This window comes from Cryptomeria japonica, chromosome 7, assembly GCF_030272615.1.
Source record: "Cryptomeria japonica chromosome 7, Sugi_1.0, whole genome shotgun sequence".
NCBI lineage: Eukaryota > Viridiplantae > Streptophyta > Pinopsida > Cupressales > Cupressaceae > Cryptomeria > Cryptomeria japonica.
In genome coordinates this window covers 661,126,054-661,333,118 of record NC_081411.1, presented here as the reverse complement: position 1 = coordinate 661,333,118, position 207,065 = coordinate 661,126,054, and the positions used below count along the sequence as shown (strand labels likewise).

Sequence of the window (207,065 nt, the reverse complement as noted above, 5' to 3'; positions counted from 1 at the left end):
AACCATAACTAATAGCTCCAAATTGTCATGGCCTTGTGACAAAGGACCCTGACACATTCTTGTTTGAGTTTGATGTCCATTATCGAATTTATGAATATACCGTAAATTCACATAGGCTGAAATTGTTTACTGCCATACTTAAGGAATCAATATCCAGATGGTTTATGGAACTTAGGAGGGATGTAGTGGATATTTAGGATACCATAAAGAAGAAGTTTTTAAAGAAGTATAACTTGGACTATAATAAAGGATGGGACGTCAGACAGGATGACATCTTCAAGATGAGCCGAAAGGAAGATGAACTTCAAGAGGACTATGATGAAAGGTTCATTTTTATCTATAAAAATCCAAGCAAATCAATTGGCAAGAGACCCTTTGAAGCTAATCTTCCTAAGGGGAGTTAGTGAAGAGTGTTTAAATGCTTTGAACATTATTGGATCAAGTGACATATCCCAAATTCCATGGGATGATGTATATCAGCTCTACAAAAATTATTCAAGAGTCGTAATGAAGAATACCCACAACTTGAGAACAGTGACTACTAAGACAATTTTGTAGGAGTTTCGAGGATGGAGTTGAGTAACTTGATGAAGGACATGAAGTAGGATATCATTAAGCATATGGCAAATAAAGTTAATACATTAAATGTCACGAGAAAAAAAGAAAGATGTAGAAGCTATGTTAATTGAATATTGTCCTTACTATTGCCAAAAGAAAAGAAATTGTAAGTGCAAGTGCATGGAAAGCATTGAAGATATACATGACCAACCAGACTTTGAGGCATTAGAAGATGAAGATAAACATGTAATTACTCCTGTACAAACTTGTCCTAGACCATGGACTCATGACTTTTGGGATCCCAGCACCTCATCTGAAGATAGTAATGCTGACAGTGATTCCACTGAAATATGGCCATAAACTTTTCCACACCAAATTTGTATAATGTCAATGATAGAATGTCCTTGGTTTACCTTGAAATTATTGATAAGGACCACCAAGTTTAGACTGTTTCAAAAATGATGAAGCCATAGCCAAATTCTTTGAGCTTCACAAAGGTATACCAATAGGAGATCACAAAGTATATTTCACTATAACTCTAAATTCAACAACATACTTTGGGGAGTCAACTCCATCTTCCAATCACCAAATCAAAAATAAAAATGAAAAGAATGAAAAGATAGAAAAAAATAAGTCTCTTGACGAAAACCGCAAGAGACCTTTAGACATTGAAAAAGTAAAAATAAATGATGTATTTGAGGGTGAAAATCTCTATGAGGCACCCAAGGATGGAAGATTGAACACACCCTCGGGAGGTCATGAAAAATCTCATTTGTTGGTGGAAATAACATAAGAAATCAACTTGGGTATGCAAGATAACCTTAAGATCATTCCTTTTGTAGCTTCACTGTTAGAGAAAGAGAAAGCAAACTTTATCACATTCTTCTTGAAAAAAAACAAATAAACTTTGCATGGTCATATGCAAATATGCCAAGGCTAGATTCAAAATTGGTCCTTCATCATTCACCACTGCAACTAAGTGTTTAACTAGTCAAACAAAGGTTGAGAAATATGCATCCTCAAACTGTCTTACTAGTCAAAGTTGAGCTCAAGAAATTGTTAGACGTGGGTTTCATTATACCCATTGATTATGCAAAAAGGATTTCCAACTTGGTTCCAATGAGCAAGCTCATTAAGGGCATCAAAATATGCATCAATTTCAAAGACTTGAACAAAGCTCATCCTAGAGACAACTTCCCTTTACCAAACATTGACATAATAGTGGACATGACAGCTGGTTCTGAAATGATGTCCTTAATGGATGGTTTTTCTAGCTACAATCAGATCAAAATAGCCCCTGAGGATTAGCATAAAATAGCTTTCGCATGTGCTTGAGGAACCTATTGTTGGAATCTAATGCCCTTCGGCCTTAAGAATATTGAAGCAACTTGTTAAAGAGCAATGACAACCATCTTTTGTGATCTCATGCACACGCTGATGGAAGATTATGTGGATGACCTGTTATGTAAATCAATCACCCGAGATAGTCATCCGAGTATCCAAACATTAATCTTTGACAAAATGGAAAAGTATAAGCTTCATTTTAACCCTAAGAAATGTGTTTTGGGGGTTACATCAAGAAAACTTTTAGGTTACATTGTCTCTCACTATGGCATTGAAGAAGATCCAACAAAGGTAAAGGCTCTAATGGATATGCCTCTGCCTTCAAACTTGAAATATCTAAGAAGTCTTTAGAGAAAGTTTCAATCTATCAGGAGATTCATAGCACGATTGGCTGACAAATGTCACCCCTTCCAAAATTTGCTCCATAAGGGGGTAACTTTCAAATGGAACAATCAATGTCAACAAGTTTTCCAATAGTTAAAAGACTATATGTTATCTCCATTGGTCCCAATGCCTCTAATTGAAGGCAAACCATTTATTTTGTACATATTAATAATAGTAATAGTATTAGGGGCTCTCTTGGAACAACACAATGAAGAAGGAAAAGAGAGTTGTATACTACATCAGCCAAACTATAGTCGGTTATGAATTGAATTACACTACCATTGAGCATGCATGCCTAGCAGTTGTCTTCATTACCCAAAATCTTAAACATTACATGTTGAGTCACAAGCCATTGCTTGTAGCAAAGATAGATCCACCAAAATACCTACTTAATAGAGCAACACTCACAAGACACCTTGCTAAATGGGTTATGATATTGAGTGAGTTTGATATCTCGTATGTGGACCACAAGGCTATAAAAAGGACAAGTAATAGAAGATCAACTTCCAGAAGCTCCTATCCAAGTTGATCACCCATTACTCTTCAATTTTCTAGATGTGTTCATATTCAATATCACACCTATTGAATGACAACTCTACTTTAATGGCTCGCACACAAGCCATGGTGATGAGTCTAAATAATGGCTCAGTTTTGTCTATATTTTCCATGTTTTTACTAAGCTTAGCAAGGGTCTAGATACTATCTGAGTCCTAAAGCTCTGTTGAAAGTTGATCCTTTTTGTGTTTCTAAAGACTTGATAAAAAAGCATGAACCTACCCATGTATGTTCCTTTTTTACTAGAAATATGATTAATGATGAAGTAACTATGCTATGTGATTTATCCACATCAATCTTACATGTAATTTGATAAATGTTATTCCAATATGAAGTAGATATATCTTTGTTTTGTACACATTAACAACTTGATCCAGGAGTTAATGAAGACCAATAAAAGGTCAAGGATTCAGGCGTGGTGGTTCATGCTAGTTAGTTGGTTGGAAACAAAGTCTCTCAAGATAATCATTGAAGGAGTCAACAGGCAGATATCTGCAAATCATAATATGTAATAATGAGACTTCGGTATTCATGTTTGTAGGAGTGAATCTAGGAAGGATTGTTATGCTAGATTTCCTTTGTTGTTGGAATTGATAGGTTGTCTCCCATTCAGAATATAACTCTTCCTTTTTCTTATGCTTTAATAAATGGTGTCCTCATAATGTTCTGGGAGTGGACTTGTTGGAAGTTAGAATTAGTCAGGAGTCTCTTTTCTATAGATAAGTTCCAACATTCCTTCTCAGGAATAGAGAACAATCAGTTAATTTAATTTGTAGTCATAGTTTTATTATAGAGAAGTTTTAGCAAGTATCATGATGTAAACAATGTTTCAAATCAATAAAGATAATATCTTAGTTTGCAGCATTCAGTTGAGTTCAGTGGAAGACTTGCTAAGGGGGGCTACTTAGTGAGAAATCCACCTCTTTGGTAATTCAGTAGTTATTTTCCTAAAAGTATTTAGTTTGTTGTCCTGGTGATTGATTGTTCCTACAACCAAGGCAGATAGAGTAATTTCCTTCCTACTTGTCATGGAATGAATTATTTTCCTAAATTCAAGTATTTTATGTTAAAGCATTCTAGTTATTCCTTTTTCCTGCGCTTTACTTTTAGTAACATTTACTTTTTATATAATGGATGTAACACGATCTTTAGTGCATATGCCTTGTTGACCCATTTCAAGTATACACCCTAGGTTGATAAGAACGGAGCTTTCATAATGATCACATGACTACTTAGTATGGATGGTCAATCCCTGAGTTACGACCTCAAAGTCTAGTTATCATAACCATTAAGGAAGTTGAACATTTTTGGCGTCATTATCGGGGATGGTGTCAAACTAGGGAACCTATTATAGTCATTTTAGATGCATTTCATTTTTAGTAGAATTGGAATCTGCTTACATATTACTTTTACTTTTATTTTTTGGGCTAATATTGCATGCATAGGAGAAGACATGCCTTAGGGAAATTCCTTCCTAATGACCCATATCCTAATAATCATTTAGAAGATGCTTATAATCAGCCAGAAGAAGAAGACCAAGATACAAATCATCTAGTTGACATATTTGGTAACTTTAATAATCCAAATGACCCAGGGGATCAAGCACCTTTTGACAACACATTTCCTTTGATACTTTATTAAGCAAGAATGGTTGTTGCTGCGCAAAATCAACCTAACCAAGCCACTTTTGAGTTCCCTGTCACTAACCAACAGTCCACTTACCTTGAGGGGGAGACCAATTCCCTTGTGGTCGCTGCCATTGAGATGAGGAATTCCGATAATTAGGCCAAGGATTTTGAGAGTTATTCCAAGGCTGAGGAGTATAATTTCTAAAATTTTGGGAATATGGTGGTTGCCACTGATTGTTTTGTGCATTGAACTTCATATAAGGATTAGCAAATGACAATGGATCATGTGGCATACCTTGTCTTGGAGGTCAAGGCCTTCGTTGTGAAACATAAAAGAGTTGTTCATCATCTCCATAGACAGGTTTGAAATCTGGAGAACTTTGTTGGCTATCAATTTTAGCTAACAGTTTGCATCTACAGTCCTTCCTCTTTTGTTGACAGTGAGGACAAAATTCAACAAGCATAGCCTCTGCCTCCTCATGCTTTTTCTTTTCCTGTAGTGTATCCAATTGGGTAGCCATATTATTAATTATATCCTCTTTAAAATCCTTCAGCAGATGAATTATTTCCATTCTTGAGACTGTTGAAGATGACTTTGCAACCAAAGAACCAAGCCTATAATGTCTTCCCCTTTTTGCTACAGCTATTGAATACTTTTGACAGATTTGTCTGATATTATCCCATTGAACTTGAGTAATATCTCCTCCTCCCATTAAATCCAAGGAGTCAACACAATCATCATTGATGCCCCTTAGAAAAATCAACTTCATAGAGTCTTCACTTAGAGTACTATGTTTGGATTTGTTGACACTAAATAAAAATCTTTCCAAATAGTCTTCCAGGCTTTCATCTTCTTTTTGTGTCATTTTGAAGATATCATCATCATGTCGGTTCATTCTCCTGCAATAGTCTTTATACTTATCCAAGAAGTTTGTCTTCATCTCCTCCCAGGTAATGATTACATTTCTTCCTAAACTCATAAACCATCTCAAGGCAACTTCTTTCAAAGTAGCAGGGAATAACTTGAGTTTATGAGAACAGTGGTATAATCATAACTTCTGCAAAGGATATCAAATTCAAATAGAAAAGTGTCTGGATCCTCTGTTACCAATCCATGAAATTTTGGAAGTGAAGAGGCTGGTATGTTTTTCAAATTTGCATTATCATGCCGATTAGGAATGGGAAACTCAAATGTTGGATTTATAGGTGGAGGTGGAGGATTTGTTGCCATTGGTCCCTAATAAATGACTAGAGGTAAAATGTTTTGTCCAGGGGGTTCGTTCAGGAAGTCTAGGTCTCCTTCTGACAAATTAAAGACACCTCTATTTAGCACATAAGTTTCTATAAATAGGTTTACTTCAGGTGCTTGATCTGATTTTATATCTTGAGTAGAGTGTGAGGAAAGAAATCTTCCTAATTCATCTCTTCTCCTCCTATGCATGCAGATTAATGAAGAAAATTCAAAGAGCTAATTGAGAAAACTTAAAAACTAATGGTTTACAATAGGTCCTTAGCTTGGCACCATCCCCGACAACGGCGCCAAAAATGTTGGTCCTCACAACTGGAATGGTAACTAGGTAATAAAACACAACTTAGAGATTGAATATCCTTGAATAGCTAACTTTTCCTGTGGCAAAGGCTCATTTAGTTATCAACCAAGGACGTAAACTTGAAATGGGCCAGCACTGTATGTGCACCAAGTTCATATTCCAACCATTTTATATTACTGCAGGAAAGGAGATTCTTCTTAAGGTAAACACACGAAATCTCAAATGAACTAATACTTAATTTTACAACTGGAAATTACTTTAAATAACTACTGTTAAATGATAAAGTTCTGGCAGGCAGCAGGAACTACTCTGCTGCTGTGGCTGCAGGAACTATTTCCTATGGCTACAGGAACAGACAACTGTAGAAACAACTTCTACACAAGTATAAAACTAACTGGAACAGATAAAGGATTACTCACCAAGTGGGCCCCCTTGAGTCAGTATCTTCAGAACTTCACCAAGTGGGCCCCATACGAGTTGTGGCCACAAAGGAGAGAATATTAGAATTTACAGGGTTGTCGAGGGATGGGGAGTTGTTTCCTGAAACTAAGGATGCCTGAAGCGCATGCGGAGAATTCAATCGTCTTGAGGACGGACCTCTTATTGTGGAAAAGCAAGTGGCCAGGAGAAAATATCTTCCAGAGACATGGCAGCTAGAAACATAGCATTTGATGAAGTATTTAACATTCAAGGGCATATATTCCAAATTCTACTCCATTCATTTCAAGTAATTAAGTCATTTACGACATAGGAAAAGAATGAATGTGCCAAAAAATTTGTATAACCTTCTCTCTATAAGTGTCGAAGAAACATGAAGAGGTAGCTCACGATCTATAAGTCATCATGATTTAATTAAGTTGTTGGTAGAATAGTCTTTAAGGGATGTTTCCCAAATGACTTGGGGGAATTTGAAGATTTTAGAAGGTTTGGGGAAAATGATGCCCCTGTTACAAGAGAAATTTCAGCCCAAGAAGGGGCCATCGAAGGATCCTCATCATCTAGGGTTCCCATGGTTGCAGACCCTCTTGCTACTGAAGATGTTCCACCAGGAATATGAGAGACCTCAAATGAACCAAGTGATGAGACTTCATCAACTACAATTCAGACTAGAGCTTTTGCCCATAAGATGAAAGGCAGAGTGAAGCAAATTGCAGCGGAAATAATTAATGAGGAACCAAATGTTGCACAAGCCCCTTTTGTGGCCAAGAAAAGGAAAGCAAAGAAAGATGATTCTCCTGCAGGTGGCCCCCCTGCAGCCACAAAGGAACCATCATTAAGGAGGAGTCATAGGATCATACAAAGGTTGCCGAAAGGAAAAGGTATAGAGGCGACCACTTCTGTTGAGTCACTTGAGCGAGACCACGACAGTCCACTGGAAAATCAGTCGCAGAAGGGTTAGGGTTCTGAAAGATTAAGAAACCTAGCTAGTATTGCAGAGCAATTCACAGAAACAAGCGATAAGGGTCTGAAACCCCAGGCAATTGCTCATAGGCCTCCCTCATCTATTACTAGTTTGTCTACTCCTCTTTCATTTTATAAGGAATGGTATATAGAGAAAGCTACAATGCAGGAGATAATTGACAAACAAAGAAAAAGAAATTGAGGAGAAAGATAAACAAATTGTTGAATTGCAGACCAAGGTAGATATTGTGGTAGAAATGATTCCCGAATTGATGCAATATAGGGCTCCACCAAAAGTTTATGCTTTGTATTTAAAATAACAACATTTGTGTTTTGAGCTAACACGCATTGTTAGAGACTTAAGTCCCTCTTTGGAGATCCCACAAGAGTTTTATCATGCTTATCAGAGCTCTCTTGTAGTCATTAGAAATTTAATATGTGAATTGTATTTGCACAATTATGTCGGTCCTTTTGATACCGAATGGAACCTCATGTTATACATTGGGGATATTCATTTAAGTATGTTAATATCTTGGATACAAACAAAATCAGTACAGGGAAACAGTCTAGGGCACACTGAGACATGGAGCTTAATCTTCTATTGTCGCTTAGAGTTGAGGCCAAAAATCCACGACTGTTGTACTATGATTGTTAGAGATTGTTGTACCATTGTGAGAATAAAAGATTAATTCTACCACTTAGGGAGGACGCATTCCAAGAATATGAAAAGATAATTGAGAATGAAGGCCAGATTGTAATTGGACATTTTGTCCAATGATGGAATAGCCTTCCTGAAGAACCTAAACAGGCTAAGCCCCATTCCTTGCCCAATTACTATGCAACAATACAAAGAGCCCCCAAATATATCCATTTGGGTAGAATAAAAGAGAACAATTGATTACCTTTAATCTTTCAGCTGCCCATTCTCATGTGGCCACTTGAAGGATGCAAGGCTAATGATAAGCCCTATGATGAATCATCAGAAGAAGTCAAGTGGACCAGATTGGAGAAAATGAAAGGGTTTAATTGGAGCTTAGCTGTAGGAGGCACTGGACAAGGTACTATTGGTGATTTCAGAATTAGTACCTGCGTGAGGAATTTTCCTATTGTTGGAGGACCATCAAGAAGCTAGGTTGGGGGGCAAAATGATGAGCTGAAATAATAGCTCTTTTTGTGTTCATATCTATTATGTTTTTCATTGTTTAAATTGCATAATTGGACAATGTTGAGGGTATAGGATGCGTTTGTCAGATAATCTTCCTAGAGGTTTTGATCCTATGGATGTTGGACATTAACTAAATTTTGTATTGTTTTGGCTAATATATTTTTGTAGCTATGTGAATTATGATGAAAACTTATTTTCTTTTGCTATAGTTGTTGTTCTAGCAGTTGACTGTCCCTATAGCCACTAGAACTAGAACCTGTGACTGTTTTTGCAGCCAAGACAAACAGAGTTGTTCCTAGTTGTTAGCTTTGAACATTGATGATAGTTAGTTGCCTAAATTACCTTTCAACATTAAGATTTCCCGTAGCACTCTACTCGTTACATTTGTGTATGTTTATTTCAGTAATTTCATTTGTTGGAGTAGAATAGAATGGCTTTTACTGGAACTTAGTGCACAAACTGTGTTGGCCCATGTCAAGTAATAGGTCCCTGGGTTGACAAGTAAATGGAACCTTGACCATAGGAATGATAGCTATTTAGGATGGATGTCCAATCCCCGAGTTAAGGTTTTAAGCTGAGTTATTGTTTAAATTGGGAAGGTCGACACATGAGATACCAAACTCCTCTTCCCAGTTCTTCATTTGTTTTTTAAATATTATGAGCTTGCTTAAATCTAGAAAGAGATCAATAGATATTACTTCTAAAATAGTGGCATTGGCCTATGAAAGAAATCTCATTCTTTGCTTTCATTTCTCTGAAGTCTTTCAAAATATATGAAAGATAACTCTTTTATTATTCAATTCTTTGAAGTCATTTGAACGTATGAATAATATACTAAGCAATTTCATCTGTAATGCTTTTGGTTGCAACATAAAGTCAAAACTGAAGACCAACAACTATTCAAGAGAGACTTGGGCTTTATATTTGTTGATATATATACAAATCTCAACTCTCTTTTAAGTAGTTAGAAAGTTGATGCAAGGACTCGCTAGTCCTAACCTTAGAAAAACTAACGTAAATCATTCTTAATTAAATCTAAGTAAATATCCATTCACACAAATGTAATGTGTTTAAACAAATGAACAACTATTGTCATTGACATGAGTGCATTTATTGTAGAGAATGATATAAATTAATATCCATAAGTTATGAATAAGGAATGACAACTTAGATAAATATGAACGAGTTAAATAAAGATAACCACATGTTAATGTATATGAAAAACTATGAAATACAACAAGCATCTAATCTGAGCGTCGCGCTTTCGAATAAACTCATCAAAGAGAAATGCTTACGTAATGGTTCATGCGTAATAAATGCGAACTCAAAGTGTGCATCAAACTTAAACAAACATTCACGAAATGAAAGAAAACCAAGCATGAAAACACACATACCACAAATCATAGACAAGTAGGACACATGTTAGTGGTTAGTGGCCAGTGAATCGAGGGAAAATCGAAGTGAGGGTTAATGGTTAGTTTAATCCATAAAACATGCAAATACATCAAAAACAACATTAAATACCATTATACCTTCACAAACCTTCACTTGTTCCTCAGAATGAGCCTTTGATGAAGTGGAATGTGCCCAAATGCTCTACTTAATTAGATTGGCTCCAAGATGCAATGTGGATTGCTCTCTAATGTTGCACAACACTAGTGGGTATGGGAGATGGATGAATTCTCAAATGATGGATGAAATGGTTAAGTGGTTATGGATGAAAAATTGACTATAATGGTGAGGCTTTGGATGATTTCTAATCTCAAACTAACAACATAATATTACCTAGATTGGAGATGGAAAATGAAGGGGAGGAGACCCCAATTTATAGATTTGAGGGAGGATAAATGGACGGTTGAGATTGAAGATGAATCGAGGGTGGAGATTGAAGGAAAGGGGAGCACATAGATTGAGAAGACATGAGGTGATAAGTGTGGAGACCAAGAGATTTGCCATAAAGGCATTTCTTGTCTCCACACTCCACGGTGTGCATGAGGAAGAGATCCCCAAGTACATAGGGAAGACAAAAAGGAATTAAAAGTTCCTAAAATATTGGATGCATGGGGGATGAGACAAGAAAAGGAATTTAAAATTCCTTGAGAAGGTGAAAGACATGGGGGAATGTGAGAAATGGCTATGAGTTGACTTGGTGGCTAATCATGGGGATTAGCCACTAGCAAATTATTAAGAATAAGGATTAGGTGAGATAATAAGGGATTAGAAGACAAGTGGGATTTGTAAGAGGATTTGACAAGAGGAGAGATAATGAGTGGGAGAATTTGAAATTGGAGAATAATGTTAATCATGATTATGAGAGATCTTAGAAGAATTAATTAGGCTAATGAGAGTTTAGAAAAGTGATTTGTAGGAATCACTTGGTTTAGTTAATTAATTTAGATTAATTAACTAAAGGGATTTTAGAAGATAAAATAATTACATAGATTTAGAAGAACATGGAATAATAGATTTATTAAATAAATCAACTATCTGGACTATACTGATAGGATTAAATTAAATTAAAATTAATCAATGCTGAGAAGAACAAGGACCAACATAATTAAATAAATTAATTATGTAGAAAGGATAAAATTAACTAAATATTTAACTAATTAATTTTGGACTTCTATAGTTAGTATTTTTCCCTGCTTTTTGTTAGTTACATCTTCTCGGTGACTTCCTATCGCATTTTTGACAGTAGGCCTTATAGACCCCTTTACATAGCTTACACAACCTGATCATACATAGCTTACTAATCTTGGTTATGAGACCACATTGGTCTATTAAAATAAATCATTAATACATCATACAATATTATATAATATTTTACAATGATATACATAATACTCTGTCTCTGGATGTAGTGTCTTCCTCGCCATCAGACTCACCTCTATTGGCGATCTGGAAGACAGACAAATAACCTAGGCATTTTAGCTGCCCAACCAATTGAATCTTGTGTTTCCCGATGCTCATGACAAGCTCTCGTCCCTCACGAAGGAGTGTCCTAGCAAGCCGACATCAACTTTCAGGAATGGACCTGTGCGTGCATGTAGCATCTAACAACAACCTGTTGAACTTATCTACATGTTATATGGCAGGGAGAAAATTTAATAAAGTATTGGCCAACTAAACCCTTTTTGGGTAGGTGAAAACACCCTTCCTTGTTTGACCCATAATCAAGCACCCTATCCATTATACATCCCTCATAGACAAAAATAAAAATTACCCCTCTCGGGTATTTATGTTTTTCTTTAAATTTACAATTAGTGTTTATTTGTATCATGTTTGTTAATCCTCTTATACTTATACCCATTTATAGGATTTAGATTCCATTCAAATGAAACACATCTTTTATATGTACTTAGATTTGCTTGAATTGATGCTTAACTTAGATGTACACTAATACTACTTAAAAAAATAAGGAGATAATAAAATTCTATAATCACAACCTACACATAAACCTAACCAATTAGTTTTTTGGGTAGCAATCTAGTATTATTGACCAAAATGAATAAAGATTAATCAATCAAAATGGTGATAGGAAGATTATCAAAATAAAGTTGGCCAAGGCAAAGCATGAGAAGGGCGATAACCTCTCCTTTTTGAAAGTAGGTTTTGCATAAACCTATCATTAAAACTCCAAAAGAATGGAATCGACTAAGCAAATATGCCAGCAATTAATGATTGAAAAACCACTGCTAATGCAAATAGATCCATAAAAAGGACCGCAAAAAGAAGAGATTCTGGTGATAAAACTAAACTAAAATTTCCCTGCTAAAAAATCCACTTAGCCTGCAGATCAATCTAATAAGCTATGAATCAACAATTAATAAATTGAACCATGTTAATTTTGCAAATTGAGGAGGAGGCATGGTTATAACAGACCAATTCAACCAAATTGCAATTAGAAATGAAGAAAGGTTGGGGCGGTAAGTTTGTATAGGGGCGATAGAGTCCCTTCTATCTGCATTCTAGTTTGGCTCTACAAAATTGACTCCTTTGCAAAACACTACATAAGCCATCAAGTAATGACAAAATCGACTAGCCATCATAGCATTCCATTAAGCAAAATTGACTTTGAGAAATAAGAAACAAAAATTATCTAAATTACCTTTCAGTCAGCCAAGTCGGTGAAGGGATTCTGAAATAGGGAGGAGAGGAAGGAGAACGGGTGGCTTTGTACAGACAAAATTGTGCTCCTTTGTTGGTTGTCCAAACTACAGAACAAAGAAAGGGGGTAGGCGTGGCTTGTTGTTGTAGATCAGCCTCCCAAAACACTAGTTGCCCTCAAAGAGTCCTTGCGGACTTGGTGTAGAGGAGAATTGAGATAGGAGAGGGAGATGGCATGGCCCTTGTTGGCTGTTTGACCTCCAATCATAATCGTTATGGCAATGAAAAAGAATATAAGGTGACATTGATCAGTTCGATGAGGAAAATAGAGAAATATGTACTCAGTCGATATTACTTTGAGTTTATATAACTTGCACAGGCATAGGTTCGATCCATGATTCATGGATATGAATTGAATCAAAACAAGAGTGGTAGGAGAGTTAAAAGTGGAGAAGAGGATTTAGATTATCTAGTTAGGAAAGCTGATTAAGAGTTGGACTGGGTTGATTAGCCAGTCAGGAAGATGAAATTGAAAGATGACAGGAAGTTATTGAGAGTTGACAGGAAGAAACAATTAGTTCGACTTTACTCTCCAAAAACTCACATGTTTTATTTTAAATTTTAATATTAAGTCATTAAATTAATATTTTAAATTCATTTGCTTGAAATCTCTTCTTTAACATTTAAATTTAATATTTTATGCTTAAATTATATCATAATGTTATTTATTATCAATTTTATAATTAAATTAATTTGTTTAATTATTACGTGTGTGTGTGTGTGTGTGTGAATGTGCAAGTCATATTCCCTGGGTTATTGCTGACGAGCTAGGAGACCCCTCCTTGGTTATTTGTTCACCTTCGACGGTCGACCCTACATCCATGTCGCACTCAACAAAAAACCGTCAAATCATCATGATATTGGAAATAAAATAACGTACTTAATAGCATTTTCACATTAAACATTGCTTTTAAATCAAATAACATCAAAACATCATTAAATATCACACAATTTAATGTCAATCATAAATAATGTTGCCAGATACATCAAACATTATATAAATGTCAAAAATAATATCATCCATAGTATCAGTATTTATCTTATCAACTTAGTCTATAAATTATTCATCTAATCGGGTCGTGATAGTTGAACTCTCTCTTGAATAGTTGCTAGGTTTAAGTTTTGACTCTATGTTGCAACCAAAATCATAATAGATGAAATTGCTTAGCATATTATTCATATGTTCAAATGATTTCAAAGAATTGAATAATAAAAGAGTTATCTTTCATAGATTTTGAATTTTTTAAGAAAAATGAAAGCAAGGAATGAGATTTCTTTCATAGGCCAATGCCACTATTTTAGAAGTAATATCTATTGAGCTCTTTCTAGATTTAAGCAAGCTCATAACAATTTAAAAACAAATGAAGAACTAAGAAGAGGGATTTAGTATCTATTGCATGTGTCTTCCTTGAATGCTGGGAAACCTTGTAATTTTTGCTTCAAGAGAAAAACAACCAAGGCTTTGGCTAGGATAACTTTATATCTCTTTAAGCTAAGGTAAGAGAAATTATTTTATGCTAAATGGGCCTCACTATCTGTAAAAGTAATTTTTTTTATGTTGAATGGAGTCCTATCTTTGAAGGCATGACCAATAATTTTGTGTCTATCACAATGTCTTTTATTCTCAAAACCAAAGAATAGAGTAATTTCCTAGTGTCATTAAAACTTATTATAAAAAGCTAGCCGCTAGTTGTCCAATAAATTACTCATCAAAGGAATAGATAATACTAAACCGTAAAGTGTAGAGGGTTATGAGGGTAATGCATTATTGGCATATTAACCTAGAATGTAGTGTTGGCACGTAGTGATTGCACAAAATTATAGTATTAGCACATAAAAGTTGCATGGAAGTGTAGAAAGACATGTTTAAGAGTGGTTATAGAAAAGTAATCACTTTCTTAATCTTGTACATTCTTAGATTTATATTCATGCTAAGAAATGCCTTTAGGCCAAAGAGCTATGACCAATTTGAATTACTTAGTAGACATTGCAATCTACAGATGTTCTACTTAAACCTAGGATGAAATAGAGTCGATTTATGAACCTTATCTAAATACAAATTTTCTACATAAACCAATATTTTGTTTGAATTCTACCAGCTGTCAAGGACAAAATGCAATGGATTCATATATTAAACTACTTGTCAACCTTAAACTAATGGGTCAAATTGAGACTAATAGGTGTTGTGAGTCTCGAGTTGAGTAAGGGTGGGTGGACAGATGACTTCGCGTATAACATGTTTAGCAAATTAAATTAAATCCTTTAGCCAAGGTGGTGCAAATTTCTTGTGCTAGTTAGTTCACTAAGAACATATATATAACCCAGTCAATGGGTCATACAAGTTAGCAAAAGTCTATAATGTGTGACCAACTAGAGTTTTGTAGGTATCTAAACAACAAACTGCACCCTTGTTAAGGGTAGGTCCACTTTCAAGAGGAAGGTGTACAAGGGATTGTGGGGTTTTGTGGTTGGAGGAAAAATGCCCTAATGATGCTTTCCCTCACACATAATATGTTGAGACTTGATTTGGTTTCATAATTGTCAAGAAGAATATTGTAGTCTCTGAACCCTTCTTTGTCTTCTTAAACAACATGTTTGAATATGCTGGAAGTAGTGATCTTGTTAGAATCTTTTGCATTCATGTTTATTTTCCTGTTATTTTATGTTAGATCAATTTTGATTTCATGCAAATTAGTTAGAAATCTCTTTTATGTAAAAGTACGCATTTCATTTACTTTTCTTGTAAGTCTTAAGCTAGTGATATAGTGATAGTCAAAGCATGTAAAAAATTAAATAGCCAATGTTCCTTCCTTTCACATGTTAGTGGACTTGGTCAGACATAATGCCTTTTTAAAAAAAAAACTTTTGACAAATTTAAGGTATTTGTGAATCTTATTGGAAGCACCTTGCAAAAATGAAATTGCAACTTATTTCTTAGGTACAAATCAAACTGATGCATGCTAAAAAGGAGCACAAAGACACACAAGTTCAAGTCATTAATATGTTAGTGACAATCAAAACGAAATACAAATGAACCTATGATCCTTAACATGCATATTAAGAGAGACAAAAAGCATATAAGAAGAAGAATACAAAAATAAAAGAGGGAACAAAAACCCCCTAAGATGCTCCCCACAATGCTCATAGTTGCTCCTCCCTTGTTCCTCTCCTCTTCAAGTTCCACATGAGTGTAGCCCTTAGCTTTTTGCACTATCTATGGATGCCTTATGAAGATTCAAGATTATTATGAAAATGAAAACAAATGACTATGCAAGTGTAAATAAATTATTATGAGAAAGCACCTAATTAGTCTGTTAATTTTATCAAAATAACAAAGCAAATGCTCTCTCAAAATAACTATAAGTTTGATACCTACAAGATTTCTGGATCCTTTTGAAGAAGGAATGGGCTCTGTTTATAGGAAAAATGGAGAAATGGATGGTTGAGATTGAGTAATCTCAACAAGGGCCAGGATTGATGGGTTTATGATCCATGTGAGGGTTTTCAACCCAATCCCATGATGACAAATGTCAACATGAGATGGCTTGAGAGGAGAGGGAAGAAACATTAAATGCTTGAGATGACATAAAGGTTACCTTAGGAGGGTTTGGTTAGGCTTGAGTTAGTGAATAAAGCTTTTATCCAATGAATAATGTCTTTATCCAATAGACAAACTCTTGTGCAAGAGTTAGTGGGGATAACCATGGTCAAAGCAATGAATGCTTGAAGAGACCCATGAGTTAAATGAGGGTAGAGTTAGAGGGAAAGTCTCTAACCATGTGGGTGAGTTGAGTTTAACCATTAATGGTTATGTAAGAGCCATAAATGGTTTGGAAAACTTTGGGGGTTAACTTGTTGAAGATTAAAAGCGTTTAATGCTTTTCAAAGACTTTGGAGGCTTTGAGAAGTGACTTCTCTTTGCTTAGGAATGTGACAATAATTAGGGGATAGGATCAGGCTAATTTGGAATGGATTAGAAGAATCTAGAAGGGATTTTAGGATGCAAGTGGGTTTGGTGGGTGAGAGAAAATAGGATTAAAATAAAATTCATTTATTTCAACTAAAATTGTGCAACTTGCATTTGTAGGAGAATGCAAGTGGGGGGTAGTTTAGGGATTTAAATAAATATTTATTTATTTATTTAAAGGAGGATAGGGGTTAATTTAAACAAATATGTTTTATTCATTTAATTGATTGTTAGAGTGTGGCTTAATGAATTAATTTAAATAAATTGAATAATTTATTTAGTTAATAGAAGAAGAGGTTGAGGATGAATTAATTAAATATAAATTTAATTAACTAATTAGTGATGACTAATTAATCAAATAAATATTAAATATTCATTTAATTAAGTTGACAAATTTATGTGTCTACACAAACATTAGACATTTTTTAATTTTGTGTGACTATTTTATACAAAATGCAAAATTGGCTAACGATATGAAAACATACAAAGAAGTATTGCAAAAGAGAAAATCTTTTAGTTCAATTTGGATAATGTCTCTCCTTTTTGGTTTCAAGTGGGGAAGGTGATCTAAGCATGTAGGCACACAAGATACATGAAAAAGACTACTTCAAGTGGGGTTGTCAATCCTCTTAGGCACGAGGCACTATAAGAAAAGATGACCAAAATTTCTCAATTAGGCTTCATAAGATCAACTAGGAGTACCTTAAGGGTATGTGAGGCCTAATCTGTAGACGAAAGGAAATATTGCCAAGCAACACAAAGGAGAGGGTAACCCACTCTCTATTTTTAGTTCTCTAAAGTATACTCCACTAAAACATAAGAGTTGAGGTCTCCCCCTAGGGTGATCAAACCCCTAGGCAGACCCCCTAAACAGAAAATAATACCACTTATTTTTTATCCTCAAGATTGCTCTACATTGTAAGAGGAAAATGTATGTAAGTAGATCTCGGGGTTAATAAACATTGCTTTATTTTAGATTCTAAATTAAAATGTGAAAGGTTAATTTTACACCCAATTTTAAAGGCAATAAAACACATGAAATAATATATTCTACAAAAAAATAGATTGCACCAATGGATTCTTTATAATTTTTCGATGAATTAAAAAAAATGTTGAAAAGTATGAAGAAGTTACATGCATTTGAAAATTGAAAAGAAAGGGCAACTTTAAATGAGTGAACATGTTTTTTGGAATAGAATCTAAAAAACCCACTTTCATTGCAACAAATAGGTCCAAGCCAGCTTTACAAGGCCTTCTAAAGTTTGAAAATTTGACTTTCTATGCAAAATATATGCCCAATCTTGTGAAACAACTATGTCATAAAAATGCATAGAGAAAGGGGGTCTAGATTTAGCCCCTAGGTGTTGGGCATTTATCACTCACTTGCCGAAGAGCCAAAATCAGGGTATTGGGCACCTAAGGTGCTAAGTTTAGTTGCACCTTTGGTCTTTCATATGATCAAAATATATTGCGTGCAAATGACATAACTGAAATATACATATAATCTACCCTAAATCAAGCCAAGGACATGCAAACCTAAGAAATATCAAGTGTGATATGTGTTTATAGATTGGATGCGGTTGCTCAAAATTCTAGAAACATGGCGATATGGTCAACATGATCGAGTGTCGTGAACAACAACAAAGTTGCCATACGAACACTTGCATAATCATCAAATACTTGAGAAATATTTACTTTATGTGGAGCTTGATTAATCAAAAAGGGGACTTTGATACTTGCAATAATCTCAAAGAATCTATGACCACCATTTACTTAAATGCTACAAAATCTTAATAACTCTGTACTTCAAATCCATACTTATCAACGATCAAATATTAATTAAAAAAAAACAATTTATAAAAATGAGAGTGCTTTTCTTTTTAACTCGCTTTAGCCCAATTTTTAAACATCCATAAACAATTTTTTTATGTTTCCACTTTGAAACTTGTTTTCAACACCTTAAAGATGTGTTTTTATCACTTAATATACTTCTTATGTTAAAAAATGTTAAGACAAAAACTTGAAAAAATGTTAAAAATGTGTTTTTTTAATTACTCAAATTGGTGGTCTCGTGCACATCATTAAACTTTTTCCATTCATTCATTGAGAAGTCTTAATATTTTAAATACATATACATAAAAATGATGAGATAGAGCTATAATTTGATAGATCTTGATTCTTTAGACCGTGTTAGGACTTCAAATATTTTGTTTAGATTTGAAGTCCTAGGCTCAAAATTTTGCAGATTGCATTTAGAATCATCTTTCAGAGCAAGATTGAGTAGCTCATTTTGTGAGCATGCAATTTTGAGCCAGAGAATTGTCAAAGGTCTAGAGGTATCATATAACACGCAAGTTATAGTACTGCATCAGACAACAATGGGCAACATGAGGGTTATATGATGTGTTATTGACCTTGTGCCTAACATCAACATCTCACGTCAATAACACATCATATTATTGACCGCCTCGAGTATTTGGGTAGCGTGTTATTGATCGCTGAGGCAACAACAGGTGGCTATGTATTTTGCAGTGTATGAGGGAGTCTTTTCGGGCTCCAAAATGTTATTTTTGAGTTGACCGATCCAGCTAGTCAACTCCCTTAGGTTTCACCGGCTAGAGGGTTCCATGTCGTTGGCGGGTCGGTCTCCATGGTTCATTCTTACTAGCTGGCGGTAAGACCATTTGTTATCTCGCGAGGCAAGAAGCAGCAAAGGGAAGAAAAGTTATCTCGGGGAACAGATGACAGCTTCTAAAGACTACCCGGGATAACTCCTAGCTAAGAGTTGTGAGGGGATAAAGTTTTATCCTGGGGCAACTTCCGAAGAGTAAAATTACCATAGAAAAGTTGCCTCGAGGATGTTTCCAGTTAGCTTGAGAGGCCTCGTGATAATTTTTCAAAGAAACAAAGAAGATATTATTCCGCGATGGTTAGCAATGCATCTCTTGTGGTCCCGGGATAAGGAAGTGGGATGGAACAAAGCAAAAGTTTTCCTGGAGGAATAGAGGGCGTATACAAAGCAATACTTTGGGTTTCAATGAGAATATGCATATAGACACTTGGGCTTCGGGATAAGGAAATTAGTAAAGGAGACATGAAATATTTATCTCGGAGGGTCGCGAAGGTCAAAGAAAAGAGGCTTGGGATAAGAAGACAAAAGGGAATACAATGGAAGGCTTATCCTGAGGGGCTGGGAGGTGCATCCTTTGATGCTTTGAGATAAAAAATAACAAAGGAGACCAATGAAAGCTTATCCCGCCAACGTTCTTACTAGTTCAAATGGGATCGTGAGATAAGAAGATGAAGCAGAGAAAGATGGTTTTCCTTATCCCATGCATTCTCTTAGGGATAAGGAAAAGACCACAGGATAAGTAAGACAAAGAGAAAACGATACAACCCGTTATCCCATGACACTGAAGACCAAATGATGGAACCACAGGGGCACATAACACGCACGTTATGCGATTTGTAGAGCACAACCCAATGGTCAAATTGTCCACATGGAGGGTCGACGAAGGTTAACCAGAGGACATAGGGGAGTATTTTGAGGACGTGGCACGTGCAGATTGGCCAAATTCCATCTGTTGAAGGGAGAGATGCTACCGATGAAGAATTGTTGTGCCGATGCTGTAGGTAGATTTTTGCGATGAAATCAAATCAGATCACAATGACAAAGCCTAAGTGCAAGCTCACATTGAATGAGGATCGAACAAAAGATGGTTGAGTGGCTCCATGAAATCAAAAGATTTGTCAGTGATATTTCATAGCTTTGGGTGCGTCAGGGGATCATTGATTGAGAAGATGAAAGGACATAGAGCAGGTGTGGATTACTCAATGTAGTAATCCAAATTCAAAGATCAGTAAAGGTGCAGCAGGGGACGAACTTAAGGCAAATTTTGTGTGGCTCGAGACACCTACCCCTATGATTGTCCCAAGGCTTGTGGTCCCAGATCCCAGAGGCTATTCTCATTGCTGCTTGCTTTGATTGCCTTCGGATGTATTGCGTGCAGAATAGGAAGAGGGACACCTCATTGTGTATTTTGTCCCATGTAATCAATTTTTGACAAGTGTGTATCACCTGGCCTGTAGCTTGTTTTGCTCCCTTGGTCTATTAAAGGGAATTCAGGGCCAATGAGAAGAGGATTCTGATTTTAATTTTTCTTGAAGCAAGGCTTCCATGTGCATAGTGCATGGCTTTTCATGATAACTTAGTTTTCTTTTAGTCTGTAGTTTCTTAATGTTTCAAATAGTTTGTAACCTGAATACAAATAGTTTTAGAGGTTTTATTTGTAGTTGTCTCTCTTATGTATACTCTATTTTATGAAATAAAATGATCAAGGATCTTTTGTTTTGTCCTTGCAAGTTAGGTGCATATCTTGTTGTTTGCTTCTCTCCAAGGAAGAGATTAATTTGCTTCTTCAAGGTATAGAAATAATATTGTGTATATTTGAGATTCTTCAGTATGGTTGTTGGTGAAACCAAAAGGGAGAATGTTGATGTAATGCATTAACATTCAAAGCTCAAAGGTTGCATGTTTCCCTATTTGAATGTTAAGTCTGCATATTGTAAGGTTGACTTTGCTGCCCATACAAGGCACTGGTCATGGTTGTTGCTTTCAGTTTTTCAGGATCTCTTCAGTATCAAAATCTCTTTATTTTCTGCATTTCTTTCTACATTAGGAGTAGGATTAGTGTAGAGCCTCCCCTTCTCTCAATGAAGTTCATAGATGCATAGAAACTAAGGTTAAAGCCATAACCAGGAGTTAATCCATCTTTCCTTGGTATATTTTCATTGAGATGATCCGTTGTAGCATGTAATGTCAAGAGTAGTTGAAGCTGAAAGTTATTAGGACATTGCATAGGTTCACCCGCCTTGGTCTTGCGGAGTCAAAATTGTAGGAGATCTCAATCATTGTGATCGAGTCTTGTTCATTGGCAACATCCTTATCTAGGTCTAATCATGAGTTAGTGGCAATTCCTCTAGGACTTGGACTTACTGATTTGGGAACCAACAGACCACTCCATCTCATAGACATTATTAGCCTTCCTCTTTTATAGACTTGTAGGGGAAAAAAACTAACTATTCAGATTGCATTTAAAACCAATATACTTATATTTTAAAAAAATATATGTAAAATTATGCTGAGAGATATCACATAATTGTCTTGCATGTTTATTAGTTGTCAAGAAGGACATGGAGTTGAATAATGCTGCACTCTTTCACTCTCATTAAAGATGTAATAGTTTCATATACTTAATATACTTAGAGACAAGTGGCAATGATTCTATTTTATTCGAGTAATAAAATAATACTTATAGAGAAACTGAAACATGAATGCATTTACCTGTCATCTACATGTCAAATTTATTCAAAATCAATTTTTTGTACTTAGAGAAACTGAAACATGAATGCATTTACCTGTCATCTACACGTCAAATTTATTCAAAATCAATTTTTTATACTTATAGAAAAACTGAAACATAAATACATTTACAAATCATCTATACATCAAATTTATTCAAAATCAATTTTTTGTTTAAGGATATCTGTATGTGATTAATTATAGCCTATTTATGAGCGGTCGCTTCTTCATCACCATAACGACATGTTACTTGGTCGGTAGCATTGCTCCATGGCGCCATTGAGGAATTCTCTACGCCATATACCCCAATAAGACATTAAAATTTAAGAGTCATTTGAACTTAAAAAAATTCAAACAAATCTTTAAGAAAGCAATGTTAACCAGAATGCCGCGAACACAATATTTATAAACCAGAATCGGGGGCAATTTGAATCAGGACAACAGACGTGTCCAGAGACTTCTCAATGAATGAATGTTTATATAATTGGTCTGACACAGAAAATTGAATAGCAATTGTCGACATTGTCGCTGAAGGACACCTTCCCTTGTTTCTGGAATGCTTTTTTTACTTCATTGAGCTCGTCAAAAGCCCTGGCAAATTGGGGAGAGATCCTTGGACGAGCCATCTTGAGCACCTCGAAGCAGACGGTCTTGAGCTTGCCGTGTGTTTCCTCAGAGGGGTCTTGGTAGACAGCCGTCTGGTAGCCGCCGGTGAAATCGGTGCTGGGCATATAGGCGCCCGATGTTTCAGGCGGAGAAGAGGCTTAATGCAATAACTGGCCAAACGAGAAAAAATAAAGCTTAACTGATACGAAAACAATTAAACCAGTATCTTGAATTTACCATTCTGATTTGAGTATCGAAGATTTTCAAGTTCACTGTAATATGAAGGGCACCACCATGGCGTCTGTGGGATCAAACACACCTCGAGGTATTACTCGTACAACTTTCCAAATTATTTTCCTTATTTTTTTTCGTTGTAAAAGATTTTAAACACTCAAGGCCACGTTTGTTATTAACAAATGCAGATGATGTGAGTCTGGTGATGGTGCTGATGGATACGAATCCCTTCTTTTGGGCTGGCCAATCACCACCCCTCACCTTTACCCTATTTTTGCAGCATGTAAGTCATTTATAACCCTTTGTAATACTTTATTTTTGTTGCTTTTGTTTTTCTTTTTAAACCGCAGCGGATATCTGTGATGTACCATTATACCCAAGTCTATGAAATGGGCCCATTTCCTGCGTTCCAACGGTTGGACTTGAGAATCCAACTCAGGCCAGCGTCTAGTATGAACGGGCTTGGAAACCAATTGCTCTTCAGCCGCTGGTTTAGTGCTTGATTATTTTCAAAAATTTATCCGAATGTATCTGTGTTTAGTAAACTTTTACATACTTTGTTGTTTATCTATGTTGTTTTAAAATTAATCAAATATTGAGGGTTGCATACTTTGGTTTAGTACACCAAGTATAGTAGCACTTCAACATTGTGTTACTAGACTTGAAGAAACCTGAGGTACGTTGCCAGGGTTTGAATTTATTCTTTTTAATACATCGAAAAAATAATATCATATTTGCTGTGGGAGGAGTCATTTTGTCCCTACATTTTACTACTTGTAATCAGGACAGAAGTTATAGTTGGGGTTATACTTGTTTTGTTTTTAGGCTTGTTTACAAATCACCTACAAACACATGTGAGATTGCATACTTTTTGAAAATTCAAACATTGGTCATGCTGTCATAATCTCATTCATAAAATCTGCGAGCATTGGTCATGTTGTTCGTAAAAATTGCAAACAAGGGTTTTCACTCCAATGTACCCAGAATCATTACATGACAATTTCAACTTTGTCAATTGTCGACAGGAGTGTATGGGTTGCACTTAAATGTACCCATAATCATTACACGACACCTCAATATTGTAGTATGCCCACAAGGGTTATGTGACACCTTGCAACAAGGAGTTTACGAATTCCCACGATCGTTTTTATACCACAATCCTTTGGACATTTTGATTGGTTAGTTGTTAAGGTTCATTGCCACGATATAGTGTTTTTGATCAAGGGTATCTGCTATCATATTTTCTACCTGATTGTTAAAAGTTGGAATCTGTAATTTGTTGTTTATTGCGTAGGAGAATCTGTTTTCAAGCATGAAAAAATTGCGATAACTGTTTAGGACTTCAGATATCCTGATCATGTATTGGTTGTGAGATCTCAGGTACTTGCATTTTTCAATTCCATTCTTTTGCTCCATCAAATGAATCAATTGGTGGTGATTTGCACTGGTATGAATTCATGTGAACTTATTTATGACTCATCTAACACTGAGTACAAGAAGAACAAAGGAATCAAAGGACCACAGGAAAATGTGATTCCTTCAACAATAATAGTGCAACAACTGGAGGATTTCATGACAAGGGATCAAGCCTTGTGTAAAGACAACAATGCTGCAATGAACAGTCACTCTCTATTATCGGGATCCCTATCAATGGCTTTGTGTTGTATCCTTTTGTGTCGTTTTTTCTAGTTTACTCTCTGGTATCCACTCTGTGCCATTCATAACATTCATTTGTAAATTGGTATTTAAGTGTATTGTTTCAGATGGAGAAGTTGCTTTCGTGCAGAGGAATCTTTTTGGGGCTGTTTTCTTTAACTATCCTATAGATATTCAAAGAATTCTTCGAGGCGGTCCATCTCATCCCCAACCAAGGGTGAGTGATCCCATTGTCAATATATATGGTTGGGTAAAATCCTTACATTTTTATATCCTTAACAGTACATAATAGATTAGCTTAAGCAAGATGGTGCAAAACTTAGTGTTTTCTTGGCAATTAAAACCATATCTAATTCATTTTTCAAAAAATATTGTTGTGCAAATTACGTGATCAAAAGGATTCTTTCCAATGATTGTTTAACTGCATGTGTTCTCCCCAATAATTCTTAGAAGCATTTCAGTGAGTGTTTGTGCTCCTTGTCTGTCTTGTACCCAGTAGGTATCAGAAATCTGTAAAAATTGAGGGCATAAGTATTGAAGTTAGTATCCGCAAGATAGATGTTTCTCTTTTGATATAAAGTGATATATTATATAAAAAAGAGGCTTAAAAATATGGGTTCAAAGAACCAGAGCGATTATTTATGGGTTCTATTCCTATTTATAAATAGAGAGGTGTGGTCTGACGCTAGTTATCAAATTCAATCATAACTATATTCATTGATTACTATACTACTCTGATCTATGATGATAGAACTGAAATGACAGGTATATTTGACTATACAGAACTAAAAGTCATTTCTTAAAAAAAACCACAAGATTATACAACTGTAGAGTTGTATATAAAAAGACCGGAACAGAGAAGAAAGAGTTAATACCACAAAGCCAGTGATCAAACTTACAAGCAGCAGAAGTCAGATCAGTGTGGCATCTTCCAAGCAGCTAGAGCAAATGTCTCCTGAGAGCATGCAAGCTCTTCTTTGGTGTTGCCAAATCACTGAGAGCATGCTCAACCCTTTTCATGAGCATTGCTGGAGACCTGAACACCATTCTGTTATTGATGCCTTGAAGGTCGTTTCATGGAATTTCAGCCATCTAAGGCATTTTTTTTTTCTTCTGAAGATTATCGCACAGATGAAAAAAATCAGCAGAGACAGTTCTCCATGGCATTCATCTTGTATCTGACCTCCTGAACTTGCCATTGATTGTGTTCTATATCAACAGTTGTACCATGCTCTGCTATCCTGAAGCAGGATCTAGTTCTACTGTTAAATCAGATGATTCAACTCAACTCTGAGCTATTAGGTGGACACTGGACAGATATCACATGCTACAACCTATTCTTTTGCGTCTTGATAAAGATGTTGGCTGCCGAAGTTCTGACAGAAGAGCTTTTGTTGCAGTCCTATCTGATCCCAAAAAATTCATCTCATGGTTGGTCTTCCAAATGTTGCCATTGATTGTCTTCCATATCAATGGTGTAGCATTCCATGCTGTTCTGAATCAGCATCCACTCATAAACTAGATGCTACAGCCTTATCCTAAGCTTTTATATGGACAAGTGTTATGGGCTACAACCTATTCTTTTGCCTCTAAAAATAGAATGAGCTACTAAAAACCTAGGGTAGAAACTTTTCTTGCAGTTGAATCTTGCCAAATGCCCTCTTGGGGGGGTCTAATGTGCATTTTGGAGTATTCCTTGGATCTTCTTAGTGCATGTGGCCATAACACATTGCGTCCCCATTTAGAAAAACGACACTTTCATGGGTTGGTTCATTGTTTACTGCAATTTATCTCCTCACTCCATTTTTCTCATGTCTTCCAAAAAGCTATAACTTGATAGAAATTTCTTTGTGCTTCCCTAACATTATGGTAGCACAACCATATGGAATAATTTGTTGTATAAAAAGGCATTTGATATCTAGTCATGTTGCTCACATGATTTTCTCCTTGACAACTAACTGACCATCAAATGGTGAATACCAAGCCTTACAATAATCTTTCCTGTGAATTTTTGAAGTAGGTACCATCATCTACTTGTGAGATTATTAGCTTGCTTATTAAATATATCAGATTTTGATGATTGACATAGAAGATGGAAGGTTTTGCTACCACACAAAGGCAAAACAATTTGACAACATTATACCTTCCCAAGTCCTTCCCATCTCATTGTATTATTAGTATGTCTCTGCCTTAGACAATAATTTGCTTGCAAAGTAGACAAGGTGATAAAGCTCAAGGTGTCCCTATCATGCCTATTAACATCAATCACAAAGTTGAATGTGTTAATCTAGACGTGTAAGTATAGAAGCATTTGTTTATCTATCCTTTAACTTTGCAAAATGTTTTTTTGTTGATTTCTTCTTGAAAGGAAGGCTAGTTCTTTTTGCATCGAAATGTCAAGTGGTGAGAAATTAGTGTTTAATTCTTTATGAACCTCTTACGATACCCATTCTATTTGCTCCACTACCTTCTCTTCAATCTTGCCTGGCAGCCAATGTGCCTGGACAATTTCCCGAGTAAAACCATGAATGACACTTATTTGGGTCCATTGATCGCTTGGCCTTTTGTTGCTACATGCATTCCTTGAGAACTTGGAAGTGTGTTGTGGCATCTCCTTATAGTGATCAATTGATGCGAGAACATTCTCTGCATGGCCTAATATTTCACCACCAAAATATTTTATGCTTTCCTAATATTGCACATATGCTTAACTTGTTCATGTGTGTTCATAGTTTTGTGCACTGGCTTAACTTGTTTGTTTGTTGGTTTTTGTTTTTGCTTGCATTGGGGTTGTTTTGGTGGGCTGACACATTCTTGCCTGGATAGTGCAGCTTCATTTTTTTGTGCAATACTTTTGGCCTTGGCACAAGTCTTTGTGTCATGAATCTCATCCCATTCAGCAGCATGCACAGTTGTGCCCACTCATGTATTGCCTTTGTGCAGCCTTACAATCCTGCATGTAGCCTTTGGTGTAACCTTATACTTAGCATTTCGGAGTTTATACATTGTGAGAGTACATTGTCAGGTATTCTGACAGAAGAAAGACCCTATTTTTGTAAGTTTGTTATGGTAGACCTTTCAGAATCAGAAGGTCAAGAAGGCATCATATTTGGATAACGTCCCTTGACAAATAAATTATTAGATCTAAAAACCTTTTTGATGCTTCTTTATTAAATTTGTAAGAAATAGAAACATTGAAACTGGCAATAGAAATGAACTCTGAAAACACACAGACTTTAGCAAAACCTTCATGAAACTGATATATAATGATTATAAATTTTGCATCATTAAAATACATCATTTTTGTTGTCTTAAATTGCTGCTAACAGTAAATTACATTTGCTGCAACTTGTCAAAAAACAGGAAGTAAATTGAGACCTGAATGCACATTGAACTTTACCCAACGTGCAAGAAAACTCTCCAAACTTCACTACAAGGTTTATTATGATAAAATAACAAAAAATACAAATAAATAGCAGCAAACTTATATCCACAAAGCTGCCATAAACATCTGCAACAAATAGAGTACTCAAACCCCAAATAACACACTTCTAACTATTGAAACCCTCCTGCAAACAAAGTGTAAAATACACTGAGAAAATCTAAATTTTTTCACCATATAGGTAATCTCTATTGAGACTACACTTTGGTAATTGTTGACTCCCATACTTAGACTACCTCGTAATTCTCTGACTTCCGTCCTGTTGTGACCATTTCACACATCGCCCCATCGCAAATGGGGACCCCCTCTTTTTGCTTGTTTTTCGCTCGTTTTCGCTTTCGTTTTTAGGATTTTGTTAGTTAGTTGGTCGTCTGGATTTAGGGTCAAGCCTTAGTGTTTTAAATTTTGTCTTTTTAGGCCAAAATCCAGTCGTTTTTGAGAGCTTTTGAGCTTCCTTTTCTAGGATGCAAATTTTGAATGCAATGAATTCGCCAAAATGGTCTAATCTTCAATTGGAATGTTGATGCAGAGCTTAAATTTGTCTAAGTATTGAAAGTGAAATGTGGATTTTTGTCCGATTGAATATTTTGACCAAATTTTGACCTTTTTGATTTTTGATCCTAGGCATTGGAATTGATTTGTTTTCGCCTCGTGAAGTGTTAAAATGTGAAAAATCATGTTATCTTGGCCTGTAGGAGCAAAATCGCTCCTGTCCCTCAGTGAAGGACGGGAGCTCATTTTCAAATATCTCATCATCCCTGCAGAGTCCAGACAAATTTCAAGTTGGAAGTGATGGAGAACGGCAATATCTTTCCATTGAATATAAATTGAAGATTTTCATGAGCACAGAAATGCCTCCAGGAGGAAAATCGCTCTTGTCCCTCAGTGAAGGACCGGAGCTACAAATCAAATTTCGCCTTGTCCTTGCAAGATTTCGATGACTTAACAATTTGAAAGGGTCCGAAGGAAGATGCTTTGCCAAATGAATATAATTTGAGATGCAAAAATGAAGGAGAATGACCTAGAATGCCCATATCGCTCCTGTCCCTCTCCAAGGGACCAGGGCGAGGTACCTTGTAGCTCTCGTCCCTCTCCAAGGGACCAGAGCGATTTCTTTCATTAGACAGGATCCGAGCTAAAATCAAGGCAAGTTTACGTTCAAAAACAAGGGAAAACATGAGATGGACGCATTGAATACAAATTGAAGATTTTTTGGACGTCCACGAAGGTCCTAAATGTCTAGTTCGCTCCTGTCCCTCAGGAAGGGACCAGAGCGATTTTTGATATAAATGATTTTCTTGCAAAGTTACAGATGATGTCAAGGCATGGACAAATGGAGTGAAGAAGGACGAGTCCGTTGAATATAAACTTGGAACCTGGCAAAGTGAGGTAAAGGCTACAAAACGAGGATCGCTCCTGTCCCTCTCCAAGGGACAAGGGCGATACAAGGATGATGTTGCTTCCTACGCAAGTTCAAAGACGATCCAAGTTAAGTCAAGGTGGCGAGGGACACTTCAAGACTTTTTTTTAGCAAGCACAAACATTCAAAGGCCGTCGCAATGATGAAATTCGCACCCTATAGCCTAGATCGCTCCTGTCCCTCAGGAAGGGACCAGGGCGATGTTGAATGCATTGGTCATTTCATGCAAAATTTACGTAAGGACAAGACTTCGCAATGTTTTAGAGGGTCCAAGGCATCGTATGAAGATAATTCGCAAGGGTTTTCAACGTCCAAACATCGCCAAACAATGTAAAAGCCTCACATCGCTCCTGTCCTTTGGACAAGGACCAGGGCGATCTTATCAAAATACTCACGTTCCTTCAAGATCAAAGCAAAGCGAGGTTAGGAAGAGCGAAGGACGGCGTCTAGAAGACATTGCAAAGGAGATCAAAGTGTAAAGTTGCCAAGGTCAAGGAAAAGGACATGGATCGCTCCTGTCCCTCTCCAAGGGACAAGGGCGATGACCCCTTAAAATACGCCCAAAACTTCATGCGAGCAAATGGAATAAGCGCAAAAGACACGAACAAAGGATGTTATTCACCAACGATGAAAGAACGAGGAGCAAAGATGCAAGATGAACGTGGAAACAAGAAGATCGCTCCTGTCCTTTGGATAAGGACCAGGGCGATGTACACTCAAAAGGCACTTAAGCACACATGCAAAGCAATCAAATGCGAAGAACCTATCAAGATGATCGATTTTCAACGTGGAGATGAAGGAGTTGGACGTAAGAAATGCAAAATCAGGACAAAAATGTTGAATCGCTCCTGTCCCTCTCCAAGGGACCAGAGCGATGAGGTACGTCCCTTTGTCTTCCAATTTTGGCGCCAAGTAAGCAATTCGAATTTTCCTCAAATGCTAAATCGATTTAAAAAATTGAATATCCATTTTATTTAGCATTTAATATGGCGTTATCTTTTATTAATTATTTTTTGCCTTTATTTAAAAATCGAAATTCACATTTAAAAAACGCAAGGCATTAATAATTAATTAATTAATTTATAAAAATCGATTTGGAGCGCTCAATTAAGCAAGTCGGCCTTGTTATTTTATTGAAAATCATTTAAAAAATGATTTTTATTTAATCAAGTCGGCCTAGGGGATGAAAAGGTGTGAGCGCTATATATAAGGGGAGTGGAAATTTTCATTTTCACATAATCATTTTTACCTTTCTTCATGCGAATTGAGAAGAGGCGAATATAGTGCGAAGTGTGTTCAAAGGTGGTGCGAATTCAAACCAAGGGTGGCGCTTAGTTATCAAAGGGTGGTGCGAATTTGAAGACCACACCAAATGCGAACTTGAGGATACATTAAGGCGAATTTGCTAAAGACTTGGAGGATTTGTTTGAGCGATTTGTCAAGGACAAATTTGAAGATCATTTAAGACCACGTCTAAGGCGATACTTGAAGATCACATTGAAATCCAAAGGTGGCAAAGTCAATTTTGAGGAGATCATATTGAAGATTATTTTATACCTCAATTTTGTCTAGGCGAATTTTGTTTTTGCATTCTAGAGTTAGCTCTCTATTGAGGTATGGCGATTTATTATTATTGCTTTATTCATTCATCGTCGTATTTTAAATTTTGAAGTTTTGAATTTTGAATCTCTTAGCTCAATCGTTTATTTTAGGAAATGATAACTCTAGAGACTTATCATGATGTTTCCTAAAAATTTATCTCTCTTATTTACGTTATTTATTGCAAAATCTATTTCTTATAATGAAATGTTGTGTAGGTATGGCGACCCCAAAGGCGGGAGCATCCACCAGCCGCTCGGCTCTCATGAAAGAAGATCAGAAGACCGAAGAAGTGGAGACCAAGATCGTGTCAAAGTGGAGCAACATTGGAGATACCAACTTGGGGAACTTTAGCACGAAGAAGTTCCGAGAGGTCCCTTACATTGGCAAGCCATCACCTGTCGCCCGGAGAATAATAGAGAGTGGCATCATCAAGGCGGCCGGTTTTCCTCCAGCTATTCAGTGCCACGAGTTGATGATCGAGTGTGCCCGTCACTACAATCCACAGTCCAGGACAATTGTGTCCAATGAGGGAAACACTTTGGCGTACCTTTCAGAGGAAGCCATAAGTGAAGCCTTCCATCTTCTAGAGCACAGGGACATGATATACAAGAGCATTGAAGGAGCCAGATCAGTGTACGATGATGATCCAGATGCTTGCCTAAGCATAATCAACAAGAACTGGCTACTCAAGAGTCGTCCCCGTCTAAGCAAGGTACCGAACACACCGCATCGGATTGATTTCCAGGAGGAGTACAGAGATTTGATTACCATGCTCAACAGAGTTACAGGAGCACCTCATGCCTTCTATTTTGAGAAGTGGATGTTTTACTTCATCCAGGTGATTGTTCAAGGAAAGGGTACGATACATTGGGCTAGGATAATTAGCCATTGCTTAGACGTACAGTTGAGGAGACTCAGGGCTACTAAGTCCTTCCACATGAGTTCATACGTCATCTATGCCTTAATCAGGAGCGTTGAGTACGCAGGACTACCTCACAGAGGAGTGATTGGAAGAGGACCCGGCGAGGTCAGAGCTTGTGAATCCTATACCTACTTGCATCATCCGCCAGGGAAGAACTACAAGTTAGTCAATGATACTTTCACGATGAACATCACAAGGACGTTGCAAGGTGGAATTCACAACAGATTATCTCAAGATGCCCAGGAGTTCATCAAGAGGTACGGTGCTTGGTTCATTCAGTTTCCCAAGTTCACTTACATTAGAGTGCATGGATGTCCTTTACCTCCATACATGTTGCCGAGGTACCCGACAGACAGAATTGTGTTACTTGAAGTAACAAGGCAGTTGGCAGCATATGTGAAGGCATTCAGACACAGACATCAGAATGGAGTCCAGGTACCTATTATTTTGGGTAATTCAGTTGAGGTATGTCCTAATGTCTTAGCCATGGATGACGCAGAGAAGGAGTTAGCCTTGTATTCTTTTTCATCTTTTGCTTGGAGGAATAGCTTTGATCCACATGGACATTTAGAGGAGACGGTCGGTAGAAGATTTAGACATGAGCACCAAATTGAAGATTTTATGATGAACCTCCTAGATGATCTCGAAGTGAAACGAAAGATACATTCTAGATTGCCTTGGATTTCATCAGGAAATGCAGGATTTACAGAGTGGCCGACCAAGAGTGGCCGACCAAGCTCAAGACAATGGCAGGCACATCCAGTCTTCATATGATAGAGAAAGCAAAACAATAAGTTTGAATTGGAATGAGCCCGAGGTCGTGGATTTAGATGATTTGATGGCACCAGTCTTGTCTTGTACTCTCAGATGGGTAGACGTTCAGCATCAGAAGTTGAGAGAACAAGGCGTAGCTATGTCTTTTACTTTGGAAGAAAAACCAGCCGAAGGTGGAGCAAGTGTTAGTGAAGGCAATCCTAATCCTAGGAATTCAGGTGAAGGTAACCTTCGGTGTGCCAGTGAGGGCAATCTCCATTCGAGAGGTTCGAAGAGAAAAGAAAGATCAGAGAAGAAAGAGTCTTCCAAGAAAAAGCAAGGTGCCAACAAAGATCAAACACCAGGTACTTCTTCCAGACCAGAGAATAGAACAGTTCGAGTGGAAGAGTCCATGGAGTCGATGGTACAGAATCACAGACAGGAGGAAGGACAGACACAGCATGTTTCGTCAGATGGATCTCTCCAAGACTATGATTTAGAAGAAGATAATGAAGTGACATCTCCTCCCAGACAAGAAGAAATAGTACATAAAGAAATTCAAGTTCAAGAGACAAGATCGAATATCCCAGATTGGTTGAAGGAAAGATTGACTAAGGTGATCGTAATTGAGGACGAGGACAGTGCAATTGATTTAGAGAGCCTTATTGGGCGTTCACATGTGACAACAGAGAAGAAGAAGGCTACAAAGATGTCCAAGATGATTCGAGATGAGACTGGGTCTAGAAAACTGCAGATAGCTACACCGGCAGCAGATAAATATGAGGGTGAGATCCTAGCAGAGGATTATGATATACAGACTTTTGAGTTAGGACCATCCACTGCAGAGCAGACAATGGATGATGCTACCGACACATTTGAGGCATTGAAGGACAAGCTTAGAGAAGAGGTGGAAAAGAATAGAAAGCTTGAGAGAGAGGTCGGTGCATGGAGGACATATTTCAGTCACATCAATGAACCTTTGGGACGTCAGGATCCAGTTAGGTCACCAGTGCAGGCACTGCCCCTTCAATCGATCAATGAAGCAGAAAGATTCAGGAACCTGGTCCAGCGTACATGTAGTTGGATGGATAGATCTCATACAGTGGCCATAGAATTTGTTACAAGGATGTCGAAGATCATTCATCAGGCTATCCAAGTTCTTGAGATTATCCACAGATTGATGGCAACAGTAGCTGCATTTGCCCATACCAAGGACGTTGTCATCCCTGTCTTGAAAATAATAAGACATACATCCAGAAGAATTTTAGCGCAGGAGAGGATCTTAGAAGGTGATTCTCACAGTTTGTTTCAGTGGTCAACCTTACTCCATATAAAGAGTGTTCTCTTCGAGGACATCAGTGTTAGATGTGGTCAAGTTGAGGAGGTGATCAATCCGATCCAGGACAGAGTATTTGAGGTACTTCGTACCATTCTTGGCAGAAGGATCGAGGTCGAGACAGATGTGGATATCCAGGAATTTGAGGATAGAATCAAGATCATCTTTCGCAAGGACGCAGATGTTACAGATGAGCAGTATGATCAGATGTATGCCACCATGCTCCTGATTGATAGAACTAAGGAACTTGAACCTACTTGGGACGCAGCTCTTCTAGATGCATTCGATCAGGTCATCCACTTAGAAGAGAGTATCAAGAATCTTCCCGAGATTCCAATCACAGAAATCGAAGGAATCGTGACAAAATTCATTGCATATGCTAAGAAAGAGAATTGGAAAGGGAATAAGATTCTAGATGAAAGGTTGTTACAGATGACATGACATCTTATTTCTCATTGGTTGATACCTCCTAGATTTTTGTGCCGAATTTAATATTTGGCTATGTATTTAATATTGTTTAGTAAAAAGGAGGTCATTTGTAACAAACCCTAATTAGGGTTTAGGTGTCATGATCTTGTCCGTTGATTTACTTTCAATCTGGACCTTTCATTGTAACTGGGGATGCTATTTATACCCCCATTTTTCATTTCATTTGGTAATAGTTAATAGTCGAATAGTCAGATAAGAGTGAAATAGAGAGATTAGAGTTAGAAGCAATTTTTATTTTGTAGCAAGATTGAGTCTTGAAGAGAGAAATTCAAGCAATTGTTGTATATGATGACTTGGAAATCAATAAAATATTGAAGTTATGGTGTTTTGTTGCAAATTTCTTAAGTTATCTTCATGGTTGTTGGATGTACTTGAATCACGCTCAATCAAAGTAGTTTGTTAATTTGAAAGACTAAAGTGTGAGATTTGATATTTGGTGGGATTCGCAATCCAAACCACTAGCTTCTTGCTGATTGTAGGAACGCCTTGCGTGGTCGACTGGAGAACATTTTGAGTCCCTAACCTTCAAGCATTTTCGTATCTAGGATATGTACCTTCGTAGTAGTGTCCTTGGTCTTTGATGCATTGAACATCATTATTACCTTAGAAGATCGCACTAATTTCAATTGAGTTGTTATCTTATGGCAAAATTGAAGTTGGTTGAGTCTTGCCAAATCTCATTCATGCTAAGTCGTTCATAGGGTTAGGCTAGATTAGACCTCTTAAACCCTATCTTTTTTTTTTTTTTTTTTTTTTTAAAAGTTCCTTTTAGATTAGTAAAATCTTCGAGCTTTGAATACGTAAGACCCCTTGGAGGAAACAGCAAATCACATCATACCACTAAAAAAGCTTGTCCACACGTGGAGACCCCACTAAAAGAACCTTGGAGTCCATCTAACTGATCCTTTTTGCAGATCTTCAGCAGTTAGAGAGTATTTTCTCAAGAGAGGATAAGATACCTATTGGTATTTTATTCTGTGTATGATTGTGTATAAAATACACGTCAACACGTCCTTAGATCACCTGGAAACTATGAACATCCTGTCCAACAATCTCTTTCTCCACTGGTTTATCAGTCACTGAAGAAACAAGCAAAAGCTTTGATAAAATCTGCAACATGGATGAATTTCAAAAGTCCAATTTCTTAATATATCCAAATTCAAACCAAAATGGGTGCCAAAATCCAACTTCCAAGGAAAAGGAAACTTTCCTTTGCCAAGTGTCTCCAAACTCTCCTTGAGTTGCCAACTTTTCAAAACTACCAATTAACACTAAAAGCCAACAAACCATCCAAGTGAACTTTCCCCAAATGCTCACGCCAAAAAGGGGGAAAGCTATTCAAATTAAAAATCTTTTGAGAAGGAAACAAATTCAAACTTAGCCAAAGATGCAAGGAAGCTTTCCAAAAAAAATGCCACCAAATAGGACATTAATTTAATATATTTTTTTTGATAAATTTGATTTGCTTCAAACAAATAACATATCAAATTGATATTTTTTTCTTTAAACTGTTCTATAACCTTGGCTTACTATTTTTGGATAGTGGGGACTTACTATTTTTAGTAAGTTTCTATTTTTGGAAAAAAAGGGGACATGACAAGTCCACCCTTCCCAAAATTGCTTGGACAAGCAATTGCAACCATGACAGTCCAAGATTTTGATGCCACATAATTTGTCATATCCAACTACATATTAAATCATGACCTTGTACTTGTGTGATGTTGCATCTTCCTCCCATGCATTTTAAAAGTTCCCTGAAAAGTGTACCCATGTTGAGTGACTCTGTTTGTGACCATTTTGATGCATTACCAAGTTTCCCATGCCATCATTCTCCAATTTCCTTCCTCTAGAAACTTATCTTTCTTCGAGTGACACCCAACTTGTATGATTGCATAAACAATGGGGAACTTGTACCAAAAAACCTTGCAACTTCTCCTAATGATATAAATATGATTTTTGAAACCTATAGGACTGTTACAAGTTACAACATTTATTGCATCCTCCATAACAACAAGTACACAATTTCCAAGCAATAACCTTTTTCACTTTTGAAATATAGAGATACTCCTCAAAGGAAACAATATTAATTGCTCCAAATTTTACCTCTATCTGATCTAGAACATAAGTGGTATAATTGAGGGACAAAAATTAGCATCATATAACAGTATCCATACTCCCCCAAACTTTGGATATTGACTCTTCAAACAACAACCCATTTTGATGGAAGTTTATGCACTTTCTCAACCCTTCCACTAGCACTTACTGATCTCCAAATAAAATTTTCAACATGATAGTAGAAAATAAATTTATGGTATGTTCTACGGCCCACGTTAGGAAACTTAGTAATATGCTTGATGATTAACTCCTTGAAACATCTCCAAGACAATCTCTCACTGGAAGTCAAATAGTATCTTGGATCTCTAGCTAGAAAACACTGTCATTGGGCAACTTGTATATGATACTTCTAATGCATTGGCTGATGATATGAATTTGATTTTTGGTGCTATCTAGACTGCTATAACAGCCAATACAATCAATACCACAGCCAATACATCTTTTGGAAAAATATCTTTCTTCCGCTTGAACTTTGCTAAGATGCATAATATGAAAATGCATAACCAAAGACGCAATCATTACCGTAACCTGTGAAAAGTCTTTTGCAGCCTTTTGGATTTGTCTGGTAGACCCAAAATGTAGTAGATGAGTGATCTTATAGTAGCAACATACATTCTATGGCACTTTAAGTATCCAAAAGATAAACATCAATTTATTTTGTAGGATGTTGATGAACTCTCTGAAATCATCCCTTGGCACATGCTTGACATTATTCACATTTCCATTTAAAATGTTAGTGGCAAATTTATCATCAACAATATTAGCATCATATAATAGTAGCCCATACCTTACCAAATTTTGGATATTGACTCTTCAAACAACCACTCATTTTGATGGAAGTTTATGCAAGTTCTCAACCCTTCCGCTAGCACATACTGATCTCCAAATAAAATTTTCAACATGATAGTAAAAAATAAATTTATGGCATGTTCTACAATGTTAGGAACTTATAATTATATTATATTATTTTTTTTTTTGCTTTGTAATTGGCACTTCTTAAGGTGCCGAACACTATTGCTGTTCAAATCCATGAGCCCACCAGCCCAGTGAAAGCACAAAGCCTGTGAGCATAGCAGCCCAGCAAGGATTTGAACCTTTGTGGCGCTTTCACCAAGCAAGTGTTTCAACCACTATATTACATGGGTCACTCCCTTATTATTATTATTATTTTATATTTTAATTTTATTATAATTATTTATTATTAAATCATATTTCAAAAAGGGGACATTACATTCCAACAAATAATTCATTCTGTCATCCATGATTTTGTCTTTGAAAACTCACGTGTAATGTCCCCTTTTTAAATGCCCTAGTTTTTACCCTAAAATCACAATTATAATATCAAACTGCTGTATGCCTTAATCTGACCATCTAACATCAAGTCTGTTCTTCTTCCTAAGATTGTCTTATACAGTTTCTTTTAAGTCTGCTCATAAAATCCGATTTCAATAACTTAAGATCTTCTTATGAGTCTGCTAATAGATCTGCAATAATTTGCCTTAAAATCTGATCATAAATCTACCTCAAACCTGCCCTATGGTCTGGTCTAGATCTGCTCTAAATACCCAGTAATATTTTATAATTTTCCCTCATACAACTTGTACATATAGCTTTCAAACGATCCCTTTGGCCAAGCGAGGTGACCTTTCTAAAAGGGTCGGCCTTGTTTAATTTAATTCTATCTTATTTTATTCTTTTCAAAGGTGGCGCTCCACATAAGCAGGTCGACCATCATCAATTTGTTGTTATCATTCAACTTTACTATTGGTCGGCCTTGCCAGAAATTTTAATAACCCTACCTTGTCAGTTTGGCCCTCTTAGGAAGAAATATTTTTTTGGGTGTGGCTAATAATACCTTTCTTTAGGTGGGCCCCTAATTAATTATTTCTCCTATTACTTGGGTCGGCCTTATATTTATTCCTATCGTCCAGGTTTAGTATTAAAAGAGGCTGTGATTTTAGATGCTGCAATAGAAGCTGTGATCATGTATTTATTTTATAGGGGCACGACAGTCCGTCCTTCCCAAAATTGCTTGTCCTCAAGCAATGACATAGTTTTAACCAAATCTTTTTCAATGCAAGGATCCCTAACTAATCCTTGAATATTTGTAATGTTAAAACAAGTTTTCTCTCATCAATTGTAATCGTAAGAACTGTTTTGGTTGTTTCTATGGATATCTCTTTGAGACAAAAGATGAACTTCCCATATATTGAGAAGCGGATTAGAAGCTTGACACACATCTATGACCTTAAATGCAATGCTCTTTCCTAAAGAGATTTTATCTCTTTTGGTTCACTCTTATTATTCTCATATTCTAGATCAACCTAAAATAGAAATCTCATGAGGAATACATTTACAATATTCATAGATATTTATGTTGTAGGCATGCCAAACATGGAGCATGCACATAAAAATCATGGAGCATACACATGAATATATGTGGACACAAAGCATACACGTGAATATATGCAGACACAAAGCATACATGGGAATATATATGCACTGTTAGATCCCTTCTCTTTGACTAGAATGTATCCATAGATTTACCCTAGCATCCAAACACATTAGGGTTTGGGGAAGGAAACATGATATGTCCACCCGAAGCCACTCCTCATGGCAACTCGCTCTTATCCCACAAGTGATAGGAACGTCCAACTATGACCATTTCCATCCCTTGGGGTAATCATTATTCCACAAGCAGTAGGAATGTCCAACTATGACCAATTCCATCCCTTGGGATAATCATTATTCCACAAGCAGTAGGGATGTCCAAATATGACCAGTTCCATTTGTTGGGGTAATCAATTCATTACTTGGCCCACAAGAGGTAGGAATGCCCAACTATGACCAGTTCCATCCCCTGGGGTAATCAATTCATGACCTGGCCCAGAAGATGCAGGAATGTCCAACTATGACCAGTTCCATCCCTTGGGTTAATCAATTCATCACTTGGCCCACGAGAGGCATGAATGTCCAACTATGACTAGTTCCATCCCTTGGGGTAGTCAATTCATCACTTGGCCCACAAGAGGCAGGAACGTCCAACTATGACTAGTTACATCTAATTTGCTTCTTATCCCACAATAGGTAGGAACGTCCAACTATGACCAGTTCCATCCCTTAGGGTAATCTAACTTGCTTATTGTCTGTCATAGGACTGTCACTTCTCATTACCCTTTCGTGTAAGGTTAATTCTTAAAACCCTTGTACCTCTTGTGTCCTCTTCTTGGTTTAGATAGTCACCAATCTCTTTTTGGACTGTCATACCTTCATCCATGCAACACATGGTTGGCCTTTCTCTATCACTTTCTATGGACTGTCATTTTATCTTTCAACTCTGCCCTTGATATAAGTATGCAACTATGTTCTTGAAGTTTTCCATATAGACCAAATCCTTGGATTGTTCCAACAATCTTAGATTTTCCTAATGATCTTTATTCATTGTAATAACTGATATTTCTCCTGTAAAACTGTCATTGCAGCATGAGTTCATGTTTAAACTCATACATTAACTACTGTCACGGTCTTTAAACTTGGTGTGCCAACTGAGCATTAACACCCAGGGGACACCAATCCCCACAATTGAGCACCTACTCAGGAAGACATCAATCTTTTAAAAAATGAGGCACCAACCTCCAAAGAAATAAAAGGATAAATGATTGATCTCCTTGTTCAATCAGTTCTGAACCTCTTTACCAATTTGCTCAAAAAAATTGCTTCTTAAATCTGCTTATACTCTATTCAAAGGTCTGTACATATTCGCCTTTAAGACCTGCAGCTAAACACCTTCAAAATCTGCTCAATGTTCTTCAAAAATTTCTGTTCAAGAGGGTCTGATACAATCTGTTCACAAATCTGCTTAAATCTGCTCACAAGTCTGGAAAATGTGTGCACATAAATCTGGAAAATGTCTGCAATAAATTGCTTTTAGAATCTGCTCATGAACTTCGATGTTCTATACTCATAAGGTCTGCTAAATCTGCTCAGAAAGTCTGAAATAATTTGCTTATTAAACCTTCAAAAAGCTTCTCATTAGGCTCCTTAATTCTGATCTTAGGTCTGCTACAAATCGCCATTAATTCTGCTTTTTGATTTACTACAATTTGCCTTTGATTCTGTTCTCTAAGTCTGCTCAGATCTGCTTTTTAATTGGAATAATATCAGTTGAATCCATGATAAAATGATCTCCAATAACTTCTTATTTATACACACCAAATACAGGTTGTAATGCCCCTCAGGCTGGCAGAATCATGCTCTGATACCATTTTTAATGTCCGCTTTTTAAATGCCCTAGTTTTTGCCCTAAAATCACAATAATAATATCAAACTGCTGTATGCCTTAATCTGACCATCTAATATCAACTCTGTTCTTCTTCCTAAGATATGCTGATACAGTTTCTTAAAGTCTGCTCATAAAATCTGCTTTCAATAACTTCAGATCTGCTTATAAGTCTGCTAATAGATCTGCAATAATTTTCCTTAAAATCTGATCATAAATCCACCTCAGACCTACCTTAAGATCTGCTCTAAATCCCCAGTGATATTTTATAATTTTCCCCCATACATCTTGTATTTATAGCTTTCAAATGATCCCCTTGTCCAAGGGAGGTGACCTTTCTAAAAGGGTCGGCCTTGTTTAATTTAATTATATTTGATTTTATCCTTTTCAAAGGTGGCGCTCCACGTAAGCAGTTCGGCCTTGCCAGAAATCGTAGTAACCTTACCTTGTCAGTCAGCCCTCTTAGGAAAAATATATTCTTGGGCATGGTTAATAATACCTTTCTTTAGGTCGGCCCCTAATTAATTGTTTCTCCTATTACTTGGGTGGGCCTCCTATTTATTTCTATTGTCCAGGTTTAGTATTAAAAGAGGCTGTGATTTTAGATGCTGTGATAGAAGCTGTGATCATGTATTTATTTTACAGGGGCATGACAACATGCAACTCAATTACACCAAGATCTGATACACACTTTTGCCAAACATCTCTTAACAACATAGGCTGGTAGGTGCACCAGCCCCGATACCATTGTAAGGAACTACCTTTGTTCTACCCCATAATTTTGCACCTTTTTAACACTCTTTCTCAATTAGCATTATGTCAAACAATTGGCATGCTAAGTATTCTTCTGATTTTGCATAGGTTTGTTCAATGTTTGAACAAATTTAGTAACAGTAGGAGTGCACATAAATATTCAAATTGTAAACCAACTGAAATAGATTGAATTGCAAAACAAAGAATGACTATAAATTTATTACACAATTTGCTATCTCCAAAAATTACAGTAAGCAGATATACATACTTTGACTCTAACAGCAGGTTGAACACTTGGAAAATCGCCTCTGCTACAAATATCTCAGCAACACCTTAATACCTTTGAAGGTTAGCACAGTTTAGGAGATACACCAGCATGCTGATAAAGATTTAATCTCTTAGTTTGGTCTGGTCTCTATACCTCAGGGCACTTCCACCTCCACGTACAAAGCACAGGAAACTCTCACATACCTCTCACTAAATGCTTTCATTTAGGAACATCCCCTCTAAAGCTCCAATGTCTTCAATCTCCACACACAATCCAAGTCACACTTGAGAGAGGCATTTTTAGCACTTAGCAACCAACTCCCTAGGCGTCTGTGTATAAATGTAATGTTCCTTGACTGTACGGTGTAACTGGCAAAGGCGAAGGGACTATTGAACTGGCGGGGGAAAGGTTGTATGGTGGATAGACCGTATGGTGGGAGAGGAGTGGTCGTACGGTGGCAAGAGGAGGGGGGTCGTACGGTGTAAATGACGTACCGTGGAGTGAGGGTCGTATTGTGTAAGGGTTGTACGGTGGGGTGAAAACAGGCCGTATGGTGGAGTCAAGGTAGGACGTACAGTGGAGTCAAGCAGGCCGTACGGTGGTGAGAAGAGGAGGGGTGGCAATACGATGTGAGACCGTACGGTGAAGGTGCAGAGGTACGGTGGAATACCCTTATGGTGAGCTTCAACGGTTGTGTGGTGATATCCGTGAGTAATGGATTCTAAATATTAGGAATTCCCAAATTAACAGATACGCAACTAGATTAACAGATACGCAACTAGAGAAAGTAAACAATGATGAGATCCAAGATTTGCCAAATCCGGAACGAGTACAAAGACAGAATAGGGTGAGAGGTGAATCTCACCAAAACTGCAAATACCAAATAGGGAGGGTCTTTCACCTCCGAAATGGAGGATAACAGAACTCCAACAGGAATTCGCACAATAGAGAAAAATACCAAAATTCGCATACCTACAACAATGACTAACACGACCATATATATGGGCTCCGGGAAACTTCCCAAAGGGTTACAAACGGGTCGACACGACCACCCCAAACTTGCCTAATCTAATTAAATAAAAGGGCCCGAAAGATTTGTTATTAAATTAGGTGCCTTACAATAAAGTAATTAGATTTATTATTTAATTATATCGGGGACATCACAATCCTCCTGGGCCAAAAATTGCTTGCCCTCAAGCAATTGCAGGCTTGGATGTTCCAGAATTTGCTCACCTTCCCAAGTGACATCCTCGATGGGTAGATTCTTCCAGCGTACAAGGAACTCCTTGATTGTGCGTGTTCTCAACCTCTTTTCTTTGACATCGATGATCTTCGCCGGCTCCAGAATTAGTTTCCCTTATTCGTCGATGGGTGGCAGATCCTTGGACACTGTGACGCACTGCCCGACGGCCTTCTTCAGACATGATACGTGAAAAACATTGTGAATCCGACTCCCCTCAGGAAGCTCCAACTCGTAGGCAACTTCACCCGCTCTCCGAACCACCCTGTAGGGTCCATAGAAACACGGCTTCAGCTTCTCCTTACCACTTGTCTTCAAGGAGGATTGTCTGTGCGGTTGAAGTCAGAGGTAAACCAGATCGCCAACCTCAAAATTCCGCTCAATCCGGTGTCGGTCAACATACATCTTTTGCTGGTTCTGAGCCCTCTGCAGGTTGTCTTTGAGAGATGTCAGGATGTCTAAACTCTCTTGAAGCCAATCTTTGGCCATCGGTGCATGTCTGTCTCCCAATGCCAGGTCAACAAATGAAGAAGGTTCATAACCGTACAGTGCTTTGAAAGGTGGCATGCCTATCGACATGTGATAAGTGGTGTTGTAACAGTGTTCACCCAAATGTAACCAGAGAACCCAAGCCTTTTGTTGAGCTGAGACGTAGTTCCTGAGATAACCCTCCCGCCATTTGTGCACAATCTCGGTCTGTTCGTCTCTCTATGGATGGTAGCTCGTGCTGGGTGACAACTCGGTTCCTGCCAATCGAAATAACTCCATCTAGAAGGTACTCAGAAAACGGCTATCCTTGTCATTGACTATGTTTCGCGGTAGACCATGTAGGCGGAATACCTCACGGAAGAACAACTCGGCCACTTGAACTGCTTGATATCCTGTGGGGATGGCAAAAAAATGTGCATACTTGGTCAAGCGGTCAACTATGACAAAAATGCAATCCTTTCCTTGCACTCTGGGGAGCCCAGTAATGAAATCCATCGAGATGCTATCCCATTTCTGGTCGGGAATTGGCAGTGGTTGCAACATTTCGGCTGGTAGGTTATGCTCAGATTTGTTCTGTTGACAGGTGGAGCATTCCCGAACATATTGCAGGACGTCGTTCTTAAGCCCCTTCCAGGAAAACCTTTTACGGATCTGTCTGTAGGTTTTCAAGTATTTTGGGTGTCCAACCAAGGGAGAGTCGTGCATATCCTTCAAAATCTTTTCCTTCATCTTGGATTTGGGTATCAGATAAATTTAGTCCTTGTAATAAATGATGTCGTCAACCACCTTGCATCAGTCATCCTGCACTTGACCATCCATCAGTTCGTAGGCAAAAGTGTTCTTGGAGTATTCAACCAACAGGTATTCCTTCTAGTTCGCCGAAATTTGGGATAAAGAACATATGGCAGGCCTTCTTGACAAGGCATCAACGACCACGTTATTCTTGCCCTTCACATATTCAATGTTGAAATCAAATGCCTGGACTTTGCTCACCCATTTCTGTTGTCGTTCATTCAGATCCCTCTGCTCCAAGAAGTATCGCAAGCTATTGTGGTCTGTCCGCACAACAAAATTTGCTCCGACGAGGTACTGCCGAAACTTCGTCAGTGCGTGTATGATGGTGAGCATCTCCTTGTCGTAGATGGAATACAACCGCTCAACTCTTGAGAGCTTCCGACTCTCGAACGCAATGGGATGATGGTCTTGCTTCAACACTGCTCCAATGCCTTCCCCCAAGGCATCACACTCCAGGATGTATGTGCGAGTGAAGTCTAGTAGTGCCAGAACCGGACACGTACTCATAACTTCTTTTAATTTGTCGAAGGTCTGTTGCGCTTGCGCATTCCAACGGAAGGATCCTTTCTTTGTTAGATCTGTTAGTGGTGCCCCAAGCTGTGAAAATCCTTTCACAAACCTTCTATAATAACTGCACAACCAAAAAATCCACGCATCTCCGAGAGAGTCTTGGGTGGAGGCCAATCCAAAATGGCTTGAATCTTCTCCTGGTGAACTTGTACCCCTTGGGCGCTGATGACGTGACCCAAGTATAGGACCTCGGTCATTCCAAATTCACATTTGGACCTTTTGGCATATAGTGATTGTGATTCCATAATCTCCAATACTTCATCCAAATGCCCCACATGTTCCTCCCAGGTCTTGCTGTAGATGAGTATGTCATCGAAGAATACCAATAGGAACTTACGCAGTTGCTTGTTGAAGATGTTGTTCATGCAGGACTGAAAAGTTGCCGGAGCATTGGTTAATCCGAACGGCATGACCAAGAACTTAGTGTGTCCGTAATGGCAACGAAAGGCTGTCTTTTCCACATCTTGCTCCCTCATACGGATCTGATGGTAGCTGGAGCGGAGATCAATCTTGGAGAAATAGATTGCGCCATGTAGTTCGTCCAGTAGCTCATCGATCCTGGGAATGGAGTATCTATTCTTGATAGTCTTCTTGTTCAGTGCACGATAGTCGATACACATTTTGAGACTTCCGTCCTTCTTCTTCACCAGTACCACCAAGGACGCAAAGGGGCTAGAGCTGGGCCGGATCCGTCCTTTATCGAGGAGTTCCTGGATCGTTTTCTCAATCTCATCTTTGAACTTCTTCGGGTGGCGATAGGGTGTGGTAATAACGGGTTTTGCTCCTTCCTCCAACTCGATGGTATGCTCGAACCCTCGATGTGGGGTTATACTAGGTGGAATATCAGCGAAGATCAAACTATGCTCATCCAAAACCGACTGAAGTTCCTCATCCTGGTAGTAGGTTGGTTGCTCTTTCACAGGTTTTGTTGAGATCAAGCAATGTGCTGCTCGGACTACTTCATCATGTCTGAAGATGGCTTCCATCCTTTTGGCGGAAATCTACGTCAGGCCGCCATTCGACATTCCCCTGAGAACCACCTTCCTGCCATCCACCTCGAATGAGAACTCCATCCTTTTGAAGTTCTGCATGTATTGGTCGAGGGTCTCCATCCATTGAATGCCCAATATGACATCCGTGTCATCTAGATCTACAACAAAGAAATCGTCGGTCATCGTGTAATTTCCCATGGTGATGCTCAGTTGCGGAACCAGGTGAGTGCATGATAGGAGATTGCCTCCTGCCACCTTGACATCGAACCCTTCATGCTCCTTTGTACACAAACCCCTTCGGGTGACGAGTGATGAGTTTATGAAGTTGAGCGAGGCCCCACTATCGAGCATAACAAGAACTCGTTGCCCTTGGAGTGTACCACGTACTCTAAATACATTGCACCTTGGGGTACCCTGTAAAGCTCTGATGCTAATAGTAAAGAAGATGAGAGGGGGGGGGGGTGAATCATACAAACTTAATCTTTAATATATTCAACAGATTCAACCTCAGTAGCTTATACTTCAGAATACATAACCAAAACTGTAAAACATTCAAACTCATGAACAGATAACATCACAACACATATAACACTAGATTTAACGTGGAAACCCAAATAGGGAAAAACCACTATGGGATTTCGGACCCACTAAGAAATATACCCTTCTAGAGTATGCTCGGTTAAAAGCAAATCCTGTTAAAGATTACAAACACATTGCTAGATGTGACCCGGTTAAGGGATTTCCCTCAGACTTGATAGAGTCTTGCACTTTGTTAGAAGTGACCTTGTCAAAGGATTTCAAACACTCATTTAGAATGTTACCTTGCTAGAGGGTTTACAAACAAGACTGTTAGGTCCACTCGGTTAAGAGATTTCCTGTCACTTACAAAATAAACAACAGTAATAAAATATATCTGCAACTTCACATCTGAAATGCTAAAGCAGATTCTTATTTGCTCAAAACAATCTTGTCATAAGACTTATCTAATCCCTTGATGGGCTTGCTGGGCTTCTCAATCTGTTCCTCAATCAGATCTTCAAGCTTCTGAGCTCGGTAAACATTCCTGTAGCATCACTGTGCATACATTTGCTCACATGTAGTGTTTATCAACAATTCCTTATTTATAAACAATTTCTGACCGCTTAATCTCCTTGATCACATTTCCCATGATCAATCTTAGCCATCAGATCATCAAACTTGACTAGGTTCAATGTATCCTTTGATCTGAAAACGTTTTACCTTGCCTTGGAACTTGCATTCCTTCCTAGGAACTTGTGCTAGGTTATTGCGGTTCAATCTGTGTTGTAGATCTTCCTCCTGTATTTTCATTGCTGTAGATTCTTAACAAACTTTTTGTGCGACAAACCAATCATTTATTCATCTCCAGCTCATCAGCATCCTTCATTAAATAATGTTTTTATCCATCCAATGCGATCTATTATAATTCGGTTGTTACTCGGTTAATACTGAACTTCGCTCGGTAGACATTCTGCCTTCGTTAACCGATATCGATAACCTTAGGGTTTACCGACTAGGTACCTTAGGGTTTATCGACTAGGTTCCTTGCTCGGTGACATAATATAGTATTAAACTTATAATCAACAACATGTGTAGGATATCAAAACAATCAAAACAACATGATCTCATCATTGTCTAACTCGGTAATAGTTGCCCATTGAATAACTTATATCTCCCCTTTATTATCACATTCTTTCTGTGTCACTTACCGACCTCCTAATACTCATCAACACATATTTCTCAAGATATGGCAACATCATACCGAATCAGAAAATCAATTTCTTGACATCAATGACAAAATAATATTATTAAGACAGTAATCATCCTTCTTTAGTTATATCAACAATCTCCAACAACCTTCTCAATATCCTTATTGAAATGCCAACAATCTCCTTTCTATTGTAATGCCAACATACCCATCAGTGTGGCAATGACACCCCCCCTCCGTACCAATGTGGAGATTCTCTCTGCCAGGTTGGTTTCTTCGGCAGATTCTTCCCTTGGGGGTTCACTTTCCTCATGCTCCTCTTCTCCATCGGACATCACTTCAATATAGTGAATCTTTCCTTTGCCCAAACATCGGTGTCCTGGTTCCCATGGCTCCTTGCAGGTGAAACAAAGCTTCTTCCTTTTGAGTTCTTGTCTTGTGGCTTCATCGAGCGATGACCCCTTCAGAAAGGGTTTATTATCCTTCTCCTTTGGAACGAAAGATGGTTTGGTATGTGCAAAATTTTTGGAAAAGGAAGATGTTGCCATGTTACGGGCCTTTTTTATTGCTTTCGTGAGCGTGCTGGGGTTGAACTCTTTCACCCAACCTTTCAGTGGTTCCATCAATCCGTCCATGAACAAGACCGCCAACCTCCGCTTTGAGATGTCAGTTACGAACACGGATAGTCTCTGGAATTCTATGATGTAACTGTCCACAAGTCCCGATTGCTTTAGTTGCTCCAACTCCTTGAAATTGAGTTCTGGATCCTTCCCGTCAAATCGATCTATGAGCTTCTCTGTGAATTCGGCATAGGAAGTTATCTCGTCATGGCCAAGAGTGACCATTCCATGATGCCACCATTCATGCGCAACCCCTTCGAAGTGGAGTGCTGCAAACTTGATAGCTTCATCTTCAGGCATCAGGTTGAGTTGGAAGTAGGTATCTGCTTTTTGAACCTAGGCTTGTGCCGAGGTTGCTCCGGCCCCATCAAAGGATGACAGGTTGATCTTGCCAACCTTCCGCTTGATGTCATTGTTATACTGTCCATAATGCCTCGACATTATGGACAGTATAACAATGACATCAAGCGGAAGGTTGGCAAGATATGTCCCCCTCAAGATTTGCATCCCTCCACATAATCCTTGAAGGATATGTCCCCCTTGAGATTTGCATCCCTCCAATCTTGGTTCAATTGTGCTTGCATCTCCTGAAAGGTGGGCTTGTGCTCCCCGCGTGGCGCTTCTGATTTTTGAGGAAAAGTCGGCATTAGCGGCAGTGAATGTGAGCGTTGGACGTTTGACCTTTCCGTGACCGAATCATTGCCTTGCCCATTTTGTTCTCCATTCGTTTTTCCCAAGGCCAATTGTCGCAAGGTTTCCTCTATGATTTGTTGTCGTTGCTCTCCTCTGGTTAAGGTGTCGTTGAGTTGAGCTTGGCTTTTGGTTAGCTCCCTTAATAGTGCCATGACTTCTCTTGCAGGATCCTGTGGTTCCCCCATTCGATCGGCCGAACGACACCTCCTTATATTGTACACTTGCATCCACTACACGACAGGCTGGCAAGATCACAAGCTCTGATATTACTGTAATGTTCCCTGACCGTACGGTGTAATTGGCAAAGGCAAAGGGACTATTGAACTGGCGGGGGAAAGGTTGTACGGTGGATAGACCGTACGGTGGGAGTGGAGTGGTCGTATGGTGGCAAGAGGAGGGGGGTTGTACGGTGGGGTCAAGCAAGCCCTACGGTGGTGAGAAGGCAGGTCGTACGGTGGTGAGAAGAGGAGGGGTGGCAGTACGATGTGAGACCGTATGGTGAAGGTGCAGAGGTACGGTGGAATACCTGTACAGTGAGCTTCAACGGTTGTGTGGTGATCTCCGTGAGTAATGGATTTTGAATATTAGGAATTCCCCTTATGTATGTATACCGGATTAACAGATACGCAACTGGAGAAAGTAAACAATGATGAAATTCAAGATTTGCCAAATCCGGAACGAGTACAAAGATAGAATAGGGTGAGAGGTGAATCTCACCGAAACTACAAATACCAAATAGGGAGGGTCTTTCACCTCCGAAATGGCGGATAACAAAACTCCAACAGGAATTCACACAATAGAGAAAAATACCAAAATTCTCATACCTACAACAATGACTAACACGACCATATATAAGGGCTTCGGGAAACTTCTCGAAGGGTTACAAACGGGCCGACACGACCACCCAAAATTTGCCTAATCTAATTAAATAAAAGGGCCCGAAAGATTTGTTATTAAATTTGGGGCCTTACAATAAAGTAATTAGATTTATTATTTAATTATATTGGGGACATCACAATAAAATAGGAGTTGACCTATCATATGCACTTCCTGCACCACAATTCTGACTTCAAACTCATGTCCATAATAGAGGATATATCATGCCCAACTCCTGATAACGTTCAGCTGTCAACAAGAGAGTCAATTCTTTGATATACTTTCAATCCTTAAGTATATTCCGAACCGAGTTTAAACTCCTAACAGCTGCTCTAGACTGACTTCAAGAAATGCACTGCTGTTCACCCCTCATGTTGGTGCATAGCAATACTTAAATAAGTGTTGATGGCACCTTTTATTAGCACTTCTGCCCAACAACATGCTCCACATCACATTCTGAGGGTCCCGTGATTTCCCTAGGTTATGCAGTATTCATCAAATATTTAATTGCGGTGCCTTTTAATCTTTCGTTGTTGTCTAGTGACACACTTGAGACATAATCGACTCCTCTTTAATAGAAAAAAACTCATGACTCATACACATCTCTTTTCAATTGCTGAGGTGGCAAACTTTAAATTTGAGGCAACCCACAACTTCTCTAGAGGAACACAACAAGCTAGGAAGGGATGTACTACTTGCTTGAGGGTAAATGTTAACTCTATAATTGATTAGAGCGCTATGCTGAAAAAAGCTACAGCTCTGATTCCCTTTGATTCCACTTTTGCAGGTTAATGGTGATATGTATGATGGTACGAGACCCATGAATACTCTGCTTTGAAATAACCACTAGCTCAAACCATTAAACAATGATTTGACTCCTTGGACAATGCTTCTAGAATCTAAAATGATACAGCAATTGGTTGAATTGACAGGGTCATATACTCAGTAGAGAATAGTATATATATTGGTTCCTTTAAAACTTAGATACCATATTTTGGACTTAACCCAGCTTGCACAATGGCCATTAATCAAAGATATCCTTCACTGCAAACTAAACCAGATTTGTAAATTAAACAAATCTTCAACTCTCAATCAGTTACTTGGTAATCTCAAATCTTCTACAAACCTTGATAATTTGTTCTTGCATCAAATCTTTTTTCTTACAACCTGTGACTCTGGAAGAGCCACACTAAATTAACTAGTGATAATTTTTCACCATCGTGGCCAATCTTTTTCAAGAGGGTACTTGTCCTCTAGAAGGCTGAGATGAACAATGTTTGATCTCACAACCACGAGTTTTATAAGAGGGAAAACAAATAATTTGCATTATGCCAAATGAGCTCACAAAACCCTTTCTATAAATGTTTTGTTAACTTAAAAAGAAAATTTAAATGATTTATTTTCATTATTGATTATCTCTGGCACATAAGGCATTTTATGAAACCTCCAGCATTTAGAACTTTTAATTCTCATTCTCACGAGTTGTTATACTAAGGTGCTATTTAAATTATTTTAATAATTAATTAACCTTAGTAAAATAATTAAATTAAAGCCATTAATCCACCCTATTGTGGCAATTGTCTAAAAGCATAATAAGAAATCTGATTGCATTGGAGTGATAGTACTGGATGAATAATGAGAATTGAACCTGATTGTCTGACTTATTTATAAATAGAGGCTTTGTCCAAGAATCTTGGACAACACTCAAGATGCTGGAAATCACTTTGGAAAGTGGCATAAATGTTTTGTAGACCATTTGAGCTCATCACCAATATCAACCATGCCCTTTGGCATGAGTGACGGTCATTGAGAAAGTTGAAGCTAATTACAATGTTGAAGTGACCAAAAATGGGGACATTACAAGGGCCCTCTCTGAGTTGAATGATTGATACACCTCCTATACTTGTTTGTAGTTCATGTCAATGGTCTACTTATGAATAGAATGTGATCGAAAAGGAACAAAAAGGTCAAAAAGGGAATATGAAGGAACAACAAATCAAATCGCTTGGTTGTTTTTCATGTTTTAGGTTGTAGGGATTTTGTAAGAAATGTGCTAGTTTTTTAAAGCTATTTAAGGGCTTGCACCTTGTGGGTTTCTCTAGGGGTCAGGATGACCCATGTATCTCTGGTCCATTCAAACTGTACCTAAGGTGACTAGAGGGGAACTCGTCCCCACACTTGGACCTGCAACCATTTGAGGTTGGTATGGGGGCGTGGACTGGCAAACATAGAAACACAAAATAAATCTAGAATATTCTAGATTCTAGGATTTGGAAGAATTTGATCTAGGCAAAACAAAAATGACTAGGGTATAAGAAAGGGGAAAGCAAAAAGCCAAAGATGTCCTAAAACATTGCCAAAAATCATATGAATTCTTGAAGAGAATCCTACGGATTGGGAAGACCAAGTTCTAATTCAATTTCTATGATGAATGTAGGTCATATAATGCTTATTCCTTATATGATAAGAAATTGAGAGAAAGCCTCTATAGGAGCATAAATCCCAATTGTAAATCTTGGATGAAAGAAATTCATTTCAACTGTTTCCTTTGTTTTGTTAGTTGTGCACAACAATTTTGCATCTAGGGGTTTATTGTCATTTGTTTATGCCTAAATTTTGTGTTGATGAATGCAAGCTATAATAGCAAACTTACGAATACATTTTAGCTTGCAAGTCTTCAAAAGTTCATTGACTTCGTTTTAAACTTGCCAGTTTTGCATTGACTCACCAAAATGATTACATGGGACTTGCAACAATGGATATGGTGTGATGAGTCACAAGTTTTTTTGATTATATGTGAAAAACACAAAAAAATATTGAGAGGGAGGGTGTGAACTAGTATTTTAAACTTTTAAAATGCACAAAACCACATAAAATATAGAGAGAGCAAACATCAAGATGCAAATACCAAATTTCATGTGGAAAACCCTTTTGGGTTAAAAACAACGTCACATCAATAGCTTTCAATTACCAAATGAGCACCAACTCAGAAATACATAAACAAGCACCAACTCACTAAGAGCACCAACTTTGATTGCTTAAGTGAGCATCAACTCATTGGGAGCACCTACTCTCCTCGAAGCACCAACTTCGTTCAGCTGTTTACATTGGATGATAGATGGATATCAATAGCAGCACTTGCATTCATTAAACCTCCACAAGTCTCGACCTCAAGGTTATGCTTCAGCAGCGAAGTAAATGATAATCAAAGTGAAGCACTTCGAGTATATCTGTTTACCAAAGAATGTAGTTCTGTTTTGTTGACACCAAGTAATCAGAACAATACCACAAACCTGTCTCCTCTAGACAAGTAAAATCGCCCCTAGTAAAGATTATCAATGGCCACCAATGTTCTGAAATAGAATAATTGCTCTTCACACCAGTCCAATATAATCGAGTCATCTCTCAGAAATCAAAAAGAAGGAAAAAAAGCAGAGGCAGAATAGTTCTTAAAAACTTGTATACGTTCTTTGCCAGCAGCATACTCTCAAAAGTCTTGTAGCCAAGGAAAAATGCGATGGATAAAGAATCATTTTGAAATCAGTGAATACCACACATATATATATCCAAAAACATCTCCCCCAGTCAAAAACTGATGAGCAGAACAGCAGGTGAAAAACCGAGATGACAGAAAAAGCGCCCACCTTTCATCCACGATCTCAAGTATTATTTAAAAGAATCTTTGTCGGCAAGAAAAAAAAGTTACAAGAAGGCTTTGAGCCTCCGAGAAACATCCTCCACGCGAACACAGAATCAACCACAGAAAAAACAGTACCACACATTCTCAAAAAAGAAATTCTGTGCGAATCATAAATGCAAAAAGGCGTTACTAAGGCTAGAAGCAGTTCCACTCTCTGACATCGTCACACAAAAAGGAATCGCTTAAAATAAAAAATGCCAAACATCAATCATGACACCTGAAAACGTATTAAGTTCGCCGCCATATTCCAAGTTCTATCACAGCCCATAAGAAATTAATTCGATTCCATTAAAATCAACCTTTTGAACATTCAACTGATGACGTGTCAATCTGATTTGGCAAGATAAGCTAGCAAGTAGGTGAAGTGGACAAGCAACCAGCTAAAGCAAACACCAAGCAGCTCAAGCACAGAACCAAGTAGCTCAATTAGGTAGCCAAGTAGCTCAATTAGGTAGCCAAGTAGCTCAAGCACACAACCAAGTAGCTCAACCAGGCAGCCAAGTAGCCCAAGCACACAACAAAGTAGCTCAAGTAGGTAACCAAGTAGCTAATGAAAAATGAGTAGCTTGACTATATTTCATTTGAATTCTTTTTACAACAATCCTTTTGTTAAATTTTGTAACGTCGGTCGCACTATTTCATGCTTCCGATATATATATATATATATATATATATATATATATTTACACCGTTCATGGTATCGGGTGGTAAAGTTATTCTCAAAGAAGTCGCACTCCTTTCGATTGGGTAAGTAAATGGTGACTAGTTTATATACTGTGGTGAGAGGTACGTAGGGAAGAGATGTGTCTTCCCACGTGGGAAGTCACATCTCTTCACTACGTAACCCCTCATCCACTTATATAGCATGCTTACATTGAGGAGGATGGACACACCGAAATTAATAAGTGTTGTGCATCTTCAAAACACGCTATAGCAGATAAAATACAACTTTCAGATCATATCCCCATCTTTTCTATTTTGATCACAAAATTTTGGAAGAACTTAACATGGTATCAGAGCCAAGTTAAGGAAGATCATATTAAAATTCTGTAACGATCTCATAAACCTTCACCAGGTTCTTACTAAGATCACATTCCCATAATCCTAATGGCAACCGGAGTTAGGTTTGAAGATAGATTAGATGGAGCATCAAATTTTGTATCTTGGAAATTTAGGATCATGCTTGTTTTGAAAGAAGATAAAATTGACTCCCATGTCAAAAGTGAAATTCGTGAACCCTCTGATGATACAGAGAAAATTCAGTGGAGCAAGGACAGTGAGAAGGCCCTTAAGATAATTGTGGATTCAGTAAGAGACCACATTGTACCAGTTATTTCTAAATATGAGACGGCCTTTCAGATGTTCAAAGCACTAGCTGACATTTATGAAATCAACAACACTAGTAGGGCTCTCACCCTAAAGAATCAACTACACCATATACAGATGAATAAAGGAGAAATAGTTACATCCTATTTCTTGAGGATCACTGAGCTTAGGGATCAACTATCCACTATTGGACATCTAGTAGACAACAAAGAACTTGCTATGATGGCCCTAAATGGACTTCCTACCTCATGGGAATCGTTTATTCAAGGAATCAGTGCTCGTTCTAAATTTCCCAAGTTTGATAGATTGAAAACCGATTGCATTCAAGAGGAATCTTGGCTTGTCACAAAAGGAATAAAACAAAACAATGGTAATGAAGACATTCAAGTTCTAAACTCTAATTCCCACAAGAAAGGAAAGAAGAAGAACTTTAAGAGAAAGAGGGACAACAACTCAAATGGGAAGAGGTCTTCAAAGAAGAAGAGAGACATTTCTGAAGTACAATGTTTCAAATGTGACCAATATGGGCACTATGCAATGAAGTGTCCAGACAGGATCAAACAACAAGCTTCAATGGCAGAAATTAAGAAAGGGAGTAATTCTGAGAAGCTAGTCTTCTACTCAGCCCTCTCTAGTCAAGTCACCTCCAGTTTCAACACATGGGTGATTGACAGCGGAGCATCTCGACACATCACTAGATTTCGTGAGCACCTAGATACACTTGTGGAAAGTTCTAACAAAGAAGTGACAATTGGTGATGACTCAAATTATCCAGTTATGGGAATAGGAACCTGCAATATCAACCTAAAGTCAGGCATATCCCTACAGCTGACTGGAGTTCTATTTGTATCTAGTATAAAGAGAAACCTTGTCTCAGTTTCTGCACTTGAAGATAAGGGTTATAGATTAACCTTTATGGAAGGAAAGGTACTTGCTTGGCCAAAGAACTCCACCATCAAGAAAGCGCACACCATTGGAGTATGACAAGTGAGCCTCTACAGACTTTGCACCACTCCACCTCTAGCCTTGATTCATGAGACTCCAGATTTGAATGAACTTTGGCACAAAAGATTAGGGCACCTTCATTTCCATGCCCTACCTAAGATAGAGAAGATGGTGATTGACTTACCCAAGCTAAGTCAAAAATCTGAAGGAGCTTGCAAAGGGTGTGCCTTGGGAAAGAATACTAAAGGGTCTTTTAATTCTAGCAACAATAAATCCAAAAATGTATTAGAATTAGTTCATTCTGATTTATGTGGACCCATGTCTGTACCCTCATTAGGGGGACTTTTATATTATGTAATATTTGTAGATGATTATTCTAGGAAGACCTGGATATATTTTCTGAGGTACAAAGAGTCTAAAGAAATCCTTTCTAAATTTAAGGAATTCAAAGCTCTTGCAGAAAATATGACAGGTAAGAAAATCATAACCTTGAGAACAGACAATGGGGGGGAATACACTTTTGATATGTTTAAAGATTATTGTTTAAATGTTGGGATTAAGAGGGAGTTAACTGTACCTTATAACCCACAACAAAATGGGGTAGCTGAAAGAAAGAATAGGACTATAGTAGAAGCTGCTAGGGCTATGTTGTTTGACCAAAATATAGAAACCTCATTTTGGGTTGAAGCATCTAGGACAGCTGTGTACATTCAAAATAGATGTCCTCATTCTCTTCTTGACAATAAAACCCCTGAAGAAGCCTTTACTGGCAACAAACCTGACATAAGTCATTTCCGGATCTTTGGGTGTCCAGTCTATATTCATGTCCCCAAAGAAAAGAGGTCAAAGTTAGAACCTTCTAGAAAGAAAGGAGTATTTGTTGGGTACAGTGAAACCTCTAAAGCCTACAAAATATACATACCTGGTCAAAGACAAATTGAACTAAGCAGAGATGTCATCTTTGAGGAAGACATAGCATTCAGGAGGTCCAAAAGTTCTAATGAATTAGAACACCAAGATCCTCCTACAAGCTTGGATGAGGATTCCACCCCTGAGATTTAGAGGGAGACCCCTGAAGATGCTGAGCATGAAGTTCAAGGCTTACCTTTAGAAGAAAATTATCTCGAAACTAGGAAGAGACCACTTCGGGCTAAAAAGATGCTTCAAGAAGCTAAAAATTATGCTGCTCCAAAGGGGACCTTCAGAGAAAGTAAGAGACCTAACCTATTTTCAAGTTATACTGCCTTGATGAGTGAGATCATTGATGCAGAACCTTCCTGTGTTGGAGATGCGCTCAAGCATCAAGTTTGGAAAGATGCTATGTCAGAAGAGTACTAGTCAATTCTGAAAAATGATGTCTGGGGTATTGTGCCTAGGCCTAAAGGCAAATATGTGGTATCTTCTAAATGGCTCTTCAAAATCAAACATGTAGCAGATGACAACATTGAGAATCACAAAGCAAGGTTTGTTGCTAGAGGTTTCTCACAGAAAGAAGGTATTGACTATGAAGAGACATTTGCTTTTGTTGCCACATACACTTCTGTCCGAGCAATTTTGTCTATTGCAGCATCTAAAGGATGGAAAGTCCATCAAATGGATGTTAAGACTGCTTTTCTGAATGGTAAGATTGAAGAAGAAGTTTATTTGGAGCAACTTGATGGTTTTGTGATTCATAAGGTTGAATCACATGTCTGCAGATTAAAGAAAGCTCTATATGGACTGAAACAGGCCCCAGAGCATGGTATGCAAGAATTGATCACCATCTCTTGGAATTAGGGTTTTCCAAGAATGAAGCAGATCCAAATCTCTACTACAAGGTAATCAATGGTGAATTATTAATTCTTATTCTTTATGTTGATGATCTACTAATCATAGGAGAGGATAATTGTATTTCTCAATGTAAGAAAGAATTAGCCTCTGAGTTTGATATGAAAGATTTAGGAATTCTTCACTACTTCCTTGGATTGGAAGTTTGGCAGCAGGCAGATGGTATAATCCTTAATCAAGGAAAATACACCATTGATATACTTGAGATTTGGAATGATGGATTGTAGATCCATGACCACACCTATGGAGACAAATCTGCACAAACTAAAGGAAGCAACTGCAGAATTAGAGTTTGCAGATCCTACCCTCTACAGACAGATTATTGGATCTTTGATGTATTTGGTAAACACAAGACCTGATATATGTTATGCTGTTAATGCACTAGGTCAGTTCATGTGTGAACCTAGGGAAATACATCTTGTTGCTGCAAAAAATATTCTGAGATATCTTCGAGGAACTATTGGTTTTGGTCTGAAGTATAAACATGTAGACCTTGACCTACATGGATTCACTGATTCTGATTGGGCTAGAAGCGTAGTTGACAGGAAAAGCACATCAGGATGTTGCTTCAGTTTAGGATCAGGAATGATCTCATGGATATGTAGAAAACAATCTTCAGTTGCTCAGAGTTCTACAGAAGTTGAATACATTGCAGCCTCCATGGGAGCAAGAGAAGCAGTATGGCTTCGGAAACTGCTTGTACGACTGTTTGGTCAGCCCTTAAATCCTACTGCCATCTATTGTGACAATCAAAGTTGCATCAAGCTTTCAATGAATCCAGTATTTCATGACAGGTCTAAACACATTGAGATTCCTTATCACTATGTTTGAGATATGGTGGAAAGGAATGTGATCCGATTGAATTATATTGGTATAGGTGATCAGATTGCAGACATTCTTACCAAGCCTCTCTCCAAGATCAAGATTGAACACTTTAGAGATAAACTTGGTATGGTTGAAAATGTTATTTAATTTTGAGATAGTCTCATTTATTCTGATATACTAATATATTTAAAGATGTTTAGTGTGTAAACTCTTTTATTTGTGATGTGTGTGACTCCATGACTGCATGGGCCTTCTGTGAACATTATTGAAGGGTGACGGCTTTTCAATAATGAACACTTGTTTCAAATTGATATTGTAAGGTGACGATTTTACAATTATCAATTTAACTATCTTGATGGATATCATGTGACTTGATATCTGTGGACATGTCATGATAGTATATATATCTCCGAAACATTATGGTAGATATCTGTTGGTTGATAATAGAATATTAAAATAATGTTAATTTTAGTATTAATGCTCAATAGTGTATATTCTATTTTAGTCAGATCGTCTTCGATCTTCTCAACAGTTTCTTATTAGAAACTTGCTATTCTTGTAAATATCCTTGTATTATTTATGAGCGTCTTGCTCATTCTGATAATTAATCAATTCTTTGAAATCCATTGCGTGTCTCGCATTGTTTTATGGTATCAGAGTTATAGGAGAAATTTTTTCGAAATTTTTTTAATCCTAATTTCCAATTAGTGGAAATTTTCGAAATTATTTTCTGAAAAAATTCATCAAAGTTTTTTTTTTGCCTAGCTTCTGGGGTTGTATCGTCGTGTTTTTCCGCGACCTGTGTTCGTGCAACCTACAGGGTCGTCGCGTTTTTTTCCCGCGACCTGTGTTCTGGACTCGCAGGGTCGTCGCGTTTTTTCGCGACCTGTGTTCGCGCGCCTGCAGGGTCATCTGCAACCTCCTGCACTGTTCCACGACCTGCACCCTTCCCTCGGCGTCGCGACCTCTACCCTCGGCGATCGCGGCTCTGTCTCCGGCGGTGTCCGCGGCTCTGTGCGTGCTCTGGGCTCGTTTCTGTGTTCCGCGTGAGGCCATCTCTACTGGTGGCGTGACTGTGTCTTCCTCCCCGAGCCAAGTCTTCTTCGGCTTGCAGACTTTCTGTGAAATCCATGGCTCCCATGACCTTCGAATTTTTTTTTCGATTAAGGTGTTTACCTTATGTTTTTCATCGAAAATAAATTTTTCTTGCAGAATCTTGCTGGGTTTTTCGAAACCTAATCTGGGTGGTTGTCCGTTTTTTCTGGGTGCCTCGATCTTCTTGCCTCGATTTTCGAGCCCGCGGATTCAGATTCTGACAGCAGATTTTCGCACAAATTTGTGGGTTGACTTTGGATTTTTCTGGGTCAACCGGACATTTTTTCTTGGGAAACGTGCACATGGCTTCTCTCACCAATTTGATGTTAGAAGGCAGTCAACGCTTTAATGGTCACAATTACAACATCTGGAAACAGCGTATGTTGACCATTTTTGAATATAGGCATCTTGACCAGCTTGTGTTGGGAAAAGAGCTCAGTCCTGGTACACTTGGTGCAGATCAAGATAAGTTTGATGAACGCAATCGGGAGGCAGTTATGCTTCTCAAACTCTCAGTGACTGATGATCAGTTACCGCAGATTCCTTCCGGCAAGACAGCTTCCGACATCTGGAAGCATCTGAAGCAATTGCATGAGACATCCAACAAGAGCCGAGCATTCTTTCTAAAGAATCAGCTGTTCTCCATTATGATGGACGAATGTATGTCCTTACAGGAACACCTCATGAGGATTAAGGACATTCGAGATCAGCTCGAAGCTATTGGTCGGACTATGGAGGAAGAAGACATGGTAGTAATCACTCTAAAAAGTCTTCCGAAATCGTATGAACACTTCATTGAGATTCTCAATATTACTTCCATTAATGTTGATCTGAAGTTTTCAGAATTGTGCACCAAACTTCTATAGCAGGATCGCTGGAAACAGCAGTTTGGTAGTGGTACTACATCAGCCTCTTCGGAAAATGCCTTCACAGCCCAATCCTTTCACAAGGATAAAGGCAAATTTCAGTCCTCTCAGTCTTCTCAGCACAAAGGTTCTTCTCAGACATAGGATGGAGCTAAGAAGAAGAATGTGCAGTGCAATTACTGTCACAAGTACGGCCATATGAAGAAAGATTGCCGTCAGAGGCTTGCTTTTGAACAAAAGAAGGAGGGAGGATCACACCAGAAGGCGAATGTTGCTGAACATTCTGAGCAGGAGTCTGCCTTTTATGCCTTTATGGCTAAGAGGTCTTCAGATCATGCCAGGTCTTCTGCTTGGTACATCGACTCTGGTGCATCACGTCACTTTTCTCATCGGCGTGACTGGTTTACAGACTTCTCCCCTTTCAGTGATTCCGTTGTATTTGGCGGAGGTGAGGAGTATACAGTTGTTGGCAGAGGCACTGTTCAGATACAGTCTGGTGGCAGGACTCTCCTTTTGCTGAATGTGTACTATGTTCCTGGAATGGAACTTAATCTGCTCTCTGTCAGCCAGATTATGAGGAATTCTCCTCAACTAGATGTGGTGTTCAGTGCTCACAAGTGCTTCATCATTGATCGGGAGACTCGTCTTACTGTTGCTGTTGGTCTAGAGGATCATGGCCTATATAGGCTTCTTGACACTGGTGATTCTCCTGAAGTGGCTTTGGCAGCTCGTGTTTCTCCTCTTAGCACTTTGTGGCATCAGAGATATGGACATCTCAACATTCAGTATCTCTCTCAGCTATCTCGGGAGGGACTTGTTTCAGGGTTACCTGATATTCATACTCAGCATCTTGGAGTATGTGGCGCCTATCAAGCTGGCAAACAGCATCGGACTTCATTCACACATGGAAAGTCTTGGCGCGCATCTAAGGTACTTCAATTACTTCATGCTGATATTTGTGGTCCTATGAATACATCTTCTGTTACTGGTTGCAAATACTTTTTGCTTATTGTAGATGATTTTAGTAGAAAGATGTGGGTGTACTTTCTTAAACATAAATCAGATGTATTTAGCATCTTTCAGAAGTTTAAGTCCTTTGTTGAAAAAGAGTCTGGACATAGTATCATTACTCTTAGGACAGCTAACGGGGGGGAATTTTGTTCTTCTGCATTCTCCAACTTCTGTGATACCCATGGCATCAAACGCCAGTTGACTACACCCTACACTCCTCAGCAAAACAGTGTTGTTGAGCGTCGCAATCGTACGATTGTTGAGATGGCTCGTTCAATGTTACAACACAGGAGTGTTCCGAATAAGTATTGGGCTAAAGCAGTGTTTATTGTCGTCTACCTCCTTAACCGTTCACCTACTCAAGCTGTTAAGGGGAAGATTCCAGAAGAGGTTTGGTCCGGTCAGAAGCCTAAGATCAGCCACCTGAAGGTTTTTGGCTCTGTTGCCTATGTTTGGATTCCAGATGCTAAGCGCTCCAAGTTGGATTCCAAAAGTCAGAAACTCATGATGACAGGATACAGTGATCACCATAAGGCCTTGTTGTGAGCATTTCACACATCGCCCCATTTAAAATGGGGATCCCCTCTTTTTGCTCGTTGTTGCTCGCCTTTCGCTCTGCTTTTTAGGGTTTTGGTAGTTTGTCAGTTGTCTGGATTTAGGGTCAAGCCTTAGGGTTTTAGTTACTGTCTTTTCAGGCCAGAGTCCAGTCAGTCTTGAGAGCTTTTTGAGCTTCCTTTTGTAGGATGCAATTTTGAATGGAATGAATTCGCCAGAATGGTCTATTTTCAATTGGAATTTTGAGTGCAGAGTCTTAATTTGTCTAAGTATTGATGATGAAATGTGAATTTTGTCCAATTGAGTTATTTTGACTAAATTTTGAGTTTTTTGATATTTGATCCCAGGCATTGGGAATGATTTGTTTTTGCCTTGTGAAGTGATTAAACTTGTGAAATCTTGATATTTTGGCCTATAGGAGCAAAATCGCTCCTGTCCCTCAGTGAAGGACCGGAGCTTGTTTTCAAAAATCTTACTATCTCTGCAGGATCAAGATGATTTTTCAAATGGGGGTAGTAAAGAAAGGCGTGATCTTTCCGTTGAATATAAATTGAAGAATTTCACGAACACAGAAATGCCTCAGGAAGCAAAATCGCTCCTGTCCCTCAGTGAAGGACCGGAGCTGAAAATCAAATATTGCTTTGTCCTTGCAGGATTTTAACAACTTGACGATTTGAAAAGGTCCAAGGAGATGCATTTTATCAATTGAATATAATTTGAAGGCACAAACATAAAGAAAGTGGACCAAAATGCAAAAATCGCTCCTGTCCCTCAGGCAGGGACCAGGGCGAAATCCATTGTAGCTCCTGTCCCTCTCCCAGGGACCAGAGCGAAATCGTTCATAGGGCATGTTCTGGGCAAAGATCAAGCAAGTTTTACGTTCGAAGGCAAGAAAGGAGGTGAATTGAACCTATTGAAGACAAATTGAAGATTACCAAACATCCACAAGGGACCCAAATGCCTAAGTTCGCTCCTGTCCCTCAGTCAGGGACCAGAGCGATTTTTACTTTAGACAAATTTCTTGCCAAGTTAACATGAATTCCAAGGCATGGATGAGTGAAAGAGAGTGCAACAAAACTGTTGAAGATAATTTTTGAGGATAGCAAAGTGAGATGGAGCCTACAAGAGCAAGATCGCTCCTGTCCCTCAGTCAGGGACCAGGGCGAAATGATGATTATTTTGCTTTCTACCTAAGTTCAGGACACTCCAAGAACAAAGTACAAGGTGGCGAGGATGTTTTAAGGCGTCTCAATCAAGAACGAAGTTACGAAGATCACCAAATTGAAGGATTTGCATTAAAATACCCTAGTTCGCTCCTGTCCCTCAGAGAGGGACCAGAGCGAAATCTTCATGAGGCTCTAAATTTTGAAGGATTACCAAGTATTAAGCGGCCAAGAAGGATCAACGGACTGCGTTTTATCGAATGAAGGTAATGACTAGTTGAAGAAGGCAAGGACGAGCTCAAAACCTTGAAATTCGCTCCTGTCCCTCTCCAAGGGACCAGAGCGATACTTACTATATTTGCCAATTCATGCAAAATTCATGCCAAGTCGAGGTTTTGCGAGGTCGCACAAGGTCTAAGGCGTCTTAACAAGATGATATACAAGGGTTTTAAACGTCAAATGAATACCAATTTGTACAAAGAAGCTATATCGCTCCTGTCCTTTGGACAAGGACCAAGGCGATTTTTATTAAAACCTTCATCTTCCTTTAAATGCATGTCAAAGCAAGGTTGAACAAGATCAAGGACGTTATTTGGAAGGCAATGAACGAAGAACAAAGATTGAAAGGTGGTGAATTTAGACCAAGACACAAGGATCGCTCCTGTCCCTCTCCAAGGGACCAGGGTGATATTTGTTAAGTCACTTGTTATCCGTTGAAGATCACGTCAAGGCAAAGTTGCACAAGGTTTAAAAACATCATTTGGAAGGCGATACAAAGGAAGTGAACGTTAAGATGTTACCAATTTAAGCTTGAAATGGAGAAAACACATGGATCGCTCCTGTCCCTCTCCAAGGGACCAGGGCGATGATCCTCCAAACATCAAAACGCCTTGTAGAAGTCAAGTGAAACAAGCATAGAATGAAGAAATAATGTTATTATTCGCCTAATGATGAAAATTGGAGATTAAAGATGCAAGATCTAAGTGAAAACATCTAGATCGCTCCTGTCCCTCTCCAAGGGACCAGGGCGATAATGGTCATAAAGGGCACTCGTTCACACAAGCAAATCAATCAAGCTCGAAGAACCCAACGAAAATGGCACATTCAACGTGGAGATGAAGACTTTGAACATCAAAAATGCAAGGATCAAGACAAAGTTAATGGATCGCTCCTGTCCCTCAGTTAGGGACCAGGGCGATGAGGTATGTATTGTTCATCTTCAAAATTTGGTGCTTAAACAAATATTTTTGAATCTATTTTAAATGCTAAAATTCGATAAATCAAAAGATTCAATTAAATGGCATTTAAAATTTGCGCTTGATATTAATTAATTAATTGTTTTTTGCCTTGTAAAAAAAGATCGAATTTATTAATTAAAAAACGATGGCATTTAATAATTAATTATTAATCAATTAAAAAATTAAATGAAGCGCTTGGTTTATGGAGGTCGACCTTTTATTTTTATTTAAAAATCGTTTTAATTGCCTTACTTTTTACAAAGTCGGCCTAAGTGAATTGGTGATATGAGCGCTTATAAAGGGGGAGATGAAGATTGTTATTTTCACATTCTCATTTTACCATTTCAAGTGCGATTTGAGGAAGACAAAGGAAAGTGCGAATTGTGTGTTAGAGGTGCGAATTTTAGTTCAAGCAAGGGAGGCGCAAGTATCATCAAAGGGAAGTGCGAACCTTAGTTTCATTTGTGCGAACTTGTCAAAGACATTGGAAGATCACGTCAAGGACATCCCAAAGGTGGCGAAGTTGCTATTTTGAAGAAGAGATCACGTTAAAGCCATCTAATATCAATTTTGCCTAGGCGAATTCCTCTATTTTGCATTTTTAGTGTTAGCTCTCGAGAAAGGTATGGCGATATGGTTTTATTGTTTTGATTTTTTTGATCGTCATAGCTTAAATTTTGAATTTTGAATTTTGAATTCCAGTTGCTCGATCGTTATTTAGGAAATGATAACTCAAAGACTTATCATGAAGTTTCCTAAAAATTAATCTAATCTATGTTATATATTGCAATATCTAGTTACTTATTATGAAATGTTGTGTAGGTATGGCGACCCCGAAGGCGGGAGCATCCACCAGTTGTCCAGCTCTCATGAAGGAAGATCAAAAGACCGAAGAAGTGGAGACCAAGATCGTGTCCAAATGGAGCAACATTGGAGATACTAACTTGGGCAACTTCAGCACGAAGAAGTTTCGAGATGTTCCTTACATTGGCAAGCCATCACCTGTCGCCTGGAGGATAATTGAAAGTGGCATCATTAAGGCGGCCGGCTTCCCTCCAGCAGTACAGTGTCATGAGTTGATGATCGAGTGTGCTCGTCATTATGATCCTCAATCCAGAACAATCGTGTCCAAGGAAGGAAACACTTTAGCTTATCTTTCAGAGGAAGCTATAAGTGAGGCTTTCCATCTTCCAGAGCACAGAGATATGATTTATAAGAGCATAGAGGGAGCCAGGTCAATGTACGAAGATGATCCAGATGCTTGCCTAAGCATCATTAACAAGAACTGGTTACTCAAGAGTCGTCCTCGCCTGAGCAAGGTACCGAACACACCACACAGGATTGATTTCCAAGAGGAGTACAGAGATTTGATTACAATGCTCAACCGAGTCACAGGAGCCCCTCAAGCTTTTTACTTTGAAAAGTGGATGTTCTACTTCATCCAGGTGATAGTTCAGGGAAAAGGAACAATTCATTGGGCTAGAATGATTAGCCATTGCTTGGACGTACAGTTGAGGAGACTCAAAGCTACCAAGTCCTTCCACATGAGTTCATACGTCATCTATGCCTTGATCAGGAGCTTCGAGTACGCAGGATTACCTCACAGAGGAGTGATTGGAAGAGGACCCGGTGAGGTCAGAGTTTGTGATTCCTATGTTCACTTGTATCATCCGCCAGGAAGCAACTACAAATTAGTTAATGATACCTTCACTATGAACATCACAAGGACGTTGCAAGGCGGGATTCACAACAGGTTATCTAAGGATGCACAGGAACTAGTAAAGAGGTACGGTGCCTGGTTTATCCAATTTCCGAAGTTTACTTATATCAGAGTTCATGGATGTCCTTCACCTCCATACATGTTGCCAAGATATCCGACAGACAGAATTGTGTTACTTGAGGTAACAAGACAGTTGGCAGCTTATGCGAAGGCATTCAGACACAGACACGGAAATGGAGTTCCAGTACCTATCATATTGGGCAATTCAGTTGAGGTATGTCCTAATGCTTTAGCCATGGATGACGCAGAGAAGGAGTTAGCTTTGTATTCTTTTTCATTCTTTGCTTTGAGAGAAAGCTTTGATCCACATGGATATATAGAGGAGACAGTCGGTAGGAAGTTTAAGCATGAGTTTCAGATAGAAGATTTTATGATGAATCTCTTAGATGATCTTGAAGTGAAAAGAAAGATGCATTCTAGATTGCCTTTGGATTTCATCAGGAAATGCAAGATTTACAGAGTGGCCGACCAAGCACAGGACAGTGGCAGACATCTCTAGTCATCCTATGATAGAGAAAGTAAATCAATAAGGTTAGATTGGAATGAGCCCGAGGTCGTGGATCTAGATGCTTTGATGGCTCCAGTCTTGTCTTGTACTCGCAGATGGGTTGATGTGCAGCATCAGAAGTTGAGAGAGCAAGGCATAGCTATGACTTTCACTTTGGAAGAGAAACCAGCTGAAGGAGGAGCAAGTGTAAGCGAAGGTAATCCTCATTCCAGAAATGCAAATGAAGGCAACCTTCGAAGTGCAAGTGAAGGCGATCTCCATCCAAGAGGCTCGAAGAGGAAAGAGAGACCTGGAAAGAGAGAATCTTCCAAGAAGAAACAAGAGGCCAGCCGAGATCGTTCATCCGGTACATCTTCTCGACAAGAGAAAAGGACACTTGAAGTGGAAGAGTCTATGGAGTCGATGGTACAAGATGATAGGCAGGAAGAGGGACAGGCACCGCAAGGGTCACCTGATGGATCTCTCCAAGATTATGAGTTACATGAAGACAAGAATAATGATGAAGTAACATCTCCTCACAGGGAAGAAGTAATATTGCATAAGGAGATTCAGGTTAGAGAGACAAGATCAGCCATCCCAGATTGGTTGAAGGAAAGATTAACGAAGGTGATTGTGATCGAGGACGAGGACAATGTGATTGATTTAGAGAGCCTTGTTGGACATTCCCAGGAAGTGACAGAGAAAAGAAAGGCTACCAGGATGTCCAAGATGATTAGAGATGAGACTGGATCCAGAAAATTACAGATAGCTACACCGGCAGTAGACAAGTACGAAGGTGAGATCCTAGCAGAGGAATATGATATAGAGACATTTGAGCTAGGTCCATCCACAGCCGAGCAGACATTAGATGATGCCACAGATTCCTTTGAGGCATTGAAGGACAAGCTTAGAGAAGAAATGGAGAAGAGTAGAAGGCTTGAGAGGGAGGTCGGTGCATGGAGAACATATTTCAGCCATCTCAATCAGCCTTTAGGACGTCAGGATCTAGCAAGATCACCCATACAGGCGCTTCCCCTTCAATCAATTGGTGAGGCAGAGAGATTCAGGAGTATGGTCCAGCGTATGAGTACTTGGATGGATAAATCTCATACAGTTGCCGTAGAATTTGCAACAAGAATGATGAAGACTATTCATAGGGCTATTCAGGTTCTTGAGATCATCCACAATTTGATGATAACGGTGGCCGCTTTTGCTCATACCAAGGATGTTATCATTCCTGTCTTGAAAGTAATTAGACAAACGTCGAGGAAAGTCTTAGCGCAGGAAAAGATTATGGGTGGAGGACCTCACAGTTTACTTCAGTGGTCCACCTTACTCCAGATGAAGGAAGTTCTCTTCGAGGACATCAGTACTAGATGCAGTCATGTTGAGGAGTTGATCAACCCGATCCAGGACAGAGTATTTGAGGTACTTCGTACCATTCTTGGCAGGAGGATCGAAGTTGAGACAAATGTGGATTTGCAGGAATTGGAGGATAGAATCAAGATCATCTTTTGCAAGGACGCCAATATCACAGATGAGCAACAGGACCAGATGTTTGCCACCATGCTCCTGATTGAAAAGACTAAGGAACTTGAACTTACATGGGACGCAGCTCTTCTAGATGCATTTGATCAGGTAGTCCACTTGGAAGAAAGAATGAAGAATCTTCCTGAGATTCCAATTGCTGAGATCGAGGGAATCGTATCAAGATTCATTGTATATGCTAAAAAGGAGCATTGGAAAGGGAATAAGATTCTAGATGAGAGGTTGTTATAGATGACATGGCACCTTAATTGTCATTGGTCTATGTCTCCTAGATTTTCGTGCCAAATTTATAATTGGCTATGCATTTAATGTTGTGCAATAAAAGGAGGCTATTTGTAACAAACCCTAATTAGGGTTTAGGTGTCATGATCTTGACCATTGATCTGCTTTTGATCTGGACCATTCATTGTAATTGAGGATGCTATTTATACCCTCATTTCATTTCATTTTCAGATGTTAGATGTGAGAAGAAGATTAGATTATTGATGTATTAGAGAGATTAGAGTTAGAAGCAATTTTATTTTTGTAGCAAGATTGAGTTTGAGGAAAGGAATTCAAGCAATTGTTGTACATGATGACTTTGAAATCAATGAAATATTGAAGTTATGGTGTTTTGTTGCAACTTTCTTGGTTATCTTCATGGTTGTTCAATTCATTTTGAATCTTGCTCAATCAAAGTAGTGTGTTAATTTGAAGGACATAGTGTGAGACTTGATTTTTGGTAGGATTCGTAATCCAAACCACTAGCTTCTTGCTGATTGTAGGAACGCCTTGCGTGGTCGACTGGAGATATTTGAATCACTTAACCTTCAATCATTATTGTATCTTTGATATGTACCTTCGTGGTAGTGTCTTTGATCTTTGATGCGTTGAAAATCATTTGTTACCTTAGAAGATCGCATCAATTTCAATTGAGTTGTTATTTATGGCGAAATTGAAGTTGGTAGAATCTTGCCAAGTCTTGTCCACATGAAGTCATTCTTAGGATTAGAATAGATTAGATCTCTTGTAAACCCTATCCTTTTGTTATTTTTTGAAAACCTTCTTTAGTTTAGTAAGACTTTCGGAGTGTAAGGCCCCCTTGTGATTCCAGCAAATCACATCATACCACTGGAGTTTATCCACACGTAGAGACCCTACTAACCAGAACATTGGAGTCATCCTAACTGATCCTTCATGCGAATCTTCAGCAGTTAGAGACTTTATTCAAGAGAGGATAAGATGCCTTTAGGTATTTTATTCTGTGTATGATGGTGTACAAAATACACGTCAACAGGCCTACAGACTGATAGATATAGACACTGAACGTCTTATCTTCAGTCGTGATGTTGTATTTGATGAAAACAGAGGATTCTTTCAGTCACCTTCTTCTGAGCAGAGTTCTGAGGATCAGCGTCACAGTGTTCTTCTTCCATTAGGTTCGCCTGATGGGAGGGATGATGCAGAATCTATTTTCGATGATGCACTACCTGAGTTCCCTCTAGAGAATAATCCTCCTCTTGTTGTTCCTGTTCCTAATCCTGAGCCTCTTCCAGCTCCTCCAGATGTTCGCACTTCTACTCTCCGGCCTAAATGGTGGGCCAAGACCATTGGTGATCTCAGGGATACTGAGCTCATTGAGGGTAGAACCTCCCGTAATAAGAGCAAACAACAGCATACAGTCAATTTTGCTCTCATGGCTAACATACACAGTGTTTTTGAGCCTCAGACATACTCAGAGGCTAAAGGTATACCTGAGTGGGAACAGGCTATGGAAGCTGAGTTCTAGAGTCTTCAGAAGAATCACACTTGGGCCCTTTCTGATCTTCCTTCAGGGAAGAAGCCCATTAGCTGCAAATGGGTGTACAAAGTAAAATACAAAGCTGATGGAACCATAGACAAGTATAAGGCTCGCCTTGTTGCTCGTGGGTTCTCACAGAAAGAAGGCATTGACTATGAGGAGACTTTTGCTCCTACAGCCAAAATGAGTACCATACGGCTCGTTCTTGCCTTGGCTGCCCAGTTCAGTTGGAAAGTCCATCAGATGGACGTCAAGAGTGCCTTTTTGAATGGTGACTTACAGGAAGAAGTCTACATGACGCAACCCCTAGGATTCAAGGTTGCTGGTCAAGAACAGAAGGTCTGTAGACTAGTCAAAGCACTCTATGGTCTGAAACAAGCTCCTCGGGCTTGGTACATGAAAATTGATAAGTACCTGACAGATCATGGTTTTCAGCGGAGTCCATCTGATGCAAACTTGTATATCAAGCATTCTAGTAATGATATTCTGTTTGTCGTTGTCTATGTGGATGACTTAATCATTACTGGCAGTTCAGCACATTTGATCACTGGGATCAAACAGGATTTGTGCCGGACCTTTGATATGACAGATTTGGGACTTCTACATTACTGCTTAGGAGTTGAAGTCTGGCAGACTGAGCACAGTATCTTTCTCTCTCAGTCCAAGTATGCTAGAAGTCTTGTGGACAGGTTCAGAATGCAGGATTGCAAACCTGCCTCTACTCCTATGGAACCCGGGCTCAAACTTTCAGCTCAGTCATCCTCACCAGTTGTGGATGAATCTCTGTTCAGGCAACTAGTGGGCAGCCTCATCTATCTTACTACCACTAGACCTGACATCAGTTTTGTAGTGAGCTGCATTTCACGCTTCATGACAGCTCCCAAGGCTGATCATTGGATAGCAGCGAAGCATGTGCTGCGCTATGTGAGTGGCACTCCTGATTATGGACATCTGTACACTCGGAGTTCTGATCCTATACTCAGTGGTTACACGGATTCTGACTGGGCAGGTTCAGTTGATGACCGTAAGTCTACAGCAGGGTATGTGTTTAGTTTGGGATCTGGTGCTGTCACATGGACTAGTAAGAAGCAGCAGGCAGTGGCTCTCTCCTCGACAGAAGCAGAGTATCGGGGAGCAGTTAAGGCATCTTGTGAGGCGGTTTGGCTTCGACGAATGCTTGCGGATATGCATGTCTCCCAGGCAGGCCCTACTCCCTTGTTCTGTGATAATCAGGGAGTGCTCAAACTCGCCAAGAATCCAGTCTTCCATGAAAGAACCAAGCATGTGGAAACGCATTGTCACTATATTCGACAGCTGGTTGAAGACGGATCCATCCAGTTGCTGTATGTTCCTACCTCGGAGCAACCAACAGACATCTTCACCAAGCCTCTTGGTCTTGATAAATTTGTAAAATTCAGGGGGTCTATAGGTGTAGTTAATAGATTGAGCATTAAGGGAGGGTAATAGAATATTAAAATAATGTTAATTTTAGTATTAATGCTCAATAGTGTATATTCTATTTTAGTCAGATCGTCTTCGATCTTCTCAGCAGTTTCTTATTAGAAACTTGCTATTCTTGTAAATATCCTTGTATTATTTATGAGCGTCTTGCTCATTCTGATAATTAATCAATTCTTTGAAATCCATTGCGTGTCTTGCATTGTTTTAGTTGATATCATTAAATTTAACTATAATTATGATAGAGATCTTCATGGTGAATATTATGAACATAATATTCGTGGACATGCCTTGAAATCATTATCAGTATGGTAGGCATCATGTGACTTGATGCCAGTGCACATATCTTACTTGATAACTATGAGTTATGGTGAGTATCATGAGACTTGATATTCATTGTTGAACCGTATCTCTAAATATCACTATGGTGTGATATCTCCTCTCTTCACTATCAATGGATGGATTGTGATGTTTTCTCTAACATGAAATGTGTCCTTCCTAGTTAAGAGGGAGTGTTAAATTTTGTAACATCGGTCGCACTATTTCATGCTTCCGATATATATATATATATATATAAAAATTTTTACACCGTTCATGGTATCGGGTGGTAAAGCGATTCTCAAACAAGTTGCACTCCTTCCGATCAGGTAAGTAAATGGTGACTAGTTTATATACTGTGGTGAGAGGTACGTAGGGAGGATATGTGTCTTCCCACGTGGGAAGTCATATCTCTTCACTACGTAACCCCTCATCCACTTATATAGCATGCTTACATTGAAGAGGATGGAAACAGCGAAATTAATAAGTGTTGTGCATCTTCAAAACACGCTATAGTAGATAAAGTACAACTTTCAGATCATATCTCCATCTCTTCTATTTTGATCACAGAATTTTGGAAGAACTTAACACCTTTGACATCAATGACAAAATATCAACAATTTCCCCCTTTGTTATTGATGGCAACTCCATTGACAACCAACTTGAAACCAAAACTGCGCTGAAATAATGTTGTTCCCCCTTGACTTTGACATCAATGATTGATATCAACTTGCATAATTGAAATGGGGGATAGAATTTGGCAATAAAAACTCCCCTTGAGTCATAACAGCAAATCAAAGATGGAGTGAAATCACTCCCAACTTCTCCTTCAAGAATTCAAAAGTTTCCTTTGGTAGAGGCTTAGTAAACAAATCTGCAATCTACTCTTTAGTAGACACATATTCCAACTTAACTTGCTGATTACTAACTTGTTGTCTCAAAAAATGATACTTTATAGGAATATGTTTAGTCCTAGAGTGTATAACAGGATTCTTAGAGATATTAATAGCACTTGCATTGTTACAAAAGATAGATATAGGGTGATCATACTCTACCTTAATGTCTTTCAGTGTTTGCTTCATCCATAGAACTTGTGTGCAACAAGACATTGCTGCAATGTAGTTCGCTTCAGTTGTAGATAATGAAGTAGAAGCTTGCTTTGTGCTGAACCAAGATACAAGACAACCACCTAGGAAGAATGCACCTGCACTTGTGCTGTTTTTATCATCAACATAATCACCGCAATCTGCATCTGTATAAGCTGTAAGTGTAAAATCATTACCTTTAGGATACCATAACCCATAATCCGTAGTACCCTTAAGATACTTGAAATTCCTCTTAGCTGCATGAACATGAGTATCTTTAGGAGTAGCCTGAAATCTAGCAACATAACCAATTGCTTGGATAATGTCAGGTCTAGTAGCTGTAACATTTAATAAACTTCCTATCATAGATTTGTACAAAGTTTGATTAGCATCTAGAGACTCATCATTTTTACATCCTGTCACCATTGAAGTGCTCACACGATTGCAATCATCCATTCTAAACGTTTTAAACATCTCTCTAATATACTTTGTTTGAGAAATAAAAATGCCTCTATTTGATTGATGAATTTGCAAACCAAGAAAGAAGGATAACTCACCCAGCATGGACATTTTGAACTCCGTCATATTAGTAGCAAAAACTTGACATATATCTTCTCAATCGGTACCAAAAATCAGATCATCAACATAAACTACAACTATCAACATATGATTACCTTCTTCTTTAGCATTTAGATTGTTGCCCATTATCCCTCTTCTGAAACCCTACTGTTGCAAATAACTGTCTATGTTGAGACATGGACCAGCTAGGACTCGAACCTAGGACCTTCCATGCGCTGCTGGAGTGCTCTACCACTGAGCTACTGGCCCCTCTTGGACCAATCCATCGTCGGTCCGGGTGTGGCTTATTTCCAACAATAACACCCCCCCTTAAGCCACACCTCTCGTGTGCTTGGGGCTCCTAGCCTGGACCTGGCTTTGATAGCATGTTGAGACATGGACCGGCTAGGACTCGAACCTAGGACCTTCCATGCGCTGCTGGAGTGCTCTACCACTGAGCTACTGGCCTCTCTTGGACCAATCCATCGTCAGTCCGGGTGTGGCTTATTTCCAACACCAACAGTCTAGTCTAGCATACCAAGCACGTGGGGCTTGTTTAAGACCATAGAGTGCCTTTTTTAACTTGCATACATAGCTCTGATTTTCTGATATAACTATCCACCTGGCTGCTCTATATAAACTTTCTCATTCAGAATACCATTCAGAAAAACAAATTTAACATCCATTTGAAAAACTTTAAAACCTTTAAAAGAAGCAAAGGCTAAGAACATTCTTATAGCTTCTAAACGTGCAACAGGAGCAAAAGTTTCTTTGAAGTCAATATTTTAAACTTGTTGCCTAACCTTTGCACACAAGTCTTGCCTCGTTCCTCATCACTTTACCATCTTCATTTAACTTATTTCTGTACACCCACTTTGTGCCAATCACTTTCTTGTAAACTTTTAAAATGCACGAAATGACATAAAAAATAGAGAGCAAACATCAAGATGTAGACACTAAATTTCACGTGGAAAAAAACAACACATCAATAGCTTTCAATTACCAAATGAGCACCAACTCAGAAATACATAAGCAATCACCAACTCACTGAGAGCACCAACTCTGATAATTAAAGGTTATGCTTCAGCAGCAAAGTATATGATAATCATGTGACCACAAACCTCTGTCTCGTCTAGACAAGTAAAATCACCCCTAGTAAAGATAATCAATGACCACCAATGTTCTGAAATAGAATAATTGCTATTCACACTAGTCAAATATAATCACGTCAGCTCTCAAAAATCTGAAAGAAAGAAAAAAATGAGAGCCACGATAATTCTTAAAAACTTGTATACGTTCTTTGCTAGGAGCATACGCTCAAAAGTCTTTTAGCCAAGGAAAAACACGATGGATAAAGAATCATATTGAAATCAGCAAATTCCACACATATATATCCAAAAACGTCTCCCCTAGTAAAAACCCGATGAGCAGAACAACACGTCAAAAATCGAGATGATAGAAAAAGGCCCCACTTTTCCATCAATGATCTCAAGTATTATTTAAAAGAATCTTTGTTGGCAATAAAAAGGTTACAAAAAGGCTTTAAGGCTGCAAGAAACTTCTTCAACATGAACATGGAATCAACCACCAAAAACTCAATACCACGCATTCTCAAAAAAGAAATTTTGTTCGAATGATAAATGCAAAAGGTGCTAAGGCTAGAAGCAATCCCACTCTCTCGTCACACAAAAAGGAATCACTTAAAATAAAAAAATGCCAAACATCTATCCTAACACCTCTGAAAACGTATTAAGTTCGTCAGCATATTCCAAGGTCTATCGCAGCCCATAAGAAATTAATTTGATTCCATAAAAACTGTCCTTTTGAACATTCAATTGATGACGTGTCAATCTGATTTGGCATGTTAAACTAGCAAGTAGGTGAAGTGGACAAGCAACCAGCTCAAGCATGCAACCAAGTAGCTCAACCACATAGCCAAGTAGCTCAAGCACACAACCAAGTAGTATTACGCAAGTAATTGGTAAAATACTGAATGAATTAAATGAAGATCAAATGATCATTTATAGAGTTACGATCGATGTTTCCATTATGAAACAATCAACAAAAGAAGCAAAATTAGTCACATCTAATATTTACAATAGAATACAAAATTGACTGTTAATAATTAATAACTAAGATATTATTCTAATACCCTCCCTTAATGGTTAATCTGTCTACTACACCAAGTAGCCCTTTGAACTTTACAAACTTATTCGAATTCAGAGACTTGGTGAGGATATTTGCAGTTTGATCCTCACTAGGAACATACTGCAAATCCACGGATCGTTCTTCAACAAGCTTGTGGATGAAGTGACAATGAAGCTTAACATGCTTGGTTCACTCATGGAAGATTGGATTTTTGGCGAGTTTGAACACCCCTTGATTGCATGCTACGAAGCCAAATTGCCTCACAAGCTACTTTGACTGTTCCTTGATATTTAGCTTCTATTGAGGAAGGAGCTACGACCTGCTGCTTACTGGTCCAAGTGACAACACCTGTGCCCAAACTAAAGACATACTCGAATGTGGACTTTCTATCATCAACATAGTTTGCCCAATCCGAATCTGTGAAACCAATGAGTCTGGGATCTTTGGTTCGTCCATAAAGGATGCCAAAGTTTGAAGTGCCCTTGACATAGTGCAAGATCTGGCTCACTCCAGCCCAATGATCTGATGTAGGAGCTGTCATGAATCGGGAAATGTAACTCATTTCATAGCTCAGATCAGGTCATATATTAAACTGCCCACTAGTTGTCTGAAATCGGATTCATTCACAATTGGAGAATCGGATTTGGCTGACAACTTCAGGCCTTTCTCCATAGGTGTAGATGCAGGTTTGCTGTCTTGCATTCAGAACTTTTCTAGCAAAGCCTTGGCATACTTAGACTAAGAGATGAAGATGCCATGAGATTGCTGCCAAACCTCAACTCCTAGGCAGTAGTGCAGAAGCCCAAGGTCGGTCATGTCAAAAGACAGGCATCAATTCTGTTTGATTCCTTGAATCAAGGATGCCAAACTGCTAATGATTAGCAGATTATCCACATAATTTACCAGAAGGATGATATTACTCCTAGTAGTCTTGACATACAAATTTGAGTCGGAAGGACTTCTTTGGAAACCCTGATATGTGAGGTACTTATCAATTTTCATGTACCATGCCCAAAGAGTTCGTTTCAAGCCATAGAGTGCTTTCACCAGTTTGGGCACTTGGTGTTCTTTGTCGACAATCTTGAATCCAGGAGGTTGCATCATGTAGACCTCTTCTTGTAAATCACCATTCAGGAAGGCACTCTTGACGTCTATCTGATGGACCTTCCAACCACACTGAGCTGCCATGACTAGGACTAATCTGATGGTGCTCATCTTTGCTGTCGGAGCAATTGTCTCCTCGTAATCAATTCCTTCACGCTAAGAGAAGCCTTTGGCAATGAGATGAGCCTTGTACTTATCCAAAGTACCATCAACCTTGTATTTGACCTTATAGACCTGTTTGCATCCAATGGGTTTCTTCCCCGGAGGAAGATTTGACAAAAACCGTGTTATTTTTCAGCAAGTTGTGGTGCTCAGTTGCCATAGCTTGTTCCCACTTAGGTATCCCCTTTGCTTATGTGTATGTTTGAGGTTCATACACACTATAAATATTGGCCATGAGAGCAAAATTGACATAATCGGGATTTTTACTCTTGTTTCAAGCAGTTCTACCCTCGATGAGCTCATCATCAAGAAGATCAACAATTGTCTTAGCCCACTATTTAGGCCGGAGAGTAGAAGTGCCAACACCAGATGCAGGAGGTGCAAAAGGATCAGGTTCATCAAATAGAAGATCAGATGAATCCTGAGGAAATTCAGGTGGTGCAATTGTGTGTCTAGGTGATCTTGCAAAAGGAGCCGTTGTAGGTGTAGGAAGTGGAATAGTTGAAGCCTTCCTATCAGGTGGACTTAATGGAAAACGAAAACCCAAGTTTGGAGCCTTCAATGGCTGATCCTTTGAATCCATAACTGGAGGAGAGAGCTGAAATGCCCCTTGTTCCTCATCAAATACCACATCACGACTGAAGATGAGACGATCTGTCTCAATGTCAACTAGTTGGTAGGCTTTGTGATTATCACTGTAGCCGGTTAGCATAAGTTTTGGGCTCTTGGCATCCAACTTGGTGCATTTAGCATCAGGGATCCAAATAAAGCTAGTGGAGCCAAAAGCCTGTAGGTGACTGATTTTGTGCTTGCGGCTTGACTAGGCCCCCTCTGTAGTTCTTTTCTTCACAGCCACTGTAGGAGACCGATTCAAAAGATAGATTGAAGTGTTAACTACTTCAGCCCAAAACCTCTTTGGAACACACTTGTATTCAAGCATAGACCAGGCCATTTCGGTAATCGTGCGGTTTCTCCACTCAATGACACCGTTTTGTTGAGGGGTGTAAGGTGTAGTGAGTTGGTGCTTTATGCCATGTTCACAAAAATGTGAGAAGAATGAAGAACAAAATTCTTCCTAGTTATTAGATCGAAGAGTAACAATATGTTGACCAAACTCTTTTTCTACTAATGCTTTGAACTTTTGAAACAAAACAAACACCTTTGATTTATATTGAAGAAAGTACACCCACATTTTTCAACTGAAATCATCAACAAAAAGCAAAAAATACTTGGACCTAGTAACAAAAGGAGTAGCCATAGGTATACTGATATTAGCATGGGCCAGTTGTACCTTAGAAGCTCTCCAGGATTCGCCATCTGATAGTGGAGTCCGATGTTGCTTCCTAGCCTGACATGCTCCGCAAACTTCGAGGTTCTGGGTTTGGATCTTTGGCAGTCCGATGAGACGATCTTCCCGAACCAACAAGTTGAGAAAGATAGTGCACATTTAAGTGCCCATAACGCTGATGCCAAAGTGTACTAATAGAGGAGTGTTTGGCTACCACGACAAGCTCCTGAGAATCACCAGAATCAACTAGTGTGAATAGATCATGATCCTCAAGGCCCACAACAACAATAGATTGACTCTCTCGATCAATGATATTGCACTCATGTAAACTGAAGGTCACGTCAAGCCGAGGAGAATGTCTGAGAATTTGACTGACTAAGAGAAGGTTGAGTTCCATCCCTAGAACATAGTACACATTGAGGAAAATCAATTTCCTCCCCCCAGACGAAATCTGCACATTGCCCTTTTTGACAATAGTGTACTCTACCCCTCCATAAATAATAGAATCTGAGTAAGGTTGAAAGTCAATGAACCAATCCCAACGATGAGTGATGTGGCGTGAGACACCTGAATCTATATACCAGGCAAAAGACTTCACATGGTCTGCAGGTCTTTTAGCCATAATGGTATAAAAAGGCAGACTCGCTCTGCTAAGTGTACTCCGCTACATTTTCTCTAGGATGTGAACCACTTTTCTTGGCCTGTGCAACCAAGCGTTTACGACACTCAAGTTTCATATGACCATACTTATGGCAGTAATTGCACTAAACATTTTTCTTCTTCGAGCCTTTTGATGACGAAGCCGAGTTATTCTGCTGAGAAGATTGAGATTTGCCTTTATCCTTATGAAATGATTTGGCTGCAAAAGCTTGTTCTGTAGCGGATGAGTTGGTACCATCGCCGAACTTCCATCGATCCTGTTGTTTCCATTGATTCTGTTGTAGAAGTTTAGTGCAAAGATCAGGGAACTTAAGATCAACACCAGTTGATGTGATGTTGAGTGTTTTGACAAAATGCTCATGGGACTTCAGTAAACTCTTCAATGTGATAACTACCATGTCCTCCTCCATATTTCGACTAATGGTTTCTAACTGATCACTAATGTCTTTGATCCGATTGAGATGCTCTTAAAGGGATTCTGGTTCATCCATGACAATAGAGGAGCATGTTTTTCAAACAGAAGGCTCTGCTCTTATCAGATGTCTCATGTAGTGTCTTGAGATGCGCCCATATCTTGGTAGCTTTTTTGTTGGTAGGTATTTCAGGAAGTTGATTGTTGGTAACTGAGAGCTTGATGAGCATGACAACTTCATGATTTTGCTCATCAAACTTGGTCTGATCAGGACCGGTTGCAGAAGGACAGGTGGCCTTTCCAAGAATCAGCTGATCAATGACACGATACTCAAAAATTGTGAGCATCCGTTGCTTCTAGGTATTGTAGTTTTTGTCGTTGAATTCCTAACTCTCAAGTAGTATATTTGTCAAAGATGCCATCACAAAAATTGAGGTCAAAGTTGGTTGACTGAATGACAACACGAATATTGAGGCAAGAGATTGTCAATGCGTGAATTCGCATAAATGTGACACGTAATGACCAAAAGTGAGGCAGAAAGATCATTGATTTCGAGGCAAAATAACAAATTTTCGGGCAAGGATCCCAAGGTACAGATTTTGGAGGACCCATAAAATTTTCACACAGACCCAGAAATGTGTCGAAAAACCCATAAAATACTGATAAAAACCTGAAAAAAATTATGATTGCCCGCTAGAAAAAAAAGATATAGAGGGTTCATAAAAACCCTAGGCGGAAGCAAGAACATAAATGGCGGATTACAAATTGAGGGTAAAAGCCCTAGCCTTAGACTGTGAGCAAAGAAAATCCTGTGAGAAAAGAAGTCACGAAAAAAACGAGAAACTCTAGCCTATAGAAGCTGAACACAGAGAAACGTGGATATCGAGTCCACAAACATGAACCACACAAACGCCAAAATAACACCGTAGTAAGAAAAATCGCATGGATGAAAGATGGGTCGCAAAAGAATCACGAAATTTTGACCTTCGTGCGGGTTTGATGAACATAGGAGAAAATCGTAGAGCATGATTTTTTAGAGCAGAGATCCACGTAAAATGGCATCGTTGAAGGTCTAGAAATTTGCATCCATAGTGCAGTAACAGACCACGCAGACCTGTCGCGGTTTGGAGATGCGAAAAACGCACAAAAAATATGTGTCGCAAAGATCTCACGGCAGGGTGAACTAATGCAAGAGGTTGAACGAACGACACGAATAGAGATAAACGCAATTTTCCTTGTCACAGGGAAAATTGCATGTAAACAACCTCGTGCGAACATAACCTACAAATTTAACAAAGGCCACAAGAAAAATGTTTTTGGAAAAATCACGAACACTTCTGAAAATTTTATGGAAAAAAATTCAGTAAAAAATTTCATTGAAAAGTTTTTAGAATTATAAAATTTTTCCCAAAAAATTAAATCCTACTCTAGTACCATATTACGCAAGTAATTGGCAAAATACTGAATGAATTAAATGAATGATCAAACGATCATTTATAGAGTTTCAAGATCGATGTTTCCATTATGAACAATCGATAATAGAAGCAAAATTAGAAACATCTAATATTTACAATCGAATACAAAACTGACCATTAATAATTAATAACTTATATATTATTCTAATAAGTAGCTCAACCAGGCAACTAAGTAACTCAAGCACACAACCAAGTAGCTCAAGCACGCAACCTAGTAGCTGATGAAAAATCAGCAGCTTGACTAGTATTTCATTCCAATTCTTTTTACAACAATCCTTTGACATTGATGACAAAATAATCAATAACATGGTCATTGGAGACCTTAACCAACACTATCCTGGCGATGTATTTCTTCAACTTCTCCTCAGAATTCCGCTTTCTAGTCAAGAGTGTCACACATGAAATGGAAAATTTCAAAGGATGCTGATAATATGATTGAAGCTGTAGACGTATAAAAATGACCACATTCCTAAATGAATATTTAATGTTCATTTTATTCTCATTTCTCTATTTAGTTAAATCTAATTTAATTAAATCATCCACATTCCTCTATTTAATTAAATAAATTATTCAATTTATCTATTTAAATTCAACTAAGCCTTTCATGTCATTTAATTGAATAAATCATTTTGTTTAAATAAATCTCTTCTCTCTCCTTTTAATTAAATCTACATTTAATTAAAAGATTCACTTCAAATAAATATATCTAATTTATTTAAATTCTCCACTTGCATGTATTTTTTTGAAATAAAGCAATTTATTTTAATGGAAATTACCCTCCATCCACTTGCATTCTCCCACTTGCCTCCTAACCCTCTTTCTAGAACCTATCTAATCCTAATCAGTTAGCCTAAACCTTTCAATTATCCCCTTTCCCTAAATTTGAGGATGTCACTTCTCAAATTTGGAGTAAAGTCTTCCAAAGTCATTAAAGCTTTTATGCCTTCAACAAGCTAACTTGTTGAATTCCCCCAAAAGGACTCTTACAAATTTGTTCCCAAAGTCTTCCAAACCATTAATGGTTAACTAACCCTTTTGGCATGGTTAGAGACTTTTTGCCTAACTCAACCTTCATCTAACCCTAGGGTCTCATCAAGCATTTAATGCTTTGACCATGGTTATCCCTTTAACCCTTGCAGAAGAGTTTATCCTTTGGGTAAAAGCTTTATCCAATGGGTTTTCTTAACCTAACCTTAACCCTTACCTCCTAAGGTAACCATGAGGTCTTCTCAAGCATTTAATGCTTCTTACATCTCCTCTCAAGCAGTCTTATGTTGACAATTGTCACCATTTCATTGGTGAGAATTGTAAACATGGATTGATAACTTTCAATCCTGGCCCTTGATAAGATCATCCAATCTTGACCATCCATTACCCTGTTTTTCCTATAAATAGAGCGCTCATTTTCTCATTTCCATATCCAAGTCTTTAGCATCACACTTATACTCATTTTTATCAAGCATTTAGTCTCTCTTTGAAATAGAAATAATCTAATAAACATTTTAGAAGCATTTCTATCATCATAAATAATCATATTAAACTAGTATATCATGTTAGGATAGTTCTTTTGCTAATCTTTTCATCTTATCATCATATACACACTAGTTTAATTCATATTGGTTAAAATCATGCATAGTTAGGATTGCATTCATGTTAGATTGATCAAAAACATCCCTCATTCTCATGGTTGTCATCCCTAAGTCACTTTGCTCAGTGATCTGAGAGCAAAGGCATTGGCTTGAGGGGTCTTGTGAGATAGAGAACAATGGAACACCCCTTGGGAAGTTGAGCTATTCCATATAGCTCCATAACTTGCACCAAGAGTCCCATTGGTGTGTGGACTAGTCATTGATTTCGTAATTCTCGTTTCATTGCACCGCTTTTCCCACATACAGAAGCATTTTACAAAGTTCAAACCCCATTGGTGCTTCCAAAATGTACTAGCAAATTGTTGGCAGATCTTTCTCAAGTGGGATAATCAATGCATCTCATCCCTCTTACAATATTTAAACTTAAAAATGAATATGTGAAAGTTTGAGCTTCGCTAAGCTTCTTTGTCAATACTTTTGTTGGTCTTCAATGAAACTATCCATTTCCAGATCTTGAACTTCTCAACAGATTGGCTAGTTGAGCATGTGTTCCTAAATGTTTTTGGAAATAGAATTTTGTATGCTTATGGTGATATTTCTGTTTCATAGTAGCTTGAATTTCTGTATTTCTTAATCTATTGGTAGGGGCTCTTCATATAGGATGTAGTTAGAAGAGCTCTCTGTCTGATGACGATTTAGAATATTCAATACTGTTATGGTGATTCTCCAAATCTTATTTGATGGTTAGAATGTGAACAAATTCTTGAGTTGTTTTAAATATTCACAGGTTAAATGATGTATTGTTTATTTTTCCATGCTTCTAAATATTCTTTTGACTGTGAGTTTCTGGATCAGATATTATGTTTGCAGGGATCACCAGATGGACCACAACAGTACGTGTCTTACAAACTGGTGCAAAGATTTTCAATTTTCAGATTTTTTATATGGGGTTTCTAAAAGGTTGTGTTCGCAGATATGTTGCTGTGATGAATGCCATTTTCTCTGCTCAACGCTCTATGGTATGAGAAGTGGAAATAATGCATTTTTATTGTCTAATATTTCTTATATATTTTGATGCTACTCTAACATTCTCCGGCTTAGGTTTGGGTTATATTCTAATTTGAATGCTTTTTTGATCTTTTCACTTTCCTTACCCATTCTTGTTGGTATCTTAATCTTTAGAATTTTCTTTTAAAGATTTTCTAATTCCTGATTTGGAATCAACCTTGCTGTTTTCCTTTGGAGCACTCTAATCTTATTATCTGGATGCTTCATGTATTGCTCAAAATTGGCCAACATTAGAAAGGTTTGTAGTGTGGGATATGTCTTGTCATGCTGTCATGTAACTATAACAGTCAATATGCAGCATTTTTTGAATCTTGAATTAAGTTCTCATTAGACAATTTACTTAGAGTAAAGGATAAATGCAAAGACATAAAAGGAATTTCCTTAAGGGAAAATGTAGTGGTGTGGCATAAGGCTATGTCACTCGTTGTCATGTAAACCTATATGACCCACACACATAACCAACTTACATCTAATCTTATACAAGAATTTTTTCATTTTCTGGTGATTTATGTATGACTCGCGTGTCTATAAGAGTACTTTTTATTGATAAAATTGAAGTATAATTATCAATAAAAAGAGAAGAATCACATCATACACAGTTGTGATGTATGCCAAAACAGGGTCTGGGTTTTTTAATGACTAAATCTGATCAATATTTTGAGATGTCAAAATCCTATATTCTCCTCGCAACAATATAAGTACTTGTGCACTTGGCTATTGTATTCACAACTAAAAGCCTAAACTAGAATGACATTGAGAACATTTTTTATTCTTGGACCAGTAAGTGAGGGAATTCATTTGGACCTTTGATTAGAAGCATCTCAATCTGCTTTGAACAGCCTGGACACATGGCTTGTTAGCATTTTAATTTGCACCTTCCAGTGCTACACAAAACGGAATAGATATGTAAAACAAAAACTAACGTACAACGAACAATATTTAGTTGCTATACAATCCTTATAGTGTTCATGGTAATGCTGAATAAAACTAGAAGTTCGTTTTTTTGGATTCACCTATGGAAAAAGGTTGAGAAACTCTTCAACCTGTGGCAAAGGATTTTTGTACTTTATTACTGAAAATAAATCCTATGACATGTATGCATTGTTCAATTGAAAGCAGAGTTTGAATAACACTTGCACATCTAAAGGATTGAATAGGTTAAACACATACACCAAACGTTAAAAGTTAAGCACAATAGTTGTATTTAAAGCTACGAGAGACAAATCTAACATCTACTGTAATAGAAAGCTTTCAGTAACTTTTACATTACAACTCATAAAGCACAATAACACATAAGATGAAACACTTTCAATGGTAATTGAGAAGCAAAAATAGGCATATACTAAATTATATTGAATGAATAATAATCTTGAGTACTTGGTGAATGGCAATTGCAGCTACAAGTAGGTGCGAGCGTTACCATTAGGAAATCTAAGTGTAAAATAACGCTTATTTATAATGTTTACAAAGCAATTGTATGGAAAAAATAAAAACTAAGTACGATTCTTACAAAATCCTATTTTCCAATACTAAAACTAAAACTAAAATCATGCAACCTCTAGTTAAGTTGTAGATTAAATTAGTTACAAATCGACTTACTGCTCACATCTCTTGCATGATGAGAGATTTATTGATAGATGATCTAACAATAGTTGACTTTAGGCTGAAAAATGAGAATGCTAAGAATAGAAAAAAGGAGAAATTATATTAATGTCACGGTGTCATGCCCCCACCAGGGCTATATTCTTCACTATCATGATCCTGACTATAACATATTCATAGTCACTACCCTAATTAAACAAATTCAGAAAATTGTCCTACTCCCTAAGACTTCACAATTTTCTGCAAATATGATCAGAGCCAGGCTAACAGCAAAGGAATAAAAAGATAAAGTGGCAGCGATTTATATGAAACTAATATGCTGATTAAATAGGTTTAAAAGCAGCGATCAGTATGTAAGAAGATGGTCAATCCTCATCATGAGAGTAATGCTAAAGAAGCGGCATTGAAGTTAATATAAAAATCTCAATATTCAATGATAAAAGGGAGTCAAAATTAATGTTTATTACAAATAAAGATCTCCATAAATTGTCACATCAAGTGAGAGCTGGAAATTAACACACAACAAATAACTTGATGAGATAATGTTGCAAAGGAATGTCTAACTAATATGCAGTGTTAAAAAGGTAGCGATTAGGATGCATAATGCAGTGTTTGGGGAGAACAATAAGGTAGCAATTAAAGTAAAACAAAAGCAGCGATTAATCATAGGGGAGTGTGTTAACAAAAGGGCGTGTCTTTTCAAATAGACATCGCTTTTCAAAAAGACACATCTTAAGATATAAAATATAGAAGGAACAGTTGGAAAGGGAGGAGCATGGAAGAGAACGATAAGCATTCAATCTAGTAAGAGTTGCAGACTCAGAAGATATATATTAAACAGCAGTTACATATTTATCAAATATGGTGGTATGAAGTAGAATGCAAAGCAATATGATTTGGCTAATTTGTTATTGGTCTTTAATTTGATAGGAAGTAGGAATGTATGCAGATATTCTATTGCTTCTAATGTATAATTAATAATGAAGTAGGAATGTATGCAAAATTAAGGATGATGAAGATTCCTTTAAAAGCTTCAGCCAATCTGCTGTCCCATTATGGAGATATATGTGCATATAAGGGATGTAAATAGCATAGGGTCCTTTCGAGCTGGGTAACCCTGGGTGGGGCTGGGAGGCCAAATGGCGGGTGTTATTCCGTGCTCCTAAGCTTGACAGATAAGCTCAAGGCGCCTTGTATGATCTCCCATGATGCTTCATTATGTGGATAGGTTGTTGGGAAAAACCTTAAAGGAATTCCATGTGTATATTATTTAATGTACAATAATGGTTAAGATAATGTCCCTAACCCTAGCAGGAATGATCAATTTTTTATCTAACATGATTGAGGGGTCTCAATTAGGATCTAATTGGTAAATGATATCTATATTCCATTTCTTTACGTACTTGGAATTTTAATTTTAGGGCAAAAGTTATGGCATTGGAAAAGGGGACACTACACACGGGTAGGCAAAAGTAGGTCAATGCATCTCAAGATTATGTCAGTTTTACAAAGAAAGCTGTAGGAGTAGAATCCTACAGAGGTCCCACAAAGGGGAAGAACCAAAATCAAAATACAAAACAGCAGGAACCACCAACATAAGTGGTCAAGAAACCAATACAAATAGCTTATTAGGGGGAACAAGAGCCCCAAAGTGCAGAGATAAAAATAACATAAGCTATAAATAATGCTGACTAGAAATAGTGTGTTTTGGTCCTTTTGGAATATTTTCTTTAAAAATGGTGATGACTAAACTTAGTTGCTATTTTTATTGTGGGCTAAAAATTTACTTCCCTGGTGGCTCTAAACGATTTCAATGCAGTTTTTTTTGTTTGTTGATCATGGCATATCTCTCAGAACTCTTTGAAACTATCACCTTTTCTGATGCCTTCAATTTGAATATCCTTTGTTGACTTTGTTTCCCACTGTCTTGCATGCTCTTGAAACCCTAAGTGTTGTGAATACACTTCTTTGAATCCTTGGAGAACTTTCAAATGACTTCTTTAATAAATCTCACTTTTATTTTACAGATAATTTAGGGAAGAACAGAAGAATGGAGCCTTATTATGCCTGATATGGATGAAATAATGACTGATTTTTCTGCAGAATTGCATACTTGCTGTTGTGGTATTCATATACTATTGTCTGATTCCACTTTGGAACAACTAGCAAATGATATAAGAGAGGAATCTTGTATACTGAAGTCTTATTCCATCTTGGAACAACTAGCAAATGATATGAGAGAGGAAGCTTTTAGAAGAAAAGACTTGTTCACTGATGAATGCCTCTGGCTGCTGACGAATTCTGCCCAGCCTTGCCGAAATTAACACTTGCTGATAGCAGCAGTCTGCTATTATTTCTTGATATGACTGTTGTAGTGTTCTATTCTGTTGTATATGGAATGTTTGAAGGCTGTTTTAAACAAGATTTTTGACTTATAAAACATGTGTTTGAGGATTTTATAAAGAATTGCCAACTTTTGCCGTATAATCTGTTATAAAAGATTTTTCACCGCTGCCTCAAAAATAGATGCCTCCTCAATTTGTTTTTCTTTTGTTTGTTTGAAAGGTGATGATTTGTGGAAATGCATGCTTTATCCTAAAATAGAAGATCTGCCTTATTAGTAAAGCTTGATTGTGTTGATGGGAGTTTTGTGACACTCTCCAACACAGAATAAAATACACTAAGTATTCTATCCTATCTTGAATTAGGAAACCTCAAATGCTAAAGATATGATCAAATGAGGTCACCCCAAGGTTCCTATTTTCAGGTCTTGATGATGCGAGGTATAAACTCAGTGAAAAATGATGTGATTTGCTGTTTACACAAAGGGACTTACACAATTATTCAATATTTCATGGATTCTTTCCTAAAGAAAACTTTAACAAATTCATGACCTTTGAGACCTTTAGCGACATCAGACTTTGCAATAATGATTGATGCTCTTTCAAACTTGTCCTAAGAATGATTTCAAATAAAATGCAAAAGAGAGAAAAGGTTTAAAAATCTAATCTATCCCAAGGACAATGATGATAATGGATAATGTTTAGATAACAAATTCCTTATAAAACTACTTCCTACTTGATCAGAGATAGCTCACCATGCCATAGAAAAGTGCAATCTTCAAAGGTAATAAAATATTTTCATATTGTAAATACCCAATGCTAGCACAATCGAAATGAACATCCACAATTGAACTCTTGCCACAATACGGTTTATACTAACCATGCAAAGTAATTTGCAATCAGCAAACTACAAATGGTAAGAACCAAGGAATTTATTAAATATCTTCACATTTCACCATTAAAATCAATGAACTTTAACTATATGTTGAGAAGTGGAAACCATGCTAACATTCAAAACAACACAATTTCTCACCAAGCTTCAATGAGTTTGCATTTGTTTTGGCAGTATTTCGGCAGCAATTTGTAAAAAATCCCCCTTACAAAAAACAACGCAAGCCTTATATAGACTTCTTGTTATGAACCAAGGGCCCAGATTGATCCTAATCAATGGCCAAGATTAAACAATGAAACCCAAAATGGGGGTAGGTATACTCACCACCCTAACCATCACCTTTTTACAACTTCTGATCAATGAAAAATAAGATATCCTCAAAGGCACAATTTGCTAGGAGCAAGAGAAAATAAGAAAAAGATTGCAATATTTCATTCAACATCTTCTATTCGGTCACTTGTTCAAATCATCTTCTAGTATTATGTGCCCATTGTCCTTTTCTTTGACAGCAAATTCAATGAACGTAGACATGATGATTTCAAGCTCATCCATTGGTGGACTTGGCATAGCCTCCACCTTGTATTCAATGACTGCCAAATCAGTTGTACATGTTGCAAAAGTCTTTTCCCACTCCGGTCCATGTTCTTGAAAACTATTCATGGTCTTCTTATTTGTCTTTGTCGTTGGCTTTGTTCTCTCAATTGAAGGGATCATCTTGTTAATCCTTGTATGACTTCCTGACTGTTTTGGATATGTCTTTTGTCTTTGTTCGACTGCACGAGCATTAATTTTTGGAGGTATGTCTCTTGGTAGTGTCACGTTCTTCCTCCCTCTGGTTTCATTCATCGTACCACTATAGTATTTGTTGTCTACATGGTCTTGATCCCTCCCTTCCCTAGGATCTCAAAGGGTAATAAAGTTATGTGCAATCAACCTCGGCAGTGTTTGAAGAATATTGTAGATTGTGTCGTTCATTGTTAGGTTATGCTGAATATTTTTCTCGATGACCTCTTGCTCAAGAGCCTCCCTTCGAACGTACGAGTTTACAGATACTTGCCACAAGTAAACCAACTTTGGTGTCAATTTGTCTTTTGTTGTGTATTCTTCTTCTGTCATTTTGGTTACTTCTGGTTCTTCCACAGGTCGGTCCATTACATTGCCATACTTACTGTTTGTGAATTATATTTTCCTAAGATTCATATTGGCAATGTCGCCAAATGTTTATTCCCTAACTCTACTTGTTATAGAAGTAAATGAAAATACGGTACAAAACAATTATGCATTTACAACAATATACAAAAGATATGTCATTCTCGTTCTTTATTATTCAATGATATGCATTGATTACAATACTCATGTCAGCCTACCAGTTTGTCGTTAGTTCCCGACTATGAACCAAAGATACAATACATAGGAGGCCAACATTGTTAAGATTACCAACCATCAGTATTTACTAAGCGACAACGGGTCAGGAACTACCAATTACAATGCATAACAAATGACTAACAAAACATAAAGAAAAAATCTCTTGGCCGACACAATTATATTTACTTTTATTACTTGGTTGACTAGTGGGATTCTTAGTGGAGGCAAGACGCGTGTATTTTTGGGAACCTTCTCCACTCCATTTGCTTGACTTCATGTTGCAAAAGTTTAGCAAATACCATGGATTGAGAAAGCAACTTACCCTTTACATTAGCTCAAGCAAAGCCACTTGCTTGGGAGCCCAATGTTTGTAGGCCTTGGATCCGGAAAGCAACTTACCCTCTACATTAGCTCAAGCAAAGCCACTTGCTTGGAAGCCCAATGTTTGTAGGCCGTCATGGCTATAGGAATGAGCGTCATGGATTATCTTGTTTCCTCCCTTATAATATGCAGCTCCCTTGCTATATTAAATATGCTTCAAACTTAGCTAAAGGGCAGTAATTAAGTCTGGACAATGAATTGTACTCTTGTCATAGGTGGATTGGCAAGGTGTGGTTACTTGAGTTTGGTCAAAAGGTTGAATAATTATCTGGTGAAGTAAAAGACCCCTCCCCTGTTCCAAGTTCCAATAAAGGGATTGTCAAACTCCAACTCGGCTTGCTGGCTTGGTTGGGATCTCAAAAATAATTTTTTTATTTACCTTTAAAGGTCTTGTGGTAAATTAGTTCTATAACATATATGATAAAGGATTTTGTGATGTAGTTCAAACTTTGCATAATTGAATGCAAATTGTTAGATACTCCAGTTCTCAATTTGCAGTAAAAAAGTCAGGAGCATTTCTTGCTCATATGGCCTTACAACATCTTTCTCTTGTCCTTAAATATAAAGGACCAAACCAATAAAATTGTTGAACTGCTCGCTACCTATGTATGCACAGTTTACTCAATCATGAAAAGTACCTGTATAAATTATAATGATTGAAATAGCATTAACATGGCGTATGATCAAACCGTGACAATTTTTGCTGTATTAATGAAACTCTCAGAGGTAAATCAATAATCTTTTTGTGACAGTCATCTCAATGATATTAAGAATATGAAATGTCAAAGTTGTGTATTCTGGTAGAAGACATTCATATTCAATTTTTGGAAGAAGCTCAACTCTTTGTATGGTGGTCACTTTTGGGTCCAGATTGCATCATTTACACTGATTTTTTAATTTGTCATTGATTAAAATATTTGGTTTATTATAATTCACTCCTGTTCCTAGCAGATCATGCAAGTCATTTTTCTGGACATCGACGTCATTTTCCTTTGACTATAATTTGCAATGTTTGTGTATATGTTGAAGTATCTCAAAGATGAATAGTGTAGCTTTTCTTGAAGAATGTATGGACTTGTCATGCTTTGCTACTCAAAATTTCAAAATTTATCTTTTCTGAATTCCAGATTTCTTGCCCAAGGGGTTGAGTTTAATTGGTTAAAGCATTGTGTTCTCAATGTTGAGACCCAAGTTCAAATTGCAATGGGACATCTAATATGGAATTTAAGTTGTGACTCGTGGTCTTCCATAGTTGGCTTCTAATGTGGAGGTGGTTTCTAAATAACTGGATTTCCAGGTTGTGACTCCTGGTCTTCTATAGGTTGTTTCCAGTGTGGTTGCTGGAAGGAGCTAGTCTCATGGTTGTTCTTGCAAGAGCTTGTATTGGTCTCATTTTGATGCTCGTATGAGCAAAATATTTGTAAAGGATTAGCAATATAAAAAAATTCCAGATTTCTTGGCCGCTTTTGTTAGGCTTTGTGAAAATTGTTGAGCTACCAAGTGAAGTTTTCCACATCCTTCCATCCTCAAGCAGATGCACATCTAGAAGTGGTCAATTGAACATCGATTCATACCACTAATCTATTATCATTGCAGGAGGTTCAATTTTCTTTTTCTTGGGGTATTATAGTATTCCCACTAAAGAAGGATACAATCTATCACCTTGAATTTTGCAGGGGTTATCTTTTGTTTATTAGTGACACCTTGACAGCTAAAGTGTCATAATTAATTGTTAACCTTTTTGGCATCAATGCTACCTTTAAACAGCTTGATCTTCTGCCTAGCCTTCATCTTGAACTGTTACTATTTAAATGCTGCACTCTCCATGTTTGTATTGGATTCTAGATGTCAAGTGACTTGGTTCACAGGTTATCTTTTTAGAGATACCAGTGTTAAGTTTCATATCCTTGAACTCTCAAATGTTCCCTACAAAGATTTTGTATTTTGCTTAATTGCAAGTAAACCTTCTTTGACTTCATTTTCACTCATTAGGGATGCAAGAAGGATCAACCTTATATGCTCTTTGTGTATTACTTTCTTGAACAATGACATTCCTCTTGCTTGGTGTTGGCTTCTGATCTGAACCACGCACTGGGACCTGCAGTTTAATGGGCCATCTCAATAGCTGCTCAACAGTTATGGTATGATATCAATTTATTGGCTGACAGTACTGGGGTCAATACCTGCTGAGTCATTTACAAATACCGATTGATCCTTGCTGCCGGTGAAAAATCGAGTAACATTTTTCAATTCAAGTTGAATCTCAAGATCTAGATTCTTGTCTTCTTGAATCTTTCTATTCTGCCAAAGCACAAGATAATAGTTTTTTGTGCTCAAGAGCTCTTGGGTAAAATTTCCGTCAGCTGGGAGAAGCCTTGACTTCAAACTCCAGATCCATAAAGATGTTGTTTTTATATACACATTATTTATATCTATCATACGATGCAATTGCAGTGCTGAGGCTGCACAAGCTGAAGACTGTATGGCACTTTCTTGAACTGTTTCCTATCATGACTAAAACTTGCCTGCACATGTTATTTTCCTGCTGGTTTTAGTGAGATTGGTTGCTGCTGATTTATAATTTAAAACCACCGCTTTGTGGAGACTCTTGCTTTCTAACAGTCTGAAAAGTTTTTTAAACCATGATTTCGATTAGGTCATTGATTTCCATATGATTGTTGGTTTCTTTAAGACTTTATTTACATCCCTTTCAATATGTGTCCAAGTTTTGACTTCGAGTTTCACCAGTTCCATAATTTTCTGGTTTGCTCATCTTCTTCAAGGAAATATATATGTAGTGTAACATTTATAAGTTATTTCTATTCCTAGCAACACAATTTTCCTTGGTCTCTTTACAAGAAAAGGCTCTGTAACAAAGTTACTGATTATTATGAAAGATATTCAAAATTTAGTGTATTGAGTTTGCATCTAAAAAGTTGTGTAAAATTGCCAATAAAATCCCTCCATATGGTCAACTGCTAAACATACTTTATCTTTTAATAACAGTGACTGCAAAAAAAATGAGGGTTTATTTCTGTTTGCTGGTTGTTTTACCATCCACCTTGACTCACAATTCATCTCATCCACTCTTTAGCGTTGATTTGAAATTACGGTAGGTCTGCCCACTTGTTGATTTAATCAGGCACCCATCTGCCAATGAGGACCAACAAATTAGGGGCACGGTCATTGGATAGTGTATGTCGAAAATGTGGTATCAACCTGCAAGAGGAGAAAACAATTCAAACAGACACATGAAACATTGCATTTGAGGTTAGAAATCAATCAAAACAAGTTAATAGATCTAAACTCTTAAAATCGTTCCATGTTCCTCTATCTCCAAGGATCTTCAAGATTCAAGGTGGCTCTCAGCTTGGAAGAGCACTTGATTCTTTAAGATGACAACCTAAAGAACGAGATTTAAATGATTCTAAGATCTAAATGGAATGCAACCAAGATCCTAGTGATGATTTAGATATAGAACTAGATGATGATAGGATGCAAGATATTGATATGAAGCTTAAACTTGTATGAAAATGATACTAAGATGAAGCTAACATGATATGAGATTAACATGATATATCTAAGATTATAATGATATCAAAATGATCTAAAATGCTATTCTATCAAAGAGAGATAATATGCTTAATGTTATGAGACTATAAGTTTAATGCACAAAGACTTGATCGTTTTGAAGAAGGAATGGGCTCTATTTATAGGGAAAATAGGGAAATGAAGGGTTGAGATTGAATAATCTTATCAAGGGCTGGGATTGAAAGTTATCAATCCATGTTTACAATTCTCACCAATGAAATGGTGACAATTGTCAACAAGAGACTGCTTGAGAGGAGACGTAAGAAGCATTAAATGCTTGAGAAGGCCTCATGGTTACCTTAGGAGGTAAGAGTTAAGGTTAGGTTAGGGTTATCCATTGGACAAAGCTTTTACCCAAGGGGTAAACTCTTGTGCAAAGGTTAAAGGGATAACCAAGGGTAAAGCCATGAGTGCTTGATGAGACCCTTGGTTGAGCTAGGCAAAAAGTCTCTAACCATGCCAAAAGGGTGAATTAACCATTAATGGTTTGGAAGACTTTGGGAACAAATTTGTAAGAGTCCTTCCAAATTTGGGGGAACTCAACAAGTTAGCTTGTTGAAGACATAAAGACTTTATTGTTTTTGTAAGACTTCCCTCCAAATTTGAGAAGTGACATCCTCAAATTTAGGGAAAGGGGATGATTGAAGGGTTTAGGCTAATTGATTAGGATTAGATGGGTTCTAGAAGAATTTAGAAAGGGGGTTTAGGAGGCAAGTGGAGATGTAGGATTTTTCAAGTGGGTGGGAAAAATATAATTTAATTAAAATAAAATTAATTTATTTCAATTGTGGTTGCAACTTGCATTTGTAGGATTTTGCAAGTGGGGGAATTTAATTAAATGTAAATTTAATTAAGTGGGCTAGAAGGGGGATCTAATTAAATGTAAATTTAATTAAATGGCTTAGATAGAAGAAGGGTATATTAATTAAATCTTAATTTAATTAATAGGTGATTAGAAGAATAGGGATATTAATTAAATCTTAATTTAATTAATTGGAAGAATTAAGAATAATTAAATGAATAAAATTCACTTAATTCATTGTGCAACTTTTAGGTGTCTACATTTTGCCCCTCTTTGAGTTAACGTGTGACCACATGTTGATTCAAAGAAAATCTTGCCGGATATGATGCTTGTGTCGAAATGTCGATATGATGCCCCAAATATGAAGAATTGATTTGATATGAAAATTTGATTTAGATTTGATATGATAATGCCCCCTCAGGAGATTGTTCGTGCACAAAAGGCATGAATGATCTCTCGAAAGAAGAAGAATGCTATTTGAAAGATAGAAGAGTGGATAGTGATTACATGCCTGGGTTTGATAAGATTGATTAGATTTATTGGATTGAGATCAAGTCTGGTTTCAGGTATGACACCTCCTGTATAAGACATGGATGATCGAGCATTTGGTTTCAGGAATGATACCACCTGTATAAGACATGGATGATCGAGCAACTGGTTTCAGGAATGATACCACCTGTATAAGACATGGATGATCGAACATTTGATTCAGGAACGATATATCCTGTATAAGAGCGGATCAAAATCCCTGGTTTCAGGAACGATAGATCCTGTATAAGAGCTGATCAAAACATCTGGTTTCAGGAACGATATATCCTGTATAAGAACTGATCAAAACATTTGGTTTCAGGAAAGATACATCCTGTATAAGACATGATAGAAGATAGTTTGGAAGAATGATGAAGATATGAAAGTGAAGAAAGATTCCACGATGATACGACAGATATGCATGTCATGAATGCAATGATGAATGATGAATGATATGAATTATGTTTCGATATGAGATTCATGATTTTGATAAGCAATAATGTGATGATGCATTGCTTTGATTTATGAGATGTGAGATGTGAGATGTATCTTGAAAATGAGATGTATGATAATGATAATGATGTGCAACTAAATGCAAGATTAAAAATGATGTGCAACCTAATGCAAGATTTAAGATGATAATAATGTGCAGCTAATGCAAAGCTTAATATGCATTCTCGTTCTCAATGTTGCCATCTATTGTGATCAAAGTACCAGTGCTTCCTTTGTTTTCATCATCGAGCCTTGATTTGTTGAAAGTTGATACAAGCATCATGGTATAATTGAACCATAACGACCTGAGTATAACTTACATGGATTTTGATATTGCAAGACGGCACAAGCATCGAGGTATAATTGAACCAAGACGACTTGAGTGTTGCTTGTGTAAACAGACAAGAGTTAACCTTTGTCCCATACAAATCCGAAACGTCCTCAACGATATGCCACCTGATTGCTTCGTAGGACAAATTTGCATGGTAAAAGACTTCACTCACATATAGAAGAAAAGTAAAACATCACATTCCTTCCTTGCTTCTCTAGTCGTAAGACATCCTGGAGGTGCTTAGGAGATATGATAAGCAAAAATTAACAACCATAAGTAAGCATGTATGCTATTGGACTGTATTCTTGTTAAATAAAACATCTTGCAAATAGATCTTTGTTTAGTTGAAATCAGTTTAAGTCTGTGATGTCTAGCCTTCTTGCATTGTCATTTGTTATTTGTTGGTTGTTCTGATCCTTGTTGTCTTGCTACGTGTTTGGTTTGATGTTGAAAATCTTGAAGGCGAAATGCCCCCAGTGAGGTTAGGATTTTGCCCCTTGCTGTTGATACTACTTCGATATGGATATGAACACTGATCACCAAGCCAGGTGGGATATGATTTGGATAACTGATTCAGATAAACCAAGGATAGTGACTACGCTAAGTATGTCCAGGATTGATAAGCATTTGCGAATTTCTGGTGATGTCTCAGATGGGTGGATATGATATGTGAAACATTTACTGCCATCAATTGATAAAAATAAGGCTAACTAGAACAAAATCTAGCAGTCATACTAATCTATGCCGTTCTTTTGATTTATTCGATGATTGATAAGAATGTCTCGTTTCAAAGAGTGAGTACCCCGTATAAGACCGATCTGTCTGGTTTCGAGTGTACCTATCCTTGTATAAGACATGTTGATGTTGATGTTGATAGATGGATTGATTAACAAGACTCGATGTTGATAGGAATGTTTGATTTCAAAGAGTGAGTACCCCGTATAAGACCGATCCGTCTGGTTTCGAGTGTACCTATCTCTGTATAAGACATGTTTGATGTTGATGTTGATTTCGAGTAATGAATTGATTAACAAGACATGTGATTAGTTTGATTGCAGACTTTGAGAGTTTTTCTGTTGTTGATCTTATTTGATGGGTGGTCCATGCTTTCATACTTTTGATTTTCAATTTTTATTTGATTGTCGTTTTTTTTTTTTAAATTTTTTGGACATTTTGATTTTTTTGAGTTTTTGGATATTTTGATTTTTTGGAATTTTTTGGATATTTTGATTTTTTTGAGTTTTTGGATATTTTGATTTTTTGGATTAGAAGAAAGATGTATTTGGTTGCCCCAATGTATAGAAAGACAAGGAATATTATGATTGAACCATTGAGGTGGAAATCGATAGGAGAAAGATGAAGGTAGCTAAAGAGCTTTTTGAAATAATGTTTTTGTCCTTAGTTTTGATCAAGATCAAGGATGGAAAAGGGGATTGAATAGAGATAGGATATGGATAGGAGAAACAAGATCATAGATAGTGATAGATGATGGAAGAAATGAATAGATAGGATAGATAGTATGGATAAAGTGAAGCAAGATTGTAGATAGCACTCGATGATAGAAGATATGAATAGATAGGATAGATGGTATGGATTAGAGGATATGGATGAGGTGAAGCAAGATCATAGATAGCACTGGATGATAGAAGATATGAATAGATAGGACAGTGAAGCAAGATTGTAGATAGCACTTGATGATAGAAGAAATGAATAGATAGGATAGATGGTATGGATTAGAGGATATGGATGAGGTGAAGCAAGATTATAGATAGCACTCGATGATAGAGCAATGAATAGATAGGATGAGGGATATGGATTACAGGATAATAGGAGATATGGTAGGAAGAATAGAGTGGATGAAATTTTCCCCCAAGCATAGAGGTTTCCATTTGCAAAGAGGTGATATGTAAGATTGTCACAACATTTAGCACCACCTGAATAATTGTTCCTAACTTTTCAAAGATAGAGACCCAATCCACACTTGGAACCTCTGGAAAATTCAACTGAACATTTCTAGCAACTAGGAAGCAGACTCAAAAGGGAAGAAGAATCCCAAACTGGATCAAGGTACTTAGTCTTTTATTACCCATGTGTGTGCAAGTGGGTTCATTCTGGCTCATATGATCATTGTAATCTTCAAAATCCAGCATGGCTAGCTACATGAGTTACCTTGACTTCAAAAGCATCCTAGATAGAGCCTCGTTGCCAGCGAGCGTCCATAGCCCCGACGAGGTTATTGTTGTAATCTCACAAATATTGCTCCATTGCCAGCCAGGCGTCCATAGCCCCGATGGAGTTACTTGCATGTTCCCATAGCCAAGCATTTTGATATTGCTTTTTTTTTTTTGATATTTCTTTTCTTGCTCATGCTTTTGATTTTTTGATATTTCTTTTTGCTCTTTATTTTTCTTGCATTGGCTTGTAAGTGATGAAACTTACATGGGTCTGATAATTACAGTGGCGCTGAAGCAAGATTTTAGATTTTTCTCTAGCCATGTCTTCAATTTAAGAGATCACAATGATTTAGAGCAATTGATTAAGTGTATGAGATATAGTAATCAAAAGATGTCGATACCAAGATACGATAAGTGGTTCTTTTCTGGATTGAGTGTGTATCCCAACCAAAGAAAATGTCAAAGAGGAACAACCTCGGATTCTGAAGCATTTCATGAATAGATATCTAGGAAAAGGATTGAACATGAGATTCGAGCATGGGAAAGTATGTGACACAATGACACAAATGCCTATTTCACAGATGAAAGATTTATGCAAAGGATTGAATGATAGGGATTGAAGGATAGAAAAGAGGTGTTGGATAATAGATAGAATGTTTGAAGATTTGTGTGAGGATAGATGAAAATGTATCCAGAATGAGTGTTGGTACACAACTCAAGAAGTGATGAAGAGAGGAAAATTGAATTTTGGGACATAAGGACCCAAAATAGATAGAGGAAATGATGGAAGAATAGATTTGGGAAGATATTTAGATAGAGGGTTGAAAGAAGTTCAAAGATGTGCTCCTTTCTTGATCTTTCTTATGGATCATTTGAGGTGATGGATTGGTGGATGGAGGGAGGTAAGGACCTGTTGACGTGTATTTTATACACCATCATACACAGAATAAAATACCTAAAGGCATCTTATCCTCTCTTGAGAAAATAGTCTCTAACTGCTGAAGATTCGCATAAAGGATCAGTTAGGTAGACTCCAAGGTTCTTTTAGTAGGGTCTCTACGTGTGGACAAGCTCCAGTGGTATGATGTGATTTGCTGGGATCACAAGGGGACTTACATGTGATGATTGAACTTCCGATCTGCTTTGCTGGACACAGGCTCTTACTAACTTAGATTTAAAAAAAAATGAAAAAGGATAAGGGCGAAGAGAGGATCTAATCCTAATACTAAGAATGTAGGAGCAATGACTTGACTTTTTGATGAAACTCTAACTAGATCTTGTTTTGACATCAATGGAACATCTACACAAGACTAGTGCGATCTTCTAAGGGAAGCTTTATGATGTTCAAATCATCACCGCAGGCATAGATACCATCCAAGTTGATGCATATCAATGAAGAGGCAACAAATTGAAATTGAGCTTAGGCTGAATGATTCCAGTTGACTACGCAAGGCAAGTCTGCAATCAACAAACTGCTAGTAGTATGGATGTACGAATTCCACCATTAATCAATCGCATTTCCTCCATTCATCTAATCATCTACCATCTAAGATTGAAAACTCAACAAGAAACCATGCAAATTGCAAGAAACGACACACTTCACCATTACTTCAATGAAAATGGAGTTTGTTTACAATCAATGGCAACAATTTCTTGCCTTGTCCTCCTATTCTACTCTAATTGCTTCCAACTATTCTCTAACTATTCTAACTATTTACATACTATCTCTAACAATTGCTAATTATTGCTAACTAGCCTTTACAAATGAAATGCCTGGGCTTATATAGTGCCCACAATACAATTTGATGGCTTAGATCAATTCAAGATCAATGGCCAAGATTTTACAATGAAAACCCTAATTAGGGTTTGTTACAACCATTACATAACTTTAAATGCTTGACCAATGACAAAATTGTATTGCTTGGACACATGTCCCCTCTAGAAAAATCAACCAATGGATAGCCAGGGTAGGTACATCGGAGTTTGTGCCACCTTCCATGAGTTAAGTACATTGAATTTGGACATGCTGAGGTGGACCACACTGACTGGAGGAGTGATGACTGGGATGCCACCTCATCTGACACTTGTAGCTTGCTAGATATTCAATTTGATGTCGTTGAGAGGCTATCTTTAATTAACTCTTGTTCTAACTCCTTTTGTCCTTGATGTGCAAGGTGATTGATGTACCTCGCCTTGGAATGCTGGATTGAAAGAGGTTGCCCATGTCCTTACTTGATCGTCCTGGCGAAGACCGTCCTTGATCCGGCTTGATTTTCCTTGATGAGATCTCCATTTGATGCCTACACAACATTTCAAAATTAGAAACATGATTTTGCAATGAATAGCATAGATTAAATTAATTTTTAGGAAACTTCATAATAAATCCTTGAGTTATTATTTCCTAAAAAACGATTGAGCTACTGGAATTCAAAATTTCAAAATTCAAAATTAAGGCAATGACGATCAAAATTCGAAATTAAAACAAGAGATCTTGCCATACCTCACTTAAGAGCTTAACTCTAAAATGCAAAATGAGGAATTTGCCTAGGCAAAATTTGAAATAAGATGGTCTTCAATGTGATCTCCCTTCAAAATAGCAATTTCGCCACCCTTCAAGTTTTGACGTGATCTTCAAGCCGTTGACAAGTTTGCTCAAATGGAAATTAAGGTTCGCACCTCCTTTGTATACTCCAAATCGCATATGAAGGAGGATGCTTGAACAATGATTTAAAAATGAAATAAACACCTCCTTTTATAAGCGCTCATACCACCCATCCCTTCTAGGCCGACTTTTGTAAAAATAAGGCAATTTAAACGATTTTTAAATGAATAACAAGGGCCGACCTCCATAAAACAAATAAATACCAAGCGCTCAATTTAATTTTTTAATGAATTAATAATTAATTATTAAATGCCTTCATTTTTAATTAATAAATTCGATTTTCTTACAAGGCAAAAATAATCAATTAATACCAAGCGCTAAATTTAAATGCCATTTAATTGAATTTTCAAAACTCTTCGAACTTAGCATTTAAAATAAATTAAAAATGTTTATTTAGCGCCAAAAATTTTGAAGATGGGAAATACATACCTCATCGCCCTGGTCCCTGACTGAGGGACAGGAGCGATCCATCACTTTGTCTTGATTCTTGCAATTTCGACGTCCAAAGTCTTCATCTCCACGTTCAAATCGACATTTTTGTTAGGTCCTTCGAGCTTGATTAACTTTTCCTTGCGATTGAATGTCCTTTTGTGGTGATATCGCCCTGGTCCCTTGGAGAGGGACAGGAGCGATCTTCATGCTATCTCCTTGATCTTACATCTTCGAACTCCAATTTTCATTGTGAGGGACAAACAATGTTATTCCTCCATTCCACTTTCATTTCACTTGAATTCAACGAGGCGTTTTGGTGTTTAGAAGAATATCGCCCTAGTCCCTTGGAGAGGGACAGGAGCGATCCATGTGGTCTAGCTTGAAATTCATCGTTTTTGATTTTAACTCCTCGTTCATTGCCTTCCAAATGACGTCCTTGACCATGCCTATCTTTGCCTTGTCTTGGTTTTGACGGGACATGAGTGTTTTGATGAAAATCGCCTTGGTCCTTGTCCAAAGGACAGGAGCGATATGAGTTCCTTGCACAAATTGGTAGCACTTTGACGTTCAAAACTCTTGCATATCATCTTCAAAAGACACCTTATACCTTGTGTGATCTCGAAAAACCTTGACTTGGCATGAGTTTGAAGGAAAATGAAGGATCCCATACAAATCGCCCTGGTCCCTTGGAGAGGGACAGGGGCGATATAGCCTCTATGTTCAACTTGATGATCATTTTACGTTCGAAATCTTCGTGCATCACCTTTTAATCAAGCCATGGACCCTCTATGATCTTGCAAAACCTTGACCTCACGTAAATTTCGCATGAATTGGCCAATATATCCAATATCACTCTGGTCCCTTCCTGAGGGACAGGAGCGATCTAGGTCTTAGAGTGCAAATCTCTCCATTATAACGACCTTCGAGTGCCTGTGCTTGATGAAGACGCCTTGAAATGTCCTTTGCCACCTTGTCTTGACTTGGATCGGCTTCAAACTTGAGTGAAAAGCAATATATTCACTATATCGCCCTGGTCCCTTGGAGAGGGACAGGAGCGATCCTCCTTTTGTGGCTCTTATTTCACTTTGTCAGGTTCTAAATTTATATTCAACGGACTCGTCATACTCCACTCCATTCGTCCATGCCTTAACATTGCTTGTAACTTAACCAGAAATTTGTTTAAGACAAAAATCGCTCTGGTCCCTTGGAGAGGGACAGGAGCGAACTAGGCATTTTGGGTCCTTGTTGACGTTTCAAAATCTTCAATATGTCTTCAATGAGTTCATTTCATCATCTTCCTTGCCATCAAACACAAACTTGACTTGATCTTTGCCCAGATCGTACCTTATGAAGAATTTCGCTCTGGTCCTTTAGTGAGGGACAGGAGCGAATTTGACCCTCTAGGCAAAAACTTCATCATTTCGTTGTTTTTGATCAAGTCTGGATGCTCTATCATGCTCATTTCGTCCTTCACCATGCCTTTGATGTCTCGATTCGTCCAAACAAGGTCAGGAATGGCTCAACTAAGCATTTTCGCTCTGGACCCTTGGCGAGGGACAGGAGCGATTCGCCTTGGTCCCTTGGAGAGGGACAGGAGCGCTTTTCGCTCTGGACCCTTGGAGAAGGACACGAGCGAAATTTGACTTTTCGCACTCTCGATGAGGACAATTTTAATGGAATATAACATTTAAGTATAAGTGACATTTCCTTCTATGTTTCTTCTTTCTTATACTTTAAGTTATATTCCATATATACTTTCAGGATGTTTGAGAGTGGTTTCAGACCTCCAGGAGTTATATTGCAAAATCTAGTTTTTGGAGGTTTTTTCATTTTCCAGACTTAGTCAAATTCAGGATCAGGACATTCCAGACTTAGCCAAATTTCAGGATCAGGACCTTACACAAGCCGGACTTGCTACCCTATTGATCCCCGGGCGACATTCAAAATGCAAAGGCTAACTAACAAAACCCTAAAAAACCTAAAGAACAAACCCTAAAAAGCAAAAAAAAACATGGGTCCCCATTTGCAATGGGGCGATGTGTGAAAACGTCACAACAGGACCCAAGATGGATGGAGAGTTTGACTTTGGAATGAAAGGACCTAAGAGAGATTTGGAGGATGAAGAGATTGACTTTGGAATGAAAGGACCTAAGATAGATTTTGAGGATGAAGAGATTCCTTGATCTTGATCTTGACTTGGAGTAGGATCATTTGAGTTTGTGCTTTCCTCTTGATTTGGAATTAGATTAATGGAGGAGATGGAAGGGATATCATGCTCTTGCTTAGGAGGTGGATTTTGAATGGGACTCTGCTCTTGAGATGAAAGGGGATCATCGTGGATGGAATACCAAAAGATTAGGGGATCATCATAAGATTCTTGATAGGTGGGATCTTGATCAAAGATGGGATCAGATTGGGAAGTCATGATATCTTGATCTTGATTTAGGTTATGACTCATTTCCTTTGACTGAGCTTCCCTTTTCTCAGTTTGATGATGAATGGTCATACAAATGATCAAAGTTGATGTTTTTGGATGTAGAGAAATTTACTCCTTTTGGTAAGGGCCCTAGGACTAGTTTGTTTCTTCTTCAACGTAGTCTTTTGATGAAGACTTTTTCTTCTCAAAATATGAGGAGTGGTCATACACGAGTGATCAATGGTTTCCTTCGATTATTGGACTGAGATACTTTGTTTGAAAAACTCAAGCTTGCTTTATCAAGTAGAGGTTTAGATTTGCCCCCAAGACAAAGCGTATCAAATGATATGGATAAGAGTCTCCCGATATGGAAACTCGATTTGACAACTTAAAGTTTAAACTTGGTATGTTTTTTTTTGATAGAATCCGTTTAGATGGCAGACCTTTTGATCAATGTGATGGTACTACCTGATTTTGGTTGGATGAAGTCTTATCTCAATCTAGTTGAGATTGAATAACTTGTTCTAAGAGTGCTTTGTTGGATTTGGAATTGTTTCACTAATGATTGGATTCAAAGTTTTTCTATTGAGTTTGCTAAAAGACCTGAAAGGGTATTTGAAACTGTCGATAAAATTTTCTCAAAGTTCCGGATTTGCTCTCTGTTTTTCCTAGTTTTGATCATGCGCTAAGACAGAGACTGAATGCGCTAAAGAATGTTTCCGAAGCGCTACAGAAGGCTCTCTATGTGCTAAGCTGCCTCTCCTATGCGTTGACTCAGATTGTTTGAAAATGACTGCTCTGGATGGGTTATGTGCTAATATGTTCCGATTACGCGCTTTTTTTTGGACTGAAAGCGCTATTATATGTCTCGAATGCGCTACACTGATGTTTAAATGCGTTAGACTGATGCTGACAAGCGCTACCTAAAATTTCACCAGTATGATACTGGTTATGCGCTATTTTGATTGATGAAAGCGCTAAGATTCGGCTCGTATGCGCTAGAGAATGTTCCAGATGCGCTAGGAAGTTGCTCCTACGCGCTAAACTACCATGATTACTCTGTTTTTGCTGTTTTTGAATTTAAACACTTGTGATTTTGATGGATGATTTTGTTTTGGATACTCAAGCTTACTAAGTCGAATAGATAAACTCTTGATCACTTGGTTTGATATTCCCCTAATCTTGTTGGATGAAAGTCTTTCCTAAAGATAGTTGAAATGTTGATAACCATCTCAAAAGATGCTTTGTTGGATTTGGAAATCTTCTTCACTTTATGATTTTTCCTTGTTTGAACTGACTTTTGAGTTTGATTGTTGGATACTTTGCAAGATATTTTTACATTTGTGACAAGAATACATAGCACTCATGAAGACAATGGTCATCCTAATGCTAAACATTGAGTGGATGTTCTTTTGAGGATGTGTTCAAATCCCCGATGTTATCATTTGTTTGATTTACAACAAAAGACACATCAGATAGACTCTTTATTCAAAGGTCATTGACAATATCATAGCCCACTAGTCTCGATACTCCGTCAGCTCAAACAGCTTTGTCACCCCCTAGGGGGTGCCCGTTTTATTTATTGTATGCTGGAAATGTGGTATCAACCTGCAATAGGAGAAAACAATTCAAACACACACATGAAACATTGCATTAGAGGTTAGAAATCCAAACAAAGCAAGTTAAATGAATCTAAACTCTTAAAATCGTTCCATGTTCCTCTATCTCCAAGGATCTTCAAGATTCAAGGTAGCTCTCAGCTTGGAAGAGCACTTGATTCTTTAAGATGACAACCTAAAGAACGAGATTTATGATTCTAAGATCTAAATGGAATGCAACCAAGATCCTAGTGATGATTTAGATATGAAACTAGATGATGATAGGATGCAAGATATTGATATGAAGCTTAAACTAGTATGAAAATGATACTAAGATGAAGCTAACATGATATATCTAAGATTATAATGATATCAAAATGATCTAAAATGCTATTCTATCAAAGAGAGATAATATGCTTAATGTTATGAGACTATAAGTTTGATGCACAAAGACTTGATCGTTTTGAAGAAGGAATGGGCTCTATTTATAGGGAAAATAGGGAAATGAAGGGTTGAGATTGAATAATCTTATCAAGGGCTGGGATTGAAAGTTATCAATCCATGTTTACAATTCTCACCAATGAAATGGTGACAATTGTCAACAAGAGACTGCTTGAGAGGAGACGTAAGAAGCATTAAATGCTTGAGAAGGCCTCATGGTTACCTTAGGAGGTAAGAGTTAAGGTTAGGTTAGGGTTATCCATTGGACAAAGCTTTTACTCAAGGGGTAAACTCTTGTGCAAAGGTTAAAGGGATAACCAAGGGTAAAGCTATGAGTGCTTGATGAGACCCTTGGTTGAGCTAGGCAAAAAGTCTCTAACCATGCCAAAAGGGTGAGTTAACCATTAATGGTTTGGAAGACTTTGGGAATAAATTTGTAAGAGTCCTTCCAAATTTGGGGGAACTCAACAAGTTAGCTTGTTGAAGACATAAAGGCTTTATTGCTTTTGGAAGACTTTCCTCCAAATTTGAGAGGTGACATCCTCAAATTTAGGGAAAGGGGATGATTGAAGGGTTTAGGCTAATTGATTAGGATTAGATGGGTTCTAGAAGAATTTAGAAAGGGGATTTAGGAGGCAAGTGGGAGATGTAGGATTTTTCAAGTGGGTGGGGAAAATAGAATTTAATTAAAATAAAATTAATTTATTTCAATTGTGGTTGCAACTTGCATTTGTAGGATTTTGCAAGTGGGGGGATTTAATTAAATGGGCTAGAAGGGGGATTTAATTAAATGTAAATTTAATTAAATGACTTAGATAGAAGAAGGGTATATTAATTAAATCTTAATTTAATTAATAGGTGATTAGAAGAATAGGGATATTAATTAAATCTTAATTTAATTAATTGGAAGAATTAAGAATAATTAAATGAATAAAATTCACTTAATTCATTGTGCAACTTTTAGGTTTCTACAGATAGTATTGTATTTGTTTGATTGGACATGGTGCTGTTGGCTGTATCAGCTCAGGGAGGGTATTGTGTCAAAATTGTACTCTTTGAGAACCTTCCTTCAAGCTTCTTCTCAAACTCGGCCCTTCTTGGTACAGCTTCTATTGTCTTGAATTTCATTCTCATCCACTTAACAGATGCAAAGTTTTCCATAAAGGAGCGCTGCTTGCACAAGTGCATCTGATTAATTCTATTGGGGCCCTTGCCGTTGAACAAGTGACTATACATTAGGCTGGATAAGAACTATCACAGCAAGCCGTTTGACTTCTTGTCACCATATCTAAGCATATAAGAAGTAATTTTCTTAGATTTTGCAGATTTACAATTGGAAACCAAAGTCCAATCCACTCTTGCTGCAAATTGCAAATATTGCTGCTCCATTGACTTAAAAAGCTCTTCCCCACAAGCTAAGGATCATTTATAGTCTTTATGGTGTGAGCTAAAGGGGATGAAGTTAAAACTTCATCCAGTCTTCTCAATTAATTTCTTGGAAGACAAAGATTGAGTTAAGGGAGTCTTTGTAGTAAGTACTGAAGGGGGAATAACTTTTTCTACCAAAGGAGCCTTTTTATTTGATCTTTCAGAAGTCAATGGAGTTGCAGGAACCTTAGGAGGGTGCTCTGAATCAGATGTAGCTACCTTAGAGGACTTTGGAGATGTATGAGACACCTTCAAAAAACCCAGAATAGTTAAATGGTGAGGAAGAGCTTCTTTCCATCATGAAGCTTGGCTGGCAGATTTATGGTTGAGAGTAGAAGAGACAGCAGCAACATGCAAAGCTGGATTGCAAGACCCTCATAGTCCAAAGGCTGCTTCAAAGAGTTTTCTGCCACTTTCAGCATAATATTTTCTAGAAGATCATTCAAACTATCCAACTCCACCAGTGGTTGAGAATGTGAGAAAGCAGAAGTTGCCTTATTTGTTGACAAAAATTTCCCTAGGTAGTTCCCAATTGCCATGTTTTAGGAGTCTATCCAAAACTGAAGGGAGAGATTTGGAAGTCTGACCCATTCTAGGATCACCTTAAAAGATTCTTTCAAGAGGTTGAATTCCAATCAAGGCTTCATGAGGAGTGGCTACTTCCCCAAACCAAACCTGATAATTAAGAATAAAGTTTCTATCGTTAAGGGATTTGAACACTACAATAGAAATCCTTGTGTTAAGGGGAAATTTCTACGTGGTTCTCCATACGTGAGTACTAGCTGCTGGACAGCAATTATTTCTGACTACCTGAAACACTAGGCCATGCAAAATTAGAATGATAGATCAAGTAATATTTTGAGGATACTGTGGTCACAAGGAGATAATATTGTAGTAGTTAGGGGCATTTTCTAGGGTTATGGTAATCTTTGTTAATAATAAGATTATTTTAGTAGATATTACTTTGTATTAATATTTAACATTTGTAACTTTATATTGCTATAGTATTGTTTACATTTATGTTTCAAATTTTTATAATATTTAATATTGAAAATGAATATTGGATTTTTATAAATTTTTTTTATATATAAATATGAATTTATAATTATTATGTTTCTAGTTTTATCTTTAATTTATCTTATTGAGTAGATAACTTAAAAGGTTTTTACAGCGTTTTTGCAATCATTCCCTGTTTTCCATGTTCTCTGGTGGGTTTCTTTATCAAAACCCACAACTGCTGAAAAACTTGAATGTGCATTGTTTTGTGAAATATAATACAAAGAGATTGGTGCCCAAGACTGTAATTTACTTATCAAATAAAAAAACACGATCACTGATAGTTTTAATGTCTTGTTTAATATCACGATGCATCACATTTTTATACTATTAAAAAAAAAGAGAAAAATGAAATAAAAGAAAATCAGAAAACACATTTATTTTCTTTAAACCTAGTCAGGATTTCTATTAGCTGGCAAACTTGTCCTGAATTTTTAAAATTTTGCTCCCCAAACTTGAACCTTGTGACTTAGAGTAAAAGGGTTTGTTAACCAGAGAATTTTCTTAAAACTCTTTCAGTTTGCTATGATGTAAATGATATGTATGATTACAAAAAAGAAAAAAATGTTCAAAGTATATGTTTCTGCCTGCAGGTTCCCATTGATTCATGCATTGTGGGGAATCAACACTCTCCCTTCTTGCAGCAGGTCTACAGTCAACCTTGATTCATTAGGTTTTTCTACTGTTCTGTGGAAAGTATGCTCGAGAGCACTTATCCTGTTTATGATTTCTTGTACATGGTACTTATTTGGGACAAGTGATTTGCAGGCTTCACACATAACTGGAGGCATTTATTTAAAGCCACAACAGCCAGAAGGGTTGTTCCAGTTTCTTGCTGTAAGTGTACTAACTAGTTTCAATTCATTCCTGACCAGTATCTTTTAAAGGGTATAGATGAAGGTTGCTTAGCTTCCTTAGTATTTATTTGATATAATATTCTAATTCACTGTGAATTTTGGTCACAGTTGTATGTCTTTGCAAGAGGATTTTATTTGTTTACAAGCTTAATTTCTGTAGTCTTGTTATCAATCAACTTGAGACATTGTCTGACAGTTTGATTTGTTACAACACTTATTATTGGAAAAGCATTAAAGGCGTTAGTTGCTCAACTGTATTTATCAATTCTGAATTTTCTAGCAATGAAATCTAGCAAATTGAGTGATATTAATGTGCTCAGTGATATTTCATATATGAAATATATTTTAATTTAAAAAACCATATACTAGTCCCTGGAATTTCTGGCAACAATGTATGAGAGACAGTTAAAAGTTGAAACAACTTTTAAATGGTTGAGTTGTGTGAGACTTATCTTGTCTTTGCCTTTGTTATTTTCATTTGGGTGTGATATTCATCTAATGGCTACTATGTTACTTGTTTATTGATTCAGATGGTATATGCAACGGATTTGCATTCTCGTAGATTTCTTCAACTTCCCAGACCAACAGGAGTTGACTTTCGTGCTTCGTAAGTGTCATCTTTTTAACAATCTGCTTATGAGTAGTTCTTTTTTAATATATATTCAGTTATAGTGCTATTTAAAAAAAAATTCCAATCATGATGACTAATTACCTACTGTTTGAAAACATTGAATTAATCACACGAATCATTGAAATTCAAACTGTGGAAACAAAAATTGAAGCATACACAATTAATTACCCCTTATAATCTTTTTTTCATTCATTCCTTTGAAAAACCTACAAGGAAACCTCCACAACTAATATAACTCACAGTTTAATGGAAACCAACTTGTATCTTACATTCTCTTTTCCAGTCCTTCGGAAAACTTAGTTTTTCAGTTCATCGAAAGGCAATCTGAATGACATTGCTTACAATTTTATATTTTTCTCCCATCTTTATATAATTCAGCTAAAAATCTAATCTTCTAAAAATCAGCTTAATTACAAAGGCATCCTTATCACACATAAGGATGAGATGGAAGATAAGTCTAACTCATCAGTGATTATCTATACTTAATTAGACTCATTTAGCTAAATAAAAAACTTTCACTTTATTCACTATGGTAAAATACAAAATAGACTAACTTGAACCACTTGAAATTTTCCCCGCATGTTCACATTGAACCTATGTGGAAGTTCCTATCTGAGCTAAAAACTTAACACTCCCTCTTAGCAAGGAAGAAATTTTACACCAATCTAAGCTTGTCTCTAAAAGTCTCAAACTTCCCTTTTGCTAAGGGCTTGGTCAGAATATCAGCTACCTGCTGACCTATGTAAATGTACTGGAGCTTAACGGCTCCCTTCTGAACCTTGCCTCAAATTAAACACTATCACACCAATCCTGAGTTGAGTTGGCTTGAGGACAAGCCAACCTTTTGAAAGGGGGGATGATGTTGGCAAGAAAGGAGCAAGTGGAGGCACAATCACTGAAGATCCTACCACACTTCACTAATACAGATGCAAAAGCATATGGATTTCAAAGAATCGATGTTGTTCAATTAATCAAGGAGACAAAACTCCTTTAAATAGAGTTACAAAGACGATGTTTCTAAAAGAAACAATCATTAACTAGAGGTGAAATTAGAAACAACTTAAATGACCATTAATAACACAAAGAGAAAGATATTATTCTAATACCCTCCCTTAATGGTCATCGTTCTAACTACCAAGAGAAATAACAGAGAAGGTTACCCCCTTCTTCTTAGAACACGCTGCAACAGAAGACAAGAGCATGCCACTAACTCTGCCACTTGAGATGAGTCTGCCACCAACCCTCCCAGAAATTGTAGAACTTCTGGAGATACCCAAAACAACACCAACCGTCCAACCTGATGTTGGAGAACTCTCCCTCCCTCTAACCAGAGACACACCAAGAACAACTGTCACGATTTTGAGGAAAAAATCGGCAAACCCTCCAAACTATTGCAGATGAGCAAGATGCTCGAAAATAGATTGCAAACAAGAGACTAGTGCAGATGTTCGCACAACTCCAGGGGCGACTAAAAACATACTGCAGCAAAGTACAATTTGAGGAAAAAATCATAAACCTCCCATGAGTTTTTTTTTACAAGGACAAAAAATATTTAAAAACCCACTGATAATTTTTTAGGACAAAATTATTAAAACCCATAGATTTTTTGCAAGGGAAAAAAATTATTAAAACCCATCAGAATTTTTTTTAGGTAAAAAAAAATTAAAAACCGAAACAAACATCGATGCCCATAAGCCATCTTCATGCTTTTCGAGGCACGAAAAATGAGGTACTAAGAAGATGTTAAGTGCACAAAACCTGACTGTCTTCCAACATCAAGTTGGTCAATGACGCCATCTTGCACGTTTCCCAATGCACGGAAAATGAAAAACTGAGAAGAGGTGCTGGCACAGAATTCAAAAAATTCAAATCCCAATGCAAAAATAGAGGCAGATGTAGGTATAGCCTTCAAAAAATGAAGTACGGTTGGCACGAATTTCATGAAAATTTTTTCGGCTAACCCAGAAATCCTTGCGAAAAACCCAGAAGGAATTTGCTGTCGGAATCTGGATCCGTTGGCTCGAAAATCGAGGCACCAAGAAAATTCTGACGACGACCCAGTTGAGATCTCGAAAAACCCACCACGAATCTGTGCTCAGAAAATTTTTTCGACTGAATCTGGAGGGTCAAAACCCTAGCCGAAAATGCAGATTTCCGTCCAAAAATGGCAGAAAAAAATCTGCAAGCGGGAAAAAAACGCGTTGCGTGGTTGCACGAAATGTAGGAGAGACGGGTCGCGGGAGAGGGCAGAAAATAGCGAGAAAACCCTAGTAGTTGCAGCCAAAACGAACTGCCAAAGTAGCAATTTCGAATAAACAAAGAAATTTTTCAAAAAAAACTGTTAAATTGAAAAATTATTTCGAAAATAACCAAGGCTCTGATACCATAATACAAATGCAAAAGCATATGGATTTCAAAGAATCGATGTTGTTCAATTAATCAAGGAGACAAAGCTCCTTTAAATAGAGTTACAAAGACGATGTTTCTAAAAGAAACAATTGTTAACTAGAGGTGAAATTAGAAACAACTTAAATGACCATTAATAACACAGAGAAATATATTATTCTAATATTCACTGCAAAGAAGTCATCATCTAGACTAGGAGTAGAATGGATGGGTCACGTCTTGTTAGATATATATTTGTATAGAAAAAGATACGATGCAATAGAGAAGGAGAAATATGATAGATAGAATAGAGGTAATAGAAGATATATGGAAGAGATGTATGTACGACAGAGAATGTAATAAGGAAATATAAGTACAAGATAATTGTATATGAATGATCGTTGATAATACTAGTATGTAAGAGTTCCATATATAATATGCTATGTCTTATAGATTTTCTATGCTTTAATAAATATTCAACTAGTTAAGACACTATCTGGATTAACTCCTTGCTCGCTTTGTATAATTGAGTCTGGGGTATAAATAAACAAACAAAAATTACTCAGGGCTCAAAACATCAGTTTGTGTTCCCCATTTTTTTTGCTAAAAGAAGCTATCAAAAAATTGATAATGGTGTGGTTTTTCCCATCCATTTATTAATCTGAAAGAATAGTGCAGCCATTTCTTTTCCATTCCTTCTTTTGTTCTTCCATTATTAGCCTTGCCCTTTCAGTTGCATTCACAAGCAACCTACAAGTACAAAGTGGAAATACAAATTTTTTAATTTTAAAGCACAAAAATAGTTTAAATTCGACATAAATTGCTATAAATAAATTAACTTAAATTTAGCCTAAAATTCAACATAAATTACTATTAGTATAAATTAGCATAAAATTTAAATTAACTAACCTCCCACTCAAGTCTTTGCGAGAAGGCACCTTGTAGTCTTCTCTTGCAACTATCAATGCAGTTACCTGTTTCTCTTGATAAGGATTACTCACCACATTGAAATGAATGTTGAAGTACCAAAAACTAGCACATGCCATATCTACATGTTCATGCACATCCCTCTTCCATCTTGTAGCTTCGATGATGATTGTGCTCCAGCTGTGTTTTTGGGTACAAAAATTCTGTGTGGGTGTGGTGCTGCTGCTAGCACTCTACTTGAAGTAGATGAAGTGGTGGTGGATTTGCTTTGGATGCATGGACCATGAAGAGAGCCCACTATTCCTTGACATGCAGTATCTTCATCTGAGTTTGGATGGATTTGAGCACCTTGACCACCAGCCATGGCTGCTGTTGTCCTCTCCTTTTGCAATTTTTTTTCTTTGGCCAATGCAAGTAAGGCATTCATCTCTCTTTTATCTCTTTTGTGGTGTTGGTACAGGGCTTGGCATCATGATGAGTAATGCTTGCAAGATTGTATTTGAGACAATTTATGCCTCCATGATATAAGTTTGTGCATCTAAGGCAAATAATTGACCTAGGTACCAGTCCTTGTTAGATATATTTCCAAGTAGAATCTCTAGCTCTAGTAGGACAAGTGCCTTTAATTGGCGGCGGCATTGATGGTGTGGAGCCTGAGGCTGATCATGATCTAGAAGCTTCTCTATTTGCTATTATATAATGTATCTAACCCACACATACAAAGTGAAAGCACAACATACTAATTTTTTAATACAAAATGAACCTAAATTATATACAAATAACTAAAAATCAGCATAAAATTAGTTTAAATCAGTAGAAATTTAATATAGTCTAAAGATTCTAAACATTTTTTTTCCAAAAATAAGGTTAAAATGAAAAAAGAAAGTTGTGTATACAAAAAATAATGAAAAGAGTAAAAAAATAGGAAAAAAAACAAAACATCAAAAATGCTGATGAATCCATTTTTTTGGAATTTAAATGCAAAAGTACTATTTAGTTTTAGCACATGATGATGTTTTTAAACCTAGATGTTGGATTTTGCAGCCAAAATTAAGTAAAATGTTTGAAAAAAAAATAAAAAAATAAAAATTGACCTGTACTTCAAATCTGGTTTCCAAATTCATCAAAAAATCCTTTTCAATCTTCTCTCCTCAATGCAAATGTGTTGGAAATGGTGTGTTTCAGGTGGCAGCAGTGTTGGAGGGTTTTTTTTGTCTGCTGAGCAAATAGATCAAGTGACTTTGCTTTTTGGGCTGTTTTTTGACTTACACCCTTTTATGTAGATGCGGGTGAGTTTTTGAGTTGGACTCGCTGACTTTCTGGCTAGTACTCACCAAAAATTCGACAAGTACTTGCCAGAAAGTCGGCGAGTCTTTCTGGCAAGTAAATGCGAGTCTTTGTGGTAAGTATATGGTGCTAAAACTCGCTATTCGTGCAGCTTGGCGAGTAGTCAGCAAGTGTGCCAACTGTGCACTTATTTATAATGTGAAATGATGTCATTCTTCATTAACTTCCCCTACAACTTTATTACATCCAATGTTTGCAAAAATTCAAACCACATCACTCTTCCTTACATTCCAATTACAAAGACAGACACTCTTCTTCAATTTAAGCGATAGACACACACTGTGGCTACTATGTTGTCGAATGGACTTTTTTGAATTCTTTCTTGCAAGTTGCGCAAACTCACTTCTTGCTAGATTCCTTGGTTTGCCAGCTTTACTCGTCATAATAGAAGAGCTTTGAAATGGCTGTGAAAGCATGAGATATATTATTAGAATAGGCACAAGAGTTTGAGGATTTTTCTAGTTAACTGCCAGATTGTTACAAACTTACAACTACTTGAAGCTTTTTTACAATCTGGTTACATGGGTATTGAAAGGCTGCCAAGTCATATTTAACAGCATCATACAATTTAAGGTAGTTGTTTGTGCTCTAATTTGTTAAATGGTATCTACTGAAAGTGTTGCTGATGTTTTTGAGGATATCACTGCCCCTCAATCAGAATGCAAATGATTTTTTATAGAGTTGAGTAAGGAGCTTGATATGAGATTGCTGGAAATTGTTGTGGGCATTAGTCATTAATTATAATCCTGTGAAGCAAATCACAGCAGCAAGCCATCAAGCGGCATTTTGCTGGCATAGCATATAGATATTTCAATTTGTTCCAATAGATTGCTATATGCAACAGTTGGAAGCACATGTAGTGAGAAGGAAGAGAGAAGGTTGTTTGAAAAACCAAGGTGCAGTAGAGAAAGGTCTGAGAGGGGCATTTGTAGTCATACCAATGTGGAACAGTATTCAAACTTGTGATCACCTGAAGTTTGTGGGCAGCTGAGTAATTGGTAGAGGCATCCTTGCTAAAGAGTGCTGCATATTCTAGATTGGCAAAATATTATTTTCTGAGGTGGTGGCAATGCCCTGCCTTGTTCTGCAATTACTAGTAACAGCATGCTTCATTCTGAAATATGACTAGCAGCTTTTCCATCAATCACAAATACCGGCCAGGCAAAAGAGCAAGAGAGTGAGTGGTGGGTGATGCAGCAGTAGCATAAAGTGTTTATGAACTGAACTTGAAGAGCTTGATCTTATGGTTTTCTAGTCTTTTCTAGTTGTACACAACAATCAACAGTAAATTATAAAACACTCAAAAGTATTTTCTTCTTGATCACTTGCCACAAGATCATTTGTTATTTGTTTACTGTATCGCCCTTTTGTGATAAAATTATTCAAATTAAGACATATTTTAAGGGCATGAGATAATCTGAATTAAACTGCAATTTAGTGGACAATGCACTAGTTGGAGAACCTAATGCTATAAGCAATATTTGAACAAAATTCAAAGAAAACAAGAGTGCCAATTATTTGAACAGAGGGATCCTTTACAAAATGGGCAAACTTTTTTTCTGGAGAGATGTCCTAGTCTACCTACACATTTTGAATTCAGCTACTGTTTTGCTGAACAATAAAAGAAACAGAAAACTTACTAAAAATATTAAATTAGTTTTCACAGTGAGAACCAAAGAAGAACACTCTCAAAAGCATTTTCTTCTCGATCACTTGTCACAAGATCATTTGTTATTTGTTTCCATTTGTTGCCCTTTTGTGATTAAATGATTCAAATTAAAATATATTTTAAGGGCATGGGATGATCTGAATCAAACCGGTAATTTTAAATTTAGGGGACAATGTACCAGTTGGGGAACTTAATGTTATAAGCAATATTTGTACAAAACTCAAACAAAACAAGATTGTGTATTATTTAAAGGAGAGAGTCTTACAAAATGAGCAAACTTCTTAGGAGAGATGTCCACTCTACTTACATATTTTGAATTCAGCTGCTGTATTGCTTAACAATAAAAGAAACAGGAAACTTACAAAAAATATTAAACTAGGGTATATAGTGGAAACTGAAGAGTCACATCACTTGGGGTAGTGACCCATGTTCTTCTTGGAAGTTGAAATAGATTGTTAGACAAGGACAGACTTAATAGAAAACTGAAAATGTTTGTTGGAGTTATTTAATTTTTGTACCTCTACTTGTCTGGTGTAATTCTTAGCCTTTTCTCAAAATTTCAAGTTTTTGTATGCATTGGAAAGCTTAGTTCATAAACTAATCGGTCTAGGCTGGGCTGCTCAGTAAGCGTGGTCCAATGGGTGCTCATGTCATTAACTCTTTATATTAAAGTCTAAGTTAATAGGTTCTACAAGTTTTAGCCCCATCGTCATATTGGATTGGATAGGTTTGGATATGACCACATGTTCTCCTGGGTTCATCTAGGGCACTATCCTATTGTCATGGGTACCTAATGAGTACGTCTAGGGCATGACCCTCATTTTGTCGTAGATACTCTATAGGTATGTCTATCTTGAGATGAATTTAAACACACATTCCGAAAACCACAATTTTTTTGTTGTAGGATAATTTCACTCAAAGATGAAAAACTCTTACTTGGCAATAACTCTTTTGGCCCAAAATTTTTGAAAACTTGGGACTCGGCAAAAAATCGGCAAATTTATTGAACATTTGAAAATATATAATTCTTAAAATATTCTTGAAAAACACACATATACACTGAATTTGTAGAACATATTACTGATTTCCATTATATATAAAACAAAGTTTGAGTTAAATACATATCATATACCAAAAAATAAGTGCAAACTCTAAGTGAATTTGAGTTCAATATATATTATAGAGGATTTGCATTCCTTGAATCCCCTTTCTGTAAAATTAAAGTTCTTGTCTACTTCACATCTTCCATAAAATAAATACTTTGTTCAACATTCAGCTCATCTCATACACATTGATGAACTTTGTCAGCCATTACACCATAACTTCAAGAACATGGTTCAAGAAGCATGAGACTTCCACATGAAACTACCATATCATACAAAACACCATATTGAAGTTTTCCTCACACATACACCCAAAGGATTCACATTCTTCCCACAAAGATGCCACATCCCTTGAGAGCACCTATTTTTAACTTGTTGTGGATAGGTACACAATTACTCTAATTGATTTGCAAATAGCGAGGTGCAAGATTATGTAATCAATTGCATGATAGTATTCAGTAAAAGAATACCTGACAAATCATTATCTTAGAGTTATTTGAGTTTTTCTCCCAATTTTTTGCGTTTTTTTCCAATAAATCTCCTCGATTTTTAAAAAAAAACCGCCCAAGAGTTTTTTGTAGGTTAAATCGCGGCCATAAATGACTCATGATAAATCAGGAGTTAAATGATTTTTTCATCTATGATTTCACTATTCCGCAGTAACATCCCCCTCCCCCCACAAAAAAAATAAAAATAAAAAAATTCCACATCCCCAGTAGGGGGACATTTCCGAGACTCAAAACTTGGGGGAAGTCCCCCCATAGCACCAGCACCTTTTCTGCCTTCATCGAGGATGGCGCTAGGTTACTTGCTATATGGCACATGCCATTTTAAACTGATTGCAACCTTTAATTTCATGAAAACTAGTTTGCTTTTCATGGGGCACTCACAAAGATGTTATTTTGCAGTTTTTGCCTAGAAGATTTAAATTCACCTCAATTTGTATATCAACAACACCCCCCATTGCCACTTTGCTGCCATCCCCTCATCGTCTCTAAATTTAGGCCGTTGGTCCCCCAGTTTTCAAAACTTGTTCCCATGTCTTCACGTCCCCTCGTCAGGACAGTTTGTGTAACTATGGATAAATATCTTCATTTTATAGATGTTCCTATGTCATTGCCGTATCACATTAAAATCTAAGTTATTGTGTTTTGCAAGTTTCAGCCTTTTGGTTTTGTTGGATGGGACAAGTTTGGGTATGGGCATGGGTTCAGCCATGACATGTCCTTGCTGCCTTGGGTACCTTTGTGAGTATGTTTGGGACCTAGGTGAACCTTGGAGGACTTGCGACCACAAAACATTTAAAAAAAAAAGATGTTGGTGGACCCATGCATACTTTTATTAAATTATGCAATGTTGATTTGCTATGGTGCCACTTGAGTTTGTGCAGGCATTTGTAAGGCTTTTATCAACTTGGGTACACTTTGGATACACCTGAATTGAGATGACTTTAAGACACACAAGCTGAATACCACTATTTTTTTATTCTTAATTTTTCATGTAGGATAGTTTCTTCTTTCTTGGGATGCATCTAAGTTATTGAGTTTTGCAAGTTTCAGCCTTGTCATTTTATCAGATGGTATGAGTTTGTGTATAGGTGTGGGTTTGATTGGGGTTCAGCCAGCGCATGGCTCTGCCATCGCGAGTACCATGTGGGTACATCTAGGACATACCCACAACTATAAGGTTCTTGGGATGGCAGGGTTGTGTCCTAGATAAACTTGGGAGGATCATGGCCATGGACGTTTTTTTTCTTCTAATTTTTTAATCAAAAGATGCTGGCGAACCCATGCATACTTTTATTAAATTATGCAAAGATGATTTGCTGCATCATGGTGCCACTTGAGTTTGTGCAAGCCTTTTTGGCAATAGTTTTCTTGTTGGCCGCTTCTCAAAGCTTTTTCATAAGTGATTTTATTCCTTGAAACTTACATAAAGTGAAGCCATATTTTCTCTGCCAGCCTACAATAGATTTATATGTGCTCTTTTCTCTTGGAGCTGCAAACTTGAACAAGAACTTCGTCATATCATATTCACCACTTAGGCACCCCTCACAAGCTTCTTTTCGGTCTTTTCCTCAGTGTTCCATGCATGCATCAATCCACAAAATGATATTGCCTCAATTCTTTCCAAACAAAAGCTTGGTTATACTCCTTTGATATCTTGAGATTCTTGTATCTTTACAAGGAAGAAAGAATTACAGAACATAGAATAATGGATGAGAAGAGATAATTGTTTGCTCATCCTTGCATAAGTTTATTACATTGTTTTATACTAATATAATTAAATTTTATATCAAACTAAATTACACACACACACACGCACATATATGTATATACATATATATGTCTGTATATACACATCTATCTCTCTCTCTCTCTATATATGTGTGTGTGTGTATGTATGTGTTTATACATGTATTCATATATACACGTATATATATTTATATATACATGTATCTGTCTATCTATACATACATACATACATACATATGTATGTATATAGAATCTAGATACATATATATGTGTGTGTGTGTGTGTACACATGCGCATGCCCAATGTTTAGTACATCTAAAAAAAGTTAATCTAAGTTGCCAATACAAGTATGGGGTTGGGTACAGGCTTGGAGTTTGGGTTCACTTGTGGAAAAAAAATGCCATATCAGTGAACCCAAACTCCAAACTTGTACCCAACCCCATACTTGTATGGGCAACTTAGATTAAATTTTTTGAAATGTACAAAACATTGGTATCTCAGTTTCCCCTTGGTATGTTAAAAAAATTCTGTCATTCTGTTTGCAACAATTTGTATATTACAATGGAGTTAAATATGCTGATTACTTGTGAAATAAGAAAGGCATACAGACTTCTTTTCTACTTGGTCATAAGCACTATTTGAAAAAAAGACAAGATCACACATTTTTTCTAATATTGGTTGTAATGTCCATTTTTTTTTACGTTTTCAATTATAAGCCTATTATCTAACAGATAACTAAAGGAATTAGAAATTTAATAAATTGCTTGATATTGATTTTAGAAAGGTGATACAAATTTGACAAATTGTGCTCTACAAAATAGCGTTGCTGTATATTTTTCATAGTAAACGATTCTTTTCACGCTATATTTTAACTGTTAGTCTATTATGAGTTCTTTTCAGACTCACCTGAAGGTCTGGGTTTCACACAGGTGTTTTTGCCACAAGAAGACCATTGATATGGGATATGTTTGCTCAGTTTGCCTCTCTATCTTCTGTGGACCCTCCAAAAAGTGTTCTACATGCGAGTAAGCAAATATGATTTCCCACAGTTCAGGATTTGAACTTGTATTGCATCAATCATATAGGTTTCATTATGCTGTAAAGAATTGCATTTATATATGCCAATAATTCAGCATATTGCACTGTCTCTAAATATTATGCACGTCTTTTGTGACTGTTGATATATGCTTTAACACAACTGTATGTAAATGCCCTTTTTCTTATCTGAATTTAGTGGAGATCACAATGAGTTGCAAAATATGCATGTATTGTATAGATAATACAACGCAATTTCATATCATAGGGATAATACCACAAACTTTATCGCAAAGGCAATTTGTGTAATTGTGGTGTAGATAGGCTTTTTATTAGAGAGCCATTAAAGGCTATTAATGCAACTGTTTGTAAAAGCCATTTTTTATCTGAATGTAGCGGAGATCAATGAGTTGCAAAATATGCATGTATTGTATAGATGGCACAATGCAATTTCATATCATAGGAATGAGATCACAAACTTTATCGCAAAGACAATCCATGTAATTGTGGTGTAGACAGGTTTTTAATGAGAGAACCATGAAGGCTGAATATAAAGACTTCAAATATTTTCATCCAGTGTGAAGATAATCTCAGTCACAACTCATCATAGCCTTATTTGTAACGATTCCAACCTTATCTTTATATGGTCTCCTTCTTGTGTATGTTATGGGGGTAAATTCAGTTGTTTCTCTACAATTGCCATATTCATCATAAGTCTGTTCCATCTGATATTTTAGAAGTCCTCATGTTAAGTGCGTGAATGAAGAACTGGATTCTTAGAAATATTAATGGCACTAGTATTGTCACAAAAAATGTAAATAGGTTTATCATAAATCACCTGTAAATGCTTGAGGGTTTGTTTCATCCATAAAACTTGTGTGCAACATGAAACTGCAGCAACTCAGCCTCAGCAGTGGATAAAGTCATAGATTCATGTTTCTCGCTCAGTCAAGAAACCAACATATCTCCCAGGTAGAATGCATTACCACTAATGCTACGTTAGTCATCGATACAACCTGTCCAATATGCATCTGCATAAGCTGTTAGAGTGAAATCACTTGTCCTTGGATACCATAAACCATAGTTCACTGTGCCCTTTAGATACCTAAATATTTTTTTTCTGCATTGACATTAGAAACTTTAGGAGCGGACTGAAATTGGGCAACCATACAAACAGCTTGCATGATATCAGGTCTGGATGCGGTAAGATACAACAATTTGCCTATCAAAGACCTATACTTTGTTTGATTTGTATTAGGTGACTCATCATTCTTACTCAACTTACATCCGGTAATCATTGGTGTACTTACAAGTTTACAATCCTCCATTTGAAATTTCTTAAGCATTTCTGTTGCATGTTTAGTTTGATATAAGAATACCTGTATCCGATTGAGAAACTTTGCAAACCTAGAAAAAATGAAAGTTCTCCAATGATAGACATCTTAACCTCTGTTTGCATTTGGGTAGCAAAATCTTTGCAAATATTGTCATTACCACCAAAAACAATGGTATCAATATAAATTACTACCACAAACACATGCTTATCTATTGACTTGAAATATAAGTTCCTACCTACATTACTTTTGCTAAACATTGGTGAAGAAGATACTAATCAAGCTCGGAGTACCAAGCCTTAGGGGCCTGTTTTAGAATATATAAGGCATTCTTCAACCTGCAAAAATAGTCTTCTTTACCTGGACATTGAAAACTTTTTGGCTCCTCCTTATACACTTCCTCTTCTAAATACCCATTTAGAAAGCTGATTTTACGTCCATATGCCAAACTTTGAAATTCTTATAAATTGAGAATGCCAAGAACATTTGAATGGTTTCCAATCAGGTTACAGGAGCGAATGTCTCTTCAAAATCAATTCCCTCAATTTGTGCATACCCCTTACAAACAAGTCTAGCCTTATTTCTAACAATTTTACCATCCTCATTAAGTTTGTTCCTAAACACCCATTTAGCACCATTTACATTCTTATCAGTAGGTCTGGGAACAAACTCCCATGTTTTGTTTTTCTCTATCTGGCTTAACTTCATTGTTTTGATCCAATTTTCATCTTTACTGGCTTCATTATAGGATTTAGGTTTGATTTCAAATAGTAAAGAAAGATATCCCTCTTCATTATGCTGTTTTGCAACTCTTCTTCGTGTTTGAACTGCATCATCTTTGTGACCTATGATTTGCTGCTTAGGATGATTCTTTTTCACAAATTTTGAAGGAGACTTTTCATCATCATTTTCAAAAGTCATTTCACCACCATTTTGAGAACCTGTTTCAACAACATCATGTTTAGGAGCATTAATTTCAGAATCCTTAATAACATTTTCAAATTCCTTTTCAACAGTCGATTCTTCAAAGTTAGCTACCTAACTCTACAGGCATGTCTGTGTTGCCCCCAAATTTGACACGGGGTTTCCTTGTGTCCAAATTTTGAGCATGCCTTTGAATATCAACTTTTACGTTAACACTCTCAATAACTCTTTTCAATTTATTGTTATTGCACTTGTAAGCTTTGCTATGAGTAGAGTATCCAAGAAATATAACCTCATCACACCGGGGATCAAAGCTGCCCAAACCATCTTCATCCCTTCTAATAAAACATCTTCTACCAAAAGCCTTGAAGTATTTAACAGAAACAGGTCTGCCATACCATAATTCATAGGGAGTTTTCTTACTGTTGGGCAATAATTGTACTTTGTTAAGATTATATACCACTATATGAACTACTTCCACCCAAAACTTGTGAGATATTTTGTTCATTCGATTTCTTCTTTCGACTACACCAGTTTGTTGTGGTGTTCATGCTGCAGAAAATTGTCTTTTGATGCCATGTTTCTCACAAAATTCATCAAATTCATTAGAAATAAATTCACCATGTTTACCTGATCTAAGACATTAAGTTGCAAACCACTTTCTTTTTCAACCATAGCTCTAAAATTTTTGAATCTCTCAAATGCCTTAGATTTTTCTTTTAAATGTCACCCATGTCATTTTGGAAAAATCATCTACATATAGCATAAAAGATCTTTCATTTTTTAAACCCTTAGTTCTAGTGGGACCACAAAGATTAGTATGAATTAACTCTAATGGTTGTGAACTTGAGTATTCTTTGGATTTGAAATTTACATTTGTTTGTTTTCCTTGTTGGCATTCTTTACAAATAATATTTTTAGGTTTTATGATATTAGGCATGTGTCTTATTGAATTCATAAAACTATTATAGCATGATTGTCAAAGTTCACATGACCTAATTGTGTATGCCAAAGCCAACTTTCATCATATTGACTGAATAAACATTTTTTGCCTTTAACCTCTTTGAGATCATAAACATTACATTCTGTCCTTTTCCCTTCAGCCACTAATTCAACCTTTCTGACTTGACACCCTTGAGCATTAAAAATTACAAAGTACTCATTATCACACATTTGACTGACACTTAACAAATTATACTTAATCCCTCAACATATCAAACATTATGTGTTTTTAGAGTACCATTAATGCTCAGGGAACCTTTACTACGAATTATAACTGATGATCTATCACCAAATTTTACTGCACCACCATTCCAACTTAAATTTAGTAAACTTACTCTTATCCCTTGTCATGTGATTTGAGCAACCACTATCTATTATCCAAAGATTTTGCCTCTTTGCATGCAACACCGTTTGAACAATCATGGATTTCTATTCTTTCTTTTTCCATACTTTTTCTGCTTCTTTATTCAAGAACTTGCTCCTAGTCCTTTTCTGTTTTGCAAAACTCATGTGACAATTTCTTGCAATATGATCAACATTTTGACATTTAAAACAAATCATACTGAAATCTTTCAAAGACTCTAAAGGATTTCGACTAACAAAATTGGTTTTCCTTCTTTACACAACTCTACAACTATTTTTAACCCGTTTGTTGTCATTCTTCTTGTAGGAGGATGCCACTGCAGATACCTTTTCTGCCATAGAACTTTAACAAATTCATCATTATTTTCCTTTTCATTGAAAGAATTATTAGAACTTTGGCTTTTATCAAAACCCAATCTAAATTTGTTTTTATCTAACCTTTGATTGGCTAACATTTCATCCAACATATTCAAACTTTTAACAAATTTTATTGTTCAAGGTAATTTTGTAAGGCCACTAATTTATCTTTTAATATCAAATATTTTTCAAATAGAGACAAATTTAGAGTGAATTACCTTTTCCCTTTTCTTGGCTTCTTCAACTTTAGCTTCCAAAGAAATAATTATTTTATTTCTTTCTTCAAGGTCTTTCTTCATGGCTTCAATTTCTTCCAATGCAAAAATCTTTTGCTGAAAATTCTCCTTCTTCAATTTCTTGATTTCATCTAAGGCATATAATAACTTTCCTTCAAGATTTATCTTTCCTTCTATATCATGCAAATCTTCATCACTCTAATCTGTAGTGAGTGACCCAACTGCCATGAACAAAGTCTCACAATTTTCAGCATCGGATTTGTCATTATCTTTTGACTTTGTACTTTCTTCTTTAATGCACAAACTTTTCTTCTTCTTTGACAAAACCTTCTTCATTATATCTGTCACTTTTGGCATAGGGACACGTAGCAGCAAAGTGCCCATCTTTCTCACAATTGAAGCATTTGAAGGGTAGCTTTCCTTTTTTACTTGCCAAAACCTTTTTTTAGTTTCTTTACAACGTTTGCAAGTTCTTCATCCATATCACTGTCTGATTTTTAACTCTCTTCCTTTGCTTTCTTTATTGTTTTAAAAGAAGTCTCTCTTATAATCATCTTCACCAATCACTCTCATTTCATATGCGGTTAGAATGCTATGTAAGTCATCAATTGTGATCTTACTAAGATCTCTGGCTTCTTCAATTGTAGAGATTTTAGCATTATATTTTTGAGGGTAAAGACCTCAAAATCTTCTCAACGACTACAAAATCTTTTTTTGTCTTCTCCCAGACCTTTTATTGCATTCACTATCTCATCAACTCTAAGGAGATAGTTTCTAATCTGCTCTTCTTCCTTCATCTTCAATTATTCAAACTTAGCTTTGTAAGTTTGTAATTTTGCTTGCACCTTTGTAGATACTCCTCAATTTATCCTAGATGGCACCTTGGCTGTTTGACAAACCTTAACAAATTTAGTGTTAGATAAACCACAAAGAATTGCATTCTTAGCATTAGCATTATTTTCATACTCTCTCTTTTCAATAGGATCAGTTAAAGGATGTGATGGCATTGTATAACCATTAACAACGAAGATTCAAACATCATACCCTAAAGAAGATAAATAACTTTCCATTCTGATACTCCAAAAAGCATAGTTAGTACCATCGAATAAAGGTGCCTTATTAGAAAAGGATCCTTCCAAACTAGCCATTTGTTATATATTCAAGACTACTTAAGACCGATTAAGTCTTTTCAAGCACTAGGCTCTGATACCAATTGTATTAGAATATTAAAATAATGTTAATTTTAGTATTAATGCTCAATAGTGTATATTCTATTTTAGTAAGATCTTCTACGATCTTCTTAGCAGTTTCTTATTAGAAACTTGCTATTCTTGTAAATACTCTTGTATTATTTATGAGCGTCTTGCTCATTCTGTAAATCAATCAATTCTTTGAAATCCATTGCGTGTCTCGCATTGTTTTATGGTATCAGAGCTTGGTTCCTTAAAAATTCGAAATTTTTTCAAAGCAAAAAATTCAGTGTGAATTTTTTTTGTTCTATTGTTTTGAAAAACAAAATCGAAGGATTTTTTTTCTATTCGAATTTTTTTTGGGAATTTTCTTCCACAAAATTGCGGATTTGTTTCAGCCTGTTCGGATTTTTTTGAAATCGCGGATTTTTAGTTCGCGCATTTTCCAGGCGCATGCATTTGCTGTGTTAAAAAAATCGCGATTTTCATCCTTGGCTGCGCGACTTTGTTTCTTGTGCCTGTGCGTGTGCGTTTATTTGTGATCGCGTTTTTTCCCGCCTGCAGATTTTTTTCTGCCATTTTTGGACGAAAATCTGCATTTTCAGCTAGGGTTTTGACCCTCCAGATTCAGTCGAATTTTTTTTTCTAATTGTAGATTCTTGGTGGGTTTTTCGAGATCTCATCTGGGTCGTCGTCAGAATTTTTTGGATGCCTTGATTTTTGTGCCTCGATTTTCGAGCCAGCGGATCTAGATTTTGACAGCAGATTCCTTTTGGGTTTTTCGCAAGGATTTCTAGGTTGTCTTCGGATTTTTTTGGGTCAGCGGGAAATTTTTTCTTGAAATTCCTGCTTGCCGCACTTCGTTTTTTGAAGTCTGTACCTGCATCTACCTCTGTTTCTGCAGTGGGATTCAAAATTTTTGAATTATGTGCCAGCGCCTCTTCTCAGTTTTTTTTTCTTTTTCAGTGCATTGGGAAACGTGCAAATGGCTTCTCTAACCAACTTGATGTTAGAAGTCAACGCTTTAATGGCAACAATTACAACATTAGGAAACAACGTATCTTGACCATTTTTGAATATAGGCGTCTTGACCAGCTTGTTTTGGGAAAAGAGCTCAGTCTTGGTACACCTGGTGCAGATCAAGATAAGTTTGATGAACGCAATCGGGAGGCAGTTATGCTTCTCAAACTCTCCGTGATTGATGATCAGTTACCACAGATTCCTTTCGGCAAGACAGTTTTCGACATCTGGAAGCATCTGAAGGAATTGCATGAGACATCCGACAAGAGCCGAGCATTCTTTCTAAAGAATCAGCTGTTCTCCATTATGATGGACGAACACATGTCCTTACAGGAACACCTCACGAGGATTAAGGACATTTGAGATCAGCTCGAAGCTATTGGTCGGACTATGGAGGAAGAAGACATGGTAGTAATCACTTTGAAAAGTCTTCCGAAATCGTATGAACACTTCATTGAGACCCTCAATATTACTTCAACTAATGTTGACCTGAAGTTTTCAAAATTGTGCACCAAACTTCTACACTAGGATCGCTGGAAACAACAGTTTGGTAGTGGTACTACGTCAGCCTCCTCGGAAAATGCCTTTACAACCCAATCCTTTCACAAGGATAAAGGCAAATTTCAGTCCTCTTAGTCTTTTCAGCAGAAAGACTCTTCTCAGACACAGGATGGTGCTAAGAAGAAGAATGTGCAGTGCAATTACTGTCACAAGTACGACCATATGAAGAAAGATTGCCGTCAGAGGCTCGCTTCTGAACAAAAGAAGCAGGGAGAGTCACACCAGAAGGCGCATGTTGCTGAACATTCCGAGCAGAAGGAGTCTGCCTTTTATGCCTTTATGGCTAAGAGGTCTTCAGATCATGCTAGGTCTTCTGCTTGGTACATCGACTCTGGTGCGTAACGTCACTTTTCTCATCGGCGTGACTGGTTTACAGACTTCTCATCTTTCAGTGATTCCGTTGTATTTAGTGGAGGTGAGGAGTATACAGTTGTTGGCAGAGGCACTGTTCAGATACAGTCTGGTGGCAGGAATCTCATCTTCCTAAATGTGTACTATGTTCCTGGTATGGAACTTAATCTGCTCTCTGTCAATCAGATTATGAGGAATTCTCCTCAGCTAGATGTGGTGTTCAGTGCTCACAAGTGTTCCATCATTGATCGGGAGACTCGTCTTACTATTGCTGTTGGTCTAGAGGCTCATGGCCTATACAAGCTTCTTGACACTGGTGATTCTCCTAAAGTGGCTCTGGCAGCTCGTGTTTCCCCTCTAAGCACTTTGTGGCATCAGAGATATGGACATCTCAACATTCAGTATCTCTCTCAGCTATCTTGGGAGGGACTTGTTTCAGGGTTACCTGATATTCAGACTCAACATCTTGGAGTATGTGGCGCCTGTCAAGCTGGCAAACAGCATCGGACTTCATTCACACATGGAAAGTCTTGGCGCGCATCTAAGGTACTTCATTTACTTCATGCTGATATTTGTGGTCTTATGAATACATCTTCTGTTACTGGTTGCAAATACTTTTTGCTTATTGTAGATGATTTTAGTAGAAAGATGTGGGTGTACTTTCTTAAACACAAATCAGATGTATTTAGTATCTTTCAGAAGTTTAAGTCCTTAGTTGAAAAAGAGTCTGGATGTAGCATCATTACTCTAGGATAGATAACGGGGGGGGATTTTGTTCTTCTGCATTCTCCAACTTCTGTGATACCCATGGCATCAAACGCCAGTTGACTACACCCTACACTCCTCAGCAAAACAGTGTTGTTGAGCGTCGCAATCGTACGATTGTTGAGATGGCTCGTTCAATGTTACAACACAGGAGTGTTCCGAATAAGTATTGGGCTAAAGCAGTGTTTATTGTCGTCTACCTCCTTAACCGTTCACCTACTCAAGCTGTTAAGGGGAAGATTCCAGAAGAGGTTTGGTCTGGTCAGAAGCCTAAGATCAGCCACCTGAAGGTTTTTGGCTCTGTTGCCTATGTTTGGATTCCAGATGCTAAGCGCTCCAAGTTGGATTCCAAAAGTCAGAAACTCATGATGACAGGATACAGTGATCACCATAAGGCCTACAGACTGATAGATATAGACACTGAACGTCTTATCTTCAGTCGTGATGTTGTATTTGATGAAGACAGAGGATTCTTTCAGCCCCCTTCTTCTGAGCAGTGTTCTGAGGATCAGCCTCACAGTGTTCTTCTCCCATTAGGCTCGCCTGATGGGCGGGATGATGCAGAATCCATTTTCGATTATGCACTACCTGAGTTCCCTCCGGAGAATAATCCTCCTCTTGCTGCTCCTGTTCCTGATCCTGAGCCTCTTCCAGCTCCTCCAGATGTTAGCACTTCTACTCTCCGGCCTAAATGGTGGGCCAAGACCATTGGTGATCTCAGGGATACTGAGCTCATTGAGGGTAGAACCTCCCGTAATAAGAGCAAACAGCAGCATACAGTCAATTTTGCTCTCATGGCTAACATACACAGTGTTTTTGAGCCTCAGACATATTCAGAGGCTAAAGGTATACCTGAGTGGGAACAGGCTATGGAAGCTGAGTTCCAGAGTCTTGAGAAGGATCACACTTGGGCCCTTTCTGATCTTCCTTCAGGGAAGAAGCCCATTAGCTGCAAATGGGTGTACAAAGTAAAATACAAAGTTGATGGAACCCTAGACAAGTATAAGGCTCGTCTTGTTGCTTGTGGGTTCTCACAGAAAGAAGGCATTGACTACGAGGAGACTTTTGCTCCTACAACCAAAATGAGTACCATACGGCTCGTTCTTGCCTTGGCAGCCCAGTTCAGTTGGAAAGTCCATCAGATGGACGTCAAGAGTGCCTTTTTGAATGGTGACTTACAGGAAGAAGTCTACATGACGCAACCCCCAGGATTCAAGGTTGCTGGTTAAGAATAGAAGGTCTGTAGACTAGTCAAAGCACTCTATGGTCTGAAACAAGCTCCTCGGGCTTGGTACATGAAAATTGATAAGTACCTGACAGATCATGGTTTTCAGCGGAGTCCATTTGATGCAAACCTGTATATCAAGCATACTAGTAATGATGTTCTGTTTGTGGTTGTCTATGTGGATGACTTAATCATTACTGGCAGTTCAACACATTTGTAATATCCCTTGGCTAATTTGACCCTGTTTCACTTATTGAACCCCCAAGGAATATTGTCAAACACTTGGCATACAATGTTTGAAGCTGCTGTAGTGAATTCTTTATTTGTCTTCTTTGGGTTTGTAGGCTGCAAATGAAGTTATGGAAAGCTTCTAACAATGCAAAGTTGTTATAGAAATGATATACTAGCTGTTTTAGACCTTTCCACACATATGTAATGACTGAAATTAACTAGTACAGCTAGTTGACATTAAGACAAACACTTGTCATGCATCCCAAAGTACACCTACAGTCATTAGGCATTTAAGCAAACAATTGGCATGAAAGCTAAATGGCTGATCAATGTTGAATGTGGAATATGCAAATTATATCTCCATTAAACATATGCAACCTCCAAATATTTCATGATATAATCATAATAGAAAATGATGCAATGAAGTAATGATTTTCTAATACAATGACCATAGATAGAAAACCTGGTATTTCAATGGCTGCCTTGATATATTGGTTTGATTCTCCTCATATGCAAATCCCTTGTCACATATATATAGCTGTTCAACCTCTCTAAATCCCCTTCTATAGAACTCCAACTACGTAGCGCACTGTTCACGGCACTGTAGCACACTATTCACGGCACTGTTCATGCGCACTGTTCGTGGCACTGTAGCGCACTGTTCACGGCACTGTTCATGCGCACTGTTCACGCGCATTGTTCATGCGCACTGTAGCAGCAAGAACAAACTTGCAATCTGCTCTTAAAACCTTGAATAATTTGTTACCAAATAAGGATGATTCACAACCAACTATAAATGTTCTTCAACAATAAACTTCAAACCCTTGTAGAAAACTTCACCAATTTGCACAAATGAAAGAACTGAAGTATTCTTTCCCACAACTGCAATAATTCAGGTGTTATTTCACACCTTCAAAATTGCTATCAATAGGAAGTTTTCGTTTCCTATGATCAAAGAAGAAAATTGCGAAAGCCCTAGGCTCCACAATAAAAATCAATCAAAATACGATTCATCAACTGGATGCCGAGAATGAACTCTTGCCTTTCCTTTTATTCTTTCCTTAAGAGAGCTCAAACACCTTCCTGGCCAATGTGGGATAAAAGATTTATTCCCACATTAAATTATTCACTTAATGCACTTTATTATATTAAAGTGACTTTATTATTATAAAGTTACTTTAGAACTTTATAATAATATTAAAATATTAAATAAATCACTTAAGTCACTTAAACTTTAATATCTCTTGATGTACTTGTCTGATTGCTAAGCCGTCTGAGCCAGGAGTCGACTCTCCCTATTCTCCATGTGATTGGATGCCTGTCTAAAAATAGAAACCCTGAATAGTGACTTACTATAAATAGTAAGTATGTGGAACTGAGTCTAGAAATAGCTGCAAAGGCCCAATCAAGGTTGACACTGCCAATAAGCTCTACTCAGGTGTCTTTCTATTAATAGGAACCCTGACTCTCCCAAAATAGTAACTTACTATAAATAGTAAGTGTGCCAATCTGAGTCAAAAAAACCTGTGCAAAGGCCAAAACTTGAATCCAGCTGAAGAGTAATGTCTCTAATCACCAAGTAATTGCCACACGAGGCCCTCTATCAATAATTATTAGCCTACGAGGGTCAAATGATAGGCTAATTCTTACAAACTCTGATGCTCGCAAAATGGGGACATTACAACATTTGATCACTGAGATCAAACAGGATTTGTGTCGCACCTTTGATATGACAGATTTGGGACTTCTACATTACTGCTTAGGAGTTGAAGTCTGGCAGACTGAGCATAGTATCTTTCTCTCTCAGTCCAAGTATGCTAGAAGTCTTGTGGACAGGTTTAGAATGCAGGATTGCAAACCTGCCTCTACTCCTATGGAACTCGGGCTCAAACTTTCAGCTCAGTCATCTTCACCAGTTGTGGATCTTTGTTCAGGCAACTAGTGGGTAGCCTCATCTATCTTACTGCCACTAGACCTGACATCAGTTTTGTAGTGAGCTACATTTCACGCTTCGTGACAGCTCCCAAGGCTGATCATTGGATAGCAGCAAAGCGTGTGTTGCGTTATGTGAGTGGCACTCCTGATTATGGACTTTTGTACACTCGGAGTTCTGATCCTACACTTAGTGGTTACACAGATTCTGACTGGGCAGGTTCGGTTGATGACCGTAAATCTACAGCAGGGTATGTGTTTAGTTTGGGATCTGGTGCTGTCACATGGACTAGTAAGAAGCAACAGGCAGTGGCTCTCTCCTTGACAGAAGTAGAGTATCGGGGAGTAGTTAAGGCATCTTGTGAGGCGGTTTGGCTTCGACGAATGCTTGCGGATTGCATGTCTCCCAGGCAGGTCCAACTCCCTTGTTCTGTGATAATCAAGGAGTGCTCAAACTCACCAAGAATCCAGTCTTACATGAAAGAACCAAGCATGTGGAAACTCATTGTCACTATATTCGACAGCTGGTTGAAGATGGATCTATCCAGTTGCTGTATGTTCCTACCTCGGAGCAGCCAGCAGACATCTTCACCAAGCCCCTTGGTCCTGAAAAATTTGTAAAATTCAGGGGGTCTATAGGTGTAGTTAATAGATTGAGCATTAAGGGAGGGTATTAGAATATTAAAAGAATGTTAATTTTAGTATTAATGCTCAATAGTGTATATTCTATTTTAGTAAGATCTTCTACGATATTCTCAGCAGTTTCTTATTAGAAACTTGCTATTCTTGTAAATACTCTTGTATTATTTATGAGTGTCTTGCTCATTCTGTAAATCAATCAATTCTTTGAAATCCATTGCGTGTCTCGCACTGTTTTAAATTGTAGAACACAATTCTTCTATTGAGAGGGGGAGGAGGGGGGCGAGGGGTGAATCAGTAAAAGATATAAATTTCTGATTATCAATTAAAACTTTTGATGAATTTATCAAAAACCTTAAACTGAAATCTAAAAGGAATGCAACTACACAATGAAGCCAATGCACAAGAACTACGTGGAAAACCCAGAATGGGAAAAACCACGCTGAGAAGTGCTGCTAGGAACTACTGTCCTAATCCAGCCTCACGAATAAGATTGTTTACAGTATATTAAGGGCACCAACCCTAAGGAATCACCCAATTCCTTACTTAAGAGCACCCACTCTTGTTTTCACAAACTTCTCAAATTGAGCACCAACCCAGTATCCTTAGGCACCAAATTTAAGGATATTACAAGTAAGTTATTACTGATCTCGATTTGCAATATAATATTTCACAACTATGAAGATATATAAACAAGGTATTACAAACCGAATAGAACCACTTTCTGATGTTTTAATCTGTTTAATACATCAGCACAATTATAATAATCTGTTGATAAACCTTTACAAATTAAGTGCTATCAGCAACCCAGATCCTGACCACAAACTTAGGCAACTTGTCAAACAATATACAATGCAATTTCTAGAAAAGTTCTGTTCATATCAACTCAACACAACTTCACAGGTAATGTTTTGTATTCCGCTCTCTTGTCCACAAACTCAGAAAACCCTGTCAAGAACTTCCACAAACTGAAATAGTATTGTCAGAATCTTCTAGTATGAATTACTTATTGATAGTATTTTGTAACAGCATACAAATATGTTTATATGTTCATCTTTTCAACAACAATACTCGCAGCAGTTTGCAACAGTAAGTATATTGATATGTTCACCTTTCTTTTGGTAACATTACTCACACTCACAGTATCATAATGTGTTGTAGTGATTTCTTCAGTGCTACATTCTTGTTGACAACATTGAACTTGTTAAACCTGTGCCTCTGCATACATGTTCTTAGTTTGTTTCTCTTTTCATTCAGTAATATTACAAACCCTTTGCCTTGAATATCATCCATATAAATAGACAAAGAACTGTTACAAATAGTTGACAGTTCATCCTAATTGTTACAAACAGTTGACAGTTCATCCTGATTGTTAGAAAGAACTGATTATGACTGATTGTAACCTCATTGATGATAGACAAAGATCAACAAAACAGATTAAAAGTACAACTGTCGTCATCTCTCACAAGTATAACTATTTCAAACTGCTTTGAAGATAATTGCAATTGTAACTATCTCTCACAAGTATAACATAATCAACCTGCCATAACCAACTGAAGCAACTGTTATGATATATTCTTTAACTAGATTTTAAAGTGTCAATCTACTTTATGTATACGATGGACTGCACAAGAATATAGTTTTGTCTTTAAAAAAAGGGTTCAATTTGTTTCTTTATGCTTATTTGGTGGAAACAACTGATACACACAGAGGAAACATATATATTATTATTTTGAAAATAACGACACATTAGATTGCATGTTTATTTACTATTCTTCATCAAACTAATGCTAGGTTACTGTTCTTTGGTCACTCTCAGTCCTAATGAATATGATTAGTAGTCAACAATCTTAATATTATCATCTGCAGATCCACCATACTGTCACAATTTATTGCTTGAAGATTGATATATCATCATAAAAGATAACTAGATATGTGCGCCTTAGGAGTTCATATTCACTGCAAATGTCATGAATGCATTTAACTAACCTTGACATAAATGACAAACATAAAAACTTCTAACAAGTTTATCAAGTTTATTGACTGCAATGGTGGTTTAGTGAAATTTGGAGATAAATCATCGGTCAAATTTGTGGTAAAGTGACACTTTAGAAACACATAATGTTTGGTAAGTTCAGTTAAATGCACTCATGAAATTTGTGGTGAATCTAAAATCTTAAGGTGCACATATCTTGAATGATGACATATCAATCTCCAAGCAGCGAAGTTGTGATAGTATGGTGAATCTACAAATTATAATACTAAGATTGCTAAATGCTCATCATGTTCTTTGGTTTTTTTTCGTGACTGAGATTGATCGTGATAAAGAACAATAACTTAGTGTTAATTTGATGAAGAACAATAAATAAACATGCATTATAATGTGTTCTTATTTTCGGAATACTAACGTACATGGTAATAATCAGAAGTTATTATTGCTTTCCTCTGTGTGAATGGTTGGTTCAACCAAATAAGGCTAAAAGAATGAATTGAATCTATTTTGTTTTGAAGACAAAACTATGTCCTTGTGAAGTTCATTGTCTACATAAAGGAGATAAGATATTTCAAATACAGTTAGAAAACTTGTAATATAGGTTGATTAAGATGGTTATGATAGGTGGATCAAGTGGTTATTACAGTTGCAACCATCTTCAAAGCAGTTTTTGAAATAGTTATACCCATGAGATATGAGGACGATTGTACTTATAATCTGTTTTGTTTTTATGATCTCTTTGTGTATGATCAATGGGTAGAAGATAATCTCCCAAGTTGGTTAGACAGGTCGCAACTAACTTCCACCTATCTTGATCAGTGATAATCAGTTGAGGGAACTATCAACTGCTTGTGACAGTTATTTCTCTATTTATATGGATGCATATTTGAGGTAGAATGAGCGTGTAATGTTGCTGAGTTAAAAGAAGAAACTGTATTCAGTGTCAAGGGTCTAGAATTTGATAATGTAAATACAAATAAAGTACTGAAAAAACTGCAACACATAATAATGTTGAGAGTATGCAACAAGTTATGATGGTCTGAATATTGTTGTTAAAAAGATGAACATATGAATACATATATGCTGTGAGCTAGTAATTTATAATAGAAGATTGAAGGTGCTTTAACATACAATTGATTTGTGTTCAAAGATAATAACAGTACTATGATTCAAAGTGTGAACGTTCTTGATAGGGTTTTTAGAGTTTATGGATAGGACCTTTGAGTGGCATACAATACATTGTTTGTGAAGATTCTTGATAAGTTTTTCAGAATTTGTGGACAGGATCTCTGAGTTGCAGATAGTACATTGTTTATGAGAATTTATTTGCAGACTGAGAATACTGTGAAGTTCAAAAGAGAACAAAATATCTGATTTGTAGAGTGTTAAAACTTTCAGATTTAAAACCAGTAATAGATAATTTATTTGTAACATCCTTAAGGTAGGTGCCTCAAGGATGCTGAGTTGGTGGTCAGATTGAGAAGTTTGTAATGGTGAGAGTTGGTGATCTCAAGGAAGGAGTTTGTGGTGGGTTGATGTCTTTAAATCCTGTATATGTTAATGCTTTGTGAGGTTGGATTAGGACAGTAGATCGTAGCAGCTCTTCTCATCGTAGTTTTCCCCATTTCGGGTTTTCCACGTATTTCTTGTGTACTGGTCTTTACATGTGGCTGCATTATTTTTATCTCTGATTTTAAGTTTATCAAGAATATTTAATTGATTAGGGATCAGTAAGTTTAATCTACTATTAATTCATCCCCTCCTCTCAGTAGTAGAGCTGTGTTCACAATTGATATTAGAGCTTGGTTCTTGAAAAGGCTTAATCAGGTTAAGTAGTATAGGATAAAGAACAGATGGCTTCTCAAGAAGGACCCTCCTCAAATAAAGCTCCTTTATTTTATGCTACTAATTATGATTTTTGGAGTATTAGAATGAAGTTATTTATCTTCTTTGGGGTTTGATGTATGGATCTTTGTTGTAAATGGTTATACAATGCTTACAACTCCTTTAACTGACGATGCTAAAAAGAGAGAGTATGAAAATAATGCTAAGGAAAAGAATTCAATTCTTTGTGGTTTATCTAATACCAAGTTTGTTAAAGTGATGCATTGTCAAACAACTAAAGATATTTGGGATAAACTAAAGAGTATCTATGAAGGTGATGCCAAAGTGAAGCAAGCAAAGTTACAAATGTACAGGGCAAAGATTGAAGGGTTAAAGATGAAAGATGACGAGCAGATTGCTGATTATCTCCTTAAGGTTGATGAGATAGTGAATTCAATTAAAGGCCTTGGAGAAGACATGAAAGATTTTGTAGTTGTTTAGAAGGTTTTGAGATCTTTACCTTCGAGATATGATGCAAAAATCGCTGCAATTGAAGAAGCTAGAGATCTTGATAAAATTACAATTGATGAATTACGTGGCATTTTTATGGAATTTGGGATGAGAACTGTAGGTGAAGATACATTTAAAAGAGAATCTGCATTTAAGGCTATAAAGAAAGTAAAGGAGATAAGTTCTGAATCAGAGTGTGATACCGATGAAGTTATATATCTTATGGGAAAATTTAAAAAGGGTTCTGGCAAGTACAAAGGGAGGTTGCCTTTTAAGTGCTTCAATTCTAGAAAGATTGGGCACTTTGTTGCTAAATGTCCTCATGGTAGAAATGACAAAGATGATGAAAGACTTTAAGAAGAAAAACAAAAGTCAGTTTTGTCACAAGCAAATAAATTATTCAAAGCACAGAAAAACTTGTATATTAAAGAAGAAGACATCACAAATTCAGAAGACAACAGTGAGTTATATCTAATGCTGAAGAATATGAAACATTATTCATGGCTCCTGGGTCAAATACTGAAGATTAAAGTAATGATGTTTCACATGATGTTGAAGAAAGAGAGATAGACCTTGAAGGTGGATTGTTATGTGGCTTAGATGAAATTAGAAGATTGAAGAAGGAGAACAAGCAAAAGACCTCTGCATTGTAAGGAAATAAAGCACTGAAGAAAGAGTGTGAAGAAAGTAATAGAATAATTATTGCTCCGAAAGCTGAAGATGAAGAGGCCAAGAAAAGAGAAGAGGTAATAAAGTCTGAATTTTTGTTGAAATCTGAAGAATATTTGATGTTAGAAAATAAAGTAGTGGCTTTACGAAATGATCTTGAACAATTCAAAAGTGAGTCTAAAAGAAGTTTGAAATTTGTGAAGAGTTCTAATATGTTGGATGAAATGTTATCCTATCAAAACGTAGACAAAAACAAATCTGGTTTGGGTTTTGACAAAGGTCAAAGCTCTAGTACAAGTAATTCTTTCAACAAGAATGATAATGATAATGGTTTTGTTAAAGTCCAAAGATAGGAAAGTTACCCACAATGGTTTCCTCCTACAAGAAGGGTTGTAGTTAACAGGTTTTATCCCTAATTTATGGTTATTGTAACTTCTACAATTATTTTTGTCATAAGGCAGTTGATTGTAGAGTTATGTCAAGGAGAGTTAACTTTGTTAGTAGAAAATTGTTTACTCCTGAATGGAATAACTTTAATTTACAGCAGATAGACAAAACATAGAAACATAACAAAACTGATAGCAAAAGATATTCAACACAAAATATGGCAACATGATATTCCTTTATTCCGAGGTGTAATGTGTGTACATCATCAATATCCCCCTATTCCCGATACAACAACAATATAAATAGTACCAGACGATTGGTTAAGATTGCCAATCGTCGGCAACCGACATGATTTTCGGGAACTAATTACATTGCCATTATTAACAAAACATAAACACAATATTTTTATTATTAGTGGCATATTTGCCGTCTACATCAACCCCCCCAAAACAGAAGTCGTCTTCCAGACGACAGATCAAAACAAGGCTAACTCTACACAACTACTGAGAGCTAGGAAGGTGAGAAGACGTCGCTGGAGTAGGTGAGGATGTTGAAAGATGCTGTCGCAGGTGCTGTACTTGCTCCATGGGGAGCCGCAAGTGCCGCTTAGCAACAAGCTGATGCCCCCATATATATTGCCTCCAAAATATCATTCTCTTTTTGTTCCAGTTCTGTTGTAACTACGGTAAGGCATTCCTTCATCTTAGCCAACTCGGTATTTTGTTATGCTACAAGTGCTTTTTGCCGCTCCACCTCCTCCAAGGCTGCTCACAGCTGTTGTTTTGTTTTAGTAAGCTTCTCTTGGAGTGCCAACTCCCCTTGTACTATTGCAACCTTCTTTAGTGCAACCACTTTCTCTGCCTCAACCTTTTTGGCTGAGTGTATTGCCCTCTGCATTTGGTAAAATGTCTTCTTGAAGCAGCTCTCCATGCTTTGCAAGGTGATCAAGAGTTCGCCCTGACCCTCAGTCTGAACTTGACGACAAGTCTCCAACATCTCTGGAGCCTTTGTGGCTGGCCATCCATGGCGCGTGAAGAGCTATGCAAACTCCTCCTCACAACCACCCTTCACGAAGGCGAGGAGCCTCTTAGCCTCCAATATAGAACCAATCTATACCTGCCTAGCCAACTCTGTAATCCCACGGGTGACTGACCCAATATAATCTAACTCTGCAAGGAATCTACGTATAGACTTGAGGGCATCCTATGGGTTGGGTTTTGAAACCTGGACATAGCTCTCAATGTGGCTCTCCTCCCTTTGGTTGGATTCCTCTATTACCAACTTGGTATCCCCAGATGTGTGCTTTCGTCCTTGAGGTCTATGACCATTTGCTCTCTATTGAGAATCCCTTCCTCCTTGCCAAGCTTTGGATGCAATTCCATCTCGCTTTGTTCTGCCCTTCTGCCCTTTGGCCGAGTCCTCAAGGTGGTTGCCTTTAACTGACCATGGTGAGGGTGGTGGAGGTGCACTGGGTGCCACAACAAATGTACCTAGCCAACTGTCTATCGTGGCATCAACATCCCGGCTTGCGTAGTAGGTACACCCATGGTCTCCCCTGATATGGTCTTGGCAACTGGTGTATTGGTAGTGGTCATTGGTATGCTAGCAATTGGTATGAGAACTAGTACAGTGGTGGCAACTGTTATGGTGGCTATTGTGACACTCCTATTAACTAGTACAACACTGGTACAAGGAGGTTTGGTTCGCCACGCAATAGCGACAGGGGTGGCCTTCCGACGTTGCAATCTGTATGACCGAATTGGGTGAAATTAGATGTGCCATCAGGGACAACTTCGATGGTATGGTCTGAACCTCTCGGTGCGGTAGGAACCTTCGACAGTGCCTCGGTAACCTTCTGCAGTTTTAACACTCCAACTGAGTCATCTCTCCCCATGGCTGAGTCATCCCTCTCGCTTGATATATCCTCCACTGCCTCTTGCTCAGGTTGAATTTCCCCTTCGTCCTCATGTACGACCACCCAAAATGAATTATCTTCGCTCTCTCTCAGTGGATGAAACATGCACCATGTCTTCCTCTTCTTTGCCTTGGTTTCCCTCATGCTCAACACCTTCCTCTTTGGTGCTTGGCTCCATATCTTGTAGTTCTTGCCGTCTTTGCTTCCTAGGCTGAGACTGGTCCTCGGTTGTGAGTGTGTAAAAATGTATCTAGTAAAATATTACGGGCTTATTTGGTTCTACTCAGTTGAGGGGTTGGAACTGCCCCCTTCTATTTGTAGGTACTTGTGTGCACAATGCCTCCAAAAGGAATTCGATGGCATGATGGCCCATGCAGAACAACTTATGCTCGAGAGTTAAGAATTCTTTGATTCTCTTGGAAAGCAGTGTCACCCAATCGTATATGGTGCCAATCATGATCCCATTCATTAGTTAAATGATCTAAATTGCAATATCTGAGGCTTTGCTAACCCCCATGAGCCGACTCTTTATCAGGTCTAGGATGGATCTCCATTCTGTAGTAGTGATATAACTTTTCTTCACCCCTCGGCTATTGTATTCGCTCCATAAGCCTTCCCGCTGTTCTGCAATCAAATCACTGAGAATTCACTGGAGCAATCTCTGTTTTTCCTCTTTCTTCATTTTGCCGGAGGGTTTGGCCACATTGTGTCCTTTGGATGGGATGCCAAACACTCTAGTGAATTCTCTTGGGCCATAAAAGAATGTAACCTCGTTTCCTTGAAATTCTATGATTGACCTATTAGAGTGTTGGTGATATTCTGCAACCAAAGTCTGTAACATTGGCTCATATTCTTTCAAATTGAACATAGGCATTTGAATCACCTTGTCTACTTCAGCTTTACTCAATGATGCCCTCAGCGGGTGGTCATCAGGAGCCTCTTGCCACCATGTTTGGCATTCAATACTACTTACACTCTCAAACGTGAGGTTCTCTACTGTGACTTGGTCTTCCTTCTGAATGGACGCAACTATTTTGGCTCCAAAAACGTTCGTGTTATTGACACCCTCTGAAAAATCATAGTCGTTGCTTTCGCGATCAACGGTCTGTACTATACCCGTAACTGTATGTTATGCTACTTTTCATGGTATGTTTGTGTGTTTTTGGAGCCAGAATAGCCACCGCCCTTCTAAATGAGTGGTCGAAGTTTCTTGCTCTTGTTGCTAGCTAGCATGACTAATTGATGTGATGTTTGATTGTTATCTTTACCGCTTTTATTCCCTGTTAGTTCGTTATGATAACTACCGCCTCTAGTCACCCGACTAGGGTTGCCCAAACTTGTCCTTACCATGATCTCGTTTTCGCCATATTGCTCACAACCTTCTTGCTTGTCTCGTACAACACAACCCTTACTGCACTGGTACACTCTTCTCGTCAGCACGGTCTTTGTTCATACAATTTTTGGCCTTCTTTTCATCCGCACGGTCGTCATTCATACGATGCTCAATTTTCCTCGTACATGCGGTCTTTCTTCCTTCTGTACGATGTTTTGCTCTCCTCATACGTACGGATTAATGCTCTTGTACAAAATGATCTGCTTGCTCGTACGGGTCTCTAACTACTTTTGCTAGCTTCTTCCAGCTACGTATAGATCCTATATGGTGTACGAACGCCAATCTCCCCTTATTGCATGTTGGTTCTATACGGTGTATGGGTTTGGTTCTCTCCCCACTGCGTATTGGTTCCGTACAGTGTACGGATGTGTTTCTTTCGTTGAGTTTCGTATACAATTTTATACCCCAAATCCATTCATTGTACGACCAAAGTGCTTCGTGTGAATTCTGTATGGTGTATAGACTTGCTCCTTGCAATTTCCGTGTGGTGTACAAACCAAATCCTTCTTCTTGTGTCTCTGCCTTGTTGAATGTGGTAACTAAAGGGCCACTTTGCAAGTTTTTATAATCCCTTGATGCAAGGGTTAGGGTTAAGAGCCTATATCTAAGCACTTTTTCATAAAATAACCCCTTATTTTATTTATTTCTTCCCGTTGACCCTTTATTATTTTTCCTCTCGTCTTTATGTTTTCTTGCCACCTTGTAAGTTTTACTTTTCCTTCCATTAATTTTCTAATTTTACCCACGAAAAATACTTTCCACTTTCTTTTCATCTTCAACTTTCTAACCCTTAATTTTTTAAGAAAAATCATACCTTTTAATTTTTTTGCTCTTTGACTTATGCTTACTTCTGTGTTTCGTCGTTTCCTTGTTTTATAGCTCGCTTCTCTTTGACTCATTTGGTCTTCACAATTCGGCAACCATTCTTCCTTTTCGTACCCTTCTTGGCTTTGTACTCCTCTCCATCACCTTTTTGTTTATTCTACGGTTCCTTCTCTTCTTCATCAACATTTCTTTTGGTCCTTGTTGGTTCCACATTGGGTCAAACCTTGACCTCTGATGTGTACCACCACCAATAGGTTCCCGGTGGTGTCTTGTAGCATTCATTTTCACAATGGGTTCCAATATACTCAAGGTTAAATAATTTGTCAACAAGGGGGGCTGGTCCAATTCCTTTATAGCTTCCATCTACGTACTAGGCCCCATACTTATGGTACCAAACTGCTTCCTCTCCGTTGATTGTTGGTGATTTTACAGGGTTCGGAATGACTGACCTTCCATAGTGAGTTGGAACGGGGTGTGCCCTGTGGTCACTTTGTATGTGGTGCGGTATGCCCACACTACTGTCAAAAGTTGCTCCTCCTAATCCTCATGTTCCACTCCACACGATTTGTAAATGATTGAAACTAGGACCTTTTGTGGATTCTGCTTGACCGTTCACTTGGGTGTTGTACGTGCTTGACAGGTTATGGAATATTTTGAAGTAAACAGTCATTGCTCGGATGACGTGGTTCATGAAATGTACCCAACAATCACTTGTAATCTGAATGGGGATATCAAACCATGTCACAATCTGCTCATAGAGAAACCTTGCCATACTAATAGAAGTGTTATTTAGGAGTGCCCTCTCTTCTGCACACTTTGTTAGGTATTTTGTTGCTACTATGATGTACCAACAACGATGCATACTACTCACCTTCAATGGTTCAATGAAGGCAAGATCCCACCTTTCAAACAACTCCTGTGGTTGAGACAGGAACATGCATGAAATCCCTCTTCAACGGCTTACCCGCCTTCTAGCATGTATCACATCTAAGCACCCACTCTAGGGTGTTTATGTGTAGAGTTGGCCACCATAATCTTGCCAACAACACCTTCCGTGCGGTTGCGTTCAGTCCCATATGGCCTTTGGCAAGCCCTTTGTGTGATTCCTTCATTACTCTCAGAATCTCCTCTTGCATCACACATCTTCGTAGGACTTGGTCCGACCCCACTTGTACAACAAGGTGTTGATTAGCTCAAATGTCTTACTCTTCAAGGCAAGCTTCCTCCGTTCACTCGGCGACATGTCCCTCGAAAATGTGGAGGTGGACAAGTACTTGTCGATGTTTTCATACCTAGGTGGTATTGCAACAATCTGAAAGAGATGGGTGTCGAGAAAATCTTTATTCACCCCTTCCAGAGGTTCTTCAGACTTTATCCTTGACAACTGATCTGCAATGATGGGACTTCGCCAAGTTCGTACAATGATGGTGAAGGTGAACTCCTGCAATAGGAGTAGCCACCTACTCACCCTTCCTTAGATAATTGGATTGTTAACTAAGTACATCAGTGCCTGGTGGTCCATGTAAAACGTGAAGGGAGTTGCAAGCAGGTAGTGGCAGAATTTTTGTATGGAGTACACCATGTCGAGTGCCTCCCTCTCCGTTGTACTATAGTTCTGTCCGGCTTTTGAGAGTAAGCAGCTGGTAAACAAAATAAGATGGTCTAGCCCCTGCACGCCTACTTGTGCAATTGTGGCACCAATTTCATAGTTGGAAGCATCTACGTGTACATGGAATTCCTTGTCCCAATCAAGGTAGGCCAGGATGGGTGCACTTACCAACCTGGACTTCAATTTCCTAAACACTTCCCCTTGCTTCGCTTCCCACACAAATGGTTCACCCTTGTTAGTGTGTCCAACGGATATTAAATCTATGCGAATCTCTTGATGAACCTTCGGTAATAGCCCACGTACAAGAAGAGGTTTTACTCCTGTCACATCCCCTAGACTTCATCTTAATGATGACCCCTGCATTGTTGGTGTCTGTATTCAATCCCTCCTTACAAACTATGTGACCAAGTAGCTTGCCTTGCGGTACCATGAATCGACAATTCTTTGAGTTGAGAGTCAATCGTGCCCTCCAATACCTCTCCATGCATTCCCTCAACGTAGTGAGGTGGATCTCTTGTCCACTTGAAATAGACAAGTCATCCAGAAAAGCCTTGAAGTTGCCCACCACGAATGTGGTTTTTAGTTTGTCTTCTTCAACAATGCTGATTTGGTTCTACTTGGAAAACCCATCCATGAATGAGTACATCTCGTGGCCTGTCACCTCCTCTAGTATGCTATCGGTAAATGGAATCAAGAAGGGATCTTTGATTGTGACCACATTAGGACATTGAAAGTCCAATTCCTTTATGACTTCCATCTATGTATTGGCTCCTGTACTTGTGATACCAAAGTGCTTCCTCTTTGTTGACTGTTGGTTGTTCTGCAGGGTTTAGAATGACCTTCCATAGTGAGTTCGAGGTAGGCAAGGTTGGGGGATTTCTCCCTTTGTCTAGGCTTCTTCGGATGATACGCTTGTTGTGTCTGTCTCTTTCAGCTACAAACATATCATTTGCTTTAACCATCATTTTGAGACAAGGCCCAAGAGTAGGTCCATACTCCTCTAGGTCTGTCTCCTTTTCCAACTCTTCTTGGACTTCTCCCTTCTCTGCTTGCTTTTCCTTGTGTTTCCTCTTAGCTTCTTCATCAATGTCATATGCCACATATGTGCCTTCCACTTCCAGTAGTTGTTCACCTGCACCCATAGTACGGGTGTGTCAAACAGTGTGTTGGTAAGGTGTTTGTGGACTCTCGGAACTGCGATGCCATCCACATTCTTCATTGCTAGCCTTTCTTTTGGTGCTATCATTGGCTTAGCCCAGTCCACATCTGGCCTGTACGGTTCTTCGATGATTACAAGGTCTTCGAGTTCATCACTTTGTCCAATTGTCCAATATCCATGGGTTGCATATCCCAACATATTTATTATCATAGTCGACCTCTCCCTCGCTTTGTAGATTTTCAACTTCGATCCGTTTACAGCATTTAAGATGGGGTTGTCGTCCAGAGTTGACAATTTAATTGCCCCATTTAAGTCAACTTCCTTGATTTTATACGGTCCCAACCAACGAACTCTAAACTTTTTGGGTCGGAGTTTGTTATGGCTGTTATATTTTAGCTCCATCTATCTTGGCGATGCTTGTCATGCCAGAACTTCCATTGTTGTTGAGCCACCTCCATCGCCCACTGCGTTGTCATCCTCCGTTCGTTTAGCTTAGTCAGATATAAAAGACGTTTGTTCAAGCTTTCAACTTCACCCAAACGGTTTTGCACTGCAATCCTTAGGCTCAGTATGGTGTACTCTTCTGGCACCATTGCTTCCTATTCGTACATTAGTTGGAATGGGGTGCATGCTGTTGTTGTTTTGTACATGGTGTGGTATGCCCATAGTATGGCCGAGAGTTTTTCTTCCCAATCCTCTTGCTCTACTCCACATGACTTGTATATGATTGACACTAGCACCTTATTTGTAGACTCCACCCATCTGTTGGCTCGGAGGTAGTACAAACTTGATAGATTATGGAATATCGTAAACTCCCTTGTTGTTCGAATGACATGATTCACAAAGTGTAACCCTTGATTGCTTGTGATTTGGATGGGGATGTGTTGATGTGTTTTTCATGCACATGCGAACACAGAATAAAATGCCAAGGTATCTTATCCTCTCTTGAACAAAGTTTCCCCGAATGCTGAAGGTTTCGCCTAAGGATCAATCGGGCAACTCCAAGGTTCTTATATGTAGGTTCTCTACGTGTGGATAAGCTCAATTTGGTCTGATGTGATTATGCTGGAATCACAAGGGGACTTACGTTTGACTGCCTGAGCGTCTGATTTGCTGGAACTCAAGTCCTATCTACTGGCTGGAAGATAAATAAATATCAAAAGATGAAAGGTTCAGAAAGCCTACTCTAAGACCTAGAATGCAAGAAGATAGATGAGCGACCAAGTGGAGTCCTATTGGGTTGGGTCTCACCATCAGGCTGAACAATTCAACACTAACTCAATGCGATCTTCTAAGGGATGTTTCAAATATGTTCAAATCGTACACCATCAGACTCTGATCACCATTCAAGATAATGCATGAACAATAGAGGTGTAACGACTTGAGATTAAGCTCGTTCTATGCCAATTGACCATGCAAGGCTCACTTACAGTCAACAAGAGGCTAGTGGTTTGGACTAGGTGGATTCCACGCAAGTGCATTCAACAATTTTTCTCCATTCAATCTGATTATCTACCATCTAAAATGAAGATTCAACAAGAGACCATGCATGTTGCAAAGAAACGACACATTTCACCATAACTTCAATGAAAATGGAGTTCATTTACAATCAAGGCAACAATTTCTTGCCTTCTCTTCCTAATCTACTCTAATTGCTATTCTATTTGCTGACTATTCACTAACTCTTTTTTAGCTAACTCCTAACTATTAACCAACTATTAACTATTAACCCTTACAAATGAAGAGCCAGAGCTTTATATAGGGAGCTCTTTACAATTTGATGGCTTTGATTGATTTACGATCAATGGCTAGGATTACAAGATGAAAACCCTAATTAGGGTTTGTTATAACAAACTGCTTTAGCCAATGAGAAAATTACATTCAAAATTTGAGAACCAATAGGAAGAAGGGGTAGGTGCCTCGAAGTTTGTGCCATCATTGGTGAGTCAAGTACATTGAATCTGGACATGTTGATGTGGACCTATCTGACTGGAGGAATAGTGATTGGGATGCCACCTTATCTTATACTTGCTCTATGATGACCTTTGGTTGATCTTCCTCTGTCCTTGATGCACACAATGAATGATGTACCTCCTTGACTCCTATGTGTTTGATGAGACCTCTTCTCGATCTTGCATTATGGTGATAGGAAGTCATGGTCAAGTCACCTTCTCTAGTAGCTCACTTTGCCTTGAAGTGTTTGTAAGATCCTTCTTCTGATATCTTGTGATCTCTCCATGCGGTAGAATGAGGTCCTTGAGGATAGCTTGGAACTCCTTGAACACTTGAAATCTCCCAATGCATTTCTCGAACACTTGAAGTCCTCCATGCATTTGAAGTGTCCTTGATGATGATGGGACTGGAATAGGTTGCCCTTGTCCTGTCCTGATCCTCCTCCATCTGCAAAACAAACCAAAAGATGATTAAGTATACATGATATATTTATCTTAACATGGCATTTCTTACCTTAAATCATCAACAAGAAGACATTAAAATGAAATTCGCTCAGGATCCTCTCTAGGAACAAGCCCTATAGAAATTTCGCTCTGGACCCTTTGGAAGGGTCAGGAGCGATTTTCATGATTAAGACACAATCCATCACTTCCTTACTCCAAATTGCATCTCAAGGCAAGTATACATTAATGTTTGCTCCACCAATGCCTAGGAATTCATATCTTGATCTTAAACATGAGCAAATTAGAGGATTTTGAGAATTTCGCTCTGGACCCTTTGGAAGGGTCAGGAGCGAAATTCATACTTTGCTTGTTTTCTTTCACTTAGCTCTATCTTTCTTACTTCATTTTCCCTTGACTCTCACCTTTGGATCCCTCTCTCAAGAAGGCAACACTTGTTTGACCCTCAGGAAGGCTTGAAAGGAGAAATTCGCTCTAGACCATGGCCAAGGACAGGACCTATAAAGAATTTTGCTCTGGACCCTTTGGAAGGGTCAGGAGCAAAATTTAAGTTTTAGCTCAAAATCTTCACCTTTTGCGATCACAACTCATTCAAATGCATGCCTAGGGGTATCTTCAAGTTCAATTCACCTTGGTCAATGCTTGGCTCAACACAAAATTGGGAGAAAAAGGGAGGTTTTGAGAATTTCGCTCTGGACCCTTTGGAAGGGTTAGGAGCGAAATTCAAGATTTAGGCTTGATTCTTCATTTCTTTAACTCCAATCTTCATTGCAAGGCAAATATACATCACTCCACATCCATCTATGCCATAGGAACCAAGGCTTTGACCTCATCCAAGCAGAAAATAGGTGCTTTGAAGAATTTCGCTCTGGACCCTTTGGAAGAGTCAGGAGCGAAATTCATATTTTTGGACAAAATCCTTCATCTCCTTCACTTTCAATCACTTCCTAAGGCAAGAGTATATCAATCCACCCCCACTATGTCCAAGGAACAAGGATGTTGGTCAAAACAAGGAAGAAAATAGTGTCTATGCAGAATTTTGCTCTGGACCCTTTGGAAGGGTCAGGAGCGAAATTCACACTTTGGGTTGATTTCACACTTCTTCCTCTCAACTCACCTTCAAACTTGATCAAACCCATCTCTCCTCACCACAATCAAGTCGATTTGCCATCCACTTAGCTCAAAACAAGGTCTTTTTGATGCATTAGGCAAAATATAGGGTCAAGTCGAGGATTTCGCTTTGGACCCTTTGGAAGGGTCAGGAGCGAAATTCTCGCTTTGGGTTGATTTTCACCACTCCATTGCCTCAATCCACCTTTCAAAAGAAAAAACACATCAAAATCTTTCCAACCATGCCTTAGAAGTCAAAAACTTGGCTATAACAAGGAGGAACATAGAGGTTATGGGAATTTCGCTCTGGACCCTTTGGAAGGGTCAGGACGAAATTCACCCTTAGGCTTAAATCTTGACCTCATCTCACACATTTCCTTATCCAAACAAGTGTTTTGCCCTCAATTATGCCTGGGAATGAGTTAGTTCTTAGTTTGGGGCAAGGTAAAATGTCTTATGGAGGAATTCGCTCTGGACCCTTTGGAAGGTTTAGGAGCGAAATTCCTCCTCTAGGCTCAATTCATCCTCTTTTCCACTTGGCTTCGCCTTAGACTCAATCCTTGATACATTTCCTTCCATAGTCATGCAAATTTACCCAACCATCCAATGACGTAGGTGAAATCTTAGGTCCCTTGTGAAATTTCGCTCTAGACCCTTTGGAAGGGCCAAGAGCGAAATTCATGATTAGCTCAAGTTTCTTGACCTTTTCCACTCATCATGCTTTAGACTTATCTTCTTGAATCCTCTCCTTGCCATTCAAGTCCATTATTTGATGTCCTTAATGAAGAAATAAGTAATAAGGAGGATTTCGCTCTGGACTTTAATGCTCTCTTCATACCACCATAGGGACAAGGTATCTTATGCAAATTAGGACCAGGAAAGAAGATCCAAGGAAATTCGCTCTGGACCCTTTGGAAGGGTCAGGAGAGAAATTGGTGAATTTGCCTCAGGCATTACTCAAACATTCAAATTCTCCTTCAATCATGTTGATTTTCCCAGGTTTTATTGGATGTATTTTAATGTATATATCTGATTCAATCTGATACTTGCATTCTTGGAATTCTATGTGTTCTCAAATTGAGTAACATTATACTATATATATTCCTTTGGAGAGGCGTGTCCTTGAACGGACATGTTTCTACTTTAATTATAATAATTTAATCAATATAATGTTTCATCAATCAATTATTAATTTAGAATAATATAATAGATTAATATTGAATATTAAATTTTATATGATTAATATAATATAATAATATAACTTAATAATATATTATTATTAATCAACATATATTATATGTATTCTAAATGATCATTCAACTGAAGCTACAAACATTAACAAATCACATTGCTCTTACCTCTAACAAACCACCTTGAGGAGTTCCAGACTCAAAAAAATGGATTACAAGGACATTTTAACCATTTTGCCCAAGTACCCCTGGATGGACAGGACCTATCCTAGAATTTTGCTCTGGACCCTTTGGAAGGGTTAGGAGTGAAATTTGTCTTTTAGGCTCAAATCTTGACCTTTTCATCAAATCTCCAACTCTAGGCTTGTCCAAGGTGTTCCCAGAGGATAAATAGGTCAGCTTCTCATCAAATTATGCCTAGGACTTCATCTTTGATCTATTGGACCAATCCCAAACCCTCAAAGATGATACTCACTCACAAATCTTCATTGACTTCCTCAAACTCAGACTAGTCATCACCTAGCAACAATAACAAAATTTGACCTAAGGAAGACCTTCAAAGAGACCTTGACCTGGAGCATCCACTGACTCATCCTAGCTCAAGCAGAGCCTGCTATCTTAATGATCCCTCTGACAACTCTCCAAATGCAAAGGCCAATAGATAAGAACCTAGAAGCAATGGGGCCATGTGTGAATACGATGCTCAATGCCTCCCTTTCTGTTGTGCTATAGTTTTGTTCAGCCTTGGAGAGTAGGCGGCTGATGCAAAACATGGGGTGGTCTAGCCCTTCCTTACTTACCTGTGCCAATGTGGTGTCGATGGCGTAGTTGGAAGCATTTACATGCATATGAAACTCCTTGTCCCAGTCGGGGTACGCCAAGATAGGTGCTCTTACCAACCGAGACTTAAGGTCCCTGGATGCCTCCTCTTGCTCCGTTCCCCACCCAAATGGTTCAACCATCCTTGTTAGTGTGTCCAATGGATATGAAATCTATGCAAAGCCCTTGATGAACCTTCGGTTATAGCCCACGTGTCTGAGGAAGGATTTGACTCCTGTCACATTGGACTCTCCATCTTAATGATGACCCCCACCTTGTTAGGGTTTGTCTTTAATCCTTCCTTATAGACTATGTGACCAAGCAATTTGCCTTGCGGCACCATGAACCGACATTTACTTGGGTTGAGGGCCAACCATGATCTCCAACACCTCTTCGTACATTCCCTTAGTGCGGTGAGGTGGGTCTCTTGTCCACTGTAAATAGATCAGTCATCCACACTAGCCTTGAAGTTGCCCACTGATGTTATCCTTTGGAAGATGGTTGGGGCGTTGCACAACTTGAACGACATTCGATTGTACGTGTACACTCCAACCTCCACTACAAATGTGGTCTTCAGTTTGTCTTCGTTAGCGACGCTGATCTCATTGTACCTGGAAAACCCATCCATGAACGAGTCTTTAATTGTAACCACGTTAAGACACCGAAAGTCCACACAGTTCCGGATTTGATTTGCTTCCTTTTGAAGGGATATCACGAACGGTGAGACCCTTTCACTTGTTTCTACTTTGAAAATGATGCCAACTTCCAGCATCTTCTCAATCTCTTCTTGCACTTTCACCGCGTAATTTTTGTTTATTCTATACGGTCTCTTTTGTACGGGTTGTGCACTTGGTATGAGAGGTATCCTATGTATGCACAGCTTCGGGGGTACCCCTTTAGGGTCCTTGTACACCCATGCAAAGACATCCTTGTACTCCATGAAGATTCTGAATGCGACTCCCTTGAGTACAGGGTACCAATTGTCCCCTACTTGTATCACCTTCGGGTTGTCTTGTTCCTCTAGGTCAACCTTCTTTATGTTCGGTTCCTTATACTTTATCATTTTTTCCCTCTCAAACCGGTGAGCAGGCATGTCATCTACTCTCGCCACTCCCTCCTTGTACTCTCTGTATTCCTGAGGGAAAGTGGACTTCTTTGTACCAACTTCTTCAATCTCCCCAACATTCTCCGTACCAACTTCTTCAGTCTCCCCAATCTGCAACATGTTACACTTAGGATGGAAGACTTCGTAGTCCTCCATCTGCCAGTGGAACAACCTGTTGAGGGAGCTTGTCTCATCGTCTAAGCAACTTCCAAGTTCCAACACCCCTTCAACCCCTTCATTGCGTATCATTGTCCTTCCTTCATCTCGAACTTTCCATTCTCAGACTCTGAGTCTGATGCCAACTCATAGCTTACTACCTAGCTCCATAGGTCAATGACGTACTTCCTCATGTCACTCTTGATGGAGTGTATTCTTCTTCCAATTGTGGTTTGCCTTATTCGTGATTAGCGAGCCCCTTTCGAGGAGGGCGTTGTACGCCTTCTTCTCCAATAGAATGACGACAAAGTCCAAGACGAAATGCTGAGTGCCAATGGTGACCTTTTGTGCCACGAGCATCCCAAGTGGTTTATGTTGTGTTGGTCAACACTGACCAGATGGAAGGTTGGTGGCTAGAGTGTTGGTTTGCTAAGCCCCTTCCATGTCTCCTCTGGTAGTACATTCACGCTAGAGCCTCCATCAATGATGGTGTTAGTTTACATCCCATTATCTCCATCTCGACGATGGTCGGCTTCCTTCCAATACCCACCATCAACAACATTGAATTAGTGACCAGGGTGTGTGTTGGTCTCTTCGTTGGCTTGTCATGCTTCTTGTCGACTGTGTCATCATCGATTACGTTGGTGATGGCTAGCTTTAGTTGTAGCATGGTTTGCAGAAGGCCAGATACCCACACGGGTACGATGGCTTGCAGCATCTATTTAATGATAGTTTTCTCCGACTCTGACTACAATGGAGTACTGGTGGCCTCATTCGAAACCCCTCCTCTCCTCTGCCATAGCTGTTTAAATGTCAGCCTTAGCTTCTAGAAGTCTTTCCTTCTCCATACGGGGGTTAGGATATATTGCTTTCTTAGTCTGGAGTCTGGTGATTGCTAGTACTTCCTCATCTGGCTCCTTTACGTCTAGCATGTTCACCCCTTTCTATTTTGAGCAGTCGGTGTCTTTGTGGTTTCCAAGTCCACACCATTTGCATAGCAACCCCACATTGTTACTTTGACCACTCTAACAATCCCTTGCGAAGTGACCCCATTGCAACTGCGACATTGGATCATGGGTCTACCCTTCACGTCGTATTGTATTCTTCTTCGTGGTGTGTTGTTTTTGCTATTATTATTCCCTAATCTGTTATTTCGATACCCTCTGAGAGATGTGTTAGAGTTGGCAAGTGGTTTTTGAGGTTTGGCCAGAGGGATTGTTTGTTCCCCATGGACAAAGAGCACTTATGTGCTTCTTGTTTCTAGATTGTACGGGCATTCCTTGATGGAATGTCCCAATGCCTAACAGATGTCGTAGAATGACTTCTTTGGGCAAGTAGCCTTTGTGTGACCTTCTACCTTGTAGTCGATGCACCACAACTCTTTACCATCCTTACCTTCTCCGCGTTTAGCTCCTCCATCATCCACAACATATCCCTTCGTAGGGCCTGTATGGTTTTTGATTCTCCGTTGCTGGTTTCTCCTGTACTATCATCGTCATTGGTCTTCTTCTTTCCCCGTGATGTTTCTTCTTGGTTTCTATGTCCATCATCTGATTGTAAGCATCGGTGTATGAGGACGGGGGTACCACCTTCATTTTTTCCTCAAGGAGGGAATCAATCCCTCAATGAACCACCGCTTCTTCAGTTCATCTGCTGGTTTGTTTTCCATCTTGTTCTATATTTCTTTGAGCCTACGATTGTATGCTTGTACGTTTTTGTTCTTACCTTGTCCAGTGTTGTAAATTTCTGCAGCAATCTCATTGTCATCTCTCAATAGTTTGAATTCTTCTTGAAATGCCTTCTTTAGTTTAGTCCATCCTGCCTTGTGCTTAGTCTCTAGGTTTGTATACCAATCGATGGCAATTCCCCATAGGGTGGCAGGAAATGCCTTCAGCTAGTAATCTTGGTCATCTTGACCATTCGCTTTCTATATTGCTATACAAGTCTTGCAATGGCATATGGGATCCTTCAATCCATCCCTTGTGAATTTTGGGAGGTTTTGCCTCTCCTAGGTGTTCAACATTGTGTCCACTTGGATGGTATCATGTGTATTTGACCAGATTGGATTGTATTGCTCTTGTCCACGTTCTTGTGCGTCTCTTGCACTCTCGGCCACATGCGATCTCTGTATGCGTCCATGTTTTGCGTCTTCTACACCTTTCTCACCTTCTTTGTTTCTCTACACTTTGCTCCCTGGAGTCTTCAGCTCAAACCCCCGTATTCTTGGCTCTTCAGTGAGGGACAGGTTGCCGATACGGTGCAAGTTTGTTTCAAGAAGTTTGGCAATTTTAATCTTGAGGTTCCTTTCTTCCTCTTCGTCACGTACCGATGGGCTGCTGGTACTGGTATTGTGTGTAGATTTAGAGTCTTCGCTTGAAGTAGAGTGTATGGTTTGGTTACTTGCTTGGCTGGCCAGATCTTCACTTACTTGGTTGGCGAGATCTGTTATGGTTACTGCTTTAGTTAATGACTAACACTGAGATGCCATGCTGACTGTCCTTTGCAATTGTTGATTATTTGAACTGCACATTGGTAATCTAAAGAATTCATGATGATCTCTTGAAGGTGTTGATGAAAATGTTGATCCCTTGTAGCTCTTCCATACTTGGTGTGATCAATATGTTGCAAGTGTTGCAATGATCTCCACAACGATATTAGGAGCCTGCCATATTGTTATAAACACTTAATGGCCCCAAAATGCCTCATCTTAGAATTGTTGGATAGATGAAGGCATTGAATATGAGAGAATCGGATGGCACACACTTAAATGTGTATGCTTCTTGTTATTCCTGAATTAAGGAGTTATATTGGTGGTTGCCATTTCAAGACATGGCTCTACTTTGCATCATGTATAGATCCATCTCCATGATAATTTTGTTTCTCCCGTCAGCCATCCAATTTCAGTAAGGGATGTATGGGGTTGTCAACTATATCCAGATCTTGTAGTAGTGCTGGACTTTAGTTTCTTGATTTGGCTACCTAACTGATTTTCATCCAATGCTTTGAACTTGATAGAGGTTCCAAATAAATCAAGCTTCTTTTTTTGAAAGTATACCTACATTTTTGTGGATAAATTATCAGTTGGAAATAGAAAGTAAGTCACATTGAGGATTGTTGATGATTTTTAGGATGTCTCTCAATGATTTGCATGAATCAGATCTAACACCTTCTTTATATGCCATGCCCCCTTTTTATATACAAGCCAAACACGCTGCATATATTGGTTACTTCAATAGGCTTTATCTTGTGGAAAAGCTTGTTGAGTTGTGAGTAATTGTGAGGCAACTTCCTTGGGCAAGTCATCTACTTTATCGGCAAGTTTCTCAGCCAAAACTTGCAAATGAGTTTCTTTTGAAAACTTGTGAGCCCATGGGAAAAATTTGCTTGTTTGACACAATGATAGTTAGCAACCAAAAAAGAAGCAGAGCCCATAATTTTTCACAATCTCTTCTTCGAGCTCTCACTACTTTGACAAATTATAGTTACTGCATTTGTAGGTGAGAAAAAAACAATGGATTTTTCTTGATCTTGGATTGATTTGATGATTTTTTCAACAGCATTCAAAAGGTATTGTAACGTCCCCTTCTCACACCTAGTTAATTGTGCTTCCTATTAGCCTATTCTTGGGTTCCCATAGGCTATTCGGAGTTGGTTAGGGAACTCAAAGTTTTGTAAAGAGCTCGAGCTTGTAGTTTTGGTGTGTTTTGACGACATTTCTATTTTTGGCCTATGCTAATTTTAGTAAGTGCTGTTTTGGGCACTTGGTCTCAGTTTCAGTTACCTCTTTGTTTCTATGTGAACTGTTCTTATATTTAGTGTCGTGGTGCAAGATCCACCCTAGCAGGTTGTTGATTTCAGTTAAGAGTTTTTTGGTGTTTGCTTGAAGTTTGGTAATAAGGGTTTGATGAAGATGAAGATTTATAAGGTATTTTGATTTGGGTTGACTGTTTTCTGTGTGATTTATGGTTTTTTCAGTGTTGTTCAAGTTTCAAGAGTTTTTGGAGGCATTTTCCAGTGCTGGTCATACCATTCCAACTACCGTGAGATTCACATTTTAGCTCATATCTATGAAAATGAGACACATTATTCTGGGTACCATCTCAAAGGTTTTCTTATGGCTAGGTGTTGAGGGTACATATATAATATGTTGGTTTTGGTCTGGCATTTATTTTTCTAGACCAAATTGCACATTGCAAGCAGTGCCCAATTTGGATGGTGGCATGTGGGAAATTGTGAGGTATTTTCTTGAGTTTTGAAGGCTGTAAAATCATCCTCTTGAGGCATCTAGGGGTTCCTAACAAATCTGGGCCCGTTTGGAGGGTAAAATTAGTGACTGGAATTTCTTGTATGAATCACCCTTGGTGTATGAGGATGTTGGAATTGCTCCAGCAGGGTTTCTTGAAGGTATCTAAGTTAGCAAGATTTGAAGCTGTGTTGGTTTCTATTTTGAGGATTATTCTATCACAATTCCTATACAAATGGTGAGTATTTTGTGACTCAAGACAATAAAGTTTTGGCTTATCGATTTTTGGTCTTTGGGCAAAATGAAATTTTGAATATTGGCCAGTACCATGCAACTGATTGTTTACGAGGGAAAAATATTCTAGACACTGAAATTTTTGTTTAGACTAATCTAGGATTTTTCCAATGTTTGAATTTTGTGGGATAGTGTGGTGCAGGGACATAGGGATGACATGGTTTTGTGGATGGGAAATATTTTTCCAAATTATTGGGAGGGCAAGAGAATAGCTATTAAAATAACTTTAACAAACTAAAGCAAATGAAATTTCAAAGAGTAAATACAATGTGCTACATTTGCAATGGCCATCCTACCCCTTTTATGATTTTAACTTTTTTTCCTTTAAAAGTATAATAAAGATCATGTAGTTTTCACAGTCCATGAAGATTGTGTATAGTAGATTTTTGGATTAAACTGTGTACAAATGTTTTTTTCATCACAAAAGTATAATCCAGAAATCTACTATACACATGAAAGTATAATTTTAATTTTTATGCACCAAATGGAGCAGCCTGTCCAGTCATGAAAAATTGGTACGTCCCCTCCAAGTCATTGGGATGTCTGGAATATTGGGGCAATCATCTGGATCTCTGGGGATGTTTGGAACACTGGGCTTTTCACAAAATTATAACACAAAATTTGAATGTTTAGAGAATACAATCTGAAAGTCCTGGAAAAATCTCAATACTTGTTTTCAAATCTTTGCCTTGTGCATCCTTGTGAAAGACTACTATCAATAGTAACTAGTGGTCCCTTGACAGCATTTGCCACCTGCTGTAGTCAGCCTTTGATGACAAACAATCGTCTCTAATTGGTAGTCTGTTAGCCTTAAATAACAGTCGGCTTTCTACCCTCAGTTGGCCCTGTGTAAATGTTTGCAGTGATTTGACAAATTTTATTTGACTGACCCAGTTGGCCTTCTCTCTTTGTTTGACAGACTTTGTGATAGTCCAGTCAGCCCTTGAATGTTTTTGGAACAGCTGTCTGTTGGCCTTAAAGGCTCATGAAAGCAGAGGCTTTCTTCCCTTAGTAGGCTCTGCACAAACCTTAGACGATGAGCCTCTCCTTTGATAGCGATTTAACAAACTTTGTTTTGACAGACCCAATCAGTCTTCTCTCCTTTGGCTGTTAGACTTTGTGACAGTTCAGTTGGCTTTTGAATGTCTTTGGCAGCTATTTACTTTTCATACAGTTAGCCTTCAAACAGGCTCTTTGATAGCAATTTGAATGCACAGCGGGCTCAACAGGAATTTATCCTTTCAATCTGCAATCTCTGTTTGATTGGTTTAGCATACCCTCCTCTAGGGCTTCCTTGGTCTGGTACTAAATGTTGAAAGAATGATGCACGACTTTGAAAGAATTGGATGCTTAAATGTGCGTATGTTTGTATTAATTATTGAATGAGGAAATTACATTGGTGTTTGAAAGTTACATAGTAAGTTAACCCTGTAGACATAACTATTGTGATATTATTACATCCTTAACATAAACTGTAAATGCTTGTGTATATAGTCTTAACATTATATTATATCTAATACGAATGAGGAAGACAGTTGAATATCTTATAAACTGTACTTTTTTGGTACAAAAAAGAAACTAAACAATCTTCATGAAATTCATTGGTTATTGTTGTGAAATATGGATCGAAGAATAATGACAGCGATTTTGGAAGACTGATTGCCGTGAGTTATTGATCGTCTCCATCATTGAATCCAGTTTAAATACAAGAGGAAAGGTTGCCTACGTAGGGACATGCCCATACATGTCCCTATGGAGGCAACCGTTCATAACAATTAGTTTGTTTATGTTTAATTTCCAAACTGTATGCTCTGTTTATATATCAGTCTCCAGATAATAACCGATTTACCATCAGTTAGATTCACGAGGGCTATATCTTAACAGTTATCACCAAAGTTGTGTTAGTATTTTCAAGAATAGCAATAGCCCAATATAGCCCAATAACTACCTTACAAAAAAAGGGAAGCAAAAGAACAAAAATCACAAGTCAAAATTATAAGAAAGCAAATTGCATACTTAAAAAAATGTTGATTGTTTTTTGGTTGTAAATGCATGAGCCACATCAAAGAGATGCACCCTATTTTGTTCTCTTATGGATGGTTTAATTTACATAATCGAGATCTTAATTTCATGCACAATACTTAGATCACAGTTTTGAAATTTTAGTTTTTACATGCATTTAAAAGTATGCTACTTTATCATTGATCAATGCCAAATGCCAATTGATAGTTCAGAATTTCAATAATATCATATTATGTAATATGCCATATAATATATATCAATGTATCATAGATTCATATATGTCCAGGTTCGCAATTCAAATGAAAATCATTACAATTACAAAATTGACAATCAAAAGTAATAATTGTCTTCTATCTTCATCAATCATCAAAAGGATCTAGATCAAGATCATCATCATTTGCTCCAAGTTCAAATTCAAAATCATTTGAACGCAAAGCATTGCCACTCCCAATCCCACTAGGTGCATCAGCTGTAGGCATCTCATCATCATCATCAGCTATAGTGACTCTAGCCAGATCATAAATAGTTGCATCTAAGTTGGTACACTCAGGGGTTACATCCCAATGCTTCATTGAACCTTCCTTGTATTGCTGTTCCTTATGTGTTAGAAGATGCAAATTAGAATGAATATAAACCAAGTCTTCTGCTTTTTTTTGTTGTTAAATTATCAGATTGATATTATTCAATAATGTGTTTTTACATGAGAGCAAAGCTCTTGAAATAGATACAGAGAGATGTTTCTATAAAGAAACAACAACTAATAAAGCAAAAACAAAAAGAAAGATTCTAATTTATTTAATCTAGAACAGAGTTAGAAACAATCTAATAAGATGACCATTACTATTATAACTAATATTTTTATACCCTCCCGAAATGGTCATTGTACAAACAAAAACTAAGTCTACCCATATTGTTCTGGTCATCAAAATGCATAGTATGCAGACTCCTTCTGCTCAGTTTGCTCTGCCACGTGAGCACTTTGCTGAGATGCTTCTTGGTTGGTCTTCTCATCAGCCAACCGTTTTCTGCAATACCTCTGTATATGACCAGTCTTCCCACAGTAATGGCAAGTAATAGACTTCTTCTTGGAGCTCTCCTTTGAATCGCCTCGTCCTTTCTGGTGAGTGGACTGGCCTTTGCCAACGTCCTTGGCAGTAAATGCTTGTTCATCACTAGGAGACTCACTGCTGCTCCCAAACTGCTTCCTCCACCTATCCTGCTGCAATAGCTTGTTGCACAACTCATCGAACTTCAAGTCAACATTGGTGGATGTAATGTTAAGTGTTTCAGTGAAGTGCTCGTAGGAACGTGGCAAACTCTTCAAAGTGATCATCACCATATCCTCCTCTTCCATCTTACGACCAATGGCCTCCGGTTGATTGCGAATATTTTTTATTTTCATCAAGTGCTCCTGCAAAGACACTTGGTCATCCATCATAATAGAAAAGAGCATATTCTTCAGGAAAAAAAGCCCTGCTCTTGTTCGAGGTTTCATTGAAGATCTTTAGGATGCTTCCAGATCTTCGTAGCAGACTTACCAGAAGGTATTTCTGGTAACATCTCATCGGTGACAAACAATTTGAGAAGAATAACTGCTTCCCTATTACCTCCATCATGTTATTGTTTGGTAGCTTTGGGAGATATTTTCCCCTTAATTAAAAGCAGGTCGGCCTACATATTGCAATTATTATTTTTATAAATTTTCTTCCAAGGGAGCCTACCTAGATGAAAGGTCACCTAGATTGGTGTAAATGTAAGGTGGTGATTATTCATTTTCATCATCAATTCAATCACTTCATTCTTACCTCCAACAGAAGTTCGCTATTCCATTTGCAGCAGATCAGAATTCAAGGGGAAGCATATTTATATGTACTTAGCATCAAGGAGTGATGTTATTATTCATTGTATTAATTCAGCCTTGAGTAAGGCCAGACTTGTAAGCATATTTCTGCTCTTATTCATTCAATATATGAGATATATTTTGCTGGTTTTTTCTCCCTCGAGTAGGAGGGTTTTCCTAGGGTAAAAGTGCTGTGTCTATTTTTCTGCGTTATGTTAAATCTGATCCTAAAATTCTTTGGTGAATGCTACCAACCTTCTTCTTGTGGACGACAAGGTTGTCAGTGGGTTCGCCTCAGGTTATCACATTTAAGGAATAGAATGAGATTTGAGATCTCTGCAATTATCGCCATCATGTTGTGATTTGTAATGTAGTTGTCAGCAGGTTGTGTTTGTTTGAAAATTCAGCTAAGCCATGTCAACGTTGAATGGCCCGATATTTGTTTGAGGGCAGCTATTTAAATGGCATTGTATTTTTATCAAGTGTTGCCACAATTTCCTTTATGGGATGTCTATTATTTTTATGAACGACGGTTTCATTTTCTTGTGTTGGCCTTTATTATCTTTTGTCAGTGTTTATTTCTTGTCATATATTCAAAGGAGATGTTTCTGTGTGTCGGGCTATTATGCTCATTTAATCAACGTGTTATTTGCATCCTATGAGGTTGGGTAGGAGGCTGTTGGTTTTCTTTTTTTAATGATTACATTTGTTTAAAATCACGGGGAAATATTATATTTCTGGCGGCTCATGAACATCATCATTGATAGCTTTGGAGGCGGCTAAGTTTAAATTGTTTTGGGTTTAAAAGTGGACAGGATTTTTTTTTATTATGAGAGTTGTGCTGGTCGATGATGTGCTCAGTGGCTAAGAACAAATATATCAACTATCTTTGTGTATGTAATGACTTCAAGCAAGTGTCGAGGCTGTAAGAACTTATGATGTTTATGGCTCAGACAGGTGTAATGTGGAGCTGTGTATCACAGTGTGACTGTGGGTGTGCGCCTCTGTGTGTGTGGTGCCTTAAAATTTTGGAAGGCGAGTTTGTGTTTTGGAGTAGATATTATTCAGTACAATAGTGTCTATCCTTTTGGCAATGAACTGTTAGAAACTTAGAGGAGATGGGTTGAATGTTTTATACATGTTTGTAATAATGCAGATCCTTCCTGTTTGTTTATGATGCTGTTTCAGTTATTAGCCTATTAAATAGTGTATGGTGCTTCTTGTTGTGAAGCTTTCATTTCTGAGTCTTTTTGAAGACGTGAGTAGGACGGGGGACATGTTCTTTTAGTTTTTTTATGTTGGATGATTTTGTGGAAAAGATGTGATATATTAACAGCAGATTGTATGAAGTTTATGAATGCATACAATCAACTTCAGTTGTGTTTCTGAACAGAGGAATTTCAGAGCTTGATCAGATATTTCATTTCCAAGTACAAGTGTCTTAGTTGATGTCCAGTTTTTTGATTAAGGTCAGATTTGCAAAGTTTGAAGTTGGTGGTACATAACTTCATTGAAGACATCGTTCGAAGAGGAGGAGATGTCATTCAGAGGGAGTTTGAGTAACCAACAGAGGCAACCTTGGACGAAGGAGGTCAGGAGGTTGATGCAAGTACTTGGAGCTTCGAAGGGAGTCACATCATAGTGTATGTTTCTCTAAGACGGAGAAACATGAGGTGAAAGCCCTTGTAGTGTATATTTCTCTGTGACGGAGAAGTATGAGGTGAAAGCCCTTGTAGTGTATATTTCTCTGAGACGGAGAAATATGAGGTGTGAGCCCTTGTTCATCTCTGAGACAGAGATGTGATTCTTTCCACACATGGGAGTAGCCATGGTGGGTGTCATGTTGAGAGACTCCATGACAACATCACGTTGAGAGACTCCGTGATAAATCCTTTGTTCTTGTGTTTTTACACACATGGGAGTAGCCATGGTGGATGTCATGTTGAGAGACTCCATGACGACATCACGTTGAGTGACTTCGTGATGGGGACTTGTGCACATGTTTCTTTCCACACATGGGAGTAGCCATGGTGGACCTCATGTTGAGAGACTCCATGACATCACGTTGAGAGACTCCGTGATGAACCTTTGAGCTTTCTACAAATGGGTGTAGCCATTGTGGGCATCATGTTGAGAGACTCCATGATGTAGATATCTGGAAAAATATCTCCCTAGCTAAGAGGGAGTGTTGCTTCAGGAGATATTTTCTCCTTAATTAAAAGTAGGCCGACCTACATATTGCAATTATTATTTTTATAATTTTTCTTCTAAGGGAGCCGACCTAGATGAAAGGTCACCTAGATTGGTATATATGTAAGGTGGTGATCATTCATTTTCATCATCAATTCAATCAGTTCATTCTTACCTCCAACAGAAGTTCGCCATTCCATTTGTAGCAGATCAGAATTCAAGGGGAAGCATATTTATTTGTACTTAGCATCAAGGAGTGATGTTATTATTCATTGTATTAATTCAGCCTTGAGTAAGGCGAGACTTATAAGCATATTTTTGCTCTTATTCATTCAATATATGAGATATATTTTGCTAGGTTTTTCTCCCTCAAGTAGGAGGGTTTTCCTAGGTTAAAAGTGTTGTCTATTTGTCTGCTTCATGTTAAATCTGATCCTAAAATCAACACATCATACTTATCCCGATCCTTCCCAGCAACAATGGGGCGAGCTTCTGTACCTAGAATAAGTGCATCTTGACACTGGTACTCAAAGATGGTAAGCATCCTTTTACTTCCATGTGTTGTAATTCTTTCCATTGAACCTCTGTGAACTTTCCAACATGACATTGGACAAAGTTTGCCATCCCTCCCGTTTTCCAAAGCAGGAAAAATGAGGTAACTCTGTGATCAACTGGCAAAACATTGCACAATCAGCTGGCACAATACCCGATTTTTCAAAAATCGTTTGAAAAAGAGGCTCAGAAACTGTAAGATTTTTCCAGAAAAAAATCCTCAGAAAACTTAAGAGCAAAATTTTTTAAAAATTTTTTAAGAACAAATTTTCAAAAACTCTTTGCAATTTTTTATTTTCCCAGAAAATTGTCAAAACTGGCTCAAAATCTTTTCAAGCTGCCATTAAATATCAGAAAATCACCTCAGAAAAATTGGCACAAAAATCAAGACAAATCCGTTAGCACAAAAGAATGAGGCGCGGATCCTGAGGTACCTGGAAATATCTGAAGACAACCCAAAAAAGTACTTGAAAAACTCACCAAAAATTTGCAACAAAGTAATTTTCCGATTGGAAATGAAGGGTCAAAACCCTAGCCGATGTTGCAGAAACCCTAGACGCCTGGTCGCTTGCAAACAAATCATGAAATCACAGCAAAAGGAGACAAAAAAAAACGTGTTCAGGATGAAGAATAAAAAAACGCACAAAACTCTTCTTAAAATCGCGGCCAAAAAAGAAGAAAACGTGCTTCAGATTGCGCCCAAAAGTAATAGAAGTACACAACGTGTAAAAAAAACCTTCGATTTCTTCAGCAAATAAGACCCGTGATTTTTAGAGTCATGAAAAACCAAAAGAAATCAATCTCCAAAGCTCTTAAAAATTTCTTTTGAGATTTTAGAAGGCCATGAGAATAATTTCGAAAAATACAACTACCCAGGCTCGAACATGAGCTTTTATACCATGTTGTTAAATTATCAGATTGATATTATTCAATAATGTGTTTTTACATGAGAGCAAAGCTCTTTAAATAGATACACAAAGATGTTTCTATAAAGAAACGACAACTAATAAAGCAAAAACAAAAAGAAAGATTCTAAATTATCTAATCTAGAACAACAATAGAAACAATCTAATAAGATGACCATTAATATTATAACTAATATTTTAATATTTTTGTAGCCAACCGGTTACGCTTCACTGAGTAGATAAAGGAGTATGTACTCCAATTTTGTTCAGTAGCGAAAGAACTTGCAACCTGTTGAAATTGGAGAGAAAACCAACAAAACTTAAAACTATAAAATGCAAAATAAATTAAAGAATGTTAAATGCTAAAGCCTACAATAGAGATGTTCAAACTTAAAAGTAAAAAAACTTGTGATAGTATCTTGATTGCAAGAGGTTGGAGGAACATATAATCTTGACCATGGAGGTACCAACATGTAGTACCATCCATGGAGGTACCACCATGGAGGATTTTTTGATTTAAAATATGTGGAAAGTAAAGAGGAAGGGTTGAGAGAGCTATGCTAAATGTAATCTAACCCTATGAACAAAGAGACAAGGATCACTTGTGCGAAATCAAACCACACTTCGCTTTGCCAGTATAGTACAACTACACGAAGGCGGTGCAATCTTCCAAGGTTGTGCAATAGTTTTTCACATCACCAATGAAAGCCATCAAAAGGCTTAGACTAACCTTGCAAAGTTAGCAACAATCAGCTGCAAACAAATGGTATGAGCACGGATTTCACAACAAGCAACCTCATCAAATCCCATTCATCTAAATACTTGAAAGCAAATCTAATTTAAATGAAGAGAGTGAGACCATGCAAGTCATGAAACAACACAAGAATACACCAACAAATTGAACAATGTATTAGGTTAACTGCTTCAAAACTTATAGCAACAATCTCAGAATCAATCTCTCCTCCCTTACAAATGAGGGGGGGTCACTCCTTTATATAGGCCTCAAACCATGAGGACATGCAAACCATAATTGGGGTTTCCCCCCAAAAGATTCTCCACACATGATGCAACAAGGTGGGAATCTACAATAAATTCCCATGAAACCCATATACAATTAATTCAAACATGCCTAAAATAGCATCCATTTGTGCATTAAATGCACCACTTACATCAAGTTCGTCCTACATACAATGAATATTCCCCATGCAAAAAAACGTTCATGCAGACATAAATGCCCATCATTCTCCCATGCAACAACAACATGCAAAAGGAATCTGCCATAAAATCATAAATGTGGCAGTTGCATGCAAAAGATTCTCCATAAATTCAACATGCATGACCGGGCCGAGGCTCCAGCAATAAGTGCGCCACCACTACTTGACCAAAAGATTCTCGTCCAAGAACGGATGACTGTTGTCTCGCTCATTAATGGCATATGTGATGAATTTGGCGATGAAGGCCTCCAATTCTACTATGGAGACACTTGGCGCACTTTCAATTTTGAATTCCATCAAAGTAATTTCCTCTTCGCTTTTGGAAAGAAGATTCTCCATTTTATCACCATTTCCTGCGTCTATCACCATTTCTTGCATCTTCTTCATTGTGTTGAAAAATGAAGAAACATTCTCAAAATGTTCCTTGGAAAATGACCCTATAAAGAAGAATTCATGTAACTGGGCTCTTAGGAAGTTCATTGTTACTCCGACCTCATTCAATTTCTTCACGAATAATGCCTCAATCACGTCGATAATTTCCTCTTGTACCCTTCTGATTGAGTCTTTAAAGTTATTAATTCCATGTTGAACCTTTCAAAGATATCCTTCCCAGAGCAAACGGCGCAAAACCATCGTGGAAAATTATAAACCTCATTCTCTTGAAACACTTTTCCATCAATTAGCGCCTGCTTTGGAACTTTCGTTAGGGCTCAGAGTCGCGGAATGGTCAGGTCCTGATAAATGTGAACATCATCCCATAGACCATCCGCTACTTCTAGCTTGTTTAGAAGGGCAACAAATCTGGAGTGAAGACGAGCCAAGTCTTCAATAAATTTTCTAGCTGCAACGAAGACGTCTTCCACCCATTCCCTGGAATATCGGGCTATTTCCTTGATTGTTTCAGCGCCATCAATGACCTCTTTAGGGAGAGAAGGATGAACAAATGATGGATCTACTTCCCTGAGTGGATGTTTGAAGCTTTTGACACACTTGCACAAGGCCTTGTTTTCACTCTTCAGCCTTCTACATTTTTCCTTCATTTTCTGCATCTTCTATCTCATAGCCAAGGAAGATCCCTCGAAATCTTCCACAACCTGCGTCGTAGAAGCGCGCCCTAAATCAATTTCTCTGATCACATAATCACTTGGCACAATTTCATTCCTATCCTTGTTTGTTGTGGGCTCAGCTAAATGTAGAGTCTTGGATCCATACTCACTTCTCGTGATTTTGGAAAATTTTTGGGCAGCTTTCTTCTCTACTCGCTGATCCATTCTCTTCAAGAGTTCTTCCGATTCCCGTGCTAGATCAATTTCCTTTTCTAGTTCCTTCCTAAGTCTATCTCTCAGCCAATCGGGAGCCGGAATTGATTTCCTTCTGCATATGTTCCTGTGAAGTATCCTCCATTTCTTCAAGGATCATCTCTACGAAACTATCTTGACGTGGCTCATCTGGATGAGGGGAAGGTTCCTGTCTTTGCACTCTTGGTTGATTTGGCCTGTGTGAAGCGGTGATACTGAGAACATCCTGTGTTGGAGCGCGGTTAGGAAGATTGCCCTGTGGCGGATTGGTTGGATTTTCTTGGGCAAACATATCTACCTCCCACGCGCTAGAAGAGCTAGCCGATGATTGAATTTCTTCCACTCTTGCCCTTTTCTGCGATGGTTCTTCGTGCTGAATCTCTGGACGAACTTCTTTCTTCCTTGCTCTTGGCCTTTTTGGAGCATTCCTTCTTTACTAGGCTCAACTTCTTTCTGTCGAACTTCTCCTTCCTCAGCCTGAGATTGTGAAGATCCTTCAGTGGCTTCACTATGGGAATCTAGACTTCCCATCAACTGGTAGCTTAGGCGGACATTTCCTTCTTTCAACTTTTTGAGGTGTTCAACCTATTGTTTGGTGAATTTCTAAATGGGTCTAGCCAAAATGTCTAGATCATCAATTTCGGGCTCTAACCAATCTGGAAGTTGAATGGCCCGGTCTTTCATCTTTTCAAATTCTGGCTACACTAAGTTCGAATCCTCTTTGACTTGATCTAGCACTTGCATTATTTCACCTATCCTAATTGTGTCAAGGGGTAGCCTGGAAAACATTTTCTTCCTGTCGTCAAGGTCATCCTTGGCACCTGCCCAATAATCTTCTAGGTGAAACTTATGCACAAATTTTAATCGAGCAATCTTCTTGATTTTACGATATGAATCATAATGAGATTTGGAGGTGTAAAATGCCAATCGGTAGAATGCCAATTCCTCTGCTGCTTTCTCAGTTGCTGCCAGGTTCAGGCACACTTCTACATAATCACTGAGAACAACTGGGCATTCAATAGACAACTTTCTTTTCTTCTTCTGAATTTGGTCGTAGGCCGTCAATTGCCTCATAAGCTCCAACAACACCAATTTATTAGATGGATAACTTGGTAATTTATATGGTTGGTACAAGAATCCTTGCGTCCTGATATAAGTGAACTTTGGAAACTGGAGGAATGTAGCTCCAAATTTCTGTACCAAAGCCCTGGCTTCGGGTGACACTCTCTTGTGAAGTTTGTTCTGCATAAATCTAGTCAGGTACATAGTAAAAGTGTCATTTGCCAATTTGAAAGAATTAGTGTTGTAGAGGTGCAGTTGAGGATAACATTCATGAACTTTCAGTTGTGTTGGTCCACAGCCCATGATTCCTTTTTCCTGGCAAACCATCAAAGCCACCCATCCTTGCAATTGAATAAATCAAGTAGGAACTCATATGGAAGGATTGGGTCTTCTCCTCCTTCAAATCTTTCAGCTGTTCATGCACATGATGGCTGATTAATCGGGCCCAATTCAGTATTCCATTGGCATTCATACTTCGCCAATGTAGAAAAACATCCATGATTCAAAATTTATGGCATGTGGACACCCCATTATCATGCTTGAATTCGAAAATGGTGAGCGTCTTAGGCATTTTGGAGATGTGAGGCCAAGGATTACAATTGACAAGACTATTTCATACTCCCTTTTGGCGGTACACAACATATTTAAAGGACTCGACGGTTGCCGAGAGAAACACAACTGTCAACCAACATACACATTAACTACTCGAGAGTGACAACCCACTTAATACAATTAATTAATACATTGGCAAATAACAAATATTATCAAACATAACAATAAGCATTTTATGTCAACTACAACAGACAACCCTTGTTGATATGGCTCTATACACATTTTAATCCCTTTCCCAGCAGGACCACACAAAAGTGATGTCTCACTCGATAATACAAGCACCTATAATTGGTTTTACAAAAATTACAATTCCATTCATATCCCCCACCTCTTGGAAGTTGTTGAAGTATTGTAATATAATTCCATAAAGGAGATCATTTATCAACTTTAAATTTTTGGTTTTGAATCTTGTAACCCACACCCATTGAACTCGAACTTGTTGCCATTTTTTTTTTTTGCTGTTATAAGAAATGAAACATTCTTAAATTAGAAAAATAAAAAATAAAAATGCAGGATTACACAATGCAAAAGCTAATGGAAGTATGAAAAAACATTATTAAAAATAGTAGAACTTGTTTTTATCTTTTTAAAAAAAAAAATGCTTCAGAAACTTGAAAAAATTCGTTAAAAGATCAAAGAATAGGGTTAAATTCTTACCTTAGATGCTTGAATCTCCTTTGTGCAAGATCTCCTCCTTCGTCAAAAACTCCATGAACTATGTCCTTCGAAAATAATTACCCGCCCTTCAAAATGCCAAAATGAAAGTAAGAGAGAATGAATGAGCAAATGAAATTATTTTAGGTTTCAAACTAAGTTGCTGAATCAGGTGTGGGAACGGGATTGGGTACGTGGGCACGAAACATTGGTACAGCAGAATGTTTTTTGTTGGTTGGGTACGTTCATACAAAAATTCTATATATATATATATAGAATAGGGTTAAATTCTTACCTTAGATGCTTGAATCTCCTTTGCGCAAGCTCTCCTTCGTCAAAAACCCCACAAACTATGACCTTCGAAAATAATTACCCGCCCTTCAAAATGCCAAAATGAAAGCAAGAGAGAATGAATGAACAAATGAAATTGTTTTTGTTTCAAACTAAGTTGCTGAATCAGGTGTGGGAATGGGAATGGGTAAACAAAACCATTACAAATTTCAAATTTTGAAACATAACATACTAATTTGTATTTAGTTTTCAATATAAAAAAATCAAACTAGAATCTCATGATAGATAAGCTTTGAGTTCACTAATCAGCATTGTAGGTCTTAAGAATAACAAAAAGATCAAATTAGAATCACTAAATATTTTGGAAACATTTTGGCATCTAAAAACACAACCCCCAGACGCACCCGCAGGAGAATCGTTTCAGAATCTGATTCCGGTACGTTTTGTACCCAGAATCGCCTGAAAAATCCCACGATTCAGCAACTTAGGTTTCAATGTATTAAAGGGGGATGGATTAGGGTTTTTTTAGTAAAAAAAGGCAATTTTTTTTTTAATTGTGCGGGGGCGCACCCGGGTCGCACCCGCTGCGAACCCAGGTGCAAACTTGGACAGAAGCGGACCTGGTCCAAGCACAAGCACCTGGATTCACGATCTCGGTATCTCAGCATTTAATATATGATTTGAAAAAATTTGTGGATGCAATTTATACATTCCAGAGCTGATGGAAATTTCAATTTTACATTTAAAGTTTATTTTTATGGTCCTTACAGTTTGGCAATTATGCCTATAACCAGAAGTTAGTATGTCGAAATTCCCTTTTGCTTGATTTATTTAATTAAAGAATTCGTATCAATTAAAGCAATCATCATTGAAGACATAACGATATTATAGCAATGCTAAATATATAAAATCTAAATCTGGTGATGTCATTGAACAAGTGTCTTGAATAAGGTTGGCACTGTTGGAGTTGGACCATTGGAGTTTCAGATACAACAAATTAGGCTTTGCTCTTTGACCATGTGAACTTGATATTATGATGAAGCCAATGTTGGAGACAACATCCGATATGGAGAGCTGCCATGATGCTGTGAGACAGTCAAAGTTCTAGATCCTTTTGGATCAAACATATGTGAATGAGTTATTGAATTGAGAAGGAAATCCTGATAGAAACACTTAGAGCCCCTCAGATGAGTCATCTTTGAATGAGAGAATGGATTTGTATCTTCAAAACACCACTTTTAACTTGGTATGAAAAAGGATACAGTGGGAACAATGACAAGGTGGTTTGAATGTCTGAAAGTGGAAATAGAACATTCAAAATAGACGTTGAGCAGTATAATTAGGAACAGTTTAACATAGGTGGGTTTTACCTGTTGTACAATTCAAGTGGTAAGACATAGTGAACTGTAACTACTTCTCTATATAACCCAGATTCTTGGGAGAGTTAAAAGAAGCATTCTATCAAAATGCATCCTTGGGGGTCCAAGTGACTCCTTGGATGTCTGGGGGACTTATGGACTTAGAGGGTTCTTTTTTTAAGAACTGGGTGGCCTGTTCTATTTGGTGCATGAACATAAAAATGATTTTTCAAGAAAAAAATGCTAACATTGCCATTGCAAATTCAGCACATAAGATGTTTTAAAATTTTTTTATCTGCTTTTAGTTTGTAAGTTATTTTAATAGTCGTAACCCTGCCATTCCAAAAAAATGTCAATACTTTTCCAATCCTTGAAACTGCTTACCTGTTGACATGTCTGAAATCGCATTGCTGCAAACTCCATACGGCCAACACAAAATAGAATAAACCATCTGAGTATCCTATCCTCTCTTGAGATAAGGAAATCCCTAATGCTATTTTCTACGTTTGATCAAAGGGGATAACCTCAAGGTTTCATTTGTTAGGTCTTGACTGCGTGATTTCTCAGTGGTTTGATGTGTTTATGCTGGAAACATAAGGGGGACTTATGGTGAGATAGGCGATTGATAGATGAGTTCCTTGGAATCTTGATGATCTTTCTTATCAAATGGTTTCAGTTGAGTTGATACTGTTTTCAATGGGACTGCGGATTCTCTTGATAAAAAAAAAGGAAAAGGGAGGGAAGGATAGAGAGAGAGAGATACATGAAATGTAAATTCTAACTAATATAGCAGTTTCAACAAACAGACGGACACCTCCAAATAACTAGACTAAGCATCACCAGCTACTTGAGCACAATGTTTACATAAATCTAGTGCAATCTTCAAAGGAAAATAAGATTTTCATGTTATCAACTACAACATTAGAACTTTTACATTCATAGTGAGTATTCAATAACCGAACTTAAGCATATAAAAGGTTCAGATTAACCATGCAGAGAGAAAGGCAATCAGCCATTCCCCAATGATGTGAATTGCGAGGATTCTGCCGGATGTTTGTTTGAAAATGCTACAGAAAAATGAAAGACATAACAAAATAATTTAAATGGTGAAGAAGGAGACCATGCACTCACAATGAAAAGAAAATAGCCTTAACTTTGCATTAATCCTGTGTAAATTTCGCTAGAGCTTCAACAACAATCCATGAACTTCTTACAAAATGAGGGAAACCAGTCCCCTTTAAATAGGCTCCAAAATTGGATGAATGGCCCAGATCTAATCTAAACAAGCGGCCCAGATTCATCCATAAAGCATGGTCGCCCATACCCATAAATGGGAGGCAAATATCAACAACCACCCCAAAATGAGTAATAACTACCCAAAAAGGATAATTAAAACTTATCCAAAATTATCCAAAAAGGTGCATTCATAAAGTTTTACATTTTAGTTGACTTGAAAGTCAAATATGACCCTTTTGGCCAAAGTGCACTTTTCAAAATTTAAAAAGGAAAAAAGTGCATTTTTAGGAAAACACTTTTTCTTTTCCAACTTCAAATCCTTTTATCAAAAATTGACTTTCTTCATGCAAATATTCCCACTAGAGATCTCAACCTGCTGCACGTTCCTCATGAACATACTCCTGGAACCTGATACATAATTTGAAAAGCAGACTGAATGGAGGCATAGGAGGATGGCGAATTTTATATTGCATGCCTTCGAGGTATTGGTCTACCTGCTTCAGACCATCTTGCCAACTGTAACAATTACGCTCAAAGCACAACATGTCCGAGTGGAATTGACCGGCGAAGCTTAGGTCCTTAGTGGAATGAGTGATCTTATTTGTTCCCAATCTTTCCTCCCAGTCTGGCGGTATCACTTCATCGGATTGGTCATTTACCCATCCCAAAACCATTGATCGAAGGATTATCTTGCCAAGTTCCTGCATGGTTTTCAGAATTACCTCGCATGCATTGTGTTCTCTATCGATGATTTCCTTCGCATCATTCTTCATGTTGACAGTCCAATACCATTCCTTAAGAGTGCTGATGTTATGAGGATCTAGGATGGTGGGTAATGTAGGAATCTGTGCATGGGTCCAGAAAAGAGCGTTCATGAGGGGAAGAGTAGTGGCAGCCACTTTCTGGATGTGGAGGGATTCCCTCTTTACCTCTAATAACTTAACCAAAGCGGTTTCTCGGTGGTGAGCCATTTCCTTCACTTCCTCAAGGATTCGTTCTCCCATACTCCTTCAAGTTCTGTTGTGGTCCTCTGTGCCAATGCTGTCGAGGGAATGTGGGATTCAGAGGCATTGTGTAATGATCTTAGGAGTTGATCAATGTACCCTTCGACCTGTTCAGCACGGGCCCGATACATATCCTTCTCAGCTGTTATCTCTTCAAGTTGCTTGAGTATGTTTTGCACTGAATCCTTGAATTCTTCTTTTTCTTGCTCCTTAGTGGCTCGTCCAATGGGGACAGTCGTGATGCTATAATCTGCCAGTGTGATCTGATTTGCTGGCTTATCTGCAGGCAGGGTGGCAATGTGAAGGGTGCGGTTCCTTTGCTCATCTTTAGTCATTTTGGAATATGCCTTGGGCTTTTTCTTCCCCTTAGCTTTAGCTTGGTCTATGCGTGAGAAGATGTCCTCCAGATCAATAGGTGGTTTGGTGGCGGCCTTGCGCTGGGCTCTGGCAATTAACCATTCTTGAGGCACTGTTTGGGTTGATGATATGGTTAAGTTTGCATTCTGTTCTTTGAGGTTTTCAGCTGACTCATCACAAATTTGCAGCTGTTTTGTTACCGGAGGGGTGGGGGAGGTGCCAAGTTCCTTACTTGCAGCTGAACTTTCTCCCATTTCACTGAACAGTTGTCTGGCGGCTTCGTGTGATGGTTGCTCTTCAGCCCTTTCGAGCTCGCGGGTCTCCTCTGCCCTTTGCTCTCCTTCAACGGTATAGTCATCTTTGGTTGTATTATGGAGCAGCAACTCATGGCGACTTTGTTGCGTGGGTTGATGCACTTCAATCCCTTGAATGGATGGAATCTCTCCTTCCTTTATTGGGTTACCCGGTTGGGTTGATTCAATGGCTCTTAGCTCAGCTTCTAACATGTCGGGTGCGGGAGGATCATCGGCTCCAAACGCATCAATGTCACTTTGAGAAGGCGGAGCAGGTATATAATCTAATTCCACTACATCGTCGGACGAACTGGGGTCCTTTGACGATGAAGTGACCTCTGGTCTTCTTATAGGAATCTTTTCCCTTCTCGTTCTCTTGGACGTCCGCGTCCCTCTGCAAGCCTTAGCCTTCTTTCTCTTCTTAGGTTTCTCAATTTCTTCTTTGGGTGCACTGGACGTTCCTTCATCTTCGGAAGACTGAGAATCGAGGCTGCCCATTAGGTGGTAAGTGAACTGGACTCCCTCATGAATTAGCCTCTCAATCCGCTGATGTAACCATTGGTCTGTGTATCTTGCTAGGGCTGCCATGATTGCCTCAAAATCAGTGATTGGGTCCCGTGATCAATCAACACCTGGCAAAAGATGCCTTACTGCCTCAAATTCTCGGACTTGAAGGCAATTCCCTGAATCTGTGAGTTGATCTGGGACCCGGCGATATTCGAAGAGCCGCATTTGCTGCACACTCAGCCTAGAATATTCACGTCTCCGGACTTCGTAGTCATCAAAGCAATTTTTCCAATAGTCTTCAACTGATTCCTTTGCTCTGTACCACCTGCCATAGGCTCTCTTCGCCAGATTATTGTGATCGAAATATTTTCTCGGAAAATGGTCCTGTAGGCCATAAGAGGCCAGCTCTGCAAGGGATTCCTCTGCTAGGGTGGGGGTCTTCAGATGGACGTCCTGGTTGCTTATGATCATGGGGAACGCGAATCCTGCCTGCTTGCTCTCTTTGAGTAAGATGCCGACCGGACGTGACTGCCTTGCGACCTCCATAAGAACTACTTTGTCGATTGGGTACCGTGGAAGTCGGAGAGGGGCACCATCAAAGCCCGCTATTCGGATATAGGAGAACTTTGGGAACTGGATGAACCAGGCCCCGTATCTCTGTACTAGAATAGTAGCTTGCTCTGAGAGCCTTATGTGTAATCCTCCCTGCATTAGTTTGACCAGGCGCATTGTGAAGGCATCATTGACGCGCTCATTTTGGCCAACTGCATAAGTTGGGCTGCTCTTTTCCCTCTGAGCTATATCTTGGTAATGTAGTTGTGGGTAACAATCATAGACCTTTACCTGACCAGGCCCATTCCCGATTTCACCTTTCATTATCAAACTTGGTAGCGGCTGGTTCTTGGCGAACATGTAGACCAAATAAGAGGTCATAGTGAAGTATTTCTTCGTTTCAAGCTCAATCAACTGAGTGTGGATGTTGTCGCTTATGATCTGGGCCCAGTCAAACTTAGACTTCCCAGCGAAGACTTGCTCTGTGAAATAAAACATCCACTCTTCAAAGTAGTTGGATTTAGGAAGTCCCATAACTCGGCTGAGTAATGTGACCATATCCCCATGCTCATTATGAAAATCAATTCTAGGGGTCTTTTTCACAATCTTGGCGCTCGGAAGCCTTCTCTCCTTGTACCACTCTTTGTTGATCAGTGCTTTGCATTGGGTCGGATTCATATCATATGCCCCTTGTGCTTCATCTATAGTCATGGCCGTGGCATTGTTTGGGAAGGGAATGTCGAATGCATCGCCAATGGCCTCAGGAGTGAAGTTGGCGAGAGTCATATTCTCGAGGAGCACCAATCTGGAATTTGGCTGATAATGCCGGGCAGCCTCTAGTTCTACTACTAACTCATAGTTCTGTATTGTTGGAGGAAATCCTGCCACCTGGGTGATGCCACTTTCCACCATCTGTCTAGGCTTGCCATATGCGTTAGGGGAGAAGACCCGATTCCTGAAGTCTTGGATGTCGATATGGCCTAGGTTGGTATCACCGATTTTGTCCCAGACGCTCTGAACTTTTGACTCCCTCAATCCTCCTCTTTGATACTGATACTTCATCCTTTCAACTTTGCGTGGGATATCTGATTTGGGTGCTCGCGATGTCTCGGCTGCAGTGGGCGTCTTTGATGATTCTACCACCGATTTAGGCATTTATCCTGCATAGTTGGACGCGGATTACGAGGCGATACAAAAGAAGTAAGGCAGGTTAGATAGAAAATACTCCAGCATTCAAGGATTAATTCAAAATTTAGATTGGCAATGGAGCGACATTTCTAGCTAAAAGCTTAATTGATTTAAACCAAAGTATTCATGAAGCTTTTGATCGCGAATTTATACTTTAACACTTTCTGGATTAATTCTCAATAGGGACAAAGCTCGAAAAATTCTCCTAAGTTTGAAAATGCAATTTCTGGTTAAACCTTAGGAGCAAATTCTAATTTTGATTGCTTTGCACAACTTTTTACAAGCGGAAAAAGATGCGAATTTCGGAAATTTAAGCATTTTAATCAGATTTCGCACAGACATCTATTTGATTTATAAGTATTTCAGATGATCAAGAGAGGCAAAGCGTACTTACCTGATGAGAGTGGATGGCGAGAAATTGCCCGACTTGCTGCGTAAAGATGAATGGATAGTTCTGCAAATTTCGAAGATTAACGTTTATCTCCTTAATTCGAATTTTCGCGGTCGCTATTTTGAAAGGAATTTATCATATTAGACTAAGCGATTTTACCTTGGGCAATTGGTAATTTGAACTTGAGTGACTAGAATGGTTTGTGCAGTGTTTTACCTTGAATGTGAATCGCGCGAAATTGGCTCTGTCTCCCTTTCAAAATCGGACGTGATCTTCCCTTTACGCGAAATTCGGCAGTATGGAGGGGGTTTTTTTTTAAATAACTTCAAATTCTTTACTTGCCGCACGCGTTGCAGTTTTGAGGTTTTATGGCGAATTTTGGAGTTATGGCACTGTTCTGCAAATTTAAACTGTGTTTCCTAAACCCTACGGGCGAACTTCAGACCATTGCTTTCGGGGGGAATGGAGGATTTTATTAACTTCGAATTCCTTATACTTGGCCTACGCGCTGCAGCTTTGGGCTTTATGGCGTATTTCGGACCTTGGAGAGGTTCTGCAAACTTCGGAGATTTCGACGCCGTTTGCAAACTTCTTCAAATTTCGGACTCTTAACGCCCTTCGCATTTTCAGAGCTTTCACGCCTTTCGGCAGACTAGAGTATTTTGGAGTTTTAATGCCTTTGCGATTTCAGAGTTTTCACGCCTTTCGGCGGACTGGAGGCATTTTCGGACCATGCATGGCCTTTTGCAAGTTATACTAACTTCGGATCCTTAAGGCGTCCTTCGCGATTTTGAAGATTTTCGGAGCTCGACGCCTTTTGGCGAATTTCGGACCTAAGGTGCCTTTCGCGAGTTTGAAGATTTTTGGAGTTCAAGCACACTTTTGCAACTTAAAAAAAACTTCGGACCTTTTGCCTGTTCTTGCAAATTCCTTGAATTTCAGACCTTTGGCCCAATTTTGCAAACTTTTAAAAAACTTCGGACCCTAAGCCCTTTTTGCAAATTTCGGAGCGTTTAGATGTTTTTGCAACTTTATCATATTTTCGAATTTCGGCCCTGTTGACGTGTATTTTGTACACAATCATACACAGAATAAAATACCTAAAGGCATCTTATCCTCTCTTGAGAAAATAGTCTCTAACTGCTGAAGATTCGCATAAAGGATCAGTTAGGTAGACTCCAAGGTTCTTTGATGTAGGGTCTCTACGTGTGGACAAGCTCCAGTGGTATGATGTGATTTGCTGGAATCACAAGGGGACTTACATTGAACTTCCGATCTGCTTTGCTGGACACAAGCTCTTACTAACTTAGATTTGAAAAATAGAAAAAGGATAAGGGCGAAGAGAGGATCTAATCCTAATACTAAGAATGTAGGAGCAATGATTGATTTTTGATGAAACTCTAACTAGGTCTTGTTTTGACATCAATGGAACATCTACACAAGACTAGTGCGATCTTCTATGGGAAGCTTTATGATGTTCAAATCATCACCGCAGACATAGATACCATCCAAGTTGATGCATATCAATGAAGAGGCAACAAATTGAAATTGAGCTTAGGCTGAATGATTCCAGTTGACTACGCAAGGCAAGTCTGCAATCAACAAACTGCTAGTAGTATGGATGTACGAATTCCACCATCAATCAATCACACTTCCTCCATTCATCTAATTATCTACCATCTAAGATTGAAGACTTCAACAAGAAACCATGCAAATTGCAAGAAAACGACATATTTCACCATTACTTCAATGAAAATGGAGTTTGTTTACAATCAATGGCAACAATTTCTTGCCTTGTCCTCCTATTCTACTCTAATTGCTATTCTATCAATTATTTACAACTCTCTCTAATTCTATCTAAAATTCCCTTACAAAATGAAATGCCTGGGCTTATATAGTGCCCACAATACAATTTGATGGCTTAGATCAATTCAAGATCAATGGCCAAGATTTTACAATGAAAACCCTAATTAGGGTTTGTTACAACCATTACATAACATTTAATGCTTGACCAATGATAAAATTGTATTGCTTGGACACATGTCCCTTCTAGAAAAAATCGACCAATGGATAGCCAGGGTAGGTACATCGGAGTTTGTGCCACCTTCCATGAGTTAAGTACATTGAATCTGGACATGCTGAGATGGACTTCACTGATTGGAGAAATGATGACTAGGACGCCACCTCATTTGACACTTGTAACTTGGTAGATATTCAACTTGATGTTGTTGAGAAACTTGCTTTAATTAATTCCTCTGGATCTATTTTGCTTCTTCAACGAGCCCTTGTTCTAACTCCTTGCGTCCTTGATGTGCAGGATGATGATGTACCTCGCCTTGGAACGCTGGATTGAAAGAGTTCGCCCTTGTCCTGGCTTGATCGTCCTGGCGAAGACCGTCCTTGATCCGGCTTGATTTTCCTTGAAGAGATCTCCATTTGATGCCTACACAACATTTCAAAATTAGAAACATGATTTTGCAATACATAACATAAATTAGAGAGCAAATTTTTAGGAAACTTAATGATAAGTCCTTTATTAATCATTTCCTAAAAACGATTGAGCTAAGGCAAAACAAAATTTCAAAATTCAAAATTAAGGCAATGACGATCAAAATTTGAGATTAAAACAAGAGATCTTGCCATACCTTACTTGAGAGCTTAACTCTAAAATGCAAAATGAATAAAATTGCCTAGGCAAAATTGACGTAAGATGGTCATCAACGTGATTCTTCTTCAAAATGACAACTTCGCCACCTTTGATATGTCCTTGGCAAGTTCGCTCAAGTGAGATTAAGTTCGCACCACCTTTGGATAGATGTTTCGCCTTGGATAAAACTAGTGCCTTCTTTTGTTTTGAAATGAAATTCGCTCCTTCAAACACACTCGCACTCCCTTGATGATGTTTGCGCCTTCCTTGACAAGACCCGCACCTTGAAGATAATTTCGCACTTCTCCCTTTGAGATCGCATGAAAAATGATAATGTGAAAATAATGATTCTCACCTCCCTTTATAGCGCTCATCTCACAATTACCACCTTAGGCCGACTTGATAATTAATAAGGCAAATTTAAAATAAACTTAAAAGGCCGACCTTCAAAAACAAATAAATACCAAGCGCTCCTTTTGATTTTTAATGATTAATTAATAATTAATTAAATGCCTTTGACAAATTCGATTTTTACAAGGCAAAATAATTAATTAACATTAAGCGCAATATTTAAATGCTATTTTTAATAAAATATCGATTTTGTTAGCATTTAAATAAATTAAAAAAATGTGTTTTAAGCGCCAAAATGAAAAAGTGAGAAGATACGTACCTCATCGCCCTGGTCCCTGACTGAGGGACAGGAGCGATCCATCAATTTGGTCATGATTCTTGCAATTTTTACGTCCAAGGTCCTTATTTCCACGTTGGAATTGCCATTTTCGCTAGGTCCTTTGAGCTTAATTGACTTGTTCTTGCAAATGAATATCCTTTAGATATGATATCGCCCTGGTCCCTTGGAGAGGGACAGGAGCGATCTCCATTGTTTCTCCTTGATCTTGCATCTTTGAACTTCAATCTTCATTGTGGGGACAAACAACGTTATTCCTTCATTCCTTTCTCATTTCACTTGAATTTTACAAGGCGCTTGATGTTTAGAAGATCATCGCCCTGGTCCCTTGGAGAGGGACAGGAGCAATCCTTGTGTCCTAGCTCAAATTTGCAAACTTTTGATCTTCGTTCTTCGTTCATTGCCTTCCAAAGGACGTCCTCGATCTTGCCCACCCTTGCATTGTCTTGATTTTGTCGGAACATGAGTGTTTTAGTAAAAATCGCCTTGGTCCTTGTCCAAAGGACAGGAGCGATATAGCCTCTTGGTACAAATTGGTGATCGTTTGACGTTTGAAGCCTTTGGTATATCACCTTCGAAGGACGCCTTAGACCTTTTATCACCTTGCAAAACATTGACTCAACGTGATTTTTGTATGAATTAGCCAATATATTCAACATCGCTCTGGTCCCTTCCTGAGGGACAGGAGCGAACTTCAAGTTTTTAAGCTTGTCCTTGCGTTCTTCAACTTGCCATTACCTTCAATGCGTGAAATGACGTCCCTTGATTCCTCTTGGTGGCTTGATACTTGTTAAACTTTCAAAATCTTGGTCTTTATGGAAATTTCGCTCTGGTCCCTTCCTGAGGGACAGGAGCGAATTAGGATATTTTAGAGCAAATCCCTCAATGTGGCGATCCTTGTAACTTTGTGCTTGATGGAGATGCTTCGAAACGTCCTTGGTACCTTGTTCTTCGCCTTGGAGTGTCCTGATCTTGGAGGGACGGCAATATAATCATCATATCGCCCTGGTCCCTTGGAGAGGGACAGGAGCGCTTTTCGCTCTGGACCCTTGGAGAGGGACAGGAGCGCTTTTCGCTCTGGACCCTTGGAGAAGGACACGAGCGAAATTTGACTTTTCGCACTCTCAATCAGGACAATTTTAATGGAATATAACATTTAAGTATAAGAAAGAAGAAACATTACTTATACTTTAAGTTATATTCCATATATACTTTCAGGATGTTTGAGAGTGGTTTCAGACCTCCAGGAGTTATATTGCAAAATCTAGCTTTTGGAGGTTTTTTCAGTTTCCAGACTTAGTCAAATTCAGGATCAGGGCATTCCAGACTTAGCCAAATTTCAGGATCAGGACCTCACTCAGGCCGGACTTGCTATCCTATGTGATCCCCTGGGCGACGCTTCAAGTTATATTCATTTGATAAAATGCACCTCTCTGGACCTTTTCACATCGTCAAGACGTTTAAAATCCTGCAAGGACAAAGCAAAATTGGATTTGTAGCTCCGGTCCTCCACTGAGGGACAGGAGCGATTTTTCCCTTGGAGGCATTTCTGTGCTCATGAAAATCTTCAATTTATATTCAATGGAAAGATCTCGCCTTTCTCCATCACTTCCAATTCGTAATTCATCTTGACCCTGCAGGAATAGTAAAATATTTGAAAACGAGCTCCCGTCCTTCACTGAGGGACAGGAGCGATTTTGCTCCTACAGGCCAAAATAACATGATTTTACACATTTTAACACTTCACAAGGCGAAAACAAATCATTTGAGATGCCTAGGATCAAAAATCAAAAATGTCAAAATTTGGTCAAAAATATTCAATTGGACAAAAATTCACATTTCATCTTCAACACATAGACAAATTTAAGCTCTGCATTCAAAATTCCAATTGAAAATAGACCATTCTGGCGAATTCATTGCATTCAAAATTTGCATTCTAGAAAAGGAAATTCAAAAAGCTCTCAAAACTGACTGGATTCTGGCCTGAAAAGACGGTAATTAAAACCCTAAGGCTTGACCCTAAATCCAGACAACTAACAAACTAACAAAACCCTAGAAAAGCAAAGCGAAAACGAGCAAAAAACAAAAAACATGGGTCCCCATTTGCAATGGGGCGATGTGTGAAAACGTCACAACAGGCCCCAGGGTCCGAAATGAGGTGACTTAAGTGAATTTCGGACCATTTGGGGTCTTTTGCAAACTGAAGGTAATTTTGGACCTTTTGCCAGTTTTGGGGATTTTTCGAATTTTTTGAGAATTTAACCCCAGGGTCCGAAATTCGGCCCCCTAGGCGATTTTGGCAATCTTTTAACCTTTTGAAGTTTTAGAATTTTAGCCTCTGGGTCCGAAATTCGATGACTTAGGCAATTTTGGCAACTTTTGAAATTTCGGACCCTTTGCCAGTTTTCACAGTTTTTAAGGCATTTTCGGACCTTAGGCCCAGTCTTGCAAATTTTGGAGTTTTCTCTCAATTTGGCCTGAAAGTCCAAAATTTTATTCCTAGAGCGATGTTGGGGATTTAGACTTTCTCCTCGAGAAGCGCGAGATTGGGCACTTGGGCAAGTTTTGCAACCTTGGCATTTTGGCTAGGAAATTCGCTCCTTCATCGGCAGGCGAAAATCATCCTTTATTCAAATCCCATAAACATCGCAAGGACAAACCTTATGCAATCTATCTCATCGCTCTTGTGCGAAAAACGACAACTTTGGGTCCTCGTGCGACCTTTAGACGCACTTCTCTTTGCTTGGCGGGCTTCGCCAATTTCTATCACCTTATGCCTATTCAAGGCGATTTCACAATTTTGAACAAACTCTTGGCATTCATGCCCGAGGGCTAGACTAGCCTGATGGATTCATCGACTCTTTTCATTGACATCATCACTTCATGGACCAGTTGCGGGCTCGCTTGGAAGGACACAAGACACTTTGCGCAAAACTCAACAGGGCGAGAACGAAAGGCTCAAAAACAGGAAGGGGGACCCTGTCGGCGACAGGGAGCATGTGCAACGCACAACATTACCCCATTCTGGAAACTTGGAGAAACATTGGTTAAAAGCCCAAAAATAAGGGTAAAGGTCTGGGTGGTGGTTATCCTAGTTATCTATAAGCTAGTGATGTGTAGATGAAATATGGAGAGCAATGTGTTACTAAAGCATGCATCTTTGGTGTCCTTAGAATCTTGTGTGAAAACATTAAATCCCCATTTGATAACATAAATTCACAATGAAACCTTATAACCTCACTATACTGAACACATTTGGAACGAACTTAGCTTGAAGTTGGAGATCTCATGCTGAAGCAACAATGTCTCAAGTCACATATATGCTAGAATTCTAGATGACCAAAGCAGACAATATGAAGGAACAGGAAATCTAGTATCATTAGATGCATTCAAATCAAATCAACGGCCAAGAACAATTTTACTCTGTGAGAAACTGTTACAAGGTGAGAGTTTTATAGTTGTGTAAATACTGTACGATAAAAGCTGTACATCTATATACCTACAGTCAAGTTTTCATCTTACAGATAAAAGTCTTTGCACGAATGGATTTTAGATTCTGTATAAATGTAATTTGACCAGTCTGTTTCAAATTTCTTGTCCTAGTTAAGTCTTATTGGGAAAAAAACCTATAGCAGTCTCATAGGATCTGTACAAAGTAATAGCTTTTTATACAGTTTGAAGAAGCTTGTTATACGAATGTTATTGTGTTCAAACACTTTATGAAGGATTTTCTTACATAGTTTTATGAATTTTTAAAACCTGTATGAGCCGACTGAAAACAGTAAAAGAGGAAATTGTAGAAAATAGGAAGTATTGTTAATGAAATAGCGTAGTATATACAATTAGAAATAAATAAAGTGGAGATAAATTGGATGATTTTGATTCTGCCACTATAATTGCTATTTTGGTTGAGTAGAGCTGGCAAATGAAAGCCATTTTAGATTTTTCTATAAACAACGATGGAATCTTCCTAGCAAGTGATTGTTGGATTGAGATTATTTGCAAAGCTTGTGTACATGAATAATTTCTATTTGTTTGAAATTAACGGTTAAAAATAATAATCTTTACCCATGAAGGGAAATATCTGCAACAATAAGACCTAGATATTCCTAATCTTCCAACTTTATCTGAAGCGTTGGGAGTCTTGTTAATTTTTGATTGTTGTGTTCTGTTGTACAATTTGAAACTTAATAATCGTGGTAATTCATTAATAATTTAATACATTTTGAAATTTCTGCTATTCAACAATACAATTTGAATTTTTTTCTCTTTCAAATGAATCTGGAGTGCAATAAACCATGAACCAGTGCCAAACATTGCCACAAGGTATAGCCTAGAAGTTAACTTCCTGCATACCCAAGATGTTTACTGATTACAAATGAAAAGCCAGTGCCCATTCAGGTAGGGCAAACCCTTTTTCCAGGTATGTGGAGGTGACTCCATGGACTTGACCATTCTTTGGTGGGAATGGAATGTATAGTGACAGACCTCCCTTTTGGCTTGCAGGATCCCTTTTGGCCAGATTTGAACAATGTGTATGCACACACTAGGGGTGATGAAATTGTGGTGTGAGACCAGGAGTTCCCCTAGCGGTTGGGGTAGTAATTTGGACAAACGTAACAAACATTCTAAGAGAAAAAATTCTAAAGAACTTATTCCTCTGAAGCTATAGATTGAACTCATTTGTTGATTCATGAGATGACATTTTTTTCATTTTTGTCTTCTTTTCCCAAGTCTTTTTTTTTCATAGTTTGTTTCTTGTGTTTGCTTTTCTTCTTTCTGAACAACAAAAGATGATATTTCATACCTCATGATATCTCCTGTCTCTTAATATCACATTTTTCATTTTTTTTTTGTCTTTTCCCAAGTTTTATTTTTTCATAGTTTGTTTGTTGTGTTTGCTTTGCTTATTTCTAAACAAAAGATGATATTTCATATCTCGTGATTTCTCCTCTGGCTTTTAGGTTCACATTTTTCATTTATGCTGTCTTTTCCCAAGTTTTTTTCTTTTTTCATAGTATGTTTCTTGTGTTTGCTTTGCATCTTCCTGAACAAAAGATGACATTTCATACCTAATGATAGCTCCTCTGGCTTTTAGGGTCACTATTTACAAACTTGCCCCTTCTCAATTGACTTTTTCTTTCTAGTTAATGATTGTGGACTCTTTCTTGGCTTGCCCTATATAGGATTAGATGAAGGATATTGTCTCTGTTTGACTTTTTTGTTCTATGTATGCCCAAAAGATTACTACAATCACACTTTTGCTAGCCAAAATATAATGTGAAGAATAATTATATGCTGCAACTATGGAGCAAAAAATTACCATTTTTTCGCTTTCTGATTGCTTTATTGCTGCAGGTCAACCTTTAATCAAAAGCCTTTATCAAGTGAAAAAAAGAAGTAATTATGGAGTTGGTTACTTTCTGGGGAACATCGAGGTGGTTCTCAACTTGTTCTCTCTCAAGCATAAGCTGTTTATGTTGTTAATGTCCTTCAAGCATGCCTTAATTATGATGTCTATAATTATTCATGATTTTAATTGTGGTACCATCATGTACGAGTCCAATTGTCATTGATTTTTGGCAATTTTGAACACGAGAATGTATCTTTGTTTAATAGCTCCACTAAAGTATTTTTACTATTTCTAAAAAATGATTTTGTTGCTTGGAGGGTCAATTTTGTATAGATGGACAAATAGATAAGGTTCTTATGGAAAATTGTTGAAGTCAGAAATTTTTCTTAAAGCTTACAAATGCAATATTTTCATTTTCTATGTAATGAATATTTTTTCATTTTCTATGTCAAGAATATCATAATTTTGTAATCTAGGAACTTGTGTAATGGCCACATTAAGGGATGCATCCATACATATTATAAACATTTTCCACTTTTGACTTTTATTTTGTTTTTAATGCTTTTCCTAAACTAAGATTCAAACACATCACATATTTGTGTCTTACACAGTTAGAGATGGCTTGAATCTTGTTTTACCAAGTGCCTTTCAGCAACATGTTACACTCTTGAAAGTTTTTTAACTTTCCCTAATGTATTTCAAGCCTTAAGAAAATGCAAATAGCCAAATCAACAAATTATAGAGCAATGATCTTTTTTTCTTAATTACAATACCTCTTTGATTATAAAGATGGACTATAAATTTCACTCCCACAATTTGATGTGGGAGTGGATTTAAATCTTCATCAGCCATGAATTAAAAATTGAATTAAAAATAGAAAAGTGGTGTAAATTACATTATGTCTATTAACATTGCAAAAAAGAGAGGAGGTACCTTTAGACAAAGTTATAGGTGTAAAATTACATGATGTCCATTAACATTGCAAAATCCTAATATTTAAAATGAAAAATATATGCTAGGAAATTGATGAAGCAATTTATTTTGGTATGAATTTAAAATTAGTATTAAATTTTTATCTAACCATAAAAATAAGTTCAAAATAAATAGTTGTTTTTAAAAATAGTATTAAAAACTCTCTTAAATTTGTAAAGTGAAATTATTTTATTTATGGGAAGAAAATTGTTAACTCTAGCAAGATTGCACATTTTTGGAACACGTAAAAACATAAAATATAATAAAACAAACATGGATTACATTGATTTGACAACAATGTTGCTCAATAGTATTAATCACATAAAAGAACAATTTAAAAAACATGTTGAAAAATGAAAAAAATATTAATATTCATTCACTGATACCTAATTCTAAATTCCACATTTTGTAGACTTAAATTATTCTCAAATTGTAAGCATTTTGATAGTTACATGTACTACATTTAGCAACTTGTATATGATAACAAAATTGTTAGCAATGAGTTTGGTATGCGTAATACACGTCCACATGATTAATATGAGATGGAGCTAACTCACACAATGATATACGAATCAACATTTTTGGTTAATGAGAGTAATGCAAGCCTATCTAAGGTTTCCTTTGTTTGGGAAATGTAAAATATTCTAGTATTAATTTTAGGTAGTACCAATGATATTTTGGAAATGCTCCAAATTGTGAGTTCTTGGATGAAGTGTATAGGCCTCTTAAGATCTTTCGTAAATGCGTATATACAAGACGACGTGTAGACTAGATAGGAGAACAAATCAATTTTTTTTTGGTACAAGCAAAGGGCAATAGACTTGGTGGATACTTTGCCTTATACGTTAAGGCATGTTAGTTATCATTTTTGTTTATTATGAATAATTTGACAAGTTAATACATAAAACTACAAAGAAGAAAGGAAGAAAGAAGCATGTTAGTTATATTTTTGTTTTTATGAATGGTTTGACAAGTTAATTCATAAGACTACAAAGGAAGAAAGAAGCATTGCAATTCTTTTGCCCCACTAAATTTCCTTAAAAAAATTAAGTGGTTTTCATGAAGGTGTATCCAAATGTAAATCTTTAAAACAAAGAAAGAAGGAAAAATTGGAAAAGGTACTTTGAGGAGTTGGGTTTCTGAAACACCAAACCACCTTGGCTCTTAAGGGAGCTAGATTTATTAAGCATGAGAGTACATAGGGTTGGGGTGGAGCATAACACATTAGAAGATATAGTGGGAATAGAAGAATATGATGATGGAAAAAAGTGGTGTATGTGGAAGGCTATATGCATGTTGTAAGTTCAAAAGGGTAAGTGAATCTAGCAAAAATCACACCAATGTAATTTAATTGTGGATTTTTCCACAATAAATAAAAGTCATGATGTAGAGTCTTGATATGTAAAGGATTCAATTTTCTGCTCATTGATATGTTTTGAGACATAATTTCTAGTACTTTGGAAATTGTTCAATATGGAATAGGAATTCCATGTGTAGGAAGATCTTCAAAATTGAGTGTTCTATGTACTTTGACAAAATTATTGATTAGTATAGGTAGTGAAGATGTAATGACCATAGCAAATGCCTTCTACTGTGGTGAATTGATTGCCATTGCAATAAATGTTTGATCACTCCCTAGTGTAAGCGATAAGCTGAAAAATGCCTTGGCAAAAGTGGTGATTTTGTCATCCTTAGTTGTGCGAGTTTAGTGACATTCCAGTCTTGATCTTTTCGACTTATTTCTTGGTCATATTAGCTTCTAAATAGTTGAGGAATTTATATATAACATATTTATGGTCGAATATGGGATGCTTGAGCCTTAATTCTCTTGGTTGAGAGTTGTCTAGTATAATAGTCTCATATTCATGACTATTGTTGAAGTGTAGAGTTCATTTGTGAGTCTTTAGTTCTTGGGGGGTTGGACAAATTGTTGGAGCTCTATAGGAAAGTGTGATGGCTTTCATAATCAATCTTGTATGTCATTTGTGAGCATTGAGTGTACACTCACATTTGGTTGTTTTTTAAACCAAAAGGGGTTTATCCATGGTATCTTTGTCTCATTGTTATGGTGTTTAAGCCTTTCATATTGTCTCTTGTTTTTCAATTTATTTGCTCAAGTATTTTAATCACTTTGCTTTCTCATTCTAAGACTAACTATATTTGTTGACGATTACTAGTGCATGGCATAACCATCGTAGTTCACAAATCAAGTTCTATTACATCACGTTCATTTATTTTGGGAGGCGTGCGGGTGCTTGCAAGTACATGCCTAAACCTAGATCAAGTGGAAATAAGATTTTCTTTACAAAGAGAAACTAAATTCTACAAGTGAAAGGAGTTGAGGGGGCATGTTACAAGGGGATTATGTAGATATTTAAGCAAGATTCCAAAGGATGAAGGTTGCCCTTGTAGGTTTGGCTCAATCATTAGAGACCATGTAATGCCTTACATGAATCCGTTTGGAGAGATTGGATGGTGAGAATCTCTATTGCAATGGAGTCTCTTCTAAGGTTGATAAAAGGTCTTCTAAACAAGCCTCTATTCAAGGTGGAGGCCAAAATTGAGATATCACCATTTGAAGGAAATGTTGATGCAAAGGATCTTGACAATTAGATCACTCAAGTGAAGACATAGTTAGTATGCACACTCTTGCTTTAGATCAAAAGATCTCATTTGCTAGATTAAGGTAGACAAAGCATAGTTTGATTTGGTGTGTTTCTTGCATTCCATGAGTGTAAAATATTTTTGTAAATTCTTTGGAGCAATTTAATCAACTAATTAGGAAGCAATTCTATCCAATATGTCATATGAAAGAAACACATATGGAAGGATAGTGTATTAAGAAAAAAGATGATCAAATATACAAGAATACACTCGTGAATTTCATAGAAGGCCCATTGAAATGCGTAAAGATGTGGTAAAATAGTATTATGAAATTTATGAAAGGCCTTCATAATGATATTGATAGGCTCATATTCCTTTGCAAACCAATCGACATAGATGAAACATGCTCACTATCTTGAGATAAATGTTGGTCCTTCCCCTTCCAAGTCAAAAGAAGCTCGATTATTAAGGACAAAAAGGTAAACTCCACTAGCACTGAAAATAAATATGTAAATTGTGACCACGGTGGTAAGATGGTCATGGCGAATCATCTTTTTGGAAACTTCATCTAGAAAAGAACCCACATAATGAAAAAAAAAAAGCATGTTAATATTTCACTTGAAAATAGTAATGTACTTATGAACATGGTATTATTTAAACATGGTTGTGATAAATAAAGGTGTGCGTACATAATCTTTGCATGTCAACCCAATAGTTATAATAAAGAATTTATCCTACATGCATGGGACAATAGTAGTTGTTGTAGGAAGAAATTATAGATTGTAAGGACTTCCCAAGTAGAGAGCATCATGTATATTATTATTGGAGTGTGTACTCTATTAGGAGGATTGCCCCCTTAAAGTGGCATTGGGAGGTTGGTCCCCTAGGAGTGTCTATTGTATTGTGTTAACCTACTTTAAGTGTTTGATCATTTTTGAATATAGTGCATCTCTCTATATTTTGTATTAAGCTTCTTAACATCTAGTATCATAAACCTTTGTAGAAAAAAGTGGGTGATATTTTTTTAAAAAAAATTTAGCACCAATTTTATTGCAATTAATCATGTGCTTCACACGTCTTCAAAAAGAAATTTATAGACTTATTTGAAAGACGGCTTCAAGAAATTTATAGATTTATTTGAAGAAGGGCTTCAAGAACTTTCTAGAAAGAGGTCACATTAAATATTTATATGAATATCAAGATAAATATGACTTTAAAGTTGGGGTTGTGATTTAGATTTTTCAATTTTTTTAAGACTTTTCAGAAAAAATATCTTGCAAATTAGCGAGGAATTCATGTTATAGTTTTTGCAAGTGGATAGAAATATTTAGAAGTTTTTACATTTAAAAAAAATAAAAATTTGTAGAAGAACATATTGTTTTATGGATTTTTTTCAAACTCTAGTTTCATGGCATTTCTAAGTGTGATTTCAATAAAATTATCACATTAATCAAGTTAGTTGTGGAAGAAACGAATGCACTTAAGGATAGTTTCATAAAATAAAGTGTGATTTGATTAAATCTTACCTTGATTCATCTATGAAAGAATAATATGAAAAGGAAATATATGCATGGATATATTTGGAGGATAATTGCATAGATGCTATGACGATTTCTTTTAGTTAGATGTAAATAGTTTATTCGGGCTTCGGTTTAAAGAGTCTCCTCTACATGATGAGGAAAATTATCTTTAGCTTTGGTTTGACATGACATATTAACCAACGAATATGCTGTCGAAGATGATTTTGTTTTAGTAAATAATATTTTCTTTGAACTTTCATAAATATTTTTTTTTCTTCATCTTAATAAACAATGGATTATTTTGACCACATATTTATGAGATTAATCGATGAAAAAAAAAGGAAATAGAAGAAGATACATGGATGGTCCTTAATTTGGCCCTTGAATTTTGGGGACAATTTCTTTTGCTATGTAACATAAATGAGCTATTTATTATAAAGATCATAGTTTGTCACATCCCATGTAGTTGACTATTGTGTATTTCTTCCCATGTTTTGAGGGGCAAGAAGATTAATTTATTTAGAGTTATGGTATAATATGATATATTAGGTAGTATTAAAGAAATGTGGTTGTAATAAATAAACACATGGGTGCACATGCTTTGTAACTCATTGCACTAGTTAGTTGGAATAAAGTATTTATACGACAGTCATGAGCTATAAATAGTTGTCTTTAGGATGACTCTATTCTAAAATGATTTCGCAAATAGAAAGCATCTTAGAGATTATTCTTGGAGTGTATACTCTGTTGGGAGGATTGTTCCATCGAAGTGGCTATTGTATGGCATTTCCCTATTTTAAGAGTTTGGTTATTTTAAATATATATTACATATTTATATTTTCTATTGATTTCTTAATCAAAATAAGGCACTAAAGCTGATAAAATGCATTTTTGAAGTCATGGTTGGATGTAAATCGACTGCTAACCAAGATTGGATTAATGGAAAGAAAAAAATTGCCTAACATTAAAATATATGTCAATTGTATTAATATTGACATTTTAATTGATTTATGTTTACAAACTAACCTGCAAATTCTTCTTTGGAAAAATTATTGAAAGGTTATATTTTTGAAAACAACACTTTTAGATTTGTAAAAAGACCATTTTTGAGATTTTAAAGAAATATTATTTATTTAAATTAGAAGTGCTGAAAATATTAAATTTTTAAATAATTTCATTTATTTTATAAATTAGCATCAAAGTTATGCTACATCTGCATCTAGTGGATACTTCCAATCGTAGAAGTTGTTAATTGAAAATAAATTTGTAGAAATAATATACTATTTTCGCATAACTGTCACAAGTGGAAAATATGCAAAACAAGTATTCATAACACTCACACACTCCATGTGTTATCTCAAGATAAATACCATAATACACATTTGGAGTGCCCTTGCAAGTCTTTTGAAGCATCAACGCTCTATTTATATTCCTTAATGTGAATAGAGAAATGGGACTTATTACCATTTCATATCTCATTTTGTTTCCTATTGATGAAAATTGATTAGAGAGATCGTGAATGGGATATCTTGCATGAATCTTGTTCCTCTGATTGTTGCATTAATTTTCCCCTTTTCATGTTTTAGTTAGTTGCCCAAGTTGGAAAAACATAAAAATGATTAAGTTTGAAAGTTGGTAGAGTTTTAATGTTTTGGTGTCACTCATAATAACTCTCCTTATCAGCTCCAAATCACCATACCAATCATTCAAAATGTGTCTGTGTTATATTTTTTGATCTATTGGGTCATCGATGGTTCCGTTTTTTGTCAGCCTCTCTAAATTTCTCTTGATTTATTGATCGTTGAATTCTAAATTCTTTAAAAGTTTGCATTCCTTTGTTGGAATTTCGACCCACTAAAAACTACTTTGCTTCCATGCCTTTCAAAGGACCCTTTCATTTGCATTTCCAACCTTGATCCTTGATCACGACACTGTGTTGACATCGTCATCCTTGTTCTTCTTTTGAAGTCCTTCCTCCCATATTGCCTTCCCATCTTCCTACAATGGTTGAACTTTAGATCTCCATTGTGTTCCAAAGTTCAAACATTTTCCTTATTACACTGCCTCTTTAAGCATCCCTTTTGTGGTCTTCCCAATCCTCGAAGCATGAAATTCTTTGTCAAAATTTTGAACTTCTCCATCCTTCCATACCCCATCAGAATTGTCCCTCTAGCAATACCATCCTCAAAACTCCAACATCCCCCTTAGCTTCATTTTCACTAAGTCTTTCAGAGTTGGGATTTCCCTTTCCCTTCTACCACTTTTGGCACTCATTAAGTAGTATCTTTGATCCATGAATCTTGATATTTCCCTTCCCCCTTTTTGGATTCTTCTATGTCCTTTAAAATTTTATTTTACTTCTCACCTTCATGCCTTTTTGACCATTCCCAAAAGCTCAAAATTTTTTATTCTTTGTCGACATCATTCATCCCATAGAAATATCATCCATGGTGACATCATTCTGAAAATCCTTTGTTGATGTCATCCTTTTCCTCGATGATGGTCATTTTGATGTCATTATAGGGGGTCAATCTTTTAGAGTATATATTTTCATTCTTTTTCATGCTAGGTAGTAAATTAGATTCTTGATTCTTGTTAAAGGAGTGCCTTGTTGGGTATCAAAGATGTATGTGGCTACATCCTAGTTTTGACCAATAGGAAATCCATGGCAAGCCCAAGGATCGATGATCAATGCCTAATGTATTAATGTTTTGTCAGGATATCGGAGGTTTCAATGCACTTTTAATAGATTCTATGGGTGTGATAGTACACAAAGGTCTGAAACTCTAACAATGGCTACATGGACACTCCAAACAATGTGTTTTCTCTCACCTAACCCTTTACAATACCATTAACACCTAAAACTACTAGATATTAATATATGGAAGCTCTAAAAGTGATTTTAATGCATTTTGGCATAAATTGATGGGGAAAAGGATGACATCCATTGTAATGTCTACCATGAAAACCCTAGAGAAACTAAACATATAGTCTAGAAAAGATAGAAATATATTTTTTTCTTAAAAGTCAAATTACAAAAACATATAAACTTATTACTCTACAAGAACTACATACACAAGTTATACATGATCACTTAAGCTAAAGTGCACAAGCGGAATAGATAAAAAAAATCATAAACTTATAACAATCTTCCCTAGAGTATCATAAGGTCATTATTGAACTACAACATCAAATATGGAAATATAAAACAACCATCAATAATCATTGACCTTTTAAGAATATATCCATTAATACCAAATCATCAAATGAATCTAAACTAACAATACTAATATCCACATTTTTTTCTCATCAACATTACATGTCATCATTATGTTAAATATTAGATCATGTACAAGTATCTTGTTACACATATACATCATCTGCCACCAATAGGAAATCATGAAATACAACTGATCTGGATAATCCATAGTACAAGAACTACATGAAGAAGCATCCATCTCTCTCATGAACATCCAATGAAGAGAAAAATATCTTAATGGAAGAGGGCAACAACCACTCGACCATGTGGAACCAAAAGGAACCACCCCCATGCTCTAGAGAATGATATAAGGCCGCACACACACAAAACTTAGTCTAACACTTATCTCCCAAGAATACAATAAATAACACAAACAACATATTACAACATAAGACATAGGCTCAAATATAAAACAAAGACTTCCATGAAACGAAGGCTAAGACCGAGAGAACACATAGGGGAAAGTGTCATCACATGTTGTCATCAAGGTTATCTTGACAATCTCTCTCAACCCCAATGCCAAGTGACACTTGTGTGGAACCAACTCAACCTCTCATGAAGACAAGGGAGTACAATCATGCCAACAAGGCCTTCCCAATCTCATCCTAAGCCTGTACTAGCACTCTAGGTCATGAGTGGAGCACCATTATTATCTTGTTAATATGAAAACTATTAAAACCCCAAATAAATTAATTAAGGTTATCACTTATTTAACCACAAAACTCCCAATGAGATCTCTTGGCAACCACTTTTGGGCCCTGACATTCACTTGAAAGCCACTCCCCCTAATATGTTCTTAAAATATAGGATTAAATACAATCATAAATCACCAATATATCTCATAATCATCAATAATGTATAATCAAATGGTTCCCATGCAAAAATCTAAACCAACACAATAAGTAGTTTCTCCAAACATAATATTCCAGTAAGATATATTAAGAATACTAAATAAATCCTCTATAACCAATTAAACAATTATGGAAATCCATCGTAGGGAAAAAATATGAAATAACCAGAATCATGCATTTGAAAACTCTTTTAGCACATTTGCACATTCATGTTGCGCATTTACACATTCTTGTTGCACATTTAGACATTTATTTAGTGCATTCATTAATTCTTCTAGCACATTTGCAACCCAAATTAGTGCATATGTCTTAGATTAGCACATATGTCACTTCTTTAAGTGCATATGTTAATTATTTTAATGCATATGAAAAGGTAGTAAAATACGAAACGAAAAATTGATAAAATTCATAAATAAACTCCAAAAAACTCAAATAAAGTTCCACATTATCTAACCAATCCAAAAAGAGACGTTTTTCACTCAAAAGAAAAATAAGTAACTCCAAATAGAAAATTCATCCAGAAAGCAATTTCTAGACAAGGAGCAAAATCCCAAAATTCCCACATACAAAAAATAAAACAATGGGAATATATTACAAAATTCCTTACACAAACATGAGAGTTTTATACCAAGAAATAAAACACAACAAGAACCGAAAACACCCATATATATCCACTAATTGGAATTCTGATTTTAATAATATTAATAACAATAATATACAAATTGTCTTCCCAATAGCCCTAGAAGACACAAAGTAGACAATCTTTCCTTTTCAAAAATCAAAGATATAAAATTAAATACAAAGATAAAAAAATCTCCAACCTGGGATACGAAGAATGGTCAAAATGTGGAAGGAAGTTGAAACACAATCACAATTTGAAAATGCCAATGAGCTCAATCCTTTCCAATGCAAATCACAACAACAATGAAAGATCCTAGATGCGATCCATAAGAAAACTCCTTTGAAACCCGAAAGCAATTTGTCTTCCAATCCAATCCAAAATCTCCAAAAATAATATAGCCTCCTCAAATTTTCAACCAATACAATAATAATGCAAAAACTCTCTAAAAATCCTTTAAAAAATCCCTAAATAAAACATAAAGCAAAAATTCTAAAAAAATCCTTCATGCATAAAACCCAAATAGAAATTTTAATGCAAAGCATAAAGCTCACTCCACTTCCACCTAAAAAAACAAAGGGTAAAATAATTAAAAACAATAAATTACTAAATAAAACTCCTAATTAGCCAATAAACCAATAAAATGAAGTAAATAAATAATTAACAATTAAATTCCCAATAAAATATCAAAAAATCCTACAATATAATTCTATAAAATAATCAATTAATAATATTAAACTCAAAATAAATATTATTAATTACTAATATTATTTATTAATCACATAATTAAGGTCATAGCTTAATTAATTAATTACCACAATAAAATCAACCCAACATAATCAAATAAAATACCACATAACCAAAATACTAGAATGGACGAGGCATCGACTAGGCCTAGAATGTGATAGGACATTATATCATTCTTTGATCAACTTTCCATTGGGATTAGAGACACACTCAAACCCGTGAAACGAGTTGGAGTCGATGTTTAGTACCTCCATTCTTGCATAACACCAAACGTCTATGCACAATATATATATATATATATATATATATATATATATATATATATATATATATATATATATATATATATATATATATATATATACAATCACAAAGTAAACACATTGCAACGTGACACCCCACTCCCAATGAGTGGTATGGCATTGCCCCTTCCACACACACAACAATAGTACATCATAATGAAGACACAATCATCATCAATAACATCACCATATCCAATATAATCATGAAGTAATGTTAGCACGTAACATGATAAAATCACAAGTAAATATAAGTCAATGAATATGCATAAATAACCAATTATAAAACCTAACACCAACATAGTCCAAAGTATATCATCATCCACATAAAACATAATGTATCATTTGTCATCATGAAATAACTATCATCCACTAGTATCATCAAAACATAAACAAAATCATAAGCATGTACCAAGAGTATCAAAAATATATCTAACCAATTCCATAAATGTCTATCCATGCATGAAAAGAAAAGTATGTCAAAGAGGGACACTACATCCTCCCCCCTAGGTCTAGGCTTACTCCTGGAAGTTTGAGAACAAATAGGTAAATAGTTCTCTAATCTGCATTGCATCCTCCCATGTCACCTAAGATTCATCATTCAGATCCCATTGGAGCCTTACCTACTCTATGTCGCGATCCTTGAGGGTCAACCCCCAACGCTGTAGAATGCACATGGGTTCCAAAGAAATCTGCCTGTCCTTTACCTTCCAAGCATTCCAATCCAATACATGTGTCATATCAAGAAAGTAAGGCCTAAAAAATGATGCATGAAATACATTGTGGATGCAAGACAAGCTGGGTGGCAATGCTAAACGGTAAGCTGCAGGACCAATCCTCTCCAAAACCTCAAATGTACAAACAAAATGAGGTTCCAACTTAGAGCCTTTTCCATAATGGAATGGACTCTTACACATGCGTACTCTCAAAACCACCTTATCTCCTATAGGAAACTCTCGATCCACATGATGAGCATCTTTGTGAACCTATCAACAGTGACCATGATAACATCATGTCTATGAGAAGAGACTAGAAATTCGAAAAATGAAGTCTATCGAGATAATATCCCATTTCAAATTTGTAACCAAGTTAGACTGCAACAACCCGACAGGATGTTGATGTCCAACATTCACCCTCTGACTCCCCAAATACCGAGACGCAAAATATGTTATGTCACGCCTCATACTGGACCAATGGTACAACTGTCGAAGGTCTGCGTGCATCTCCTTGACACATAGATGTGTCGAGCATGGTGCACGATGTTCCTTTGCCAAAATTAAATTACAGAGTCCTTCTGATGATGGGACATAAATACAACCTAAATGGCACAGAGGACCATATGACTCCATAGAATATCCTCCATATCTCCCTTCCAAAGTTATCCTCGAGTCTACCTCCACTCTCACCTTCTGATACCAAGCATCTGAAGGAAGTGCTCTAAGTATCTGTCTCCTCATATCCACATGAGAGTTATTAATGAAAACTCATGTCTCCTACAACTCAACACATCCGCTACAACATTCTCCTTCCCCTGGATTTATTTAACCTTAAAATTATACTCATAGAGGAACTCCATCCAGTGTCACTGCCCAACATTCAATTTCGAATGTGTAAAGGTATACTGCAAACTCCGATGATCACTATGTAACTTGACTCGATGCCCAAGAAGAAAATGTCTTCACCTCATCAAAGTATGAACAACCGCCACTTGTTGGCATTATGTGAACCGACATGAGCATTATGTGAACTGGCATGAGCGTTATGTAAATTGGCATGAAGACATAATGATATTGTATGCTGTCATTGATGTCAATATGAGACATAGTGTGAACCGACACATGAGATAAGTGAAGAAAGAGATACCGACATATGTGTGAACCGGTATATGCCAAAGTGAAGCAACACATTTGTTCAAAGTGAACCGGCATGCAGTTATGGGAACCGACACATGGAAGCACTGTATGACTACCGGTTGGTAAGGCAGCTTCCACTTCGGGGTTTCTGGTTGGAGTATCTCAAGTCTGCGTGACTCAATCGGTGATCTTTGTGTGATGAGTTAGCAGTATGATGGAGGATAGATCGTGTTGCCACGTAAGCTCTGTGCGCGTGAAGGATCTTGCATGAAGAAGACTATTCCTATCTACCTTGGGAATGTGCGAAGTCTGTCAAATGGTGATAACACGTGATGGGTTATCAGCCGCCATGAAAATGGTGGATAATGGACGATGGAGAATGTCTTGAGATCGACTCAAGACTGGTGCATTTAATGCAGTATGTTTCAACGGTCAGGATCGAACTGTTTGAATTGCTCAACCTAACAGGTTTAGGGTTTAAGGTTTTTTCTACCGACTTGTATGTTCCCTATAAGGTCAATGTTAGGTTTTTGTTTGAAGTTGTTGGCAAAAGTTGTGAGTGTGTATCCAACGAAAGTGATACAAGATTCTTGCCAGACCATAGGAGAGAAGAGATACCTGCAAAGTGTATGTGCAGAAGGAAAAGAGGAGCCTAAACGGATCTATATTAGTATTAAGTGTTGTTAACAGATCATTGTAATACCTATTGATCTCTAACCACTTCAACAGTTGCAAAATCCCCTAACAGGGTAGCCTTAACTAGCTTGATTCAAAATCCCTTAAATCGGGTGGTCTTAACTGGCTTGCTGTAAATCCCTTAACTGGGTAACTCGAAGCTAATGAGTTCTGAGAAGCTAGAGAAGCTTAGGAGATCCTTTCAGCTATTGAGTTCTTAAAATCTTCTAACAAGGTGACCCTATCGAGTTTAACCCTTAACCGGGTATCCCTTAACCGGGTGATCCCTAATAGGATCGGTTCCTACCAGAACCTATTGTAATGTTCTTAACCGGACAAGGCTCCTAACAGAGCGGACTTCTAAAGAGTTCAAAAATCAGCTTGTGGGTATTCATCCCCACCGTGGTTTTTCCCAGTTGGGTTTCCACTTGAAAAATATGTGTCATGTGAAATGCTTTTGTCATGTGATGCTTTGTTTTATCTGTTATGCACATGAAGTTTCTATGTTTTATGCCTGTCCATAAAACATATTGAACTCACTATTGTGAAGATTTGATGGTTAAGTCTACTAGTTCATGCATGAGAATATTATGATAATGTGGTATTGAGCTAAAGAGAAAAGCTTAGTGAGTGACTGGTTCATGATTGATTGAGCTATACTGGATGCTACCGGTTGCACTCTGTTTTACCGGTATCTTTGTTTATCAGTCATTGCGAGTGTTTGCTGTCAAACTAGTTTTGGATTGTATTTGTGTTTGTATTGATTCACCCCCCCCTCTCAGTACCGGTTTGGTACTAGTGGTTCATCATTGAGTTATCACCGCTAACTAAAAATCATGAGTGGGATAATTCAATTCACGATCCTTGAGTTTGCAAGACTCATAGGCAATCACATGTCCATGTTGCATAAGAATCACTCCCAAACCCTCCAAAGAAGCATCAATGCACACGATGAAATCACTTGTTGGATTCAACACTGCCAGAATAGGTGCACTTGTTAATTTCTCCTTAAGAGTTCGAAAAGTTGCCTCACATTGCTTTGTCCAAACAAACTTCTTCCCTTTCTTTTGAAGAGAAGTGATGGGATGACCTATCTTCAAAAATCCCTGAACAAACTAATGATAATATCTCGCAAGACACATAAAACTGCAAAGCTCTGCCATATTAGTAGGCACTAGCCAATCCACAATCGCCTAAATCTTAGAAGGACCCACAATAGTTCCCTCTCTAGAAATAACATGACCCAAACAATTCACCTAATTCTGGAAGAATTTTCACTTAGCTAGATTGGCATACAACTGATTATCTTTGAGACACTGCAACACTTGTCTCAAATTCTCCTCATGCTCATCCATAGTCCTTGAATAAATCAATATATCATCTAGGATCGCAAGAACAAATCTGTCAAGGTAGCTCTTAAATACCCCATTCATCAAACTCATGAAAAGTGAGGGCACATTGGTAAGTCCAAATGGAACCACCATGAACTCATAATGCACATAATGAGTACGGAAAGCTGGCCGCTTCATGGATCCAAAGATGATGGTACCCCGACTTAAGGTTTATCTTAGAGAAGACTTTAGCATCCTTAATCTGATCAAAGAGATCATCAACCCCAAGAGAAGGATATCGGTTGTTCACCACCACCTTATTCAACTGCCGATAGTCTATACACAAGAAAAGGGATTTGTCCTTCTTTTTAACAAATAAGATTGGTGCTCCCCATGGAGAAACACTTGGAGAAATGAAACCCTTAGCTAAATGATCCTCCAACTACTACTATGAATCACTCAACTCCTGAGTAGTCCTTTGATAAGGTGCCTTAGAAATCATCTCTGCCTCGAGAACTGGGTCAATTTGAAAATCAATGTCACACTTAGGTCGGATACCCGAAATCTTACTAGGAAAAACATCTGCAAAATCCTGAAGAATGGGGCGCTTAAGAAGAGGGTCTTCTTGTTTCTCTCCCTTATTGAAGTCATTCACTATCACTACAAACAACTAACACCCTTGTTGCACACATTGCTTCAATTGCATCACAAGGATCATGCGAAGAGAAATAGATGTTTGCACACCCATAATATCCACACTCTCCAACACACTGCACTATCTTCCATTGGTAATCTACATTAGCCTGACCTGCCTCAAGGAATTCCATGCCTAAGACAACACCATAAGATCCCAATGAAAGCACACGAAGATCTACTGTGATGGTGAGGACTCCTAAATCCAACTCACAACCATGAACAAGAGAATCTACAACCACCTTAGAACTAGTAGCTAACTCGACCTGCCACCTATCAACTTGCTTTGGCACCATGAGCTTGCATCACTCCACTAAAGAGGGGGAAATAAAGGAATTTGAATATCTCGAATCAAACAATATAGATAATGAATTACCTCCTATCTCACTAGTAGTCTCGACAACTCTACCCTAGTGCTTGGTCTAACAGTCATCAACCATCGTGAAGACTCGTTGTGATTTCTAATTCTTAGATCTGATTAATTGCAATTTGAATTTTAGATTTTCATTTTCAAGTTTGACCTATTTGCAAATTTTAGAGGTTAATTGCATTAGAACCCTAATTTTTCATTTTGAGAATATTAAGCTTGTGAGGTGTAAAATTTTAATTGCTTGTTACAAATTTGTTTTCTATTTCAAAATTGAAATTCAAATATGTCTCTTTATTCTGAAAATTTAGTGGTTAAATCATAAAACCCTAATTTTTAAGATTCTTCTATTTTTGACCTTTGACTGCAAGTTTGATCGATCTAGACATCTCCAAATCGACTATTTTTTGGGATTCCGCATTAAAATCATAATTTCTATCAAACCTTAAAATTTCAAAAAAAGTTGGTCAGACCATTTGCGCTGTCGCTACGGTCCTTGTCTTTTTTCCCAAAATTTTGGGAGACAAAATTGACTGTATTTTACTGCTTAAATCTAGAAAATCAACGTACTTTATCAATTTTAACACTCTCTAAGGTCAAACACAAATTCAAAATTCATCAAATTCAAATCTTAAAATTAATTTTCATAAAAAAGGTCCTAATTTTAGATTTGCTTTTCCAACAAATTTAGATTTCACTTAAGAGACTTTAATGGCAATAAATAAATTGGATTTACTTTCTCTTTCACATATGATTACATTTCTTTTTGCATATTTTTACTACAATCATGTGTCGGATAAGAGTTTCTTTCATTTACTGTTGCTTCTCTTTCTTCATCGCACTTGGTCATATTGTGTTGTTAGGATTTCCAAACTATTTTCTTTTCAATTAGATCTCAAAGATTTCATGTATCATTTATGTTGCATTATGGTGATGTTGTTAACAAAATGCATTTCCTATGTTAGTCACCTTAAAGATTTTGTAGATCCTAAACCTAAAGATCCTAATCTTTGTACCTCTCCTAGGGTATCTTGAGTAAATGAGATGAGACTTAGTGCTTTAACCAATGATCTCTCTAATAAAGAGTAATCATTGGAAAGTAACATGGATCCATCTCTTATACACATACCCTTGAGCAAGGGGGCAATATGAAAACATCAACATTCTTACATCTTTAGATCCTCCTTATTCTCCTAAGACCTATCTTCAACATCAAAGTCTATGTAGGGAGGATTGTGTCATGCATTTTATTCATGACCTTTCCCCTCGCATAGAAATCAATAAAAATGAGCTTTTAGATGATGAAGATGTTCTTCCCCAATCTTCCAAAAAGGATAAACTTGATAAAGGAAAAGAGATTGTCATTTCACATGATACTCCTTCATCTACAAATCCTTTTTTGCCTCCTTACACATCAAATTTCAAAGAAATTCATGATCCCATTCCCCCATCTAGTCAATTGCAACATTCTTATAGTCGTGGTTTCCATATAATTACACAATAATGTTTTAAAGGACAAGGAATTGGGAAATTTGAGCATGGAATTCGTGTCCCTATAAACCCTCCTACACAAACTATTACAAGAGGCCTAGGAAGTCGTACCCCTCTTTCTATGGATGAATTCCTTAGGCTTCAAAACTTTCAAGATTACCTTTAAAAACAACAAATCAAGAGAGCCCACAAGAATGCTTCGTCCTTTTTGTTCATTTCATCAAACCCATGACCATAGTGCTGATGATTGCCCTGATTTTCAAAAATCTATTCAAGATGGCATAGATAGTGGCAAAATAAGAATTGTGGATAATGAAACTTCTTCTTCTAACAAACCCCCTCCTTCATGTCAAGACGACATTTACCATCCAAATAGATTAGTTGCAAGAATCTATTGGAGGTTGAAATATGACAAGAACATTTCCTTTCCTCCTCAAAATAAAAACAAAAATCTTAGGCAAGTGAAATGTATTGAGTATTTTATTTTTCATGATTCATATTCACATTCTCTTGGAAAATGTTATGCATTTAAGAAATTTGTTCAACTACAATATGATCTTGCACACATTTGTCTCATAGAAGATCTAGCTATATTTTTTAGTAAAAACATCATGCCTTAGCACTTCTTTTCCCTTCATGTTTCTCTTCATCCTATGGCATAATTAGCCCATTTAACAGGGGCTCTGTATCATTAGTGGTGGTATTGTTTCACTTTAACATACTTTGGGGCAGCAACATGAAGTCCATTTTTCTGCTTCTTTCTCTACATTTATCTTTATCTTTGTGTATTATTCATTATTATATCTCTTTTCTTGCATAGGGTTATTCTTATGTGAGCATAAAGTTGTTCCTTGGTTTTCCTCTTTTCTTGGAGAGGAACATCTTTAACAAGAACTGCACTTCTTCTCTTTCTTTCATTCTCTTGGAAATCTTACCTCTTCTATGGTTTTGATTATTCGCAAGTATAATATTCCCCTTAGCAGGGAATGATCTCTTGAGAAGTATGTATCATTTTCTTGGAAGGATTTTCTCCACTAGGATGACATATCACTTGAAACTAATCACCATCAAAAAATGCGTAATGTTTCTTCTTGTTCTCCTCACTTGGGGGGCAAGGATTTTCACTCCTTTCCCTTTGTTTCTTTCTCATTTATCATTATTTCTTCTAGGGGCTACATTTTTCATATGTGATTATCATTTCTTACAATGGTATGGTTTTATGATTAATCCCCCTTGGGGAATATATGATGCTTTTTCTCTCTTCCTTTGAAAGATTACCACTTCTTGAGACATGTATTTTACATTTACTAATGTCTTTTCTTGCATGTGTGCATGTAAGTTTATTGCACATTTGCTTATGTTTAATCTCTCTCTAGTAGATTGTGTAATCTCTTCTCATTGTCCCTTAGATTGGGGGCAATGATCCTTCTCTCTCTCTCTCTCTCTCTCTCTCTCTCTCTCTCTCTCTCTCTCTCTCTCTCTCTCTCTCTCTCTCTCTCTCTCTCTTTCTCTAGGGATCCATTTTTCCCTATTAGATGGATGGTGTGAGTTCTATTTTTTGATGTCATTCCTTGTATAGAATTTTTGTTGTTCACTCAAGGTTTGTCTCTTATACAAGAGATGTCCGTCCTTGATTACAACCTCTTTTACACTTGGTAATGTACATCTCTAATAAATTCAATTGTCCCTTTGGGGGGCTAAAAGTGAGTCATTCCTCATCAAGAATCCCTTTCACTTAGAAATAGGAGGAAGGATTGCATTCTTGTTCTTTCCTTCTCTTGTTCTAGAAGATGTTATATTTGTCTAAGACAACTCCTCTTGGGGGTAGATGCATTTTGAACAAAGATCTCTTCTCCTCCAAGGATCACCTTTTTACTTACAACAAGATATATCTTTTGAACTATCTTATGCTTTCTTGAAGAGTATTCCCTCTCTAGCTTGGATTTATGACATTGTTGCATAATAAATATCTTCTTTGTGATGAAGGTAGGTATCCTTGTTCTAGTTTCCTTAAGATATCAACATCAACATATGTTGACATCTTAAGGTGGGGCCCCCACACTGCTCCTTTGTACTATACTTCTCTCATGCATTGTACAGTGGGACATTATTGGAACCAACGAGAAGCCTCTTAGAGGAAGATGTTGTCACTCTTATTGTACAATGAGACATTCTTGGAACCAGAGGGAAGCCTCTTAGAGAAATATGTCATCACTTTTCTTGTATAGTGAGACATTCTTGGAAGCAGAGAGAAGCCTCTTAGAGCAAGATGTCATCACTTTTTCTCTTGTACAATGGGTCATTCTTGGAACCAAAGCATGGTCTCTTAGAGAGAGATGATGCCACTTTTCTTTAATGCGGGGTGATTATTCTTGGAACTAGAATACAGACTCTTAGAGTGGGATGTCACACCTTTCTTGACACTTTTACTATACATTTTATACAGGTTGTAGCATACTCGGGCATAGACTCCTATGAGGCGCTTCGAACCTCACTTGCACACACATGCATGAGGTTGAGTGGAACTAACAATATTCTCACTCTCTCTCTTTACATGAATCACCTAGATAGGCTCTAGGGGTGAGATTTTACATGTCCTTCTCTCCATGGATCACCTAGTTTTAGGGGTGAGACATCCATGGTTTCTTTCTTCTTCGCTTTTCTTCTCATGGATCACCAAAGTGTGTATTCATGTTATCTTTCTTCTTCCTCTCATGAACTCATGGTTTTACTATTGATGGTTCATGGATGATGTCATCTTTTCTCTTTTATGTGATCACTCATGATTATGTGATGGCATTGGTCTTTATGTCCTGTTTAGTTTTTCATTTTGTGTTTTGTTCTTGTCGAGTGTCTTTTTGTGCTTTGTCTTTGTTTTTGTGTGTCTTTTGTCTTTTTGTTTTGTGTTATCTTGCGTATGTTGGCGTGAGTTCAAACCCTAAGATTGGGGACTTTTTTCTCCTTAATATCAGTGGTGTCTTATACTCCTTTGTGGTTTTGCTCCACGTCCCTCATCTTCATCTCTCTCAATCTTCTACTTTACCAATAGTAGTGGCATAAGCCATACTCCCGCTAAAGTGGGGGCTAAATGTAGTGTCATAAAATTGCAACCCCTGCAAGTTTAACCACATTTGGGGTCCTCACCTTGGTGATGGCATCTCCTTCCCTAAATAGACCTATTTCTGCATTCTCACCCCTTCATCCTTCCTCCTTCATGACCAATGTTTTCTCTAGACCCTATTTGAACCCCAAAATAGGGTAGTGGCACCCTTGTCCCTACCCCTTAGGGTGGCCCGATTTCCTATGCATAATTTGTCTTCAGGGTTTCCAGTTCCTCCTTGTCAGCCTTCAGTGGTTGAAAATTAATCCTTGAGGAATGTATAAAAAGGAGTTCAATTTCCTCATTCAAGGATGGACGAAGATGGATGATGAGGGATAAGAGGCATAAAGGGAAGATACAGGATTTCAAGGTCATCATCAAGCATTCAAGCATTCAAGTCTTCTTCATTCATTCATTGGAGCAACATTACAACTTTCATTTGCAAGTATGTGTGTGTTAGAGTTTTGTTATTTTACATGCCATTTCATACACTATTTGTGGGTACATTCAAGAAGCAAAACAATCATCATCAACAAGTTGCAAATCTACAAGGTTACAGGTGCGCAACTGTAATTGCAGGTTTGGGCTTCCTTTGGAGAGAGAAAAGAACCCTTTTCATTTTGTGAATTTTGCGAAGGACCATGTACATTCCCGCCATGGTCTTGACGACTTTTATCCAAATTTATAGGGCAAATCTATATTAGTCTAATTAGTTCAGATCTGAAGTTATAACGCGATCTCGAACTGGTAGCTCCTCATTTCACTCAATCTCTCTCTTTGTTCCACATAGTCAACAAGTCAACTTTCTCATTTACAAAAGAGGGTAAATCATGCTTCAACCCTTGCAATCCATTTGGAATTCACATCCTTGTTTCCCTTGGATTTGGATCTAGAGGATTCAAGCCCCTCTTTTGAATGTAAAGTTCCTCCCAAGTGAAAATCATCCTAGTGGCTTCCTTTCTCTCTCCTAGGCGGGGACTCACTAGGATCCAATTTCCACTTTACAATAGGAAGACCGAATCAGCAAAAAGTGTGCCACCTTGGTGAACCTATCAACAGTGACCATGATAACATCATGTCTATGATAAGAGATTGGCAATTCGACAAATTAAGTTAATTGAGATAATATTCCATTTCGAATTTGTAACTAGGTTAGATTGCAATAACCCGACGGGATGCTAATGTTCAACCTTCACCCTCTAACTCCCCAAATACCAAGATGTAAAATATGCTATGTCACACCTCATACTGGACCAATGGTACAATTGTCGAAGGTCTGCATGCATCTCCTTAACACATATATGTGTCGAGTATGGTGCACGATGTGCCTTTGCCAAAATCAAAATACAGAGTCCTTCTGATGATGGGACATAGATACAACCTAAATGGCATAGAGGACCATATGACTCCATAGAATATCCTCCATATCTCCCTTCCAAAATTATCCTCTAGTCTACCTCCACTCTCACCTCTTGATACCAAGCATCTGAAAGAAGTGTTCTAAGTATTTGGCTCCTCATATCCACATGAGAGTTATTTATGAAAAATCATGTCTCCTACGACTCAACACATCTGCTACAACATTCTCCTTCCCCTGAATATATTTAACCTTAAAATCATACTCATAGAGGAACTCCATCCAATGCCACTACCCAACATTCAAATTCGAATGTGTAAAGGTATATTGCAAACTCTGATGGTCACTATGTAACTTGACTCAATGGCCAAGAAGAAAATGTCTTCACATCATCAAAGTATGAACAACCGCTGCTAACTCAAAAGCATGAGTGGTATAATTCAGTTCGTGATCCTTGAGTTTACAAGACTCATAAGAAATCACATGTCTATTTTTTATAAGAATCACTCCCAAACCCTCCAAAGAAGCATCAATGCACACAACAAAATCACCCATTGGATTCGACACTCCCAGTATAGGTGCACTACTTAATTTCTCCTTAAGAGTTCGAAAAGCTGCCTCACATTGCTTTGTCCAAACAAACTTATTCCCTTTCCTCTGAAGAGAAGTGATGGGATGACCTATCTTTGAAAATCCTTGAACAAACTAATGATAATATCTCACAAGACCCATAAAAATACAAAGCTCTGCCAAATTAGTAGGCACTGGTCAATCCACAATCACCTAAATCTTAGAAGGATCCATAATAATTCCATCTGCATAAATAACATGATCCAAGCAATTCACCTAATTCTGGAAGAACTTGCACTTAGCTAGATTGGCATACAACTAATTATCCTTGAGACACTGCAACACTTGTCTCAAATTATCCTCATGCTCATCTATAGTCCTTGAATAAATTAATATATTGTCTAGGAACGCAAGAACAAATCTGTCAAGGTAACTCCTAAATACCCGATTCATCAAACTCATGAAAAGTGAGGGCGCATTGGTAAGTCCAAATGGAACCACCATGAACTCATAATGTGCATAACAAGTATGAAAAGTTGTCTGCCTCATGGATCCAAAGCTGATGGTACCCTGGCTTAAGATTTATCTTAGAGAAGACTTTATAATCCTTAATCTGATCAAAGAGATC

At 37.6% G+C, this 207,065-nt stretch overlaps 1 protein-coding gene across 1 annotated transcript; it reads left to right on the top strand.

The window, feature by feature from the left end:
• The first annotated feature begins 22,324 nt into the window (after positions 1 to 22,324).
• LOC131071193 (general transcription and DNA repair factor IIH subunit TFB4) lies at positions 22,325 to 184,575 on the top strand. The gene is made up of 11 exons (XM_058006912.2): positions 22,325 to 23,012; positions 23,110 to 23,204; positions 24,302 to 24,584; positions 24,748 to 24,794; positions 83,216 to 83,253; positions 83,334 to 83,379; positions 108,555 to 108,608; positions 108,730 to 108,798; positions 109,349 to 109,425; positions 120,065 to 120,160; positions 184,135 to 184,575. The coding sequence occupies exons 1-11, from the start codon at positions 22,967 to 22,969 to the stop codon at positions 184,178 to 184,180; spliced, it is 897 nt and encodes a 298-aa protein (XP_057862895.1). The 5' UTR covers positions 22,325 to 22,966; the 3' UTR covers positions 184,181 to 184,575.
• Positions 184,576 to 207,065: the final 22,490 nt, after the last annotated feature.

Coding starts and splice junctions, on each gene's coding strand:
- LOC131071193 (XM_058006912.2), top strand. CDS start 22,967: ATGAAGGGCACCACCATGGCGTCTGTGGGATCAAACACACCTCGAG. Junction 24,585..24,747: donor CCTATCAATGGCTTTGTGTT/GTATCCTTTTGT, acceptor ACTATCCTATAG/ATATTCAAAGAATTCTTCGA. Junction 108,799..109,348: donor GGTTGTTCCAGTTTCTTGCT/GTAAGTGTACTA, acceptor TTATTGATTCAG/ATGGTATATGCAACGGATTT.